General features: G+C 40.2%; 1 protein-coding gene across 1 annotated transcript; it reads left to right on the forward strand.

The window, feature by feature from the left end:
- Window positions 1–411: 411 nt before the first annotated feature.
- Window positions 412–189,927, forward strand: LOC124718966 (tubulin-specific chaperone D). Its single transcript, XM_047244636.1, has 18 exons — window positions 412–777; window positions 11,893–12,074; window positions 12,239–12,371; window positions 36,129–36,324; window positions 41,341–41,620; window positions 62,127–62,275; window positions 73,598–73,827; window positions 89,046–89,185; window positions 96,311–96,416; window positions 109,014–109,194; window positions 120,687–120,845; window positions 132,103–132,309; window positions 137,840–138,010; window positions 145,085–145,206; window positions 155,189–155,340; window positions 160,495–160,693; window positions 175,467–175,796; window positions 189,584–189,927. Exons 1-18 carry the CDS (start codon window positions 430–432, stop codon window positions 189,908–189,910), a joined length of 3,612 nt encoding a protein of 1,203 aa, XP_047100592.1. The 5' UTR covers window positions 412–429; the 3' UTR covers window positions 189,911–189,927.
- The last annotated feature ends 83,732 nt before the right edge of the window (window positions 189,928–273,659 follow it).

Here is a 273,659-nt window from a genome sequence, read left to right on the forward strand (position 1 = left end):
GTATCCTGCAGCTTTCATTACGTTAATACACGAAGAGAGAGAGAGGGGGGGGGGCTGCTTGTTTATTTTATTTTTGCCGTTGTTTAACATGTATCACTATTTCGTCCATTTAGCTGTTGTTTCACTGTTGACGTTGCCATAACAACGCGGCCAACGAAATCGTATTATCTCTGGAGGCATCTTTCACTGTGCATCTTATTTCTATAAGTATTAAAAATTACAGCAGCTATCTTAGTATGGAGACTTTAAAATGAAATGTTTGAGATTAAGAAGGGAATAAAATAAAGAAGGCACTGCTTAATCCCTACTTAATTAAAAGGTCGACCCTGCATTTAGTATCGATGAGACGTCTCGAGGCATAGTATCGAAACGAGCTATCTCGTATTTACGAATACGAATGTTGTGAGTGTCAAATTTGGGAAGCGCACGATGGAAGTTATGAATGTTGAAGATGAATCCGAGAATATTGGTCTCGGATGCGCCCTTGAATTGTTTAGTGAAGTGGATGAAGTTATGGATATCTTCGATAAGTTACAGAATAATTTTTCTGAAATTGTGCAGGAGCAACAATATGAACGCTTTCGCTATGTGTTGTCTTTATACCAAGAACAGCCTCATTTGCTGGATCCACATCTAGATCGAATGCTTGAAAAACTTGTTAACATAATACGAAAAGATGACAATCCAATGGATCTAAAACATGAAACATTTAAGTATCTACACGTGATTACGAGCGTCAGAGGTTATAAGTTTGTTGTTAGGCGTTTGCCGCATGAGGTTTGTATACGAGCATGTTTTGATTTAGCCTATAATAGTTTTTGTAGTAGGTTTGCAGCTCTGTAGGCAACCTTATACAGGAGTACAACTGAGAACAAAATTGCCTCGGGACGTTCGCTGCTAATAATACAGCAGTGATAATGAGCCTCGCCCTCTCGTTTGTATGTAAACACTCTCGTTCGTACATAAACAAACAGAATTGCAAGTTAGCACATTGATTTTATCACACATCGTGTACCATAAATACCACCACGAAAGAGATGCCTGAGGAATATATTAATTCACGGCAGCAGTTACTACAAGATAATACTGTGATTTATGTAAAAAACAAATTATGCTGTGTGCTCAGTGACACATGAGCTTCCCCACGTTTCTATTGCCTTTAAGAAAAAGTGTGTTTAAGATAATATGAATGCATTGACGGTTTTAATGCAGGTCAGAGGCAGCATATTTCCACACTCAAGAAACTTTTATTTTGTTTTTGCTTCTTGCAGGATACTATTTACCTACCAGATGTTAATTAAAATGATAGTCAGTACAGTGCAACCTATAACTTTATCAGCCACAGTGAGGAGAGACTGTCTTGAATGCGATTTAGAATATATGGTGGTGATACTCATTCAGTGACAGTACTGGATTCAGGTGAAAGTAAATCACTTGTTTCTATGAAAGTTGACAATTCAGTCCTTGTAGTCAGATTGATAATTGTAACTACTATGAGATATGTGTCTTCTTCAGAAATAAATTTGGCTAAAGTAGCATATTTACTCCTGGATGGATCTCCTACAACTGGGATAGTAGGCCTACATAGTGGTTGGCAGTGGCCAAGCCTTGAAAGTTCCTGTAAAAATTTGACTCTGCTAATCTTGTGATGCTTTCACTGAAAGAGAGTGTGATTGATATCACAAACTGATATGTCATCACATTGACAGTAAGGTGTCCACAGTACGCTGATCCAATGTAAATGGGCGGGAAAGGATCCAAGATTTAAATGCACCCACACAGTAGTTTTTATGTTCTGTGAGGAACAGAAACTTAATATTGTATATTCTGAAATTATGGCAAAACTATGGGGTATTTGTCTGTCATCAGCTGTGAATCGCTACTGTTCTAAATCTGCCAATAGCAAGAGGAATGTGTAATAAGAAAGTTATGTATGTCTAGGTGTTGCCATGCTGTTTTAAAATCTCTTTTCAGCTTATTCTGATTTTAATTACAAAAGAAAATTATGGATATTGTAGCTGAAATATTTGCTGAACAAATGACTTATACCATAATTCACCGTGACTGTAAATAAATTATGGAATTAGGTTTGTATTAAAATAGAATTATTTTTCGATAGACTGATCAAATATTATCAATACTTAACTTCTTTAAGGAGAATATATATTTTAATTGGAATGATTATTTTAATAGAACTGTGTTAAAATGTATTTGCGTATGAGCTTCTCTTTTTGTGCCTCTAAAAAAATTATTTCGGTGGTCCTCTAAGTTTTCATTTGTTTGCTGCCCTGGCAGTTACTACCACCCTAACAATGCATCAGAAGCAAGGCCCAATAGTTAAGCACAGCTTTGAATGATTAAGTTGCCAAACTGATTATGTAATACAAAATTGAAAATTCTGTTATCCTTAGAACATACAATTCTACCTTAATGGTGACATATACCTTATTGTTCTTCATTGCTAAATATTTAATTCATGATTTATCTGTTTTGTTATTTCACCATTGGCTGACCTGTGTTGTATTTTGTCACTAAGTACTGTTTTGACTTCTCCACATCTTGTGTGTTACTGGGTCAACAGGCGCCCTGTATACGTGTCATTGGCTTCGACCAGTGACATAATGTTAACGGTTGCTGTTGCATCACCTTCTGGTGATGCCACTGGTATCACATTATATTTGCTATGTTATTTACGATGCTTGTCACGTGTTTCTTATATCATAGGTCAAAGCCTATAACTCTTGTTGAATATCCTCTTTATCTGGCTTACTGCTGATTTCTTTAAATTCTGATTTTGTGTGATTTACACACTTTTTCACTGTATTCATCTTGAACAGTGAGGGGAAACTTGTGTTTAGTGTTAGAACATGTCGGTGAAATATACTTCAATAGTACAATTCACCTGAGAGGTGTTATGAGGTGAATTTCCACTGGCACGCAATGATAGCTTTTCACTTACAAGAAATAAAGTGTATACTTTGCAAATAACACACTATTTATGCCATAGCAGAACCTTAGTACACTGAGGCACCAAAGAAACTGGAATAGGCATGCATATTCAAATACAGAGACATGTAAACAGGCAGAATACAGCACTGCAGTTGGCAATGCCTATATAAGGCAACTAGTGTCTGGCGCAGTTCTTGGATCGGTTACTGCTGCTACAATGGCAGGTTATCAAGATTTAGTTGAGTATGAACATGGTGTTATATTTGACACACAGGCGATAGGACACTGCATCTCCGAGGTAGCGATGATGTGGGGATTTTCCCGAACGACCATTTCACGAGTGTACTGTGAATATCAGGAATCCGGTAAAACATCAAGTCTCAGAAATCGCTGTAGTTGGAAAAAGATCCTGCATGAATGGGACCAATGATGGCTGAAGAGATTCATTCAGTGTGACAGAAGTGCAACCCTTCCACGATTTGCTGCAGATTTGAATGCTGGGCCATCAACACGTGTCAGTGTGTGAACCGTTCAACGAAACATCAGCCGACGGATTTATGTCTGGCCTGGGCTCATCAACACCGACATTGGACTGTTGATGAAGGGGAACACGTTACCTGGTCGGACGAGTCTTGTTTCAAATAGTATCGAGCGGATGGACGTGTGTGTGTATGGAGACAACTTCATAAATCCCTGGACCCTATATGCCAGCAGGGGACTGTTCAAGCTGATGGAGACTTTGTAATGGTGTGGGGCATGTGCAGTTGGAGTGATATGGGAAACTCCCGATATGTCTAGATGTGACTCTGACAGGTGACATGTACGTAAGCATCCTGTCTGATCACCTGAATCCATTCATGTCCATTGTGCATTCTGATGGACTTCGGCAATCCCATCAGGACAAACACATGTGGTAGCCACTAAATTATCTAGGCACGAAAATTATTGAGCACATCTGGGATGCCTTGCAATGTGCTGTTCAGAAAAGATCTCCATCCCTCATACTCTTTACGGATGAATGGACAGCCCTGCAGGATTCATGGTGTCGGTTCCCTCCAGCACTGCTTCAGACATTAGTCGAGTTCATGCCATGTCGTGTTGCAGCACTTTTGTGTGCTCGTGGGAGTCCTACACGATATTAGGCAGGTGTACCAGTTTCTTTGGCTCTTCAGTGTAATTATCAGGTAATGATCCTTCAGTAAGATATTTAAATATTCCTTTAGGGGGGGATTTTAATTTTCTTCAGTTATCTTTCTAGTAAAAGTCTATTAATAATTTTTTAAACAATATTTTGATATTACCATTTCTCATAACTTAGTTGTTAGTATGTATCTGATAATACAAGTTTAATTTAGGTTAATTTGTTAGGTTAGTTTGAGTTTTAGGTTCAACGACCCCCATTTCCGAAATCTTGATTTGTGGCAACTCGTTAGGCTATAGTTTAGCCCATGGTCTAGTGTAGATTGAAAGTAACAGTTTACTTAGTCAACCCAGTGAATATGAAATGAAGGTTGTGGTAACAGATTGATTTATAGAGTAGTCAAAGATCTATATTCACTTCATATTTAAGCAATTCTTCGATATAAACAACCTGCAGGGTGAATTCAGAAAAGTCGTGTTACACAGTAGCCAAGTCCAAGTTTTTAGTGCATATTGTATATAGATATAATACATTAACAATGGTATATAATTTTATTGTGTTTCTTGGTACACGTATGTCAATTTTCTCCTGTATTCTTCTTCTGAAGCTCCTAAGTTGTTTTATTCCTCTCAGACGTTTTCTGTATGAAGTTAGTGTTTTAACTGTGTCCCCTTGGCATCAGTTTTACCATTTGTCATTTCAGGTGTTATAACTTGTCCTATATCATTACATGCTTTTCTGTACCATGTGTGATTTAGAGTACCAGTAAATGATAAGAAAAAGTGCATTGTCTCTTCGGTACTCTGTCTCGAGATTTTTTCTATCAGTCATTGAATACCGAATTCACTTTCTCTTATGTTTATGACATTTTGTAATTGTCCATGGTGTTAGCTGGTGCAAAGGCAGAGAGAAACTTTGACTCCAGGAGATGGACAAAAACTACTCCTTGGGGTAGAGGCATGAAATACCGGTAACGACAGAAAAAAGTCTTGTTATTTTAATTAGAAACAAAATGATACATTCAAATTTTACGTAACATCAAATCAGTTTGGTACAACAGATAATGAAAGATTGCTTGTTCATTGCAACAGGAGAACCTGAAAAAAATTAGTAAACCCACAAAAAAATCTCTTGTTGGAGCACAGAAAGGGCGAATATATTTCTCTTTAGAAGACACGAACAGAAAGCGCGAAACCAGCTACTTCAATCCTCATTCTAACCTTCTCATCAGGAATTCTAGTGTGTGAACATAAGCACACTCTTTTAACACACAACAATTTATATAATTTTACCTAGTCTCTCTTTGTAGTTGTAGTTGTTGTGGTCTTCAGTCCTGAGTCTGGTTTGATGCAGCTCTCCATCCTAATCTTTCCTGTGCAAGCTTTTTCATCTCCCAGTACCTACTGCAACCTACATCCTTCTGAACCTGCTTAGTGTATTCATCTCTTGGTCTCCCTCTACAATTTTTACCCTCCACACTGCCCTCCAATACTAAATTGGTGATCCCTTGATGTCTCAGAACATGTCCTACCAACCGATCCCTTCTTCTGGTCAAGTTGTGCCACAAACTTCTCTTCTCCCCAATCCTATTCAATACTTCCTCATTAGTTATATGATCTACCCATCTAATCTTCAGCATTCTTCTGTAGCACCACATTTCGAAAGCTTCTATTCTCTTCTTGTCCAAACTATGTATCGTCCATGTTTCGCTTTCATACATGGCTACTCTCCATACAAATACTTTCAGAAATGACTTCCCGACACTTAAATCTATACTTCATGTTAACAGATTTCTCTTCTTCAGAAACTCTTTCCTTGCCATTGCCAGTCTACATTTTATATCCTCTCTACTTCGACCATCATCAGTTATTTTGCTCCCCAAATAGCAAAACTCCTTTACTACTTTAAGTATCTCATTTCCTAATCTAATTCCCTCAGCATCACTTGACTTAATTCGACTACATTCCATTATCCTCGTTTTGCTTCTGTTGATGTTCATCTTATATCCTCCTTTCAAGACACTGTCCATTCCATTCAACTGCTCTTCCAAGTCCTTTGCTGTTTCTGACAGAATTACAATGTCATCGGCGAACCTCAAAGTTTTTATTTCATCTCCATGGATTTAAATACCTACTCCGAATTTTTCTTTTGTTTCCTTCACTGCTTGCTCAATATACAGATTGAATAACATCGGGGAGAGACTACAACCCTGTCTCACTCCCTTCCCAACCACTGCTTCCCTTTCATGCCCCTCGACTCTTATAACTGCCATCTGGTTTCTCTACAAATTGTAAATAGCCTTTCGCTCCCTGTATTTTACCCCTGCCACCTTCAGAATTTGAAAGAGAGTATTCCAGCCAACATTGTCAAAAGCTTTCTCTAAGTCTACAAATGCTAGAAACGTAGGTTTGCCTTTCCTTAATCTTTCTTCTAAGATAAGTCGTAAGGTCAGTATTGCCTCACGTGTTCCAACATTGCTATGGAATCCAAACTGATCTTCCCCGAGGTCAGTTTCTACTAGTTTTTCCATTCGTCTGGAAAGAATTCGCGTTAGTATTTTGCAGCTGTGACTTATTAAACTGATAGTTCGGTAATTTTCACATCTGTCAACACCTGCTTTCTTTGGGATTGGAATTATTATATTCTTCTTGAAGTCTGAGGGTATTTCGCCTGTTTCATACATCTTGCTCTCCAAATGGTAGAGTTTTGTCAGGACTGGCTCTCCCAAGGCCGTCAGTATTTCCAATGGAATGTTGTCTATTCCGGGTGCCTTGTTTCGACTCAAGTCTTTCAGTGCTCTGTCAAACTCTTCACGCAGTATCGTATCTCCCATTTCATCTTCATCTACATCCTCTTCCATTTCCATAATATTGTCCTCAACTACATCGCCCTTGTATAGACCCTCTATATACTCCTTCCACCTTTCCGCCTTCCCTTCTTTGCTTAGAACTGGGTTTCCATCTGAGCTCTTGGTATTCATACAAGTGGTTCTCTTTTCTCCAAAGGTCTCTTTAATTTTCCTGTAGGCAGTATCTATCTTACCCCTAGTGAGATAAGCCTCTACATCCTTACATTTGTCCTCTAGCCATCCCTGCTTAGCCATTTTGCACTACCTGTCGATCTCATTTTGGAGATGTTTGTATTCCTTTTTGCCTGCTTCATTTACTGCATTTTTATATTTTCTCCTTTCATCAATTAAATTCAATATTTCTTCTGTTACCCAAGGATTTCTACCAGCCCTCGTCTTTTTACCTACTTGATCCTCTGCTGTCTTCACTACTTCATCCCTCAAAGCTACCCATTCTTTTTCTACTGTATTTCTTTCCCCCTTCCTGTCAATTGTTCCCTTATGCTCTCCCTGAAACTCTGTACAACCTCTGGTTCTGTCAGTTTATGCAGGTCCCATCTCCTTAAATTCCCACCTTTTTGCAGTTTCTTCAGTTTTAATCTACAGGTCATAACCAATAGATTGTAGTCAGTCCACATCTGCCCCTGGAAATGTCTTACAATTTAAAACCTGGTTCCTAAATCTTTGTCTTACCATTATATAATCTATCTGAAACCTGTCAGTATCTCCAGGCTTCTTCCATGTATACAAAGCTTTCATATTCAGCCTCTCTCTCTCAGTGCCACTTCCATGAAACTGATGGCCATCTCTGGGGTACCTGGCTTTATGAAATGATCCTCCTCACCTGAGTTTTGTTATGTACAGACTCATTGAATGGCCTTCTGGGTACTGCTCAGATTTTCTTCCCCTCCATTTCATGGTGTCTGTCTTGTCACTGATCTGGGCACTGCTGCATGTTCAGTTGATTTGATTTGTGTTCCCAGCCACGTGGGTATCCCAGATAATTAACTTGTTGATCGTCAGCTCTCTCCGTGACCCCTCTGGGGTGTGCATTTGCAGCTTTGTCAAATCTCTTTTTTTTTTTGCCTAATTGTGGACTGAATGGGGGCTACACTCTTGTCTAATAAACTTCATGCAACCAAGGAGCCATGTGGCTCTCTTCCCTCTGTCTCAACCAGTGGGAATCTACCATCCTCTGCTGTCTTTGTATTGGGCATACTAGGTTGTCCAGTGTTTTTTATGCTCTGCAGTGAGCTGCCAGCTGCCCCCCCTCCCTCCTTCCGCCCCCCCCCCCCCCTGTAATTGTGGACCCTCCCACAATGTGATCCATATTTTGCTGAACTGTTCCTGCCTTTTGGTCCTTTGCATGAATATGCTCTCCCACCTTCCTTGTCCTTGGTGTTAGTGGATGGCACACTTTTCTGTCAGAATCTTCTAAAGAGCAACGTATTCGCCTTTTTGTGCTCTAATAGTAGCATTTTTGCACTGATTTCCTTCTTTTGCCTGTTGCAGTAGGCCGTGCTGCTTATATATAAGGGGTGTTCAAAAAGAAACAAGCTGGAGTCTGGAATGCGTATACTGGTGACAGGAGGGTAATATCGAGGCGTGTGTAATGAAGTGAGGTTCCGATCAGAGTGTGCAATTTCACAGCTCGTCGCTAGAGGGCATGTGTGCACATCTCATGACTATACAGAGCTACCAGCAGCATGCATCAATTATCCAACGCTGCCGTTTTTCTGTGACCAAGATGCCCCCCTTCTGACTCATTTCCTGCAGCACGGGACAACAGTGAATGCCCAGTGTTACTCACAAACCTTGACCCATCCTTCACCAAGCGATCATATCAGAACGACTAGGCAAACTCACACATGGGGTCGTTCTGCTGCAAGACAATGCGAAGCCTCATACGGCCAACACAATTGCGACACTCCTGCAGAAATTCAAATGGGAGGTTCTTGGCCACCCTCCATACAGTCCAGACCTCTCTCCCTGTGGTTACGCCAATTTTGGTCCCCTTAAAAAGGCTGTGAGGGGCAAACGATTCACCTTAGATGACAACATCCAGCTGTTTGTGCAAACTGGTTATCGCAGCCCTGAGAATTTTATGACACAGCCATTCGCCGCCTTATGTCACAGTGGGACAAGTTTCTCAACAGCCAGGGTCAATACTTCTAACATACAGTTACTGGTTTCTGTAATTATGCCTCCGGCTTGTTTCTTTGTGAATGCCGCTTATAGAATGAATGCTGTATGTCAGTAAAGTTTTGACAGTTTATTTATATCCTTTGACACATTTATATACTTTTACACATATAAACAACAAGTAAGTGTGCGTAATTAAAGGCTAAAATGCCGGGCTTTTGATTTGTTAAAAAACGTCGTGGCAGATTAAAACTGTGTGCCGGACTTTGCCTTTCATGAGCAAGTGCTCTACGGTCTGGCACACAGTTTTAATCTGCCAGGAAGTTTCATATCAGCACACACTCCACTGCAGAGTGAAAATCTAATTGTGGAAACATCCCCCAGGCTGTGGCTAAGCCATGTCTCTGCAATATCCTTTTTTTTCAGGAGTGCTAGTCCTACAAGGTTCGCTGGAGAGCTTCTGTAAAGTTTGGAAGGTAGGAGATGAGGTATTGGCAGAAGTAAAGCTGTGAGGACGGGGCGTGAGTCGTGCTTGGGTAACTCCGTTGGTAGAGCGCTTGCCCGCGAAAGGCTAAGTTCCCGAGTTCGAGTCTTGGTCTGGCATACAGTTTTAATCTGCCAGGAAGTTTTTTTAACAAATCATGAGCATGCTGGAATGACGTCACACACAACAACACCCTTACGTAATGAGTCAAAGCAGACTGGTGGAATAGGACGCTTCAATTGACCCTCAGCTGAATAATATACCAAGCAAGTTGTGTCCATTGGGTCTTGTAAAATTACACTTTAAATGCATCTTCCCAAGAAAATAACAAAATATGATGCTGACAAGTTGTAAAAAGTTGTGGATAGGAAAAAGAGATCAAACCATCATATAGAAAGAGATAAATAGTATACAGTTATTATCCCGACAATGTTAAATTTAGTGGCTTGGCTTCCCTGTGTTTCAGGAACTTCTGTAGCCATTGACATGAAACTTTTACAGGACATTAAACTGTATGTTCTGAGTCTACGGAACTACAATTAGGCCTATTGCATTTCAGCCACTGCTTTCAGAAATACTATTCTTTAATTAAGTGGTTACAATTTTGTGCACTTTTTTTGTATGTTCCTAAATAATTTTAATTATACATAACATTATGTTTGTCTTTTAGTTCAGTAGACTCAGGATATGTATGTTATTACTACCAGAAAATTTGAATACTCTACTCGAAGTGGTTTCTGAGATTTAGGGAAAAATGCAACAGAAAATGTAAATTTTCAGAAACGGCTTCTAAAGTTTGAAAAGACTGTAACTCACTTAATATATGCTTAATTTTTTGTTGTTAGTCACTCAGAAGCACCCTGCACCATACTGTATATCATCCTCTTGATCTTTTTCCAAGTTTTTTCTTCTTTCCTTTTGCCTGGCCTCCTTAGTTGCCAACTGTGCTGCAGACTCTGCTTTAACAATGCGAACCTTGTCCATCTGTTAAAGTTCTCTGATGCAGTTTGCTCCAGGATTAATTCCCATGTGCTGTAGCACTTCCTCTTTACCCATGTTGCCATAATTAAAAGCAATAACAGCATCACTGATCCACCACTTTAGTGTCTTCGTTTCAACAAAAATATTTTTGGTAAGCAAGTCCTTATAAGATTATTGAATGACTCATTGGGATTTTGAGTCTGACCATGCAGACACTTCTTCAGTAATTCAGGATTTGTCAGGTCTCTGTATATAGGTTTTACGATATCCACGACTGCTGCTGGGATGAATGAACTGTTTGAGTACTGGGCATTGCGGTAATTGCGCCATGAATCAGATCCAGGAGGATGGAGGTGGTGTACTGCTTTTTCATCAGTTGACAGTTGGAAGAAGATAGCCCATACTGCCCACTTCATTTTCAACAAATCCTCAGTATTATTTCTAATGGCCATCCCATAATACTGCTGTAGTTCATCAATTATTTTGTCTGTCAGCCTGCCTCTTGTGGTTTTGCCATCAGAAAGTTTCTTATCTCTCAAACTTTGTTTCAACTTCCTCAACCTGGTGCCCATCCTCTTCTGGACATGACAGCAATGCACAGCCTTCTATATAAAAAATTACCAATTTTATTAGATCTTAAAGTAATGCACTTAAAAATTCTAACATTTTCAACCAGTGTAGGTTATATTTAAAAAAATAAAATACTTTCTACATGAGTTTATAAGTGATATATATATATATCATTTTAGTTGGAACATTGCAAATTTTATAATGAGATAAAATGCGAAAATGTAATTTTTTTTTTCCTCAAGACAAGCAAATCAGTAGGATTACTTTCATATTAAAGAAAGTGTGCTTGAGTGGTAAAGTGCCAGACTTCTATATCAGAGGTCAAAGGTTTGATTCACAGTCACTCCTTGAATGATTTTAATCTGTCTCTTAACATTTTCACCTCTGGCAGTGTTTGTTAATGTGAAAAATGCTTACTTGAACCATGGGCTGAGTTTATGTTAGACTGTAGCTCTCCCTGCAGCTCACTAGCTATCAGTTCAAAGTCAGAAGATAGCAAGGGGAATGACCTCCAGTAGGACTGTGCCCAGTAAATCACTGTGGTGTCCAAGCCGTCCTTTAGGTTGGCGGGAGCTGTACCTAAGAGAAATCGTGTGCTGTCTTAAAATTGTTAACAAATTCTGTATGTATGAACAGTTCAGATAGTAAAATTAAATCTGTGTGGGAAATAAGAGAAACCAGCAAATCAGGAAGGGAATGTGAGGATTTTATAGTTAAAGAAAGTATCCAAATAAGTGATAGCAGTCAGGTTGCTAATTATTGTTATCTCATTTTCAGGTCTCGGATGTGGAACCTGTTTTACACATGTTAGAGTGCCAGGACCCGTCAGACACGGAGACGTGGCAAACCCGTTATATGTTGATACTGTGGCTCTCGATCATTGTCATGATACCATTCCACATGTCACGATTAGACAGTTTTGCTTCAGGAGAAGGAACAAGAAAAACTGTCATGGAAAGGTACGTAGAAAGTGAAAAGTATCTGGTCATTTTGTTATTCTTTTATGTCAGTGATCTGCTCTCCAAGTTTAACATAATGCAGATAATTCCAATTGTATGTTTGTATTCTGATTGCTTCCACTACTTTTTTGCAAATAGAATTCTCTGTCTCTCTTCTTTCTTAGAATACTCGAGATATGCAAGATACATGCTGTAAAAGACTTATTCAGAGTGTCAGCCTTTTTGACATCGCATTTTCTCACACGTGTGGACGTTAAGGACCTTTACCTTGTACCCTTCTTTGATTGGGCCCGAAATGTAAGTTGCAAATGATTTTGTGCTTAATTTTAGTGGTAAAGCAGCTTTGTTCAGTAGAGCAGTGACTTGAGAGGTTGTCAGATGTCAGTATTTGAATTTTTATTATTTTCTTTTTCATTCATGAATTCATTAACACACTACATTTCATAAATTCCATCGTAAAGAGGAGCTTTCAGGGTTGAGCAACTTTTGTAAAGTATACTAACACCTGGTTATAACTAGCACTAATCTACTCATAATAATAATAATAATTTGAATTACGTAGACATTACTTAATGTATGGGAATTAGCAGAAAAGCCTCTACCTTAAAAAAATAAAAACCTACATCTCTGCTTACAAGTATCACCTACAGTTATTTTCAATAACTTGAAACTTTGTATTTATGTAATTTTCCACAATCCATTATCAGCTATCAAAAGAAAGCCGAGGTCCAGTTAATGCAAACATAAGACCATCTGGCCACTTTGGGTTATTGTACGATGTCTGCATCGGAATATGAAACTTAATTTTTAAACTCTAAATAGGGAGCATAATCTATATTGAAATAGTTTTTAGTTTTAGTCTTGGGGGTTCTGAATTGCACAGTTCATCATAAATTTATTCAAATTATTAACAAATTGACTACTAGAGGGCACCACCACCGTACCAGAGGCACATGCTGTGGCCACCGTCGGCCACATGGCAGTCGGTGTGTTAATCGCATTCCTTCCTGTTTTCATTCATTCATTCATTCATTCATTGATGGATTGCGTTCTTTAAATCTCATGATAAAGAACAGTCTGGGAGGTGATTACAAGAGGTTAAGTCTAGGAGGGCTCTGTAATGCAGTGATATGTCTGGAGTTTAGGAAAATTAATAAGAGATGAGAGAATCCAAATAGCTGATGTGGTGTAGCAGCACTCAGACGCATTGAGTCATGCTGTAGAACAGCGATTCGCAGTGGGGGCATTACTGCCCACCAGTAGGCATTGAAGAGATTCAAGAGGGCATTCTTGATCTATGGAAAATTTAAGACTGGAGGCAGTGGGGATCAACTACCATATTCCCACCCCCTGCCCTGCTCCCTGGCAGACACCAGGAAAATCACTACAGGAGGAGATGATAGAATTGTCAACAGATGAAGAGCTAAAATTGAAATTAAAAAATGGGTATTAAGAATTTTGACTTCAGAGGCAAATTCCAATATTATATCCAACTTTTTGTTGCAGTGAAGTAGCTGGCCGGTGTGGCCAAGCGGTTCTAGGTACTACAGTCTGGAACCGTGAGACCGCTACAGTCGCAGGTTTGAATCCTGCCTTGGGCATGGATGTGTGTGATGTCCTTAGGTTAGTTAGGTTTAAGTAGTTCCAAGTTCTAGGGGACTGATGACCTCAGATGTTAAGTCCCATAGTGCTCAGAGCCATTTGAACCATTTTTTGCAGTGAAGTAGTTTTTCACCGCCTACCCACTATCACATGTAGCCCAAATGGATTTTATGTAGTCAGCAGGTAACTGACAAAGGAAAGAAACAGATTTCCAGCATTAGATTTAAGATCGGTGATGACATAAATGACACCAAACATTGAAAAATTTGTCACTGTTTTTCTCACTAATATTATAGGCCTATTACTTTTTTAATAACATATGTTCATTAATCATTTTTGAGGAGTAAATCAATATTGTTAACATCATTTAGTAAAATTATTTTAAAAATCTGACCTTTTTTCCAAAATATGTAATATCCTTCACCAAAACTGCCTGGATAGTCGAGCACATGAACACACTGCTTCCATGATTTGGAGAGGGGAGCAAGCCTGAGACTGAATCTGCCACGTGGATTAACAGCGAGGACTTGTGAGCCCGATAGCCTGGATGTGGTTTATAGACATCTTTCCATATGTGAGCAGGTGAACACTGGACTGATACCTATGTCCCACCTCAGATACATACTATGCAAACATTTAGAAAACGTTCTCATACTTGAATGTGAGAACTCTGTATGCAGACAGGTGGGGTATGCACGTTCCATCCTGGGGAGACTGTTGACATCAGGAATGGGGTCCGGCTCCTGACTGTCACTAACATTGCCAGAACCAATGACGAATGATGATCCCATAAGGAAAAGGTGAAAACAAAGAAGAAGAAGAAAATGTTTTTCACTCAAGGGAACACCATTGAATCATCATATGAAAATGAGCTATGATCCAGAAAATCTGGAAAACTATGAGTTAACTTATTATTCTCTCTCTCTCTCTCTCTCTCTCTCTCTCTCTCTCTCTCTCTCTCTCTGTGTGTGTGTGTGTGTGTGTGTGTGTGTGTGTGTGTGTGTGTGAAAAAGTATCAGTAAGTAATTTTGTTTTATCAAAAATCAAGACAGGTTGGGAACCTGTGCTGCAGAGAATGTTCATCAACTGTCTACTCGGTGTCTACTTTTAAATGCGTGTAGTAGCAGTGTTGGGAATTTTGCCTCCTGAAAGTAAGTTACTGGCTAGTCATTCTGATTCACTACTTTGAATATATACTGCGATGGTCACAATTGATTAACCAAGTAATGAGACAGAGAAACATTCAGTTGAGAAAAGTAATAAATTACGGGACAAAATTGCTGAGCTCAGGAAGCGAAATGTGTAGTATTGTCAATAGGCACTTTAACAATTATGCTACAATTTTCAAATTTACAAAAAATGACAAATTCTTTGCGTAATTCCACTTCCATTGCTTTTGAAAGATATTGCTAGTATTAGAACTGTTTGTAGTAGGATGTTACTTAAGCTCACCTTGTTGTTGTAAGGACATTTATTGATCTTACTTCACTGTAATATATTTTTATGACTGGCTTGACCATGCTTGTGCAAAGAAAAAGTTAACACTCTAATTATGCAAATAAGGCACATGTGACTTTGAAGTTCATTTCCACTATATTAATTGAAACGAGTTTTTATGAAGACTTTCACATACTGTCTGAAGCAGGCAAGCAAGCAAAGCCCTGCATTGTGGCCCTGGTGGGAAAGTCATGACTGACTGACTATCTTGTCATCCTCTGTCAATTGCCTCATTTGGGTGCAGTATGGAAAAGTGTGATGTCAACACACTGCTCTCCTCACCATTGTTGGTTCTATTGACCTTGTCACTCATCTATCTCCACAGTTGGCCTCATGAGGCTGATTCCACCTCATATATTAACTGAATTATTACCAAATCTGACTCCGTACTTACTCCCAACAGAAACCGCCTCACATTGTCACTGCTGCACCACATGAAATAAAATCACAACTACATACATTATTACTGTTACAGTAATTAAATTATAATCAACATTTTATGTTTTACAAAAAGTTTGTATATAAATCTCCAGATATTATAAAATTATTGGTTGAGCAGCATTTTCATATGACAGTGAAATAAATGATGACTTTTTCATCATAATTTTTTTCATTATATTTTAATTACTTTATAAATCCGATCACTAAAATGGATTCAGTGTTTGTATGTATTGTTGGTTTGTTGTAAATATACGTTTTGAGGTGAATAAACATTAGTGTCTGATCCCAGAGCTGTTGACTAGATGATAATACTAGAATCTCTGTGTACAGTAGATTTATGTAATAAAAATAAATGATATGTCTAAAGTACCTTAAATATGGCACAAAAGTGAAAATAAAACCCTCAGTGAGTGAAAATACAAATAAACAAAACATAAGTTATCCAAAATGTGCAAAGAAAATATGTACTACCCTGTCTGCCACATTACAACACACATAGACACGATGACACTGCCTAGCCTCTTCCCCCTCGACATCTGACTGACTCTGACACCTCCCCCTTCATCTTTTTTGCTATTGTCCTCACTACAGGTGGCTCCTTCTCATCTTATCATCCTGGGGTCTCAGAGATCTGCAATTCCCCAATCTATCCCTCTCTCTTTCCAGTGCAGAAACTATTGGTTCTGAAAGCTGAGTAATTTGTCACTTTTTCTTTTACATGCATGTATCGGCATTGCATGTTTTACTTCTTGAAGGTAAGCGCTGGCCACAGATTGTCTTACTGTTTATTAAGCAGGTATGTCTATGGGGTGGTTTGATTAGGAGACTGTGAGGTAACAATATCACATCTGGAACTGTTTTAAGTAAGAAGTTTCCCCAAGTTTGAAACCTTCTTGTTGGACAGTGTTCTAGTTTCTGGCTGAACATTTGGCCTGTGAAAGTGTAAGGTAACTCTTTCATGACAGTTCTCTCTCTCTCTCTCTCTCTCTGGTTATGATTAGTGAGCTAATCTGCATGTATTAAGAAATGTGGTAAATGTGCACCTTCAGCGTACTGTGACTTTTCCATTAGGTGCTGCAGTTGATAACTGTTATGCAGTGAATGATGATAAGTGAATCCGATGAATCAAGTCTCTGATGATGATGATGATGATGATGATGATGATGACTACAGATTAGTCTGTCACCACAACCAGTTTTCTTTCAGTCAAATTCTGGCAACCAAACTTAGACCTTGGATTACAGCACAAATCAATCCTTCACCACAGCCAATATTTTGTCAGTCACATTCGTTGGCCTTGCCAACTCACAACCAAATTATAACATTGGAATATGAAACAGTGTCTCAATAAATCCTGTTACCTTCTGAGAAACATACAATACAAGAAATAAGTACAAAAACCAGAACCAACATCATAATCGATAAAAGCCAAATGAATAATTTTATTTCACACACTCTGTATTGAAAACAAAAGTAATCTATTTGTCTACCACTGAAAGAAGTCATTAGATTGAGCGATTCTCATTGGCTACCGTGTACAATTACCTGATTGGCTACAAACAACAATAATAAATTTATCAACAGCAGCATGCAACAGAAGAACTGTAGTATGCAGTAGTGCAGTGCACTTTACCTGGAAATGCAGGTAGTGTTCTCAGAAGCCAAACAAAATTATAATTTAAATATTTTGTAAGCTCGGCGGAAGTGATGGGAATGAAAATCAATTACTTTGTGTGTGTGTGTGTGTGTGTGTGTGTGTGTGTGTGTGTGCGCGAGCGCGCGCGCGTGTTTGTGTTTCACACCACAGAAAATGTTTGTTGTAGGTTTTTGAGAAAGAAGCAATCAGAGATAGATGCTATGAGTGCTGTCTGGCTGTTAATGATAAAAACTTGAAAATGAATTGCAACAGTTTTAATTAAGTGTTGTCTGTGAAATTATTCAAAAAATGCAATGTTCTTTGTATGATATATGTACCGATGTTGGATATATTTTTTCTGTAATTTTTTAGAGAGAGATGAGAAAAACGAGATAGCAGATGGACACTGAAAAAAGTTATTCAAGATTGTGTAAATATGTATTGTAATTTGTTTTAGACTGAATATAGTACATTATTGGAAAGAGCTGATTTTCATTGTCTGGACTGCAACTTTCTGTTAAGGATAAAATAATTTCTGAAGTTATAAGTGTTAGATGTTGGTTTGCTGTGATAGAAGAAGTAATTTTGAATCTGAGCATTGCATTTCACTTACATGTGGCCGATTATGGCCTTCTTTACAGAGCAGCATAGCTTGCCATTATATCTTCGTGCAAATAAAAATATAGTCAGCTTCGCAAGATTTGACAGAAAATATTACTAATATGATGGCAATGGTGTTACAGTATTCTTATGAAATGCGTTGTTGGACATCTGTACACTGTTCTCTGTATGTGTGGTAAATATTGCCTCCTATTGTGTTAGGTGGGAGGTGTAGTAACATCTTTAAACTTGGATACTTTTTTTTTTTTTTTTTTGCAATACTTGGACTGCAGATTGTTAGTCTCTGAAGTTGCCACACCAGTAATTAACTTTCTAACAGCAAACTCACCATCATTTCTGATATAATTGGTTCGATTTACGCTGATATCAGTGTACTGTTACTGCTACTGATATAGTAATAGTAGCCTCTTAAGAGGATTTACCAGAATCAACACCTGCTTGGAGAGTACTGTGAAATTTCAGCAAGCGAAGTTATAAGTGTATGTTATCTTAGGGTCACTTAGCTGTTAGCATCCCTGAAAGCCAAGTGCATATATGTTGATGTGGCCCATGCAAAGAGGAGAACTTAAACAAATATTTAATAGGGACTTGCATAAAACAGCTAAACTGAAGATTCCAAGTTACCAATAGCAAGATGCAAATTCCATTGAGATTCACTAATAACTTGTATGAGGGCATGCTGAAAAGTAATGCTTCCAAATTTTTATTCTGTTCTCAGTATCAGTTGAGGTATTACATGTCACGTGTATTACTTTACCACTTTACTGACACAAGTTGCAATCCTCTGTTGCTAGAGGGCTGTAAATTGTAGGATGTAACATGACAGTGTAACATAACTATGTTGGTGCCTGAGAGACCACTCAGAAAACTGAAAGCACAAATTTGAAGAAGTTATCCGTATGTGGAGCACCCTCTTCTTCAGCATGACAATGCCAGACCATACACGAGCACTGGGGCAACCACAACAACCCGCCACTATGCGTTCACTGAACTTGAACACGTTTGAGGACTTAACTGTGATAGTGATGAGGCGGTGCAAACAGAAGTGAGATTGTGGCTCTATCAATAAAATCAAACAATCTACAGTGACGGTGTCAATGAATGGCCCTCATTGGGAAAGACATGTTTGTTGACAGGTGACTTTGTTGAGAAATAAATATGTAGATGTGAAGACTAAAGATGTAGAATGTTAACAAAATTGGTTTTATTTGAAAAGCTTTTAGAGTTTTCACGTGAAAAATTTGGAGGTGTTACTTTTCAGCATACCCTCATAAAAACACACCACAGCATGCAAAAATAGGAACTGCCTTACCTTATCCAACATCCATTACATTAAGGTGATACATGTGTAGAATTCTTGCATTGGTGTCTTAACTATAGTTACAATTAAGGAAATGGTACAGACAAAATAAATGCATCTTAGTAACAATATATAACTTTGTTTGGTTTAATTTGTCAGTTATGAAAAGACTAACTTGGCAGTGTTGCGTACTATTAGTGTAACACTATATAAGAATTAATTGATTATTTATACATCGAATAGCATCAGAGTAACATTTGTTTTAGCATTCTTCATATAAAAATCATTATTTATGTAAATTGGCCAGTAGGCTCAATCATTGTAAATTTTATATCATGTGCAGGTAAGTCACTAGTGACAGTGTTACTGGTTAGGAGGCAGTAAAAAATTTCAGCCATGACAGGCTAGGTAACTTTTGTTATGGGCCAAACACACAGTATGGAAAGGCTAGTCGAGAGTTGTTGTTTAGGGAAAGAAAAGGGCAGATGTTGGAGTGAAGACTGACTTACATAATGCAGACAAGTTGGTCGTCTTAGTTTCTGGGCAGTAGGCAGCCACATAGTTGAAATCCACAAATTTTGGGACTGTGATGTTTTTATGAAGCATTTTACCTTGTGCACTCAAAAGGTTTCACCCCAAGGCTCACCGCTCTTTAGTTTGGCGCTTGGTGAATTTGTGCTTGGCTACCACAGAGCCTCAGCCTTTGCAGCACCTTTCCCCTTTCTGTGCTGCATGTCTATCCTCCTGCTATTCTTCTACCCCTCCCTGGGGGAACATGTCTTGAATATTTTCAGGAATGCATTCCGAAGTTTTGATACCCTGGAACCAGAACAGTCCCTCATCTATTTTTCTTTCTTTCCTTGTTCTCCATCTCCTCCCCTTCCTCTGCTTTAGCGTTTGAGGTTTCTCTTTGTTTTTCTTCCTACCTGTATGCCTCTGAAGGCTGTCCCATGCATTTTACACATAACAGGTGACAGGGTAATGCGTAATTCCCAGCCCTGGGTTGACAGGTAGGGTTCACACATATCCCCTTGTACAGGCCAGGCCCAGAGAGAGGTAATTGCCTGAGCTGTTACCTTCCCAATTGCCAGCTGGTGCCTCTGTCTGGAGTTCAGGAGGTGTTACCTGAGGTGTGAATATTCCTCTCTGAGGGGCTCCCCAGTTGGGAGGAGCACACCATCGGAGACACTGTCAATCATGGGGAATTTATCTCAATGAACCAGTCACCTCCATCTAAGTCTACATCTGCTAAACGTAAATGGAATGAGGTAAAGATTCAACTATTCTCCCAGCTGCACCTCGGTTCCTTGTGGTGTCACGTACCAAAGGAAGTCAGTCTTCCACTGCAGTTAATCTGTTTACTATTTAGAAGGGTGTTGATGCAATTGCAGGACCTGTGTAATCCTGCTCTAGCTCTTGTAATGAGCTTTGCTTCTGGAGATCAATTGTGATTTTCAAGCCCAACAACTGTGTACAGCTTTGCTCGTCCACGGCTGTCCTGTTCATGTAGAGGCCCATCGCATGCTGAATGTTATTTACACTCGGCTGGATGACGGTCTGAGCAAGGGGGAAACCCAATATTATCTCTCTCATCAGAGCGCCACTGTGGTCTACCAAGTAAAGAAAAAGCTTGATGCAAACTTAGTACGCTCTTTTTCTTACATTTGATGGAGTAGTGCTTACATTGAAGATTAAGCCAGGCTATGAAGTCATCGCAATCTGAACATGCACTCCAAACCCAATGTGTTACAACCAGTGTCAACATTATAAACTACCAGTGTCAGTGTTATAAACACACTCGTGTGTCCTGTCAAAACACGACCAAATGTGTTACTTGTGGTAGAGATGCTCATGAGGGCGCTTGCTTGCCTCCTCCTCCCCACTGTATCATTTGTAATGATGACCATGCCACATTCTCCCGTGAGTGTCCCATGTATCTTGATGAGCGGGCCATCCAGGAGATCCAGATGAAGGAAGAAGTAACCCTACCCTTGCAAGTTGTTGGATTGTCAAAAGCCCTGCATTTTACCATCCAGCACTTACAGCACCAATCTTGCTGTGCCTTGCTCCGGAAAGGACATGGCTATGCAGACTTGTGACCTCAAATTCAGTACTGAAGCTGTGAAATCGCATGGTGTCAGTGTAACGTCCCATTCTCCTTCTCCAACAGCTGCTTGACAAGACACCAGAGTATCGCCTCCGGTGGTGAAATCACCTGCTACACAACCCAAAAGCTGGAAAGGACCAAAAAAACACTCCCATGAAGACTTTTTACATTTCTCCAGCCAATAAAAATCTCAAGTTTTCATCCACCAACTTTAAAGGCTCTAAGAAATCGAATAAAAGCAAATGATCTGCTCCTTCCCTAACTCAGAGATCAACTTCAACAGTGTTGCTCTGCGATATCTTCACCCGACCAGCCTCCATATTGCTGGTGCACACTGCCTGCTGTTTTTCTACCCTATAGTCCGCAGGCTGGCTCAGTGAGAATGCCAATGTTTCAGTCAGTTTCATGGAAAAGGATCCTCCAGCCTCTGCACCCTACAGCAGTGAGTCCACGAAGGCTGGCGTTCAGCAGCCGCTAAGCTGACTACCGTTCATTTGTTTCCTCGTCCCCATTCCCTGTTATGACTGTTCTTCAATGGAGTGTTCATGCCATTACATCCAACAAGGAGGAATTATGGCTGTTCTCAGAATCGCAGCATCTTGTGGTTTGCTGCCTCCAACAAACGAAATTGCATCCTCGTGACAGCTTTGACCTCTCTCATTTCCTTCTGGTCTGCTTTGACTTCCCCCTGAGGACCGCATCCTATCTCGTGGGATTTTTTGGGGGGGGGGGGGGGGGGGGCATGCTGCTTATTCAGGATGATGTCCATAGCTAAACCATCTCATTGAACACCTGGCTATGAGCCAATGCAGTCTAGATTTTCCTTCGTCATTTCACCTTTTCTCTTTGTTATATCTACATCCCTCCATTATTCGCTGCCTCCAGGCCGGACTTACTTCATCTGATTGGCCAGCTTCCACTCCCATTTTTGCTGCTTGGCGACTATAATGCCAAACATCACCTTTGGGGCTCTTAGAGGATCTGTCCAAGAAGTTCCTCTTGGCTGATTCTCTTAATCAACTCAGCCTCATCTGTCTTAACACTGCTGGAGCACTCACATTCCTTTTAGATTCCACACACACCTATTCCCATTTGTACCTCTCATCCTGTACTGCCCAGCTTGCCCATCGTCTCGAGTGGTCCTATCTCTCTGACACGTATTTGAGCAATCATTTCCCATGCACTATACATTTGCTGACTCCTACCCCACGTGCATATAAACCCAATTGACAGCTTTCTGAAGTCAATTGGAGGCTGTACTCCTCCCTGTGAGATTGAACATGCTCTCACCTCATCCCAGTCTTCCATCCCATGCCATTCAGACATTGTAGCGTCTTTTTCTTGCAAGAAAGCACTTTCTCCTTCATATGTACAATCACATTTGGGCGGATGGCACGTTTCCCAGATGCTGGTGTGAAGCCACTGTCATATCCATACCTCAGCCTGGTAAGGAAAATCACCTTCCTTCTAGCTACACTTCTCTGACCAACTGTCATTGCAAGGTGATGGAACATACGGTTCATATAGTTATATGGATATGGTGTCTGTTCTTTCGGACATGTCCGAAAGAACAGACACCATATCCATATAAGTATATATTTCTGGCAACACCGGCTATGACCTTCTTCTTCTGTGCGGATGCACACATATTCCCCAAACTCTTACGGGACTTGGTAAGAATGCCTTCCACGAGTAATGAGTGTGTTGGAGTGTGTGGACATACAAGGTGAGCATGTGGGTCTTGTGGGAGGCGTGCACGAGATAGTCCCTGCAGTCGCGCTATCCTCTGTGCCCTCAGTGGCTCAGATGGATAGAGCGTCTGCCATGTAAGCAGGAGATCCCGGGTTCGAGTCCTGGTCGGGGCACACATTTTCACCTGTCCCTGTTGATATATATCGCCACCTGTTAGCAGCAGAAAGTATTAATATAATTCTGATTTCATATCGTTCATGGCTAGCTGATATTGTGGCTCGAGACTCGCAGTCCACTAACCACTGTACAATGTGGATTTTGTGCATGCTGTTCTGCAGTTGACCATCTTGTCACTTCACCAACCCATGTTGTAAATGTTTTTCTACAGAAATAACAGAGTGTGGCCATGTTTTATGATTTGGAGAAAGTCTGCGACACCTGCTAGAGGACTGGTATCCTTCGTACTCTATACATGTGGTCCTTCTGCCTGCCCCATTTCCTTCAGTAATTTTTAAAAGACCGAGTGTTCAAGATACATGTGGGTTCAGCTTATTTGGACACCTTTATTCGGGAGAATGGGGTGCTTCAAGGCTCCGTCCTGAATGTCATTCTCTTTGCTGTGGCCATTAATCCTATTATGGACTGTCTCGTGTGAGGCATCTTTGGCTTGCTTTTCATCAAAAACTTTGCGATCTATTGACATTCTCCATGGACTTGTGTACTTGATCGGTGTCTTCAGTGATGTCTGATGTATGGATTGTCTTTACTCATGGAGCTTTCGATTTTCTACTGACAAAACTGTTTTCATAAATTTCTGGCAGCGCAATGGGTTTCTTCCACTGGCTTTACTTCTTGGGCCTTTGCTCTTCCGCTTGCTGAAACTGCAAAATTCCTGGTGCTCATGCTTGACAGGAAACTTACTTGGTCATCCCACATGTCTTACCTGGCTGCCCACTGTACCCAGTCCCTCAATGTCCTGTGTGTCCTAAGCAGCACTTCCTAGGGAATGGATCAGACTACCCTCCTCTGTTTGTACTGACCCCGTACCTGTTTGAAACTAGATTATGGGTGTTTTGTTTATTCATCTGCACATCTGTCCATTGTACGCTGTCTTAATACAATCCACCATTGTAGAATACTCTTGGCCACTAGCGCCTTTTACACTAGCTGGTTGAGAGTCTCTATGCAGAAGCTGCCGAACTACCACTGTCATACTGGTGTGGTGATCTCCTCCTCCTCCTCTTCCTCCTCCTCTTCCTCTTCAGTGGATACCCATGTCATTTGTCTGCCATGTCCAGCCACCCATCCTATGCTCTGTTTTTTGATGACTCCCTTGACCACGAGTATGGGATGCACCCTTCTTCTCTGTTACCGCCTGGCGTTTGCTTTCGTCTACTGCTCCTGCAGCTTTAACTTCATGCTACCTGCCATGTTCCTAATGGTTGTGAATCCTTCACTGGCTTGGATTTATGCAGCACTCCATGTTCATCTGGAACTTCATTCGCTTCCCAAGGACACTACTTTAGATTCAGTCTATTGCTGTAAGTTTCTTAATCTTCACACACAACTTAGCAACAGCACATTCATGTACACTGATGGCTCTAAGCTTGACTGTGGTGTTGATTGTGCCTTTGTCATTGGCATCAACCATTCTTGGTATTGGCTTCCAGAGCACTGCTCAGTTGTTGCAACAGAGCTCTTCGCCCTCTATCAGACCGTGCAGTACGTCTGGCAACAGGCTTTTTAACTGTGTCATATGCTCTAATTCTCTCAGTGTTCGTCAGAGCCTCTGCGTTCAGTGCCCTTTCAGAGCTTCTGTGTGCTGTACACAGCCCATCCCTTATTGAAATGGATCCAAGAAAGCTCGCACTTGTTCACTGTTGAGGGCTTCCTGCTCACATTGGTCTGACAGGAAAAGAGGCTGCTGATGTTGCTGCCTAGGCTGCAGTCCTCCTACATCAGCCTGCTAGCTCTTCTATTCCTGCGGATGATCTCCATGTTGCTGTCTGTTGGCAGATGGTGTCACTTTGGCACCACCGCTGGTCTTCTCTTCATGAGAACAAGCTCTGGCGAATTAAACCACTCCCAGCAGTTTGGCCGACCTCTTCACGATCTTCTCATCGTGAGAGAGGGAGAGAGAGAGAGAGAGAGAGAGAGAGAGAGAGAGAGGTTTCCTATAGGGCACTCTCTTTTTAGCCATTGCCATTTGTTAAGTGATGAACCACCACCACTTTGAGCTCATTGCTATCTACTTTCGAGGGTTTGCCATTTCTTGACCGAATGCCCTTTTTTCAGCCACTTATGTTCAAGTATAATAATAATAATAATAATAATAATAATAATAATAAAAGCTAATTTGGTTGTTACCACACAGCCCATAGAGGCTCAACTCGATAAAAAACATATTTTCATCAGGTGATATGACAAAAGGAGTAGTAACTGTTAGGAAATGAAATTCGTTCTTCATTTAGCACTGTGTACATGGCTGCCAGATGGCATTGTTATCACAACAATTTTTAGCCACAAAAGGACCAGTATTTTTTTGTTAAATAAATACTTTTATTTAAAACTTTACACTACAGTGTTGTCTAGTTTAGTCAGTCATATTGACTCCAACTAATTGCATTCATTTAATGCTGTAATTAATAAGATCTGCACATAAAATTTCATGTATTTTAATTTGATAAGGGTACGATCATGCACAGGTTTGTGATTGGCTAATACATAGCAATTTTTGAGCCAAAGACATTATTTCATGTCTATTCATGAACTCAAGTTTCCCATACAGTGTATCAACTCACAGGTGATTTTATCATTGGTGTGCTTAACAGAGAGTGCTTAAGAAAGCTTGCAAGGTGAAGTGAGCACATTTATAATTGGTCTCATAGTTAGTTGTAAATCTTTAATCAGGCACCATTGCAGCCCTACAGTTTAGTAATTTTGTACATGCACTCTAAATTAAGTACGCAAAGGAGTGTGGGTCGAACAGTGTTCAGCAGCTCTGTCACTCCACGAGTCCCACTTCAACATTCCGATAGCCAGATCTCAAGCTGGGCTTAGCTGAAGGCCACTGTCTTTATTTTTTATGTTACACATGTAGTTCTGTAGAACCAAATTGGAGGGCAAATATACATGACCATGGAATGAATCGGCCCATAAAATTAATGCAGGAAAAGTTAATAACAGATAAAATAAAATTCACAGAAGTCTTGCACAGTTTAAACTATTTTCCAGGAGCTCCCCAATGGAATAGAAGAAATGAGCCATGAGGAAATTCTTCAGTTTAGACTTGAAATTGTGAGCATTACTGCTAAGGTTTTTTAATTCTTGTGGTACTATTCGAAAAAATATGCAGCAGAACACTGCATGCCTTTCTACACAAATCAAGGAGATGAAATACAAATGTACGTTTCTTCTTAGTATTATCTGAATGAACGCTGCTAATTCTTAGGAATAAATTCATATTGTTAACAACAAGCGACATAAAAATATTGAGGGGCCAATGTCAAAATTCCCAGGCTCTTTAACAGGGATTGACAAGAGATTTGCAAACTTACACATGTTGCTCGAACTGCCCACTTGTGAGCCAAAAATATCATGAAGGGGAGGAGTTACCCCAGAATATAATGCTGTCTGTCATAAACAAATGAAAATAAGCAAAGTAGACTAATTTTCATGCTGGGCTATCATTTATTGCAGATACTGTTCTAATGGTAAATGTAACAGCATTCAATTTTGGAACAAGATCCTAAACAAGAGTTTTCCATGACAGCTTACCATATATCTCAACAATTAGAAATTTGGATTGTCAGACTCACTAATATAAAATAAATTTTAACTCGTGCAGGAAATTAGCATCTTTTATAAACTATATTTGTGATGAAATTGTAAACTTCATGTACCAGGTGTACCTGTACGAAAAGAGCGTTTTTTTTTTTTTTTTTTTTTGTGTGTCAAAATGAAACACTAATTTTGAATTGAAAAGTAAAAACATTTTATTCAAAGTACTGACCATTGTTTTCTATACATTTTGACCACCTTTCTGGCAATTTGTGGACACCACGCCAATAGAAATGTTCGTCTTTTGAAGCAAACCAATCAGACGCCCAATTTTCGACTTCTTCATAGGAACTGAAGTGTTCCTAAGCCAATGCGTGTCCCATTGATGAAAACAAATGGTAGTCAGAAGGGTCCAAGTCTGGCGAATACGGCGGGTGGGGTAGCAGCTGCCAGCCAATTGTTTTGATTGTATCCTGAACCAGTTTTGCTTTGTGTGCAGGTGCATTGTTGTGTAAACAAATTACTTTGCCATGTCTTCTGGCCCATTCTGGTCTTTTTTCGATCAATGCATAGTTCAAATTGATCATTTGTTGTCTGTATGGATTAGTATTCACAGTTTCACCGGGTTTTAGAAGCTCATGATACACCACACGTTTCTGATCCCACCAAACACAGAGCATTGTCTTCTTGCCGAATCGATCTGGTTTTGCAGTCAATGTTGATGGTTGTCCAGGATTAACCCATGATTTTTCCCGTTTAGGATTCTTGAAATAAATCCATTTTTCATCGCCAGTAACAATTCGGTGCAAAATCGATTTTCTTTCATGTCTTTGAAGCAAAATTTGACAAATGGTTTTTCGGTTTTCCATCTGTCTTTAATTCAATTCATGTGGCACCCATTGTCCACACTTTTGGATCTTTCACATAGCTTTCAAACGGTCAGAAATTGTTTGTTGTTCAACATTTAGCATTGCTGCAATTTACTTTTGACTCAAAGTATCATCTTCATCCAATATTGCTTGCAATTCGGCGTCTCCGAACTTTTTTGGTGGTCTCCCATGTTCTTCATTTTGTACATCAAAATCATTATTTCCGAACCATTGAAACCATCTTTTGCATGTTGCTTCTGATAGAGCATGATCACCATATGCCTCGACAAGCATTCGATGCGACTCTGCAGCACTTTTTTTCAAATGAAAACAAAAAATTGATGCTTTCCGCAAATCATCACTTTCTGGTACAAAATTCGACATTGTTAACACGAGGAAAACATATGATGTTGATTGTTCCATGACTTGATGTGTACTAAATATCTTTGACAGATGCCATACTAACCAAACAAAAAAAAAAAAAAAATTAAGGCTCGTTCACAACAAACGTTCCCTTTCGACACATTTGTATCTTAATCCTCATTTCATACTGGTACACCTGGTATATGTAATCATCATAATCCATCAGCCAGATGTCTTAGTCACCCCTTAGGGGACTGCGTGATATTAGTGTGTAATTTCTATTCTATTAATCATATTACATTCAGACTTAGAATTCTTACACACTAGATGTTCTAATTGTTCTTCAATGTGTGGTACTTCTTGAAGCACATTTGCTTATGAAGCGGTACCTTGCGAATGAGCAGATGTAGTGGATTTCCTTCCTCAACTTGTGTGTGCTGCAAACATTGCAGAGTTTGGGAGGGTATTTCTTAGTCCCTGATTCAACAGGTGCCTCCAGTTTGGGTTTCCTCATATCACCTGATAGTGTTTGAGAATGGTCCTGTTTAGGTGTTCAAGATATTGGAGTTGCCTTCTTGTGCCATTTGACAGCCTTTCTCAGGACTGGGTTGCACAACAAATACTGGTCTGCTCTCCACACCCTTCATGTGTTTACCTTACTGAATGATACAGCCAGGCTTCTTCACATCATCCCTCTTCCTATCTACACTCATAATTGTAGCTGGATGTACAGTACTAATCATTCATACCACCAGCTTGTTCTTCCAATAATATAAAACTACATTCCCTTCTGGCAGTGCACACTTTTCTCTTTCAACTTGAGATTGTGTACAGCAGTTGAAAACTCAGGTGGAAGTCCCCTATTGGCCCTTATTGTCCCACAGACCCTAGTCTTCCATGCAAGCAGGCTATTTTCAGTTGTCCTCCTGTTGTAATAGTTGTCCTGATTTAAATGATGTCAGATGTCTAAATGTGGTACCAATACAGGAAAAATTATTTTGTCCAATCTTTTCCTGTCCTCACACTATGTACAGTATTTCTATGTTACAGATCTAACCCATTGTATCCTTAGATATCATTCATGCAAGAAGGCTTTGCAGGGTTGTAGATATTAAGCCTTAGATGGCCTCTCCAAGATATCATGGTCTCAGCAAGTGATACCACTTGTATGTGCTTAAATAAGGTCTGAAAATGATCCACAAAATGGAGATCTGGCTGGTCCTTACAGAGTCTGTCTGCAAGATTATCCCGGTGTGAATTGTCGGAAAAGTGGCATGCAATCCATCTCTCTTCCCATCGATTGCGACTCATTAGCTGTTTGCCGATAGGAATTTCAATCGAGAGGCTGTGCTCCAGTACTCCTGACAACTGTCTTTCCTAACTCATCCTATCACAAGAATGATCACTAAAAATAGTTTCATTTTAACAATCAAAATGTCAGGCCACTTTAGTGTCTTGGGTGACACTTAAAAGAAAAACAAAAGAAACACTGTCCGAACAGACCATGAAAGCTCAATGATACCGACCAGCTGCCATGTCATCCTCAGCCCTTAGGTGTAATCTGATGTGGATAGGGAGGGGCATGTGGTCAGCACACTGATCTCCCGGGCAGTTTTCGTGACCGGTGTCGCTACTTCCCAATCGAGTAACTCAGTTGGTCTCGCTAGGGCTGAGTGCACCCTCCCCCCCCCCCCCCCCCCCCCTCCTCTCCTTGCCAACAGCATTGGTAGACCAGGATGATGACCCATCCAAATGCTAGCTGAGCCACACAGCACTTAACTTTTGTGATGTGACAGGAATTGGTGTTACCACTGCGGCAAAAAGGTTAGATTATGTCACAAAAATATGAGGTAATTCATCACCAAAGAAACCTCTGAAGTACAACATGGATCATCAGAAACAAATGTAATGTCTGAGTGACCTTCAGAAGGTTCCAGATGTGTGACTAGATTATTTGTAGAATAACCATTGTTTGTATCCATTCCTCGTAAACAAATGTCTACCTTACATCACTGCTAGCATTGTTGTCACTCACCAACACAAGCAGAGGTTTCCAATGTTTATTTGATGTAGAGGGCACAAACTCACTGGCACTGGCACTAGTGTTATCACAATTGTCATTCTCTTTATCACTTTGTTATATCCAATAACAAATCTGCATATAAATCATGAAACATTTCATCATTGCACAAAGCATATTGTCAATGGTGTGCCAATCTTAGGTGTTGACTTCTGTCTCGTGTATACTTGCAGCTATCATGATCATACAAGTGATCAAATATACTGGCACTAACATATACACTCTTTATCATGATCATAAAAGTGATCAAATATACTGGCACTAACATATACACTCTTCCCACTACTGCACACCTTGCCAGCAAATAGTTCAGACTTTACCCAACAGAGAGTAGAAAAGGCCATAAATGATATCCATGCAGGAAAATGGAGATTTCCGTTCCCTGTCATCCACCGCTGGGTACTGTAATATGGAGATCTCCAGGACCTGTCATCAGTTTAACTAAATGGGTTTCACACGCTGACATAAGGACAATACTCAGCTTGGCTGGAAGTCTGTCCACCATTCTGACTGACAAAGGCAACTTTGTAAATTTAGTGACGTGTCAGGTCTCCTGCCTAAAGTGTTAGGTGGAGAAAGTCGGTGATCTTTGAGTGGATGGCATTTCCATCTTTTTTTTTTTAAGTAGTCAGCCATTCATTTAACATGCAATATGTTATGAAAATTTTTTTCCAAGTGACTGGAGGAATTTAATATGTAAAGAGCACATCTTTGTGAAGACAGGGCTAGACATTCTGAAGAAACCTGCTAATGAGTGTTCCTGGGGAATTGTCACAACAATTCCACTTGCGAGAACAGACATGAGCCAAACCAAGAGCTGTGAATGTTGATATCGAGTAGAGTGGCGATAACTGTGCTGTGGGGTAATCATCATCATCACCATCATTATTGTAGTCGTCGTCATCACCATCACCATCACCATCACCATCACCATCATCATCATCATCATCTCCACCACTGCAACGTAAGTTGGGACAGTAAGTCAAGTATGCCATCTATCCACATACTGTGTAAACTATATTCTGTGTACTTTCATGTTTTAATTGCTCATATTGTATATTTGTGAGGAGGTAAAGTTAGGCGAGTGTGAGGAAACCTTGTAAAAACCATTGAGACTGAACAGTGTACAAGATTAATGGTCATTAACAAAATATAGATAATCAGTACAGATGTACTTTGTCATATGTTGATCTACATAAACAGGTCTCCCAATTACAAAACTAACAGAAGTAAAATGTATTTAGAGTAAACCAGTCTTAAGTAAGTGTCAAAATAGCTTGAATCATGCTTTCATGAAACCTTGTTATAAATTACAATTGACAGCGAGACATGCCCTGCAAATATTTGGGTTAGTGAACAATGTCACCCACTAGTATATGAGGGACTGGTGATAACTCCTTGACTTTATAAAGAAAAAAAAATGCTGTTACAGTTTTGAAAAAAAATATTTGTGCAACATTGTCTCCCTCGAGCTTAGCACATTTATGATATCTTTGTTCCAGATTCTTTAACCCATCTAAAAATAGAAATTTCGATTGTGTTGCACGCTAGACACCCACAGCCTTTGTAGCTTCCTCATTGTTCAGGAATTGTCTTCTCTTGAGGTTTTTCTTGAGGCATATGGTGTGGATGCATGAGGATTTCAGACTGATGATCTGCCAATTGTTGCCGTGTGATGGCTGCCTTGTGAGGAGGAGTGTATCTTACAGAAACAAGATTCCTTTTCTCAGCTTTCCTTGATGTTTGGAGGCCACTTGTTGCTTTAGTTTGTCGAGAAGTTCAACTTAGTACATTGTCGTGATGGCGTTACCACGTTGTAAGTAGTCAGTTATTTTGATTCCATCTTTATCCTGTAAGATTTATGCCAGCAACTTGTCTGCTGATCTGTGTGTTTCATGTGTGTACATTCATATTTCATTCATAATGACAAGACAGTCCAAAAATCCCACAGCATCTCTATGAAATTGGACCAAAATGGACTGTGAAGTCACCAGTCATCTATTCTTTTGGTCTGCATTCAGACATTTGGGAACCCATTTGGCTGAGAGCTTTCTCATGTCCAAAATCTCATGAATAATACGACCCACATCTTCTCCGGATATACCCATTGCCTCCGCAACCTTTCCAGCAGGCATCCTCCAGTCATCTGGGATCATGGAATGAACCGCATGTGCAGTTTTCAAAACTGTGACTTGAGTTGACCTTTCAGGATGCTCTTTTTCTTCTGTGCTGAAATGCCCTGTTTTAAATACAGCAACCCAATTCTTGACAGTGGAGTAGGAAGTGCAATTACCACTCAGTGTACCAGAGATAACATCATAAATTTGTTTGGCCATGTTACCTTTTTTTTTTTTTTTTTTTTTTTTTTTTTTTTTTTAAAAAAAAACCTATATGATCACAGCACAACACTCTTTCACCATGAATTCTCTGTTTTTTTGCACCATGTTCACTTCAAACCTGTCCAGAAAATTAAAAACCAATGTTACTGCTATGCAGGTACTATCACATATAGTGTACAGAACAACATTTAATGCCAAAACATCAGAATTAATCTACATCAGTTTTAATTAGGAGAAACCAAGGTCTCATTAGCACCCCCTCATATTCTTTGGGGTTTAATGGTACCAGTGATGTTTTTGTTGTTGGTTTGTACACTACTGTCCATTAAAATTGCTACACTAAGAAGAAATGCAGATGATAAACATGTATTCGTTGAACAAATATATTATACTAGAACTGACATGTGATTACATTTTCACGCAATTTGTGTGCATAGATGCTTAGAAATCAGTACCCAGAACAACCACCTCTGGCCGTAATAACGGCTTTGATACACCTGGGCATTGAGTCAAACAGAGCTTGGATGGAGTGTACAGGTACAGCTGCCCATGCAGCTTCAACACGATACCACAGTTCATCAAGAGTAGTGACTGGTGTATTGTGATGAGCCAGTTGGTCGGCCACCATTGATCAGACGTTTTCAGTTGGTGAGAGACTGGAGAATGTGCTGACCATGGCAGCAGTCGAACATTTTCTGTATCCAGAAAGGCCCGTACAGGACCTGCAACATGTGGTTGTGCAGTATCCTGCTGAAATGTAAGGTTTCGCAGGGATCAAATGAAGGGTAGAGCCACGGGTCGTAACACATCTGAAATGTAACGTCCACTGTTCAAAGTGCCGTCAATGCGAACAAGAGGTGACCGAGACGTGTAACCAATGGCACCCTATACCATCACGCCGGGTGATATGCCAGTATGGCGATGATGAATACATGCTTCCAATGTGCGTTCACTGCGATGTCACCAAACACAGATGCGACCATCACAATGCTGTAAACAGAACCTGGATTCATCTGAAAAAATGACGTTTTGCCATTCGTGCACCCAGGTTCGTCATTGAGTACACCATTGCAGGTGCTCCTGTCTGTGATGCAGACCACAGCCACGGTCTCTGAGCTGATAGTCCGTGCTGTTGCAAATGTCGTCGAACTGTTCGTGCAGATGGTTGTTGTCTTGCAAACGTCCCCATCTGTTGACTCAGGGATCGAGATGTGGCTGCACGATCCGTTACAGCCGTGCAGATAAGATGCCTGTCATCTCGAATGCTAGTGATACGAGGCCATTGGGATTCAGCACGGCGTTCCGTATTATTCTCCTGAACCCACCGATTCCATATTCTGCTAACAGTCATTGGATTTCGACCAACGCGAGCAGCAATGTCGCCATACGGTAAACCACAATCGCGATAGGCTACGATCTGACCTTTATCAAAGTCGGAAACGTGATGGTACACATTTCTCCTCCTTACACGAGGCATCACAACAACGTTTCACCAGGCAACGCCGGTCAACTGCTGTTTGTGTATGAGAAATCGGTCGGAAACTTTCCTCATGTCAGCACGTTGTAGATGTCGCCACCGGCGCCAACCTTGTGTGAATGCTCTGAACAGCTAATCATTTGCATATCACAGCATCTTCTTCCTGTCAGTTAAATTTCGCGTCTGTAGCACGTCATCTTCGTGGTGTAGCAATTTTAATGGCCAGTAGTGTATTTGATTTGCACGTGTGTTGATTTTGCATATAATGGTGTGTGAAGTTTGTTTAGAGTTTTTGCCATTACAGACCTCATGCCCAGTATGCCTGTTGTTGAATTGTGTTTATGTATAGCTCGAATGGCCAAACATATATTAAATCAAGTTTCAATTTTTGTGAATTGTTTTTACTTATAAGCTTTTTCTGTGTGTGTGTGTGTGTGTGTGTGTGTGTGTTTTTTTTTAGAATGTACTGTTCTGTTGGTTTATCAATTTTTACTTCTGTGGCATTTGTGTGATGTAGGTGGCATCATCCATTGGACATTTCTTTAGGTTGATGATGTCATAGGCCTATTGGTGTGATGCTTTGTTTATTGTCTCAAATATTTTGTGTGTACTTGCTGTATGCAATTAGTTAAATAAAAATGTCCCTATGAGATGGAAGATTTCTGTGGCAGAGTGCCATAAATACGTGTATGAAATGGCCTTTATATCTTAATTTTAATGTTTATTGTAGCATTGTAATTTTAGAAGTATTGGTGTCAATTTCATCGAATGCTAGATGACGACCGAACTATTTCATTTTGTTCTGTGGAAGTTTATTGTAGATTGGAACTAATTTTGTTGTCAAGAAGGAATTAAACTCAAGTGCACATTTATAAAATATATCTGTGTGACACATTTCAACAAAACCGTATACACAAAAGCAGTTGAAGTTGAACTTTTCTGCCAGATTAAGTCTGTGTCTTATACCAGATCTGTAACCTTGCCAGTCCCGTAGCTGTAGACAAGATTCCAGGCTTGAGTACCAGTCTGGGACACAGTTTTAATTTACCAGAAAGTAAACACTTTGATGTAGAGTGAAAAATTCTCTTTAAGGAGTCCAAGTTGTGAATAGTCTTCATGCAACCGTCAAAATGACTCTGAGCACTATGGGACTTAACTTCTGAGGTCATCGGTCCCCTAGAACTTAGAACTACTTAAACCTATCTAACCTAAGGACATCACACACATCCATGCCCAAGGCAGGATTCGAACCTGTGACAGTAGCGGTCGCGCGGTTCCAGACTAGAACCGCTCGGCCACTGCAGCCGGCCATGCGATCCTCACACTGACATATTTGTGGTTGAATGTTACTTATATATCAGCATTAGCTAAATCTGAAGACAGTGTCTAAAAGACCAAAGAAAGTGTGAACAAGTTTCTTTCAGAAAGACAAAACATGAAAGTAAGCAAGAAGAAAAGCGAAATCCTTGTATGTACTAAAGTTGCAATAAAAAGAAACCTATGTCTGATGAGAGACAATCCGAAGGAAATCGCCAGCTTTAAATACCCAGGTAGTAGAACAACTTATGAGGATATATCGTGCCAATGCTTGGAGCATTGCCCTATATGGCTCAGAGATGCAGACAGCTGAGGAACCAGAATGGTAAAGACTGCAGGCTTTTGAGGTGCAGTGTTTGAAAAATCCTGAAGATTTCATGGACAGAGAGAATGGCCCTTGGATTCTTTAACAGTGTAGGAGGGGAAACATCATTGTGGAGTACTATAAAGGAAAGAGGAGGCTGATAAGTTAGACACCTAGATCCATTCTTTGTAAACTTAATAGAAGGAAAAATACTTGGGAAGAGTGGGCAAGGAAAACAAGACTTTGATATTTTGAACAGATTAAAACAAGACCTGAAACTGTCAACATATTTGGAACTGAAGAGACTTGCAGAAGAGAGAGAAAAATGAAGAAGAAAATTACTGCCAACCAATCAACAAGCAGAGCACAAAAGTAGAAGAAGAATGACTGTATTAATTTACAATAAAGTTTGCTCACGGTTGCAATCCTTGTAACCATTGTTTACAAAGGCAAAAGTTAAAAGAAAGTATCTTTCACTCTGCAAACTAAAATAGTGATTAAACATCAATGTACTTTGCGAGCTGTATAAAAGAAAACGTATTTTATACAGTTTATAATTCCTCCATGTTTGTGTGTGTTTTAAAAGTAATTGAAGTAGACTCTTGACGGCATTTGCTCCTGCTCCACAGATAATTGCAGATGGAAACAGCCCAGTAGCTGCCAAGTGTGGGTGCCTGGCAGCCATTGCAGCTATTCTGAAGCACGGGAAGCGGGAAGACCTGCTGCCACACGCGCCCGACTTGTTGCGCTTCCTGCTCGGCATCAACTACCGGAATGACTCAGAAATTGTACGGCGGTATGCTATCAAGATTATGCAGAGGATAGGTGAGTGGTGTCTGTCTGTCGTTCTTTTCATGTGCGAATCATTTTTATCCATTTGTCAGTTAAATTTATCAGTATTACATGAAATTGAGAATGGGTACGTAGGACTGATGAGCCATATTTTAAATACATGGCATGCAGTGGTCATCCTCCTAACCACAGAAACATCCTTATTAAACTGTATGACTTTCCCAACCAACATCCATACTGCAAGTTCTTATCACGGTAGTCATTGCCACTGTAATGTTTGCGTAAATGTGATGTGTGTAGTTCGCCACTGGTGGCAATATCACTGGAGGCTCTTTACTCTTGTTACCGACTGGTCTGCAATATGTGCTTATTTTAGTTTATAAAAAAGTGTGCAATATAAATACAATTTAGAAGAGCGGCCTGTGACTACTGAAAGTATTAAGTACATCTGTGTGTACATAATGCAATACTTAACCCTCTCATATGTCATGTCCTCAAATGAGGATACACAATTTTTACCCCGTTTCTGTCATATTTTAAATCTGATGTGGTTGTAAGATCAGAAATTCCTTAAATGAGGACAAATAATAGTTTCAAGTATGTCTACAGTGTAAATTTTTGGCCTGTGGGAAGCTAAATTGTGTTGAATCCTGCCTAATTGTCAACTATGGGGAGTCTAGGAAACCTGCCTTCTTGGATCGCTAGACAACATTCAAATAAATCGTATTGATGAGTTTTTCTTACAATAAGATAAATGACAATACTTAATTCTGAGAATTACATAGATGAGTAGCAAGCAAAGGGCAACAGACAAAACAAGTAATGTTCTTCAGTATAACAATTCCAAGTTTGAGCTACATATAATGTACAAGCAAAGTAACGAGTGTTGACGCTTCTGTCCTAGTTGCTAGTCTTGACGCGCTGCTGTAAAACAGGCTGTGGCCAGTCGGGTGTGGTGCTTATGTTCTCTTTGCATAGAGGCCGCTGCTGTTGCATTTTCGTCCTGGAGAGGGGTTGGTCAGTGTGCAGTTGGTTGACACCTCCTTCACAACCCTCTCCGCTCTCTCATTCCCGACTGGCATGCCAGCACTTGATTTTACATCGTAACAAATTTTGTCGCTGCGTTGTTGATGTACCACTGAACCTTTGTTGTGAAAGTTGTACATTGATTTGTGGATAAAGTGCTGTGTTTGAATAGGTACGTGTTGTATGATACAGTATTTTATTGTGTGTAGTACTCAGTCATTTCTGAAATTTATCTAAACCTTTAAGTTTATTTGTGTATATTCATGGAAAGAACCACAGGGTTTATGCTGGCAGAATTTTGTGTAGCATTCCCTTCGTACTAAAACTGAAAGAAAATTGGAGTAGGGGAAATAATTACAGTCCTAAGGACATGGCAGTTGTTCTGTAGCAACACCAAAAGATGATGTTATGGTCATAAGTTTAATTGACAGTTCAATTGTAACTATTGGATCATTATATGCTGGAAGAGAACTGGAAGGGACTGCTAACCAGTTTAGCTGCATTAAAAAAAAGAAAGAAAGAAAGAAAGAGTTGACTTGACGGATTCTCTGCTTGCCCTTTACAATAATGATACTAGAAATCTTAGGAGTTACATGAGCATTTTCTGTGACATGCTAAATGTACCAGTGGTAACTGCCTGGACACTCTGGAAGTTGAATGAACAAGAAAAATATAGATCCATTAGCATTCAAGAGTTTCCTTTGGTAGAATGGAGACCTACAAGGGGAAAACAGATTACAAAAAAGGATAGAGGTTGACTTTCAGTTGAAGTTGTTGTTGAGTCATTCAAAAAAGAGAGCCTGTCATTCCATATCCAATGAGTTAAGATTTAATGATGGATCACAATGGCCTGCTAAGTCAAGTGGTCCAAATTCTGATAGATATTACAGTCAGGACTATTGATGTAAAAAATGTTACATCTGAGATAAGTGTCGTGTTTGTGTTTCCCTGGGTGTATGAAACAGTTTCCCTCCACAAAATAAAATTCAAAATAGTGTGTACACTGACTTCATGAAGTATTTGTTATTACTAATAAAAGTTCCGTGTAAGATGTAGTAATTTTTTTCTCACTGTCCCTGCATGAGGACACCTCCATAATGGTCTACACAAGTATGTTTTGTAGCAAAGTCTATATAAGAGAGATCTTAAAGTACCAAAAATAAATCAACATTTTTTTTTCGATATTAACTTCATAATTTGTGTGAGAGAGGGCTAAAGTTATGTTTATTGCTGGTCACCTCTAAACTGAACGAGGTGGCACATTGGTCAGCACACTGGACTCACTTCAAACTCGCATCTGGCCATCTTGATTAGGGTTTTCCATGATTTCCCTAAATCACTCAAGGCAAATGCTGGGATGGTTCCTTTGAAAAGGCAAAGCCAGTTTACTTTCCAGTTCTTTGGAAATAATCCGAACTTGTGCTCCAGTTCTAATTACCACGATGTTGGCAGCGTGTTAAACCATAACCTTCTCCTCCTTACTACTATAATATTTTATAACTATGTACTACAATAGTTCGTTTATCTACTATCTTTAACCGCCTACTCTCTGTGAAAAGGAATCTGTAAGGGTGAAGCAGTAGGTGTACAGGATAGGAATGTGGCTCGGGCAACAGAGCTGGTGAGTCTGTACGGCGTACAATGATGGTGATACGAAAGTGAGGATTAGGAGGGAGTGACAGGACAGTGTACGGAAGAATAGTTAGGTTAAGGGTGAGGATGCAGTGAGTTAGCAGAGATTGAAGCCATGAGGATTGCTGAAGCAATGGACATGTTTCAACGATACGTCCCATTTGTTCAGGTTAGGAAAGCCGATGCTGGGGGAAAGATAAAGGTGGCAGCCATCGAACTCAAGAATGTTGTGCACAGCAGCACTGGGTGGTCAACTATATTGTTGGTCACAGTTTGGCAGTGACCACTTATTCCGATGGACACTGGTCATGCCTACATAAAATACTTCCCAGAAACTGCACCAGAGCTGATACATCACATGGCTGCATTTCAGGTGACTGCTTTTGTTGTAGTGGGATGAGCCTGCTCCAGTCCTGTCACAAACTTATCCTCCAATTCTTCGGCCTTTTTTTGCAGTGTATTTTCTTCTTATTGCAATCACAGGGTGATTGCTTGTTTTTGGGGTTCTGTACCTCAATCGGTAAAAGCGGAACCATTATAGGATCAATTTGTTGTCTGTGAGTGTGACTGTTCAAAACCATATATCTCAGGAGTGAATGGATGTTTAAAGTTGTTACACTCTAAGCTCTACAGTCACTTGCTCGTGTAAATAAATCTAACATTCTTAGCTAGTGCAGCCAGAAGATATGACCATTCATGTAACATATTTTGATACTCGCAAACTGAGCTATCAAAACCTACAGGCTATTTCCCGTTGGCATAATCGTGAAATTTGCCAAGAAGCAAGGTTTCACACAACAACCAAAGGAAAAAATCTAAATTTTTTAAATTTGTTATCATACTGTCTGTCTGTCTGTCTATTAAGACCCCTTTTCCTCAGGAGCAGGTAGACGTATGAAGTTAAAATTTATATCGCACACTAATATCTATAGTCGCTTGCTAGTGTAATAAATCTAACATTATAAGCCAGTGCAACCAAAAGATATGACCATTTATGTAACCTATGTTGATACTCACAAACACATTCTTCAAAACTTTCCCCTTGATGTAGAACTTCAAACTAAAACATTCTTGAAAGCCTTTGAATCCCTGGAACTGACATATTGGCAGTATCAGTGTTGATATTCCTCGATTCCTGGAATGGATGAACTGTCTACATACATAATTAAGTTTGCCCGGGACCCTCAATGCACAAGTCATACTCCAACAGCCCAATTATTTTATTTTTTTATTGACTGTTTCTGAGTACCGAAAACAACAGCAGGCATAACTCGAGAGTCAATTACCTTTGTACAGAACAAATTTAAGATTCAATGTGAATGACTCGGGTTTCTTCGAGACATTCCTTAAGAGACAGTCAAATGAAAATGAGACAAAAAAAAGTATCAAAAGTAATCACCATAAATGTTAACACTTTTATCCCACTGAGAGACAAGATGGTTACTGCTCCCGTGGAAAAATATTTATGATTGTCTATATAACCATGATTGTACCTAGTTGTGGACCTCTTCATCCGAAGCAAATCAACAGCCGTGAAGAGCTTCCCAGTAAAACTTCTGCAGCGTAGCATCATTCTGTAGCAGGATGATGCCTGCCCACATGTTACCAGTTTCATTTAATCATGCTGCAGAAGTTTCACTGGGAAGCCTTCACACATCCTCCATATAGTCCCAATCTCTCCCCATGCAATTTCTATATTTTTGGAGCCCTGAAGAAAGATATTTGTGGCCACCAGTTTGCTTTGGATAAAGAGGTGCATGCCTATATAGAATAACAATTTCATACACTACCACAAACATTTTTCCGTGAAGGCATTGACTGTCTTGTCTCTCAGTAGGATAAATCTATTAACAGTTATGGTGATTATTCCTGAAATAATAAACACAATGTATTATGACTACTCTCTCTGGCTGCCCGCACTCTGTTTTGTCTGGCCTCAGCAGCCTGAGACAGTGGTCGCACCTGCGTGCGTGCGTGCGCGTGCGCGTGTGTGTGTGTGTGTGTGTGTGTGTGTGTGTGTGTGTGTTTTGTCTAATTCAGAACAAGGCCTTTTGGACAAAAGCTTACTTATTTAACAGTCTTTCTGTTGTGCCTGTCTGCAATTCAACATCTCCATTGTCATTATTCAATCCTGGATTTTCCATTGTTTGAAATAACACACAGTTTACTTACTTTTTCCATTTGTCTCATTTCCATTAGACTGCTCCAAATATTAATTTGTGTGTCCTGTGTGAGGCTTAATATGCTGTGGCAATATGGTGTTTTTTTCTAGACTACAAGCCCCTTGCCTAAGTACATGTGAAGATAGTGTTTACTGTTCCCCCCCCCCCCCCCCCCCCCCCCAAGCTGCAACAAAGTGTAAAAGACTGAACAACACTTGTTCTATATCAGGTCTGACATTCCTGAAACCCCGTGTTGCCAAGTGGCGGTACAACCGTGGCAGCCGTTCACTGGCGGCAAACCTGAGTGTGACGCGGACGACTGCCAGTGGTGACATTGGCGGTAGAACTGCCAACGGCGCCCCAGCAACTATCCCTGTCATGCCACAACACCAGCAGCCCGTGGTAGCAGCGCCAGAAGATGATGATGACGATGTGGAGGTGCCAGAGGAGGTGGAGGAAGTGATCGAGGAACTGATGCAAGGGCTTAGGGACATCAACACGCAGATCAGGTAAGACTTAATTTTCACTACAGTTTTTAGGTTATTTTCTGATTCATAAAGAGACTAGATATTCTCATTACTGAGAAGTCACCCAGGTGAATGAAGCCTATAAAATTTTGTATAGGTTTACCTTAGTATTGCGTTGTTTTTACAGAATTGAAGATGTGGTTGTTAAACATTACTATTATCTTGAATTACTGCATTCAGCCATTTGATATTGTCGTTCTTGTTGAACAAAGCATTTTGAGAGAGAACAATCTCCCTTCTTCTACCTGTATGTCTACACATGTACTCCACAATCCACTGTATGGTTCATGGTGGAGAGTGCCTTGTTACATTGTTAGTCATTTCCTCTCCTGTGACACTCATACATAGAGCAAGGGAAAAATGACTTTCTATTTACCTCCATATGAGTCCTCTTTTATCTTATATTCTTGGATTTTACATGCCCATATCACTTTGTAGTGTTACGCCTAGATATTCAGTTGATGTGACTTTGTCAAGCAGCACACTACTAATGCCGTGTCTCTATGTTACATTGATTTTTTTGTGTGTCCATACGAGATTTTCACTAACAACATTTCCCATTTGCAAAGTGTTTATATAGTTAAGAACCGTATACCACGTATTTAAAATGTGTAATGTATTAATTTGAAATAAATTGATCAAGAACTTTTCGAGAATTTTGGTAACAACTTTGAAGAGCAACTTGTCTTTTTATAGTAGTATAGGTTCGTGGTTCTTACACAAAATGTATTTTGGCGGCAGTAGAATCATTCTGCAGTCAGCTTCAAATGCAAGTTTGCTAAATTTTCTCGATAGTGTCCTCCTCGACCGTACACTGCTATTTCTTCCCCTCCCCTGCCCCTCCAGATTGCTGCCTCCATTTCACGTGACAGTTGCATTGTGGTCTGAGCTACCAAAGTTGGCTGCCATGTGTGCGTGAGGTGTGCTTGCTTGTGTGAATGAATGGTATGTGTTTCTCTTTCTTTTTCTGATGACAGCTGTGGCCGAAAGCTTATGTGTAAGTGTCTTTTAAATGTGCCTGTCTGCAAATTAACAAGTCTTCTTTATGGTAAGTAGCAATCTGTATTTTCCTACATTGTTGATATTCCACTCTGGAGTTTCCATTGTTTGACACCTAGATATTTAATTGATGCGACCGTGTGAAGCAGCACGCTACTCGAATATCACAAGATTGTTTTTCCTACTCGTCTGCATTAACTTTCATTTATCTACGTACATAATTTGAACTAGAAGTTTTGTCTAAGTCAGGCTGTTCCAACCGAGCTCCAGGGAGCCGGAGCGCTCCGGAGCGCTCACTGCGGCAGCTCGGAGCCCACGTGGAGGGGGAAAGCGAACTCACTGGCCCCTGGCCGCATGCAGCCGCAACTGACGCAATAATCCGTGTTCAATGACAGCTATGACTAGCCGCGGGAGCTCTGTACCTCTATTGGAGGATACCTTTCTATTCATTGAGAGGGATGGTCGTCCGCAGTGTCTTGTATGTCATGAAGTGTTTAATTCTGCGAAGAGGTACAATATACAACGACATTATACACGTCTTCACGCAGCGCACTACGATCAGGTAGAAGGCGTTGCACGCGGAGAACTGGTAGCCAGGCTTAAGAACGACACACCAGGAGACTTAAGTTTAAAAACAGTTTCGTAACACGGAGGGTATCAAAACATGCAACATAGTTTGTGTTCTGTAATGCGTTTATAATTTTCGGGTGAATGAGAGCGGAGAAAACACTACTGAATCTGCAATCCGAGCAAGCTACAGGGTCGCTCACATCATTGCGACGAGTGGCAACCCGTTTTTGGTGGGACCACTCGTAAAATCGTGCGTGGTAGCAGTTGCAGAATGTTTGTTTCCAAGGGAGGTGCAGGCAATTGAAGGGGTTTGCCTGTCGAAGCAAACAATGTCACGTCGAATCCTGGACATGGCAGCGGATTTAGACACAGCTCAGGAAAAAGGCGGAGAGCTTTGTTGCATTTTCGCTAGCGCTTGGCGAAAGTACCAACATATCGGACTGCGCTCAGCTTGCAGTCTTTGTGCATGGTGTCGACATGGAGCTGCAAGTAACTGAAGAACTCTTGGATGTGGTACCACTCGATTACACCGCAACATAACATGACATTTTTGAAACTATTTGTGAATCAGTGGACAACATGAATTTTCCGTGGGATAAGCTCCATTCTGTAGCGACAGACGGTGCACCACAAATAATCGGGCGTCACCAAGGTTTTGCTTCTCGTTTGAAAAATAAACTCAGGGACGAATTCGGGAAAGACATTATGACTCTTCATTGTTTTATTCTCCAAGAGGCACTGTGCGCTGAAACAGTACAGCTAGGTGGCGTAATGAAAGATGTGAAGTGTGTGAATTTTGTGCGGCGTCACAGTATGAATCATCGCCAATTCAAAGGATTCCTGAAAGATATCGAAGCGGAGTATGGGGATATACCTTACCACAGTACAGTTCGTTGGCTGAGTCGGGGAAAAGTTCTTGATGTTTCCTTTGCCATTCGTGAGGAAATATCCCTTTTTCTCGAAATGAAAGGGGAAGAAATGCGTTGTCTTAAAGATATGAAATGGATGTCAGACCTGGTGTTCCTAGCTGACATAACTATGCATCTGATTAATTTAAATCTGTCATTGCAGGGCAAAGGGCAGCTAATCGTTGACATGCACGACCAGATCAGAGCGTTCATGGACAAGTTACGTTTCTTTGAGAGGCAGATGAGTAATGGACATTTAACGTTCTTCAATCGTCTTGCTTCTTTAAAAGTACCTGAAGGTACTACTTTCGGCGATTACCAAGCAAAGTTAAAGCAGCTCATCACGTCGTTTGAAACACGATTCCCAGACCTCACTAGATTGGAAATGGAACTTAGGTGTTCAGCTCTCCTTTTTCAGTTTCCCCCGATTGCTTGTCATCGTCACTTCAATTGGAGCTTATTGATTTGCAAAAGTCAACTTTGTTGAAAGAGAGGTACTACAACACGTTGCATTTGTCACGATGATATCGTTCATTACAGCAAAAAACATTTCCCTAGCTTCACGACAATACCGCTCAGACCATGTGCATGTTTGGATGTACGTATTGTTGTGAGCAGCTTTTCTCAGCAATGAAAAGATAAAAAGTAAGGAACGGTCGTTTCTTCAGGATGCAACAATGAAGGCCAGCCTTCGCATTAACGTTGCGAACAATTTGACGCCTGATATTTCCGATCTTGTAATGCAACGAAAATGTCAAGCTACAGAGCCCAATAAATTTAGTATGCAATTTCTTGTGGAACAATTGTTTCTTATTTATTTCCTGAACATCGTATTTCCTGGTGTAGCATGCCACCACGTCTTAGCAGCTAAGAGTATGATGTTGTAGATCCTGTAAGACGCAGCTGGCACATCAAAACGCTTGCCTTGCCGCGTGCCTCAGCCAGCCGTGCCACGTGCCAGCGTGCCGGCCCACTTGACTGGTCGTAGCGAGTGATGCGGCTCCCTGGAGCAGGGAGCGCTCCGCGGCTCACAACGGAGCCGACGAGCTGGAACAGCCTGGTCTAAGTTGTCCTGTATCCACCTACAGCCACTCGTACACCCCAGCATCATCAGCAGATCGCTGCTCACCATGTCTGTCAGATCATTTGTGTGTATAGAGAATAAGAAGGTCCTATCACACTTCCCAGGGGTATTCCTGATGATATCCTTGCCTTTGAATATGCAGGCCTATACCGTTTTCTTTGGCACTTCAGTGTATATTCCAAGTACTTGCGTATAGTTGTGAACTTATTTTCATGTTAGGAACTAGTGAAATAGTTTGTTATTGTTTGTGAAGGTCAACAAAGACCATTTGTGTTGAACTCATTGTGTTTTTAAACATAGGGGATGAACTACATGCCTATGTTTTTCTTTTGGAAGTGTTCCAAGTCCAGGACACTTCACATTCAACCTCTGTAGAAGCACTATTTTTGTCAACTGCAATGAACACACTCCCTATTAGATCATCTAATCCGTCTTCCCAATATATGTCCTATGACTTTCAAAATGTTTCAGAGCTTTCTGCTTCGAGTATCAGCCAGTTCTGGGTACCAAAATAATTTGAGCATAAGAAATTTCCTGGAGGGCAGTAAATTCAGAAACTTCATTATGACTACTTCAACAGTTTACTGATAAAATTTTGCCAGTTGAGCACAGTCTGATTTTGCTATCTGTGTGTTGACTGGTGAGTATTTTCATCTTCGCTACTTTGAAACATAATTCTTCTAATGAACAATTGCTCATAACTTTTAAGGTATGTGTTTTAGAGCACAATTTTATTGGACTTTTTTTATTGTTTTGGTCCATACTGCCACTCCCCAAAATATGGAAAGCAAAGAGCTTGCAGTAGAAGAGATTTGTTTTACAGTATCGAAGCTGAAAAATTGCTCGTAGCTCTTAAGGTATGCATTTTCGACCCTCTGTTTACTGTGTCATTTTTGCTTCTACCATGCATATGCTTGCACTTGCATGGTGACTATCACAAAAAGTTCTGTTGTCATCTTTGTGAAACTGGGTTAGCTAATACTTAAGAAGTCATGGGATGTGAATCTGCTGTGATGTCTATGAGTGTGGACATATAGACTCATTTATATGGTCTTGTGTGGGAGATAATGGGCCAAGTAGGTGACTTGTCTGGAAAACCTGAAAAGTTGGGCATTCTCAGAGAAATTGAATTTACAAAATAAATAAATAAATAAATAAATAATTGAGGAAATCTTAGAGAATTTTGGGAAGTTATGAGGGGAGGTAAAAAGTTTATTGACAGAAAGGAACATACTTAGTCATTTTGATAGAAATCACTCTGAGACTGGTCCAGAAATAATCGATTGTGGACTCATGTAAGGAATGTGAAGAAGTGTATTGAGTTGTTGCCATATTTTTTGTCTAGTGTTCCTCTTTTTGGTTAGTAGGGTGGATGACATTGGTAATATAACTGTGTTTCAAAGTATTACAGTTGGATATTATTTCTTTACCAACAAAAAAATGAGTCAGTTTTGTTTATATCTCATTTTCAGTCCTAGCTGAACTTGGAATAATCATTATTCATGACATGACAATTCTAAAAGTAGTGAAGTTAAACTTACTCCTAAAAACAACAAAAAATGGTTCAGGGAAATTTTGAATTTCAATGTGGAAGATCCTAGAAATATCGGAGAAATCTTTTGATGATGTAAAAGTTTCCATCCTGTGGACAGAGAGCTTTTGAAAAGCAGCATGTTGTGTGAAGAGGAATAAAAAGCAATGTGCCTACTGTCATTAAATATAGAGAGAAATCAGAATTTTCAGTGACAGTTACACCACAAAATTGTGAAGGTTCTGTGTATCTAGCAATTTTTGTTTGACTGGCATGTGTGCAGAAGGCCGTAGCTTGGCTCCTGCTAAGGTGCTCTAATGACACTACCATCATCTTCCTGCAAACAACATGATCACTTGTCTTCAACTTTCAAATGAGGTCAACATACAGATTGTCACACTGTGGACAATGGCAGCTGCTACTAGCCACCAGTAACAAACAGCCCTCATCTGACACTGTCAAACAGATGCCTCTCGGAAATTTTGTGGAATACATAAGACAGTTATCTGGTGACAGATTGGAGAGCCATATATTGAAAATTATTTGATAGGAAGCTAAGAAATTAAAAGCAGGTTTTTGTATCTGCGGGGTCATGACAACGCCGCAAAATTGTCCAGTTGGCACAAATGTAATTAATATAGCCGGTGATGGCTCGATTACAGAAGCTGCAGATTTGGATCCTGTAAGAGGAAAACAAACTTGTCGGGTGGGTCAACCTGTGGGGACACAGTGTGTCCGAACCCTGCACAGAGAAAGGCACAAAATGTGACTGGCACAAATGACTGACAGCTGGCATGGAGCACGGTGTAATGCAAAGGCATGGTCAAAGTTGATCAGTTTCAGTATATGAACTGCCTGGTCTGGCTGATTGTCCCTGGAAATTAAACTGCAGGGTCAGCAGCTCTGCCCATACGACACTTTGTGTGCGCCATCTGTTACATTTTGCTGCACTATGCTGCCATGAAACCTTCACCAGCTCGTTTATTGATGTCTGCTGTGAGGGTTACTAAACAGGTGAACAAGGAAAGGTTAAGAACTGTGACTGTGAGTCCATCACTGAACCCATGTCTCTTTTTCCGTCTTTTGATATAGTTAGCAGTACTCTTACATTGAGATTTAATAGGTAATATAATGTCCTTGGTTGTAGTTAATAATTAATAAGAAATACTTGCCTTTAAAGTCACTTTTTATTGGCTAGAATTTCAGTCTAAATATGTTTCAGTTCACACTAACTTGTCACTGCCTTAACATCACTAGTTTCACTCCAGTCAGTTTCAGTCCGCCATTTTTCCCGTGTAAACTACTGAATCTTAAATTAATTGCCATTTTAGACAAAAAAGTAATCCCCCACCTACTCTAATTATTTAATGAATGGAAGTCCCATGTATGAAACACCCGATTTCCTGAACTGTGTGTTGGTAAATGATATAATTTTGAACATACATTCATTGGTATATGTAGACACTGTCTGCGAGTAGAGTTAGTGATAAAAGAAGTACTAAATTAAAATGTCATTCCTGATGCTGTAGTTTTACTGCATCAAAAGTGAAAATATAGTATTATTTATCCTTTCATCATTTTGTGAGGGGTGACAGCAAGAAAAAGTTTTGTAAAGATTTGAAATTACGTGCAAAGTTTGTCGGATGTCGCTAAGTGCTCTCATTCCCAGGTACTGGATGAATATTATCTGGGTAATTTGCTGCTATAGGTTATGCTGCCTCAAGACATTTACACAGTTTCTAACTGTAATACTTATCCTAGTGTGTTGATATAAGATTACATCTCTTAAAGAGTAGATTATGGCAGCATTTTAAATTTGGTCGATAACTGTACAAAATATTCAAAACCTTGCTTTTATTGTAGACAGGCAACCTGCAACAGGGGTTGTGTCCTCAGTTAACCATTTAGCAATACAGATTCTATTTCTCGTTTAAACCACTAAACCTGTGACACATTCCATTCCATTCCATGGAATTCCTTAATTAATATGTTTCCTTTTATTGCAGTGCCATTCTTATTTCCTGTTGCCATTTATATCACTGAGAACAACATTATGTTGCCACTCACTTAAAGACAACTCGTTGAGCTGAAGACTGACAAAACGAAAAGACTTGTGCCATGAGCGTTTGGCCAAAGCCTTCTTCAGAATATAAAAGAAAAAAACACACACACAAGCACACTTCGTGCATACGTGACCACTCTCTCTGCGGCCAGAATGCAATGGTGTTGTGTTGAGTGGTAGCAGCAATCTGGAGTGAGGCGAGGATGGGGAAGAGAAGTCAGCATTGCCTAATGGAGCATGCAGGAACTAGGTGATGGCCAGACAGCTCCCTGGCGTAGCTCCCTCTTGCGTCGTCGAGATGCTGTGGGCGAGGGATAGGTGGGGGTGGAGGGATGGGGAGCGGGAAAGGCGTAGAGAGGGCAAAGGCTGGTGGCACTGGCAGAGAGCAGAGCAGAATGATGGTGGGGGACATAAATTGGGGTAGGTGATAGGACAGAGGAGGTGGTATCTGTTGGGTGGAGGGTGTGGAGACAGTATGTTACTGTAGGCTGAGGCCAGTCTGATTTTGGCAGCAGAGAATGTGTCATAAGAATAACTCGCATCTGCATAGTTCACAGAAGTTGGTGGTGATGGGGAGGATCCAGATGGGTCGAGATGTGAAGCAGCTAATGAAATCAAGCGTTTTACATTCAGCTGGTTGTTGTGCCACAGGGTGGCCCACTTTGCTCTTGGCCACAGTTTGGCAGTCTCCATTCATCTTGGTAGAAAGTTGGTTGGTAGTCATACCAATATAAAAAGCTACGCAATGATTGCCGCAAAGCTGGGATATGTGGCATGGCCCCGCCTCTGATGGGGCAGGATAAGCCTGTAACACTACTAGAATAGGAGATGCTGCATGGGCAGATTGAGCAGGTCTTACACCTGAGTCTTTCACAGTGGTATGATCCCTGTGGCTATGGATTGGGATTGGGAGTGACATAGGGAAGGACTAGGGTGTTGTGGAGAATGGGTGGGTGATAGAACAACTTTAGGAGGTGTGGGAAGGAGCCTGGTTGGGATTGTTATTATTAATTTTTAAAATTTGCTTTCAGGACATGTCATTACAGCAATCTCAGCAGTGGAATATCAGTATTGATGATACGAATGTGAGGACAACACAACACTCAGTCCCCAACTGGAGAAAATATCTGACCCAATCACCGATCTAACCTGGACCCCTCCAGTTAGCAATCCGCTGCAGTGACTGTGCAGTTACCACAGCAGACATCTAGTGTAGGATATCACTCATTTCAGGGAATGATGATAGATAGTCAAAACCCTTGCAAAGAATGTTGTTCAGTTGTTCCATTTCAGGATGGTATTGACTACTGAAGGGTGTGCTCCTTTGTAACTGGTTTGGTTAGGTGATGGTTGGATAAGGGATGTGTGGTGATATGTCAGTAGAAATTGAATTGTGGACAAGGTTTGGGAGCTAATGCCTGTCTGTGAAGTCCTTTGTGAGACCTTCATTATGCTGGGGGAGGGAGTTCTTATCACTGCAGATATGCCGTCCCTGGCTGTTCGGGCTGTATGGTACAGATTTTTTGGTGATGCAGGAATGACAGCTGTTGAAGTGCAGGTATTGTTGGTGAGATTAATGAGGACAGATGTGTGGACAGAGTGATCAGAGAGGAGGTCGACATCCAGGATGATGACATGCTGGCGTAAGGAGGATCAGGTGAATTGGATGCGGGAGACGGTCTTGAGGTTGTGAAGGAAGGTGGATAGGGTGTTGTCTTGGCCCTAAGTTCAGATCATTAAGGTCTCATTGTTGACCAGGTGTTTGATATTCCAACTTGGACTTTCCATTGTTTTATTTCATTTAAGATTTTCTGAACCTCTGTACTGGTTACTCAAAAACACGTACACTCTCAGTTCTAAAAACTTGCATTGGTGAGATGACAGTGGCTGCAAAAATTCCATCTCTCAAAGAACTTGTCACCCTGGGGTTCTAATGTGTAAATAAATGAGATGATTTCAGTCTCAATTACACAAATCATTTCAGCAACTGTTAACTGACTGCCTCACTTCTGTTTTTGCAGAAACCAACATACTAAACACAGTGCTGAATAATAAATGAAAAGCGCCAGTTATTGTAATGCTGTTCTACCAAGAACCAACAGAAGATTCAGATAACAGTGCTGAATGTTTTCTACAATTAAAAATCAGTTAATACCAGTCAGTACCATCCAATATTTATTGATTCCACTACTCTTGTCAGCCACCTCTCTGAAAGTCTTCTTTACAGTGCCAGTGCTGTGAGTATTGCAGCAAGTTTAAATGTGGAGAACCATGTGGCAAGCTCAGTTGTTCTGTGAGGCACAATTAGGTAGCGTAAGGGATAGAGCTCTGCGAATGAAAAGCAGATGTTAGACTTTTGACTTTCAATCTTACACACTGTGTTAACTCCTGACATCTTCTGACAAGGTAGAACATTATGACTGCTGCCTGCTGAGAGACTGAATGCCACTTGGTGACGTTGCAGGTATATGATGTACGGAAAATAGAGTGGGGCAGAGATAAATGGGGGATCGTTAGAGTGACGATATGGGCTGTAAGCAGTTTTGAGCAGGACAGATTGCTAAGGCCTGGGACCTTGGAACAAGGAACTTGGAAATGGAAGAGCTGGTTGGCAGTTTGTGTGCTACTGTCGTGAGCCTCTATTGAAAGTGGCTGACAAGTTGTTGAAAGTTCACACCCCATTCAGATCTGATGTTCGGAAGCTTACACAATCTGTAAAGCAGGATTGGTGGCAAACTGTGAGGGATCTGATGACGGAATACAGTGGTGGTGCAGGCTCAAGAGTTGTTGTGCACTCTGTTCAGCATGCACTGTTGAATGTTGTTTTCTGCAGCAGACAACCCCTACATGTTCCTGCATTTGCTCAATGACGTCATCAGTTACAATTGTTGTAGGCACAGGACCATCGAGATTGGACTGTGGATTAGTGGAAATGTGTTGCCTCATCTGAAGAATGAAATTTCTTGTTAACCCAGGTCGAAGGTCGTGTCCAGGTAAGCTGTCATCCGTGCAGTGCAGAAACGTTTGACACGGTGCCCCTATGCAGACTGTTCGTGAAGGTACAAAAGATTTGTGAGTACCTTGAAGACTTCTTACATAATAGAACCCAGTATGTTGTCCTCGACAGTAAGTGTTCATCTGAGACTAGAGTATTGTGAGTAGTGCCCCAGGTATCTGTGACAGGACCACTGTCATTTTCTGTATGCATAAATGATCTGACAGACAGGCTGAGCAACAATCTGTGACTGGTTGTGGATGTTGTACGGGAAGGTGTAGTCATTGAGTGTAGGAGGATATGAGAGGGCTTTGGACAAAATTTCTAGTTGGTGTGATGAATGGCAGCTATCTCTAAATTTAGAAAAATGTAATTTGCTGCAGACGAGTAGGAAGAACAATCCTGTAATGTTCAAATATATCATTAGTAGTGTCCTGCCTTACACGGTCACATCATTTAAATATTTGTGTGTAACGTTACAAAGCAGTGTGAAATGAAATGGAAAGAGCATGTAAGGATTGTAGAGGGGAAGGTGAATGGTTGACTTTGGCTTATTGGGAGAGTTTTAGGAAAGGCTGCTTCATCTGTAAATGGGATCATGTGTAGAACATTAGTGCAACCCTTGCTTGCATACTGCTCGAGTGTTCAGGGTCCCAACCAGGTCAGATTTAAAGGATGATATTGAAGCAATTTAGAAGTGGGCTGCTAGTTTTGTTACCAGTAGTTTTGATCAACGCACAAGTATTACAGAGATGCTTCAGGAACTCAAAGAACATTGCAGGAGGGAAGGCAACATTCTTTTTGGAACACTGTTGAAAAATTTGAAGCTGACTGCAGAGCATGTCTGCTGCCACCAACTTACATTTCACATAAAGACCATGGCAATCAGAACAGGGAGATCCACGGTGGGTCTAATTTTTGCTGTAAGACAACTGCAGGAACAGTACCATGAATATGGAATAGATCTACTAATGACCTTGCTGGACATTGAAAAAGCGTATGAAAGTGAATGTAGAAGCAAAGTGTGGAAAGAGAACAGAGGAGTAGCAAAACACATTATGTGGAGGACAAGGGAAATGTACCATGGAAGTGTGAGCTGTGTGAAAGTTGGAGGAGAGAGATCAACTTGGATTGAATAGAAGAATGGCTTGAGGCAGGGAAGTGCACTTTCTCTACATTGTAGTGATGGATGATATAATGAGTACAGTAGCACAAGTAATTGGTGAAGGAAAGATGAAAGCTATGGTGTTTGAAGATGATATGATGATTTGGAGGATAAAGAGGAGGAAGTACAAGAGCATTTGGACATATGGAATGAACAGTACGAGAATATGGGTGAAATTTAGTATAAAGAAGGTATAAGTAAGAGTGAGATGATTATCACAACAAGAACGAAGCAGAGACGAACAACTGGAATAACAATTGGTGGGGAACAATTGAGGAGAATGAAGAGTTTCAAGTAGCTAGGAAGCCTGATACAGAAAGATGGAAAAAATGACAGAGAAATAAAGGAGTGGGGGAGAAAAGCAGAAGCATTTTGGAAGAGTGTCAGAAGCCTGTTATGGAGCAAGGATGTACCCCAAATCAGTAAAAAGGTAAGATACTGGTCATACTATGTCCCGATCCTGACATATGAATCCGAAACCTGGGTTATGAAAGGAAGAGAGAAAAGCAAAGTACAAGCTAGTGAGATGAAATTCTTGAGGAACAGTATTGGAATGACAAAGATCGATAGCTTAAGAAATGAGAGGATCAGATAGTTAATTAAGGTGGAACCATTACAGAAGGAGATGAAGAAATAAAGGCAGAGATGGTATGTGCATGTTAAATGAATGGAGGAGAAGAGGATACCAAGGAGGATACACGAGATGAAACTGAAAGGAAAGAGACCAAGACGAAGGCCGAGAGACAGATGGCTGAAAGGAGTCTAGGAATGAGTCCAGAAGAAAGGAGAAGACCAAGCCAAGGTGAAGACAGAGATATGGTGGCAAGACAGTAGATGATGGAGAGGCCTATGTTCCAAACACGCCTAGCCAGAGACTGGAAACTGTCCAAGATGATGATGATGATGATGATGATGATGATGATGACCATGGTGATAAGAGAAATTAGGGATCGGTCAGAGGCACATAGACAATCATATTTCCCTCGCTGTAGTTGATGTTTTTGCCACTAAATTTGCCTACCCTGAACCTTATCGATTACATGTGGTGCACTATTCGGCATTAGCTTTGCACCCACAAATGACTGGCTCATACCCTATGGGAATTGTGTGACCTATGCGTGGAGATGTGGTGTTACACGCCTTATGAAACATACTAAGGACTTGTCAGAGCCATGCAATGCAGACTTGCTGCTGTATTACTTTTCAAACTGAATCGACACACTATTAGGCAAGTCATAACTTTTGTCTCATCAGTGTATGAAAAATAAAGAAATATTATGGAAAAAAGTAGATGATTGGATCTTGATAGACCAACAAAATTAAAATACAGAACAGTTTAATATTCCACATTTCGCCGGGGTGACTTTCCAAATCTTTCTTACTACTGTTGATAAGACGAAAGTAACATGTAGAGTTGATACATGGCAAGTACAACTATCTGTTAAAGCTATCTGCACTTATGTGTTTCTCAATTATGTCATATTTCAACATTTTTACAATATTTTTTTTTATAAATTATGTTTTCAGCCTGAGGTCATGTAAATAGAAAGCTACTTATTTTCACGGCTTAGCAAGTTGTTATGGAAGGGAATGTACTGTTGCACTTTAATGAATTACATCGTAAATTCCAGAGATCACATCCAATTATGATACCTTTTGTCTGACCTGACTTAAAAAGTAACAAAAATGTTAATGCTCGAAGCTCCACAAGGATGTTTATGAATAATGCCATTGTATGCAGAGAAGCCACAACACTATTAATCTAAAGCAAAATGTGTAGGATTAAAGCAAGGTGCTGGGATTGGCAGCTGATCCTCATCATAAACAAATGAAATGTATAACTGATAATGTGAGTAGCTTAGCCTGTGAGTTGGAGTGGTTCCATTGTCGTTTCAGGTCACGATTGTGTGTATGTCTTATTTCTCGATGGATTCATTTTTCTCTAATATTAGTGCTATTGCCTTTGCTGGAATGGTAGGCCTCCAATGATTTACTGTTTTCTTTGGAATGGCCTCATCTAGTGGCTCTCTGACTGTGTTTTCTCATTGTGTGGTTACATATTCTAGGTGGTGTCTATAATCCGTCTTGTATTACATTTTGGTATTACGTCTAGCATTATGTCCAGTTATAAACAGATGTAAATTCCAAGTGAAACGCACCCATTGAGAAAACCAAATGTGCCAACTGCCAGGGCAAACACTCAGTGCTGTTCTATAAATGCAACAACCACCCCAAAGAAACCCTTAACATATACACTTAGGTCTCAGCAAGACAGTAGCTGAGCCTACCCCCTGCCCCACTCAACAGAAAAACTCACAACATAAGCAGTCATGTATTTTCCTGAATGTGTGTTGAGACAGGAAACACAAAATCAAAATAGCAGTAACACAAGCAATGAAGCAGCTTCTAGGGAAGTATTTATAAGTAACACAAAGGAACAAACGTATCCACGTGACAGTCACTGAAACAAGTAAGTGGAGCCATCTCAGAAAAACAAAGGCCTTTTAGTCTTTATGATGGTAGGGCAGGGTGGCATTAATCGAAAGACAAACGACAGACTACATGTTCATCAGTGCTAATGAATTGACAAACAAAAAGACTTCATTGATGCACAGTTAGAAACAAACAAACATCTACATCCTCAGGGTTGCTGAAACATAGCTAACAGACCAAAGAATATGCAAGTTTAATAGGTACGACTGCTACTTCGTAAACCACCCAGATGGCTGCGAGGTGTGACAATCTTCACTGACATAAATGCCCCCACAATTGAAGTCGTGCTCTCCAAACATGTCCAAGGCACAGAGGCTGTTCGGGTACTGATGAGGGCACTACAATGCAAACTAACAGTTGCTTGTTTATACAACCTGCCACAACAAGCAGTTCTTCATGACTTCCTGCAACACCTAACGATCCCTAAACACACCTTAGAGACACAATGACCGACAGCAATACCTGAGCACTCTTCAACATCCTCACCATTAATCCCATAGTTAGACTCCCATTAAGTCAGCTGACTTTCATAGTCCACATGGGCATGTCAACCTCTGACACTGTTCTCCATAGTCCATACCTGACAGACACCCTCACTGAACCACAGTTGGGATACTCTGTTGACTATTGACCATCTCTGCTTCCTGTTCTCCACCACAGCAGTAAACTCATCCATCCCCCAGCTGACACAGCACACCATGCAGCTATATGCAAAGACACAATGGACATAATAACAAAATGTAATACAAGATGGATTGTCAACTCAACCCCTCTAAGTCTGGCAGATAATGATGACCTAGAACATGTTACCCCGCAATGAAAAAAAAAACTAACTCAAGAGGCCAATGGATGAGGCAACTTCAAAGAAAAAAGTAAACTATTGGAGGCCTACCAACCCAGCAAAGGTACTAGCACTAATATGAGAGAAAACACGAATCTACTGAGAAATGAGATGTACAAACAATCCCGACATGAAACAACAATGGAACCATTTCAACTCACAATCTAAGCTATTTATATACAGTCACAAACAAAAAGAATTGAACGACACCTATAGAAAATAGAACTGCAGAGAGGGCAGGAAATTGTGGAAGAAATTTAAAACACTTTCTGGCCAAGAACAGATCAGAAACAATACATTAACAATTTGAGTGCCGTGTCCATAATGTTACGCTGTCTTCAACATTAGAAAGAAAGAAATACCCATATAATGGACATGATATCCTAGCGAGGAGTCATACAAATAATATAAAAATCGTGGCAGTCCTCGCTGAGATGTTGTGCCCTTAATATTATGGGTACGGCATTCTTTATAACATTAGAGAGAACACAGTATTATGGTCATGTCACTCAAAGTGTTAATAATAAACAATAAGCCACCATGGATGCCAAAAACAGAGCCAAAGAATTTATAGAAGTCTTAGAAAACATCCACTCATATCCAACAGATAACAAATTCAATGACTCCTTCAGATGCCTAGTAGAGGCTGAATTACCTGACACACTTACAGCACCACGGTAGAGTAAGAGGATGACGCACAGAACTGACAAAGCCAGGCTCAGATACAGAAATCACTGAAGCAACCCCAGGACTAAACATCAGACGAATCCATCTCCAGAAAACCACCTTCTCTATCATAGTCTCCATCCTACGCTAATATACAACTACTGTATAATGGCAGAAAAAGTACCTGAGAGATGGGTGACAAGTAAGACTAATTATACCTAAACCCATCAAACCAAGGGCTGGTCCACTCTCGTATAGACCTATATCACTACTAGATGTATTTGGAAAAACTTATGAATGAATAATGATTGAAAGCTCCATACATACACACACACACACAGAGAGAGAGAGAGAGAGAGAGAGAGAGAGAGAGAGAGAGAGAGACAAATACTGCCCCTCATACAGTCAGGCTTACAGAAAAACCATTCCACCTGTAACCCACTCATTAAACTGACCAGTGATGCAAAGAAAAACTTCAGCAGACCCCAATGCACACAAGCCCTGTTCCTTTCTGTAGAGCAGGCATTCAACTAATTGTGGCGGGATGGATTATTTATGAACTAGTGATGTAAGGACTCCTGACCAAAATATAACAAATCATCAGAATACAGTAGTACAAACATGTTTTGTACTCGTAAAGGATATCAGGTCAGAAGCACCCCAGAAGCAGGAATCCCACAGGGAACTACAACATTCCTGCTACTGTATGCACTGTGCAACAAATACATACTGACAACTATTGACCAGGATGAAAAAATAACCCTTTATGTACACTACTGGACATTAAAATTGCTACACCAAGAAGAAATGCACATGATAAACGGGTATTCATTGGACAAATATATTATACTAGAACTGACATGTGATTACATTTTCACGCAATTTGAGTGCATAGATCCTGAGAAATCAGTACCCAAAACAACCACCTCTGGCCCTAATAACGGCCTTGATACGCCTGGGCATTGAGTCAAACAGAGCTTGGATGGCGTGTCCAGGTACAGCTGTCCATGCAGCTTCAACACGATACCACAGTTCATCAAGAGTAGTGACTGGCGTATTGTGACGAGCTAGTTGCTCAACCACCATTGACCAGATGTTTTCAATTGGTGAGAAATCTGGAGAATGTGCTGGCCAGGGCAGCAGTCGAACATTTTCTGTATCCAGAAAGGCCTGTACAGGACCTACAACATGCGGTCATGCATTATCCTGCTGAAATGTAGGGTTTCGCAGGGATTAAATGAAGGGTAGAGCCACGGGTCGTAACACATCTGAAATGCAACAACCACTGTTCAAAGTGCCGTCAATGTGAACAAGATGTGACCACGACGTGTAACCAATGGCACCCCATACTATCACGCCGGGTGGTACGCCAGTATGAGGATGACGAATACACGCTTGCAATGTGCTTTCAGCGTGATGTTGCCAAACACGGATGCGACCATCATGATGCTGTAAACAGAACCTGGATTCATCTGAAAAAATGACGTTTTGCCATTCATGCACCCAGGTTCGTCGTTGACTACACCATTGCAGGCACTCCTGTCTGTGATGCAGCATCAAGGGTAACTGCAGCTTAGGTCTCCAAGCTGATAGTCCATGCTGCTGCAAACATCGTCGAACTGTTCGTGCAGATGGTTGTTGTTTTGCAAACGTCCCCATCTGTTGACTCAGGGATTGAGACGTGGTTGCATGATCCATTACAGCCATGCAGTTAAGATGCCTGTCATCTCAACTGCTAGTGATACGAGGCCATTGGGATCCAGCATGGCGTACTGTATTACCCTCCTGAACCCACCGATTCCATATTCTGGTAACAGTCATTGGATCTCGTCCAACGCGAGCAGCAGTTTCGTGATACGATAAACCGCAATCGCGATAGGCTACAATCCGACATTTATCAAAGTCGTAAAAGTGATGGTACGCATTTCTCCTCCTTACACGAGGCATCACAATGTTTTGCCAGGCGACGCCGATCAACTGCTGTTTTTGTATGAGAAATCGGTTGGAAACTTTCCTCATATCAGCACGTTGTAGGTGTCGCCACCAGCGCCAACTTTGTGTGAATGCACTGAAAAGCTAATCATTTGCATATCACAGCATCTTCTTCCTGTAGGTTAAATTTCTTGTCTGTAGCACGTCATCTTCTCGGTGAAAGCAATTTTTATGGCCAGTAGTGTAGATAACACTGCCTGCTGGTGTGCAAGACTTTGCAGAAATACCATATGGTGTAAAACGAATAGGTACCTAGACAAATACAAAAACTGGATGACCAAATGGAGAGTATGACCTAACCTCCACAAAAATACAATTCATGTTATTCCAACACAGTAACTTAACGAAAAAGTCAACAAAGATGCACAGACATAGAACTCAGACTCTTGAACGAACTTCTACAATTTAATGACATACAAGGTATCTCATTATGTTGAAACTCTTAAACCTAAAGACACATCTCCAATACTTGCTGAGCGAGATGAGAAAATGTCAAAACCTAATGAGACAAATAGAAGGATTACTGTATGGCTGCTACACCAGGACAGCTATATATGCCAATACAGGACCCTCATTAGACTCATCTACGAATGCACTGCTGCTCCTCTAGGAGGCCTATCCAGAAAAGTGACAGAAAAAGTTTACTTCACAGAGAGAAAATTGCCGAGAAGTATGGCAAAACTTCCAACCCTCACCCCAAACAGTGATGTCTACACAATAACCGGAACAGTTCCTCTTCAGATGAGACTTACAAAACTGATGGTAAGATACGGAAACCACATCAACAGACCAGACGAAATGCTTACTAACTACCAAACCACTAATGAATAGGTGACCCAGGTTTTTACACATGTGTAGACGCATGCTCGCGAAAACCCACAGACAGACACACACACACACACACACACACACACACACACACACACACACACACAGAGAGAGAGAGAGAGAGAGAGAGAGAGAGAGAGAGAGAGAGAGAGAGTTTTGCACAAAACATTTCTAATGAATACCCCTACCATGACCCAGCTGATACACCAAGAGGCAATACTGACCCACCTAGACAACAGAGATCAGAGATGACACAATGCAGTCTCACAATGGCCTCATGAGAGAAAAACTGGCAAAAAACTCGTCTAACAGTAAACTAAACATTAGGATTAAGAAAATGTGTAATACTCAGGTTCCAAATACTGTACCAACGGAAAAGAAGAACCTTTACACCTAGACATAGAATCTATAATAGCAACAATTTTCCAATAAAAGCCCAGCTTCTAAATACTTCTGTGATAGGAAGAGAAGAGCCCGTGCACCTAGATTTTTTTTTTTTGGTCACCATCATTATGATTGATTAAAACTATAAAGATAAATAATTTTTTATTTTATTATTATTTTTTTCTCTTTTTTTCCAACTCATATAAAACCACATTGAAACCCTATAAATGTATTGGTATGTAATTCAGATGATGATAAAAAGTGTGTATAAATAAAATAAATTGTAACCATCTGGCTGGAGAAAGGCAAGCCAGATAAACATTAAAGCAGCCTGCCTTTTCCCTTAAGGAAAGCAAGAGATGCCAGGTGCTAGATGTGTGGAAAATTCTCTATTTAACATCTACGTCCATTTCTCATAGCAGAACTGAAGGCAGTTTGCTTACCTCTTGTCTTGTAAAGATGACTCATTGTCTTCTCTCTGAGGGGTTTCTTCTCTGCTGGCCGCAGACTCTAAAATGCGTGCATAAATGGTGTATAACGGAAAGGCAAAATCTCAGTGTTACTATAAAGAGAATTGTGAAATATTGGGATGCCACCTGGTTTTATTTTTATTGATAAACACAGCAAAATCAAGAAAATGATTTCTAGAGCCAGTCTAATATTAATGTTCGCAGCAAAATTACCAGATAGTAATCATTATTTCTCGAGCACTGTAAAAAGTCATGGAAAATACTTGACACAGTCTTAAGGATAACCTGAGGTTGCACATGGGCATTTCCCAAGGCAGCTTTTAACAAACTGTTCTCCTTATATGCAATATCGCACTTCACACACAGTCTTGCTTGTTGCCTCTTTGGAAACTTATTGAACTATCTTAGCTGTTTGGCGCCTGTCTGCTCAGGGCACAATTGTGGTTGGTTGATTCTGACCACTGATGATTATCAACATTAAGTGCAGTTTTCAACTAGTTTCTAAGTGTGAATTAAGATTTCTTGAAATTATCGTTAACGAGTTATCACTGTGGGGAATGTTAACGTGTATAAACAGTAAATTTAAGTAATGAAAGATACACTTATTTGTGCCAAACCTCATAGGTGAATCACCACTGTTTCCATATGTTCTAGCATGATATGGCTTCTACCTGTCCTATTGTTCTCGCACTCTGAGACCACCTGTCATTTAGTCAGATGGGTAGTTCTAATGATCCTAACTTCTTGCTAGCTTACAACAATGTGAATCTATTAAAATGTAATAATAAAAGGTAATAAATATAGGCAGATATGTGGCATGAACAGTACAGTGTAGCTTACAAAACCATAGTTTCATGAATACTTGAATATTGCATGTTAGTCTGGGAACTCTGCCAGAGAGGATTGATAGAGGAAGTAGAGAAGATCCAAAGAATAGCAGCACACGTCATCACAGCTTTACGCAGCAAGCATGAAAGCACAGTGGAGATGCTTATCCAATTCTGGTGGCAGACACTAAAAGAGAGGCATTGAGCATCACAGTGTGGTTACTGTTAAAATTTTAAGAACATGTATTTGTAAAGAAACAACCGATACATTGCTTCCTTCCATGTGTGTCTTGTGAAAAGACCACAAAGTTAAAATCAGAGAGATTAGAGTTCACATGGAGGCCTACAGATAATCGTTCTCCCCCGAACCGTTTCTGACTGGGACAGGAAAGGAGAGGGAAGCGGCATATACACTTGTTCTCGACAAGACGTGGTGGAGTGTACCTCTGGGACTACAATCATTGTTTCCCCCTTCTCCTTAACATTCACAAATGGATAGTGCAAAGAACAACTGTCAAAAAATAAAGTGGTATACAAAGTACCTACGTCACGCAATGTACGGTGGCTTTAGATTCGGTTTACTACTTTATTGTTTCCTGTAATAAGCAGCATTTAAAATAGCACATAACTTATCTGTGATTAATGTTTACTGATTCAGAGTTTTACTGTGCAGATGGTCAGCAGCAAAGGGCATCGGACGTGTAACTGGCCGCCTTCCGAGGGACCTCGCAGATGAGGTCCTTTGCTCTGTCCTGGAGCTGTTCAGCCCACGAGAGCTGCACAGCGCTTGGCACGGGGGTTGCCTCGCACTCGCAGAGCTCGGTGAGTTCTATGTCCTGTCGGTCAGAGTGAAGAAACTGTGTTAATACTTAGCTCCTCCATTCTTGACATTATTCACCACTGTGATTTGAGTAAATACAGCCAGTCATGATTTATTGGTTTAATCCCCTGGTCTATTTTTGATTAAAACTCATTGGTCAAACATTGGAGTGGAACCAAAGCAAGACCCCCTAGTAGTTACACAGTCGATTTTTGTCACAATTTTCATAGCCAAACAAAGAGTTGGAAATGGACAAATAAGGTATCAAATTGACCACCTTGAGCTGAAAAAAAGAGTGGTTTGAAAGTGATCAGGGTAATTAAAAAAAGGAAAACCAGTGGTCATATGTTTTATGAAATGATTTGTCTAAGAGTAAGATATAAAATAGATTACAGAAACATTTGTTGTGTGTTTGAATGTTACTCAAAACTGTGTACGGCAGATGAGACTGCATGATCTACATAACTCACCAGACAATATCATGTACTACTCTTTACAGTTCCAAACTAAACCTTGAACTTTTAGTTCTCAGTCGCCACCGTGATTTGCTTTACATGACTTTGAACATCATTCAGAGGTATGTCAAATGTTTCTCTAATCTATTTCATTTCTTACTTTTAGCCAAATCATTTCACAAAACATTTGACCATTTTTTCACGTTTCAAAAATAAAAGCTCAAAATACGATTTTCAGTATCAGATCTTCCCACATCTCTGTTTTTATGTGACCTTGGCGTGAACAACTTAGGCTAAGAAACTTGGATGAATCAACTTCTGATTCTCACCTGGCCTAACGTGGAGACACAGAGAATAGCATGGAAGAAAATCTAGAAATACTACATTTTGCTGAGAAAACAAAGAATTTGTTGGAAGAAATGGTTCAAATGGCTCTGAGCACTATGGGACTCAACTTCTGAGGTCATTAGCCCCCTAGAACTTAGAACTAGTTAAACCTAACTAACCTAAGGACATCACACACATCCATGCCCGAGGCAGGATTCGAACCTGCGACCATAGCGGTCTCACGGTTACAGACTGCAGCGCCTAGAACCGGACGGCCACTTCAGCCAGCTGTTGGAAGAAATACAAATATGAACCACATTCATGAAAAACCTGACTGAAAGCTGAATTAATAGCTAGAGTTAAGAAACTGAATGTTCCCAAAAAATTTCATCCAAATGTAATATCGTACTGTTTGGGGATAACATCTACTGCCATAGTTAGCTTAGGAGCTTTACTGTAAAAAATCCCTTTATTTGACAAGTCACTACTTTTCCAAATTAAATGTGTAGGTTTCCATCACAATCTCGGCTAAGAACAAAAATCATAGCTGTAGAAGTGTTCCTCTATTTTATTGTATTGTTCTTTGCGACTGCCAATCAAATCAGTAGCTGTCTGACATCACCTTTAAACACATGTCTAACATCTTGTCTTCAGTCTAACACGTGGTTTAGCATATCACATACAAGTAATACTGACTCCTATGCCATACTGTATACAGTAGAATTTTTCCTCGAGTAAATAAAAGGTAAAGGCTTTGTGTATAATGTAAAACCTATTTGTAAACCGGATAATCGTGAACATTCTGTTACTGGATAGAACAAGACTGTGAAATTTGTACAAGAAATCCTTACTTCCGTCTGACAGTGGGCTCAGGTCTGAAACTAGCTATGGTGAAATAATTCATTCATTTATAAAGTGTGGATAGCTGCAGGTATTCCTTCATTGATAATGAAATTTATGATAATATTCTTCTCTGGTGTGCACCCAGATCATAATGTCATCTTGACACAATATATCAGCGGTCCATCTGGCTGCCATCTTCAGGTGAAAGTGCTGGTCCACGATCTCGCCGAAACTGACATCTCAGCGTAAGCGGCGGGCGGCCCCTATATAGGCCGCAGAAGGCCCACAACACGTGTGCGAGAAGGTGTCATAACTGCCCTCTAGCACAAGTACACATACAGCACCCCAGTGGTGGAAACAGGTGAAATCGATATATCGCTGTCAAAAATTAAAAATTAAAAAATTAAAAATTATTCCGACAATTGAAACACAGACCGCTGTTTTTTAATGTGTGATAACACCGGGTTCCAAGTCTTACTTAAAAGGTAACCCTTGTCTCTATTAATAAGATTATCAGATAATTGAATCTCTATGGATTCTTTTAAAACACAGTCCCAATAGCGAGATGCAGGGGCTACCATTTGTGTCTCATCATACAGCATTCTATGTCCCTTGACAAGACAGTGCTCCACCACTGCAGATTTCTCAGGCAGCAGCAACCATGTGTGCCGCTGGTGCTCAACACATCGGTCATGGATGGTCCGGATTGTCAGACCAGTATAAACCTTCCCAAAGTGGCAAGGGATCTCGTACACACCAGGCTTCCTCAAACCCAAGTCATTCTTAACTGAGCCAAGAAGCACTCTAATCTTGGCTGGCGGACGAAAAATACTTTTGATATATCTTTTAAGAATTCTTCCTATTTTCGAGGACATGCTCCCAGCAAAAGGTAGAAAACCCACCGATTTGCAGGTATCTTCTGGTGGTTCAGGCGAAGGTCCAAACTGGAAAGCACGACGGATCTGTTTATCCATATAGCCATTCTCCTTGAACACAACTTTAAGATGGTCCACTTCTTGTGTCAAGCTTTCTCCGTCTGAAATGGCATAAGCGAGAAGAGCTTAGGATGACTTGGGTTTGAGGAAGCCTGATGTGTACATGATACCTTGCCACTGTGGTAAGGCTTATATTGATCAGACAATCCGGACCATTCAGGACCGATGTGTTGAGCACCAGCAGCACACACGGTTGCTTCAGCCTGAGAAATCTGCAGTGACAGAACACTGTCTCACCAAGGGACATAGAATGCTGTATGACGAGACACAAATGGTTGCCTCTGCATCTCACAATTGGGACTGTGTTTTAAAAGAATCCATAGAGATTCGATTATCTAATAATCTTATTAGTAGAGACAAGGGTTACCTTTTAAGTAAGACTTGGAACCCGGTGTTATCAGACATTAAAAAACAACGGTCTGTTTTTCAATTGTCGGAATAATTTTTAATTTTTAAATTTTGATAGCAATATCTTGATTTCACCTGTTTCCACCCCTGGGGTGCTGTATGTTTACTTGCGCTAGAGGGCAGTTATGGCATCTTCTCGCGCACGCATTGTGGGCCTTCTGCAGCCTATATAGGGGCCGCCCGCCGCTTGCGCTGAGAGTTCCGACAGGATCGTGTACCAGCACTTTCACCTGAAGATGGCGGCCAGATGGACCGCTGAAATATTATGTCAAGATGATGATATGATCCCGGTGCACACCCGAGAAGAATATTATCAATTATTACACCGGGAAAGCCTTCGTAGTCACAATGAGATTTATGTTTGTAGAGGAACATTTTCAGAGTGGTAAATACAGAAATATATAACAAACCAATATCGTAACACTTTTTCCTCATGACAATGAAAAACAAGCTTTATCACGTATAAATTTTGAGCTTAAATGTGAAGAGACCTTTGACATATCACACACCAATGATTTTTACATTCTATGATGTTTTCTGGGGCTTATTAGTCCCATTAACTACAAATATACAAACCAGCAAAATTTCTGAGGAGTGTTGTAGTATTGTTTCAAAACAATGTCTGTATTCTGTTAATAGATAAGGAAACACAATTATGGTGTCACCGCCAGACACCACACTTGCTAGGTAGTAGCTTTAAATCGGCCGCGGCCCATTAGTACATGTCGGACCCGCGTGTCACCACTGTGTGATCGCAGACCGAGCGCCACCACAAGGCAGGTCTCGAGATACGGACTAGCACTCGCCCCAGTTGTACGGACGACGTAGCTAGCGACTACACTGACGAAGCCTCGCTCCTTTGCCGAGCAGATAGTTAGAATAGCCTTCAGCTAAGTCAATGGCTACGACCTAGCAAGGCGCCATTAGTAACATTGCATGTATCTAAAGAGTCTCACTTGTATCGCCACAATCTCCAGATGTACCAAAAGGATGGATTAAAGTTAAGTATTCCAGAAGCTACGTACTTTTCTTATAGCATTCATAACGTATCCTGTTTCAGTCCTCACGCCATCCTGCTTTAGCTTAGCGCGTGCCTTTCGGCTTCCTCGCATTGTGTCTAGGCTGTCTTGCCTAGACACAACAACAATCACCCATGTAAGAGGTTCTTAGAGTGAAGAAGATGGTGATTTGATTTCATATTTGTGAAATAGCTGCTCTGTGTCAGCTATAAACTCTGCCCTACTTGACCACTCGCAGCCTTCTCCATATCCAGCTTGTGATTGAGAGTATTTTTCCAAGTTCTATAAGCTTCTTGCTACACGGTAGCACTAGACCGATGTGGGGTATAGATATCCCAACACTCAAAACTGCATATTACTTTAGTAGGACATACATTGATGAGCCAAAATATTGTGACCAGGTACTTAATAGTGCGTTGGTCCACCTTTGGAACTCAGTGCGGCAGCGATTCTGTGTCGTGTGGGTTCGAAACATCTTCGGTAAATTTTTAGAGGTATTTGGCACCAGATGCAATTTCCACAAAATTATGCACTGGTGCTTTGTGGATACAGAGCTAGCACCTGACAATGTCTCAGATGCGTTCCACTTGTTTTAGTTCAGGCAAATCTGGTGACCAAGATTATCAGTGTGAGCACACTATCATGTTCCTCAAACCACAATAGTGTGATTCTGGGCTTTGTACGGCCTTGGGACCCCGTGTTCTTGAGATTTGGATTGGTAAGTGCTGCCAGTCCTCTGTCACTGTAAGCTCTGGGCAGGCTTCAGTGACCACTGTGTGGTATGGCAGTGGAATGTTGTGTGTCACAGGGAACTGGGAATTTGGCTTTGCCCAGATCATGTGGATGCAAAAAGCCTCTATAAAAACCACTCAATCTCAAGGTGTGCTGTGTGATGATGAGATGCATAGCTGTTGAGGTGGAACAATTGTTAGCTGGCAACCTCTGGAAAACTTGCCGCATCACAGGTGTATAAGGCTTACCAAGGCTCGCGGGGCTCTGTGTAGGTGGACTTTTATTTCCTTAGCTGCTCTCGGGACTGAGATGGATACTTCGAAGTTTTCTGTTCCATGTCCCAGTGGAATGGGTGGCCTGCTGGGAGGTACCAACACCGAATCAAATAAGAGGACTTGTGTAACCAGTCCTCTGGACTCAGGAATATTACAGAATTCTGGTGTGTTCAGTAACAGAATGCTTGCAGCTGGGCAGATTGTGTTTTTATTGGTTAAACGAAAAGAGGGAAGTTCTGAAAAAGTGTTACCTTTTTACATACAAAATGGTTTTTAGGGGATTGCAGGTACTTTAAAAGCACTTAAGCTGTTATGAAATGGGACATTGCTGATGGAAGTATCAAGTTCCCAACAATGACAAACCTGCAGAAGGCCAAAACTTGGGGAATGACCTCCACACTACATTAAACTACAGTAAAGGCGTTGTGACTTGTAGAGAATGGTAGACATCCCCAAGGTATACCTTAAAGTTGAATGGGTCCAAGTCGGCATTGCAAATATGCAGAATATTATGAAAAGGGTGGAAAGTGATCAGATTAAATCAGACTTATTCATCTTTACTTTTAATAGCACAAAACTCTCGGAACATATTAAGGCAAATTTTCCTCGCATAACTGTGTGTCCCTGTGTCCTCAACCCAATGCGCTGTTTTAAATGCCAGAACTTTAGGCACGCCACCTTAGGGTGTAACAGTGAAGCCACTTGGGACAAATTTGACAAGGCCGCCCATGATGGAGTTGGTTGCTCCTCCCCTCAGAAGTGTGTAAATTACTCTGGGGATCACCCTGTCTGCAGTAGCGACTGCAGTCTTTTCCTTGAAGAAAGGAAGGTACAGGAGATTAAAACATCGAAACGCATGCCATATGGTGAGACCAAGAGGATTTATAAAGTTGTGCAGCCTCCCACATTGACTGCATCTTTTTCTTCATCCCTTAAATAGGCAGTTTCTACAGCCAACTCTTCTACCCAAATGGAGGTTTCTGGTGTCAGCACTAGAACCTGTGTTTGTAGTGCACAAGTCAAGCTGCAGTTGTTTCAGAGCCCATAGCCCTCCTAAGAAAGTCATATAAGGCAACGGTTACCACTATTGCAGAGTTGCTGATACCTGCAAAAGCAGAGCTTGGTAAAAAATCCGGCATTGCCTCCACCGCCTCTGTGGTAGCTCGTACAAAGCCCTCCCAGACCAAAAAAGCAAATGGGAAGCTTCCACTGCAGGCGAAAATAGGCGGTAAGTCATCAGACCGAGCTGATGTCATTCGACTTCACGTTCTATTGCTTCTGCTGCAGAGCCGATGGACTGCGAAGTCTGCACGGGGCAACCATCTTGCCCCAAGGCTGCTTGTCATCCTGTTGCGGGCTCCCCACCCCAGTGGAAAGACAGGTGAAAGTGCAACCCCTACGATAAATGGTTCCCATACTACAGCGAAGCAGAAATGGGTTCAGGATTTGTGGAGGAACTGAAATATAGGCAAACCCCCTGTGATTGTGTTTACAGGAAACACATATCAAAGCCACAGACACCACTGTGCTATGGGGCTGTACCCTCCACCAAAATGATAGCCTGACTGGAGAAAGAGCCAAGGGAAGGGTTGCTGTGTTTGTAAATAACACTCACTGCTCCTCTGGTGTCTCCTTGATTACTGACCAACAAGCAATATCTGTTGCTGTTTGTGGGGATCAGAAGATCGCATCTTCATCCTGTATTTAACTCTGCAGGATGCGGTGCACTCTGAGGCTCTCACAGTGCTTATAGCACAACTTCCACACCCATTTCTCCTGCTAGGTGATTTCAATGCCCATAATGTATTATGGGGTTCGACCTAGACTTCCCCCAGGAGTTGAGTTTTGGAGAACCTCATGATATCTCAGGAGCTGTGCATCATCAACACAGGCAGTCCCATTCATTTCACGCTGGTACTGGGTCATCTTTAGCCATCACTACTTTGCATTGTGGATCCCGCTACTGGATGGAGAATTGCTTGCTGAAATGGATGGGCAGCAGAGCTAACTGGAAGCTGTTCAGCCAGCTGGCTGTGTCTGAACACTGTGACATCGTCTAGGAATGGGTGGTCTACATCATGGAAGTGATCTGTCATGCTGCTGACTTATGCATCCCAAAGTCTTCAGGTCATCTTAGGAAGTGATCTGTACCTTGGTGGACTGATGAGCGCCGTTCAGCAATCTGGAACAGACGTGCGGGTCTTCGACGGTTTAAATGCTGGCCAACAGCAGACAACCTCACACCCTTTCAAGCCGTAACAAACCTCGCAGCCTTTCAAGCTGCAAGAGCCAAGGCTCGACGTGTAATTAAGGAGAGCAGAAAATGGTTGTGGCTTGTGTTCCTGGACTTCACCAACTGTTCCACTTGTATGGGAAACTATCCGGATGATTTCTGGTAAACACATTCATTTACCAATGTGCTGAAATGGGTGTCTCCAAACAATTTGTGGAGACAGTGCTCAGACAGTGGCACAGCATTTTGCAGTGACTACTGCCAGTGCCAGGCACGATCCGGTATTTCGATGCTACTGTGCGACTGCAGAGTGGAGCAAGTTGGACTTGAGGTCCCACAATTCTGACCTGTACAACTGCCATTTCTCCATGCGGGAGCTGGAATCGGCACTGTCTGAGACTCGTCATACTGCACCTTTTTACGACACTATCCAGTACTGCATGCTTCAATACTCACCAGCACCATCAAAGGAAATCCTCCCCAAATGTTTTGGCCTTATATGGCAGACAGCCAACTTTCCCAGCTCGTAGAGAGAAGCAATTCTGATTCTTCTCTTCAAACCTGGAAAGGATTGCACATGGTTCAGTAGTTACCGGAGTGTCGCCTTAACGAGCTGTGTAGGAAAGACCCCGGAATGAATGGGTAACCATCATCTGGTGTGGCTGTTACAGATCAAGCAACTGCTTAGCTGCTCTCAGTGTGGATTCCTGAGAATTTGGGCCACTATCGACAACCTGACCTTACTAGAGGCGGCTATTCAACAGGTTTTCCTACGTAAACATCACTGTCTTGCTATATTCTTTGATATTGGCAAGGGGTACAGGACTACTTGGAGACACAATAATCTCGAGCAACTCCATCAATGGGGCTTTCATGGCCAACTCCACACTTTTGTATGGTCCTTCCTAAATAAATGCTTTTTTAGATCCCAAGTTGATGATGTGCTGTCAGACCATTTTGAGCAGTAGAATGGTGTTCCTCAGTGCAGTGCTTTAAGTGTTACCCTCTTTGCCATAGCCATAAACAGTATCACGTCTGTGATAAGGAGTCCTGTATAGTTCTTCTTATTTGTGGATGATTTTGCTATTTTTTGTTCCTCCTCCAGTCAATTTACAGTACAGAGGTTAGAGGAATGGACATCAAAGACAGGTTTCAGCTTTCTGCAGATAAACCTGTGTATGTTCAGTTTAAAATTGTTCTCATCATATGCTTAATTTACCTGACATGCATATGAGGGACACCATTCTACAGTTTACAGACTCATCGAGGTTTATGGGCCTCATTTTTTACTACAAACTGTCATGGTTACCACACCTGAGGGACCTGAAAGCCAAACTCAGAAGGCACTGAATATTCTAAAGTGCCTTAGCCGCAGGTCCTTGGGAGCAGACAGTGTGCATCTGCTCCAGTTTTATAGGACTTTTGTGTGTTCACGGCTAGACTATGGATGCTCGGTGTATGGATCAGCGAGGCCATCTTTCTTTAAGATTACTGATGCTATCCACCATGAGGGAATTAGGTTAACTCCAGGTGCTTACATGACCAGTCCCATACCCAGCTCTCTGCTGAGGCTGGTGAATCACCACTTACTGTCCGACAAGAACAACTCATTGTGCATCGGGCATGTAAGTACCTCTTAGTTCTGATTTCACTTGCGTACCATATACTGTTGCTTGTCCACCTCTGGTACACCCCTTTTCTGCAAATGTTCACAAGCAACAATGGCTTTTGGGTTCCACGTGCATTGAGCGCTGGAGTCACTTTGTGTGGAGCGCGTGCAGCCCCAAATCCAAGTTTTTAATCAGCTGTCACCATGGTTGATGCAGAGGTTCACTCCTGGATATGTTTTTAATATATTATTTTCTGCCATTTTAACTGAGCACCACAAGTCTACAGATGCCTCTACAGATGGGTCGAAACAAGGGACTATGTTGGTTACTCTGTTGTTTTTACCGATTGTGTCCTCAAGATCCAACTGCATCGAGACTTAACTGTATTCGACACAGAACTGTGTGCAATCTTGCAGGCACTGGAGCAGATGAAGCATGTGTGGAATGCTAAATTCCTTGTCTGTTCCAATTCTCTGAGTGCTCTTCACTCTCGACAACATTTGTACCTGGCAGATAAAGTAGTCCAGAATATACAGGATGCCCTCCTCCAGCTGCAACAGTTGTGGAAGGAGGTGTCTTCCTGCTGAGAACCAGGGTACATGGGTACTGCAGGGAATAAAAGGGCAGGTGTCGCAGCCAAGGATGCGTGTAGTGATCCTCAGTTATTTCAGTGTGCTATTTCCATGTATGCTATCACCTCGCTGTTAAGGTACAGAGTCATGTGTCGATGGGAAGATGTGTGGCTGGAACTGACTGACAATGAGCTGCATCTAGTAAAGCCCACTATGAGGTTGCAGTGTACTTCCTTTCAGCCACAAAGACAGGATGAAGTTCTCCTTACCCATCTGCACATAGGCCACATTACTGTGACACATGGCTTCTTGCTCCAGTGAGAGAATCTTCCTGTGTGTGGTGCTTGTGGCATACAGATCACTGTGTGCCACATGTTACTAGACTGTGTTTTATTTTCAAACCAGAGGGCAGTGACAGATTTGCCAGCAGATCTGCCCTCTATTTTAAGTGATGTTGAAACAAATGTGGTTCATGTTTTACGGTTTTGTGATCTACCAACCTAAAATTTTAGGGAGATGTTCTTTATGTGATAACAGGGTGACTGCCCCCCATTTTTTTGCCTCGAGTGGTCAGCCAATAACATTTCCCTTTGCCTTTTGTTTTGATCTTCTGTGGTTTTACTTCTGTTTTAATTCCATGTATAGCACCTTTCACCCTTCTCTGATGTATTAAGGCCTGTGAGATAGAGTGATTGTTTGGTTTAATCTTAGTGAAGTTGCAGTGAGTGAATGAGTCTCATTTTATAGGTTTCCTCTAAACTGTATGATAAAGGGGTGCTGGTGGCTTTCAATAATGTTCATGTAGTCCACTGCTATAGTGGTGCTTTCAATTACTACCACAGGCCCCATTGGAACTTAGGTGAATGTGTTTCACAGCATAATACTGCCTCCCCCCTCTTCACCCCTGCTCTAACCTTCCCTCCCCTCCTCGCCCCTCCTCCCTCCTCCTCTTCCGTTCTCGCACCTCCCTTCCCTCCTCCCTCCTCGTTCTTCCTCTCCTCCCCCCCCCCCCTTTTCTCCCTGGCCTGTGTCTGTATAGCAGGGAGCAGTGCACGCTTTGGGCAGTTATCCAGACAAGACTGTTGACATAAGAAATATGATTTGTCCTGCCAGGCAAACATTTTCATTGAACCACACTGCAATCTTGATGGTCCAGCTGTCCATTGCAAAAATAATTGATAATGCTGTCGGGTCAGCATGGGAGCAATGAGGGATGGTGTGCTGCAGAGCTTCACTTTCAGCAGTGTGCGCTAAGCACTGTGGTCCGAAAAAGTTTTACCTACACGTGCGGCATTCTGTGGCAGATCTGATGAAAAAGTACTTACAACTCTGGTGCCTGCACCAAAATTGTACTTTTTCGTCAGCTCTGTCACGGAAGGCTGCATGCTCTCCTTTGTAGACCATGCAAGCCTCAACCTTCCACATTCTGTGGCAAGGCTCGGACATCCACCACTGTTTTACCTGCTTGTGGTTGCATTTCAAGATCAAAAATATTGAGAATTATTTAATAGTAATTAGCCATGCCAGTGATAGCGTAGCTACTGGGAGGGTTGCATAAGCCAGACAGGCCTCAGCAGAGGGCTCAAGCGAAGAGTGTCCCATACGTTAGGGAAGGGAGAGAGGAGACTTTGCTAACTGTCTGTGTGCTTAGACAAAAGGGTGGCATCCCCAATAATGCATTCGGGGTTGGGGGCTAACAACCCACATCCCATAAACCACATTATTGAAGAAACAGAAGAAATATGAAAAAAATAAAGAAAATCGTTTTACAGTCTACTACGACTTTTGTATTTTTATTTGAATGCTTATCCGAATGCCGGTGCATACTAACGAGCCTAATATGCGGGGTTTTCAGGTCGCAGGGGCTTGCTGCTGCCTGCCCGCCTGCCCACCGTGGTGCCGGTCGTGCTGAAGGCTCTGACGTACGACGAGCCCTGTGGCAGTTCCTCTGTGGGGATCCACATACGGGATGCGGCCTGCTATGTGTGCTGGTCGTTTGCCCGTGCGTACGATCGAGACGTGCTCGCACCCTTTGTGAAAGACATTGCGGCGACGTTGCTTGTGGTTGCATCGTTTGACAGGGAGGTGAGTATCTCTAGTCAAATTTCTGCAAAAGTACACATTGAAGGTGTCGGAGAGACATAGTTATGAGCCACATGGAACTACGATTGAGATGCATCAGTTTAAAGTTTCACGGAAATCTAAAAATGTTTAATACATAATAGAAGCCTTCTTTGTCCTTCAAACACTTGCTTAATACTTGCAAAGTTTGTAGTGAAATAGTCTACTCTCATTATGTTATGTAATATTAATTTTAGATTCAGTGTAATTAAGATGTAATTAATAGTGCCTATATAGAGTATATCTCCCAGAAAATAATTTAAAACATAAAATATAAATTTGTATGGATTTATTTTAACTTACTCTTACACAGTGACCAGTATTTATAATTTTTACACGTGTGTACATACATCGTAGGTGACAGAGAATACTAAGTTATTTTACACTGAGACCATTACATAGTCGCGCGGGATTAGCCGTGTGATGACCTTAGCAGTTAAGTCCATAAGATTTCACACACATTTGAACATTTGACCATTACATCAAGGAAGTCCCTCTACCTCATCATTGTTCATACTATTTCCTGCACATGACCAAAAGAAATCTTGATTTACTGCAGGTATGTGTGTAATAAGAGACAGTACAACACCAGTTTTTTTTTCTGACTAGTTAGAAGGGCTTTCTGTACTTTATTGGCAGCTGATACGGATCTGATTCAACAAACCTTCCTTTCCTCTCGATATGAATATCCACTGACGTGAAGGTGCTTATGTCTGAATAACAGTGCTTTACACTTATCTTGAAGGGATCCACAGACTGTATAGCTTCACTGAAATAAAGGGAATTTTCAGATGTGAATAACATAAGTTCTCAGTCAGTGTCTTCAGGAATTCCAGACTTCTGAAGTCTTCTCTTTCCATTTTAGTCACTGTGAAATTTTTTGGACTATTGGTTTTATTACTTCTGCCCATTCATCTACTGTGTACAGTATTGTTTGTTTGTTTCTTGCATACACTTCATTGTGACCAAAATCACGTTTGCAAGGAGTCTGATGTGATGTACCACAGGGAAGTAATGCTGAACAGATTGAAATCTTGTGGTAGCAACAAGGGACCTCTCCAAAGCAATAATAGTCCAATTCTTTGCCTCTCCCTTGCAGTCATCTGATTATATGGAGATGTTTTGTTTGAGGATTAGTCATTTCTAAGTACAGTATAACTCTGCTTTTAAATTACCGGAATTATCGTTTTCCTGCCATTTATGACATTTTCTGTTGGTCCCGTCAAATTTCCTGTGCCCACAATTTTTATTTGCACCTGATTTTGTGTCAACATATTTATAATTTTCCCGCGATTTACGCATTACAATAAAAAGTTTGCGGAGAAAAAATGATGCTGGCATGATGTTGGCCATCCAGTAGCGTTTACAAATATTATGTGGTTAAGTTTATTGACACCATGGCACTCTACTCAGCAGATTTGAAACGGTAAACGTGTAAAAGTTGTAACAATTCGTGCTCTATCTCCCGCTACTGCCAACCTCTGCTTGGCGTGGTGGCTGATATGAGTAACTAGGTTCATTCGAATAAAGATATCATGACCAATCACAACCACTTCCAAACTATCTCTACTGTGCAAATGCAGTCTTGTGATTGTTGTGATCATCGTGACACCTTTGTCGAACCATATTTAGCGTGTTCCTGCATATGGCCATTTGGCGCGGTAGTTGACACCATCATTCAATTTGTGCCAGTAATGTATTTTATTCATGCTGAGCAAAACGTGTTTTGAGAATTTATTCTTGTTGTCAAGTGCAGTATTTAGATATGTATTTCTTGTGATGTTACACAAACAAACAATGTGAGTGATAGTGTGTGTGTGTGTGTGTGTGTGTGTGTGTGTGTGTGTGTGTGTTTTTCTACATAGCTGACAAGGCACAGTACCTGATAACCACAAAAAGACGACTAAAGTGCAAGAGATGCAGAATAACACATATTCAACCACCATACAAAGTACTTATTTACATATTTGCACTTGACAATGATAAAAAATTCTTGAAAGGCGTCATGCTACACATGAAAAAATACTTAACTAGTACAGTATTTCATTATTTAAATAATGAATGACAGCTGCAGGCTTTCAAAAACATCGATTATGAAATATGAAATGGATTCAAACGTTTTTACTTCCCAACAGTTATCAGTTCCAGTTACATCAGCAGTTTTTATTCTATAATAAACCATCATTAGATAATAAACAAGACCGTGACAAGTCTTTTGATGCCTGTTATGTACATATATGATACATAAAGTGCAAGGGAGTACCCTATACATAACTTTTACAACTTAAAACATTATTTCCCACATTTTACACATTCCCGCATTTTATACCATTTTTTTTGAAGTCCCTTGAAAAGTGTAAAAGTAGGGTTTTCACTGTACTTTAACAAGCAGCTCCCAAAGTCATCTGAACCCCTCCCTCTACCTTTTTCGCTACACAGAAACATATAACCCTTATTTGATCTGCAGTTGTGGATACCATAATTGTATGTATATATTTTCCTCTTGTAAAATGCTGGACCAACTGGTAGTTTAGGTTGGGGAACAATCGCTGCATGTCCATTGCTGTCACATGGCGCCCGTTCGAGTTCTCTTAACCTGTGCAGTTAAAGACACAATCATATTTTGTCCACTGGCAGCCTTTATGACATGCAGTTCATAACCTGCTTTTATTTGCAGCATGAGTAGTTATCACGAAATAAGGATGCAATTGTGAGATCACATTCCAAATACATTTTGTTGGAGTTCTGCTGCCTACTCTAATGTCTGTTATATTTTGGTATGAAATTGAGAAAATCCTTGACACCTTGTACAGCCTCATCTTGGAATTTATATTGGTAGTTTCCAAGTTTTCCAGAACAGGAAAAAAAAGTGTGTATATTCTCTTTCTAATACAAATGTTTCTACAGTATTCTATTTGAGTAAGTGCCTAACATGATAGTACAGTGTATCATACAAACGTCTTTCATCTTCTTTTGGAATTGCAAAACCCTGCTTCATTTGCTGTTGTAAATTACTCACTCTTCCTGCATGATTCTGTAAGCCATGAACCCTTGTGAAATCTTCCTTGCAGATCATGACTTCCTTTGCACATAGCTTCGTGTTACATGAAAACATAACAGCCTTAGATGCCATTTCCTTGGTAGTCGTTTTTGGATAGCTGTGAAAGAAATTGTGATAATAGAGAAAAAAAAATTGCAAGATATTAGACCTTCTGTATTTAAAAACTGAACAAACCTCCACTTTTTTAGTACCTTTTGTATGCAGCTCATCAAGTAAGTATTCTGGGTATTAAAGTTTCATGTGTCCCAAAGTTAATGGAAAATGTTTTCTTCTTCCCCAAGTAGTTTTGTGTAGTGCTTATTTGAACAAGTACAGGAACTTCCTGTAGAGGCTACATGAACAGTCTTGTTGGTTTTTGAAGACATGCTGCTGAAAAATAGCATTTCGTCAACATTTTGCATTAACTTTTTTCCTATTTACTCTACATATTTAAAGCTGTTTATATGAACAGGAAATTAGTCTCAGAATTTGTGTGAGATATAGTCATAAACCAACAAAAAATAGAATACCACCGAAATTGCTGTCATGAGACAAATATTTTTACAAGTCTGTTGCCATTAAAATTACATTGTGGCAGGAATAATCATTCATATAAATGTGCTCACAAAGTTTCATCATTAACATGCAGTATGGTGACCAAATGTGTCAGCAAGGTTAAGAGGAACAAAGTCACGAGCTACAGGACATTAGTCACCAGAAATAAAGCCGTTTAATTGTTTGTAGTGTATTGGTGTCATGCTCTTCTCAAATGAGAGGAAATGAATGCAGTCGAAGGAAACTAAAGAAACACACCTATTCTTTTGGCTTTAGAACTAAATGCCATTATCCATTCCTGTTATATAGTTTTAACTGTCACATCTTTTCTGTCTGCTTTCAGTATGAGAGCATGAACCTTAAACAGACAAAGAGGCGTCAAAAGCTGCATGGTGAATGTATCCTGATACAATAAACCAGACAGTCCAGCACAAAAGCAGGGTTTGTTGTATGTTTAGTGATTTGATAAGTTTCTGTGGTCTTCATCCAGTGACATCGTGCATTGTTGTCGTGAATACTTACAATAATATCACTGCTGTCATGTTGATATAAATACGTCGACAAACACTTTGGTTCAAGTGATCGACCTTGTACTTCACTGTATTCGTGATGCATTGGTGAAAATTTCTGGTGCTGAAACCTGGGGAGGGAGCTTGTGGGCTACTATTGGGTGACACACTCCCACCTTCTTGTCACTAATGGAAGGTGGAGCTGCCGCAACACCTCAAAAGTTATGGCACCAATTGCATGCTGTACAGTAGGCACTACGTGGAAGATTATTACAATGGCCCTCTACTCTTATGACTGATAAGACAATTATTATGGCTCACGGTGCCTACTGTTGCTTTTAGGGAAGCATTAAGAAGTTCCTTGTCTTAACCAAAAAGATTGCAGAGTTGTGAGCATTTAATTCAAAAGTTTTTTCATTAATTGTTCATGTCATAGTCATTAACATCCCTGGCTATCTGTGAGTCATTTATTGTGAGCTGTTCCTTCATGTAGCCCAACTTTACGCACTTGTTACAGTGGAATATATGATGGTGTACTTAGCATATTATTAGAAAGCTAATAACAGCAATGTCTCTTGAAGATTTATAAGGCTAGTATCTGCAATTGAAGAATTTTAAGATGACACACCACTCCAGAATATTAAGTATTGCAGGGAACACTGGGAAGAAGCAGCTTGAAAACACTTCACACCATTCAACAATTAACTTGACAAGGCGAAACGTGCAATTTTCAAAGTCTGAGATGCTATCAAGAAAAAATTGTCTGTTTCTACTGTGACATTGTGTTTGAATGATCCAGTCTCATCTGTGGTTCTGATTTCTATGACAATTAAATTGCCCTCTATTAAGCTTGAACCTTTCTCTGGAGACACTGAGAGCTGGCCCAGATTTTGGGAACTGTTTGAAAGCTGTATTTATAGTAATGCTTTTGTGACTACTATTAATAAACACATGTTCTTAAGAGGATATCTTGAATGTGAGCCCAAACAACTGTTTGATGGCATTGCAGTGATTTCTTCGACTTACGATGACACTTGCTATACTCTTCAGGTAAGGTATGGAGACTGCAACCACATTATGCAGGGTCACTTAGACTACTTAGAACCATTTGGGTTGAATGTCTTCAATCGAGTAATAGAACATTCATAGAATACAATAGGCATATCCGAACTATGAAGTCATTGAGTGGAGATGTAAATGCCTGTGACAAGTATCACATGCCAAAAATTTTGCGCACTTTCCCCACAGACATTTGTCGGTGCTGAAGAATCTACATCAAGAGGGAGAAACTATCCCTAGATGACATACTGTGTTTAATGTAATTTTTAGCCAAAGAGATTTACAGTGCACTCACTGCACAAAAGGTATGCAAAGACACGGAATTCACAAGCACATTACCTGCTGCCACAGCTCTCCCCAATATTAATTCCAATCACAGGCATTCGAAGCACAATATCACATGTTCCATGAAGCTTTATTGCAGTTTTTGTGAATGTAGTGACCCCTGGGCACAAGACTGCAAGATAATAAAGGACACTCCAGAGCAGCTCAAGCTGTTAAGAGCAAGAAATTTGTGTTTTCTCTGCCTCAATCAGGGCCACAGTGTCAAAATTGTTTGGAAAAAGAAAGAGCAATCTGCTCTTATGGCACAATATACCCAATTGCAGACCAGCAGCGAGTAGTTTTGCCTCTCTTGAAAATTCACTATCATCTACTCAAGAACATTTCACATTGCTGAGAAATGTTTTGCTGCCTTTAGACAATGCAGAAATGATGGTCTAAGACATGTTTATGGTAATTTAATGCTGGACTATATTAAAAAAGACCACGTAGAGCTGGCTCCTACAGAAGAATCTACAAATTCATTTTATTTGTCTCAGCCTTCGGTCAGAATCTGTGTTTGGGAAGAATGATTCTCAGTAAGTCTCTGTATTGGCTGTAATTTCTATAATTTTCTCGTCATGGTCATTATGTGAGATGGACGTTCGTCTAACTCTTCCTGGAAAGCTCTCTTTCGAAATTTCAATATTAAGACTCTCCGTGAAGCACAAAACCTCTCTTGTAATGTCCAACAATAGAGTTTGTTGAGCATCTCAGCAATGCTCCCATAGGATGCATCCCATACTGTGAACAGTACATAAGACTCAATTAAACAAGCACCTTATAAGCCACTTCCTTTGTGGATGAATTACATTTCCTTAAGATTCGTCCAATGAATCTCTGTTTGTTTTCATGGTCATTCCATTTAAGGTCACTCTAAATAGCTACTTCTATACATTTTACAGTAGATGCTGTTTCTAGCAGTTTATCACCAATAGTGTAGTTGTATGGTAGAGGCTTTATTTTCCTATGTATGTGCAATATGGTACATTTGTTTTTGCTCAGGGTGAACTTCCAGGTCCTACCCTAGTCATTGATCGTCTGCAGGTCATTTTGCAAATCAGTACTGTCTTCTAGCATTGCTGCTTAGTTATAGACAACAACATCATCCACGAACAGTCTTAAATAGCGTCCAGTTCTTTTGGATCATTTATGTATGTTGTAAACAATAACAGTACTATCACACTTTCTGTGGGTACTCCAGAAATTACCTTTACATCTATCAATTTTTTTCCGTTAAGAGCAACTTGTTGAGTTCTATCTGCAAGGCACTCTTCAGTACAGTCGCAAATGTGGTTTTATGCTGGTTAAGCACATATTTTTTTCACTAGAAGGTGGTGTGGGAATGTATCAAATGCGTTCCTGAAGTCAGGGAACAGGGCATCCACCTGAGCACTGTTGTCTGTAGCGCTATGGATCTCACGGAGGAACAGAGTGAGCCATGTTTCACAAGCTCTCTGTTTCAGAAATCTACGAGGGTTAACTGAAAAGTAATGCCTCCACCTTCATAACTGTTCAACAGTTGGCATCATTGGTATGCGGCAGGTACTGCCTTGTTCCGTAGCCTCTTCTCTACAGCACCAGTTGGCGGGAAGCCTTAGCATTGAACGGTTGTGTTGTTACAGTGTAAAATATGGAACCCTGCGCAGACGGTCGATCAATGCGATTTAATCAACGTGCTGTCATTGAATTCTTGATAGCAGAAGGTGTAACACCAAAGGAGATTCATCAGCAGTTTATGGTGATTGTGTTGATGTGAGTACTGTGTATCGTTGGGTGAGTAAGTTTAAAGATGTTGAGGTGGAAAGATCTGACCTGCATGGCAAACAAAAAGTTGGACTTCCTGTGACAGCAACCATCAAGTTTCACAAGCAAAATGTTGACAGATTGATTCAGGGTGATTGATGTATCACTCAGAGAAATTGCAAGCACAGTCGGCATTTCACAAGAACGTGTGGGTCACATTAATGCTTTGCTTGGCTATCGTAAGATCTGTGCACGATGGGTACACTGGATGCTGATTCCTGAAATCATAGTGCACAGACTTAAAAAATTTGGCAGGAATTCCTCTCGCATTACAAGAATGAAGATGACACCTTTCTCCTTTCAATTGTGTCAGGAGAATGATGAAGACGTTGAGAGAACTGTGAGACTGTGGTTGCGGAAACAAAGCTTCGACTTCTTCCGTGACGGCTTCAGAAAACTTGTTCATCATTGGCAGAAATGTATCCAATTGGCTGGTGATAATGTAGAACAGTGAATATTTGTAATGAAAGATCACATTCTAAGGATTATTTCTGCGTTTCATTTATTAAAATATTCCCATACGAACCCAATTAATGAAGGTGGAGGCATTACTTTCATTCAACCCTCGTATGTTGATTTTTATAGAGGAGATTTTTGTTCTCCAAAAATGTCATTATCTTGAGCATTAAACATGTTCCATAATTCTACAGCAGATTGACATCAGTGATATAAGTCAATAACTGTGTGCATCTGTCCTGTGCCCTTTCTTTAAAATGGGAATGACAAATGCTTTCTTCCAGTCACTAGGTAACCTTTGTTGCTCCAGCAGTCTACCGGGTGATCAAAAAGTCATACATTTGAAAACTGAATCAATCACGGAATAATGTAGATAGAGAGGTACAAATTGACACACATGCTTGGAATGACATGGGGTTGTATTAGATCCAAAAAAATATAAAAGTTCAAAAAATGTCCAACAGATGGCGCTTCATCTGACCAGAATAGCAATAATTAGCGTAACAAAGTAAGACAAAGCAAAGATGATGTTCTTTACAGGAAATGCTCAATATGTCCACCATCTTTCCTCAACAATAGCTGTAGTCGAGGAATAATGTTGTGAACAACACTGTAAAGCATGTCGGGAGTTTTGGTGAGGCATTGGCGTCGGATGTTGTCTTTCAGCATCCCTAGAGATGTCGGTCAATCACGATACACTTGCGACTTTAGGTAACCCCAAAGCCAAAATTGCACGGTCTGGGGACCTGGGAGGCCAAGCATGACGAAAGTGGCGGCTGAGCACCCAATCATCACCAAACGACACGCGCAAGAGATCTTTAACGCATCTAGCAATATGGGATGGAGCGCCATCCTGCATAAACATCGCACGTTCCAGCAGTTGTTTATCAGCCAGGCTGGGGATGATGCGATTCTGTAACATATCGGCGTACCTCTCACCCATCACGGTAGCAGTTACAAAACCAGAATCCCGCATTTCCTCGAAGAAAAAAGGCCTGATAACGGTAGATGTGGTAAATCCAACCCATACCGTGACTTTCTCGTTGTGCAATGGAGTTTCCACGACAGTTCTAGGATCTTCGGTTGCCCAAATTCTGCAGTTGTGGGCGTTGACAGACCCTCGGAGCGTGAAATGAGCTTCGTTGGTCCACAACACGTTATTCAACCAATCGTCATCTTCCGCCATCTTTTGAAACGCCCACACCGCAAATGCCCTCTGCTTCACTAAATCACCAGGTAACAGTTCATGATGCTGATGGATTTTGTACAGATAGTATCGGAGGGTACGCCTCAATGCCAACCAAACAGTAGTGTATGGAACGCCGGTGTGACGTGCGACTGCACGAGCACTGACTTCCCCATGCATAGACGAACCCGCTACAGTCTCCATTTCTTCTTGAACTGTCTCAGCAGCATTACGCCTTGTGCTCGGTCGGCCACTACGGGGTCTATCATCGTGTCTTTCCACTAGTGAGTGATTGTAGTTTGTAAACTTACCCTACCACACATCACTGTTAAATTCACTGTCTTCGTATCTTCACTATTTTCAAAAGATTCGAGAGGTGTAAGATATACAAAATAATAACTTATCTTCATTATCTAATTGTTGTTGTCAATGGCTCGAAGTCTTGTATGGGGGTACATTCTTGCAGCTGAAAATTTCGATTTCTTAGGTTCTTGATGACTAAATAACTGTTGAAAATTCTTCTGTATTGTTCTTGAATCTTATTTTATCCCATTCTTTTAAATCACACCGATTTTACTATTTTCACTTTCAGCACACCACAGATTACATTGTCGTTGACAAATTTAACAAAATATGTGCATTTCCATTGGAAGTATGCCTAACCCACTGTTTACATTCTGCGGTACTCACAATTTCCAAAGACTTTACAAAGCAGAAGAGTTTACAAAACAAAACATGAATCATTGCTAAAATATATCATTATTTTACAAATTAATCCAGAATTAAATTTAATAATTAGTGTTTGATTGTACAATTAATAATATGAATTTTAAATATGCCAGATATTTTTGTAATTTCAAATATTTTTACAAAAAGAGTAATTTTAACCATTAGTACATATTGATTGAAACACATTAATTTCTTTTTATACATTGTAGCCTGAAATATACATCCTATGACTTCTTTTAGTGAAACAGCTGAGATAATTTTAATCTATGCAAGAATTGATCGTATACATGGTATCGGTTATCTCAAAAAGGTAATGTTTGAGAAGGATGACCTCTAACGATAATTTTAATCTATGCAAGAATTTATCGTATACGTAGTATCGGTTATCTCAAAAAGGTAATATTAGAGAAGGATGACCTTTACAAGTTGCTTTTCTATTCTGAGATCAGTTATTTCAATATCTGACATTTCAGCCATCTTAAAGTGATTAAAATGGGGGCTATGTTACGATTTTCCACAGTGAAATGATTTCAGAGGACCAAATTCAATATTTTGGCCTTTTTTCTATTATTTTCCATTTTGGTGCCACTATGGTCACTGAGTGAATGAATAGAGGATTTAAATCTCACAGGCTTTTTATTCAGATTGGTTAACGAAGTTTTACTTTCAAAGTCATTGAATGCTTCCCTCACTGCTCTCCTTACACTCATTTTTGCTTTGTTCAATTGCTGTTTTAGCAGCTGGGTTTTGACTTCAATGTGAGAAGAAGCTTTCTTTGATTATGGAGCAGTCTTCTAACATGGCTATTAAACCACATCTGGTCTGTAAAGTGAGGAAGACAAGAAGAGAGCACAAAATGGTGAATAGTCTTTGATAATTCCTTGCATGAGCAGTGTGTACTATTTGTTAATGACACTTTGGAAATTGGACCTAACTTGTTGCCTGAAGTGATTGACCTCCTTCTTGAGAGTCCATCAGTGACACTTAGCAGTTGTTGCTGAAATTATTAGAGCCTTTCTACAGCTCTCTCTCTACTGTACAAGATCAACACCAACAAATTTGAAGATCACGTTAATGCAAGACAAAGGACAGTTTATTGATTCTCACATCTTTCTTTAAGCCTTGCTTGCAACTCGTTTCTGCTTCCAGCGACGTTCTAGGATCTAGCAGACACTTATCAATCCCAGTTCTGTAGAGCTGGTGCCTTACTGCCTCAGAACGTATACATAGACGACTTTGTTACAGGTACTGAATCTGAAGGCAGCCTAGTCTTGCTGTTTTAAGGGTTATTTTCACTAATGAAGCAAATAAAATTGTCACCATTGAAATGAGATTAATTCAGAACAGTTATCCACAATTTGGAAGATGGAAGGAAGGGAGATCCAAACGAAAGCGATTGTTCTAGAAACGGCATGGTACCGGAAAACGATACATTCTCAGTGAGTTTGTGAGAAGTCACCAAAAAATTTTCAGAGACAGCAACAAAAAGAAATTTATTACGAGCAACAGCAGGTCTTCATGATCCTCTGGGACTAAAAACATCAGTTTGTCTTTCAACACACTTGGTTAATCTGACTACTTTGGGATTAACCTATCTGTTAAATGGCGCATCTGAATGTCAGTCAAACCTTCCTGAGCTGTCTAATGCTACCATCCCAAGATGAATCCTTGCAGAGAATGAGAGCTTTTATATTGCTATTTTCTGTGATGCACCTGAGAAAGCGTATTACACTTGACACTATCTTATGTATCCTTTTACTGATGACATTCCCAAAGTAATGTATAGTAAGAGGCTATTAGCATCCATGAAAACAATAACGCTTCTTTGGCTTGAACTGTTAGCAGCATTGACAGTGACCAGACTACATCACTACTATTGCAATGTCACAGCTTGTGATCTCAGCAGAGTGCCACTCTGGACTGGTGTTGTCATAACTCTAGGGTGGATAAAGTGTGATTCCACTACGTGGAAAATGTTTGTACACAACAGGGCTACAGAAATACCATACTGTCTCAGTGGAGGCATTTCCATGCAAAGATTTAGTTTCAAGAGTATCCAAGCCTCAGATGTTGCAAATATTGGACATCTGGTGGAATGGACCACCATGGCTATTGTAACACCCTAATTTATGGTCAAGCAATTATCATGCATTTCTTAAATCTAGAGAGATTTCCTCAGACTTTCATCATTCAGGCTTTACAACTGCTCATAGATGCAAATATATTCAGCTCTTACTGGAAGCTGTTGCAAACCACTGCTTACATTCTCTTCTTGAAAAGAAAACTTTCAGAAAACAGACACATGCGGAGAATTCAGTGCGTAAGAGATAGCAGGGGCTCATTTATATTGGATTAAGATCATGCAGCAAGAATTCTTCCCCTCGAAATTTGCTGCTTTAAGCAAAGCTCTACCACTTACTAGGACATCAAAAATAATATGCTTCAACCCCATATTTAGATGGCGGCTTATTACATGTACAGGATTGCCTGCATCATGCTGAGTGGTTAGCACACTGGTCTAGCATTTGGGAGAATGATGGTTCAAACCCACGTCTGTCCATTCTGATTTAGATTTCCTGTGTTTTCCATAAATTGCTTCAGGCAAATGCTGGGATGGTTCCTTTCAAAGGACATGGCTGATTTCCTTCCCCACCCTTCCCTAATCCAATCTTGTGCTCCATCTCTAATGATCTTGTTGTTGATGGGACATTAAACACTAATCTTCTCCTCTGCTGCTACATTGTGCCGAGGCATCCGATGAAGAATGGCATTCCCACATTATGGAAGAAAATTGTCGCTTCACCAAACTTCTGATTATGTGCACGCATATCAGTGTACACTATCTTGGATTAAGAATGGTTTTTCTACAACTAAGAAAGTCATTCTGGATACTCCACAGCCATCTTGTGACTGAAATGGTCCTTAGTAGCTTTCCCTGTAAAATTGCACATACCATTACTGGCCAACAGATGTTAGTGCTACAACCAGCTGAAAGAGTGAATCCTCACAAGCTGTTCGAAGTTTTCAGAGTTGATTTTGCTGGTCCCCTATATGCAAAATCAGGCGTCACTATAAATACATGTTAAATTCTAATAATCAGTAATCACCTGTGTTGTAACAAGAGCCATACATATGGAACTATCCACCAACACAACTGCAGACCTATTCTTATTACCCCTTCAAATGTTTACAGGTTGGTGGGGCACTCCACACATTATTTACAGTGATAATGCCCAACCTTTCCATGTAGCAAACTGAGAGATAAAACAAATATGGACAACTAACTGAGAGATATCAGAGATATGGATGGTGGGAACAGATTATTGGCTCGACTAAACGGTGCCTCCACAAAATGCTAGGATGCTGCGACAAGGATGAGGAAGACCTACAAAAAATACTTTTGAACATAGAAGCCGCACATAATTCAACACCTGTCACACTGAGAATGAAGTGCTTTCCAGAGCTCACTTTCTCGTTGAGGCCCTGAGCCACCATAAACAATAGACTTGGTAAGACAGTTTAAGCTCCAGCACTAGTTTCTAATTGCTCTTTCAGACTTTCCATCAAGTCAAGAACACTGGCAAACCATTGGATTCAAGAGATTGTACTTCTACTAGAGAATGTCCTTTCCTGACGTTTAGGGAAAAGGGCTAGGGTAAACGAACTATGACCAGTTCAAGATGGACTACTTAGAACTGTAATCCTCATTACCACAGCTGGGAGGGATGTTACCAGACCAGTCCAGTTGGTCACCCCACTGGAAGTCAACCAGGTTGGGGAGGATGTGGATCCGCAACACTGTATACCATTTTCCTAATAACTCTATCTTTGCACTTCTGCATATGTAATATCACTGCTGTCATGTCTATATAACTAATTCAATAAACAGCTTTTGTTCAAGTGATCAGTCTTGTACTTCCTTGTATTCATGACTCAGTAACAGAACAAGTGATTATGGTCTGTCCGCTGGCCTATATCCTTGTCTGACACGCAGCCCACTTGATACTCCTGTACCTCCTGATGTGGCCAGAAACAGTGGCTGTCATAGGAATGAGATGTAACACCTCTGAATCACAATCAATACCTTTGTAGGTGAGGATACTGAAACCATGAAAAAAATCGAGCTATGACTGTGAAACTTCTTAATGGAGTTAATCCTTTTCTACATCTTAATCCTTTAATATGACATTTTCCCCACCAATGGATAACTTTGTAGAAGTGATTGAATAACTCTGCATTCTAGCTGTTCAGGAAACATTTCACATTGAAAATAACTTCATTGTGGTTATGGAGATGCTTGCCATGCAAGCAAGATTTCAATTTCTTCTAGGATATTGAGTATCCAACCTTTCTCTGGCAGAAGTAAGACAGATATGTTACCACTAACCTGCTGTAGCTGATGTTGGTAGTCAATCAAATGCATTGTCAATGCTGACCTGGAATTCTTTAAATCTCATATGAAAATTCCAACCTGTGTGGCCAACATATCTGCTCGTGCACATCCAACTTTTATGGAATTCATGTAATTCCACATAGTAGATATGTTTTCTTCCGGTCTTTATTGCATCTTACATGTTTCGTGATTCTGGTGACTTTCAGTGTCTGGTTGCGATGATTTTTTTTAGATGTTTCTAGGTCCCCACGTTTTTACTCCTTTGACATGGAGCTTTCATTACGTGACAACATTGGGGTGAGGATGCCCTCAGATGGTTAAGTGATATTATGTATACACAACACTGTGTTCTCTCTTTTATTTTTATAAATTTTGCAGATGACGGAACTTAAAGTGTTCTGAAACCAGTCATGTATGTCATAAGAGGCTGTTGAATCAGCAACTGTAGTGCAGTTTCTTCATTTTACAAAATGGACTTATACAGTTGCAGCTGTCCCACAGGATGCCTCCTTGTGTCACTAGAATGAATCTCCATTTGTCTCTGATCCATTTATATGCTTTCCTCGCCGTATCACATTTCTACAATGCCATTGGGTGGTAATCAGTATCACAATGGCCAGTGGTCGCAATGTTTTGGCTCATCAGTGCCAAGTGCATAGGAGAAAACAGCACATAGCTAAAGGCAATAGTCCTGCAATTTGGTAGAAACAAGTAGTTGTTCTAACAGTATTAAGAATGGGGCATTTCCATGTGCCACATGTGTATCTCTCTGAATGAGAGGATTGGTCTTTTTGGGATATCAGTAGTAAGGCACTGTTAGTGCACTGCGTTTAATGACATTTTATGTTCTGATGAGGCCACAAACCAAAGTCTAGCTTGGCATCTGACCTCTGTTTCAGATAATAATGCTGTGACCGACACCTAGAATTCTTCCAGAAATGTCACAAGATAAATTTTATTATTTGTCCATACCATGCACTTCTTGACAATTTTTCCATCCTGGAACTTGTGTTACTTTTTTCTTCATTTCTATTTGTTTTTCCATCCTGTAATTTATATTATTTCAAAATTATTGGTTAGCTTAGAGGTCCCTTTTCTGCTTTTTTAAAAGGTGATGTCTTTTTACAGATAAACTGTCGGAAAGCAGCATCTGCAGCATTCCAGGAAAATGTGGGTCGTCAAGGAACTTTTCCCCATGGAATTGATATTCTGACTACTGCAGATTTCTTTGCAGTTAGCTCAAGGACTAATGCATACCTCAATATCAGGTATTTAATCTGCTTTGGCTAGTATATAAGTGCTGCAGGAAAGTTCTTGGAGAATGTAAATACTTTAGGGTTGAAGGAGACTACTCACCGAAAAGCAGAAGTGTTGAGTCATTGATAGGCACTCACAAAAAGGATAGAAAAGTTGGTAGCTTTCACAGTTATCCTTTGATGAGCTAGAAAACACACACACACACACACACACACACACACACACACACACTCGCACACGTACGCCTGTGGCCCCACATGGTGCCGGCTAGAATCTAGTTTAGCCAGCACCATATAAGAGCATGTGTGTGTGTGTGTGTGTGTGTGTGTGTGTGTGTGTGTGTGTGTGGGCGCGCGCGCGCGCGTGCGCGCACTCTAGTTCATCACAAGATAACTCTGAAAGCTAGCAAGTTTTCTTTCTTCTGTGTGCCTATTGACAACTCAACGCTTCTTCTTTTTGGTGAGTGGTCTTGATTAAAGCACTTAATATATAGTGATGTCTGCTTGTGTCTGTATATGTGTGGATGGATATGTGTGTGTGTGCGAGTGTATACCCGTCCTTTTTTCCCCCTAAGGTAAGTCTTTCCGCTCCCAGGATTGGAATGACTCCTTACCCTCTCCCTTAAAACCCACTTCCTTTCGTCTTTCCCTCTCCTTCCCTCTTTCCTGATGAGGCAACAGTTTGTTGCGAAAGCTTGAATTTTGTGTGTATGTTTGTGTTTGTTTGTGTATCTATCGACCTGCCAGCGCTTTTGTTCGGTAAGTCACCTCATCTTTGTTTTTATATATAATTAATATATAGTTTGTGTGCTTATGCTATCTTAGGGATGTATTGGTTTGCTTCCTGCCAACATTGGTCCTCAAGGAATCATTAGCTATTTATGTAATGTGATATCTCATATTTTCTCAGTGCAGCTGATTAATAATGAGCTTCTAGGTGTTCTGCAGAGTAATTTCCATTTACTGCACAATATTTTGACAATCGATTCGGCCATTTTCCTTAGATGATGTGAGTTTAGCTGGTCTCATGGCACAGACAGCAAATACATATAACAGCAAAACTCACAGAACCTGAAGAAGATGGTTGGGTCGAGCGTTGAAATATTGTGTGGAAAATGGAAACAACAACTTGGGAGAGCACCTGGAAGCTCACTATTAATTTGTGTAATACTTGCAGCTACTATAGCTATGTAAACCTGTTTTATAATCACTAATAACACTGTTTTATGTAGCTGTTTGAATGGTACTCGCACATAAGAGCCTGTAGAAATCCACCTTTCTCTGTGTATTGCTATCACTTTTCAGCAACCTGGGTACTGTGAACATATGGCTGAGACAAGTAGTGATATTACAATAGTTGTAGATTTCCAACAGAGATATCTGTGAAGCAAATTTTAATAGAATTTCTGACATATTCTTTTGACCAACATAAACATAGCACGGTGTGCACTTGAAAATGAAATTAAATTTTTCGAAAACAGTCATGCTTTAAAACTAGATTGTTGAAAGGAAGAAACTTCTACGTGTTCGAGGTTTTTCATTTGTTGAGCAGGACACTTCCTCTTCGTAGAGATGCAGGGAGGTTACCTAGAATTGATCCTCGTGTGCACTGTCTTCAAATGGAACAGGGATAGGGGAGAACTGCTGGTGGTACCTGAAGCACCCTTTGCCACCCACTGTAAGGCAGCTGAGAAAGTATGCTTGCATCTGTCATTTCAGTCACTGAAATACTAATCACTTTGGAATATTATGAAAAGGCTAGATTGCTTCTCACCACATAGAGGAAATGTTGAGCTGCCGGCAGAAAAACACAATGAAAAGATCTCTAAACATGCAGCCATCAGACAAAAAGATCTTCTGAAATAGAAAAACACACACACACAGATATTCATGCAGGCATAAAACACACACACACACACACACACACACACACACACACACGTGGTGGCTACTATTGCCGACTGCTATTGCCGGACTGCAACTGCACGTGATGGGTCTTGCAACCTGGCATGAGTGGTGAGGATAAGGAGAGCACGAGGGGGCAGGGAGTGGGAGGAATAGCAGGGTAGCAGTGGTGGAAGGTGTAATGCTGCTCGTAGAAGCATGGTGGGATGTAGTGGGGGTAGGATGGGCTGTGGGGTGTGGAGTCATGAGGCTGTGCTGGGGAGGATAGACAGAAGCGAGAGGAGAGACATAGAGAAGGGGTAAAGCCTGTAAGAGCATTGCTGGAATGTGTAGCACTGGAGTGGGAGCAGGGAAGTGAAAACACAGGAGAGCACTGGGACTACCGAAGGGTGAGACCAGGGGGTTATGAGTATGGGAAATATGTTGTGGAGAGAGTTCCCATCTGCACAGTTCAGAAAAGCTGGTGTTGGTAGGAAGCACCCAGATAGCACAGGCTGTGAAGCTGTCATTGAATTCACATGTGTTGTGCAGCATGTTCAACAATTGGATGGATCAGCTGTCTCTAGGCCACAGTTTGTCAGTGGCCATTTGTGTGGATGAACAGCTTGTTGGTTGTCATGATCATACAGAATGCAGCACAGTGGTGGGGCAGCTTAGCTTATAGATCACAAGACTGCTTTCACGGGTAGCCCTGCCTTTGATGGGATAGGTGACACTTGTGACTGGACTGGAATAGGTGGCGCTTGGAGGATGTATGTGACAGTCCTCACATCTAGTTCTATTACAGGGACATGAGCCACGAGGCTAGGGGTTGCGGGCAGTGGTGGCATAGGGATGGACAAGGCTATTGCGTATGTTTGGTGGGTGGCAGAACACCCCTGGAAGGAGGATAATGGGTAGGGTGTTCTTCATTTCAGACCATGATGAGAGGTAGTAGGAACCCTGACAGAGAATGTGATTCGGTTGCTCCAGTCCTGGGTGGTTTTGAGTCACGAGGGGAGTGCTCCTTTGCTGCCTATCACTGGGAATGTGGGAGGGTGGGAGGTTGTAGGTGACTGGAGAGATCAGACATGGGAGACCTGTTTCTGTGCTAGGTTGTAAGAGTAAATTCTGTCCGTGAAGCCCTCGGTGAGACCCTTGGTATACCTTGGTATATTCTGAGATGGACTGCTTGTCACTGGGTATCAATCTATCCTATTTCATAACAATACCAGACAATAATGGAAATTCCTGGATGGAGCAGTATGTAAAATATGGGAAAATCAACCACTCATCTACAATGGACTGATGCTTGGACCACAGAAACACATAACAGAAAACAGCATTCACAATAGCTTTTGAGCATTTGCCCTTTTTCTAGCAAAACTACAGACATTTAGACACACAATGTGTGTGTGTGTGTGTGTGTGTGTGTGTGTGTGTGCACAATGAAAAGACTTACACACTGAGCTTTCAGCCAAGGACTTCTTCAGAAAAGAAAGGAAAACGCACACATTCATGCAAGCTGGCACATCTCACGCACACATGTACATTGTCTTGGGCCGCTGTAGCCTAGTTGTCGTTGTTGATATTCAGACCTGAACTTCAAACAACAAGTTACTTTACATACGAGTTAATGTGTTAAATATTTGATGTTAAGCATGTAAGTGAGAAAAAGTTTAGCAAATAATTGAAATTATGTTTAAGCCTGGCAACTTGATAAATGACAAGGAAAGAATTTTAGAAAGATGTAAGGAATATTTTTCAAAACTTCTTAATTGCCACTGAGCGAGGTGGCGCAGTGGTTAGCACACTGGACTCGCATTCGGGAGGACGACGGTTCAATCCCAAGTCCGGCAATCCTGATTTAGGTTTTCCGTGATTTCCCTAAATCGCTCCAGGCAAATGCTGGGATGATTCCTTTGAAAGGGCACGGCCGACTTCCTTCCCTGTCCTTCCCTAATCTGGTGAGACCGATGACCTCGCTGTTTGGTCTCTTCCCCTAAACAATCCAAATCCTTAATTGCCCAGACCAGATGGACATTACCTGCAGACACCACTTAGGAAAGTAAATATGAAGAATAACGGGAAGTGACTGATAAGACTCACAAACAACGAACCCCTAGAGCGGGACAGAATAACAGGAAACTCAACCCAACAGGGAGGTGGGAGATTGCACCTAGAAATATATAAACTGATCCAATTGTTATGGAAGAATGAAACATTGCCAAAAGAATGGAAATTGGCCATAATATGCCCAATATACAAGAAGTGAAGCAAAATGGAGTGTGGTAACTACAGAAGTATGCTGTATATAACGACAAGGTATTGTCTATCATCATCCTCAGAAAATTGCAACCATTCATAGAGAACAACATACAGGAATACCAAGTTGGCTTTTGACCAAACCAGTTGACAGTAGGTCACATTTTCACTCTAACACAATTGTTTGCAAAATGCTGGGAATATGATAAAGATATCTACAGTCGATTTTCAATGTTCGTACAACAGCAGCTGTATGAAATGCACTGTGTCACTTCAGAATCCCTAAGAAGCTATTGAGAATGGTGCAAATTTGTTTGGATGGGTTAAGAGCAGCAATGCATTTCTGAAGGGTCACATCAGAAGTGTTAGAGATTGAGGCAGGTCTCAGACAAGGGAATGCTGTCTCCTGTGTTGTGGTAAACAACATCTTACAGAAAGTAATAAGTGAGTGTAGGCAACAGGAGTGGGCTGGAGTACAGGTGGATGGTATTTTCAGTTGTTTCACATGTGCAGAAGATATAGTACTACTAAGTGAATCAAACCAATAGTTAAAAGAAATATACCAGATAATGGACAACTATGCATGGAAGATTGGGCTAAAGGTGAAGCAAGACAAAATGGCGTTCATGCAACTAGGAGAAAGACAAGAGCAGGAGGAATTTCTTTATGTAAATGCCATGGGGCTCAAAAGAGTTCAGATACTTGGTTTCTATGTTTATCAATGACAACAGCATAGAAATGAACATCAAGGAAAGAATAGTGGTGGAAATGAACATCAAGGAAAGAATAGTGGTAGGAATGAAATGCATGTATTCCCTCAGGGAGATGCACAGCTCAATATCAATATAAGTGAACACAAAGATGAGAATCTATAACACAGTGATAAGCCCAGCAGCATGTGCGGTTCAGAAACGTGGAGCATGACTAAATGAGGAAAGGAAAAACTATGAGTGTGTGCTGAAAAGTAATTCTTACAGAATTTTTGTTCTTCTCTCAGTATCAGTTGAAGTATTACATGTCGTGGTGATTACTCGGTCAACTTTTCTGCTTCGCTGTCACAAGTTGCAACCGTCTACTTGCAGAGGACTCTGAATTGTAGCGCGTAACGTGGCAGCAAGTAACGTAACAATGTTGGTGTGTGAAAAACCTCAGAAAAATTAAAGACTTTGTTCACACACGGAGCATCCTCTCCTTCAGCATGATAATACGAGACCCCATCCAATCTTAATCTGTTTCCAAGACATCTTAATCTGTTTCTAAGACTTGAAGAACACCTTAGAGTACTTCACTTTGATAGTCATGTTTTAGTGACAGTATCAAAAAACTGGTCTCTTGTTGCGAGAAATCTGTTTTCCACTTGGGTGACTGTGTTGAGAAATAAATATGTACACATGGAGAATAAAGATACATAATGTCAACAACATGTTTTACTTAAAAAATTTTAACAGTTTTCATGTAAAAATTCGAATGCATTACTTTCCAGCATGCACTCGTATAATAATTGAAAGAAGAATAAAGGAGGAAGGTGTGGGGAATGATCTTAGATGAAGGAGAATGGAGGGGGAGGAGGAAGAACAATGAAATGTACCTCGCGATGCAATGTTCAATAATCCTACAGAAGCAGAAGAGCAAAAGAATCCAGTTTGTTTGTTGGAAGTCAATAAGTGTCCTCATTATGAAATGTTGGCTGAATATCGTCTGGGCAATTTAAGCTCCATTTTACTCAAAACCATGTTTTTCACACATCTCTACATTTATGTTGTCATATTTCCTGAACTGTGTGTTGTACAATTATATAATTTTCCAAGTACATTCAGTGGAATATGTTGTGACTGAAGTTAGTAGTAAAGAGATACTAAATTAAAATATCATCCCCTATGCTGAAGTTTTACTGCGTGACCAGCAAAACTTTTTCCCTTTCGTCATTTTGTGGGGGGCTGCCAGCGGGAAAATGTTTGTAAATGTTTGAAATTACACGTAAAGGTTGTTGCGAGTCACTAAGTGCTCTCATTCTCAAATACGTTTCTAACTGGAATACTTGTCTTATTGTGTATTGTGTTAAACTTTTTTCATAAGATTATACCGCAGACTGTGTAGACTATGACAGCATTTTACATTTTTAAATTCAGTCAGTAACTATGCAAAATATTGAAAATTAAAATTTGTTGCCCCAGGAAGCTCTAAGATAATTGTAACTGGTTCTGGTTTCCGGGATAATCATGTATCAAAATTGTGATGCAGTGAAATGTCATATCTAGTGCATTATTACTCTTAGTGTTTAAACTGAATATTTGTAAGCTCTTTGTTAAACCTCATGTCACCAAGTGCTGTGTGTTCCACACTGGTTTTGAAGTGCTTTGTTCACAATGTCTTGGTTTATGTGAAGTGTATGTAGCCAAATAACACAGCTGTCTTATTTCTGTGTACAGTTTGGAAAGACTTATCTAAAGCAAAAGTGTCCCAGCTTTAATTGTGCCTCATGTGATGATGAGTCTGAAGTGCCTAAAAACTGCTTGCAGGAGCAATAAAAAATTTTAAAAACATTGAACCAAGTGGCTCACCGTTTAGCATCTCAAATAGATAAGACAGATGTAATTCCTATTGTTGCTATAATAAAAATTCTATGTAGGATCGAAGCAACTTAAAAATGTAGGTTCAGGCACCCTGTGCATCACGCGCTGATTGTCTGTACGAGGGTGGTTGCCAATACTCAGTAATGTTGTTGTTGTTGTTGTTGTTGGGGTTGTTGTTGTTGGTGTTGGTGGTGGTGGTGGTGGTGGTGGTGGTGGTGGCGGCGGCGGTCATCTTATTTTTGTAAGCTGGATTCTTTTTTGATTTTGCCTAGTACTGGATTTCTGGCTACCATTTAAATGTTTTTGAGGTATTGCAAGTAACATTCTTGTAATTGTCAGTTTAATATTATACAGCTTTAGTATTTTTGTGCATTTTTTCTTTGGCCCTAATTTTTCATTTCTCCGCATTCCACAGTGTGTATATAGCACAATTTGAAGAATATACTCTGCCTCTTATAAACCATTTGGTTGAGAGGAAGGTAGACCATTGGGATATTGCCATTCAAGATCTTGCTGCAAAGGTGTGTATATATTGGATCTACTTTCCATTTAAAAAAAATTCTTTTTTAGTTACAAATTTATTTTGTGAGATATGTATTTGGTGAGAGAATCAGAATAACCTTGCTTCTCAAGTAATGTAACTTGTTGAGTGGCTTTGGTGCTGGAAAGAAGAGAGGTTAAATGTTATGTCTGGCAGGTAAGATAAAGGACTCCTCTGTGTGTAGGTTGGTTTGAGCACTACAGTGCTGTACTAGGCACAGTTGTATGGGAGATTTTACATTATTGCCATCCTCCAACCTTTGAATGAACATACCCTCTTGTAGGGTGTGAGATATAATCATATGTGGACGTCAGACCACAGCACAATTTGTCATTCTTCAGACAAGATAAGAATGTATGAGAGTAAAAAGTATCTGCACTATATTTACAGTGACATAATTTCTCAACATAGTCACTCTTCTTTCTAATGCTCTTGATCCACTGTTGCACAAGTTTTCACTCTTGAACAGCAGGCCACGTATGCACTGCTTCCTTGAGGTCTTCATCGGAGCTGAATTGATAGTAAATATACGAAAACCTGGCAAGGCATGACCAGGAATGTATGCAGGATGCTACAGTACCTCTAAATGCACACTCTGAAGGGTATGACTGCCGTAAGTAATGGTACACGGAAGCATGTTGTTGTGCAAATAAGAATGCTGTTTGACAGTAGCCCTTGGCATTGGTTCTGAATTTTAGCCTGCAACTTCTTGAAAAACAAATTTCTCTTATGATGACTGTTCACTGTTTACTAGTTTCCTGGGGAATGTTCTAGAAAATATCCCGGAACTGGTCTTTGTTTGTCCCAAAAAGTTACCATTTTTCTGGAGAGCGCCGACTCCTGAATTTATTTTGGTTTGAGATCTGAGGTGTTTCTATTCTATGCTCTCGTGTTTGCTCACTGCTTCAAAGTGATGAACATGTTTCATCCTCAGTGACGATTCGCATCAAAGATATTTCACCTTCATTAACATAATGGTCCAGTAACTGCTGACAGACTCTCACACAATTATATTTGTCACTCCACAACTTGTTTTGGCACTTCTCTTGCACAAACAAGTTGGGCCTTTTACAGATAAAGTTATATGCAGAATTGTGCATTTGGTTTGCCACTTCAGCGACAGTCACCCTCCTGTTATTCAAAATTGGGTCAGAAATTTGCTTGCTGTCAGCTAAGGTGTGCATGTGACTAGATCTCCTGCTCTGTCCTTGTCCTTCCCACTTTTTTGGCAACTTTTGAATTGTTCAGTCCACTGCTAAACTCTGTATCATGGTAAAACATTGCCCCTGTATTTTGCTGATAGCCTGCTATGGATTTCAGCTCCTAGTACACTTTCAGAAAAAAAGGATTACAAAAGGCTGTTTTTTATTCGTGCAAACAAAGAATGGTGCAGTCATGTTTATTTCACAAGAACACAAAAGACCTTATTTCATGACACCAAAACCTGCCACGAATGAAGAGAATGGCGCTGTGTAGTTGCTGACGAGCACACTGAGCTGTACTACTAACCAGATGATGATTAGAATGAAAGGGCAGATACTTACTGACTTGTCATTGTATATTACAGTGGTTGCGCTGTACTTACCTTCAGGGTGTGAAATTCCAAGTACTACATTAAATGTAGAAAAAGGAACTTTTTCTTTCTTTGGAGAGGAAGGGTAAAGGTTGAAATGGGTTGGAAAGGAGATGCAGGCCACTCAGATCCTTGGTTGCAAGGAACCAACAAAAAATTACTGTATACAACAATGTTGTTAGTTACATATTTGAAACTGTTGCTTTCTTTACAGTTCAGTATCATGGCTTCTAAAAGGCAACCTGTTACATTAGACCACAAGCAAAGACTTGAAATTTTAGATAAGCTGAACCAATGTGCTTCACTGAAAACCATTGCTGCTGAGAAGAGTGTTGGACAAGCAGTTGAGCAGTTTTTTATGACCCTTTCCCTTTTTTTGTGAAAATGAATGTGTCTTTGTGTTTACTAAAGTGTAGTCCCTGTGTGTTGAAACTAAATTTGAGACACTCTCAGTAATCCCGCACTTCTGATAATCTGGGTCCCATGTGTGGAGGGAATGGCTAGATTAGTGAGAGTCTAGTATGTTCCATTTGTTTACAAACAATTTCAAAGCCTTTTATGGCTTCATCTTCAGGCACTTACACACATTTACCAAAATGAAATACACCCACTAAATATCTTTTTTGCTGTACCATACATTCCTCTAATATGAGTCTAATATTTACAGTATTACGAAAAGGATAGATTGCTACTCACTTTATAGAGACATTGAGTTGCAGACAGGCACAGTGAAAAGACTGTTGTACATTACCGAGCAGGGTGGCGCAGTGTTCGGCACACTGGACTCGCATTTGAGAGGACAACAGTTCAGACCCGCATCCGGCCTGTGAGATTTATGTTTTCTGTAATTTCCCTAAAATAGCTCCTAGCAAATGCCAGGATGGTTCCTTTAAAAGGGCACGGCTCATTTCCTTCCCCATCTTTGACACGAGTCGGGCTTGTGCTCCATTTCTGATGACCTCGATGTTGACGGGATGTTAAACCCAATCTTCCCTCCTTACTACACATTATACATTTAAGCTTTCGACCAAAAGGTCTTCTTTTGAAGTAGAACACACACACACACACACACACACACACACACACACACACACACACACACACACACACACACACACACACACACACGACCACTGTCTCTGGCCACTGTGGCCGGACTACGGACTGCAACTGTACCTGAAGGGAGAAGCAATCTGGCATGGGTGGTAGGGATGAGGAGGCATGAAGTGGGGAGGGCGAGTGGTGCGGGAAGCTGTAATGCTGCTTTTTAACATCTATTATGGATTATTGCTCCTTCCATCTGTGCCAATACAGAAATGTTTCCCAATTTGTAGCCAAAACCCTGTCCCACATACTGTTCCTACATTGTTGCCTAGTTCATGGAATCCTCCCAAATGGGCTGACCCATCAGTTTATTCCTCCCCAGCTGCAACCCTTCCTTCCACAATTACCTCTATCTGTTCAGCAGAGTCCATCAGTCCACAGTCCTCACCAACCTAGTCCTGCAAAATCATGTAAATCAGGCCCAACTGTCTTGTAATACCTCCTTCCCACCTGTAAAATTCTCCTCCTCTGTGATCACAAATTCCTGTATTCCATGTCTCACATTAGAAACTCTTGCCCTCCAGGAACTTGAGTAGCATGCACAGTGCCACCTCAAAACACTTGCTAACCTTTGAACTACCAATACCCATAACCTCTAGGGGAGCCTCCAAACCTCCCATGCGTTCTCTCATAGTCGACAAACTGTGTCTCACAGAGCTGCTACATTATCCACACCCACAGAAACTCCCTGCCGCCACCACACAGATCCAGAACTTAAACAGACCCAAAACACAATAATGAACCCTTCCTCCAAAAGCCTTAGTTTCATTGAAGTATCAGCCCTTTCCAAAGGTCTTACCCTTTGCCCCACTCCCAGATTCAGTCATGCAGGACTTGTTAAGACCTTCTCTGCTTCGCCTGGTCCCTACAGTGAAGACACTTTTTCGCCACCATCCGTGTCAGACTCTACCCAAAACCAATACACAATCCTACCTGACTCGATTTACTCCTCCATCCAATAGTTATCCCCCCTTACAGGCTCAGTATTCATTTGCTGAGTACGGGCTTGGTGACCCCAGGGTTCGTGAGCTGGGGACTGGTAAGCACCGCCAGCCCTCTCTAACCATAAGCTCTGGGCATGCTTCAGCACCAACCATGCGGCGCATTGGTGGAATGTTGTGTTTTCTGGAGATTGGGGGCCTTGGCTTCACTGCCTGGATTGTGAGAAAGGTACACACCTAATAAAAAAAAAAAAACCTCATCCCCAAGGTGTGCTATGTGCTGATGAGGTGAATGGCTGTTGAGGTAAAGTAGTCTCTAGAGGGCAACCTCTGGGGCACCTGCCACCCTCCAATTGCTCAGGCATGCAAGGCTCTGCCTGAGTTGACAATCCTTTCCCTAGCATCTCATGGGATCCCTATGGAATGGTCTCGTCAAACTACTACTTCTGACAGGACGCGTGTACTGTCAGGTAGTACCTACACCCACTCATCAAAGAGAACTTGGTTGGTCAGGTGTGCCAGACAAAAGGTTCAGAATCACAGTTACAGGGTATTAGGGTGCCATAACACTTTCATTGTAATCAAACAAACAGGGGAACCTTTGAGAAGGTCTCCCATTTGTATAGCCACAAGGCATTGAAAGGTATTGCTGGGTCTCTAAAAAATGTCAAACAACTTCCTAATGTAACACTTCTAGTTGAAACTGCTAATTCAAACAAAATATCTAAGCTTCTGGGGTGTAAGGCCTTAGGTGAATACCCAGTCGAGGCTGAGTTGCATAACAACCTTAACTTTGATAAAGATGTGGTACTAGCTTTGATATAATTGAGGTGGTCCCCACAAAGTTACAGGAAAAATGGAAAAATATGGGTGTTACAGAAGTGCAGAACGATAAGAGGAGAGTCATTGGCAAATTGGAAAAATTGGCAACATTTATTCTAACATTTAGTTCTCCGGAATTGCTTGAACATACCCTTGGAGGTTGTATCTGCCTTAAGTTTCGCCCATTTGTTCCTAACGTAACACGATGCTTCAAATGTCAAAGATTTGGCCATACCACTATGGGATGTAATGGGAGGGCTACGTGTGGCAGTTGTGGAGGCTCAGCTCCTGAATCAGGCAATTCTTGTGCACTTGCTCCGGAATGTGTAAACTGCTCCGGGGATCACCCAGTGTGGAGCAGAAAGTGTGAGGTTTACAATGAGGAAAGGAAAATTCAGGAGTTGAAAGTTAAAAGACGCATACCCTATGGTGAAGCTAAAAAACATTTCAAAGCTATGTAACCTGTGGGTTTTGCTACTTCTTTTGCATCCACCCTTAAGATGCCAGTCACCAAGTGTGTTGCCTCCACACAAACCCAGACCATAGCTTCAAGTATGAGCATATGCACTTGCGGGTGTGCCTATGGGGGGAAACACTCCACTTGAAACAGAAGTCATTCGGAAGCCATCAGCAAAGGGCTTACCATCATACCATTGCCCACGATCAGAAGCCAACTAAGCAGCCCTGCAATCCAAGCACCACCTCCTCTCATAAATAAAGAAGAATGACCTTCGAAAAGTAGTTCCAAGTCCAAGAAAGTGGTAGTTAAACCTTCGGATTGGCGAGCTCTCTCCCTCTTTGATCTGGACTACACCATTGAGCGTATGAACTTCCAATCGGATGAACCGGAGGGCCAGGAACTTGCTAACGTTCTTCCTGACTTCCCTGGTCATTGATGACAGATGTCACTTCTCTCCTGTCCCTCTTACCATGACCATACAAGCAATTGCCGTGAAAGTTCTACCACCCTTTAATATCACAGTGTGTTCTTTCTATCTTCCACCTAATGATACTTTGGATGCACTCCCATGACCATTCCTACTAGCGGGGGACTTCAATGCGCACAATGTGCTGTAGGGCTCGGCTACCATTTGCTCCAGGGTTCAGATGATTGAGCAACTTGTCCGCTCTGAGATATCTGCCTTCTGAATGTGGGTCAGATGACACGCTTTTCCACAGCTGTAGGGTCTTTTTCAGCCATTGGCCTTTGTTTTGTTCCCCAGCTATTGCAGACTCAGTTCAGTAGGAAGTGGCTGCAGATTTACATTCTAGTGACCACTTCCCAGTGTGGATCCATCTGCCGACTAGGATGATGGCTGACAGCAGACCACACAAATGGCTGGTACAAAGGGCAATTGGTTGCAGTAAAGTCGACAAGCTATTTTTGAGCAAAAGGATTGTGCACAGGAGACAGTGGCCCACATCACTTGTGAGATCAAACGGGCTGCTGCTGAGTCCATCCCCTGGTCTAGTAACCATGTCAGGCCTGTACCTTGGTGGAATGCCAACTGTCGATTGGTGATCAGGGCCAGATGAACAGCTGTGCAGACCTTCAAACACTGTCCAACAACAAAAAACCTTCATGCCTTCAGATCTGTGAGAGCACATGCGAGGCGAGTGACAAAAGAATGGAAGCGGGCTTCCTGGAGGAATTCACGACTTCTATTAATTGTTCCGCTTCCATTGCGCAAGTTTGGGGGACTCAATACGACGAATTTCAGGCAAGGGCAGTACGCTTCCCCTTATCCTTGTCAAGTAATGGGATCTTGGTGGGCATGCTAGAAGACATGGCACAGGTTTTAGCTGAACGTTTCTGTACTGTCACTACGTCGTCCAAATGAGCTTCTGCTTTTCAGGTGCTCCGTAGGACTGCAGAGATAAGGAAGTTCAATTTCTTCTTGCATAATGAGGACATCTACAACCTTCCGTTCTCCATATGGGAACTGGAATTAGCTTTGTCTGCAACCAGAGACGCTGTTGCAGGATGTGATGAGGTCCAGTACGTCATGCTGCATCGTCTGTGCCCTGAAGCAAAAGGACCGCTCCTCTCTTGTTTCAATCAGATCTGGTTTGATGGAGAGTACCCCACAACTTGGAAAGGGGAAATATTAATTCTATTCTGGAAACCACGCAAGGACCGAAGCACCTCTAACAGTTACCGGAGTGTAGCCCTTAGCAATTGTATGGGTAAGACTCTTGAATGCATGGTCAACCGCCACCTTGTCTGACTGCTCGAATCCTAAGGTCACCTGAGCCGCTTCCAGAGCAGTTTCAGGTGCTCCTGTTCCACCCTTGGCAACTTAATTCTGCCGGAGATGGTGATACAGGAGTCGTCCTTATACCGAAACCATTTGGTTTGTGTGGTTTTTGACCTCGAAAAAGCATATGACACTACTTGGAGGTACAACATCATTCGTCAGCTTCATGAACGGGGGCTGTGTGGATTCCTACCACTTCGTATCCAATCCTGTCTCAAGGACTGGCATTTTTGATATCATGGTGGCGATGCCTTGTCTGTCTGCTATATTCAAGAGATTAGGGTCCCCCAAGGTAGTGTCACATTGTTTGCCATCGCTATCAGTGACATTTTCTCTGCAGTCAGGAGCCCTCTCAAATACTCTTCGTTTGTGGATGACTTTATAATCTTCTACTCTTGAGTGAAAGTGAAGAAGAATTACATGATCTGCTGGATGGAATGAACAGTCTAATGAGAACAGAGTATGGATTGAGAGTAAATCAAAGAAAGACGAAGGTAATGAGAATAGTAGAAATGAGAACAGCGAGAAAACGTCAGGATTGATGGTCACGAAGTAGATGAAATTAAGGAATTCTGCCACCTAGGCAGTAAAATAACCAATGATGGACGGAGTAAGGGGGACATCAAAAGCAGACTAGCAATGGCTAAAAGGGCATTCCTGGCCAAGAGAAGTGTACTAATATCAAATATTGGCCTTAATTTCAGGAAGAAATTTCTGAGAGTGTACATCTGGAGTACAGCATTGTATGGTAGCGAAACATGGACTATGGGGAAAACTGGAACAGAAGAGAATCGAAGCATTTGAGATGTCGTGTTACAGACGAATGTAGAAAATTAGGTGGACTGATAAGGTAAGGAATGAGGAGGTTCTGTGGAGAATCAGAGAGGAAAGGAACATTTGGAAAACACTGATAAGGAGAAGGGACAAGATGATAGGACATCTGTTAAGATGTGGGGAATGACTTCCATGGTACTAGAGGGAGCTGTAGAGGGCAAAAACTGTAAAGGAAGACAGAGATTGGAATACATCCCGCAAATAATTGAAGACGTAGGTTGCGAGAGCTACTTTTGAGATGAAGGAGTTAGCGCAGGAGAGGAATTTGTGGCGAGGCACATCAAACCATTCAGAAGACTGATGACCAAGGACAAGGATAACTGGTTTTCAGTTCTCACTCAAGGAGACTACTTGTGTCAATTTTAACCAACCAGTGCTCACAATGGGGGTGATATTTTATGTTTGCAAGAAACTGCACTTTTTGGGTTTATTATTTGACTCAGTATTAACTTGATTCCCACACCTAAAAGACCTATGAACAAAGGGCTTCCAGTAATTGAATATTTTGAAATGCCTTATTGAATATTTTGAAATGGCTTAGTGTAAAAATGTGGGGAGCTGACACTTCTTGCCTCCTGCAGTTTTATAGGGCATTTGTTTAATCACATTTAGATTATGGCAGCGTGGTCTGCGGATCAGCCCATACGTCCTATCTCAAGATGTTAGGTGCCACCCACCATGAGGGCATTTGGATATTGACTGGAGCCTTTCGGACCAGCCCAGTTTCGAGTCAGTGTGCAGATGCTGGTGAACCACCACTCTGGATGTGGTGCTGTATCCTTTTGGCTCAACAGGCACTGCAAATCTCACCGTCAGCTCAGTCATTGGCATTCAGTGCAGTGGTCCAACCCACCATTGAACAGCTGTTCAGGAATCGGTCCCATGCGCCCAAACCATTTGGGGTACATGCTCCAGACTGTCTCAATGGTCGGGATCTATCAGGCATCAAAACACATAGCCAGAGATGGAATGCATTTCCGCCTTGGTGTCTTCAGTGGCCCAAGTGATTTTAAGCTTGACACAGTACAAGAAAATTTGTTCTCCAGATGATGTTTTTACAACTTTGTTTTCATCCATTTTAAGTACGTACCACAATTTTATCATTTTTTATACAGATGGATCCCAGTAAGAGAATGTCCTCAGTTGTTCTGCTGTTTTTACTGATAAGGTTTTTGAAGTTTATCTTCCCAAACAATTTATAAATTATGATGTGAAATTATATGGCATTCTGATGTCACTGGAGAGGAATACAGACAACACCTTACAAGATATCTTATCTGTTCTGATTTACTTAGTGCACTGCGGGCTCTTTACCAAATGTATCCAGTAGACCAGCTGATTAAGCTCATCCATGACTCCTTATGGCCCCAACACCATGGCAAGGTTGTGATATATTGCTGGGTACCTGGCTCATCGGGATACAGGGAAACAACGGGGCTGACAAAGCTGCCAAGGAAGCATGTTGGGATGGTGCTGTCCATCAGTGCCCCACCCCATTGCGCACCATCATCTCATTTTCTGACAGATGCATCAGGCGTCAGTGGGAGACTGAATGGTTGCAGAGGACAGAAAGGCATGGGGACTTCATGCCAGCCTCAACGTTGGGTGGAGGTTCTGCTTACCAGACTGTGCATCAGATGTAGCCCTTTAACATAAGGCTCTCTCCTCTGGTGGGAGGATCCACCATTCTGTGATGTTTGCCACTTTCAGTTCAGCATATTTTGGCAACTTGTGTCCTATATCCTGATATTAGGGCAGGCCTCAGTCTCAATGGCAATCTGCCCACCATCCTCACAGATACTGATTCCAGTGTTACAAGAGTGGTGAATGCCTAAATTGGTGAGGAAGGGAGGCAGACTTTAATACATTATAACCTGCCCCACATGTGGGGACAGCCTTCGTCCCCACCTGTGAGATTGGCATGCTGGCTTTTCGTCAGGGCACTGATGACCATGATGTTGAGCATACCTCACCTCAAATCATCATTGTCATCATCATCAGTGGTTATCCAGCCCCACTACCCTCATATAACCCTCTGTTAACATCCCAAAATTTCTGAATCTCAAACCTCACCATTGTTTCCCAGATCCCTCAACATGAAAAGTAACTTAATACCGGCAGAAAGAACCGGAGTCCACCACCTAAAATCTCCCTTCCTTGTTCCCACTCCAGCACTACACAGCGTCCTATTCTACCAATCCACCCGCTACTCTTTCTTTCCACTTCTCATCTACTCTACTTCCCCCTCCCGACTGCACCTAGCAGCCCTACCCTGTCCCCACCATGTCTCTGTACACTCTCAAAGCACCACTACATCTTCCCTCACCCCTCCCCTGCTGTCCCTTCCCTTCCCTGCCCATGCTGCCTGCTTACCCTCAGCACCCACACCTGATGGTCCCATTAGATGCAATTGCACTTCACAGTTCTGGCCACACTGGTCAGTGACAGTGGTCGTGTGTGTGTGTGTGTGTGTGTGTGTGTGTGTGTGTTATCTACTTCAGAAGTAGTTTGCATGTCTAGCACTCTTTTCCTTGTGGCTGTCTGCCACTCAGTGGCTCCTCTATGTGGTGAGTAGCAATTTATTCTTTACATAATATTGTTGTTATTCCATCCTGGACTTTCCATTGCATAGTCTAATATTTTCTCTTTTTCCAAACTGGTGGCTGCCTCAATTGACTCCTGCCTGCCAACCTGTGCAATTTGAGCACTCTTCGTTTTGTCTCTTAATTAAAGGATTTCCCATAAAGAACACAACTTTTCTGAATAACATCGAAATTTTATCAATGAAAGTAAGTAATTCACTTGTTACTGCAGTAGATACTGCCTGTCATTATGTATGAAATGCAATATTACTAAAATACTCTCCACAACTGTTATAGGCATCCAGATAGCTTCATAGTCACACTCAAAATCAACCTCATTAGAGACAAGTATATGTTCCATGACTCGCTAAATATATCAGAAATTTCTGCATCAGTTTTCAGCCACTTCTCGGTTCCGGGAATAATTTCAGTGTGAAAAGTTTTCTGGGGGGCAGCAAATTCGATAAATCTGTTACAAGTACTTTGACAGTTTACTGATTTTTGAGAGTCGAAGCATCTTTACCCTGAATGCAGTCTGATTTCGCTGTCTGCATGTCGACTGACGAGTGTCCGTCAGAGTACCTCAAACAACCACCTAGCATAAAAAAAGTCCAGTGTGCACTCCAGAAGTACCTTGCTACCTAAATACCTGATCTGTCAAGGGGAGTCTTACAACTCTACTCCTGATAAAGCAGGTCTGGAAATCTGCTCCCAAGACCGTCATAGAGTTGGCAAAGCCTTTGGTTGAGACTCCCCCATTGGCTCTAAATCATAGGACCCCTTTCATACCCAGCAAACAATGGTGCCAATTGTGAGCTCTGCTGGCAGCTTTCATCACTTCTACCAGCGGCCTGTGTGAACTGAGGATGGCCACAGAAGCCAGGTGACGTGTGTTACTGGAGACAGTGAGAGTCACAACTTACAGTCGACTGCACTCTACATGCTCGATAGTTGCAGACATGGCCGCCTCCACATCTCGGATGAGGGCCCCTCAGCAGAAATACTGAAGGCACATTGACCTTCTTTTCCAGCTCTGAATGCTGTCTCCCTAGGGGGCTTCACAACGTGCCTAACTTAGAGCATCTGATAACTAGCAAACTCTGCCCATGTGTGCCTGCTTGCCCCCTGCTGAAGGAGCAGCCACCTGCTCATGAACAGGGACAATAAGCAAGGCCAGCATCAATATTGGCCCACGACTTCAAGCTTCGCACACTCGTTACCAGCTGTCACTCACTCTGTGGCGAGGATGGGTTCCCCATGACAGGTCCACTGGAAGGTGCCTTGGCAGCAGAGCCTGTGGGTGAAACAAGTAACATCTGAGTGTTCCATGTGACTGGCCCAATGCTCTGCCACCACCACGCCCCGAGGCAGAAAACTGAAGACAGTGCCTTCAGCTGTTTGTGAACTGCAACCAGCTCCTCTTGTGTCCGCACATAGCATGCACACATCCTGCCCATCCTAGCACACAGCACACAGGAAAAGCTGAATATATAACTTGTTACTCTGTAGGTGTGTAGCAGATGACAGTTGGAACTTAATATTTAGGTAATATTGATGAACAGGGAACTGATCCATAATTTTCACTTGGCATGTATTATTCATTTTACATTGTGAATATCATAGTAAACGACACGTTTGAACATTTACATTTGTTGAATAATTGATGGTACTGACATAACAATCAGTTGCAGATTCCTCAGTTGTAATCTAAGTTATGTTAAATATGTATTTGTGCAAAGGCTTCAGCTGTCAAACATCTCCTACTATGTTGTGACCTTACATGTCAAGCCCTTCCCGTGACCATTGTCCACCCTATTTGCCACACCATCTGCACAGCTGTGGGTCAAGTTGTTTACTATTCACTCTGCATTAGTAAGCACTGTACAAGCTTCAGTCCAATGCTGATAGGAGGACGGGATGAGAATTAAAGGTGATAGAGAGGAAGAGAAATGATAAATGAAATCAATACTTAATAACGATGGGGAAAGTGGAAAAGGAGATAGGGGAAAGATCAAAGAAGGTGGGGGAGGGGGGAGAGGAAAAAGGGAGGGAACAGTGATGAGGTCTTGGAGGGTGGCAAGATGTCATGCTTTTTATTCTTTGTCCTGTATATTGGCAGTACTTAGAGTCTTACATTCTCAAAATAAGTACTGACCAGCCATTTTGTCCTTGTAATTTTATTCTTCTTTTCAAGTGAATGTTCCTTTTGACTCGGGAATTACTTTACAACTGAAAACAATTGTAGGGGTTACCAGTAACTTATTTTGCATGCACTCACGTGCATGCGCATCTGAAACACACACACACACACACACACACACACACACAGAGAGAGAGAGAGAGAGAGAGAGAGAGAGAGAGAGAGAGAGAGAGAGAGAGAGAGGGGGGGGGGGGGGGGATGTATTTGTATGTGTTGTATTATATTGCAAGATGAATTTGTTAAGATGTAAGATTTCCCTCTAGGCACTGCACAACTTGACACCTAGAGCACCAGAGTATACGGCAACTGCAGTGATGGATAAACTCCTGACGCAAACCTTATCTATTGACATGAAAGCTCGCCATGGTGCTGTGCTTGCAATTGGTGAAATTGTCCACGCGTTGTCATTATTGCCCGGAGAAAAAAAAATTGAAGACCATTTAGGTGAGTGAGGAACGTATAAGTTTAAATGCAGGTAATTTTTACCATTGTTCATAACTTTTACTGTTTTCATTACTAATTTTCATATTGTAACTGTGGAATTAATGTTCCTTTCCAAAAGATTGAGCTCTTTGGTCTGATCTACATAACCTACATTTATATAATATTAATGGGTTATGGATGTTACAGTAATGGAAAACCAAAGACAGGAACAACAAACAGAAATGGGGAAAGACAACCCTCATCTGTGGCTGATAAAGTCACATATACCCACGTGTAACAGCACAGATGGATGGGTGTGTCTGGGTATCTCTCTGCTCACGAGAGAGGATGTGTACTTACATTACAAAAAGATCAGTACATCAAAAAGCATATATCAGCCCTGTAATGTATGTAATCTATGGACCACGTGTCAGTCAGCCTTAGCTGGCTTGTAACCTTTCCTAATTTTTATTTACTGTCTAATATGATAACAACACCCCCCCGAACAGTTTTGGTGTTACACCGGGCTGTACATCTGAGAGTATACAAATGTATATAAAGTGTGCCATCTGTTTTGTAATAAAATCAGTCAGCAGGACAGAGGCATGTTTGCAAGGTTCCATGAGTCCTAGCTTTCCTCCAGCAATTCCACAGGAGTTATATTTTTTTATTTGTGCATTTATTTTGACTTTTAGCAACAGATAACCAATTGTTGTACAAAACAAGGAATGATCACTGACTGTGACACAAGCATGGGATCTTTGTCTTTTGCTGGCAAATGCTCTACCGACCGAACTATTCGAGCTCAACTTGCGATCTATCCTCACAGCTTTACTTCGACCAGTACCTCATTCCCCTGACTTCCAAACTACACATAAGTTCTCCTGCTTACCTTGTAGGACTAGCACTCCTGGAAGAAAGAGTCTGGAGAGACATGACATAGCCACAACCTGTGGGATTGTTTCCAGAATGAATGTTTGCTCTACAACGGAATGTGCACCGGTTTGCAACTTCCTAGCTGATTAAAACTGTGTGTTGGGCTCGAACAAGGATAAGTGCCCTACCAACTGACTTATCGAAGCACAACTCACTCTCATAGGAAGTCTGGAAAGCAGGTGTTGAGGTAATGGTAGAAGTAAAGGTGTGAGGCCGGGTCGAGAGTTGGTAGAGCACTTGCGTTCGAAAGCCAAAGATCCGAGGTTTGAGATCTGGTCCGGCACACCGTTTTAATCCACCAGGAAGTTTAAAATGCGTGCAGAGTGAAACTTTTTGTGGAAAGAAATAATTATGTTTAAAATAAAAAAAGAAACATCACATAGTAACTATTGTAAGTGAAAACTTTGTCACATTTGTGGAGAGACCTATGGCGTGTAAAAACTTCAGCTTAGCAATGTTTAAGAAATTAAAAATCTCTTTTACAACAGTAATAATATGATGAGAGTCAGGAAAGTCCAGTTTATTTTTATCAGTTACCATATTTACCCGCGTATAAGACGATTTCCTCCACCCGCACTATTTTAAGAGGCTTCTTGAGAAAAAATTATTTTTTATCATGTTCTGGCTTATCAAAATTACAAACTTTTATTGATGTAAGTAATCTGCCTAATAAGTTACCATTATACCTATTCTAAACTTATTCCATTTATTGCTTGTCTACTTTTTGATAATACAATAAAAATAATATTAACAAAAATAAATTGTTTACATTAATTTTTATCCTCACTGCTTCTTTTGTTTAGCCTGTCATCTGTGGTACCGCTATTCTAAATCGTCATCATCATCATCATCATCATCATCATCATCATCATTATCATCATCCTAACAGGACAAATGTGGAACTTCTTCAATGCCACAGATATTTCGCTGCAGCTTCCAAATACATTGTGATGAAACACCCTGCAGATTTCACTTATATACTGTCGTGAGAGTGTTACAATGTTTTTTGCTACAGAAACAGATCGTCTGTCCGATGCTTCCTCATTGTGTGTGTAGAGCCGGTAGCTGACACACCCCGCATCATTCGCATCATACCACACAGCAAGCATCCACAGCATTGCTGCACAAAACACGTAACTACACCACTGGTCTCAGTCAAGGCTTTTACCATCTCCTGCAGAAATGTGTGCTATTGTTGAATAACTGGCCAATTTTAAAGTCACTTCAATTCAGAGTACAAATGGAGGCAGACAAATTGCAATATAAACATGGTAGAAGTTCTTAAAAAGCCAATGTATGTGGTATACATTCCTATGGTTGACACCAAAACAAAACTTGCTGCCCGCTTACCACTCCTCTTCCCACACTCAATATAGTTCTCAGCTAAGCTTGTGTCACTGTTCTCCCACAAAGCTGTGTGCTTGAGCAACAATGAAACATGGTCAACTATATCTTCTAGAGTGCAGGTCATATATAACAACAGCAACTAATATATAAGTAAAAGGTTAAAATCACACTTTCTCTACCATAATTTATTCTTGTGATAACAATTACTGTAAGTTTAATGTGATTTGTTTCATTTATTAGACATTTAATTCTGAATTAATTTTCTTTCTCGTTTCATCTCAATGTCATCATCTTGTTTTTAAGCTGATTAAAAGCTGATAATATTTTCCCTTGATATTCTAGTACATGAACAGCTAATGAATTTTGATTTTCAACACACTTCGCAACTCATCAGTTTCTCATAACAAAATAAAATACTTGACTTGGGTTCAGAGTCATATAACGGTCTTTGAAGGACAAGATTTTTTCCTTTGAATCATACGTTTATTTAAAAAGCAGCATAAATATATGTACACAGTATCCATACATGTACGAGAACTTCTATTGCAGGCCTATTCAAATATAACAAAAGTTTGTGAGTTGATAGAATTTAATGCTATTTCCTCCTTTTTCACAAAATTGTCAATTTTTTAAGCAGAGCATTAGTTTGGTGTGGTGCCTAGTTCATAGTTTCTCGCATATCCATCCGTTGCACTAATGCTGTGAGTCAGACGTCACATGATTGTTGGGACAAGATCAATACTGTATCAAGTACTTATGCATATCAGGAAATCTTCAGCCTATTTGAATGAAAGTATTGTTTGCTAAGCCCTACCCTTCGGAACACTTCAAAATAAATTTGTACAAAACCTCAATAGCCGAGGCTCCATCTGTAAATGTAAGATGCCCCTTAAATGAAAATCTTTTATTCAATAAAATAGTGTAAGTTAAAACTAAACTGGCAAATCTGATTTGCAAAATTCCAAAAAAACACACAGGCAAAATTTCTAAGCCATTTAAAATAAATACAGATGTAGGACACTTGATTGCTTATCTCCAGACCTCTTCAACTATGTATTAGAGGAAATTACTAAGAATTTAGAAGGAACAGGTAAAGGAATATCAAATATCACGAATAAAACTGGGAAGAAAGAAGCAGTATATTGAAATAAGGTGCCTAGGATTTGCAAATGATATAGCTCTACTACGAGGGTAATCCCAAAAGTAAGGTCTGCTATTTTTTATAAGTATAGAACTCTGTTTGTGTGGCAGTTGGTCACACTGTTATGAAGAGTGCTTCACGCGCTGTGTGTACCCATGCGCACACCATGCTGAGGCGCTCAGTCTTGGCTTGGCAGCTGCTGTGAATGGAGCTCCCGTTGGATGTTACCATCATTTGGTTTTTGAACGCAAATGGCACTGCGCCAATTGAAATCCTTCGCCAATTGACAGAAGTGTATGGTGAGTCGTGCATGGATGTCAAAAAAGTTCGTAAGTGGTGTAGAGAGTTTGCAGCTGGTCAGACCTAAATTCATGACAAACAAAGGAGTGGAAGACCATCAGTTTCTGAGGAGACAGTGTTGAAGGTTGAGCAAAGCATGCATGAAGATCGCTCTGAATGACCTCTGCATGTTGGTTCCTGAGGTTTCCTGATGCATTACTCAGAGAATTTTAACAGAAACATTGAACTACCAAAAGGTGTGTGCAAGATGGATGCCATGCATGCTGACTGAGGACCACATGTGGCAACGAGTTGATGCTTCCTGCGCATTTCTTCACCACCTTGCAGCTGAACAGGACAACTTTCTGGACTCAATTGTCAGGGGTGACGAAACCTGGACATACCAGTTTACACCAGAGACCAAGCAACAATCACGCCAGTGGTGGCATCCTTCTTCACCAAAGCCGCGGAAATTCAAACAAACACAGTCTGTCGGTAAAGTCATGACAACCGTTTTTTGGGATCGGAAAGGGGTATTGTTGGTCAACTTTATGCCCACTAGGACCACAATTAACCCTGAAAGGTAATGTGAGACTCTGTAAAAACTCATACGGGCAATTCAGAACCAGAGAAGAGGAATGTTGAGTGAGGGTGTACACATTCTCCATGACAACGCTCACCCACACATCGCTAGGCAAACCATTGCTCTCCTGCAACAGTTTCAGTGGAACATAATTACCCACCCACCCTATAGTCCTGACTTGGCGCTCAGTGACTATCACCTGTTCCCTAAGTTAAAAGAACATTTGGCCAGAAAGAGATTCAGCTCCGATGACAAGGTGAAAGAAGAGGTTCATAACTTTCTGAACAGCATGGCAGCGAGCTGGTATGACATGGGCATACATTACTTTTGCATTTCTTGATATGCACTTTTTACTGTAAATATTTTTTGATAGTCCAACTTCTTGAATCTTTTCATATACGGAAGATTTTTCTCACTAATTTTTCTTGAATTATCACTCCTAGATACTTGAAATTTTTCTATTTGAACAACGTCAGTCTGTAAAAATACTGCTTTTTTATATTAGTGATAAATTTTGTTTCCTCTGCATAGATTCTTAAAGCTATTCCAGTGGCCACCTGTTCCAAGAGACTGACTTGTATTTCTGCTTCAGCCAAATTTTCAAATATGAGGGTAATCCCAAAAGTAAGGTCTCCTATTTTTTTATAAGTACATAGACCTGTTTATTTCTACAATGGTTTACATCAGTTTACAGCTTGAACATTTAGCTGTTTTTCGACATAATCACCATTTCTGTCAATGAATTTTTGTAGACACTGTGCCAGTTTTTGTATGCCCATGTCGTACTAGCTTGCCGCCATGCTGTTCAGAAAGTTCTTACACACAGCACGCGAAGCACTCTTTATAACAGTGTGACCAACTGCCACACAAACAGAGTTCTGTACTTATAAAAAAATAGGAGACCTTACTTTTGGGATTACCCTCATACATGCCATGAATTTGACAAGTCCTTGGTTGGGCTCTGGGTACGTGTGGTACCAGATGTGTGTCCACAGGTCATATCATTCTAATAAATTATAGCTGGTTTTTTGTGGCCTCAAAGCTGGCACCTTATAGCATTCAAATTGAGTTCCAGCAAGTTCAGACTGCCTGAATTTGATGGCCAAGACGTTACAGTGATTTCACTTTTGTGCACCTCAAGCCACTGTAGCATGATCCGGCCTTGTGATGCTGGAAAGTGCCATCACAAGTGAGGAAGACATCAAGCATGAAGAGATGCAGGTGGTCCGCCATATTGTTCACATAGTTCACAGCTGTCATAGTGCCCTCAGTTACTATCACAGGCAGGCTTAATTGAATGTCCCCATAGCTCACAAAAGTAGCACATGCGTCCGTGGTGTGTTACATGCTTCGAGCAGCCATTTTCCTGAATGACGACGTTTCTGTGTGCGACCGTTAACCTGGTGTAATGAGAAACATGACCCATCTGACAGGGGATACATTTGCATTGATCCACATTCTAATCACAGTGATCCTTTGCCCACTGCAATTATAATTGACAGTGTAATTGGGTGAATTGGAAACAAACGTGTCATCTGGTACAGAGCCACTTACTCGACAATGCGCAGTGAACAGTGTGTTCCGAAAAACTTGTGCCTGCACCTGGCACAGACACCACCTTTATTGCTTTACAGCACAGGCAAGCCTCTGACCTCCACACTCTATGACAAGGTGTGGATGTACGAAACATTGTCACCTATTCGTGAATTCAGCGTCTTTCAATTGGTTTCCATAAATGCTCATGACAGTAACATCCAAACATCTGACCAGCTTTGCTGCGTCTGAGATGCTTGTTCCCAGGTGCTGGGCCATCAGTGGATTTTCCATTTGTGGCCCATATTAATGCGGTTACAAACGTCTCAAAAATGAGATCGACAGGAAGTGCAAAATGGCTAAGCAGGCATGGCTAGAGGACAAATGTAAGGATGTAGAGGCTTATCTCACTAGGGGTAAGATAGATACAGCCTACAGGAAAATTAAAGAGACCTTTGGAGAAAAGAGAGCCACTTGTATGAATATCAAGAGCTCAGATGGAAACCCAGTTCTAAGCAAAGAGGGGAAAGCAAAAAAGTGGAAGGAGTATATAGAGGGTCTATACAAGGGCAATGTACTTGAGGACAGTATTATGGAAATTCAAGAGGATGTAGATGAAGATGAAATGGGAGATACGATACTGCGTGAAGAGTTTGACAGACCACTGAAAGACCTGAGTTGAAACAAAGCCCCGGGAGTAGACAACATTCCATTAGAGCTACTGATGGCCTTGGGAGAGCCAGTCCTGACAAAACTCTACCATCTGGTGAGCAAGATGTACGAGACAGGCGAAAAACCCTCGGATTTCAAGAGGAATATAATAATTCCAATCCCAAAGAAAGCAGGTGTTGACAGATGTGAAAATTACTGAACACTCAGTTTAATAAGTCACAGCAGCGAAATACTAACGCGAATTATTTACAGACGAATGGAAAAACTGGTAGAAGCTGACCTCGGGGAAGATCAGTTTGGATTCCGTAGCAATGTTGGAACACATGAGGCAATACTGACCTTACGACTTATCTTAGAAGAAAGATTAAGGAAAGGCAAACCTACGTTTCTAGCATTTGTAGACTTAGAGAAAGCTTTTGACAATGTTGACTGGAATACTCTCTTTCAAATTCTAAAGGTGGCAGGGGTAAAATACAGGGAGCGAAAGGCTATTTACAATTTGTACGGAAACCAGATGGCAGTTATAAGAGCCGAGGGGCACGAAAGGAAAGCAGTGGTTGGGAAGGGAATGAGACAGGGTTGTAGCCTCTCCCCAATGTTATTCAATCTGTATATTGAGCAAGCAGGAAAGGAAACAAAAGAAAAGTTTGGAGTAGGTATTAAAATCCAGGGAGAAGAAATAAAAACTTTGAGATTCGCCGATGACATTGTAATTCTGTCAGAGGCAGCAAAGGACTTGGAAGAGCAGTTGAACGGAATGGACAGTGTCTTGAAAGGAGGATATAAGATGAACATCAACAAAAGCAAAACGAGGATAATGGAATGTAGTCGAATTAAGCCTGGTGATGCTGAGGGAATTAGATTAGGAAATGAGACACTTAAAGTAATAAAGGAGTTTTGCTATTTGGGGAGCAAAATAACTGATGATGCTCAAAGTAGAGAGGATATAAAATGTAGACTGGCAATGGCAAGGAAAGCGTTTTTGAAGAAGAGAAATTTGTTAACATTGAGTATAGATTTAAGTGTCAGGAAGTCCTTTCTGAAAGTATTTGTATGGAGTGTAGCCATGTATCGAAGTGAAACACGGACAATAAATAGTTTGGACAAGAAGAGAATAGAAGCTTTCGAAATGTGGTGCTACTGAAGAATGTTGAAGATTAAGTGGGTAGATCACATAACTAATGAGGAGGTATTGAATAGGATTGGGGAGAAGAGAAGTTTGTGGCACGACTTGACAAGAAGAAGGAATCGGTTGGTAGGACATGTCCTGAGGCATCAAGGGATCACAATTTTAGCATTGGAGGGCAGCGTGGAGGGTAAAAATCATAGAGGTAGACCAAGAGATGAATACACTAAACAGATTCAGAAGGATGTAGGTTGCAGTAGGTACTGGGAGATGAAGGAGCTTGCACAGGATAGATTAGCATGGAGAGCTGCATCAAACCAGTCTCAGGACTGAAGACCACAACAACAACAACAACATTAATGCAGTAATTATCCGTCAGTCATTTCTGTTTGTCTTACATACCTTCTTTCCTGCATCATGTGCCCTTAACACCACCGGGCTCCGTTTGATCTTGTGGTGGGTAGTGATTGTAATGTTTTGACTAACTGCTCTAGCAAAATACAAAGAAGAAACAGTGGAAACAATACGGAAAAAAGACTTATATTTTTGGGAGATTTATACAGAATGAATAGGCATATCAAAAATGAATGCCAATAGGCTTATCAGCACAAATTTTCATGTATCTGTGCAAAAGAAATTAACAATAAGTTGAAGTGGTCTCTTCCACTCCAGAGTTGTTTGTATTGATTCCACTTGTTTTATAGCTAGGTTGTGAAAGACTCCCTTCCGCCTGAGCAACAGTATCTGTATTACTATAAACTTTGCTTTTTAAAAAAAAATTTAAATTAATTAATTAATTTTTTTTTTCTATCAGAAATCTGTGCCCTCTTCACATCTTTCTTTCTCATAGATGGAAATTTCTGCCACCTACAAATTCAGCATGTTATCTTCTCATACTGTAGTGCTGTATTGTCAGGTATCATCAGTTTTTTACCCATAATCACTGCATAAGATAAGTATGTCAAGGAACACGTAATACATTGGGCAGTCATTTCAGTTTTGCTCATACAACCTTTCTCTTCTCAAACACAATATGCAGGTTGAACATTAATAAGATGGACAAACTGCAGAGTCAGATTCCTGACTGGAAATGGAGAAAAAAATGTCATATGAACATGTGTCCAGAGATGGACGGTGTGTGTGCACTGACAACGAATCATCCCGGAACACAGGAGACAGCTGCATCAAATCCATATTGCATTAGATGTTTAAAGTGGCCTCCATGGGATGTAATGCATGGGTTCACATGTCACATCATGGATTGCCATACGTTTTCGCGTGCTCCAGCCTCTCTCCAAATAGTGTCACAGGCATTGTGAACACACTGTTGAAGGGTCTGCACATCAGGAACTGGTTCAACATATACAGCACTTTTCAGATGCTGCCTTAGATAAAAATCTAGGGGGTTAAGTCTGGTGATATAGCTGGCCGTGCTACAAGGCCTCTGCATCCTATGCAATGTCTTGGAAAAATGTTATTGAGGTGTTGGCTAACTGGAATGCAGAAGTGGGGTGCTGCTCCATCATGCAGAAACTACATAACCTGCCATGTTACCAAAGGCACGTTCTCAAGTAGCCCAGGCAGAGTATTTTGCAGGAAGTCCAGATACATTCCTCCATTGAGGTGTTGCAGGATAATAACCAGTCCAAGTATGTGGTCGTCAAGACTCCCTGCCCACACATTGATGCTGAACCTAAGCTGATGAGATGCCTTGAACCATTCCCTGAGGATTGTCTGTAGCCCACAGCTGATGATTAAGCAGATTGATGATGCCAGTTCTGGTAAAGATTGTTTCGTTGATAAAGAGGGCTGATGATGGAAAATTCATAATTGTTATGGTATGGTGCAAAACCATCAACAAAATTCTTCCCACAGAGGGAAACATGATGCTGATTCCCCTTGCCATTGTTGCAGGTGATAGGGATAGTAGCAGTTGTTGTGAAGGATACACATAATCGTACTTCAGCTTATACTAGTTGGTGAGCCACTTGCCTGGAGCTTGAACTATGTTTCATCTCAATATCCTGTAGAACCTGGTCCTCCAAATCTGGTGTATGCACAGTCCACTGCATCCCAGTACATTTGTCTGTCTGAAAGGACGCTGACCACACAGTTGCCCACAAAGGGCTTGAAGTGGTGTGTGATGTTTTTGGTGTCTGTGAGGGTACTTGTTTTGGCATAGCGGTGTTGCTTCACTACCATTTCCATCTGCTTGTCTGTGCACAAACACCATCTCAGCTTGTTCCTGACATGAATATTGGACCATTCTATTGCTTAACAGTACACTGTGTCAATCACACAGCCTGCAATGCACAAGGAACACACGGCACTTAGTCAGAGGAACTTTCATTAGTCAGCACCGTCTACCATGGCAGTGATGTATTTCCAGACACATGTTCATAGAATCTTCTTTCCTCCATTTTCACTCAGGAATGCCTCCCTGCAGTTTGTTGGTTTTATTAACATTCACCTTGTATATGTTGGGGCTACCTTTGCTCTTTCCTCTGCCTATCTTCTTATGCGTGTTCTCCGGAGTGAACCCAAGAGATATCTGACCTGTGGTCCTGTTCTTTGCTACATGATTATAATCTCTGGTATTTATTGCAGTGGGCTACTACTAGATAATCCTCCATAGCTATAGCTCCGAAGCCTTCAGATGCCTTCTGCTTGTTGAGGACGGACTTCTTCATGTCAGGTCCTACCTTTACTATGTTATGAACTACTTTCCTTTCTTTCAGTGCAGTTTTAAGTTTTTAATAAACTGTGAATCAAAATGACCCCTTTCAAGTTCCCCTTCAGATGATCTCTCTTTATGTGCTGCATCACCATTTCAGTAGGGATTAGGTATTATTGAAGTTTTCTGTCTCACAGTAATTTCCAAATGAGGCTCTGCTGCAGTATAGTTTAGTTCATTTGTTTTGCAGTATAATCTGCTGAAGCAGATTCAACAATAACTGTCCTTTTCATTTTATGCATCTGCTTTATGTAGATTTTTCTCTGTTATTGACTTGACAATAGTTAATTTTGGTTGTACATTTTTTGCATCCTCATTTATATGAGACTTTACAAAAATAGAATTGCTGTGTTTTTTAATTGCATCATTAATTTTGGTGGCTACATTTGCTCCTTTATTTGTGTACAGATGTGTCTAGCCATTACACTGGGATTAGAAAGTGTGCTCATTTTCTCTAGTTCAACAAGAAGAAAATAAAATATTGAACTGTTCCAGGATTTGTGAAATACGGACCTGTTTCATACAAACAGAAGGATGAGTGCAGTTATTACTTAATAAGACTGTGTCGCAGAGGACATTCAATTGACTAACATTGTATGTGATACCCAAGTAACATTTTTATTGTTTGTATTTTCAGGGACATTTTACATTACTGATGCTACTTTTAAAATATCTCTTTATTGCTGTATGTAATTAACTCACTTTCTTTTACATTCAGAAGTTAACCATTGACCTACAAAAATGGTTCAAATGGCTCTGAGCACTATGGGACTTAACATCTGAGGTCATCAGCCCCCTAGAACTTAGAACAACTTAAACCTAACTAACCTAAGGACATCATGCTTATCCATGCCTGAGGCAGGATTCAAACCTGCGACTGCAGCGGTTGCGCGGTTCCAGACTGTAGTGCCTAGAACCGCTTGGCCACTCAGGCCGGCATTGACCTACATTTTTTTTTTTCTTTTGTTATTTAATTTTCCATTATTTGTGATCATGAGTTCGTATGGCTTAATAACATGATTGTGTGTATATATGATTTTATTTATTTATTGTGTGTGATTCTGATTAACTTTGTGGAATATCTGACTGCATAATTATTGATAAATAAGCTGTCTAGTATTATGAACATTTCTTTTACTCATCAGTGCAAATGATATTATAGGTTCTGAAAGAGTGGAAAAAATCCGTGGCCTAGTTCCTCAGTTCGAGCAGAAATTCTACTTCCGAGGCATGGGAGGCGAGCTAATGAAACAAGCATGTTCACATCTTATCCAGAGGTGTTCAATGGCACATCTGCCATTTCATGGCACATCCACAATTGGTAAGTGGACTGTGGAAGATTTGTGTAACATTCCTTCGATAAAACTTTTGTAATCAGATTGTGAAGGGAGACGAAAATTTAATAGTCATGGGTGACTGGAATTCGAGTGTAGGAAAAGGGAGAGAAGGAAACATAGTAGGTGAATATGGATTGGGGGACAGAAATGAAAGAGGAAGCCGCCTGGTAGAATTTTGCACAGAGCACAACATAATCATAACTAACACTTGGTTTAAGAATCATGAAAGAAGGTTGTATACATGGAATAACCCTGGAGATACTAAAAGGTATCAGATAGATTATATAATGGTAAGACAGAGATTTAGGAACCAGGTTTTAAATTGTAAGACATTTCAAGGGGCAGATGTGGACTCTGACCACAATCTATTGGTTATGACCTGTAGATTAAAACTGAAGAAACTGCAAAAAGGTGGGAATTTAAGGAGATGGGACCTGGATAAACTAAAAGAACCAGAGGTTGTACAGAGATTCAGGGAGAGCATAAGGGAACAATTGACAGGAATGGGGGAAATAAATACAGTAGAAGAAGAATGGGTAGCTTTGAGGGATGAAGTAGTGAAGACAGCAGAGGACCAAGTAGGTAAAATGACCAGGGCTAGTAGAAATCCTTGGGTAACAGAAGAAATATTGAATTTAATTGATGAAAGGAGAAATATAAAAATGCAGTAAGTGAAACAGGCAAAAAGGAATACAAACGTCTCAAAAATGTGATCGACAGGAAGTGCAAAATGGCTAAGCAGGGATGGCTAGAGGACAAATGTAAGGATGTAGAGGCCTATCTCACTAGGGGTAAGATAGATACCGCCTACAGGAAAATTAAAGAGACCTTTGGAGATAAGAGAAAGACTTGTATGAATATCAAGAGCTCAGATGGAAACCCAGTTCTAAGCAAAGAAGGGAAAGCAGAAAGGTGGAAGGAGTATATAGAGGGTCTATACAAGGGCGATGTACTTGAGGACAATATTATGGAAATGGAAGAGGATGTAGATGAAGATGAAATGGGAGATACGATACTGCGTGAAGAGTTTGACAGAGCACTGAAAGACCTGAGTCGAAACAAGGCCCTCGGAGTAGACAATATTCCATTGGAACTACTGACGGCCGTGGGAGAGCCAGTCCTGACAAAACTCTACCATCTGGTGAGCAAGATGTATGAAACAGGCGAAATACCCTCAGACTTCAAGAAGAATATAATAATTCCAATCCCAAAGAAAGCAGGTGTTGACAGATGTGAAACTTACCGAACTATCAGCTTAATAAGTCACAGCTGCAAAATACTAACACGAATTCTTTACAGACGAATGGAAAAACTAGTAGAAGCCAACCTCGGGGAAGATCATTTTGGATTCCGTAGAAACACTGGAACACGTGAGGCAATACTGACCTTACGACTTATCTTAGAAGAAAGATTAAGGAAAGGCAAACCTACGTTTCTAGCATTTGTAGACTTAGAGAAAGCTTTTGACAATGTTGACTGGAATACTCTCTTTCAAATTCTAAAGGTGGCAGGGGTAAAATACAGGGAGCGAAAGGCTATTTACAATTTGTACAGAAACCAGATGGCAGTTATAAGAGTCGAGGGACATGAAAGAGAAGCAGTGGTTGGGAAGGGAGTAAGACAGGGTTGTAGCCTGTCCCCGATGTTGTTCAATCTGTATATTGAGCAAGCAGTAAAGGAAACAAAAGAAAAATTCGGAGTAGGTATTAAAATTCATGGAGAAGAAATAAAAACTTTGAGGTTCGCCGATGACATTGTAATTCTGTCAGAGACAGCAAAGGACTTGGAAGAACAGTTGAATGGAATGGACAGTGTCTTGAAAGGAGGATATAAGATGAACATCAACAAAAGCAAAACAAGGATAATGGAATGTAGTCTAATTAAGTCGGGTGATGCTGAGGGAATTAGATTAGGAAATGAGGCACTTAAAGTAGTAAAGGAGTTTTGCTATTTGGGGAGCAAAATAACTGATGATGGTCGAAGTAGAGAGGATATAAAATGTAGGCTGGCAATGGCAAGGAAAGCGTTTCTGAAGAAGAGAAATTTGTTAACATCCAGTATTGATTTAAGTGTCAGGAAGTCATTTCTGAAAGTATTCGTATGGAGTGTAGCAAAGGTATGGAAGTGAAACATGGACGATAAATAGTTTGGACAAGAAGAGAATAGAAGCTTTCGAAATGTGGTGCTACAGAAGAATGCTGAAGATTAGATGGGTAGATCACATAACTAATGAGGAAGTATTGAATAGGATTGGGGAGAAGAGAAGTTTGTGGCACAACTTGACCAGAAGAAGGGATCGGTTGGTAGGACATGTTCTGAGGCATCAAGGGATCACCAATTTAGTATTGGAGGGCAGCGTGGAGGGTAAAAATCGTAGGGGGAGACCAAGAGATGAATACACTAAGCAGATTCAGAAGGATGTAGGTTGCAGTAGGTACTGGGAGATGAAAAAGCTTGCACAGGATAGAGTAGCATGGAGAGCTGCATCAAACCAGTCTCAGGACTGAAGACCACAACAACAACAACAACAACAACAATCAGATTGAATAGTGTTTGATGTACATTCCAATTACATTACTGTAATCTGAGCTCAAAATTGTTTCCGTTAGTATCTCTTCTTTCTTAACTGCTGATAAGCAAATGTATACTAATAAAAATAATAGCATGAGTGCCAAGTTTGTCAGATAATGACGGGAATGTCTGTCTTTTGTCCAAGTAATGATGTAGAGTAAATTGTCTTGCATATACAGGAGTAAAATGGTTAATAATGGTGTGAGAAAGAAGTAACTATGTTTTTCTGTTCCTGAAGGAAAGGTTTCTGTGAGTAAGAACAGCGATTATTATGTAGAAGATGTGCAGAAAATAACACAGCCTTCTGGGATTGTGAATATGCTACAAAAATCATTGGAAGTGGCCTCCATTCTGCGATTCACATGATCGAAAACTGCATTGCACATACCTAGACATGTAAGCTTTGTTGAGGATTTGTAGCAACACATCGTTCCATTCATTTCTGCTACTCAAGAATAATGTGAGGGTGACGTATGCAAGCGACATCCTTAAGATATCCACATAAAAAAATGTCAAGTAAGGATAAATCAGGGACCGAAGAAGGCCTCATTTCATGTCATGTCATGTCATGTCATGCAAAATGGTCTAGACAGTAAACAGGAAGATGCTTCCAAATAGCTGCAAAGTAGCACTGGCTAACTTGATATTTTGTGAAGTAATTTGAATGAAGGGAATGAACAGCAATACAAAATTTTAGCTGAATTTCTGTTAACGTCTCCTAAGTGAATTCTCTGAAGGTACAAGAGGTGTCTGAATATGGAGACAAAATCCCTTCAGAGGAGGTAGATGAAGCTAAATATAGAGTGGCAGAGCTAAAACAGAATATAAGTCTGGACCCCAGGCTTGGCCGACATGGAGTTGTCCTACAAACCTGTTGTACCCAACTAATCCCCCACTTCCAACCCATGGTGGCTGTATTTGCATGCTTGTGACATTCCCTGCCACACACCGAACCAATGCTCTAGTTGATGGTTCATAGTGGCTACCACGGCAACCCTTTCATTCACGTCTACATTGATGAAACTTGTTAGGCACTAGAGTGTCAGGGCAAGAATTCTAGTTGTGACAGGGGCAACACGACAGATCAGCTGTAACTGCCACCACCAGGATATACACCAATATATACCAGTGTTGTTGTTGTTGTTGTCGTCTTCGGTCCAAAGACTGGTATGATACAGCTCTCCATGCTGCTCTATTCTGTGCAAGTCTCTTCATCTCTGAGTAATTACTGCAACCTACATCCCTCTGAATATGATTACTGTATTCATCTCTTGGTCTCACTCTATGCTTTTTATCCCTCACACTTCCCTCCAGTACTGAATTGGTGATCCCTTGATGCCTCGGATGTGTCCTACCAATATATCCCTTCTTTTAGTCAGGTTGTACCACAAATTTCTCTTCTCCTCAATTCCATACAGTACCCCCTCAAAGGTTACATGATCTAGCCATCTAACCTTCAGCATCCTTCTGTAGCACCACACTTCAAAAGCTTCTATTCTATTCTTGTCCAAACTATTTATCGTCCATGTTTCACTTCCATATATGGCTACACTCCACACAAATACTTTCAGGAAGGACTGCCTGACACTTAAATCTATACTCGGTGTTAACAAATTTCTCTTCTTGAGAAATGTTTTTCTTGCCATTGCCAGTCTACATTTTTATATTAAAAATGAAGAAATTCTTCCAGCTGTATTTAAGGTGTTGATTTTATTTTGGCAACTAGTTTCAACGTTGTAACAGTGTCATCTTCAGGCCCATACACTTGCTGACGTCAACTGCGTGCAGCTGATACTAGAAGTCAGTGGTGAGATATGGACGTCTATATCTCACCACTGACTTCTAGTATCAGCCACACACAGCTGACGTCAGCAAGCGTATGGGCCTGAAGATGACATTGTTACAACGTTGAAACTAGTTGCCAAAATAAAATAGACACCTTAAATACAGCAGGAGGAATTTCTTCATTTTTAATATAAATTTATACCAGCTGACGTCCCACTGTCCTCCACTTCAACTATAGATGTACAAAAAAAAAAAAAAAAAAAAAAAAAAAAAAAGAGAAAAGTCTACATTTTATACCCTCCTACTTTGACCATCATCAGTTATTTTGCTTCCCAAATAGCAAAACTCTTTCACTACTTTAAGTACCCCATTTCCTAAACTAATTCCCCAGCATCAACTGATTTAATTTGACTACATTCCATTATCCTCGTTTTGCTTTTGTTGATGTTCGTCTTATATCCTCCTTTCAAGGTACTGTCCATCCCTTTCAACTGCTCTTCCAAGTCCTTTGCTGTGTCTGACAGAATTACTATGTCATTGGCAAACCTCTAAGTTTTTATTTCTTCTCCGTGGACTTTAATTCCTACTCCAAATTTTTCTTTCATTTCCTCTATTGCTTGCTCAATACACAGATTGAAAAACGACCCTGTCTCTCTCCCTTCTCAATCATTGCTTCCCTTTCATGCCTCTTGACTCTTTTAACTGCCATCTGGTTTCTGTACAAATTGTAAATAGCCTTTTGCTACTTGTAATTTACCCCTGTCACCTTTAGAATTTGAAAGAATGTATCCTAGTCAACACTATCAGAAGCTTCGCTAAGTCTACAAATGCTACAAATGTAGGTTTTCCTTTCCTTAATATATCTTCTATGAGAAGTCGTAGGGTCAGTATTGTCATACGTGTTCCTACATTTCTCCAAACTGATCTTCCTCGAGGTCAGCTTCTACCAGTTTTTCCGCTCTTCTGTAAGGGATTTGTGTTAGTATTTTGCAGCCATGACTTATTAAACCAATAGTTTGGTAATTTTCACACCTGCCAGAACCTCATACATCTTGCTCACCAAAGGGAAGAATTTTGTCATGGCTAGCTCTCCCACAGCTATCAGTAGCTCTAATGATATGTTGTGTACTCCTGGAGCCTTGTTTCTGCTCAAGTATTTCAGTGCTTTCTCAAATTCTTCATGCAGTATCATATCTCCCTTCTCATCTTCCTCTATGTCCTCGTCCCTTTCCACAGTATTGCCCTCAAGTACATCTCCCTTGTATAGACCCTCTATATACTCCTCCCACCTTCCTGCACTCCCTTCTTTGCTTGGAGCTGGTTTTCCATCTGAGCTCTTAAATTTCCCACTGTCGCCCTCAGTGGTTCAAAACCCTACAACAGGCCACAGCAGTCCTCCCACCCCACCACCCCCTCACGCCGAACCCAGGGTTATTGTGTGGTTTGGCCCTCAGAGGACCCCTCCGGGAATGACTCATGTCATACCAGTGCAACCCCAAATGTTTGCATGGTGGAGTAATTATGGTGTACATGTACGTAGAGACATTGTTTGTGCAGCAATTGCTGACTATGTCAGCAATGTGTAACTGAGGTGGAAGAAAGGGAACCAGCCCGCGCTAGCCGAGGCATATGGAAAACCGCCTTAAAAACCATCCGCAGGCTGGCCGGCACACCGGACCTCGGCACTAATCCGCCAGGCAGATTCATGCTGGGGACTGGCACGCCTTCCTGCCCGTAAGGCAGCGTGTTAGACCGCTTGGCTAGCCAGGTGGGCTGTTAATATATACTTCTACATCCTTACATTTGTTCTCTAGCCATTCCTGCTTAGCCATTTTGCACTTCCTCTCTATCTCATTTTTTAGACGTTTGTATTCCCTTTCGCATGCTTATATACCAATATAAGCTAGTATATCAGTTTTCAAAAACCTCATGTGCTTTCTCAGCAGATATGGATGCAACAGCAAAACATATAAGAGGCTATTGCAGTAATTAAATTCCGCAACAGCATGAACAGGGGGGATAGCTACAACTTACTGATGGCCTGGCTGCCAGCAATTCCAGTCCACTAAATGTGGTAGCGCAGTGGTTACCACACTGGACTCACATCCAGATGGATGATGGGTCAAACTCATGTCCATACGTCCTGATTTAGGTTTTCCATGATATCGCTAAATCGATTAAGGCAAATGTCAGGATGGTTCCTTCAAAAGGACACCGCCACTTTCCTTTTCCATCTGTCCCTAATCGGAGCTTGTTTTCTATCTCTAATGACCTCATTATCGACTGGATGTTAAACCTAATCTCCTCCTCCTTTAATTCAAATCCAACAGTTGGTGGTATTTGTCTTCTATTATCAGACAGTGTTACTGGTAACCCAAAATAGTACACACAATACATAAATGCCTAATTAATAGAACCGCTAGACAGTGGGGGCTTAGCTCTCTGTAATGCACTGAGGAAAAAAAAAATAAACTGTGACTGGTTGCAGTAACTTATCATCATCATCATCCTTTCGAGGTTTAGGTTGTTACCTGCTCCGAACTCAGAAACAAAATCATTGTCATCTTTTCAAGTTCTTCCAACGTCTTTTTTCACATTTGGCTTGTAGTTGACGATCATCTGGGGAATTCTATGACCTGGAATGCTCATAATGTGTTGCCTTCATCCTTCACAGTATTTTTGAATTTTTTTTTCCATATTGAAAATATTTAATTCTATTCTAATATCCTCATTTCTAATCATTTCTCTTCTTGCGCAACCCTTCATGTTTCTTAGGGACCTCTTTTCTGCTGCTTCTTTTACTTATTTACTTATTTAATTGCTTTTTATAACACAGCTTTCGCTTCCATGGGAAACACAGGAATTGCCATTACTCCAGAGAATTTTGTGCTGGTGTCTTTTTGTACTTTAGGTCCAATGTTCTACTAATAGTACCACAAACAGCTTGGATTTGTGTATTTCATTTTCAATATCAGAGTCTAAATCAGAACTTGTAGTACAGCAGTCAAAATCAGGACTTATAGTACAGCAGTCAAAATCAGAACTTACTACAACAGTCGAAATCAGAACTTGTAGTACAGCCTAAGAAAGAGATTTGAGACACTTGTTTTAAAACTGATTTATTCTGAACAATTTTTGATTTGACTGGATATTTGCTATTAATTTCTATTTATGACCAGAAATTTTAAAGTTATACTACTTGCAAATTTTGTTCAGTTGGTATACTGAGCTTTAGGGGTCTTCGTCATTCTTTTAAATAATAACAATTTTATCAGTAAGCAAAAGTAGAATTCAAGTATTCCTCATTGATTACCTTAATTCCATTGTTTACTGTACACTTCCATTTGCAGATAATGAAGTCAGTGTAAATATTAAAAAGGGTAGGTGATAGTCCACACCATTGTCTAATGCCTTTATTAATAATTATTTCTTGTAATCGATTCGTACTTGTGTATTACAATGTGTGTGTTTTTGTAAAAACTTTTCAGTACCTCTATTAGATAAGGGTATCCTCATTCAGACGTAGTCTTCCATAGGCTATCACAGCCACACAGTCAGAAACCTTCTGAAGGTTGATAAAGGACACATGGGTTTTTATATTAAATTCTCTGTGTTTTTCTACAATGTTTTTAATTACACACACATTGTCTGTGCATGAACAACTTAATCTAAATCCATATTGTTCTTCAGGTATAATAGCTTCCGTGAAATTCTTCGTGCAGTTAGTGATTATCTTTCAGTTCAGTTCAGTTCGTAGCCAGTGTTTAAAAGACTGATGCTACACCTTTCCTGAAGAGAGATTATTTCTGCTGTATACCAATGGACTGGGATCTTGCAGTTCATCCTACAGTCATTTAAGCAGCCTCAGAAGCACTTGGTAACAACAAGAAAACAGATGGGAAAAACTACTCAGAATTTTGAACTAAAGGAAAACAAATAGCTTATTTGAAGTTGCTACAGACAAAAACATCTGAGAGCTGGGAAACACACAGTAATTTGTAGTTTCAAATAGTCTGCAAAGCCTTGATTATATTTGTTATTTATCATTGTTTTTTGTCTTTAGCAATTTATTCCTTTTATGTATGAGGTGCTATACCTGTCTGGATAGAAGTGTGTGTTAAAGTTCAGCTTCCAGGATGGGGAGGTGCGCTTGCCCTACATCGAATCTGTCCAGCATATTAATGACAAGGGTCAGTGTGCTGACAAGTTTGGATGTGGTTTTTAGACAGTTTCCCACATCCCCCAGGTGAATACGGGGCTGATACCTATGCCCCACCTCAGTTACTTGATTCGCAGACATTTAGAAAACTTTCACTCACTGCCACATGAAAAACGCTACACACAGACAGTTTAGGTACACACATTCCATGTGAGGGGGTGCTAGGAAGGGCATCTGGCCAACCTTTAAATTAACTGTGCCACATCCACTAATAACCATGCCAAATGGCGCAAGAAGAAGTAGTAATAATTTGAGGCACTATGAATGTTATACAATGGGGTGAGGTCAAACTGGTTCACACAGACCTGCAGAACCTTATAGATAAATAAACAAATAAATAAAAAATAACTAAATTGAAGTGACTGTTGAAATAAGAAAGTGAGAGGTAGATATAGTCTTAATCCTATGAACACTACCTTTCTGATAAATCTCCCTTTTAACTTCAAGAAACTACCATTTCCAGTGGGACTTGTGGTTTTGACTATGAACAGTTGTCTTTAGGGGCAATTTGTGAAGTACTGTGCAGCAACAACATGTAAATAAACTAACAACGGCACCTTATGGAGGCCATCTTTGATTTCCGTCATACTTAAAGAATTTGAAGGACATTAGTTTCCTAAAGCAGTACAACACAATTCTCAAAAACATTTGAAAAAGTCAATTTAATGATTTCTGAATGCTGTTACATATAAAGCATTTTGAGCATTTTTAAAGAGCCACATGTACCTGAGTGTGTAATGTTATAGTCTTGTTACCACAAAGACCCTGGTTCAATTTTCATCAGTAGAAAGTTTTGTTTGAATTCTTTATTTATTAATTGAAGTATTAATCAACAAGTATTACATCCTAATTGATTAATATACATAACACCTTGTTATTTCTAATTTCTAGCTGCATGAAAATTTGAGCATTCATAATAAATCAAACTACAAATGTGTGACATGTTTTATTGGGAAAGATAGATTGTACTCGCCACATAGAGGTGGTGGTGAGTTGCATAAAGGCTAATGAAAAAGATTGCTAAAATAGTTTAAGCTTCCAACTGGTGCCCAGAGACTGTGGCCGTGTGTGTGTGTGTGTGTGTGTGGGGGGGGGGGGGGATCTGCTGTTTGAAACATTATATTGTTAAACAAAAATAAAACTATGAATTAATAGTAGTGTTCAGTCTCCAGAGGAAAGCATGTCTCCAGAGAAAAGCATCTTTTATTTGTTGTTTCACTTTTTTTTACCAAATTTTAATTGCATTTTCTTGCAATTGGGACTTAAAAATTACTTTGATTAAAAATGTGGGTCAGTACAGGTTAATTAAAATTTCAGTTTAGTAATAAATGTAGAAATCCAAAAAATTTCTTATAATGAGAATCAGCCTACCAAATCGACAATTGTAGAACATTATGCATTCACCTACAGGCACCTTTGTCATAAGCTTTGAAATGTTTTACCCTGTTACTGCGCTAGTATTGTGTAAGAGTTACAGACACCATAAAATGGCAGGAAGTCATCTCAGGACAGCCGGCTGGGTGGTAGGTATGGAGGTCCAGTTCTTTAGCTGTTGTGGAGTTCTAAGGACAGTGGTAATAAGAACATATTTTATTCAGCACTACTCGTGCAGCTACTGCGCGCAATGTCTTGGTGGCACCATCAACCCCACGCGGCAGTGCTCACACTGCCAAACACTCAACAGCACCTGTTGGTGACAGTAGCAGTTGTGCTCGGCAAATGACAGTGGCACGTTAGGCTCTGCAGTTACTGTGTCCCGATGACACTGCATTGGGTGTTGCTGCGATCCGCCCGGCCTCGGGCCACACGCTTCAGTCAGCAGTGACACTGGTAGTGGGCTTGGCCTTTAGCACTGGCTTAAATGCGAGGTGAGTGATGCCCCAAATGTGGGACCTGGACAGAGAGCATCGCGTCAGTGCTCTGGCAGTACATCAGGCACATACTGCAAACTGGAGACCCCTCAAAAATGGTCAGGAGTCAGTTGATGTCAGTGTGCAGGATGCCCCAGCCATATGGCACCAGTTCAGGCTCTTGTAGCATGAGTACATGGAGCAACTCGTAGACCAGTGGCTGGCAGAGGCAGTGGCTAGTTGTAGACAGCACAGGACAGCCCGGATCGGGTCAACAGCTGGTGTGGAGGCACTCTCCATGTAGGAATCAATCAACAACAGATACAGCACATCCTGAGTGCCTCGGCCCAGTCTAGTTTTCATTAAGTGCTGCTTCCAGTGACATAGAGCGGCCCAGGCAGCACAGCGCTAGGTAACCCGACATTCCACTGCACCGGACCAGTGGCCCACATCACATAACCCCAGCAACATTGTGGCCATGCCAGTGGAATTTTGAAGGCAGGATCCTGGCTCACCAGTCTATAGGTTGCGACACCTCCTCGGAATAGGTGCTGGCACACCGTTACGTAATGGTGCTTAGAATTTTTAGAGGCATGTTGTGCTGCTTTAGGAAACTGATGTCCAGGCTCTGTCCTTCAATACTTCAAGTGTGAAGAAAATAAAATAGGACCTGACAGATTTCTTTTTCTCCTGTCTAATATGAGATTGAGAGAAATATGTAGCTGGACAGCACCCAGTTATCAGATAGTAGGTTGTTATAATCTACTCACACTGGACCCTACCTAATGCAGAAGATGTGTACATCTGTGTTTGCAGAGGAGTGGCAGGCCCTGCTGGACCAGTGCCTGCCCAGTGAGGTGGAGGTGATACGCTCTCGAGCCTGCTCGGCGCTGCCCGCCTTCTTCACTGAGTACTACCAGGGCCCGGCAAATGCGGCCAAGCGGGACGCAGTTGTCAACCATTACATGAAGCAGCTGAATGCTTACGAGCAAACTGTGAGATTGGGTTTTGCATCAGCTGTAGGTAAGTTCAGGTGATGTTATCGCAGACAGATTAGTAAATGAGGTTTCCGACAACTGGTGCTCTGCTGCACTCAGACAATTTAAGTATGTTTATTCTTCTTAGGCCAAAAACACGTTTACAAGAATGAGTGTATCCATTATGAATATTGTAGAACATGTGGCCATATATTACAATTCAAATACAGATAATGGGAACCAGACATTCATGAAATATTTGTTAGTTTATGGAAATTATTTTCTGATCCCTTTTCAGACAAGGCATGCAAAAGTTACATAATTATATTTATAGTGTGATGCTAAACACTGGCTCTGTGATAAGAAAAATGGAAACCTTTGAATTTATCACCTTGAATATCTTGCCAAATGGACAAGTTGGCTGCCAAGTAACATATGTCCAAAAGTCAACTTCCTCAGAAGAGCAAATTTAAAGTTTGCAGCTCACTATAAATTCATAATTATATAGTTATTGTGTGTATTACGGCATGACAATAACATAAACTTTCAGTCACAGATGCTGATCTATTGTTGTAACATTTAAACTGAAAACAAACTTTCAGTACGTGCAGTCTACTTTACGGAACATTTTAGTTGGCATGAGTCTGTTTGAACAATCTGGTACAATTTCCCGCTGTTTTAAAACTTTTTTGTGATATCATGTTGATGTCCATCATATTTTCTAATCCTTTTCGACTGCGGAACTGCAGCAGTCAAATCCAAATTTTTACAGTCTTAGGTCCCATTATTTTTGTCTTGAACAACACAAACCTAATAATAGGAATATCACACAGACAACAGAACACAGAGCACACAGGTAATTGAGTTTATCACATGGTGATAGCAGACTCAAGTGCCAAAGTGCTTAGCAGTTTTGTTCATTGTAATAAGAGTCAGTACTCTCTGTGAGCAAACTATTGACCTAGGACCCACACCACTTCTCGGATGCAAAGATCTGCCTTTCTAGTAATGATAAATGATGTCAGTTCATTTTTTCAATTTTTGTGACTTAAATCACTTGATAGCCATCCCACACACATCTATAACACTCAAGGTGATCCATTAAAGTGTATCCCATCTTCTTGTCACAGAGCCAATGTCCAGCATCACACTACAAATATAACTATGTAACTTCTGTATGCCACACCCGCAAATGAGTCTCAATTGGCCAAAAACTAATTAGTGGAAATAAACAATTATTTCATAAGTCATTGGTCACAGTTATCTGTTATTTTATTTTATTTTATTTTTACTTTTTTTATTTTATGGCCTTCATTGGCCCACCCTAGTCAGTTATATAAAAATTCATACAAGTTGTCATTCAATAACACAATGCAGTTCAATAATAGTTCACTAGACAGTTCAGTATTACATTGGTTATATAATGATTACTATAATTTATTATTGTATGAAGAGTGTTTTGCTCTTCTGTCTGCCCAATACTTCTTTGTTCTTTCAGATATTTTCTTTCTTTCTTTCTTTATCTGAGTTCACTCTTCCTGCAGCTCCAGATATCTGTACTTATATTCAAGCAAGTTTACATGCTAAGCTGTTGTATTAAATTTCTTATTGATATAGCTATTCATTGTGCAGCATCTCTGTCATTGAGAAAGTGTTCCATTATAAGACAGTTTCTAGGCATGCAAAGAGCCGTTTTATTTTCCTTACACACTACACTAAAGGGATATTATGGGGTGGCTAAGATTGGTACAAATTACTCTCTGTCATGCCTTGTACAGTAGCTTATGGCATGTGAAGTCCCAAATATTTATCGACCGAATCATGGAGTTGGTAGTTAATACTAAACTAACAATTTTGAGACAAGACACTGGTGTACACATATGATCATTTTGTGTTTTACTAACACAAATATCTTCTATCTTTTAGCAACAGCTCGAGTGACAACTGCCAGTCACAATATTCATGCCGTGAAGACACTTTAAATTATTCTGCACACCCTCTAATGTCTCTTTATGTGCTGTTCAATGTGACATGTAGTGAGAACCCTCACAACCACATTTTCTTCAGTTTCTGTTGTCATTTTATAAACAAGCCTAGTGAAACCTTACAGGCAAAAATTGATAGGAGATTGTGCTGGCCATGGGGTCAGACATTCACTTTGAATCCAACATTTAGTCTGTCTGTTGTTCAGCTACTCACAGGTGTTAATATCAATGTGTGTGTGTGTGTGTGTGTGAGAGAGAGAGAGAGAGAGAGAGAGAGAGAGAGAGAGAGAGAGAGAGAGAGAGAGAGAGAGAGCACTATGTCTCAATTGAAATCCAAGTAACTTGCACCATTGCGGTGAGATCCCTAATCTCCCGCTCCAGCTTTGTTCATTGTTAATTTATTAAACCATCTGCTTATTGTCACATGATCCTACTGGGAGCTCGTGCATTTAAAAATTGATCTTAAATAAGAGGAATAGTTCAAAAAGTTTAATATTTTCTCATTGAGTGAGTGCACCATCTTTCCAACAGCAAATGTTGCTTTCAGTGTTCCAGTTGTCTAAAACGATTCCTTGCTGTGAGAAGTTTATTGGCTTCACGTTCACCTCAACATACTCCACTCCTGTTCGTAAAAATAAAATAATTCAAGCATATTTTAACTGATTTCTTAAATTCTTATTCTTCATGTGTTTGCAACAACAGTTCTGCGTCAGAACACTTTCTCACAGTTTTATAATTTATACAAAATACATGTTCTTCACTCAGGGTCCAGGATGGAATTAAAGTGAAAAAATTACACACAACGAGAGCTCACAGTTGACCCTCTCCAGTATTTCAGTGTTTGATGACATTCCAATTTATTTAGAAGTCCCCTTTTCTTTCATATATATTTGTGGTTTATGTAAATAACTATTAGTGTTTCACAAACAGATCATTTTAATATAAATGTCATTAAATTTATATGTTGTTGTTACAAATTCTGTGACACCCATACCAACATTTCTTGAAAAATTTATGAATATATTTGAATTTAAATTACTTTGTATTTCAGAAAGTCAAAATTTCTTGTAACATACACAGAGTAGAGCTAATTTTCAAGTAATACAAAACTTGAAACATAACACAGGGTGTTTTGAAAATAATGACCTGATTTTGGATGGTAATAATTATGAAGCATGCCACATGCCGGCAAGAAAATGTGTGTTGTTTGAATGGACATGGCCTAGAATTTCATAAAATTGCTGTTAGATTTCAGTCATTGCGTCTTCTCAGTTTGCAGTCAGTCAGAAGAAGATGGTGTCAGCTCAACAGAAGACATTTTGTGTGCTGCAGTTTGCAAAGAGTGAGTTGGTGATTTCGGTCCAGCATGCTTTTTGTCAGCTTTTTAGCATTGATCCACCTGTACCCAAAACATACGTTGTTGGTATCTCCAATTTGAAAAGACGGGATGCTTTTGCAGAAGTAAGAGTCCACATTGACCTTGCACTTCTGAAAGGAAGACACTGTGACTGGAATGAGGTATCTTCAAATACTGGAGAATTGGCTTTTTTCACAATTTCAGGAGGACTCTGATAACTTCATTTTCCAACAGGCTGGAGCTCCACCACAGTGGCACATCAACATATGTCAGTTTCTCAGGGACACTCTGCCTCAACTCTGGATAGGGCATGCGGAACACCGAGACACTGCATATTCTTGGCCTCCAAGATCACATGACCTGACCCTATGCAATTTTTTTCTTGTGGGTATATGTGAAGGAAAGTGTGTTCATCTCCCTTTGACCTTATGACATACAAGAAGTGAAGAACAGAATAACAGCCGTCATAACTTCTGTGAAAGCAGATACACTGTGTAAAGTTTATGATGAATTTAACCATCATTACATGTTATTCATACTGGTACTGGTGGACCCACAGAACATTTGTAATAGCATAGCATAGCAGAGCATTTTACAATTTATCCGACGTTTGTAGTATGTTTATATACAAACATAATGGAGTTTTGAAATCGTGTCAATGCTCTGTGTATACATCACATTTTGTTAAGAAAAAGCACAATTTTTAACAATTTAATTTTCACTTGTATTATTTTGCAAGAAATATAGTTTCTCAATCATGTACATAGAGATTAAGGTTACAAACAATTACATATACGTTTTAAATGAAGCGATTAATAGTTTGTGAGCAAATACTAATACATAATGCAATTAAAAGGTGTCAGACTATTCAGAAATTTCAAATATTTGTGGATGAATCAGTTATAAACAGGAATGTTTGTTTTACTTGCCTTTTTGCAAATGGAGAACAGTGTGACGTCTGCTCATTGCATTCGTTTCCACTGATTGTTCTCCACAGCTAGAACATTGTCTTGGTTTTTCTTTATTCACAGTCACAATGTCAGAGCAAAGAGGTGCCTGTCATCTATTGCACAATGTGTTATAATCAAGTTTTGCATGCCAGAGGGTGTAAAACCATCCAAAATTCTGAAAAGACTTGCAGCACAGTTTGGGGACAACACCCTCAGAAAGAGTAAAGCTTTAGCATGACACAACAAATTTTTATGAGGACAAGAAACAATGAAGAATGTCACCCAATGACCAGCATGACTGAGAAAGGTTTTTGAACAGTCTTTTTCTGATTTTAAAGGAGTTCTTCTAATCGATTTTTTTCCACATATGATGCATATTATTGCACACTTTTGGACCAACAAAACATTCATACCATCAAAAAATGTTCACATTTCAAATCTGTGAGAATGATTGTGCTCCATGACAACACTCAACCCCACACAGCTGCCCGAACTCAACAAAAAATTCAGTAATTGTTCTGGACCACACTAAAACATCTTCCCTACAGTTCGGACTTGTTGCCCTGCAATTTTCATTTGTTTGGAACACTAAAGAAAGCAGTCGGAGGACACCTTTGGCGAGAGAGGCTTTGTTGAAGAATTTGTACACGATTGGCTGCTGCCGCAACCGTGTTCTTTTATGAAGGCCGTATCAAGAAACTGCCTATCCACAGGGAAAAATGTCCCCCCCCCCCCCCCCATTTGGAGACTATGTAGAAAAATAAGTTTGTGTTTTTGAATTTTTCTGGGGCTTAAATAAACTCATTACAAAATTTCGGTTTATATTTGATTCACTCTCAGTAGATCTCTAGTAAAAATTACCAGCTAGTGACTGTCATCAAAATTTATCTTGAAAAATGTTTTCATTGCACTGTCCTGGCAAATAGTCTGATCACTGTTGCATGTGATCTGACATGAGCGTGGGCTATGGAGTTTCATCACTCCAGAATTGCTATTATGGTCATTTTCACAAACAACACAGAACTTTTCATATTTGCCTCAGTGTGCATGTGCCAGCTTCCTGTTCACAGCACTTGTACAACCATGACAATTTTGATGTTTCTCTTACACTTTTTGTAATTCGTATGGACATGTTATATGCATTAGATAGTTATAGCCACTTGTAATCACTGTAATTTTTTTTTAATTATCTTGTGCAGTACTGTTTTTGGAACACATCTGGTATTTTCTGATAACTGCAAAACAGTATGAGCTATATATTGACACACTTCACTTTTGCCCCAGGTTCATTCCCGAAGTTAATGCTGAATGGTAAGGTGGCAGACGTTCTAACAGCTTTGGTACACTGTTGCCACATCACAGATTCAACATTAAAGTGGTCGGAAAGTAGGAGAGATGCCATAAATGCAATCACAGCTGTTGTCAAGACTGTTGGAGTACAAGGAGTTATGCAAGGTAATTGTGAAGCTCGTGTAATTAATTGTTCATGTTTTGAGATTTTAGCTTCTGATTTCCTGCAGTCATAGAAAGGTAAAATCTGCACTGTTCATAAATATTTTTGCTCCACCCTTTTATGTTCTTCCATGAGCTCTTCTGAAATAACGCAGTTTATCATCCATAAGCAAATTGTGTTGACAGATCCGTAAAGAGACTGAGACAGCCATGTAAGAATATTCGTGTGAGTATTACACACTAGTATACTTGAGGAGGTTTAGTAAGTTGCATGTATTACGCCCAGTAAAAGGGATGGAGAGAGAACAACACTAAATTGAAAGAGAAAATATGAGATCCCGGAATCAGAAGAATCTGTATGATATAGGAAATTTTTGGCTGTAACAAAACATGGTGTACACACAACCAGAAATAATAATGAAACTGTCCAATCTGCTGTGGCATATGTTCCATGGATGAGTAATGTAGATTATATGGGGCAAGTCAAAAAGTATTTGCTCAACATTTTTCTAATTTATTATAATAACAGTACAAAATTTGTTATGGTGTTATATTCAGTTATGGTCATTATGCTTTTCGATGCACTTTTCAAAATTTCCTTGCGAACTCTCTCATCATTGAGCAGCGAAGACCAAGTTAAAGACAGTATGGGATTTTATTGCACTTGGATGAGTGACCATTTGGGTTTGGCGAATGCTATTGGCAAGCAGGGTGCACTCAACCCTTCTGAGGCAAACTGAGGAGTTACTTGACTGAGAAGTAGCGGTTCCACTCTTGTAAACTAACATACAGCCGGAAGAGCAGTGTGCTGACCACATTACCCTCCAAACCCGCGTCCAGTGATGTTTGTGGGCTGAGGATGACATGGCAGCCGGTCAGTACTGTTGGGCCTTCATTGCCTCTTCGGGCAGAGTTTAGTTTAGTTTTTACGTTTAGGATCTTCACGTGCCTCTAGGCTACAAGGCCCGTCAGGTGAATAGTAAAGTGAGGTGACACCAGTAATTGTGTAAATTAGCAAAAGAGTTAGTTTTGCCTGCTTTACACGTAAAAATCTTTTTCATTGTGCAGAGCTTTCACTCAATTCTGCCCAACAGCATAATCTGCTGTGGCATTGCAACTACAGTCAAATAAGTATTTATTCCAAGAAGTGTGCTTCAGGGAGACAGGGATTTTTACACATATTTTCCAATACATGCATCCTCTAATGGTATTTTGATTAATAGTAAGAGTAAATATAGGACAAACTCTGCAATTCACAGTCACAGTACTAGATGTAAAAATAGTGTTCTTAATTTTATTTCTCATATTAAATGTTTCAGGAAAGCCTGTAACTATGTCATTCATGATTTAAATAATGAAAACTGCACCACTTACTTATTTTTTTTTTATTCTTAGTACAATATGTTTCAAGAATTTATTCTCATTTTCGAGTTTATTTGTTGAATTTGTTTACATGAATATTTTTGGTGATGTTTGCATGTGTGGTTTTCTGTCTCTCTTGCTTCTTTTTGAAGTTAGACTGCAATCATAAAATCGGACAAAATGAACCTGTGTATGTTTTTAAAGGATAATGCTAGAAATGATATTTTGTTTGTCTACTTACAGGTATTGTTCCTCCTCCATTATACAGAATATCCAACACACAAATCATCACTTACACTGTTTGTTTACAAATCTTGCAACAAATGTATTATGGCACTATGAGGAAATGTTCATATTTGTGAAAATTGTTACAGTTGTCATATATAGGAGAAACATTTGAAGAAATTAACTGATTCACTATCTAGTTTGTCATTGAGAATTTTTTCTCTTTGCTTCTTGTGGTGTACAAGAATTTCAGGTTCCTCCATTAGATCCATTGTATGAGATTTTTGAAAGTGGTGGAGTATCTTAAGATCTTTTTCTATGTTTTTGAAAGGGTGTTCAGCGTTTTTATGTGTGTTGCTATTGCTGATTTGTAAATTGTTTCTGTGTAACAGCTGATGTGCTCAGTGTCCTCTAATTTGAAAAGTCCTGCCAGTTTGTCCTATGTAGTAGCTTGATCAAGTTTTACATGTTATTTTTTATATTCCCGAGTCTGAGAATTTATCTTTTTTATTGTGTAAGATGTGGACTAGTTTGTGTTGTTGTTTGTAGAGATATTATATATAAAAACAAAGATGAGGCGACTTACTGAACGAAAGTGCTGGCAGGTCGATAGACACACAAACAAACACAAACAGACACACAAAATTCAAGCTTTCGCAACAAACTGTTGCCTCATCAGGAAAGAGGGAAGGTAAGTCTTTCCGCTCCCGGGATTGGAATGACTCCTTACCCTCTCCTTTCGTCTTCCCCTCTCCTTCCCTCTTTCCTGATGAGGCAACAGTTTGTTGCGAAAGCTTGAATTTTGTGTGTATGTTTGTGTTTGTTTGTGTGTCTATCGACCTGCCAGCACTTTCGTTCGGTAAGTCACCTCATCTTTGTTTTTATATATAATTTTTCCCACGTGGAATGTTTCCTTCTATTATATTGTTTGTAGAGATAGCTATTTTCACTTTATGTCACTTAAGTAGGTTTGCTGTTTTTTTTGAGAAATGTTCCCTACGTAAGGTAAGCTAGCCAAACATTTGATTGAATTATTGGTTCCTTGTAAAGAACCAGGAATTTCATTCTTTCTTTATTTCTCTGTGCATACTATCTATCATTGAGCTGTGGAAGTCGTTGGCCACCACAATTTGCTTAATGATATTTAACCCTTTGCTCTTTGTTCATTGGGATTTTGTTTTCTATATGTATCATCATGTCATATGCAGCTTTATTGTGTACATCTGGGAGACATGATGTAGCACAGATTGTGTTGCTAGAGTTTCTTTTTTTCTGTCCATCTTACAATTGTGCCTCCTGTTTTTGTTTTCTATGCAAAAATATAGTAAATTAATGCCACTGTTTTTCTTTTATTCAGCTATGAAATTTATTGTCTCGTATACATTATTAAACAAATTTATGATGTTATTGGTGTCTTTATTGTCACCTTTGAGTTACATTAAGATATCATCTACGTATCTTTTGTAATATACTATATTTTTTTAAGCAGTGTGTTCCTGGCTATTAAATATTTTCTGTTTTATGTGGGTTAAGAAAGTGTCTACTATAGTGCCGGAGATGAGGCTGTGGGTAGTCACTCCATCTGGTTGTTGATAAATGTTACCCTGAATACAAAGTAGTTGTTGTTGGGAATTATTCCTAGTAACTATAAGTTCAGTAATTTCAGCTTGTGAACACTTTTTGTGCTTTAGTAAGTTGTTCTTCATTACTGCAATGGCTTCTTTAACAAGGCTATTGGAATACAGGTTTGTGATGCCTAGTGATATGAAATGGGCACCACCTCAAATTTTTATTTCTTTTATTTCAATGACTATTGTGTTATTGTTTTTGCAATATATGTTGTTTCATATGTGAAATACATTTTAGGAACTGATTGAGCTTGTGAGATATTTTGCATGCGTGGCTGTTCATACTGTTAACTACATCGGCATCTATATCTATACTCTGCAAACCACCGTTAGGTGCATAGCAGAGGATACATCGCATTGTGCCAGAGTTTCTTCCTGTTCCATTCACTTATGGAGCATGGGAAGAATGATTGTTTGAATGCCTCTGTGCATGCAGTAATTATTCTAACCTTATCCTCACGATCAAAATGTGAGAGATACATATGTGGTGATGACGATGTTTGGTTTGTGGGGTGCTCAACTGCGCAGTCATCAGTGCCTGATACATATGGGGCTGTAGTACATTTATGGAGTAAACATTTAAAGCTGCTTCTTGAAACTTTGTTAATAGACTTCTTGTTCTCTTTGACACTCTCCCGTGGATTAAACAAATCCGCGGCCATTCATGCTGCCCTTCTCTGTATATGATCAGTATCCCCTGTTAGTTCTATCCAGTACGGGTCCCATGCACTTGACCAATATTCTAGAACTGGTTGCATGAGTGATTTGTAAGCAATTTGCTTTGTAGACTGGTTGCACTTTCCTAACATTCTACCAATAAACCGAAGTCGATTAGCTGCTTTACCCACGACTGAACCTATGTGACCATTCCATTTCATATCCCTAAAAAGTGTTGCAATCAGGTATTTGCATGAGTTGGCCAATTCCAAAAGTGACTCATTGATATTATAGTCATAGGATACTACTTTTGTCATTTTGTGAAGTGAAATATTTTACATTTTTGAAGAGCATACTTCCAATTTCTGCACAATGTTGAAATCTTATCTAGATCAGACTATCTTTTTGATAGTATTTCATTATAGATAACCACCAACTCTGCAAAAAGTCTGATTTTGCTATTAATATTGTCTGCAAAGCCAGTAACATACAGTATGAATAACAGGGGTCCCAACGCACTTCCCTGGGACACACCCAAAGTTACTTCTACATCTGACAATGACTCTGACATGTTGTGTTGTCACTATTAAAAAGTCCTCAGCACAGTAACAAATTTCACTTAATACCCCATATGATCACACTTTTGACAATAAGCATAGGTATGGTACTGAGTCAAATGCTTTTCAGATATCAAGAAAACAAAAGCTGAAATGCTTAACTCCATTTTCAAATGTTCCTTTACAAAGGAAACCCATGAGAATTGCCCCAATTTAATCCTCTTACTATCTACATGGTTGCCTTGATCCAAAATTTTGCCATTATGTTGAAGATACCACATTATGTTTGCGCTCAGAATACGTTCTAAGAGTCTTCAACTAATTGATGTCAAGGATATTGGACAATAATTGTGTGGATCACTTCTACTACCCTTCCTGTAGACAGGTGTGACTATGCCTTTTTTGAAGAACTGGGCATGGTTTTTTGTCTGAGGAATCCACTTTAGATTACAGTTAGAAGAGGGGCTAACTCAGTCACAAATTCAGCATAGAATCTGACAGGTATTCCATTGAATCCTGGAGTTTTCTTAACGTTTAACGATTTCAGGTGTTTCTCAACACCACTGACACTAGTAATTATTTCATTCACCTTTTCAGTGCTAAGAGGATTAAATTGGGGCAATTCTCATGGGTTTCCTTTGTAAAGGAACATTTGAAAATGGAGTTAAGCATTTCAGCTTTTGTTTTGCTACCTCCAATTTCAGTTCCTGTCTCATTCGCCAGGACTGGACACTAACTTTGGTGCCACTAACAGCCTTTACATATCAGAATTTCTTTGGGTTCTGTGAAGGATCACTTGACAATATTCTGCTACAGTAGCCATTGATGGCATCACACATTGCTCTCTTGACACCCAAACGTGCTTTATTCAACATCTCTCTATCTATAGCCCTACACTTTGTTTTACACCTATTATACAGTAATCTCTGTTTACTTAGAAGTTTATTCACAGTGACTGTTACCAAGGAGGTTCCCTCCCATTATGAACTATTGTTCTTGGCACATATCTATCCCGTGCATGGTCAACTATTATTTTACACTTGAACCAGAGTTCCTCTACATTCTCTTGCCCTGTGCTGAATGTTTCAAGTTCCTCACTGAGAGAACGTCCTTCCTTGCATACCTTAGGTTGGAATCATAATGGAGAGTACAGATGATGTATTTCTTTTCATATTCTGTCAGTAAGAAATATGATTGTCTTAAGTGGCCTTTGATTTTGCTATGGAATTGTTTTGTTGGGTCTTTATTGAATTATACTATGTTGTTTTGTGCAAAGAGTTGTAGAGTTTACTCTGTGTATTCTATTTCTTTCATAGTGACAATTGTGTAGCTTTTATCTGATTTTAAAGTTAGTGCCTGAGTTTCTCTCTTAAGTTATTTATTTATACTGCGTACTGTTTTTGAATATGTTTATGGTTATCTTCATATTTCACTACTTCCTTTTAGTTTGCAACCCATGGCAGATATTTCATTGCCGTTTAGTTTTACAATATCTGTTGCATTCTTTGTTGTCAGTATGAGCTGCTGCAGTATCTTGTCTGGCAGGTTTGCTTTTGTGTTATATTTTAAACCCTTGTTTAACAGCTTTAACTCTCCTTCATTAAATACTCATTTGTGACCGATGAAATAATGCTGTTCTCTGATAGCTCACGAGAGAGTGCCATGGGGCTGACCAAGGTGACCTCTGTAAGCAGGCCTGTAAACTGTATGGATGCATGCTCTCTGAATTCGCATGCATCATGAGTGAAGGTACATCATTCCACTATTAAGATCCAAACCTAAGCTACACAAGAAAGGATGTCCTGTAAGCTCAATCATTTCCTAAAGATGTATTTCATATACGGGAAAAAAAAAAAAAGTTACGCACTAGTCACTGAAGTAAAAGAAATAAACATTCCATATGGTGCCCATTTTATGTCGCTAGACATCGTAACTCTGTACTCCAGTATCCTTGCAGTAATAAAGAACAACTTAATAAAGCACAAAAATTATTGAATCTAAAGAATTACTAGGAATAATCCTCAACAACTACTGCTTTGCTTTCAATGGTAGCATTTATCAACAACCAGATGGACTATCCATAGCTTCAACCGTTTCTGGCACAACAACAGACATTTTCTTAAACCACTTAGAACAGGAAATATTCAACAGCTAGGAGCACTGCTTAAAAAGCATAGTATACTACAAAAGATATGTAGATGATACCCAAATTTTACTCAAAGGTGACAGTAAAGGCACCGGTAAAGCCATAAATTTGTTTAATAATGTATGCAAGGCAATAAATTTCACAGCTGAATAAAAGAAAAACAGTAACATAAATTTGTTTTGATCTGTGCATAGAACACAAAAACAACAGGCACAATTTTAAGATATACAGAAAGAAGAAATGTTCATCTAGTCCATTGATGATGGTCCAAGAAGAAATATTATGAGACTTCAAGAGACTTAATTCCAGCTCAGTAAAGTTACAAGACTTTTGTGTCATATTTATTGTGCCTGATTTTGTATTGTCACATTGCTCTCCTTCACAGTGGGATTTACAGAACACGATGAATGAATGAATGATTGCATGAGTGCCTATTAGAATGTGTACTAGATTTAAAAAAAAAAATAAAAAAAAAAAAACCCTTATTCTCATTTCATTACAGCTAGCCGTACTTTAATGGAGGAAGTACTGGAGTGCTTTCTGACTGGCCTCTCAGAGTACACCCTGGACAGCAGAGGAGACATTGGCGCCTGGGTCAGGGAAGCTGCCCTGTCTGGGCTGCAGGTGTGTGCCATTTGTAATGTTAGCGACCATATGTTCCACACACACTGTTGGTTCAGTTGTGGCACAAGCAACTACTAAACGAGCCAGATGATAAAATAAGCAATGGAGAGAGTAATGTTTACCACTCACCAGAAAGCTGAGTTGTGTCCCATAAGTCAGACCAAACTTGTGTGATTTTTCTGGTTTCTCATTGAAATTGGTGAAATCTAAGTTGATATGATCCAGTGTTTAGTGCAACCATTATTGACAGTGCCTGGATGACAGCATATCTGCAAATAAGCATCACCCTGGTGTAACAAGACAAGTTAAAACTTTATGAACATCTGCTTAATTGCATGTTGTCTCACATTTTGAAATCAATACAGCGGGAACTCTGCATGGCATTTCACAGATCCTTCATAGGTTTCCAGCAGTATACAACACCAGATGTCTACACAAAGATCATGCAATTCTTGTCAATTACGGGCTGCTAGTTTATGGGTGTCGAACTGGCACCAGTAGTATCCCAGACGTGTTCCAAGGGGTTCAGATAAGTAAATTTGATGGCAAAACATTAGCATGAGTTCTCTGTCATACTCCTCGAACCACTGCCGCATGATTCTGTCCTTAACAAACATTTATCCTGCTGGAAGATGCCATTGCCGTCCAAAGATTTTGAGCATAAAAGGATGTAGGTAGTCTGTAATGATATCCATGTAGTCCAAAGCTGTCATGGTGCCTTTAATTACTACCATATGTTCCATAGAAGCCCAGGTGAAAGTCCCCCTGTGATGGTTTGTCTTCTTTGTTTCTTCGTTTGTTGTCCTCAGTGTTGACGTACTATGTTGTGATACTGGCTAAAAAAATAGGAGGTGGACATGCAGTACTTTCTACTGTAAATGATGTAGCTGACAGATGCACTGTTGCGTTTCACAGTACTTAATTTCACTGTTCACAACCACCCAATATTACACAGTTATATGGCCATTGCACTATTGATTAAACTTTCCATAAGCCTCTAAACAGATTGCAGGTGAACATCCACATACTGCTACAATAGTTTACTGTTGAACATCTAAGAGCAGTAAAAGCCTAACCACACAGTTCGCAGTATTTCAAATAAATTGAACAGACACTGTCATTGCTTTTAACACACAGCCTATTGGTGTAGCCCTTATTTCACTGTTAAGTTGATGCATAGTTGTTGTTCTGACCAACACAGTTTCTCATCTGAATCACGGCCGTGGACTGACTGTCTCGTGACCAAAAACTGGGTTCTTATATATCCTCACAATTCTAGGTACTGAAACTACACATTGTTTGAAGTTAATTTTACAGAAATCACAATTAAATCTTAACTCATTCGATTAATTGAATGTATCGAAAAATTGATTCTTTTAACAGTTTCTTCTACTACAAAAGTTAGGCTGAATTATTTGTTTAAATCATGAAATTAACATATATAGTTACACAAACAATACTTTTGACAAAACTGTTAATTACTTAGGAATTGATTAAGGCCAGGTTTTGCTAACACATTTCTGACTAGAACCAAATAGATACTTTAAGAGTGCCATTGTTTCGTCTCCCAAATGTTTATAATTAGTACAGAATTTATATTTATTTATATGTCAGCAATAGAATTTAAGTTATGAAACAATTACTGATTTCACCCTATAACAAAAGATACTAACTAGGAATAGTCTAAATAAATTAGAAAAGCAATTACGTACCTAAGACTAAGCACAAAATTAGATCTGGTGTTATATTCTCAAAAACTAAGGGCCAATCTTTCTCTTGTATGAAAATGCAGATTATATTGAAGTATGTTAATGGTAATTAGTTAAAATCGGAAAAAAAAAATTTAAGTAGGCAGATGGCAAAACAAGAGGGGGGAAGTAAAAATATCCCAGCTTGCTTTGTCACACCCTGATAGCATGTGACTGTGCCCACTGACCTACTACTGTGGCATGGTGCACGTTTCGAGCAGCCTTTTGCCATAATGGTGGCGTATCTGCAAATGAGTGTAAAAACGGTATAACGAGAAACATGATTCACTCGATTAGGTGACACATTCCCATTGAACCACAGCCTGAGCTCGATGATCTGACACCCACTCCCAACTGTTATTGACAGTGACGAGATGAGTGTCTACTCAGTGTATCAAGAAAAGTGATTCATTTGACTAGACTACATGTTTCCATTGATCTACAGTCCAGTCTCAATGATCCAGTGTCTACTGCAACCATTATTGACAGCGCCTAGATGACAGCATATCTGCAAATAAGCCTCAATCTGGTGTAACAAGAAATGTGATTCATTTCATTAGGCAACGCATTTCCATTGACCCAAGGTCCATTTTCAATGATCCCATTCCCTCTGCAGTTGTTATTGATGATGTCATTGCAGGTATATAGTGATCATCTGCTGCGGATCCCCAGGTTCGACAGTGTGCTCTGAGCAATGCGGTCTGTAACAGTTGTGCTTGCACCATCAGTGTACTCTGTCCTCAGATCTGGCACAAATAGTCGCCTATCCTGCTTTACAGAGTGGCCAAGCCTCCATGTTATGTGATGAGGCGTAGACATCAGAAACCTTGTCACCTATTCACAGATTCACTGTTCTTCAACGATTTTTCCATATACCCTAACTACGGTACCGCGTGGAAAGCCAGCAACGGTAGCTGTTTGTGAGATGCTTTTCCTGGGCGCTGGGTCATAATGTTCTGTCCTTTCTCAAAGTTGTTTGTCAGTGTATTTTGCCATGTGCAGCCCTTATTGTCACTGAAACCCCATTTGTCTCTGCTCCATTCTTGTAACTTCTATACACCCTCGTGTGTCTGCAGCAGCTCCAGCACCAGATGACATTCCGTGCACTGGACTGTGGCCATAATGTTTTGGTTCCTTGGTGTATGTTCGTTATCTACTGCTTTGCATTTGCACTATGGTTGGATGCTAAAGACAGTAGTTTCAAGAGTTCTGACTACTGTGCATGTTGTGGCATCATTCTGGTGCATTATACAGCAGTGAAATTGGAAATACAATTTCCTGAAACTGGTCTGCAAAACAATTTAAGAAAAGATTAAAAATTTAAAGAAAAGCTAAAGCTGTTACATGGATTTTCTTCCCCTACAAAATAGATTATATGATTGCAGACCTAATCCATCCTTATGAGGAAATGCATCAAGATATGGGTGTTGTCTTCTTAAACACAGAGGGTTGTTTTCTGCTTGAGCTTCTTTGGCCTTCCACACTTCTTTCACACTCATTGAACGTTCCATCATGCATTGCAGGGAAGAAGATTATCCTTCTGCATGACAATGTGTGGCCTCACACTGTACACTCCCTAGAGAACTGATTTGTTACCTCCAACTACATTCTACCCGATTTTCCCAAAGAACAACTCTGAGACCACTTATCTGAGTTGCTGGAGTTGACTGGTCTGACTTCTGGCAGCCAGAACAGGCTACTGTCACATCGGAGTTATAAGATTTACACAATGATGGAAAGAATTTGTACAAAAAAATTGCAGACTGAAAATTTTTGGGCAAGTGGGTGGGTGGTTGTCTTACATGCACAATAAATTTGAACAACAGAACAAGTTATTAGCATCATATGTGCTGATGAACTGATGCTAAAAGGTTGGGGTACCTACTATTTATACCTCTGGATGCCATCAGTGGATCAAGTCATTCTGAAGAAACTTATAATAGAAGAAAATGGACATCTACAAAAAGCCAACGTAGCAGGAAAACAAATAATAAAGGATTAAAAAAATTACAAAGCCATCTGCACTGCGACTCTGTTTTTCTGCTCTGAAAGAACTATCGAAAGACCCATACATATAACAAAAGCAAGCGTGTGCGTGCCCACCTCAGGGCCAGCTGCCAATACAGAGTTGAAATTCCTGACCAGAACTCATAAAACAAGATGGCAGAACACGTAATATTTTGTGAAAGTGACACAGTCCATTTTAGAAAATACAGCTTACATTGAGGCATTGTAATATAGAAACAAAAGAAGTTAGCACAAACAAATTACATACACCCTCACCTCCCCTTCCCCCCACCCACAAATTTACAAAGGTCATCAATACCTACATATATTCACAGTATATATAGAATGTTGGGAATACAAATACGATAATCCAAAAATTACATATATTCCCCCAAACTAGTTTCGGCAACAAATATCGCCATCATCGGTGGATTTTTAAAAATCTTATTTATTATACATTACAGCTTAGTTTTAAGATTGTTGTCACTGTTTGTGGCGTATTTTCTGTGGTTTTCTGTTGCCATTTTTCTTGCATCTGCAACTGTGTGGTTGCCTGTTAGTAAAGTAATAAAAAAAAAACGTGAACTTACACATGTCAGCGTTACACAATTGGGATTTTGCTAGTGTTGTGGATACAGTTTTCATGTTACTTAATTTCTTGTTTATTCACTTTCATTGGATGGCTTGCAGCTACTTTTATATACAGAAAAACATAACTTCTGCTCTTCGTTCATAATCCAAAACTCTACACCATCTTGCTGTTTGCGTGCATCATGAGAAGTGTATCACTTGTCGCAAGAAGGATATGAAAATTGTAGTGGGAGTTCTGACGTCGTCTGTTCCTCATTAATGTCTCTCTGTGTAATGTGGGGAATGGTTCTTTTGCGTGTGTGTGCTTTCTCTTCTGTGTCAGTTCTTCTGGGTCAGTTCTCTCAGAGCTGTAAAGAGTGTGTGGTTGCAAAGTTTTGTGTTTTCATGTATTATATTTTTCCCTTTCACTATAGCCTTTTATATGTGATAATTTTATTCTACTGTTTGTTGTCAGATAGACTGTGTTTCAGGATGTGTAGATCACTTTCGGTATTAGTGGAGTCATGGTTTTTGTTCATTACTTTTCTGCAAAAGCATAATTCGTGCTGTCACTCCTTAGAACTCTCATGTGCTCCGTGTACCTAGTTCAGAAATTTCTGCTTGTTTGTCGTATGTATTGGACCTGACAGGAGTTACAAGTGAGTTGCTATATTCCAGCATTGCTGAATTCATCTGAGGTTCTTTTGTCTGGTCTGAGCCTTTTTTGAACTGTGTTATTCATTCTGAATATTATTGGAATCCCTTGCTTTTTGAAGATGTTTCCAATTTTATGTGGTATTTTATTATTGTATGTGTACCACCTGTTTATTTTTCCTGATGTTGTGCAGTCTGCATGTTCTGCCCCAGGTTTACAGATCTGTTGGTTGTGCTCTTGCGCGGGTGGCCACTATTTTTGTGTTTCGTTTTTACCTTGCTGTTGAGTTTGTTTATTATGTCTGTTTTGCAGTCGTTTTTGATGGCAATTTGCTTGATTGTATTTAGTTCCTGTGTGTAGTTTTCTGTTTTAAGAGATATTCTGTTTATCCTGTGGAACGTGTGTGAAACTGGTATATTTATTTCCTAACAGCTGCTCACACAGTTGCAGATGACATGATGTATGCTGAGAAAAACGGCAACAGAAAAACACAGAAAATATGCAGCAAACAGTGACAACAATCTTAAAACCATGCTGTAATGTATAGTAAATAAGATTTTAAAAACTCACTGATGGTGGCGATATTTGTCGCTGAAACTAGTTTGGGGGAATAAATAAATAAACAACAGAAGTGTTTTGCATCAAGGTGAACCCACAGTTCCCACATTGTTGTTTTTGTATGCAAACACAGACAAAATGGAAGAGTTCCAGATAAAATAAGGCAGAACCCTGTTTCTGTAATTATATATTTGAAAGCAAAAACTGACAAAAATTGTCCTTCAACCACAAGATGTAATTCAGTACTGACTCTGTGCCCCAGCTTCCACACTTGGCTCACTGTTGATACATATGGCACCCGAGCATTACTCTGTCCAACTTGCTACTTTTCCATTCAAGTACTATGATGCAGATTCCCTAAACGCCTTGCTGTGACAGTACCCTGAGGCTGGGTTAATAGGGCTGCCTGTGATTTCAATTTCAATTATTTCTGTTATGATGGAGTCATGGAATCATAATTTGGAGGTGTATATCAGTACTTTTGTATAGTTGAAATTTATGAAGTTTCCCTAACTCGGTCATCTTAAGTCTGTGTGTACCATTCTGCGTTCATCCTCTGTTCTGACTGTTTGACCTGTATATGATAAACCACACGGGCGAGGGATTGCAGCTTGGTGAGCCACAAAATACACTCCAGGAAATGGAAAAAAGAACACATTGACACCGGTGTGTCAGACCCGCCATACTTGCTCCGGACACTGCGAGAGGGCTGTACAAGCAATGATCACACGCACGGCACAGCGGACACACCAGGAACCGCGGTGTTGGCCGTCGAATGGCGCTAGCTGCGCAGCATTTGTGCACCGCCGCCGTCAGTGTCAGCCAGTTTGCCGTGGCATACGGAGCTCCATCGCAGTCTTTAACACTGGTAGCATGCCGCGACAGCGTGGACGTGAACCGTATGTGCAGTTGACGGACTTTGAGCGAGGGGGTATAGTGGGCATGCGGAAGGCCGGGTGGACGTACCGCCGAATTGCTCAACACGTGGGGCGTGAGGTCTCCACAGTACATCGATGTTGTCGCCAGTGGTCGGCGGAAGGTGCACGTGCCCGTCGACCTGGGACCGGACCGCAGCGACGCACGGATGCACGCCAAGACCGTAGGATCCTACGCAGTGCCGTAGAGGACCGCACCGCCACTTCCCAGCAAATTAGGGACACTGTTGCTCCTGGGGTATCGGCGAGGACCATTCGCAACCGTCTCCATGAAGCTGGGCTACGGTCCCGCACACCGTTAGGCCATCTTCCGCTCACACCCCAACATCGTGCAGCCCGCCTCCAGTGGTGTCGCGACAGGCGTGAATGGAGGGACGAATGGAGACGTGTCGTCTTCAGCGATGAGAGTCGCTTCTGCCTTGGTGCCAATGATGGTCGTATGCGTGTTTGGCGCCGTGCAGGTGAGCGCCACAATCAGGACTGCATACAACCGAGGCACACAGGGCCAACACCCGGCATCATGGTGTGGGGAGCGATCTCCTACACTGGCCGTACACCACTGGTGATCGTCGAGGGGACACTGAATAGTGCACGGTACATCCAAACCGTCATCGAACCCATCGTTCTACCATTCCTAGACCGGCAAGGGAACTTGCTGTTCCAACAGGACAATGCACGTCTGCATGTATCCCGTGCCACCCAACGTGCTCTAGAAGGTGTAAGTCAACTACCCTGGCCAGCAAGATCTCCGGATCTGTCCCCCATTGAGCATGTTTGGGACTGGATGAAGCGTCGTCTCACGTGGTCTGCACGTCCAGCACGAACGCTGGTCCAACTGAGGCGCCAGGTGGAAATGGCATGGCAAGCCGTTCCGCAGGACTACATCCAGCATCTCTACGATCGTCTCCATGGGAGAATAGCAGCCTGCATTGCTGCGAAAGGTGGATATACACTGTACTAGTGCCGACATTGTGCATGCTCTGTTGCCTGTGTCTATGAGCCTGTGGTTCTGTCAGTGTGATCATGTGATGTATCTGACCCCAGGAATGTGTCAATAAAGTTTCCCCTTCCTGGGACAATGAATTCACGGTGTTCTTATTTCAATTTCCAGGAGTGTATGTTTTACACTACCCAGGAGAAATGCTGTATTGGTGTTTAGACAGAATGTGGATCACACCCCATCACTTCCATAACTCGATTGGTGATGGCCAGGTTCTGTTGGTGTACCGGATGATAAAAACTCATTTTGTTGTGAAAATATTGTGCATGTCTGATGTGACACTCTGTTTGTTCATCCGAGCACTTTTACTTTGTGACATATACTGGAAAAAGCCAAAAATAGAGACTACATTGAAAAGTGAAAGAGAAGTTTATAGAGTAAGATAATGTATGTGATTTGTGGTAACCTTTGCTCTCACTGTTTGTATTCCACCCGAGACATATAGTACTGTGTAAGTGATAAACTAAAGTATGTTTACCGAAAAAAAGTGTATAATTGTAATGTCAGATGAAACTGACTGGAATACACTCTTTAAAATTTAGGAATTTGGCTGCAGTCAAAGAACTTAAAAGGGAAGCAGTAGTATAGAACATAGTGAGACGGGGTTGTAACCTATATCCCATGTTGTTGAATCTGTACATGTGGCAGGTAGTAAAGAAAACCAATGAGAAATTTGAAAAGGGGATTAAACTTTGGGAAAAGAAATAAAAACTTTGAAGTTTGCCAGTGAAATTGTAATTCTGTCAGATACGGTGAAGGACTCGGAAGATAAGTTGCATGAAGTGGATGGTTTGTTAAATAGAGCTTATGAGATGAACAGAAGTAAAACAAAGCTCTGTCTGCATGAATAACACTGCCAGACTGTAGCCAAGAGACAGCTGGACCACTCGGTTGCCGAGCATGCCACACAACATGACGTGCTTCAATTTGACAACTGCTTCACAGCCCCTGCCACATGAGTTCTTCCTCCTGACAGCAGCTTTTCTGAATTACATCAAATAGGAACTCTCCCTGCAACATATCCTTCATACCTGTAATCCCCGTGGCCTTAACCTTCACCAGTCCGTATCCACCACCTGCCTCTATTCGTTTCCCTGCTCCCACTCCAGTTCTGCACAAGCCTTCTGTCCATCCAACTCACCTGCATGGTCTTTCCCCCTCTCTACTTTCCTCCTCATCCCCTTATGATGCTCCTTCTCCACCCCTCCTCACCCCCTCCTGCTATCCCATAACACAGCCTCACAATGCTGGCCCTAACTGCCCCCACCATATCCTTGCATTATCCCAAAGGTAAGTGCTACCATCGTCAGCTGGCCATTAGTGTGTGGAGATGACAGTGAGCGTGTGAGCTACGCATGTGGGAATAGGTGTGTGCGTGTGCGTGTGCGCGCGCACACCCACACACACATTTCATCTACTGCTGATGAAGGACTTAATCCAATGGCTAAATAATATCTATTAGCCTTTATTTAATGTGCCCATCTGCTACTCAGTGCTTCCTTTATGTGGAGAGTAGTAGTCTTATTCATTTCATATTGTTAGAATGGAATGTAGTAGAATTAAATCAGGTGATGCTGAGAAAATTAGATCAAGAAATCTCAATCTCAGTTTTATAACAATGAAAACAATCAATTATTGATAAAATTATTTGATTGAGAATAAAAAAATCTACTCACCAAGTGGCGGCAGAACTCACACATGAAAGACTGTTGTGATTGGCAAGCTTTCGGAGCCAGTGGCTCCTCCTTCAGGCAGAAGGGTTGAAGACCTCTTTCTGCCTGAAGGAGAAGCCACTGGCTCTGAAAGCTTGCCAATCACAACAGTCTTTTATGTGTGAGTTCTGCTGCCGCTTGGTGAGTAGATTTTTTATCAATATGTTTTGTTGTTTGGGCCACAGATTAACTGATGATTGTAGTAGTAGAGTGGATATAAAACGCAGACTGGTGAAATTGAGAAAAACGTTTGTGAAAAAGAGAAATTTGTTAACATCTAATATAAATTTAAGTGTTAGGAAGTTTTTTCTGAAGGTATTTGTCTGGAGTGTTGCCTTGTTTGGAAATGAAATGCGGATTATAAACAGTTTAGAAGTAAGAGAATAGGAGCTCTTGAAATATGGTGCTACAAAAGAAGGCTGAAGACTAAATAATGATGAGGTACTGAATAGAATACAAGAAAAAAGAAATTTGCGGCACAACTTGACTAAACAAATGGATCGGTTGATTAGACATATTCCGAGATGTCGAGGAGTTATCGGATTAGAAACGGGAGAAGGAAATGTGGGAGTTAAAAATTGTAGAGAGAGATCAAGGGTTGAGTAAAATAACCAAGGTCAAGTGAATGTTGTAGTTGTTCAGATATGAAGAGGCTTTCACATAATAGACTAGCATAAAGAGCTGCAGTTTTAGGTTTGAAACACACAGTAACAAATTGTTTGCAAAACAGAGAACTACCAATTCAGCCTTTTTTTAATGAATACTTTTTGTTACTGCTTACCCCTTATGTGTGACAGGTTGTGGTACTCTTGCTGGCGCGGGAGATGCCAGAAGCTCTTCGTCCAGACACTGTCAGCCGCACAATGGTTGGAGTGGTACAGCATTGCTTGGAGAAGATTGAGAGGGTGCGAGCTCATGCGGGGCGGGTGTTTACGGCGCTCCTTCACAGGTAATGTGAACTGATTAAACATTGCGAAAAGGATGTGTTTCCTTTCAGGTATACCAGAAAACACACACACACACACACACACACACACACACACACACACACACACAATCTACAACTGCACACATACTCTGCAAAGCACTGTGAAGTGCATGCACAGTTATTCGGGCTTTTACTCATTCTCTTTACATATGGATTGCAGGAAGAACAATTGCTTAAATGTCTCAAGCCCAAAATCTTTGCCTTTCACAGGCAATTGCTCTACGTACTGAGCTACCCAGCATGACTCATAACCTGTCCTCATGGCTTTACTTCTGCCAGTACCTCATCTTCTACCCACCAAACTTCACAGAATTACTCCTGCTGACACTAGCGTACCTGGAAGAAAGTACATTACAGAGACACAACTTAGCCGCAGCTTGGGGGATTGTTTCCAGAGGGGATATTCACTCAGCAGCGGAGTGTGTGTTCTGACTTGAACCTTTCTGGCATAATAAAACTGTGTGTCAGAATGAGACTCGAACTTGGGACGTTTGCCTTTTTCAGACAAGTGCTGTACTGACGGTCCATAAGGCTATGGCTGTTTCTCCACAATATCTTTTCTTCCAGGAATGTCATTCTTGCAAAATTGTGGGAGAACTTCTGTGAAGTTTGGAAGGTAGGAGATGAGGTACTGGCAAAAGTAAAGCTGTGAGGGCTGGTCGTGAATAGTGCTCGAATTACACAGTTGGCGAAGGACTCACCCGCAAAAGGCAGAGGTCCCAGGTTCAAATCCCAGTCTGCCCCACAGATTCAGTCTGTCAGGAAGTTTCAGGAGGATACCTCTGAAACTGTGGTCTAAGTGAACTGCCCTTTCTTTTTAATGTTGTCAATCTATCCCATGTTCTCCTTGATGAAGAAACTATTAGTTTCGAAAGTGTGGATAATTATATTACATAAACGTTTGTCTGTCAGCAGATCTGACATTTCTCCTGAAGGTAGGTAGTGCCGAGCAATTCTTTTTCATAATTTTATAAAACTATTGTTTGTTTTCCATAGTCTAATTCCATTGTCACTGTGATTAAAAAAGTAGTCATTCACACATTAAAGATGAACATTACTTTTAATATGGAAAACATCAATTTTGAAGTAACAAATATGTTTAGTGTTTGTTCCGAGAACATAATGTCAGTGGAAACAGTTCTTGGTGAACTGACCAAAATCAATTGTGTTTCGCCCCATCTCATATAAACCAGATGGGCATATAAGTGAGGCATCAGGGAAGCAATAGCCACAATCCTGGACCACTGACCAATGTAAAGTCTGACAATTTGGTTTGATGTAGGAAAAACTCAATTGTACAAAAAATTATAATTTTCCAAATTTGGAGGCTTGCAAAGCCACACTACGGTTTTCTTTGGGCTTTATTGAAACATTGAAATAAAGGACAATTTCAATAATTCTTTTTTAACTGTCTGCAACTTACAGCGGGATAGTTTCAGTCATTACATGTACAGTCAGTAACAGGGTATTTTTCAGAAAAGATCTTACAATTTAATATCAATAGTGTTTATTTTAAATGGTTCTCTTACAATGTAGAAAAGGGTGTTTCACAAAACCAATCATAATCATTAACTTAAAAAATGTTTTAGGGCAAGTACTGAGCAGATTTTAGAAATTGATTTAAAAGATACAAACTAGGTAGTTTGTGTGCATTTTTGGTCTTTGCCAGAAAGCAATTTCCTGTGACTATTGTGTATGCTGAAGTCAGTTTCCGGTAGGAAGGAGGCTTTCTCCAGACCAGAAATGATGGGATGGTGTTTCGTTAGTTGTCCTACATTTTGTTGTGTTGGAGGACTACGAGGCTGGCTCAAGGGTGAGTGATGGCAGGAGTTTCCAAATATCTGTTGGAAATATCTGAACACCTGTGGCAGGAAGCAGTACTTCGCAGAGCAGTGATTAATACATGCGGTAAATGGCCATTGAAATTGCCTGCATGAGGCCACCAACACCAATTGGTTGAAAGACCCGAATGTTAAATAATTTCATGGACTAGTGCGGAGCTCACGAAATGAAGGAGCCAGTTGCAGTGCTCGTGAGATATAGGTGGCAATTTCTGGGACATTCGGGTGGAGCCACTGTTTTAAAATGTGTTTAGTTGAAGTTTGGAGTTAGTGATCCTGCCCAACCAACACAGTTACTTTTCAAATATGAAAACGCTACAAGAATCAGAAGTCTACTCCCTTGTACGGGTATGATATTCTTTTTAGTCTGTTTCTAGTTTTTTAGGTAGCTGTTGCTTTTTAGTAAGTGTGAAAGTGTTGATAGAAATATGCATCTTACATCAAAGAGTGGAGCATTAGCTAACTGAAGGTAGTGTTCACAGAGTGAAGGATCCGAGGTGAGGTGTAATTGGCACAAATACCATTTGTTTCTATGAAAATATGAATGTGTTTTGTTTTGTCCTATTGACAAACTGAGTGATTGTTTTGTTTCTGCGGACATTAGCTCCTAGATGAGAGGGAAAATCATTGATTGGAATGAGGAAAAGAAATGGACTGAGCTCTGCGGCATACCAGTCCTAATTTTCTTCTGTGAAGAGCATCTATTTCTAAATGAAACACACTGCCTCTTGTTGCAGAAATAGGACATGATTACAGGTAAACACAGCCTGTGTATGCCATAAAATAACAACTTCCCAAGTAAACTGTTAAGGGCTGTTTAGGTAAAAGCTTTACTAAGATCACAAAGTGCAGTAGATATCAGATCCTTATTTTCAAATACAGTTATATCTAGTTATATGCTCCATGAAACCATTTCCATTTGGAGCCACAGACTCAATTCCCAGTGGGGGATTGGATAATAAAAGGTGGTATTGCCCTCAGCTGCATACCTAGAAATGTCCAATATTGGTTTCATTATAACCATGACTCTTTTAGCAATATTGGATACACCCCCATTCTGCGACTACATAAACTGTTCCATCTTTTGTTGACAAGATCTCTCCTATTCTCACCTTCTGAGTTTGGTTATATTTCAACATATTCTCTATTGTTTGAGTAAAACACTAGTGCCATTTAGTCTGGTTAGAATATGATGTACCATTTCTTGTACTTTTCATGATCTTCTTTCCTTTTCACTTTTAACTCTGCCTTTTAAAATTACGCCAATTAGAAAATATAAGTACCTCTCCTCTGTGTACTGTTTATTGTGCTTTCATCATTTTGTCAAAGAGAACGATATTACCTGTACACGGGAGCGCACTTCTGATTCTTGTAGCGTTTTCATGTTTGATAAATAACTCTGTTGGTTAGGCAGGATCACTAACTCTTAACTTCAACTAAACGCATATAGAAGCTCCAGTTTTAATATAACCTTGTGAACTATCATTCTTGTCATTTGTTCATGAAAGTTTCTTTTTAATATTCTGTTTAATTTATTCCAACTTGTTACTTTTTCTCTGTTTGTTTGGTTTGCAAATTGCAAAATATGGCTCCCCAAAAACATAAAGTTTGTTCTGTTATTTTATTAGTGCTTGAAATGTGTACTCTTTCATGCCTTTTTTGTAGTTAATACTTTTGTTTCAGTTTCTAGGCATGTAGACAAGACAATCTTATATCTTTTGTCACTAAGTGACTTTCCCACCATAATTGATATACACTGAGATGACAAAAGTCATGGAATAGTGATATGCACATATACAGATGGTGGTAGTATCGCATACACAAGGTATAAAAGGGCAGTTCATTTGCGGAACTGTCATTTGTATTCATGTGATTCATGTGAAAAAGTTTCTGACATGAATTAGCAGACTTTGAATGGGTAGTTGTAGCTAGACGCATGGGACATTCCATTTTGGAAATTGTTAGGGGATTCAATATTCTAAGATCCATAGTGTCAAGAGTGTGCCTAGAATACCAAATTTCAGGCATTACCTCTCACCACAGACAATGCAGCGGCTGACAACCTTCACTTAATGACTGAGAGCAAGCAGCAGCATTTGCGTAGACTTTTCACTGCTAACAGACAAGCAAAACTGCGTGAAATAACTATCAGAGTCAATGTGGGACATATGACGAACATATTCATTAGGACAGTACGGCGAAATTTGATGCTGATGGGCTATACAGGTGACAACCAATTCCAGTGCCTTCGCTCATATAGCTTGCAGTGCCTCTCCTGGGCTCATGACCTTATCATTTGGACTTTAGACAGCTGGAAAACCCTGGCCTGATCAGATGAGTCCTGATTTCAGTTGACAAGAGCTGATAGGAGGATTCAAGTGCAGCCCAGTTCCCACGAAGCCGTGGATCTAAGTTAACAAGGTGCTGTGCAAGCTGGTAGTGGCTCCATAATGGTGTGGGCTGTGTGTACATGGAAAGGACTGGGTCCTCTGCTCCAGCTGAACCCATTATTGACTGGGAATGGTTATATTTGGTTACTTGGAGACCATTTGCAGCCATTCGTGGAGTTCCCAAACAACAGTGGAATTTTTATGGATGATAATGTGCCATGTCACCAAGCCACAATTGATTCCCATTGGTTTGGAGAATATTCTGAAGAATTCAAGCGAATGATTTGGCCACCTAGATCTTCCGACATGTATCCTGTCAAACATAATAAGGGATATAATCAAGAGACCAGTTTCTGCACAAAATCCTGCACAGGCAACTCTTTTGCAATTATGGACAGCTGTAGAGGCAGATGGCTCAATATTATGGTAGGGGACTTCCAACAACTTGCTGAGCCCATGCTGTGTTGAGTTGCTGCACTATGCCTGGCAAAATGAGGTCTGACACAATATTGGGAGGTATCCCATGACTTTTGTTACCTCAGTGTAATGAACATAAATGTGAAATAACTTGCTTTCGCAACTATCTGATAAGTGTAATGCTGAGCTATCTGTATTGCATAATCAATTAAGGTGTGTAACCTCCTCCTCCTCCTCCTCCTCCTCCTCCTCCAACTTCTGTTAAGGAATTGGTACAGTTTCATTGGGAAACTCATACCATTAACCTAATTACAATTTTTTTATTCATTCCATCTGATGCCATTATTTGAGCTGTTCCAATTGCCGAGATGGGGTGTTGGTATTACTTTGCCCAAACAAAGTAGCAATATTATGTCATCTCTGTTCTAACAAAAATATTGTACTTTTTTTTCCCTTAACTGTTTCAGTGAGTATCCAGTTCCAAGCATTCCAGACTGCAACGAACTACGTCGCATTTTTCCTGCACATGACTGTACCCATGTGATTAACTGGAAGTGCGAATCAGAGACGTATCCTTCCTTCTGCCAGCTGCTTCCTCTCACACCCTACACAGCTTGTGTCATGGAGGGTCTCCTTACATGTATGGGAGGTGACATTATTATACTGGTGAGTAATTTGGACATTAGCTAATCTTTGAGTATGCTTAGAAGCTAGTCTGGTATGTAAGTGTGCTTTTGAGCACCTGTTGGATTTGCTTCTGTCAACCTTATTTTGTAGTGCACAACTTAAACCCAACTGATATTTAACTGAAAATGATTGTGCTGTTAGAATGTAAAATATGGTGGAAGATTCTTTACCAGAAATTAATTTTTATAAATCACATTCTTAGATTTAATAACATATATTTTACCAATTGAAAGACATGTTCTTTGATATTCATTTTTTTGTTACGTTTTATTTTCTTTTACCTTCAGTCGATTTAAAGTGGAAGATCCAGGATGGATTGTAATGAGTCTGGCTTCAGTAGCCAGAGACTGTGGACATGAGTGTTTGCGTTGGGTGTGTGTGTGTGTGCGTGCGTGTGTGTGTGTGTGTGTGTGTGTGTGTGTGCCTGCCTGTGCGTGTGCCTGTGCCTGGTTGGCTGAAAGAGCACTTTCAGACAGCAGCAGTTACAGCGGTGTTTCTGTATTGCTCATAGGTTAATAGCATGTCAGTGTCACATAGCCAATGGGATGATAGTTTCACACGCAGTCGGTGAAAGGCGAGAAAAGAGGCAATGTATTTTTAGCACCAAAATTGAAACCATTGTGTTGTTTTCTGTTGTTCGGTGTGTATTTTTTAGTTTTGTGAATACAATAGAGGGAAACATTCCACATGGGAAAAATATATCTAAAAACAAAGATGATGTAACTTACCAAACTAAAGCGTTGGTATGTTGATAGAGACACAGACAACGTGGCTGTAACCCTTCTTTCCATCAGTCCCTATACCAGTTTCAAACTGAACAATCCATAGCCCTCACCCGCCTAATCCTTCACCTACACATCAACTCAGCCAATGACCACACCCGTCAACTCCTATCCTTAATAAAAGTCCTCAATCTTTCCTCTCCCACATCCACACCGGCTGTTCGGAGCATTCTCCTACAGGCCAGCCGCAAATTAGAACAGCATGCCACCCTCCACCTCAAAAAACTATCCTACCTCCTGGTTTCCCACCTTGGTGTGTGTGTTTGTGTTTGTGTTTGTTTGTGTCTCTATCAACATACCAATGCTTTCGTTTGGTAAGTTACATCATCTTTGTTTTTAATTTTGTGAGATATTTTTGCTATCATTGAATTGGAGTCCATAAAGTGATACGATTTAAGTTATTTGGTTTCGCATGGTGACATCATCCGACAGTACATATCTGGGGAATTAATTGTCAAGACATGAAAATCTGGTAGAGAAATGGTGCTGAAACAGTCAAAGGTTTCTGTGGATGGAATCATTCGTAAGTGCAGTGAAAGCCGTCACTTTTTTTAAATACTCTGTCTGAAAGAATTCCTTATTTTCTGGAAGCAAGTTGAAAATTAGTGTCATACTTCACTTTATGTATTTGTGGGTTCATGAGTATAAATCAAAATGTATATGCCAGGAACTTCACTTGGCCAAGTAAACTGTGTGGTAGACTGGAGACAATTTTGTTGAGAAATTAGTGTGGAAGTGTGTGTGAGACAGGGCAAGAAACTTGGTGATGAAGGACAGATCGTTGGTGTCAGTGAATCTGTCTGATAGTAATAAGTTTAGGAGAGGGGTCAGAAACAGAAATAGAAAGATGGGTATGCGGGGGGTTACTCATAGATGTATGTACAATTGTTTTCATGTTATTTTGTAAGCATTCAAAAGCTGTTCTCCTGAAAATTGTTAATGAGAATGTTTTTCCAGGGACAGCAATAATGTCAGACAGTTTTTCTACACATAAATGTGTCAAAAACAAAGATTTCAAGCACCTTACTGTGAATCACAAATTCATTTTCAAGAATGTGACAACAGGTGCCCATACATATATTACAGAGGGCACATGGCCTCCTATTAAATGGTTTGTGTATGATACAGTACATTGGGAGACATTTTTTGACAGCTATCTCTTCAAATATCTGTGGAGGGAACAAATCAGATTTATTTTTAGATGTTTTGTGGGCTACTACATTGATGGATAATCAAACTGAATATAATCAAACTGAATAAAATTTGTTCCAAATTCATTTTTCTTCATTTTTATTTGTTATTGTTGTTTGTAACATGAGCAAAAGTTCTATAATAGTATTGGTTGCCACCAATATTTGACTAATTTTCACGTTTATATCAGTTATTACAGGGTTTTTGTTAAGTTTGGATGTGAAAGTTTCCTTGAGAATTGGCAAAGGCAACAAATCTGAAAGCTAAAGAAACATTCTTGTGGTGAGCTGTAGCTTGCACATGAAGTCTATGTTAGGTTGGAATGTGACAGTTTGACTCACATAAATTAAAGTAATCATATTTCCCTTCAGAAATATTTTAATGCATTTTTCCAAACATGTCACGAATTACAATGTTGTACTGACTTTGGGAGTGAGTAATGCAATTTACATAACTTGCTTCAAGTAAACAAGGAGAATTACATTAATTATAGTTGTTGACAAATATTTCATTGCTTTTTTCCCGATGTGCCACAAATTATGATGTTATGTTAGACTCTGTTGTAATCGTCATCATCAGTTATCTGCTATATTAGCAGGTCCTTTGCCTCTCCATTTTCTGCGATCCAGTGCTTCCTTCTTAAGGTTGCTGTATGTTGTACCGTCCATCATGTCATCCAGTATCTGGAATCTCTTCCTTCCTCGCTTCCTTTTCCCTTCTACATAACCTTCTAAAACTGTTTTTATCAGTCCGTCATTCTTTCTTAATATATGCCCAATCCAATTTCTTTTTCTTCTCTTTATTACATCTAGTAACTGCCTTTTCTCTCCCACTCTTCTCAGTACATCTTCATTTTTTACTCTGTCCATCCAACTTATTCTTTCCACCTTCCGCTATGTCCAGATCTCAAAAGCCTCCAGCCTTTCTCTGTCTTTTTTCCTCATAGTCCATGTTTCAGCGCCATATAGAAGAACACTCCATACAAGACGTTTTATGAGTCTCTTTCTGAGTTCTCTGTCCATACCGCTGCAGAAGATTCTCCTTTTCTTATAAAACGCCTCTTTTGCCATTGCTATACTTGTTTTAATTTCTGTGGTGCACTTCCAGTCGGTGTCTATCCTGCTTCCAAGATACTTAAAATTTTGCACCTGTTCTAGTGTTTCTCCATTCAGCACAATTTTTATTTCCTTATTTCCTCCTATTGCCAATACTTTTGTTTTATTTGTGTTAATTTTCATTCCATATTTTTTTCCGTTAGTTGCAGTGGTGTCCACCAAATCCTTTTATTCTTTTTCCCCTGTGGCTAGAAGGACCATGTCATCAGCAAATCTCAAGCACCCTACTCTTCTTCCTCCAATTTCTACTCCTTTGTCATCTAATGAGCATTGGTCAATCATATTTTCCAAGTACAAGTTGAAAAGAGTAGGTGATAAACAGCATCCTTGTCTTACTCCTTCCCCTAGTCTGATCCAGTTTGTACTTTCTCCTCTCACTTTGACTGAAACTTTTTGATTAAGGTACAATGAGTTTATAAGTCTTCTGGTTTTCCAGTCCACTCTCTTTTCCCTCATAATAGTCGCCAGCTTGTCCCAAACCACATTGTCAAATGCCTTTTCTAAATCGATGAAGCACATATATAGGTCTCTTCCTTTTTCAATAAACCTTTCTCCCAAGATTCGTAGGAGCCCTATTGCATCTCTGGTGCCCGTATTCCGTCTAAAGCCAAACTGCTCCTCGCCGAGATTCTCCTCTATTACTTTTTCAAGTCTTTTATTAATTATTCTTAACATCACTTTGGCTGCATGTGAAATGAGGCTGATTGTCCTGTGCTCGCTGCATTTCTTGGTTCCTTGATTTTTCGGTAATGGAATCATTACTGTTGTCAAAAAGTCCTCAGGCCATTCACCACTGTCATATATTTTATTACATAACCTCAATATTTCTCTTATTCCATTGTGGTTCAAGCATTTTAGTATTTCTCCCGGTATTGTATCTGTACCTACTGCTTTGCCATTTTTCATTGCAGCAATGGCAGACTTTACTTCTTCCATTATGGTGGTCGGTCCTTTCTCTTCATCAATTACACTGTTGTGTGATTCAAGTTCCAGAGTTTCTGGTTTGCTATTTGTGTCATATAGCTCTTTTATATATTCTTCCCATCTCTGGAGGACATCGTCACGATCTTTATACACTACCTCTTCGTCTTTACTCAAAATTTCCATAGTAGCACTTCCTGCTCTGTTTTGTTCCCATGTCATAGTCTTTACTCTGTTGTATAGTAAGTCGTATCTTCCCTTCCTGTCCAGTTCTTCAATTTCATCACATTCCTCTTTCAGCCATTTTTTCCTAGCGTGCTCTGTTTCTCTTTGCAGTTCGTTATTTAACCTTCGGTATATCTTTCTTGCATCTTCAGTGTTCTTGTTTTTCAATTTTCTTCTCTCCTCCATCTTGGAAATCATTTCTTGTGTGACCCATGGTTTTTTTGACCTTTTCCCTTTTACATATCCTATATTTTGCTGTACTGCTTTAATGATGCCTTCTTTCAGCATATTCCAGTACTCGTTGGCATTATCAGGTGCTTCTTTGTCTCGTAATGTGTTTAGAAAGTCCCGAGACAGCATTTCTGTAATTTGTTCTTTGTTGGACCTTATCTTCTCTAGATCCCATTTCTTCACCATTGTTGCCTTTTTCAGTTTTTTCATTCTTATTTCTATTTCTGCCATAAGTAAGTTGTGGTCACTATTAATATCTGCACCTGGTAATGTGTGCACCTTCTTGATTCCATTCCTGTATCTTTCTTCTACCAGTATAAAATTGATTTGGTTTCTATATTTATCCCCTGGTGATTTCCATGTGTAGAGCCTCCTCTTATGGTTCTTGAACCATGTGTTTGCCACTATCAGCTGCCTTTCCCTGCAGAAGCCAATTAACCATTCACCTCTGTCATTTCTCTTTCCAAGACCATGACTGCCTACTATGTTTCTCTCTTTCCCTTCTCCCACAATGGCGTTCCAGTCTCCCATAACTATTTTGCAGCATTTTTTATTTTCGTCCATTATTCTCTCTATTACATTGTACGTTTCCTCTACAATTTGGTCATCATGTTCTGAAGTTGGCGTATACACCTGGACAATCAGTAAATCTTTTTGTGCTCCTTTCAGCCTTACACCAATAACCCGGTCATTTGCATAGTCTACATATTCCACACATTTAGCCAATTCCTTTGTCATAATCATTCCTACTCCATTAATTCCTTTTACTTCTCCTCCTGAGTAGTAGAATACATATTCATCTGTTGTAATAACACAGCATAAATTACTGTGTGTGAAACAAGTAGGAATTACATTAATAAAATTCATTGTCCCAAGTACGTCTTTCTTTCCTTTTTTTTTTTAATATGTTATGAATTATGACATTATTATTGGATTTGGAACTGAAAGCACTGTTTAAATTGCTGCAAGGAAAACAAGCAGCAATTAAATTTATAATCTTGACTGCCAAACCTGTTTCACTGGTTTTTCAAGTGTAGTTGCTCTGACGTTAACAGATACTAGCACAATTTGAATAGCTGTGAGTCAGAGGAGGAGTAATTAAATGTATAAGTGTCTCTTCATTTCAACACTACTATCCTTCAATGTCTCTTACACACTTCAATTTTTTATTCATTTCAGGTAATATGCGTATTTGCAATTTCCTGTCCTTAAAACTTCTGGAACAGTTCTACATCCTCCATACAGAAACATCTTACATTCTGTGATGTTAGCTCAAGAGATTCTGTTATTCCAAAATTGTTACTCTCGTTTCACCTTGGCCATTTCCACTGAGATCCATCTGGCTTTGTTTTCTGTTGAAGACTGCTAATGATTCAGTGTACCCTGGCCTGATTATGGGCACTTCAAAGGGACAACTCAGTAGTGGGACTACCACTTCACTGCCTCTTAGCCAGCAGGATTTGTCTTATGTGCTGTCTCCACTAGGCAGTTGGCTTGCTTCCCTACACCTATAGAGCCCACCCAGCCATGATTTTCTGTACGAGTTAACTCCCATAGCCCTTCAAGACTTACTTGTCTCCATACGAACATCGCCGTACTAACAATCTTAGTCTCTGCTGTTGCAACTTCCAAAGCCTTCACCACAGGGAAGGCTTGGAAAAAGAAAGAGTAGGTTTTTTAGTCATTAATCTTCTGACTGATTTGATGCAGCGCACCACTAATTCCTACCCTGTACCAACTTTTTCATCTCGGACTGGCACTAGCAATCTATGACCTCAATTATTTGCTGGGTGTATTCCAATCTCTGTCATCCTGTATTAGCATGGAAGTTATTCCCTTATGTCTTAACGTGTGTCCTATCATCCTGTTGTTTCTTTTTGTCAGTATTCCTTTCCTTGCTGATTCTGCAGATAACCTCCTCATTCGTTACCTTGCCAGTCCACCTAATTTTCAGCATCCTTCTATAGCACCACACCTCATATGCCTCAATTCTCTCCTGTTCCAGCTTTCCCACAGTCCATGTTTCACTAACATACAATGCTGTGCTCCAGTTGTACATTCTCAAAAATATTTTCCTCAAATTAAGGCCTGCATTTGGTTTTAGTAGATTTCTCTTGGCCAGGAATGCCCTTGTTGCCAGTGCTAGTCAGTTTTTTATGTCCTCCATGCTTCGTCCATCATGGATTATTTTACTGCCTAGATATCACAATTGCTTAACTTCATCAGCTTCATGATCACCAGTCCTGATGTTAAGTTTCTCACTGTTATGTCTTCTGCTATTTCTCATAGCTTTCATACTTCTTCGATTTATTCTCAGTCCATATACTGTACCCATTAGACAGTTTTTTCCATTCAACTTAGGATAGCAATGCCATCAGAGAATCTTATTATTGATATTCTTTCACTCTAAATTTTTATCCTCCACTTGAATCTTTCTTTTATTTCCATAATTGCTTCTTTGATGTATAGATTGAACAGTAGGATCAAAAGTCTATGTCCTTGTCTTACTCCCTTTTTGGCCCAAGCACTTTGTTCTTGGTCCTCCTATCTTATTGTTCCCTCTTGGTTCTTGTACATACTCAGGGTGTCTACGACCCGGGACAGCTGGGAGATCCAGGAAAAACCCGGGAATTTTTTCATCCGGGAGAAAACCGGGAAAAACCCGGGAATGTTTTTAAGTTCCGGGAATTTTTCATTGTTTTAGTTTTCAGTTAATTTTTTGTGATTTTGACTGGTAAGAACCAATACTCCCAACAAAAAAATTTACTGTATCCCGCTTGTGCAAAATAATACTGCAGCAACAAAACATGAACGAGAGAAAAAAACGAAAATAAAACTTAAGTCGCAAAGAAAATGCGCCATATACAACAACAAAACACAGTGCTCATACAAGCGTCTGCCAACAGCAAAGTGTGTCAAAGGCTTTAGGACGACTGTGCAGTGCTTCTTAACAACAAATTGCCTCCAACGAGCGTGACGTGACAGTTTTTTACATTAGATTCGTTTTAATGCAAGATCTTTTAATGTTTCACACGTACGAACATGCGGGTTTCCTGCGTCATCGTAGCTGCGCGAGTGTAGTGATGCCTTTTATCTGGCGCTCTGTGGCAACTACTGAAACGTACCTTTGCAATAGGTCACGGAAAAATATTGCTAATATTGCTAACATTGCTTTGAAAAGCGTTACTTTCAGAGTAAATTTCCTTTTATGTGAGATAAACCATGTGAGAGAGTGTACGACGAATTTCTTAAATCACAGAGCGTTTGACTCTCATATAAAAATCAACTCTTTGGGATGACCATATGAAGAATTTCGAGCCCAGAAGATCAGGCATTTACGTCATTATTAAAAAATTTTACTGGCACATTTATGTGATGTATGATGCGCAAAAAAGATCAACAATATATGTGGGAGCTTAGCTTCTCTTGCAGCTTATTAATCTTAGAGACCAATATTATATGTGATAGCTTTGCTTTTCTTGTAGCAACAATTATACATTAATTTAAGCCATTAATTTTTCTTATTTGTGTGTTCGCACTACTTAAGAGTGATCTTGCTATTGGCTGATTACATCGCTTGTCAAATGCTGTCACCAGCTGGCGAGCCAGGTGACATGAGCTGTGACTGGCTTACAAAAGCGCGTCACAATCTCGATTTTAATGCTTCAGAAAGTAACATGCGGTGTTTGGTGGAATTCGAATTTATACCTTCGTAACACGGAAATATGCAGTGTATATGTTGCTGCACATCAAAGATCTTTTCAAAACGTGTTTTTTCCCCTGAGTTTGATTTTCTAAAGTACCGGGAAATTCTACGCCGGTGTATAAAACCATAAACCATAAAAGGATTGATAAGTGCCGAGAAAAATATACTGTCACTTAACACGGAAAAAGTGTATTTTCACCCGGGAGAAAGTGTATTTTCAACCGGGAAATTCGGGAAAAATCCGGGAATTATTTTTCCTTGTCCATGTAGACACCCTGATATTGTATATTACCTGTCTTCATTCTCACCCCTTTACTTCTCAGAATTTAAAACATCTTGCAGCACTTGACATTGTTGAATACTTTTTCCAGGTTGACAAATTTGATGAATGTGTCTTGATTTTTCTTTAGTCTTGCTTCCATTATCTGCTACAATTTCAGAATTGCATCTGTGGTGCCCAAACCTTTCCTAAAGCCAAACTGATCGTCATCTAACACATCCCCAATTTTATGAAAATGTTGCTGCTAACCGTATAGTGGAGATGCTGAGTTGCAGATAGGCACAACAAAAAGACCATCAGAAAGTGAGACTGTCATCATGTGCATGTGACTTGCATTTGTGTGTGTGTATGTATGTGTGTGTGTTTTGTCTGTTTTCAATGAAGGCCTTGTTAACCGAAAGCTCACTTTCCTACAGTCTTTTTTTGTGCCTATCTGCATGTCAGCATCTCCACTGCATGGTGAATAACAACTATCCTTTTCATAATATTGTTACATTTCATACTGGATTTTCCACTGTTTGACATCCTTGGCATTCTTTTCCATTCTTCTGTATGTTATTCTTGTTAGCAACTTGGATGTATGGGTTGTTAAGCTGATTGTGAAATAATCTTCATGCTTGTTGGCTCTTGCTATCTTGGGAATTGTGTGAGTATTGTGTTTTCAAAAGACTGATGGTATATCGCCAGTGTCATACATTGTACACACCAATGTGAATAGTAATTATGTTACCACTTCCCCTAATGCTTTTAGAAATTCTGGTGGGATGTTATCTATCCTTTCTGCCTTATTTGATCTTAAGTCCTTCAAATCTCTTTTAAATTCTGACTCTGATGCTGAATCCCCTGTCTCTTCCCCTAAACTCGCACTTCTTCTTCTTCTTCCACGTTTTCAGACAAGTCCTTCCCCTCATAGAGGCATTCGTTGTAATCTTCTCATTTATCTGCTGTCTCCACTGTGTTTAACAGTGGAATTCCCATTGCATTCTTAATGTTACCAACATTACTTGTAATTGCACCTAATGTTGTTTTGACTTTTCTATATGCTGACTCAGTCTTTCCAGCAGTAATTTCTTTTTTTATTTTTTCACATTTTCCTTGCAGCCATTTCACCTTAGCTCTGCTGCACTTGCTATTTATTTCATTTCTAAGATACTTGTATCTCTGTATTCTTGAATTTTGCCAAGAACTTTTGTATTTCGTTTGTCGATCAGCAGAAGTATCGTAGGGGTAGGTAGGGAACAGAAATAAGGAAGGTCAATTGTTATAGTGCACACTTTGTCTGGCCCCTGTGCTGAGACCTGCCGGGCTAGGTTAGACCTGGCAGTAGCTACACTACTGCTGGTATAGCTCTTGGCTTCATTAGCACGCACACACACAGTCTCCCAGCAGTGAGGAAAGTATGAATAGCAGTAATTTTTCCAAATGTTATGATTGCACAGTTTCATGTGCTCAGCCAGTTTCGTTGTCGGCGTACCTGCACTCAGCCAGTTTCGTTGTTGGTGTTCATGCGCTCAGCCAGTTTCGTTGTCGGCGTTCATGCGCTCAGCCAGTTTAGTTGTCGCCATTCATGGGCTCAGCCAGTTTAGTTGTCAGCCGTTCATGCACTCAGCCAGTTTAGTTGTTGCGTTCATGCGCTGAGCCAGTTGAGTTGTCGCGTTCATGCGCTCAGCAAACGGGCACAGACGAACTGTCCGCATAGGAGATCTCCAATACCCAGTAGCAGAGCATGCCCTCCAGCATAATTCTAGGGAACTAGGAACCTGCTACACCATACATGCCATTTGGCTTATCACAGACGACACCAGTCCCTCGGAACTGCAGAGATGGGAACTTGCACTTCAACACATCCTTTCATCCCGCCATCCCCCTGGCTGAACCTATGTTAACCAACCTCACTCCCATTTACTCTTCAATCTTCTCCTTTTTCCCCTCTCCTCTTTAGCCTTTCACACATCTTTTCTTCCTACATAGTTGTGTTTATCTTTATACTGTGTGCCTCTTTACTTCTGTATGCATCCTCTTTGGTTTGAAGCTGCCTCAGTACTTACAGTAGAATATCTTTGGCTTCCCTCTGACGACCATGCCTCCATCCTTACTACCCTCCCTGTTTACCTTTCCCTGATGCTTCGTAACCTGGGTTGTGAGTAACTGAATCCACTTTCCCTTCTTCCCTTTTTCCCCCTCTCTCCTCCGTGATGAAGGAACAAAGTTCCGAAAGCTAGGAATGTAAATTTTCTGTCCTGTTTCGTGTATCTATCGGCTGTACTGAGCTGAGGTAAGTACTGGCCAGCCCCTCAATCTCTTTGGTAGTGTACAAGTAATTTATTTTTTCATATAGAACATAATTCCATAATACCGAAATGAGTGAATGTGCTCAAAATAAGCTAAAACCTTCTCTCCAAGTGGAACTGAATGGATCTGTGTTAGTCATGCTGGTAATCCATTGTTGTTTTGTTCTTAGATGGAAATGTTTAGTCTTCTGTTAAAAAGGAAGTTATAATGTCAGCTTGTCTCCTTGTAATATAAACCGTATCTGACAATTGTTAATACCTGATTTTGCTGCAAGCACAATATGTAAGATACACAAGTGCTTATCAGGTTGTGACCCTATTTGTAGTAGATGCCTCATTTGATCTTCCACAGAGACAATCAATATGCTAAGAGCTGTAATACTCTTTCAGAAGTGCTGCTTGGATCAAAAATTGTCCAAAAAATGACTTAGAACTTACAGGAAGTGCATGTCACAAACTGTTGACACATCTTGCAAAGTTTTACAGTTTTACCACATTTATTTGCTGAATTGCAGCACTTCAGGCTTGGCCAAAACTTTTGAAATATCATTGCAACATTTCATCACTCTTCATCTGAGAGGATCCTGCTGCTGAAGTATTAAAATTTTTGCACTATAAATTTGTATCTGAGCTGTTCGGTAAACCTACACATAAAATGTGAATAAAACCTGAGATGTGCACGTAATGATCCCTAGACCACTCGACATGGAATTAACCAGTACAGTTTTTTAAAATTGCATGTACATTCTCGGGTCATGCAAGCGATGGAATTATCAGTTCTAGACCTATTAACCAGTCATCATCAGATGATTTGAATACTTACATAGCAATTCTTCAGTTGAAAAGAACTGAAGTGCTTCTCACAAGAGAAAAAATATTCACTTCCTGGCAAAAAAAATGTAGCACCGAGAAGATATGCTCGAATGTCAATGCAACTTTGTACACATACCTGACATTTCAATATGTAAATGATTAGAATTGCAATAAGGAGTGTCTGCAGTGTCATATGTAGAGTAATCACCATGAAAGACAGAGCTGCTGCGTTCTCGTGTGAGGCAGTGTTAGCAGCACCTGACGACACAGTTTGAAAAGGATCTCATTATCAGTCTCCATTTGGCTGTCTGTCCAGATGTATTTGTGAGCCATTCAGCTGTGACAGTAGCTCAGTGTTAGTTTGCATGGGAATGTGAAGGCAGACGTATTCATTGTCAAAGTTTCGGTGGACCACACCAGGCCACCACAAGTGAGGATTGCGGTATTGTGCACGAAATACAGTGTCACCCCTCCACATCTGCACCTGCCATCTGAGGGCAAGTAATAGACTCCCTGCAATATTCTGTGTCGTCTCACACCATTGGCCGGAGACTAGCCACAGCCGGACTGGGGAATTACCCTTCCATGTGTAGGCAGCCGTTAACACCACAACACAAATGACTGTGTGTGAAGTAGTGCTGTGACCGGCGATCGAAGTGTCACATTCTGTTCAGTGATGAACGCGGTTCTGCACTACCACGGATGACCGTAGTTTGTGAATATGGCGCAGTCTGAGGAATGGTCCTATTCTTCCAATGTTTTGGAGAGGCATAGCGATGTTACTCTTGGGTTCATGATGTAGTGGAACCATTAGATATGACTTCAGGTCATGGCTGGTAGTGATTGCTTACCTGATTTAGAGAAGAGACTTCAGATTTTGTACTCTCCTGCCTATTGATTATTCCATATTTATTTATTCATTTACATGCTTTTTGGGCCATTGGTTGAAGTCTTTTGTTCATTAGTCTTTTTTAATCCATGTACATACCAAAGTTCATAGAAATCAGAAAGTTGTACACAATCTGCATATCAGTTGTTATTTTCCTCATTCACATGAATTTAGTAGAATGTGTACTCATATTGCTCAGTGGTGTGCTCTGTTTGGACTTGTGTTTGGGTGTCCTCATTGTGCTTAAGTGTTGTGTGCTGTCATTGTGCTTAAGTGAAATTGCTTGTTATTCATGTTTTATAATCAGTATAAATGAATGTTTAAAGAGTTATTTTGTTACCTGAAACCCTGAAAGACATCATCTTCATGTAAGCCATTACTTCTTGTATATCTTATACATCATATTTGTAGTATTTTGATTTTGTGTTTTGTTTCTTATTTTGTACTTTTTGCCGAAGTGACATTTGTATATCACGTGGTGGAAAAAGCAATGTTTCAAAATGTGTGAACAAAGAAGCACCAAGAAAATCCTAAGTGTGTGAATAACAATAAAAAACTGGAATCCATTGTTAAAAATGAAAGTGACTGGGTGATAAATGTTGAATGCTTATTTACATTGTTTATCTTAAAAAAAAAAAAAAAGAAGAAGAAGATGATGAGGATGATGATGTAACTTACCATTACCAAACGAAAGCGTTGGTATGTTGATAGAGACACAAACAAACACAAACACATACACAAATTTAAAGCTTTCGCAACCCATGGTTGCTTCGTTAGGAAAGAGGGAAAGACGAAAGGATGTGGGTTTTTGGAGTATCCCATCATTAACCCAAAATGATCTGATAAAAAACCCACATCCTTTCGTCTTTCCCTCTCCTTTCCTCTTTCCTGATGAAGCAACTGTGGGTTGCGAAAGCTTGAATTTTGTGTGTGTGTTTGTGTTTGTTTGTGTCTCTATCAACATACCAACGCTTCTGTTTGGTAAGTTACATCATCTTTGTTTTTAGATATATTTTTCCCACGTGGAATGTTTCCCTCTATTATATTCATATCATTAATATTTACAGTGTTTATTTTACAAGACAATTTGCCAATCAATTGTGCAGACCATATGAGTCACCTGTTCAGGAAAATGTCCCTGGATAATATCTATATATAGTGGACTGGTGTGTGGCACACAGAAACACATAATAGAAAACAGTTAACATAACAGTTGAAAATAACTTATGGTTGAGGTGTTATAACAGAAATAAATGGCAAGTTATGTGTTTTCTATTGTGTGTTTCTGTGTACCACGAACCAGTCCACTATAGGTAAGTGGTTCCCTTTCCCATACTTCACATATTAACATTTTAGGCAGTTCTAGTGTTTTCATTTGAGTTTTTAAAGCCGTTGTATAGCTTTGTGACATCACAGGAAAAGACATCAGTTGTCTCAAAAGATTGTACTGATAATGAGAGAGAGTTTTAGTCTTTATACCTCCCAATTTTGAAACTGAATCTCCTGATTTTTTTTTATTTTTGAAAGTTGTCAGGTATGTGATTGACAGACTGGCACAGCAGTATATCACAGACATCCTGCTTACTCACATGCTACCTCTCATGCGACACGTTGTGGTCACTTTTTTGACAGGACAGTTCCTGTCCACATGTGGAATGTGTGTCTTTGAACTGTCTGGGTGATGTTGAGGTACTCCAAGGCCAGCAAGATACCAGATCTGTCCCCCATAGAACTCATGTGGGACCAGCTCGAACATCAACTCTGTCCTAGTACCAGTGTCCAGGATATCAATGTCAGTTACAACAGTCGTGGACCAGCTTGCCTCCGGAGGGGATACAACAGCTCTGTGACACCCTTCCCGAGCTTCCAGGAGAGGATACAACAGCTCTATGACACCCTTCCCGAGCTTCCAGGAGAGGATAGAATGGCTTCATGATAACCATCCCAACGATTCGCTGCATGCATCCAGGCCTGAGGTGATGCAGTGTTATACTGATAAGTGGTTTCATACTAGCAAGTTCTTTGTAAATGTGGCTTAGTTTTGTAATCACTGCTATAACATCACATAGCCTCTCAACCAATGAAGGTTCATTCCTTTTCTCTTACCTTTTTGCGTGCTACCCCCCCTCCCCGCTCCAGGTAGTGTATAGTTTAAGAACATTTACAGGATGGTCAGTGTGTCCTTAAGAAAGTATGTCTAGTGTGTCATTCAGTACTATTATCAGGACAAACCAAATTGACAGTAAAAGAAAATCTGTAGTGATTGGAAACAATATCAGCACAAGCTTAATTTGATGTTTCTCCTCAGGCCAATCGTGCAGGGGCCACACTGATTGCCCACCTGCAACAGTTACGTACGACCCGGGATACTCAAGAGCTGACTCGCCTAGCTGCAGCTGCCGTGCTCATTTGGCGCGAGAACCAGTACAGTGAGCGTGTCGCCGTGCCTGTGATGAAAGCACTCAACCAGCTGCTGGAACGTGGCTGCTTCGACGTGATCCTCAAGTCTGAGGATGGGAATGAGGGAAGTAATTTGGCGAAGGACCTCCTAGAACTGGCACTAGCTGAAGCCAACAAAGCAGGTCGCAGTGCGAAGAGGATTGGAGCCATCATTCCATTACTCTGTCAGCTAATCCAGGTGCGGCTTAACAACTCTCCCTCTCCCCCTGTGTGTGTGTGTGTGTGTGTGTGTGTGTGTGTGTGTGTGTGAGAGAGAGAGAGAGAGAGAGAGAGAGAGAGAGAGAGAGAGAAGAAAGAAAGAGGTGACCATTCATATTTAAGCATTTATCATATATTTTAATGAGCTGACAGATTCTCTCCGCACAATACACTGAGTGTGCCAACCACAGATCAATATCACTGACTTCCACATGTTGCAGGATCCTAGAAAGTATTGTGGTTTCAAACATTATGAAATTCCTGAAAGAAAACAAGCTTCTCTTAAGGATTCAGCATAAATTCAGAAAAAAAATACTCTTGTGAAAAACAACATGTTTTATTCATAGACAGCATCTTGTAAACAATAGATTCCATTGAACGAGTAGAGTTTATCTTCCTAGCGTTACAAAGGGTGATTGGCACTGTGCTACATTGTTAACTACTAACTGCAATAAAAACATGTGGAACACATACACAAATATGTGATTCTGAAAAATGTATTTCTTGCTCGAGCAATGGTTGGGTGTGTGTGGTGTCCAGAAAGTGTGGCCATCTAAGTTACTCCTTCAATGCGAGTGACCAGCGAGGGTGTTGGGGTGGCTGGTTTCCAGTGCGTGCAACACATTGTCTGCTGCTGTAGGTAGAAGCAATGGAAAGAGTCGTCAAAATACTTCGACTACAGAAGGAGACCCTCAGTAATGTGCTACTAATAACAAGTACAAAAAACCATATTCATTATTTGTGAAGCACACACATTTAACAATAAAAAAAGAGGTATTTAACTTTGGAAAATGTTTGTTAATGTTCCTTTGCCAGAATTAACCCTTAACTACTATGGATGTTGACAGGAAACAGTTATTACAGTGTGGTGTCTTAGAGCACCTCTTTATTTTTTATATACAAAACCAGTGTCTTACTGAATACTTTTTTCATGACTTCCTGACATTCATTACACTTCTTGCAAGTAGATTTTGTAAAAATTTGGATTTAAAACATTTAGACAAACAAAACACAGCAAAATTTGTGGTCTATTTTTAATTTGTGTATTACAATTATAACAGTAGATAGAGATTCCGCACGATCTCTTTCTAGAGTCTTCATGAAGGTCAATCTCATCATTACTTCTTGCTTAGGATAAGTTTAGAGTACCACATAAGAATTCACACCACAAACAACATCCACTAATGTGAAGAAAATGACCGAAGGCCATGTTCTTGTCCAGCAACTTGATGAATAAGCTGCACACCTCTGGTCGAGACAGTCCACACCACCTTTTGTCATGTTACAAAAACAGGATGATCTCAAGTTTTCCTTATTCGGGATCACTGTTTACTGCATGATGCATGGAAGTGATCAGATTGGAGCTGTGGGCTTTTTGGGCACAAAGGAAACCAGTGTCATGTCTTCTGTAAAACCATAAACAATCGTATTCACACCCGTTTTCTTATTAGTTATAAACTGCTGTGGCATATCATTTTTATTTTTTTTTCCAGTGTGCCGATGTATGTGAGGCCTTTTTATCAAAAGTTCAATGACTAGTTTTACAGATGAGTATGAGTTGTCACTTGTAATATTTCTCCATGTATTTTCAGTAGGTTTTGCCAGTCTCAGAAGAGCATGTGTGGGAATACTGTGATCTACCTCAATTTGAAAGGGTGTGATCACCACTGCCTTTTCCAGAATAAATGTATGTTTGTACAAGTAATTTGTACATACATGAGTAAGCATTGAATTTTCGGTCTGTATTTTGCCAGTTTGTTTGACATATAAATTCTAAACCCACACCTTCCACGGAAATGTACAACCATTTCATCAGCACACACCATTGCACCAACAGAGTAGCAGAGTTGACTGTTCTCAGTGAAATGCAGAAAGATTTGAGAAATTACTACTGACTTGTCTACTTTCTTTGTCCCCTCCGATCATGTGGGTTGCGAAATCGTAATGCAGATAATAAAAACAGAAATCTTTCTTAAGTAACAGTGCATCTGAAAACATCTCTGCCTTTTCCATCAATTGCAAACAAGCTGTAAACCAACTCATTCCCCGATTTGAAAATGGCTGAATACACTAATAGACCAATTAGTGCCTTCAATTCAGTGTTATCAGCATCTTGTAAGAAGGACAAGTGATATTTTGCATACTGTACTCTAAGCTTAGATATTTTCAGATGTATCCATAGAATGACTTCATCTACATTATCTTGGGTAAAGAACAGCTTCCATACCTCTAGAACAGCAGGGTTTTCTCTGAGTCTTTTCGCTATCTGTTGCAGTCCTGGAAGCTTCAAGACAGTGTTGTGTTGCTGGCGGCCATTGTTTTCTCCAGCAAAAACATCTGTTCTTACCGAATATGTAAGTTTCCCCATCATAATAATCAGGTGTCATATCTTCATCACTTGTTTCCTATTCTGAATTATTGTCGTGATCACTAAATATCTCAAAATCAGGATTGTTATTGCTGTCATCAAGGCCTTCACCTGAGGATTCACTGAGCTGTTCTTGAACATCCACATATTGCATGGAAGGTCCAGTTGTCCCCACAATTGAGAAACAGTACCATTCAACAGAACGATGATGCACAAACACTGTTGTACATCTGTGAGACCTCTCAAGGCCCATAAATAAGAAACGAAGAGAAGCAACAATGCAAGAGTGCACAGGAGCATGTGAGATATCATGAGATAAAAAATCATAGCAGTCTGAAAGGCGATGCTTGGTAGTTAAGGCTTGAGCAATTAATTTGTCCTCTTACCTCCTACATTGCCACAGTCTGTTGGAGCATTCTGAGTTTCATGTCCCAATTAGATATTTTCTGTGAAGGGGCACTGTTCGGTTTTTATGCGTCTTAGTTTGTTATTCAAAGCCCCATTTAATCCACAGGGATGAAATGTTCTGAGCATATTTAGCATTATGAACATTTATTTTGTCCTCTTATTTGGACTGAGATACCTATTTGCACTGAAAGAAAATGTTTTGTTGGGTAACAGTGATGTACAACATCACGAGTTTTGTAGGCAGTCTTCTACAATGAGCAGTGGAGCCATTACTACTGCTCTTATTTATTTCAAGTAAATTTTCACTATAAAACTAGGAAGCACACGAAATTCACTGCCCCATGAAACCAGTACTACGTGAAGACTGGGGTTAGAGACAGAGTCCGGTTTGTTGCGGTGTCTCCCCAGTGGTGTCAAAGCAGTCATTTCGTGCAGAAAGCCAGAACACATCCCCCCGTCTAGAACATTATTCTAGACAGAGAATGTTCCACAGAAATGTGGGTAACACCGTATGTGCCCCAAAGAAGCATAATAGGACCTTTTATCTTCTCAGTATACTGGGTGAGTCACTAACTATTGCCACCTAGGATAACTCCAAAAGTATGATAGTAGCTGGAAAGCTTGTGGGACAAATGCTGCATGGGACAACAGGGGCCATAATATGATGTTGGTTTTTTGTTGCTAGGTGGGGTTGTGTCAGAGATTTGAAGGTCAACCTTTTTTTTTTTTAATTTTTAAATGGGTTGCTATAGTTTTGTACCTATTTCGTGGTAACAGCTATTGAGATGAATCCAATGATGTATAACAGTAAGGTCTTTGACAGTCAACAAAGGTCAAAAAGGTGGCATGAATGTCTATTTACAGAAGGTGTCCGAAGTGATGACCATTGGTATCAATGTAGTGCTGCAATCTTCTTCTCATGGATTGATTGGTATTCCTTATCACTTCTACACTTATCGTAGCACATGCTCTGACAATTCTATCGTGCAAATAATAAATATTCGCCGAACATGGTGTATCCATCTAACATGCCATTGACATGTAAGCACCACTCAACGGTTTCACAATACAACACTTAATAGGAAAGTTAAGAGGAACATCATCGAATCAAGCGAATGTGAATGATGTATTCCTTCAAAGAACAAGTCAATATGCTTCTCATGTATGGAGAACGCCAACGAAATTCAGTGAGAGCTAGAGACTTATACACTGAAAGATATCCTCAATGTACTCACCCTACATGTCGTATGTTTCAATGTGTGTATGATAAATTGAGAACAACTGGATCTTTAATGAATTGGAAACATATCCGGCAAAGGAAAGTTACTAACGAATGAACAGAAATTGGTACCCTTGCCACTGTGGTTCAAGATTCTTGTGTTAGATCACATCAAATCACAAGGGAATCTGGCATGAGCCAGAGTAGTGTTGTTCATGTTTTGCATCACCATGGATATCATCCTTATCATATCAGTCTCCTCCAAGAATTAACTGGTACGGATTGTGTGCATCACATTGAATTCTGCCAATGGGCTCAACTTCAGATTCAGAGGGAAGGCACATTTATTAATTTGATTTTATTTAGTGACAAGGATACATTCATGAACCATGGAAATGTTAATTTGCATAACTTGCCTTATTGGGCAACTGAAAATCCACGCTGGTTGCAGCGAGTTGCACACCAAAAACCGTGGTCAGTGAATGTATGGTGTGGGATCCTGGAGGACAGAATTGTAGGCCTCTTATTTCATCAAAGGAAATCTTAATGGTAGGAAGTACACCACATTCCTGCAAGAAACATTAGGTCTGTTATTGGAAGTAATATCTTTAGGAACAAGAAACTGAATGTGGTATCAATATGCTGGGTGTCCAGCATGTTTATTGCTGATGGCTAGAAATGAGTTGCAGAGACAATTCCCAAATTGTTGGATTGGACGCAGAGGAGATGTGTCGTGGCCGGCTCGTTCACCAGACGTACGCCTCTTGATTTTTTTCTTGTGGGGATTCGCAAATGACATTGTTTACATTGTTTATAAAAATGTTCCAACCACACCTACAGATATGTGAGAGAGAATTGTCAGAGCATGTGCTTCGATAAGTGCCGATGTGATAAGGAATACCACTCAATCCATGATGATAAGATTGCAGCACTCCATTGATACCTTCTAATGGACGTTCATGTCACCTTTGTGACCTTCGTTGACCTTCAAAGACCTTACTGTTACACATCATTGGATTTGTCTCAATAGCCACTATCAGAAAATAAGTACCACATTATAGCATCCCATTTAAAAAAACAAAGCTGATCTTCATATCTCTGAAGCGACCCCACCTAGTAACAAAAAACCAACGTCATATTATGCCCCCTGTTGTCCCATGCAACTTTTGTCCTACAAACTTTTCAATTCCTGTCATACTTCCGGAGTTATTCTTGGTAGCAATAGTTAGTGACACACCCTGTATATAAAGTGTTTATCAGGTTATGTCACCAGCACTATACAACTGTTCAGTGAAGACCCATTTCTGTACAATAAATTATTATCGCTTGAGAACCACAAGGGATTCCAAGAGGACTTGGACAAAATGTTCAGTTGGCGTAATGAAAGGCAGTGCTGGTGGGTAAATGTAAGGTAAACCCTATAGTAAAGAGAAAGAACCTAATATTATCTGATTAAAAGATTAAAGCAGAGCATTTTGATAATGTTCCATCATGCAGTAAAAGCCTTGTAGTGCAACGGTTATCCATACAACACTGTTGCTCCCCCAGGAATGATACGACAAGCAACAATATGCAGCAGGTGGCAATAGTCTAGTGTATGGCATGTCACTGACAGCCTCGTCAACTTCCAGATATGCCCTATATTTACTCAAGACTGGAAAGTGATATACCTCTCCTTCCGGCATTAAAAACAATTGCAATATGTTAGCTACATTTCATACACAGCATTGTATGACCTAAAATGCACCAAATGTAAGCTGGCAAGCAACTCCATTTCTTACCACATGCTTTTCAAAATATGCGCTGTAATTTTACTCAATTTCGAAGTATGACGATAACAGTGGACAGTAATGGAAAACAAACCAATTAATTGTCAAGCTTTGGTATTAGATTATAAGATACAAAAAAATCAATTTTTTTTAATGAGTAGTTTCTGCAAAATTGAATGAGAAAGATTGCATAGTGGAGAATGCACATGAATCCCAAAACACTAGTTTTTAATTTTTTTACATGAAGTGTAAAAGTCTTACCACAAAACTGCAGTAAAACCCCTTCTTAACTAATCTCGGGGGGACCCATATATTTTTTCCTTAAATAGGGGTGTTCTATAAATGGGGAAAGAGTGACCCAGAACCATATTTTAAGCATGTTTAGGTGATACACGTGCTATTTAATTACAAAATTACCAATATCCTGTGCTGCAAATGTAAATGTAGTAAACATACAATTATGAAAGTTATCACAGAATACATCCTTTTTCTTTTTAAAAAGAATCGAGAAGTCATGGTTATTTTGTGCTTCTGGCATATGGCAGTGAAAGAAGTTGTCGCTCCAGCTGGTTGATGTAAATTAGAATTAATTTATCCACATTAAGAAAGAAAAAGAAATTCCTGGCAGTATCAGTTCCTTGCACAGCATCAGCAAAACTTGAGGCAATGTCCTCCTTTTTTTCTTCTTCTTCTTCTTCTCCCTCATTATCACTGCCAGCTTCTACCTGTGTTGCTTCGTAAGCAGTTTACTTGCATCAATCTCAGGTATGGAAGTCTGGACATAATCATCACAAATCTTTGGAATGTTTCATTTTCAGAATTATCAGTTTTGCTCCTCCATTCTGCTTCTGGAACAGTGTCATCTTCAGTAGCTACTGATGTGACACAGCCACCCTTTGTGAAACTGTTTAACACAGTCTGTTGCGTTACGGAATACCTGGCAGCAACAAATGTATACACAGCCTGTACAAGGCAGAGTCTCATAACTCCCTTCCTGTCAAAGAATTAAATTGATTTCTGCACAACTGCTACTCTGTATCTGGGTTTAACAGAGTGTATTATGTCCAGGTTCAGAGGTACAGTGGCTGCAGATGACTTGTGCAGTTTGGAGGAACACAACGTTTACATTCCTCAGAAATTACGTTTCCTTCGAATGTACAGGGCAAAGGTCAATAATAAGTGCACTTCCTTTCTGCTGCACCCGTCTTGGCATCTAAATGCCTCAAAAAGTTGTATAGATTTCCAACATCCCCAGGATCTGCTGTTTTACTCATAAGTACCAACTAGAGTTTTATTATTTTGGAGACACATGAGAATTAGTGCAGACACTTTTTCAGTTCCATCATATGAAATGGGACGATCGCATAAATTCAGTGTTAATGAAGGTGAATGGAAGACTTAGATTTGTTGAAACAGTTCTGGAAAAGTTCAATGAATCTGTAAATGAAATAGCTACAAGACATTAGTGTGAACAATTCTACTAGAGTACTGCTCCAGTGTTTGTAGCCCTTACCCATTAGGCGCAACAGCAGGCATCGAACATACTCGGCAATTCACTGCCAGGAATGTAACAGGTCAATATAGTCTTAAGAGAAGTGTAATAGAAATGCTCTTGGAGCTTAAATGTGAATCCTTGTGGAAGAGAGATGAGGTGGTTCCTACGAAACACTGTTGGGTAATTTTAAAGAACTTACAATCAAAGGAGACTATATGGCCACTATTCTGCCTCTTATGTATGTTGCATAGGTGTTGTGAGAAAAAGATAAGAGAGATTAAGAAGTGTGTAAAGGTGAATATAGATAGTTATTTTTCTCTCACTTAATACATGGTAGAATTATTGGTATCATATAACTTCTGCCACACAGTGTACAGTGTCTTGCAGAGAAAATATACAGATATAGATATAGGTAAAATTGTGCCGTGTGATGTTGCAGTCAGTTGAAGATAGCATCCTGAAGTTCTTCATTTAAGGGTAGGGATCCAAGTATTAGCATAGGAAACCCATGTCTCATCACTGGTAAAATTTCTGTTCGATAGGCCTTCTGGTAAAATTTTATGAGAATCTGTCCATGCTCTGTCTTCCCAAGTGTACTTTAGTAACTCCAGCTGTGAATTGTAGTGGTAAGTTTTGATGGTTGAGCAGCCGATTTGTACAGCCAATGTTGCTAGAATGTTTTCATTTCAGTCTTGGAAGAAATAAATAAGTGTTTAGCATAACAACAACTTAAAGAAACTAGAAGCTAGAGTGCAGTCAAACTGAATGCTTGCAGGGACAACTACCCACAAATATATAATAAATAACTTAATATAGAGTTTTCAATATTTACTTTTATCAGACATTTGGGGTTTATGTTGTTTACATATGTATTTACCCTACAGGACTCTGGGCACAAGTAAAAAGAAAATAATAGAAAATGAAACTACCAACTGCTAAGCTTTCGACTATGCTGTAGATCAGTGTGTCAACGCAACATAGATTCTGGATTTGAGATTAATTCATTAATAATATTTCACAATAAAAGGTGCAAATATTAACAGAAATGCCAATATGTGGCAAAAGTAAAATGTGAAGGAAAGCCTGTCCGCAAAACGTGCTAATTTAAATTTTAGTGGCATAAAGACCTATCATTTAATAACTGTTTATTTGTTCCCACATATAAGTTACATTCAGAAAAAAATGAGCTGGCAGCTGTAACACAAAAACCATGGAAAGTGTCCTAATGTTATTGCCTGCAGCAGAAGGTGTAGTCCCTGTAAGAGTGCTGAATTCACAAACTGGGACTTGCGTGACACGGTCACACACCCACATGACATCAGAACAAGCATGCACACTTCTCAGTGGCCCACTACACTCATGCTGAAAACAGGGAAACGGAAGCTTAAAGAGAAGAGGGGAAGGGTGTATGTTTTCTAAAAGCAGAATGAGTGCGGGGAACAGAAATTCATCGAAGTATGGCACAAGTGTACAGATGTTGTCGAGTGATGTATGGTCTGGAATGGTGTCATCGTCCAGTAGGTGGATGCACTTATTATTCAAGACCGATGAATTATGGTAACAGCCATTGTTACAGAGGCTGGATTGGACGTCCGAAATGTTCCTGCCGTCATTAAGGCTAGACTGAAATTTCACAAAGTGTGCACACAACAGATGCCTCAGTCTTCAACCAGCACAGGAAAGATTTTGAATGGGACTCTGTCTTAAATGTCTACAGCTCTGTGACAAGGAAAGGAATAAGCCCCTTTCATAATTGGTTGCTGAAGACAAGACATTGTGTCATCAGTTCAGACTCGAGTCAGAACAACGAAGTCTCCAGTGAAAGCATCCAGGGTCACTGTCCAAACAAGTACAGAAAAGGGTATGCTGACCTTCAACTTTTATCACAGGAGCCCTTTCTTTCGACTTCCTGCAGCATGTAACAACAGTGAGTGAGCAATGATACTTACAAACCTTGACCACTCTTTGAAAGTGAACAATCAAAACTACTAGGGCATCTCAGCCATGGGGCCATTCTACTCCTCGACTGTGCAAGGCCCCATAGAGCAAACACCGTCGAGTAGCATGTGTAGAGATTCAAACGGGAGATCCTCTGTTACTGTCCTTATAGTCTGGACATGTCTTTGTGCGATTATGCCATTTCTAGTGAGCTAAAGAAGGCACTGAGAGTCAAATAATTCACTTCAGATGAGAACGTCAAGCAATACATTTGTAACTGGTTCACAATGCAGCCTCAGGAGTTTTGTGATATGACCATTTGCTGCCTTGTGTCACAACAGTGGGGCAAGTACCTCAGTAGTGGTTGGCAATGCTTTTGGAATAAAGATCTCCAAACCCCCATATTTTTTTAAAAGAAAAATAGAGGCCACTATTATCCTCTTTCTGGCTGCTTCCATCACAACACAGAGAAGGCCTTCTCCTTCCACATCGTAATAAAAAAAGACATCCAGACAAACATTCATCGATTAAGTTTTGTTGTTCTCTGAAGGTAGTTTTGGATCCAGAATGTGTTGGTACCCTTTGTCTCCTTCCCTCCGCCTCCCCTCGCCGCCCCTCCGCAGCACAGAACACCACAAAAAGTTTACTCCATCATAAAATCATCATGAACATTCATCCTCCCATGCTTACACAAACAACAGAATTGATATATAATATTTACATTCCATTGAGCTTGCAGTGTTGAAGATATCTCTTAGGGACTGTTTTGCGGTTTGCTCATGTTGTTAATCATCCATTCTTGTAATTTTTATAATTTGATGTTTTATTGTCTAATTTGACAGATTAACAATAGTGACAGTTGGCCAAAGATGTTATATGGTTACAGTCTGCGTGGTGTATTGATTTTGTCATTTTGGGCTGATCTTCGTAATTAGTGTGTCTGTGGGTAATTGTTTCTGTGTACCCATTGTCTTCAGTTAGGAAATTAAAATTAATGTGAATGAAATGTTAATGTTTTAAATACATTCGTTCATTTAAAATATCACCAGGACATTGTAATGTGTGTACACAGACTTTTATTTCTTCAAGTATGTTCAATGTTAAATCTTTGAGTAATAGTTGTAAAATTGTCATTGCTAGCTCTATTCATTCTTCTTTAAGGTTATAGCTCTTTAAGTGGTTGAAAATGTAGATGGATTATTTTTGCTAAATTTTGCATGCTCTCGATATCTTATACTAAAGTTGCTGTCCTAAGTAAAATTTATTGCTACTAAAGTTGCTGTCCTAAGTAAAATTTATTGCAATTGACATTCGATTTTGTGTAGTTCTGTGTATGTTGGTTATTTTGTTTTTCCTGACTGAAGTCTATGTTGGATATTATTGTTGGTTCTGTATGCGAATTGGATACTTGCGTTCTTCATTAGTGTGTTTAATTTGTTTGATATTGTACGTAAATATATTATAGATATGAATGTTGGTTTAGTCTTTTTTGTGGTTCTCTTGACAATTTTATGTCCTTGTGAATTTTTGGTTCTGCGATTGTAGTTTTCCTTTTGTGTATCTACACTACTGTGTTGTGCTTTATATTGTAATACACATTTCTTCATACTCCATTGTGTCCCCTGTAGCCACGCAGTGTTCTGCAATCGAGAGTGTTAAGACAGACCTCATCGGTTTGGGATTGTTTCTGAAGGAGACTATTAAAACACAAGTGCCCAGTGGACTGATCAACAGAGACAGTGGCAACACCCTGAGCAAAGCCGGGGACCCAGCTCTTGGCCAATTAAAATCACAGAATTGACCGAGAGCCAGTTCTGTGCCCAACAGAGGCTATGGGAGCACTGAGGGACTGGGGTCCACGCTCAACCTTCGACAATGACAACCTCCTGACACTTCACGCGATGTGTCTTTCAACTGGATTATGGGGAACAGGTGGGGAGTGATCACAGTATAAAGGAAATGGAATGTAGTGAAGACGCTCATTCTAGAGGTGTCGAGGACAACTGCACTCGGCTGGACACTCGAGAACAGTACAAACAGTAGATGTAGTTTGTATTGCTGAGATTTATTGCTTATGAGTTTACTGGGAACCACTTCAGAATATTTGCAAGCAACAGATTGGTTTTAGTTTAGAGTGCCATATATTTTGTTATAAATCTCAATACTCTGACTGTTGATGTACATTATGAAGTTACTTGCTTTGTTGGTGGACAAAAATAGGTAAATTAATTTATATGAGAATTAAGGGACCTGGAACAGATCCTTGTGGGACTCCATAATGTGCCATTCAACAGTCAGACTCTACTCTTGTTATCCATTCCTCTTTTACATCTAAATCTGATGCCTGCCCTGTAAGTAAGATCTTAGTCAGTTACCAATTAGTCCACTGATTCCATAGTGGCTTGCTTTCTGCAGAAATGCACTGGTGTGCAGAACTTAAGAACAAAAGTAAATTTCTCATGATGTGTCACTGTCAGTGAAACTTGGACCATGCATAGGAAGAATAGGAAGAACTGCTGCAATATAGTACAGAAGGTAAACTGAAAGAAATATGCAGTGAGATGAATATAAATGACACTTTTATTCAAAGACAGTAATTACATTGCAGTAACTGCAATGTACGATGGTATCCTGGACGTTGCCAAAGGCAGCATGTGGTTCTAAAAGGATGTGTAATCACCACAGACATCTGTGCAGCTCTGTGATGTTTTCCTGAGCTCTGCAATGTTGCTTCTGTGCTGGCCACAGAGTTGGTAAGGAGCTGTTTGCAATCAGGTGTTCCATTCTTCCACCTGCACAGCTGATAACTGCTGGCTGGACATTGGTGCATTTGGATGTGCTGCAGTACATCTCCCAACACATCATACACGTGCGTGAATGGATTTAAATTGGGGGAATGGGCAGGCCAAACCATTCACTGAATATCCTCTCGTTCCAAGAGCTGTTCCCCCCCAGTGCTGTTCAATGCAGCCAAGTGTTATCACCAACAAAAATGGATTCAAGGCTGAATGCACTCCTGAATAGATGCACGCACATAGAGGAGTAGTCAGTCTCACAACAGTGTTGACCGGTGAGCGTAGCATGTTCAAGGACTTGCAGTCAGTATGCCCATGCATCATTATGGCTTCCCACATTGTAACACACAGACCATCAAAATGATAAAGTTCAACACGATTCTGGACGTACTCTCATATAGCGAGAGGTGGGAACATGTAATGCATCCAGGAACACTGTCTAACATTATTGTTTTGGTGGTCTGGGTGTTATGGTGTGAGGAATCCTCATGTCATATCAGTGTACTGACCTCCAAATCTTTGGACAGCACACTCACCAGGCAACATTATTTTGGCACTGTACTCCTGCATGTGCCTTGTTTCAGGGGTGCATTCAGCCCAAATTTAATTTTTATGGGTGACAATGGGCAACCACATTGAACAGCACAGATGGAATGGAGGAGCTCTTGGAACTACAGGATATAAAGTGAATGGATTGGCTTGCCTGTTTCCCCAACTTAAATCCCACTGGGCATGTTTCAGATGAGTTGGGGAGATGTCTTGCTGCATGGTCCCATACCATGTACCAACAAACATCCAGCAGTTGTCAACCGCACTCATCACATTGACTTCATTGCATTTATTGTCTTTGAATAAAAGTGTCATTTCTGTTTGTCTCATCGTGGATTGCTTTCAATTACCTTCTGTACTGTCCTGTAGCAGTTCTTTCTATGTATGGTCCAAGTTTAATTGAGCTATGTTACTGGGATATGACACATCACGCAAAAGTTATTTTCATCCTTATGGTTTGCATACCAGTGTATCCTGTGATGGACACAGTCAGACTCTTTTGAAAGTTCGCAGAATATACAAGCATGCAATGTCGTCTTGTCTAGCTGTTCCAAACCGTCATTTATGAATGAAACATGGTCACTGTTTTAGAAATACCTTTTAGAAATATAAATTTATTTTTACTAATGATGTTGAAGCTGTCAACAGACTTTACAATCATGGTATATAGCAAGTTTTTAATGACTTTAGATAATGCTTCTTTCCAAGTTAGCATTCATCCCCCCAACTAGTAATATGTTAGGTATGTGGTTACAAAGGGGTGTGGCTATTGGATTAGTGTCCCTTTTTTTGCACAGAAGCATGGGCTGGTTCGAGAACATCTTCTCACACAAGCACTTTATCATTTGGTGTGCCCCCCCCCCCCCCCCCCCACACACACACATGTGTGTCAGTTATTGCTACAAATTGTGATGCTCACTGTTTACAAATCTTGCACTTCGCTGCCCCTGTCAGCTCGGTACCCCAAGCAACCGCTACTAATTGTGATACATCTTATTTAGAAATCTTCCAGTTGTGGTGCCTCCGTAGACACTCCAAGCAGTGACTTGTGTTCTTTGGGCCTTAAACTGGCTCTGAACGTAAGCTAAACCTACAAGTCGCCTTGCAGTACTTTAGTGAACACTCGTACTCCCCTTTCACAGATGAACTTATAGGTCGCATATCACTGACAACATTGCTAATTGAGCAGGAAGTGTAACAAAATTATTTTGCTCTTTTTGTTCCAGGTGCCAGGCACTGTGCGTAAACGTGCCCTAGGTCGGCTGGCTCGGTACATATGCCAGCCGTTTGTGTGGGCACGGAAATTGACAGCATCTCAACTGTACGAGGCCCTGCTGATGTATGGTGACGAGATGTCCGAAGCTCCAGATGTTGACGGAGCGATGCAGCTGCTTAGTGAAACTTCGTGGAATGAAGCTGTTGAGGAGATAAGACCTATTAGGAACAAAATCTGTAATATGTTGGGAATACCTGCACTTGTACCACTGAGTGAGGTAAAGCCTGGAACAGCATCATCAGCTAATTTAGAAGGAAGTTCCAGTAAAAAATCTTAGTTTAAATAAGGATAACATGGAAGCACAGGCAGAGCTACCCACATGGGAAGTGTCACACCTGTTTGAATAAAAAAATACTTGAAAGAATTTCACTCTTGGGCTTTGGTTTCAAACTAACTATCTTTTGAATGCACAAACGTAATCCAGTGACAAACTTAAGGAGCTTAATTTAGCATTGCGTACTGCTGGCAGGATATTCAAATGACAAAGTTTCATTATGTTGCCAATTACATTAATGCACAGAGTAGTTAATGCTTTGAGATCACAGAAACATTTGTTCTTCAGCCATGTTTTTATATGAAATACATAATCATTGCATTTTGTTGAACTGTTTTTAATTAGGTCAAAGTTCCTAAGCTCAACAGATCCACAGTATCAGTTATGAGTGTGACCAACTTTGGTATCGTACTACAGTACGATATGCCACATTTATTGAAAATTTTACTGTGTGGAAGCTAAGTGAAGCAAAGGCCACATTGGATGTGTATGTGAATAGTATTGCATATATTTGTTTGTAAAAATTGTATTAACTTTTTCCACTGTTAAGTTTATACTAATTATTTAATTTTTTACTGTGTCAGTCATACCTTGTTCTTTTTCATACTTGATGGTGTACGCCTTGTTCAATTTGTATAAAGAATAAACCATTATTTCCAAATAGTAAGTAGCTTGGTTGTGAATATGTATGGTGCTTAACCTCTAGAGTCCTGAAGGTTGGTCCGAAGTCTGATTTGATTGAAATTGATATTCACAAGCGTTAAGGACACAGATAAATAAAAAATACAGAGAAAAATGTTATTTTCATTTTTATATATATTTTTCAGATGGTATCATGTGATACCTGCAGTCTATGTTAATGCAAAGTAATACATATGAATGTTACAACAAAATTATTCTTAACATATAAAATAATCCTGATTTTATGTGAGAAATGTAACAGAAGTTCAAACCCACTTCTTATGAAAAAGAGCAAAACAATTTCTTTCAGATGTAAAGCAAAGGAACATTTGACATATGCTACATCGTACAAATGTTAGTCTTCTACGACCCTCTAACCTGCATTTTGATTATTTTTTTTTTTCTGTGTGTTGTCCATCATCTGAGGCATATGCTTAGCATTTGATATCCTGTATGGCAAAGGTGGTAAAGCTTTGGGTGCTCTTGCCATTTTGCTGGTGGACCTTCATCATCAGTACCCTCATCATCATCATCATCATCATTGCTTGAGTCTTATCTTTGCTCATTTTCTGATGCACCATAGAAAATAAGATTTTGTGCAACATCAAGCTTGAAAACTTGATATTGTATGATGTCTTTTCTCATAATTTTTTTACTTTGTGTTGCTTGCCTATATTCTAGCCAAGCTGCTGCAACAGCAAAATCTATGAAGTGGTGGGTCACACACACTGTCCATTTGTTAGTTGTTCTCCTCATTGGGAATTTTCCCACTACCCTATCCAGGAGATCCACACCAAAATTTGGTAACTGCATGCTTAGTAGGAATTTGGACATAAACTTTATCTTTCTTTGACCAACATTGAATTTGGACAGTGGGATGGACACCAAAAGCAGAAGATGCAATGTAAATAGGTTTATTGTCAAACCATTTCATTGCAGCTATTTTTTCATCACTCCTTACAACCTGATCAAAAGAACCTCTGCCCTCTGTTTTCAAATCTAAATCTCTCTTGAAATTTACAGCTTGTGGAAGACGATTAGCCATGATAGTCCCATTTGCTAAGATTGGCCCATGAGTTAGGAGTCTATCTAGTAAGGGGACAGATGTGAAGCTTTAGAACAACACATCCTCCAGTATCAAGGTTGTCAGGTACTGGAGTTTTTCCAGATGTGATATCTTTAACCTTTCCTTGGTATAGCAAAGAGTCAAGTGGCATACCGTTGGATGTAGCTAGCACAAAAGTTCTTCAAGCCAACTGGGTGAGGTTTACCCTTAAAACACTGTCTTGTTCTTACTTGACCTGTAAACAGTATCATCTGGTCATCTATGCGTGTATGAGTTGGTCGGGGATGATTTCGAAATGCATTTCTCAGTCTGTCAAGGAGTGGTCATATCTTCCAATAACTGTCACTTCGTTTGGTTTCCTCTAATACAGCATTGTCATTAACCAGTTTCAGATTGTTTCTTATCAGGTAAAATCTGTCCCTGCTAACTGTATCTGCAATCAGTGGATAACTTGTTCAGCTTTCCCAACACATTCTCAATCCAGATAACCCCAGTAATGCAATTAGCATGCCAGCCCCCCAAAACTTCCTTAATTCTGCTCCATTACAGTCCATTGACTTTCCTGTTGTGTAACATGACGTAAATTTATATAATAAATCGTATCATCAAACAATGTTTGGTCAATATATTGTGTGAAATATTCAAAAGGTGATTTCACAGTTGGAATTTCGGGTGTTGCAAATTCTGGTACTTCAGGATTACACCTAGAAATTAAAGTAAAATAACATAAATCTTTGCAAACTATACATTAAATATGCTATACAAATTTGTATCTACCAACTACTTACTCTGTTGTGCGTCTCCATTTTGCACCTCTGTGTTGGATCTCACTAAAAGGTACTCCATTGTCATCTGATTTGGGTGATGACTCATCAGCTGCTGGAGTTTGTGATCTGACAGCTATATCAAGCTCATCTTCTTCTTCAGACAGCTCAAATTCAGAAATGTTTGGAGCTTCCACTGCCAAAAGTTCCCCCATGTCATCATCAGTTAGCCTTGCAGCAGGGAAAAATGGGATTACTGGGTTCATTATTTTCATTAATGTAATACAATAATTACCCAATATATTTTCATGTAAGGGACACACGTTATTTAATACAGGATAATGACAGCAAACAGACTAACATTTAGCAAAAAATGAAGAAACAAACACACACGCCACTATAACCAAGTAAACAATGACAGGAGATTTATAGTAATAGAGTTCCGAGGTATCAGGGATGGTACCTGCAATTAAGTAGAACATTTTGTTCATGAGGAGTAGTTTCTCAATAGAGATATTTATGTACAGGATAAATGAACCATTTGCGAATATAAATATGCTTCCTAATGTGTGAAATTGCAAACGATAAGAATATTTACCTTTTTCAATTCCTGACATGATCCATGCCGACCTTAACACTGACTTTCCAGCTGCTGATGGCATGAAGAAGTTTAAACAAATGATGAACAGAATGCGCTACATGTATACTCTATGATACCGGCAGGCGCTCGTAAAGTGGTCGAGTAACGCACAAAAAATTTTAGACTAGAGGTATTGCATATGATACCTACATACGCTAGAGGTAAATGATGCTGTACTTTTATCATGAGATTTAGCATAAAATTTGCTTCTTGTGTAGATTACCCACATTTTTTGCCAGTGGTGGTACATTCTGGAGGAATTTGATGAACAGGATGGAATACAAATACTGGCAGGAGGAAAAGTAGCCAGTCATTATATAGTTGAGGAAGCACATACCCAAAACATCACGTTGCTGTGTGTGTGTGTGTGTGTGTGTGTGTGTGTGTGTGTGTGTGTGTTTTGTCATTAGTCTGTTGATTCTGAAGAAGGACACTGTTTATAAGCTTATCAATAATTTCAGTCCTGTTTATGTGTATGTCAACCACTAAGCGCAACAATTATACAGTGAGTGTTTATCTCTACTCTTTCCATTATCAGAATGTTATTCATCAAAAGCGTATAAGAGAGTACTGATCATTGTTTTCAGTCTGAATAGATATATTTGTTGTGGTATGCAGAAAGGAAGTTCCACTGGCTAGTTGAAAGCATCAAAAATGTTGTTGAACAAAAAATTTTGTTTTAGTTACCATGGGGACTACAGCCAAAACACCTTCTCTGAGTGACAAACCGCAACATTTTATAGCATTCCTCAAATTAAAATAGCCTTTTATTTTGAATGCTCCAGTACAGCACACTCTTGGCTATGTACCCATTTTCAAAAGTGTGGTGTAACTCATCAAATGGACATAATTGGGTTATAGTCAAAACTTTTGTCTAATTGTACACTGTTAAAATTTAGCAAGTTGGCTGGACTTTAAAACTATGAGGGGAGATACAAATGCAAAAAGGAATTGATTTTTGTAAACTTTATTGAATAAACCAAAACAAAAATACACCCACCTCTTTTTTTTTTCTACACAATCTGCTTATCTTGTTACACATTTTTCCCACTGAATTGGTGACTATTTCACGCCATCCTTGAAGAAAGAAGGGGCACATGGTGTGCAGCCACTTGCACATTAACACTGGACTCGCATTCGGGAGGACGACGGTTCAATCCCGCGTCCGGCCATCCTGATTTAGGTTTTCCGTGATTTCCCTAAATCACTCCAGGCAAATGCCGGGATGGTTCCTCTGAAAGGGCACGGCCGACTTCCTTCCCCATCCTTCCCTAATCCGATGAGACCGATGACCACGCTGTCTGGTCTCCTTCCCCAAAACCAACCAACCAACTTGCACATTAACTCCTCTACCACTGGGCTGTCGTCAAACCAGAGTCCTCCCAACTTCTTCTTCCAGCAGTCCAAACCTGTGGTAGTGGCAGGATGATACCTGTAAATCTAAACTGTAAGGAGGATGTTTCAGAGTTTCCCAATGAATGTCCTCCATTTTCCCCCTGTTAAAGCAGCAGTGTGTGGCCTTGCATTGTTATGCAGAAGAATCACATTTCGGATCAGTTGCAGAAATGTTTGTTACAGTATATACTATTGGCTGAACAGATGATTTCTTCCCCAAACTGAACACATATTCTCCTCTAAATTTGTGCAGGTTCGGTGCCTTCTTTCGTGAGAAACTTGATGGTTATGCATAGTGAAACAGACATGTGTACTCTTACTCACTCATGGCGCTGTGACTCGAACGGTTGTGTCACGCTAACTGTAGAATCACAATGCTATTCCGGACACCCACCAACATCCTGCCGAGGTCGCATCCATTATCGTCTACTACCACAGCTGCCACATGTAAATTCCGGTTCATATTTGATTCACCCTCTTAACACGGTACCAACTGTTCCCTGATTAACAGTGATGTGGCTTACCACTTACAAGTGTAAGGATGTCTGACAAACACATAATATTTTAACACTTTATGCCTAAAAGAATGTTTTGATTGTAACCCAAATATGTCCATTTGACATGTTGTACAACGCACTCTAGGAAATGACTGCACATCCAAAACTGTGTAGTTGTGGAGAATCCAAAATGCAGTGGGTAGGGCCAGATGGGGAGGAATCTTTTTACCAAATGATGGTACTCACTAGTTCATGTTACACAAATAAAAGAAATCAGATGAATCTAGATGGGTCCATAAAAAGAATGAGGAAATGCTTCCTAGCCAAAGTAAGTAATACGTTGTTATATTGTAGCTGCTGTCTGAGGCTGAGTCTTGTTGTGGGCAGATACACCACCCCACCAATGAACATGGTACACCTTTTGTTTCAGAATGAAGATATTGACAACATAAGTCTTGGTCCTTATGGTTTCATCACTCTCCAAAAAGCGAATCGGCAATAATCCTTGTGTGCTCTAGAAACCTGTGCGCAGGAGCTTCCTAGTGGCCACAAACATTCTGAATTTAGTCTTCTGTGGCGAGGGCATATGCCACCTTTCTGTGGAACAACATTTTGTTTCTAGAGTGTATCTTTTTCCCTGTCATGCTATAGTTCAGATAACTACCACCTTCCTCACAGAACTATGTCAGTACCAATAATGAGATCCCCATTCCTCCGCTTTGTGTGACACTCTGTTAGCAAATGTCATGCAGAAACAGCTAGCAAATTTGTGGAGAAGGCACAGGCAAGGTTCTGTGGTGGATTTCTGCTTCTAACGTACTTTCTCTTCCATAGAATGTACCAATTTGCCAGTAAGTAGAGGTGGTCACCCATTTTGTTCCTCATTGTGCAGATTCTTTTGCTCTGTGTTGACTATCATCAATCTGTGAGGCATTGACGCATTTCTGATCTGTCCTCCATAGAACTGCATGGTGAAGGTTAGTAGCTAGACGATTGTGTGCATTGAGAAGACATATGATTGTGCTCACTTGATATACAGTAGGCTTATAACTGTTGTCGGATATTTCAATAACCCACTTTCATGTAACTACTTTGCTGTCATCTTTAATAGTGATGCCTCTTTCCCACTGTTGGGTTCAATTAGTTGTAGCATGTTGAGACAGTCGTGCACCTGCAGCATAAAACACAAAAGGAACTTACATCTGGATACTGCTTGAAATATTTGTTTACTAGATTGGAAGGTAGTTGCAGGTCAAGAAAACACACACAGTTAAATGAAATATTTGGAGCAGCAATAACGATGTCCAGAAGTATATCAAAGAGGAAACGGGGGAAAATGTAAGGTCAAGACGGAACTTAATAATTTCCCTCTTGACTATCCTGCTGTCTCTCTTGTGTTTTGAGGTTCTTGTTAAATGTTGATTCTTTAGAATTGTATCTTCTTCTGAAGAAATACACAAAACAAAACATTCAAAATTCTTCATTCTCCTGTACATGACTTAACCAGCTTCCCCTCTCAGTAATGTAAGTAAACTTTTTCTCCTTTATTTGGCTGAAGTTTCATCTTGTATAATTGCTTCCTGTATTATTGAGCTGAATTTGTTTTAGATATAATTAAAACCAGCAACTAAAACAGCAAAAGACGAGGGTGTTGCAATAAAGATAAAATGTATTGTTAGCCAAATTGACAGAGACTGGCTTATCCATTGAGCAAATTAGTGACATTTTATCCACAGTCATGTTTGTATTGTAAAGAAGTTTGAAGAAAAGATTGTCATCATTTATACAATTCTATAACCTGAATTCGAAGTTAGAATGAAAACTCTCATGTCATTGCTTGCTTCCTTGGTGACTTCACATTTAAACTCTCCTGTGCTGTGTACAGGCATTTTGAAATACATGTGGTTGTGGAATGTACAGAGAAGGGAGCAAATAAGTAGCCTCAATTTTCATTTAGTGTAGGCCTGCTCCCTGTGGGAGAAGACAAAAATACATGAAAATTTAATTTTTGGGAAAGGGAATACATGAAAAATTATGTAGGGTTAAAATTAAGTTATGAGCAAGACACAGTGTATTGAAATTGGGTTTTTCAGGGACTGGTGAACCTGTGTTTAATTGAGGAAGCCATGTAACAAAACATGATTTCGTGCAGTGAGTCGTCATATCTTTGATCATAACACAGTCCCCTGTTAAGGTGTTGATTCTAAGGAAAATCACACATTGTACACTTAACAATCATTACTGTTTAGTGAAACATAACACTGTGTTCTTACTCTGATGACAGCCATGTGCTTGGGAAAATCTTAACGATTGAGCTACATAATGCATACATTGCTGGCTTGTGTTGAAAAGCTATCCTATTGACAATAGAGATATCATTCTGCACTGTTAGTTGGGAGACACCTGGGTAGAGGTTCAGCTGCTTAATTATCTTCATGCAGGATGACAGCTTACTTTTCGTGCAGTGCAATAGGTGTGTCTTAAATGTGTGTGTTGGGTTTTAATGTTGTTGCTGATAATGAGGGAGAAGTGTGGGTGTGAAACTCAGTGCTGGTACAGTCCCTATTTGTCTGGAATGGCTTAACGTCCTCATCTGACATGCAAATCACCATGACAGAGCCACATGGTCTCACTCCATGAGAGACTTTGAAGGGGTTCGGAATTTCGTAGGCGCAGAGATAGGTGCTGGTGAACTGTACGCCATTCCATCTTCTTCCCTTGTGGACCAAATACCGGTGGTCAAATTTCCTTTCACCACCAGGATTCAAAACAATTACCTCCAACATGAGTATTACCCCACTATAGTTGGAGTCACGAACAATGGAGGTAGAGTTTAGATTTGTTCTGCGCACCTCTGTCATGCATTCCCCGGCAGCCAATGAGCATTCGGAAGTGTTCTGAGCACTCTGTTATGAATGCCGTAGCTGATGCGAACATTAAACATTATTATAGTGACTTGTTTAGTAAATTTTTGTTTCATTTGTTGCGAGCAGTCATTGCTGATGGTGGTAATTGATACATTCTGCATAAGGAAGTGAGAGACTTAATTTGCGGGATATACACTATCTTCAAGCGATAGGCACATACTGCAACTGTCGCTCGGAATCGTCAACAATGCAATCCTCGTTCATGCCCTGTCGTGCGTCAACCGCCATCGTTCATGGCTCGCACTATTCAAGGTATTTCTAAAAGAACTTTACAACTTTAAAAATTCATATAAATTGTTAAATAAATAAGTGTTAATTAAATAAAGTGTTAATTTGTAGGGAAACACACAAAAAGTTTTTTACCTTAAACTAAAAATGTTGTATGTATTGGTTATCCTGCACACATCCCACAGAAGTCAGTTTCTTCCCAAACTCACTGTAGCATTGCAGGTGTAACTTGCTCAGTGGCAGCATAAATTCTTGCTCTAAGTTCAGGTAGAGAAGCTGGCACAGCATGTACAAACACGATATCCTTGACGAATCCCCATGTAAGCAAAATTGAGCGGCGTCAGGTCTGGGGAACATGGGGGCCATGTGACTGGCACATCACAGTCAATCCATTGACCTGGAAAGCAGTCACTGAGAAAATCCCAGACATCAGCCTGGTAGTGGTGTGGTGTACCAATCTGCATGAAGTGAACATTTCGTTCTTGGTCATCCTCATTGATCTGTGGTATCAAAAATTGTTCTAACCTATCCAGGTACACTATCCTGTTGATGGTTCTCTTATGGACAACATGATGATATCCCATGTCTTACTGAGCACCCTGTTTCTACAAAACATTTATGCCACACATAAATTGTAGGCTTACTAGGAGGATCTTTAGTGTACCTGGTACGGAAATTACGCTGAACTGTTGTTGCCGACTTCAGTTCTTCAAACCAAAACACACAGCTAGCATGCTCGGGTCCTGAAGGCAGCCATCTTTAATGCAACTACCACTAGCACTCCTTATGGTGTGCTTCAGTACTAGCAAACTACGCGAGACAAAACTTGATGTATTTCCCTAAAAATTGACATTACACTCACCTCTGTGGGTAAAATCAATTGATTTATATGAATTTTGAACGTTGTAAAGTCATTTTTGAAACACCCTTTAGCGTGTGTCACTTACCTCAGCTATAGAAGCAAGTGCTAATATCTTCAGAATACACAGAATTATAAAAAATGTTGTTTGTAAATCTAAATTTACCTTCTGTCATGGAACTGCTGTTACAGTTGCTTTATTTAGTGCTTCCTAAGGAGAAAAGAAAAAATTATCTTTTTGTATGATTGAGGACTATCACCAGCATGAATGTTTTAAATGAAAATACTTTTTATACTTAATGATAGTATTGATTGTAATGAATGTGGTCGTTTTATCAGTATTCAAAAGTAATTCTTATTTGCTCAAACAACTCGCCAGACATTGTTTAATATTGCAAGTGGTAAGAATAATTATTTTCTTAGATTTACTATTGGATACCATGTAAACAGGGGATAGAGTGTTAATGTGTTCCAAATCTTTAAGACTGTTGAACATTTTCATTTTAATAATTTTGTGTCAAAAAACATTAACTAAGGATAAAACTGTGGTAATAAACATTGGTATAGATGTGCACTAAAAGAAATTCATTTGTAGAGGTACTACTTTGTTTCAAGGTAGGTAGTAATTAATTAATTTTATTGATATTGAAAATTAAGTGACTGCAAATTTCTTGGAAAGTATTAAAAATTACCAAAATTGCTCATTTCATTCAGATGTGTATTTGTTGTCATGAAAGCTTTAATATTGATGTGTTGTGAAAATGATAATATGTTGCTCTTTGTGTAAGGTATTTATGTCTAATAAATTTATATTATTGTTAATCAGTGTTTTTCCTGAAAAATCGCATCAGGTTGATGTTGACATTCATAGAATGTTATGGAGATGTCTGTGGTAATGGACTACAAGGACTCAGTACAGACTAAATTGACTAACTCAGCTCTCTCTACACACAGTGCTGACTTAGCAGACATCACCACTGCTGTATGTATAAACACACAAAAATTGCCGTATCACAGCCTGTTATTGAAATGTTCACAAAATTGGACATAGAATTAAAAACTATGAGTTTACAAAACTGTGAGAGTACAATACTATATTTTGCAAATAGAAAAAAAATATTTGCCATTACCAAAAATTTGGAAAAAGGTTTTTGTACAAATTTTAGCAGTTATGGTTTTTTAAACAATTAATTTCAAACAACATTAAATTTCATACTAATTGCAAAATTATTTAGACTGATTTCATATTCACAAAATCTTGAGTTTGCTTAGTTTCTAATTACCTTATAAAATATAACATAAAACAGAATCAACATTGTTATTTTCGAAACATTAATTTTACATGAGGTTAGATGTGATGTAATTTCAAAGTAATCATGATTTTAAATATAATATAATTTTTTATACACATAAAACATCAAATAACAAATGATAAAGGGGTAAACTGTATTTGTAAAATGGTTTCCATACAAGTGATCTAGTGTTAAGTGCTTCACCATTGAAGAGTGTACTGAATGGTAAACTAAAGGATTCTCAACCTAGTACATTGCATTAATTTTTCACATCACTTGGTAGGTGGTCAAAGATTTTTATGTCTGAATAACTCACTCGAGTAAAAATAATGCAACTGGAGAGATTAAAAAGTCTACACAGCAAGCAGCAGCTCACACATATCAACATTACAGAAATATGCAAGCTCTTGGGGCCAGTGACTTGTCCTCCTGGCATAAGGGTTGAAGGGGAGGGAAGAGGGATGAAGAAATAGAACTGCTGAGGTTTAGGAAATGGCGAGTTTGGAAAAGATGCACAGAACCCCATGTCAGGGAAGGCTTACCCAATGGGATAAGAAGGAAAGACTAATTGTTGGAGACTGCACTGGATGTGATGTGAAAACCTGAAGGCTAAGAGGTGGAAGATAGCATAATAAGCAAGACAGGGGTTACTGACAGAATGTCATGCAAGAGCAGAAAGCTAAGTACGTTGTATGTGGTAGAGGTAGGGCAGGAAAAATTGACCAGAAAAATAAAAAAAATATAGAAAACTAAAAGGGAGTGAAGAAAGGAATAGTTAATGAGAAGAAATGCCGAGACTGAATAAATTAAGGCCAGGTGGGTGGCGAGAACCAAGGCCATGTTGTAGTGCCAATTCCCATCTGTGGAATTGTGAGAAGCTAGTGTCTGGGGGAAGAATGCAAATGACACATGTGTGAAACAGCCACTGAGTTCATGATTGTCATGTTGTAGAGCATGCTTTGATACAGAATATTGTGTGTTGCCATTGTACACCCTCTGTCTATGTCCATTCATCCTGACTGATAACTTGTCGGTAATCATATCAATTTAAAAGGGAAAACACTGTTTACATAGCAGCTAGTACATGATATGTATCGTTTTACAGGTGGGTCTCCCTTTGATAGTTTATGTTTTGCCAGTTAAATGGCTGATATAGATAGTGGTAGGAGTGTGCAAAGGCCAAGTCTTACAGTGGAGTCTGTCACAGGAGGAGGAACTATAGGGTTGGGAAATGGGAGCAGAAGTAGCATAGGATCTGACAAGGATATTGTGGAGGTGACAGAAAGTTATTCTAGGTGTGGTGGGCAGATTTTCAGACAGAGGGGATTTCATTTCATTACACGGTAATTGAACTGGTCCATTATCTGTTGTCAAAGACCTCAGACTGTGAAACTCTGCCACCTCACTAGGAGATGATAGTCACAACTCTGTGAAATAAAAGAGCATGCACAGCACAGCTAAGAGGTCTCTGTGTCCTATCTGCATGTGCTGCTCTGTGTGATGCCGGACAAGTAGTGTCTGTTGTTGTTGTTGTTGTTGTTGTGAGTTGAGAGAAGATCCTGTAGGAGGTGTTCAGTGGTGCTTCTGCAGTTGGATGTGTGGCATTGCTCCTTAGCTAATATCATGCACCTTCCAGTGGAGTAACTGCGGTAGCCATAGTGGATGGTTGCCGGGTAAGGCGTATTAATAAAGGTGCTCCGTATCATCAACCAGAAACACCAGACAGAGTTGTGAGCCACTCCCTATATTGGTTGTCTGCTTCTTTGGATATGTTTGCTGATGGAGAACAAAGCTGCACTTCAGGACATGGTGAGAATCATGTCTGTCTGCAGGTAGTTTTTCACTGGCATTATGACAAGAAGCTCTGTGCTCTGAACGCTCAGCAGGTGTCTGGGCTTTGAAGTCTGTGAATCAGATGGAGCCTAAGGCTTTGTTGACTTAAGAATTGTTGTTTTAAAAATAGAGGTTAAACTGTTGAGATTTCATTGTGGTTTTGTTGACATATTAATTTTTTTTTACTATGTTGGCCCACATATTTTAGTGCTGTTAAACTTCTTGTAGTTGATCCTGAATTTAAATGGTTATGATGCTTGAAATATGTTACAAAAGATTACAGTTAGCTTGTAAAGCCTTGTAGCTATCTGTCAGCTCATTATACTGAGCCAAAATTGAGTTTACATAATTTGCAAGCGTTAAAAATCTACCTCGAAGTAAAGTGCATTTTCTGTTAAAAATGTTGTTTGGTCCTCATGGCTGTAACCTTTTTAGTGAGTATTAAGTTTTATTACTGGTTCTTAAGCTCCCCTAATTTAAATTGATTCTTACCCCATGACTGGTTACATAAGTGTCAAGCAGGTTTCCTTTTAATTATGTTGAATGAATATTTGGTGGTGTACGAGGTGTAACAATGAAGTAATGAGACTGATTTTCTTTGCAAGATGTGGCAACCATGCAGCCTTTCATAGGCACAGTATCTTTGACCTTGGTGGACACACTTATGTTTGTTCTGTGTGGAGCAGGCAGGAAATGGAGCACTATTCTTGGGAGAAAAGGGAAGACACGTGCTATGCTTACAGGGTGGTAGGTGGAAATGCTCACGCTGCTCAACATTTGTATGTTTGGTGGTTTGTATGTTTGGTCAAGCATCAAATCCACACACATTTACTGTCATCCACAGATCCCTATGGGGTTCTAGTCCAAGCAGAACATTGATGCAACTGCTCATTCGTGAGTTGTGCTGTAATAAGTTAACATGTGTTTGTGTCCCTCGTCACGGAAATGGAACCTCATAATATTGCGCAACGGTGTGCCATTTCTTTTTGCATTAAATTGGGTGTTATCACTGGTGATGAATGTTGGTTTTTTCAGTGTCATCCAGAGACAAAATGCCAAAGTTCACAATGGTGCTCAAAGGGATCACCCAGACCAAAAAATGCTCGCATGTCAAAGTCAAAAGTGAAATGCATGCTTGTGTGCTTCTTTGATTCCAAGGGAAACGTTCATAAAGAGTGTGTGCCTCCTGGACAAACAGTTAACCAATATTACTACAAAGAGATTTTAGAAAGACTTTGTAAAAGAGTTTTTCGTGTCCATGCCAACATTGCTGATAATTGGATTCTGTATCACAATAATGTGCCATCCCATACTGCTCTGTCAGTACAGCAATTTTTAACCTCAAAACAAATTTCAGTACTACCACTGCCATCTTATTCACCAGATATCAGTCCATGCGACTTTTTTCAAGAGTCAAAATGGCAGTCAAGGGACACCATTTTCAAACAACACAAGATGTCCAAAAAGCTGTGACGAGGGTCTTGCAGGATATTACAGAAGATGAGTTCCAGAAAATGTTACCATCAATGGCAGAAGAGCTGGAAAAAGTGTGTGCAATAAGAAAGGAACTACTTTGAAGGAGACAACATTAAACTTCACTAAAACGGTAAGCAACTTTTTTCGCATCAGTCTCATTACTCTATTGTCACACCTTGTACATTTTGTAATATTTTTAATGCACGTTTGTTTTAGATTTTGTCTTTACCCAACATGTGTTATTGTATTCCTTGTAGGCAATATTCAGCAAGGCCATAGGAGCTCCTCATTTTGAGGCTGTGTCGTTCGTTGCGTGCCAGTGTCACTGTCATTTGAAAACTATTCAGAAAGTTATTTATTAGTAATTTATTGTTGAATATATATTTATAATTTATGCGTTTTTCCCTTCCAGGACAGGAATGAACGTACTTAAGTTTTTATGTAGTAGTATGACCAAGACAGGTCACTTTCTTTCTTGCCCTGGCTCACAATAATCACTACTTACAAAGTATTTTTATATTATACATCCTTTTCTTATACAAAGTATAATGATAGGGTACATACAGATTTTTTAAGTGTGGGTATTGTTACTTATTGGCTGTGTTTCCAATTGTGGAATATACTAGTCAGGCATGTCCTGGCCCAGTACTCTAATCAAAAGCAATAATTGCATGGAAAGTGTTAGTACACCAGACTTTCTAGACCCATGCATGATGTGGCTTTAGGGCTCTAACATTGCAGGATGAGATGCAAAATAGCAAATCACAAAGTACGCATATGACACGAATGGTCAAGGCATAAAAGAAATTTCTTAATTATTTCATATGCTCAAACAACATATGCAAAAACAACCTATGGTTCAGTTTGCCTTTTGACACCATGACAGGAGGATACAAAAAATAATTGAAACAACATTACAAGAAGAAGAAGACAAGTTATTGTAATTACAGTGTATTTGTAAAAACACAATATAATGTTCTACCAACTAAGCAATCATTTCCTCTGGCTTGCTACTTAAACTAAGGAACATTACTGTGTATAATTTTTCACACAATCATTTCAACATACACACATACACTGCTATTGGCAGAAGGTACAATTCTAGTTAGGGAGTTCTGTTTTATTAGTCTCAAAAGCACACCCAGTCTAAATCATTTTATTCGTATACAGGAGACACACCAAAATTGTGGTAAAACTTCACCATAAACAGAGAACAACTTATGTTAATGACAGCATCCTAATAATTATACACAATAAAAGAGCTACACTAAGTTATTCCTTGCTCAAATTATCATTTTGGCCTCTATGAATTCTTCTGCCGGATAATAGCATTTCCCTCACAAAATCTCCTGGAGCTATTTTTTTAATAAGAATATCTGGTGTCAAATTAAATATGTATTTGCTGCTTCATTTATTATGGTGGGTTTATCTAAAATGAATGTAAAAAATGAGAGGGCTGGTAGAGTCGACCATAACAAACGTATTTCATATAGCAACCCATGTCAACATGCCGTCCGAGCCGTCGTGGTAGCACATCTGTAGGGCAGCATTTTCAATGTATTTGTGGCATCAAGGTAAAGGAGAAGACAGGATGAACTTTTATAACCTTTATTTGAAAACATTTGCAAAAAGTGCCCAAAATTACACCCTCCTACTTGAATGCATGCCGCGCAACAACGCTGCAGTGACTGTCGCATTCTTTCAAACACTTCTGGTGAAGTGTAAATTGTATTGGGGGGCTGCCATAGTGCACACTATCAGCTCTTCATCAGTCTCAATGGTTGTTTCATAGACAACAGATTTCAGATGGCCCCAGAAGAAAAAAAATCAATGAGCGTCATCTTGGGGAAGATGCATGCCTTGCCCCTGGTCCACTGCACCCTATACTGTTCTCGCCAAAGGTTTCATCCAAATGTATTCACACTGCATATGCAGAGTTTCTTGTCAAAAGATTAAGTATCTGTTTGCGTTCAATCACAAGGGGAGCATGCACGGACCAATCAGATTATCACCTACCAAGCCAATCAAGATGTTGACAGTGAAGCAATCTTGGTGACCACGAGCAAAGGCAGCATGTGGATTTTCCTGTGCACACCTGTGTTGATTGTGGCTGTTGAACATACCCTCTTGAGTAAATGATGCCTTATCTATAAAAAGCACACAGTCTGGTTGAATGACACACCTTTGCAAAAACCACTGGCAGAATTCAGGCAGTAGGGGTACAAATTGTCTTCATGCCACACATTAAAATATCTTCCAACATATTTTGTCAGTTAAGTTAGGCAAAAAAGATCATGCAGCCCACTGTGTGGGAAATTCTGTGCAGAGATGGAGTAATCTATGGATGCCATATGTCTGGGGAGTGGTTGGGGTGTCAAAACATCGCCGGAGTAATCCGTGGATGCCATATGTCTGGGGAGTGGCTGGGGTGTCAAAACATCGCCACCTGCTGTGATGTGGGGCTGCTTACTCCACGCTGGTGATGTAACTGAGATGAGCTCGACCCACGGAATTGTGTTGCAGATGACAATGTACAACCAGCTTCTTCCCTGTGCAGATATATCAAATTTGTTGATTCTGGGCCTAGGATGACGACCGAGCGAGGTGGCGCAGTGGTTAGTACACTGGACTCGCATTCGGGAGGACGACGGTTCAATCCCATCTCCGGCCATCCTGATTTAGGTTTTCCGTGATTTCCCTAAATCGTTTCAGGCAAATGCCAGGATGGTTCCTTTGAAAGGGCACGGCCGATTTCCTTCCCCATCTTTCCCTCACCCGAGCTTGCGCTCCGTCTCTAATGACCTCGTTGTCAACGGGACGTTAAACACTAACCACCACCACCACCACCACCACCACCTAGGATGACGAACTGCCACTTGTAGAACATTGTCTGCTCTTGCAACTGTAATACACTCCTGGAAATGGAAAAAAGAACACATTGACACCGGTGTGTCAGACCCACCATACTTGCTCCGGACACTGCGAGAGGGCTGTACAAGCAATGATCACACGCACGGCACAGCGGACACACCAGGAACCGCAGTGTTGGCCGTCGAATGGCGCTAGCTGCGCAGCATTTGTGCACCGCCGCCGTCAGTGTCAGCCGGTTTGCCGTGGCATACGGAGCTCCATCGCAGTCTTTAACACTGGTAGCATGCCGCGACAGCGTGGACGTGAACCGTATGTGCAGTTGACGGACTTTGAGCGAGGGCGTATAGTGGGCATGCGGGAGGCCGGGAGGACGTACCGCCGAATTGCTCAACACGTGGGGCGTGAGGTCTCCACAGTACATCAATGTTGTCGCCAGTGGTCGGTGGAAGGTGCACGTGCCCGTCGACCTGGGACCGGACCGCAGCGACGCACGCCAAGACCGTAGGATCCTACGCAGTGCCATAGGGGACCGCACCGCCACTTCCCAGCAAATTAGGGACACTGTTGCTCCTGGGGTATCGGCGAGGACCATTCGCAACCGTCTCCATGAAGCTGGGCTACGGTCCAACACACCGTTAGGCCGTCTTCCGCTCACGCCCCAACATCGTGCAGCCCGCCTCCAGTGGTGTCGCGACAGGTGTGAATGGAGGGACGAATGGAGACGTGTCGTCTTCAGGGATGAGAGTCGCTTCTGCCTTGGTGCCAATGATGGTCGTATGCGTGTTTGGCGCCGTGCAGGTGAGCGCCACAATCAGGACTGCATACGACCGAGGCACACAGGGCCAACACCCGGCATCATGGTGTGGGGAGCGATCTCCTACACTGGTCGTACACCACTGGTGATCGTCGAGGGAACACTGAATAGTGCACAGTACATCCAAACCGTCATCGAACCCATCGTTCTACCATTCCTAGACCGGCAAGGGAACTTGCTGTTCCAACAGGACAATGCACGTCCGCATGTATCCCGTGCCACCCAACGTGCTCTAGAAGGTGTAAGTCAACTACCCTGGCCAGCAAGATCTCCGGATCTGTCCCCCATTGAGCATGTTTGAGACTGGATGAAGCGTCGTCTCACGCGGTCTGCACGTCCAGCACGAACGCTGGTCCAACTGAGGCGCCAGGTGGAAATGGCATGGCAAGCCGTTCCACAGGACTACATCCAGCATCTCTACGATCGTCTCCATGGGAGAATAGCAGCCTGCATTGCTGCGAAAGGTGGATATACACTGTACTAGTGCCGACATTGTGCATGCTCTGTTGCCTGTGTCTATGTGCCTGTGGTTCTGTCAGTGTGATCATGTGATGTATCAGACCCCAGGAATGTGTCAATAAAGTTTCCCCTTCCTGGGACAATGAATTCACGGTGTTCTTATTTCAATTTCCAGGAGTGTATTGATCTGGTGCTCTGCAAACTGTAAAACTTAGTGAGGTGGCGCAGAGGTTAGCACACCGGACTCACACTTGGTAGAATGACAGTTCAAACCTGCTTCCAGCCATCCTGATTTAGGTTTTCCATGACTCCCTTGAACTGCTTCAGGCAGATGGTTCCTTTGAGAGGGCATGACCAACTTCCTTCCCTAACCCGATGGACTGATAACCCTGCTGTTTGGTCCCCTCCTCCAAATCAACCAACCAAGATGTTAACGTGAAATGTTATTTATGAGACTGAAAAATATACAAGTTGAACTGACGTCTGAGTATTTCTTGATTTGGTGACGTTAGTTGGAGAACAGTCTCTCTTACATCTCCATGTACACTCCTGGAAATTGAAATAAGAACACCGTGAATTCATTGTCCCAGGAAGGGGAAACTTTATTGACACATTCCTGGGGTCAGATACATCACATGATCACACTGACAGAACCACAGGCACATAGACGCAGGCAACAGAGCATGCACAAAGTCGGCACTAGTACAGTGTATGTCCACCTTTCGCAGCAATGCAGGCTGCTATTCTCCCATGGAGACGATCGTATAGATGCTGGATGTAGTCCTGTGGAACGGCTTGCCATGCCATTTCCACCTGGCGCCTCAGTTGGACCAGCGTTCGTGCTGGACGTGCAGACCGCGTGAGACGACGCTTCATCCAGTCCCAAACATGCTCAATGGGGGACAGATCCGGAGATCTTGCTGGCCAGGGTAGTTGACTTACACCTTCTAGAGCACGTTGGGTGGCACGAGATACATGCGGACGTGCATTGTCCTGTTGGAACAGCAAGTTCCCTTACCGGTCTAGGAGTGGTAGAACGATGGGTTTGATGACGGTTTGGATGTACCGTGCACTATTCAGTGTCCCCTCGACGATCACCAGTGGTGTACGGCCAGTGTAGGAGATCGCTCCCCACACCATGATGCCGGGTGTTGGCCCTGTGTGCCTCGGTCGTAGGCAGTTCTGATTGTGGCGCTCACCTGCACGGTGCCAAACACGCATACGACCATCGTTGGCACCAAGGCAGAAGCGACTCTCATCGCTGAAGACGACACGTCTCCATTCGTCCCTCCATTCACGCCTGTCGCGACACCACTGGAGGCGGGCTGCACGATGTTGGGGCGTGAGCGGAAGACGGCCTAACGGTGTGCGGGACCGTAGCCCAGCTTCATGGAGACGGTTGCGAATGGTCCTCGCCGATACCCCAGGAGCAACAGTGTCCCTAATTTGCTGGGAAGTGGCGGTGCGGTCCCCTACGGCACTGCGTAGGATCCTACGGTCTTGGCGTGCATCCGTGCGTCGCTGCGGTCCGGTCCCAGGTCGACGGGCACGTGCACCTTCCGCCGACCACTGGTGACAACATCGATGTACTGTGGAGACCTCACGCCCCACGTGTTTAGCAATTCGGCGGTACGTCCACCTGGCCTCCCGCATGCCCACTATACGCCCTCGCTCAAAGTCTGTCAACTGCACATACGGTTCACGTCCACGCTGTCGTGGCATGCTACCAGTGTTAACGACTGCGATGGAGCTCCGTATGCCACGGCAAACTGGCTGACACTGACGGCGGCGGTGCACAAATGCTGCGCAGCTAGCGCCATTCGACGGCCAACACTGCGGTTCCTGGTGTGTCCGCTGTGCCGTGCGTGTGATCATTGCTTGTACAGCCCTCTCGCAGTCTCCGGAGCAAGTATGGTGGTTCTGACACACCGGTGTCAATGTGTTCTTTTTTCCATTTCCAGGAGTGTATAACTGTCATGTAAAGAAGAATGATTAGCATGGAAAACCAGAATGGAGTAGTGGGTGTGCCCCACTACTGCAAATATTGATTGAATTATTTAAGGAAATCATGAGTATTCAGAACACTGGATGAGACAGTATATGTGCTTGCATGTACAACATACATAAGTATGAGCATCTATCAAGCCACCTCAACATGACAAAGTAAATAAACAAGTAAGATAGAATAGTAGCAAAGTTTGTGCAATTCAAAAGGCCGCTCCATAAAAGGAAACAGCTGCTGACACCCAAAAACATAAACCTTGAAATCAGAAAAAAAGAAAAAGAAAAAATACATGAAATGCTGTATTCATAACGCAACTTTTTATGGGTGCTAACTGAACGGTAGTGGAGACAGAAATGAAATAGAATAATTTTTAATGTGGTATTACAAGGAACTGTTCAAGCTTAGATGCATTGATTCAGTGAAGAATAATGATTCTCTACATAGACCCTGTGAGAAAAAATGCTTAATGAGTCAAAGAAATTTGGAATTGCTCTTGTGTCACACGCTAAACTATTTGAGAAGAGGTGGGAAAGAGCATGTACATACTTTCCAAATCAAGTAGTTTAATGACCTAGGACAGTAACCAGTAAACCCCCTGAATGTTTAAGGAATTGAACTCCCATTTATAACAGCTTCAAATGTCTGAGTGCTGTCTAAATCAGTTAATATGTTAAAACTTTTTGTTAAGCATTTACACAGAAAAAAGTTTAGAAAAGGTCTGAAATTATGATTTAAATTTGTTGGAAGCTGTTGAGTGCTCTCATTATGAAATATTGCGTGAATATAGTGTAGGTTTTCATGCATCTCATTGTTCATGATGTCATATCTCCAGAACTATGTGTCGTACAATGGTATAATTTTGCAGATGCATTAAGTGGTATATGTGGAAACTGTCTGCAAAATGTGTTTAAATAGAGTTAGTAGTAAAGAGATAATAAATTAAAATCTCAAGCCTGATGGCGAAATTTTACTGCATGAACATCGTATTTGTAGTAAGTGATATACTTTTTTTCTTTTCATTATTTTGTGGAGACTGTCAGTGAGAAAAAATTTCGTAGATGTTTGAAATGTTATTTAAACTTTCTTGAAAGTTGCTAAGTGCTCTCTTATTCTCAAATACTGGCTGAAAAAAGTCTAGCACTTGTGGGCCGATAATGGTGCCTCAAGGCAAAAACATAGTTTTTAAGTGTAGTACTTGTGTTAAACTTTCAATGTGAGATTGTACCTCTTGATGAGTAGATTATGATAGCATTTAAAATTTTTTAGTTCATCCAGTAATTACATGAAATAATGAAAATGAAATTTTTGTTGCCATTGCAAACCATTAGATAGGCAACGTGCAACTGTTACTAGGTTTTAGATTCCAGGACCATTGCTTAGTGGTGTAGATACTGTGGAGAAGAATGGGGAGTATATTTGTACCACCGTTCATGTTGTGCCAAACTATGCAGTGGGTGAGATGGCGTAGTAGTCAGCACATTGGACTTGCATTTGGAAGGACGACAGTTGGAACCCATGTCCAGCCATCCTGATTTAGGTTTTATGTGATTTCCCTAAATCGCTTCAGGCAAATGCCAGGTGGTTCCTTTGAAAGGGCATGGCTGATTTCTTTCCCACTCCTTCTGTAATCTGAGCTTGTGCTCCGTCCATCTCAAATGACCTCATTGTCGGTGGGAAAAAACGCTGATCTCCTCCTCTTCTACCATGCAGTGGGGAGATACTGTTCAGAGATGATGGATAAAATTGTATGCTATTACTTAACATACCAAACCATCAGTCGGGGAAAGTCAAGGTATGCAAATTTTCCTGGCACATAGTTTTACTAAATCATTCCACACACGTACCAGAATAACTCCTACAACACGGCCATATCCACTTTCCTTCTTAGTGCTCTATCTGCAATAATGTTGTTGTTAATGGGTGGTCATTTGACAATGAGTGATTTGACTGTTCTGTATTAAGTTCATTTGCTGTATTAGTCACCTTGATATACCTGATCTGTTGTTCAATCAGTTAATAACAATTGACAGCTTGCATTGATTTGTTATATTTTTTTATAAGTTTTGTATGTAATGTCATTTTTAACTTACACTCTCATATATCTGTGGTACATCATCTGACATGACTAAATGAAAGTATACTACTTATGATTGCCTACTTATTGGTCCAGTGATACTGTGTTCTGGTCTGCTGAAGAAACACTGTGTTCATTTTGATTTAAAAAAAGTATTACATTGTTCTTAGTGACTAAAAGTCATTACCTGTACTTGGACTCCCATTCAGCTTTAATATTCAGTTTCAGTTGGCAATCTCACCACCTTCTGAGAGGGAAGTGACCAAGCCAACAGCTTGTTCTCCACCACAGGGCCTTTGTAAATTGTTCGATGGCTACTATTTGAGACTCTGTCTCCCAGAACCCAATAGCAGTTACAGATCGCCTTTCTAACTGTTCCAGGGGTTACAAAAATTTGATTTTCAGTATTTCATGTAATTATTGACTCAATTTAAAAGTGTAAAATGCTGTCATAATCTACATCATGGGTGGACAACAGGCATTCATTTATTTTAGATAATGGAAATGCCATGTGGTTAGGGCCTCCCATCGGGTAGACCGTTCACCTGGTGCAAGTCTTTCGAGTTGACGCCACTTCAGTGACTTAAGTGTCGTTGGGGATGAAATGATGATGATAAGGACAACACAACACCCAGTCCCTGAGTGGAGAAAATCTCCAACCCAGCCGGGAATCGAACCCGGCCGTTAGGTAAGACATTCCGTCGCGCTGACCACTCAGCTACCAGGGGCAGACATTTATTTTAGGTGAACTCATAACCATTCACGGACCATATTTGGCCTGTACTTGATTTCAATCTGGCCTGTGGAAGAAAGTCTGAGTTCACATGAATACAGTCGCTACAGTTTTGACTTTATATGCTAGAAGCATTGCTGTCACATCATGATGAGACAGCCCGTGAAGTGAAGTAAGTACATGAATCAGGCCTGATCAACTCATTAGGAGGTGTAATCTTAAGTTAAAAGTTTAACACAATAATACAAGCATTGTACACTGAAGCACCAAACAAATTGGTATAGGCATGCATATTCAAATACAGAGATATGTAAACAGACAGAATACGGTGCTGCAGTTGGCAATGCCTATATAAGACTACAAATTCCTGGTGCAGTTGTTATATTGGTTACTGCTGGTACAATGGCAGGTTATCAAGATTTATGAGAGTTTGAACATGGTGTTATAGTCGGCACACAAACAATGGGACACAGCATCTCTGAGGTAGCAATGAAATGGGGATTCTCCCATACAACTATTTCACAAGTTTACCGTGAATATCAGAATTCTGATAAAACATCAAATCTCCAACATTGCTGTGGCCAGAAAAAGATCCTGCGAGAATGGGACCAACAATGACTGAAGAGAATCATTCAACGTGACAGAAGTGCAACCCTCCGCACATTGCTGCAGATTTCAGTGCTGGGCCTACGACAAGTTTCAGCATGTGAACCATTCAATAAAACATCATCGATATGGGCTTTCAGAGGTGAAGGCCCACTCATATACCCTCAATGACTGCATGACACAAAACTTAATGCCTCACCTGGGCTCATCAACACTGATGTTGGACTGTTGGTGATTGGAAATATGTTGCCTGGTTGGAAAAATCTCATTTCAAATTGTATAAAGTGCTTGGACACGTACGCTTATGGAGACAATCTCACGAATCCATGGACCCTGCATTTCAGCAGGGGCTGTTCTAGCTGGTGGAGGCTCCGTAATGGTGTGGGGGACGTGCAGTTGAAGTGATATGGGACCCCTGATGACTCTGATAGGTGACATGTACGTAAGCATCCTGTCTGATCATCTGAATACATTCATGTCCATTGTGCATTCCAACGGACTTGGGCGATTCCAGTAGGACAATGTGACAACCCACACATTCAGGCTTGCTACAAAGTGGCTCCAGGAGCACTTCTGCTGGCCACCAAACTCCCCAGACATGAACATTATGGAGCATATCTGGTATGCCTTGCAACATGCTGTTCAGAAGAGATCTCCACCCCCTTGTGCTCTTACGGATTTGTGGACAGCCCCGCAGGATTCGTGCAGCTCTACTTCAGATGTTAGTCGAGTCCATGCCACATCGTGTTGCAGCATTTCTGCGCGCTCACGGGGACCCTTCATGATATTAGGCAGGTGTACCAGTTCCTTTGGCTCTCCAGTGTAGTTAGTAACTGTGTGCTTGTCTTGGGACAGCATGACTGACAGCGTGCAAATACCTGGGCTTTACCGAGCGAGGTGGCGCAGTGGTTAGCACACTGGACTCGCATTCGGGAGGACGACGGTTCAATCCCGTCTCCGGCCATCCTGATTTAGGTTTTCCGTGATTTCCCTAAATCGCTTCAGGCAAATGCCGGGATGGTTCCTTTGAAAGGGCACGGCCGATTTCCTTCCCCATCCTTCCCTCACCCGAGCTTGCGCTCCGTCTCTAATGACCTCGTTGTCGACGGGACGTTAAACACCAATATCCTCCTCCTCCTGGGCTTTATACATCCAGTATTTGAGAAGCACGTATAAAAATTTTTTCCATTGACACCTCTCACAAAATGATGAAAGGGAAAAAGTTTATGACTTACTATGTTTTTGCTGTTGATGCAGTAAAAATTCAGCATCATGCATGACTTTTTAATTGATTACTCCTTTACTACTGCATCTATTCACAACACAGTTTGCAAACAGTATCCTCATATATAACTGAATGTTCCTGCAAAATTATATAATTATATGATTTGTGATCAAAAGTAATAGGAAATTTTTAATTTTGTGGGTTTTACACTTCTGATTTCCAAAAATCAAACAATGGAAAATCAGGATGGAATGTAACATTATCATGGAAAGGAAAACTGCTACTCACCATATAGTGGAGGTGTTGAGTCGCAGACAGGCACAACGGAACTCACACACACACAGCTGTAGTCTCAGGCAACTGAAACCACACTGCGAGAAGCAGCAGCAGTGCACGATGGGAGTGGCGACTGGGTGGGGGTAAGGAGGAGGCCAGGGCGCGGAGGAGGAGGAGGGATAGTATGGTGGAGATGGCGGACACTGAAGTGCTGCAGGTTAGGTAGAGGGCAGGGGAGAGGTGGGGAAGTAGCAGGAAGGGAGAAAAGTGAAAAGACTGGGTGTCGTGGTGGAATGACAGCTGTGTAGTGCTGGAATGGGAACAGGGAAGGGGCTGAATGGGTGAGGACAGTGATCGAACTAAGAATGAGTAATAATTTCCAAATTTTTTTTTTTATCTTGTTGGTGTACATGTTTCTTACATATGTTTGCATTTTCACCTGTTTTGACTATTTATTTTATTGTTGACAGTCAAAAGGGATGTATGTGTTTTCAAATGATCGGGGAATTTTCACTTTTGAAAAAGGTGTGTCACAGAATTTGCATTAAGTTTTGCTTGAAAAGTGGAATAAAGTGCAGCACCACATTTGAAATGTTGACTGTTGCTTTTGGCACATCTGCTATGAGTAAGACAAGAGTTTATTAGTGGTATAAGCATTTCATTGAGGGTTGAGATGATGCTGAAGATGACAACTGCCCTGTACAGCCTAACACATCAGTTATTGATGACCGTGCGAAAGAAGTAAAGAAAATGGTTCTGGAAAATCGTTGAATTACTATTGGAGAGATTGCTGATAATTTCAGTACATCCTACAACTCAGGCCAAGCAATTTCTTTTCCTTTTTTGATGTTTTGGGTGTGAAACGTTTAGCAGGCAAGTCTGTTCCAAAATTGTTGAATTTTGTACAAAAATGACGATGCATAGACATCACTCAGGAATCACTAAATGAAGCTGACAACAATCCAGAACTTCTAAAGAAAGTTGTAACAGGTGACGAACCATATGTATATGAATATGACATCAAAACGAAGGCCCAATCGTCCCAGCGGAAACTGCCTGAAGGACGAGACAGATAAAAAATTTGACTAGTTCCATCACATGTGTTATTTGATAACTAACTATGGGATAGTGCATCATGAGTTCCTGCCTTGTGTTCGTACAGTCAATAAGAAAAACTGCCTTCAAGTTATCCACCATATGCATGAAGCTATCTGAAGAAAATGGTCAGAACTGTGGCAAAACCACTAGTCGAAACTGCATCACTATAATGCTCCCACACACACATCAATAGCTGTTCATGATTTTTTGGCAAAAAGCAAAACTGTTATGTTGCTTCAGCCACCTTACTCATCAGACAAGACCCCCTGTGACTTCTTTCTATTCCTGAGGCTGAAGAGAACCATGAAAGGATGTCGTTTTGCCAACATTAATGAGATAGAAAGAGAATTGTTGAATTTGAGTAATAAAAAGCAAGTTCCAGAAGTGCTTCCAAGACTGGAAAAAGTACTGGTACAAGTGCATTATATCTGAGGGGGATTACTTTGAAGGTGACAAAGTTGATGTTGATGATTAAAGGTTCTTCTAAAAAAAATCCATTACTTTTTGATCACACCTCTTACAACACATAGTTCAGGTGATATGACATCATAAGGATTCAGATGGATGAAAAAGTTGCTTTTGCTTAAACAGTAATTACCCAGACTTCATTCATTCAGTGTTACATAATGAGAGCACTTAGCTACTTCCACTAAACTTTAAGCGTACTTTTCCTTGTTTACATGGTTAACGTCAAATATTTAACACATTAACTAATTTTTTAAGTAATCAGATCATTGGGGCTGTTTTGTAAATGGGTGTCTGATTCTTTAAAGAATTTTCTGGTTTGGATATACTTCTGGAGTTATCTTGGGTAATTATACAAAAGCTAAAATAGATTGGCTAAATGAGACTGAGTAATGGTCCTCCAGATTTTGACAACTTTCTTTTCACTTAACCATCTTGCCCGAAAACCATACTCATGCCCAGAACCTCCTCTCATTGTTATGTCTATGTTTAGCTTTCGACCATCTATCTGTAACCAGATTTGTATGTAAACTTCTGGTGGTTCTCCTCTCACTTGAACTACAGTATTGAAATTTGGGGGGGCAACAACCAAAGCTAATCTAGATAAGCTACTCATTCTTCAAAAAAGGGGTGTGAGAATAATCTGTGGAGCAAAATATAGGGAATCTTGTCGCAACTTGTTTGCAGAAACAGAGGTGTTAACTGTTATAAACACATACATTCTAAAAGCCACATTGCTTGTGAAAAGACTGCACCCAAACACTTATTCAGATTTACACTAGTACAATACTAGAAATAAAGAAAGATTTTACATTGGCAGCCACAGGACAGCACTTTACGAAAAGGGGCCTCAGTATGCAGGTATAAAATTAGCTAATGCACTGCCTAGTGCAGTCATGGCTCTTCCTACAATTAAACTGAAACATCAGCTTAAGAAATTTTGAGTAAAACACCCTTTCTACACATTAGAAGAGTACCATACTTATATGAAGAACAACAAATGCTTTGTGAAATTATGTGAATAGAAATCAGTAAACATCTTATTGTAATTTTGTTGTAAGTTATTGATGTATTCAGAAGAATGTGTCTTGTGTATTGTACAAATAACTTTAATCATTACTGTTTCTTTGTACATGTGCAGTGTACCATTCGGTGCTGAATAAAGCTATTATATTATTATTATTATATTACAAATGATAGTGATTAAAGAGGGATAATGAAGTTTGTAATTTATTAATTCAAGTTAGATTTGTACAACAGTTTACTGATACAACATCTGACATTGAGTATCTATAGCATCCACTGAGAAATAAATTGTTTTCTATTGTAGGCCGAGACTTGCTGCCCACTGACAATTGACACTGTACAGCCAGTTAGTCCTATAGTTTTGGGTTGGCGGGAGAGCCAACACCGGGTTACTAGAGGAAGCCGAAAGGCACGCGTTTTAGCTCACGCAGGCTGGCGTGAGGTCTGGAACAGGACAAGGAAATTAGACTTTAGAAAAACGGACGTAGCTGTGGAATACTTAACTTTAATCCATTAATGTTGAACGTAGCTCTTGTCTTTACATTATTTACAATATCAATAGTAACTGAACATGGCGCCTTGCTAGGTCGTAGCAAATGACGTAGCTGAAGGCTATGCTAACTATCGTCTCGGCAAATGAGAGCGTATTTTGTCAGTGAACCATCGCTAGCAAAGTTGGTTGTACAACTGGGGCGAGCACTAGGAAGTCTCTCTAGACCTGCCGTGTGGCGGCGCTCGGTCTGCAATCACTGATAGTGGCGACACGAGGGTCCGACGTGTACTAACGGACCGCGGCTGATTTAAAGGCTACCACCTAGCAAGTGTGGTGTCTGGCGGTGACACCACATATAGCATCTCCTATACAGAGCACTCAAGCAGCGTTTCATACCAAGTCAAACTTAAGAAGTCACCACATTACAGGACAAGAGACAGAAAATTTTGTAACAACTCCAGGTAGTCGTGACACTCAAAGTTCTCAAGGCTCATGTCCTTGGTCATCATTCAGCAGAAATTTCCTATGAGATCAAGATCAGCAGCTCTTGAAAGCCATTCATCAAGAAATGAACAGACTACTGCTCCAATGGAATATAAAATTGTTTCAGGCAGGACATACATACCAAGACCAACCTATAGCAAAATGACATGTTTCTGCAGATACCATTCATAATGAGATTCAAGCTTCTGCCCAACTGGTATGTGCATTATTACCTTGTCTTTGTGGTTTGCCAGTGATATTATCATTTTAAGAGATAAAATTATATATAAATTAAAAAAATTGTTGTACACGTGATAACCAGATAAATATTCTACATTACAGATACATTGATATGAATAATTTTGATTCTTAACTGTTGACAGAGGAACATAGTTGTTTTTCCAGAAATACAGTCAGCAGCTATAAAGAGAGACGTATTCCACACAAACTCACACAAAAGAGTATTTATACAAACAAAATCATGGTCTCCCATTTAACAGAATGTAGTGTAAGTTTCTGAGATACACCATGTGTCAAATAATAAAACATGTGCATACAGAGTAGCAATGAAAGCCTCAGCAGACTGAGATGGTGGTTGTGTGTGTGTTTTGTGTCTGCTTCAGAATAAGGCCTTTTGGCTAGAAGCTTACTTGTTTAGCAGTCATTTTGCTGTGCCTGTCTGCGACTCAACATCTCCACTGTATGGTGAATAGCAATCTGGCAACTGTATGACTTATCAAGCTGGTGTGTAAAATCTATGAGAGGAGACACACCATTTTGGAAAAATATTGCCACACGCTCTGGTGCTGTGTGGTGTAGTGTTTAACGTACTGGTTGGGGTTGTCAGTTCAAACCCAACCACAAGCAGTTATTTATTATTTCATATTTATAATTTTTGATGGTTCTTGATGTATCTGTTGTTTTTAGTATATGTGTATCTAAAACAATAGTGATATAAAAGTTCAAAAAATAAATTATATATTAATCAAAATGATCTTCAGCATCATTGAAAGGCATGTCAAACCTTTCTTTAATCAGTTTTATTTCTTACTTTTGGACAAATGATTTCAAGAAACATTTGACTTTTTTCACCCACCTTCTTTCCTACACACTACAATTATTATAAGAATGCATTACATTTTTTTTAAATTCATACCTCTCTCACCCCTATATTTATTTGTTATATTGAGACATACTTCCTATTTTACAAATACACAAGGGTTTATCTTAGGACTATCTTCTAAGTACTCTTTATGCCACCTTATCCAGTAATAATTGTAACTGACTTACAAGTAACTTATTTTAGTTAGCATTATTTACAGCTGCTTTAATTATTGTTTAAATTATATTATTTTCTCAAAATGATAATTTTGTTGCTGTAAAGGCTCACAATTATTCTTTAATATAATTTTAATGCTGGCATGTCATAAAGTATGAGGGGCAGTCAAATGAAATCCAGACACCCACCACAGCAGGGCCATGGAATGCTTCCATTGAGATACATTACCCCACTGGGAGATGAGTTGATAAATTCCTGTTTTGTAGAATACAGATGGCTGCTGACAATCCACAACCACACCCACTCTTATACTTCATCACCCAACTGAAACTTATGTCCACGCACATCTTTCTTCAGGTTGCCAAAGATGTGAAAATCACACAGTGAAATATGGGGGCTGTATAAAGGATATTGCAGTGTTTCCCAACCAAATTGCTGAAGCATAGCCTTTGTTTGATTGGCAGTATTGGGACGGGCATTATCGAATGGGATGGTTCTGTCTGACAGCAGTTATCTATAATGAGGGCAAATTACAAAGCCAAGAGTGGAAACATCCCACATCTCCCCTGCCAAAGCAATCCATAGCTCTTCACAAAATTTCAGTAAGATCATCTCTAGTTGAATTGCTTGTGATTGCCAACAGTGTCTCAAACGTTGGCTACACTGCATTTTATAGCAAAGTTGAGTACAGCTGTGTTCGTGCATTAGTTGTTGTGAGAAGCTCATATTGCTGAGTTTCTACAAAACAATGAGTTGATATTGTGGAGTGTTAGACGGGTTCCATTGAGGAATGTAAAGAAATGTTTCAAGAAAAGTATTTGAGTAGAAAGTCCCCTGACCCGCACTATTAGAGATCTGTACAAGAAATATAATGCTTTAGTAGCCATTCAGAATGTGCAGAGGAATAGGTGATGAACAGTGAGGACCCCTGAAACTATAGACAAAATTTGCATGGACAATACAAGAAGTCCCATGATTTGGTACGGAGGTTATCACAGTAGGTCAGTGTATTTGTATGTTGTATCATTGAATACTAAAAGATATGAAATGGAAATCCTGTCATTTGAATGTGGTGCAAGAGTTGAAATTTGAAGGTCAGGAAAAAAAGAAAGAGTTCATTATTGTAACTGGCTAAATGTTACTTGAACCTCTTGATTTACTTCATCATAAGAGGCCTGTTTTGATTTGTCAGGTTATGTGAATTCTTAGAATTGCAGATACTGGTCACAGGACAACCTACATATTCTGCACAAAGAACCTTTCCAATCAGAGAAGATAGGTGGTTTGGTGTGTGTTGCTTGGCATGCGCATTGTGGGCCCATATTTTCCAATTCCACATTAAACAGTGCCAGATATCTAGAAGTCTTTGACTATTTCTGTGCACAGTTAACAAATGCAGAGAAACTGTATGCAGTATTCCAACAAGGTGGAACAACTGAACACACATCCAAGCAAAGTATAGTTCACATCACCCATTTGTTCCCTGAATACAGAGTTGTCAGTAGAGGGCTTTGGCTCCTGATGTCCCCAGACATATTTTTCTTTTTTTTTTTTTTTTTTTTGTGCACACTAAAAAACATAGTGTAAGCTGACAATACTCACACAATAGACGATCTTAAACAGAACATTACTAGAAAAATTAACATCACACCTACAGAATTACAGCATGTTGGTGGTAGTGTCATCACATGAAGTTAGTGATGCCTGAATGCCCAAAGCTATCACTTCCAGCATCTCTTACAGACAGGTAACTACATGTTTTTTTTAACATTACTATTATCTATTCTTTTCTGGTTAGTTCACTGTTACTCTAATCTTGTGTGTGAGGTGTACCAGTTTTAAGTGGGACACTTTGTACTTTATATTTATGGAAACATTTCTCTTAGTGAACTTGTAATCCTGGGATATTAAAAAAATGGGAAATAAACTGTGATGCAAAAGAAATGGGCCTTGCATTGAGGAATGTTAAATGTGGAAAGAGGGGACGATATAGCTGGTACCCAAAAGAGGGAAAGAAGAAGTAAACAATAGACCAGGAATGTTGAGACCTAAGAAGGAAATTAGATGGCCTCATAGATAAACACCTTTCTCACCCACCACCTCACAATTCCTCGCTGGGAGGTAGTGCACTGTTCTACGTGTACATCTACATCTATACTTTGCAAACCACTGTGAGGTGTGTGGCAGACGTTATGTCACACTCTACCAGTTATTATGGTTTCTTCCTGTTCCATTCACGTGTGGAGCACAGGAAGAATGATTCTTTGAATGCCTCTGAGTGTGCAGTAATTCTTCTAATCTTATCCTCATGATCCCTACATGAGCTATATGTATGGGGTTGTTGCATATTCCTAGAGTAATCATTTACAGCCAATTCCTGAAACTTTGTTGATAGATTTTCTCGGAATAGTTTCTGTCTGTCTTCAAGAGTGTGCCAGTACAATTCCTTCAGTATCTCTGTGACACTCTCCCATGGATTAAACAAACCTGTGATCATTTGTGCTGCCCTTCTATGTATATGTTCAATATCCTCTGTCAGTCCTATCTGCTAAGCGTTCACACATTTGAGCAATATTCTAGAACTGGTTGTACAAGTGATTTGTGAGCAATCTTCTTTGTAGACTGATTGCCCTTCACCGTGAATGAACCTTCGTGATCATTCCATTTCATATCCCTACAAAGTGTTACACATAGGTATTTCTATGAGTTGGCCAATCCCAAAAATGACTCATTGATATTATGGTCATTGGATTCAACATTTTTTTTTTCATTTTGTGAAGTGCACAGTTTTACATTTCTGAACATTTAGAGCAAGTTGTCAATCTTTGCACCATGTTGAAATCATACACCAAAATCTGACTAAATATTTATGCAGCTTTTTTCATATAGTACTTCATTATAGATAACTGCATCATCTGCAAAAAGCCTGCTTTTACTTTTAGTATTGTCTGTAAAGTCATTAATACACAACATGAACAGGAAGGGTCCCAGCACATCTCCTAGGGGCATACCCAAAGTTACTACTACATCCGACGATGACTCTCCATCCAAGATAACATGCTGTGTCCTTCTCACCAAAAAGTCTTCAATCCAGTCACAAATTTCACTTGATACCCCATATGATCGTACTTTTGACAATAAGTGAAGATGTGATACTGAGTCAAATGCTATTCAGAAATTAAGAAACGTTACATCTATATGGTTACCTTGATCCAAAGCTTTCAATATGTCATGTGTAAAAAGTGCAAGTTGGGTTTCACATGATCAATGTTTTCGAAATCCATGCTGCTGGTTGACATTAAGGATGTCATTCTGTTCAAGTTACATCATTATGTTTGAGCTCAGAATATGTTCTGAGATTCTACAATGAATCATTGTCAAGGATATTGGACAGTAGTTTTGTGGATCACTTCTACTACCCTTCTTGAAGAGGGCTGTGACATGTGCTTTCTTCCAACTACTGGGCACAGTTTTTTGCTTGAGGGATATACACTAGATTATGGTTAGAAGAGGGGCTGACTCAGATGCAAATTCAGCATCAAATCTGACAGGAATTCCATTGGAGCATGGAGCTATGTTCAATTGTAACGCTTTTAGCTGTTTCTCAATATCACTGACACATACTTATTTCATTTATCTTTTCAGTGGTATGGAGATTAAATTGGGGCAATTCTCCTGGGTTTTCCTTTGTCACAGAAGATTTGAAAATGGAGTTAAGCATTTGCGCTTTTGCTCTGCTACCGTCGATTTCAGTTCTTGTCTCATTCGCTAGAGACTGGACACTAACTTTGGCACCTCTTACAGCCTTTACAGATAACCAGAATTTCTTTGGGTTCTATGAAATATCACTTGACAATTTCTGCTATGGTAGTCATTGAAGGCAATGCTTGATGCATTGCTCTCTCGACAGCCAAACACATTTCATTGGGCATCTCTCCATCTATAGTCCTACACTTTGTTTTGCACCTACTATATAATAATTTCTGGTTCTTCAGAAGTTTATTTATGGTGACTGTATTCCATGGAGGTTCCCTCCCATTATGAATTGTTCTACTGGGTACATATCTATCCAGTGCATGGTTAACTATTCTTTCAAACTTGAGCCAGAGTTCATCTATATGCTCCTGCCCTGTGCTGAAAGTTCATTGAGATATGACACTATTGACTTTTTATCTAGTTTACTGAACATATAAACACAAACATACACACAAAATTCAAGCTTTCGCAACCAACGGTTGCTTCATCAGGAAAGAGGGGAGGAGAGGGAAAGACGAAAGGATGTGGGTTTTAAGGGAGAGGGTAAGGAGTCATTCCAATCCCGGAAGCGGAAAGACTTACCTTAGGGGGAAAAAAGGACAGGTATACGCTTGCACACACACACATATCCATCTGCACATACACAGACACAAGCAGACATTTGTAAAGGTAAAGAGTTTGGGCAGAGATGTCAGTCGAGGCACACTTGTGACAGGATACTTTCCGGGACTGGATCAGACTCTGAATGTGGCTCTCCAGCAGGGATACAACTTCCTCAAATCCTGCCCTGAAATGAGATCCATCCTTCATGAAATCCTCCCCACTCCACCAAGCGTGTCTTTCCGCTGTCCACCTAACCTTCGTAACCTCTTAGTTCATCCCTATGAAATCCCCAAACCACCTTCCCTACCCTCTGGCTCCTACCCCTGTAACTGCCCCCGGTGTAAAGCCTGTCCCATGCACCCTCCCACCACCACCTACTCCAGTCCTGTAACCCGGAAGGTGTACACAATCAAAGGCAGAACCACGTGTGAAAGCACCCACGTGATTTACCAACTGAGCTGCCTACACTGTGAAGCTTTCTATGTGGGAATGACCAGCAACAAACTGTCCATTTGCATGAATGGACACAGGTAGACAGTGTTTGTTGGTAATGAGGATCACCCTGTGGCTAAACATGCCTTGGTGCATGGCCAGCACATCTTGGCACAGTGTTACACCGTCCAGGTTATCTGGATACTTCCCACTAACACCAACCTGTCAGAACTCCGGAGATGGGAACTTGCCCTTCAGTATATCCCCTCTTCTCGTTATCCGCCAGGCCTCAACCTCCGCTAATTTCAAGTTGCCGCCGCTCATATCTCACCTGTCTTTCAACAATATCTTTGCCTCTGTACTTCCACCTTGACTGACATCTCTGCCGAAACTCTTTGCCTTTACAAATGTCTGCTTGTGTCTGTGTATGTGCGGATGGATGTGTGTGTGTGTGTGTGTGTGTGTGTGTGTGTGTGTGTGTGTGTGTGTGTGTGTGTGTGTGAGTGTATAGCTGTCCTTTTTTCCCCCTAAGGTAAGTCTTTCCACTCCCGGGATTGGAATGACTCCTTACCCTCTCCCTTAAAACCCACATCCTTTCGTCTTTCCCTCTCCTTCCCTCTTTCCTGATGAAGCAACCGTTGGTTGCAAAAGCTTGAGTTTTGTGTGTATGTTTGTGTTTGTTTGTGTGTCTATCAACCTGCCAGTGCTTTCATTTGGTAAGTCACATCATCTTTGTTTTTAGATATATACTTTACCATGATGATGGCGTCCTCTTGGGTAAAATATTCCAGAGGTAAAATAGTCCCCCATTTGGATCTCCGGGCGGGGACTACTCAAGAGGACGTCGTTATCAGGAGAAAGAAAACTGGCATTCTACGGATCGGAGCGTGGAATGTCAGATCCCTTACTCGGGCAGGTAGGTTAGAAAATTTAAAAAGGGAAATGGATAGGTTAAAGTTAGATATAGTGGGAATTAGTGAAGTTCGGTGGCAGGAGGAACAAGACTTTTGGTCAGGTGATTACAGGGTTATAAATACAAAATCAAATAGGGGTAATGCAGGAGTAGGTTTAATAATGAATAGGAAAATAGGAATGCGGGTAAGGTTCTACAAACAGCATTGTGAACGCATTATTGTGGCCAAGATAGACACAAAGCCCATGCCTACTACAGTAGTACAAGTTCATATGCCAACTAGCTCTGCAGATGATGAAGAAATTGATGAAATGTATGAAGAGATAAAAGAAATTATTCAGATAGTGAAGGGAGACGAAAATTTAATAGTCATGGGTGACTGGAATTCGTCAGTAGGAAAAGGGAGAGAAGGAAACATAGTAGGTGAATATGGATTGGGGGGAAGAAATGAAAGAGGAAGCCACCTTGTAGAATTTTGCACAGAGCATAACTTAATCATAGCTAACACTTGGTTCAAGAATCATGAAAGAAGGTTGTATACCTGGAAGAATCCTGGAGATACTAAAAGGTATCAGATAGATTACATAATGGTAAGACAGAGATTTAGGAACCAGGTTTTAAATTGTAAGACATTTCCAGGGGCAGATGTGGATTCTGACCACAATCTATTGGTTATGAACTGCAGATTGAAACTGAAGAAACTGCAAAAAGGCGGGAATTTAAGGAGATGGGACCTGGATAAACTGAAAGAACCAGGGGTTGTAAAGAGTTTCAGGGAGAGCATAAAGGAACAATTGACAGGAATGGGGGAAAGAAATACAGTAGAAGAAGAATGGGTAGCTCTGAGGGTTGAAGTAGTGAAGGCAGCAGAGGATCAAGTAGGTAAAAAGACGAGGGCTAATAGAAATCCTTGGGTAACAGAAGAAATATTGAATTTAATTGATGAAAGGAGAAAATATAAAAATGCAGTAAATGAAGCAGGCAAAAAGGAATACAAACGTCTCAAAAATGAGATCGACAGGAAGTGCAAAATGGCTAAGCAGGGATGGCTAGAGGACAAATGTAAGGATGCAGAGGCTTGTCTCACTAGGGGTAAGATAGATATTTCCTACAGGAAAATTAAAGAGACCTTTGGAGAGAAGAGAACCACTTGTATGAATATCAAGAGCTCAGATGGCAACCCAGTTCTAAGCAAAGAAGGGAAGGCAGAAAGGTGGAAGGAGTATATAGAGGGTTTATACAAGGGCGATGTACTTGAGGACAATATTATGGAAATGGAAGAGGATGTAGATGAAGATGAAATGGGAGATAAGATACTGCGTGAAGAGTTTGAAAGAGCACTGAAAGACCTGAGTCGAAACAAGGCCCCGGGAGTAGACAACATTCCATTAGCCAGTCATGACAAAACTCTACCATCTGGTGAGCAAGATGTATGAGACAGGCGAAATACCCACAGACTTCAAGAAGAACATAATTATTCCAATCCCAAAGAAAGCAGGTGTTGACAGATGTGAAAATTACCGAACTATCAGTTTAATAAGTCACAGCTGCAAAATACTAACGCGAATTCTTTACAGACGAATGGAAAAACTGGTAGAAGCGGACCTCGGGGAAGATCAGTTTGGATTCCGTAGAAATGTTGGAACACGTGAGGCAATACTAACCTTACGACTTATCTTAGAAGAAAGATTAAGAAAAGGCAAACCTACATTTCTAGCATTTGTAGACTTAGAGAAAGCTTTTGACAACGTTAACTGGAATACTCTCTTTCAAAATCTGAAGGTGGCAGGGGTAAAATACAGGGAGCGAAAGGCTATTTACAATTTGTACAGAAACCAGATGGCAGTTATAAGAGTCGAGGGGCATGAAAGGGAAGCAGTGGTTGGGAAAGGAGTGAGACAGGGTTGTAGCCTCTCCCCGATGTTATTCAATCTGTATATTGAGCAAGCAGTAAAGGAAACAAAAGAAAAATTCGGAGTAGGTATTAAAATCCATGGAGAAGAAATAAAAACTTTGAGGTTCGCCGATGACATTGTAATTCTGTCAGAGACAGCAAAGGACTTGGAAGAGCAGTTGAACGGAATGGACAGTGTCTTGAAAGGAGGATATAAGATGAACATCAACAAAAGCAAAACGAGAATAATGGAATGTAGTCAAATTAAATCGGGTGATGCTGAGGGGATTAGATTAGGAAATGAGACACTTAGGGAGTAAAATAACTGATGATGGTCGAAGTAGAGAGGATATAAAATGTAGACTGGCAATGGCAAGGAAATTGTTTCTGAAGAAGAGAAATTTGTTAATATCGAGAATAGATTTAAGTGTCAGGAAGTCGTTTCTGAAAGTATTTGTATGGAGTGTAGCCATGTATGGAAGTGAAACATGGACGATAACCAGTTTGGACAAGAAGAGAATAGAAGCTTTCGAAATGTGGTGCTACAGAAGAATGCTGAAGATAAGGTGGGTAGATTACGTAACTAATGAGGAGGTATTGAATAGGATTGGGGAGAAGAGAAGTTTGTGGCACAACTTGACTAGAAGAAGGGATCGGTTGGTAGCACATGTTTTGAGGCATCAAGGGATCACAAATTTAGCATTGGAGGGCAGCGTGGAGGGTAAAAATCGTAGAGGGAGACCAAGAGATGAATACACTAAGCAGATTCAGAAGGATGTAGGTTGCAGTAGGTTTTGGGAGTTGAAGAAACTTCCACAGGATAGAGTAGCATGGAGAGCTTCATCAAACCAGTCTCAGGACTGAAGACCACAACAACAACAACAATTTTTACCACGTGGAATGTTTCCCTCTATTATATTTACTGAACATATATATATTTAGTTGTCCTTTGTACTTTGGTAATCATTGTTACCATAATTGCATCATGGTCACTGCTACCAGTTTCAGTGTGGACATCCTCAAAGAAGTCCAGTCTGTTTGTTGCCACTGGCTCCAATATATTTCCATAATAAGTGGAGTTTCTAACTATCTGTTCTAGGTAATTTTCTGAGAAGGCATTTAGCAAAGTTTCACAGGATGGCTTATCATGCCCACTACTAACACAACTGTAATTTTCCCAATTAATTGTTGGGTGATTAAAGTCTCCACTTATGATTCTAGTATGATTGGTGAACTTATGTGTAGGTGAACTAGGCAATAGAAGGATCCAATTATCATTTTATCCCTACCTGATACCGAGTCTTGTCCAAACAGTCTCACATGCAGCTTCAATTTCTATCATGATGAATCTGAGTTTCTTGTTTACTGTGACAAATACACCGCCTCCATTTCCCATTTGCCTATCCTTTTGATATGCACTTCAGTTTTCCCCAAAAATCTTACTACTATCAGTTTCATGTTTCAACCTAATTTCTAGTATTATATGAGCTTCTCTGCTTTTCATGTGCACTTCAAACTCTGGCTCTTTGTTGCAAATGCTTTGGCAGTTTACCATTAGGATTTTAATACTTTCAACTGTTGGAGGCATTCCTTTCAATCTTACACTAATCTGTTGGGTTTCCTACAGCTATCATTATCTAGACTGGATAGAGAATTGCCTAATCTAAGAAACTATTCTGTGCACCCCACACAGTCAGCTACATGTGTAGTACACACCTAACCCATTCTAGGGCCCCTACAGTTCTCAGCACTATAGCGAATGTCTAGGAAGTTGCAACCTATCTTGTCACAGAACTTCCACTTGATTCAGGACCAGAGGTCCATGATCAATGCTGCAGACAATGCTGAAGATTGTGAGTTTCATTGAAACTCCATGCACAAGACTAGTTTCATTGAAACTCCATGCACAAGACTGGCATCCTCAACCTCCTCTGCCAGTCACCGGAATGACCCAAGAATGAAATCAGAAACAGCCGTCATTTGTTTCAATGTGCACCGCAATCTACAGTTGGTTGCAACCTTTCCCCTCAATGGCTACTGGGATAGCCTCTTCAATGTGTTGAGTAGGCCCCCAGGCACACACACTGAGTGGACCTGGAACAATTAATAGACACCTACCTTCTGCATTTGCCTCCTCCTAACACTGTACAAAACAGGTTTTCACGGAACAGATCAAGTGAGTCCAACTGGCTTGGTATCGGTTTCAGTGAAAGACAGCAGCTGTAAAACTTTAAATTAAGCCTGCTGATTATCTTTTAATCAATTGACCTGAAAAGTTGCCAATTCTCTTTAATAATTGAAGCAGATACACAAAAAGAGATTTCTATTAAGGCTGTGATAAAAATTACCTAAAATGCAGATAATATATAGGGCTACTCCTCTTTAAGGGAAAACTAGATGTAATGCAATACATTAGTTAGAAAATCTGCTTCAGTAACTAAATCATAAATGCCGATTTGTTACACAGAATTTGCAAAGGTCGGTGGTAACTTCTGAAAATTCTCAAAAATGCATGTTTATTTTTGTCGATATACAATGAAATTCAGGTTTTCTTTGACCAAACTCTGGGGTCAGAGAACAGAAATGGTCATCAGTACAGACTGGACACCATCAGCATTGTCTCCAAAAGCCCTAGGGTGGGGGTGGGGGGGGGGGGGGTGGGGGGGGGGGACCTTCTCTTTTGTATTTCTATTGTACATATTTTGTGGTAGTGAACACAAGGATATCTCCTTTGTAAATTCAATAAAGATGGTATAAAAGAAAATGTAATTAAAGTATATAGCACAGAAGAAGAGGAGGATAGTTGTACAGAAAACAAAAGAATGAAGGAAAACAGTGATAAGCTCCTGCCCTTGTAGGCATCAATCTACATAATTCACAAAGAATGTGAATTGCTTGAGAACTTGTTTTTAAGTTAAGAATCTTTTAACCACACCTATTTTATATAATCCTCACTCCTTGCCAACAGATGGGTCTACAAGAAATAAAGCTTTCAGATGCGGAATATCCACCGCCATATAAGGATCTTCATTTTCTGTGGAAAAATTTACTGCTCTCTTTCTTTATATTGGAACTAGGATGATAAGCCTTGATCAGCACCATATCAGCCACCTCAAAATTGGGCTTTGCAGTATTACGATTATGATGTCTTAAATCTTCTTCTACATATTCATGAATATTAGCCTTTTGTTGAAATGTAGATTCTGGCTGATTAAATAATTTTAATAAAGGCTCCTCAATAAACTTCTCGATTAAGAGTTTCACTGGTGACAATCAATTGAATAAAAGAGGTAATGTGTTTCAAATAACTTCGAATTCTGGTATCGGTTGTGCCCAGGTAGTGTGTCAGCTTGAACAGTATGTATGACCATTGTCCAGTTTCCTTCATTACACATGCTGATGGATTAGAGTGTGAATGGTATTTAGAAATTGTAATATGATGAACCCCTTTCCAAGCTAAAAATATCTTAAATTTATTGCTTATAAATTGTGTACGATTATCAGTAAGTAATATTCGATTTCTGGCAACATTTATAAAATAATATTTTAAACAATTTGCCAAAGTCACTGTCTTTGATATTTTATTTGTATATAGTGTGGCACATTTTGAACAACACTCAGGTAATACAAAAATATATGCCATACCACCTCTACCTGTCAGTAAAAGTCCAAATGAATCTGCAGCTGTCAAATTGTACAATGCTTTTGGCATTATATGATTCATTTTTAATTCAAAGTGTTACTAATTTGTTTAACTCTGAGAAGTAAGTTACATGATCTTCAAATTTCTTTTACTTATCTACTTAAATTTCTAAAATAGTGTAAATTAATTTTGTGTCTATTATACTTTTGTATTCCAAAGTGTCCCTGTCCTCTGTGTAAGTATCATACTAGATTATTAACTACCATATTACGAATACATATCTTCTAAGGCTTCAACTTTCATTTTCTCTCCAAAACAAACTACCATCTTGTAACAACCAGTTAATTCTATAATTTTCAGAGTCAGACCATACATTTAAGTTATCTTCATTCTTGACTGAATTGCATTTAGTTGCAATAGATATTAAGAAGGAAAATTAATGTGGTCCCGACAAAAGAATCTACCTGCAGGACCATGCACAGCTATCCTGAATATGTTGCCTAACAGGTCAGACTGTGTTCTGTCTTCATTGCAGAAGTACATTATGATTTACATAGCTTTTTTATCTCTCAAGAAAAAGGATGTCGAATGACAGGTTACAGTGAAATATACTTAGAAAAGACTCATACTTATCGCGTGAGAGACAATGTGATTCTTCATTTAAATCACTGAAAATGCTCACTTTCTCCAAATATAGCATTTATCTTGCCAGCTGAAAATTATTTGTTTCTAAGCCTAACATTTGTGTTTGCTTTTACACCCAGTTTTCACTTGATAACTACCAGTTCTGTCAGCACTGTTGGATAATACTTTAATATAATATTTAATATTTTGATGAAATTTTGGATGTCACTGTTTTGCTTCACTAATTTATATTTTATTCTCCCAGTGACTATTCTTGTATCTATTACATTTTTTCTTACTCATGCAGAGTCATTTCTGTTCAGATACATCAAAGAATAAACCATCACCATATACTTTTCATGAAGAATTGAGAAAACAACAGGCACAAACCAGAGGTGAGTGTGAGAAGAATAAAAGTTTGCTTGTAGGGAGTTTGTTCTCATAAAGTACTGGATGTGAAAGTGTCAGAATGTGTATGATTATTTCTTTTATATTTCTCTCCTTTTTTCTGCTCTGTTACTGTGTATGTATAGATACAGTTGAGGTCATTATCACTGCAACATCCAGATTGCTTTGTGTAGACTTCAGTGCTTTACATTTCCATTCAGTTGCATTATGTTTTCATTGTATTTGCCAAGTTCCTAGTTGATCTCAAAGGAGAGCCGGTTATGCACTGTCCTGTCACATTAATGTAACAACCTGTCAAAAGACTTAATAACTACATCTTGCAGTGTGGGTTGCTGTGAGGCATATGAGAGGTGTCAGGATGTTCTGGAATGAACCCACAGGGATCTAGAGCCGTTTCGACACCAGTGTAGTGACACCTGAGCCACTTTTCTCAGTCGAGGATCTGTAGAGTGAACAGCCCGATTGAGGTAGTCGCACAGATTCTCTACTGTGCTAAATTCTGGGGGAGGTTGGAGGCCAGGGAAGAATGGTAAATTCATTCTGGTACCTTTCAAACCATGCACAGTGTGACATGTTGCATTGTCCTGCTTGTAGATACCATTCCAGAATTATGAGATCACCCAGGTATACCTCTGGCCTGGACTCCTCTGACAATTGTTGCAGGGTGTTTGCTTTCAGAAATTTCACCTGCACATGCCAATGGCCACTTGTTTGATGATGTATTAGACACGATTTGTCTGAAAAGACTACTTGCTGCCACTCGGAGGATGTCAAATTGTGGCACTGATGTGCAAAATCCAGCCTTCATCACTGACGAACAACAATCAGTGTAGGCACGAGAACCTGGCACCTGCTGCGGAAACCCGTACGCAGCAACATTCACTGAACAGTTATCGAGGAGATACTGTTGGTAGCCCCTTTATTCATCTGTGTGGTCAGTTGCCTGACAATTGCACATCTGTTCATCCATATACTGGGTGTTACAAAAAGGTACTGCCAAACTTTCAGGAAACATTCCTCACACACGAAGAAAGAAAATATGTTATGTGGACATGTGTCTGGAAACGCTTACTTTCCATGTTAGAGCTCATTTTATTACTTCTCTTCAAATCACATTAATCATGGAATGGAAACACACAGCAACAGAACGTACCAGCGTGACTTCAAACAATTTGTTACAGGAAATGTTCAAAATGTCCTCTGTTAGCGAGGATATATGCATCCACCCTCCGTTGCATGGAATCCCTGATGCGCTGATACAGCCCTGGAGAATGGCGTATTGTATCACAGCCATCCACAATGCGAGCACGAAGAGTCTCTACATTTGGTACCGGGGTTGCATAGACAAGAGCTTTCAAATGCCCCCATAAAAGAAAGTCAAGAGGGTTGAGGTCAGGAGAGTGTGGAGGCCATGGAATTGGTCTGCCTCTGCCAATCCATCAGTCACCGAATCTGTTGTTGACAAGCGTACGAACACTTCGACTGAAATGTGCAGGAGCTCCATCGTGCATGAACCACATGTTGTGTCGTACTTGTAAAGGCACATGTTCTAGCAGCACAGGTAGACTATCCCGTATGAAATCATTATAATGTGCTCCGTTGAGCATAGGTGGAAGAACATGGGGCCCAATCAAGACATCACCAACAATGCCTGCCCAAACGTTCACAGAAAATCTGTGTTGATGACGTGATTGAACAATTGCGTGTGGATTCTCTTCAGTCCACACATGTTGGTTGTGAAAATTTACAATTTGATCACTTTGGAATGAAGCCTCATCCGTAAAGAGAACATTTGCACTGAAATGAGGATTGACACATTGTTGGATGAACCATTCACAGAAGTGTACCCGTGGAGGCCAATCAGCTGCTGATAGTGCCTGCACACGCTGGACACGGTACGGAAACAACTGGTTCTCCCGTAGCACTCTCCATACAGTGACGTGGTCAACGTTACCTTGTACAGCAGCAACATCTCTGACGCTGACATTAGGGCTATCGTCAACTGCACGAAGAATTACCTCGTCCATTGCAGGTGTACTCGTCGTTCTAGGTCTTCCCCAGTCGCGAGTCATAGGCTGGAATGTTCCGTGCTTCCTAAGACGCCGATCAATTGCTTCGAACATCTTCCTGTCGGGACACCTTAGTTCTGGAAATCTGTCTCGATACAAACATACCGCGCTACGGCTATTGCCCCGTGCTAATCCATACATCAAATGGGCATCTGCCAACTCCGCATTTGTAAACATTGCACTGACTCCAAAATCACGTTCGTGATGAACACTAACCTGTTGATGCTACGTACTGATGTGCTTGATGCTAGTACTGTAGAGCAATGAGTCGCATGTCAACACAAACACCGAAGTCAACATTACCTTAATTCAATTGGGCCAACTGGCGGTGAATCGAGGAAGTTCAGTACATACTGATGAAACTAAAATGAGCTCTAACATGGAAATTAAGCATTTGCGGACACATGGCCACATAACATCTTTTCTTTATTTGTGTGTGAGGAATGTTTCCTGAAAGTTTGGCCGTACCTTTTTGTAACACCCTGTATAGCTCCAATCGAAAAACCTTATATGTGACCCTTACTTCATACAGCTGTACTTCATCATGAAGTTCAACCAAAATATATAGTAACTTAAATGACAAAGTACAATAAATGAAATGTCGTGTGACTAGGGCCTCCCATTGGGTAGACCATTCGCCAGGTGCAAGTCTTTCGATTTGACACTACTTCTGTGACACGCACGTCAATGGGGATGAAATGAGGATGATTAGGACGACACAACACACAGGTGCTGAGCGGAGAAATTTGTGCCCTTAGGATTGACATTCTGTCATGCTGACCACTCAGCTACCGGGGGCGGACACAAAATACAATGATTATGTGTTTTACCAAAATTTGTATTCTCATTACATTTCAAAAATTGCATTAAGAAGGAAATACCACTGGATCTGCTTATAAGATCTTTCTGCAGCTCAGTTACATGCTGGATTAACTGGCCAAAAATCCACCAGTTGTTTTGAAACTTGAAACATCACTAAGGAATCGCTTGGATGTAGCTGATCTTGAAGAGTGTACCAGCAGTACTAGTTGCTGAGAGTGATGTATATGTAGAGTTGGAGTACTTCCTCTTATGTGACTTTTATCAGGCATATTTTAGCAATAACTGTAAATGCCATTGAAACTTTTGCTATTATGTTTAGAGAGAAGTAGGCTCCAGTTTACAGAGATAAAATTCGTGAGGTCAGTACTTTAAAAAAAAATCAAGGAAAGAGAAAATCCAGAGTAAACAAATCCATCAAGAAACACAAGCAAAACAACCATTTAGGAAAAGCATAAGAATGTAAAGATTGAAACAGTTCAGACATGTAAAGACAACTGATCAAAAAAGAACAGTGAAAGGTACTTCGGAAAGGTTCTTGAAAGGAAGAGACCTTGAGGCTGACTTTGAAACCGTGGATCACCATAGTGGAACAGGATCTGGAAGCAAGAGTTATAAAATGATACCAAACTGAGAGTAAAGAAGTGTGCCCGGTCAAAAATTGAGGTGAAAGGAATGTAGGAAAGCAAAAGGGATGGGAAAGAGACAGGAAGGAAACAATGATTCCAATTACACTGGGCACATTGTGCAACACAGACATATCAGACAGAACAGACACCACTGATATCTCTAATAGTATAGGTGCAATCCTCGTTTGATGAAAAGTTTTCAGTGCAGATGTACAACCACTCTCTGAACTCCTATGGGTGTTCCAGTGAAATGAGTGGGATGTTGGGAATTTACATCTGATGGAAATTGTATCCACACGGCCCAGGCAGTTAGGCAACTGTCTGAGAGATGCAGGGCATCCGGGTTCAAGTCCCGACCTGTCACAAATTTTCAACTCTTGCCATTGCATTGATGCAACACCCTGTGCAGCTGGAAGTCATTATTTCTTTCACATCTATTTCCCACCCCTTTCTTTTCCATTCCTCCAGCCCAGTTATTCATGTATATATCCCAGCTGCTTCATCACGAGGTGTCTGTTCTGTCAGATACGACACACAGAACAGTCACCACTCGTATCTATAACGTGTCTATTGTGATGTCAGGTTTGCATTATGCCTTACCTTTGCCTGAAAGGTAAATGGAAAATTTCCAGTTGCGCATGGTGTACACAAGAGCACAAGAGACTACCCATCCGAGTAACGGCCACACCTGGTGTGCTTAACTTCGGTCAGTTGATGGGAACCGGTGTATTTGATCAGGCAAGGCCACAGACTTTAATGTACGTGAACACAGCCTCATCCGTGGTGGGTCTGTAGTTGCACAACATTAGGGACACTGAGACTGCCGAGGCTGTAAATTCTGAGTATAGATGCATCATTGAAAAGCTATGCATTGAGTCACATTATATTAGTGCCACGGAAAAGCACACAGATATATGTTGTTTCCAGTTTACCTTTCTTCGCACTAGATCTGATATATTTCATTGATGCATTTATGGGAAAAAGGAATTAATCCAGAATATTAGGATTTCTAGATTATTAGTTTCTCGTGGAGGATTATTTCGGTCATGTTAAGGCATCATAAATGTCAGTCCCCATCTCAGTTGTGTCTGATCAATAAAAAAAATGAATTTTGTGTGTGTATGTGTGTGATGTCTCTTCTGTCATACATGTCTGACAGAACAGACACCATACACACACACACACACACACACACACACACACACACACACACATATATATATATATATATATATATATATATATAATGGAAGGAAACATTCCACGTGGGAAAAATTATATATAAAAACAAAGATGAGGTGACTTACCGAACAAAAGCGCTGGCAGGTCGATAGACACACAAACAAACACAAACATACACACAAAATTCAAGCTTTCGCAACAAACTGTTGCCTCATCAGGAAAGAGACATATGTCTGCTTGTGTCTGTATGTGTGGATGGATATGTGCGTGTGTGCGAGTGTATACCTGTCCTTTTTTCCCCCTAAGGTAAGTCTTTCCGCTCCCGGGATTGGAATGACTCCTTACCCTCTCCTTTAAAACCCACTTCCTTTCGTCTTCCCCTCTCCTTCCCTCTTTCCTGATGAGGCAACAGTTTGTTGCGAAAGCTTGAATTTTGTGTGTATGTTTGTGTTTGTTTGTGTGTCTATCGACCTGCCAGCGCTTTTGTTCGGTAAGTCACCTCATCTTTGTTTATATATATATATATATATATATATATATATATATATATATATATATATATATATGAGTCACCTATACCACTGGATATATTTCGTAAACCACATCAAATACTGACGAATCGATTCCACAAACCGAACGTGAGGAGAGGGGCTAGTGTAATTGGTTAATACAAACCATAAAAAAGTGCACCGAAGTATGTTTTTTAACACAAACCTACGTTTTTTTTAAAATGGAATCCCGTTAGTTTTGTTAGCACATCTGAACATATAAACAAATACGTAATCAGTGCCGTTTGTTGCATTGTAAAATGTTAATTACATCCGGAGATATTGTAACCTAAAGTTGACGTTTGAGTACCACTCCTTCGCTGTTCGATCATGTGTATCAGAGAGCACCGAATTACGTAGGGATCCAAAGGGTGATGGACCTTAGGTACAGAAGAGACTGGAAAAGCACATTATGTCCACATGCTAACATCTTTTTATTGGTCTTTCTCACTGACGCACATGTACATTATCATGAGGAGTGAGGAACACGTACACACGTGGTTTCCGTTTTCAATTACGGAGTGGAATAGAGTGTGTCCTGACATGTCAGGCCAATAGATGTTCAATGTGGTGGCCATCATTTGCTGCACACAATTGCAATCTCTGGCATAATGAATGTCATACAAGCCGCAGTACATCTGGTGTAATGTCGCCGCAGGCTGCCACAATACGTTGTTTCATATCCTCTGGGGTTGTAGGCACATCACGGTACACATTCTCCTTTAACGTAACCCACAGATAGAATTCCACAGGTATAAGATCAGGAGAATGGGCTGGCCAATTTGTGGTGTCACCGCCAGACACCACACTTGCTAGGTGGTAGCTTTTAAATCGACCGCGGTCCATTAGTATACGTCGGACCCGCGTGTCGCCACTATCAGTGATTGCAGACCGAGCGCCGCCACACGGCAGGTCTAGAGAGACTTACTAGCACTCGCCCGAGTTGTACAGCCGACGTTGCTAGCCATGGTTCTCTGAGAATTACGCTCTCCTTTGCCGAGACGATAGTTAGCATAGCCTTCAGCTAAGTCAATTGCTACGTCCTAGCAAGGCGCCATTTATCCTTTGCTATGTATCTAATGAAGCATGTACAATAACAAGACCAATGTTCACCAATTGTGGATTAAAGTATTCCAGCAGCTACGTACTTTTCTTTATAGCATTCATTACGTATCCTGTTTCAGACCTCACGCCAGCCTGCGTGAGTTTAAGTGCGTGCCTTTCGGTTACCCGTCACTGTGGACTGGCTGTCTTGCCAGTCCACAACACAATTTATGCGTCCTCCATGTGCTATGAAACGCCCGTCGAACATCCTGTCAAGGAATGCGGAATGTGCAGGTGCACTGTCATGCTGATACCACATACGTCGACGCGTTTCCAGTGGGACATTTTCGAGCAACGTTGGCAGATCATTCTGTAGAAACGCGATGTATGTTGCAGCTGTTTGGGCCCCTGCAATGAAGTGAGGACCAATGAGGTGGTCGCCAATGATTCCGCACCATACATTTACAGTCCACGGTAGCTGTCGCTCTACCTGTCTGAGCCAGCGAGGATTGTCCACAGACCAGTAATGCATGTTCCGTAGATTCACTGCCCCGTGGTTTGTGAAACCCGCTTCATCGGTAAACGGGTAGAACTGCAAAGCATTCTCTGTTAATGCCCATTGACAGAATTGCACTCGATGATTAAAGTCATCACCATGTAATTGCAGATGTAGCGACACATGAAACGGGTGAACGCGGTGACGATGCAGTATGCGCGTGACACTACTTTGACTCAGTCCACTGGCTCTCGCAATGTCCCGTGTACTCATGTGTGGTTTCATGGCAACAGCAGCTAATACACCAACTGCACCTGCTTCTCCTGTGACGAGCCTGTTACGGACCCGTTTGCGTGCTACGACCATACCTGTTGCATACAGTTGGCGGTAGATGTTTTGCAATGTGCGGCACGTTGGATGCTCTCTGTCCGGGTACCGTTCTGCATACACCCTGCAGGCTTCAGCTGCATTTCGTCGACACTCGCCATAGATGAGTATCGTCTCCGCCTTTTCAGAGTTCGAATACACCATGGTCACAGTTCCTACAACACTACACTATCACAGACGTCTGGTAACACGGTGTACTACAATTGGTCTGCGTGCGGAGACGAATGCAGAATTCCCGGCGGGGTCAGGGATTTTCTCTGCCTCGTGATGACTGGGTGTTGTGTGATGTCCTTAGGTTAGTTAGGTTTAAGTAGTTCTAAGTTCTAGGGGACTGATGACCATAGATGTTAAGTCCCGTAGTGCTCAGAGCCATTTGAACTTTTTTTTTTTAACGAATGCAGAATAACAATAGCAGCAAGCGCTACATGCGGACACTGGGACAGCTAGACCAAACCACAACAGTGCACTACAGCCACACTCGTAAACACGGTTGTCATAGTAAACATGTCCCTGCACATGCTGCTCGCCGACCGTGGCCCGAGTTTGTTACAGCACGCAACTGAACGTCGGAGGTTTCAAGCGTCAACTTTAGGTTACAATATCTCCGGATGTAATTAACATTTTACAATGCAACAAACGAGAGGTACATGGTAATTTTCAACTTGCATCACGGATCAGTTTCAGTGACCTAACAAAGCCGCTGTCAGAACAATTTCCCTGAATACCGAAATCCATATTATTTAGTGGCAAACCTGATCTAGGTTCATGCTTCCAGTTGCAGGTTGTCTATCTAAAAGTTTTCAAGGGCAACAAAAATTTTATTTTCAATATTTCATATCATTATTCACCAAACTTAAAACGTTATCATAATCTCCATGTTAAGATGTATAACCTAATGTTAAAAGTTTAATCTAAAAGAGGCGGAGCAACCAACGGCACGCAAATACCCGGACTTTATTCACCCAGTGTTTGATAATGATAGCACGTAGCAACTTCCAACAAATATAACACGTAGTTTCAAACAGTAATGAAACTTTTTGTCACTGAACCCGCCGCATTCCCAACACCACACACAATGATGAAAAGAGAAAAGTTTATCGCTTACTACATTTTCTCTGCTCGTAAAGTAAAATTTCAGCATCAGACATGACTTTTAATTTACTAATTCTTTACTATTCACAGCACAGTTTACAGACAGTACCACTAATTGTACCTGCAAAAGCATATTATTCTATGACACATAGTTCAGAAGATATGACGTCATAAGCATTGAGAAGCATGCAAAACTAGTTTCTGATTAAAACGGAGTGCAAATCACCAGGACTATATTCATCAAGTGTTACATAACGAGAGCACTTCAACAACTCCCAAAAAACTTTAAACATATTTCCAAACCTTTTTTACTCTTTTTCTTGGTTACATGCTTAAAGTCAAATATTTAAGACGTTAGCTCATTTGTTTTATACATGACAGTTTGATTCTTTAAAGAATCATGTGCATAGAGTATAAATATCAATTGATACACTATGTGATCAAAAGTATCTGGACACCTGCCTGAAAATGACCTACAAGTTTGTGGTGCCCTCCATCAGTAATTCTGGAATTCAATATGTTGTTGCCCCACTCTTAGTCTTGTAGACAGTTTCCACTCTCGCAGGCATACATTTAATCAGGTGCTGGAAGGTTTCTTGATGGCAGCCCATTCTTCACAGAGGAGAGATATTGATGTCGGTCGGTTAGGCCTGGCACGGAGTCGGCGTTCCAAAACATCCCAAAGTTGTTCTATAGGATTCAGATCACGTCTCTGTGCCGGCCCGTCCGTTATAGGGATATTATTGTCGTGTAACCACTCCGCCACAGGCTGTGCATTATGAACAGGTGTTCGATCATGTTGAAAGACGCAGTCGCCATACCCGAATTGCTCTTCAACAGTGGGAAGCAAGAAGGTGCATAAAACATCGATGTAGGCCTGTGGTGTGATAGTACCATGCAAAACAACCAGGGGTGCAAGCCACCTCCATGAAAACCATGACCACACCATAACACCACCTCCTCCGAATTTTACTGTCAGCACTACACACGCTGGCAGATGACGTTCACCGGGCATTCGCAATACCCACACGCTGCCATCGGATCACCACGTTGTGTACTGTGATTTGTCACTCCACGCAACGTTTTTCCACTGTTCAATCGTCCAATGTTTACACTCCTTACACCAAGCAAGGCGTCGTTTGGCATTTACCAGCGTGATGTGTGGCTTGTGAGCAGCCACCCGACCATGAAATCCAAGTTTTCTAACCTCCCACCTAACTGTCGTAGTACTTGCAGTGGATCCTGATGCAGTTTGGAATTCCTGTTCGATGGTCTGGATAGATGTCTACCTATTACACATTACAACCCTCCTCAACTGTCGGCTGCGTGTCAGTCAACATACGAGGTCGGCCTGTACGCTTTTGTGCTGTACGTGTCCCTTTACATTTCCACTTCACTATCACGTCTGAAAAAGTGGACCTAGGGATGTTTAGGAGTGTGGAAATCTCGCGTACAGATGTATGACGGAAGTGACATCCAGTCACTTGACCACTTTCGAAGTCCGCGAGTTCCCTGAAGCATCCCATTCTGCTCTCACACAATGTGTAATGACTACTGAGGTCACTGATATGGAGCACCTGTCAGTAGGTGGCTGCACAATGCTCCTAATATGAAAAACTTATGCTTTTGGGGGTGTCCAGATACTTTTGATCACATAGTGTACATATACTCTATGGTTTACTGATACACGGTTAAATGTTAATTTGTACACTTTATTGCTGGCTGGTGCTCTAGTGTAAGAATGCCTTGACCCAGAGAACTTCCTCCACCTACGAAGGGATGCAACACTGGTACTGTTGTCTGCACACTGTACATGGTATTTTCCACCGTACTTCCCTACAGGACTCAAAGTAGGTATTCTGTCTCCAGCTACATGTTTTCTCACTCACAAGGGGAGGCCGCCAATTGTGAAATTTAGATTCGATTCATACTGCGCATAATAAAAGCTCATGGCCAGAGGTGTAATGTGGCAAAGCACCAAGATGCACTTCTCAGCCGTTGTCGAGAAAATCGACCGACAGTTAAAAGAAACCGTTGCGGTGAAATACTCTCTACGATTAATAATTTTCTAGAGCGTCGTGGCGCAGCGGTAAGCGCTCGGGTTCGTAATTCGAAAGTCGCCGGATCGAATCCCGCGCCATGCAACCTTTTTTTTTTAGTATTTGTTTTTTGTAATATATATATAATTCCCGGCAATCAGTTGCAACAATTACGCATATAATAAGTTGTTGAAAGTCGTTTGTCGTGGAAAAACTGGCGACTTCGAACATCATTATGTTTTCCGCAAACAAAGTTGTATTTCACAAATGTTATTAATTGTCTTCATAATGTTAACCACGTATAGTTAACGGAAGACGTAGAAACGGTATTCCGAAACGAATACGTATAGCGTAAGTCAAACGTTCGAATTAGAATAGAGACTCCACGAACACAAATTTGCTGCGGAAGGTATGAAATACACTCCTGGAAAAGGAAAAAAGAACACATTGACACCGGTGTGTCAGACCCACCATACTTGCTCCGGACACTGCGAGAGGGCTGTACAAGCAATGATCACACGCACGGCACAGCGGACACACCAGGAACCGCGGTGTTGGCCGTCGAATGGCGCTAGCTGCGCAGCATTTGTGCACCGCCGCCGTCAGTGTCAGCCAGTTTGCCGTGGCATACGGAGCTCCATCGCAGTCTTTAACACTGGTAGCATGCCGCGACAGCGTGGACGTGAACCGTATGTGCAGTTGACGGACTTTGAGCGAGGGCGTATAGTGGGCATGCGGGAGGCCGGGTGGACGTACCGCCGAAATGCTCAACACGTGGGGCGTGAGGTCTCCACAGTACATCGATGTTGTCGCCAGTGGTCGGCGGAAGGTGCACGTGCCCGTCGACCTGGGACCGGACCGCAGCGACGCACGGATGCACGCCAAGACCGTAGGATCCTACGCAGTGCCGTAGGGGACCGCACCGCCACTTCCCAGCAAATTAGGGACACTGTTGCTCCTGGGGTATCGGCGAGGACCATTCGCAACCGTCTCCATGAAGCTGGGCTACGGTCCCGCACACCGTTAGGCCGTCTTCCGCTCACGCCCCAACATCGTGCAGCCCGCCTCCAGTGGTGTCGCGACAGGCGTGAATGGTGGGACGAATGGAGACGTGTCGTCTTCAGCGATGAGAGTCGCTTCTGCCTTGGTGCCAATGATGGTCGTATGCGTGTTTGGCGCCGTGCAGGTGAGCGCCACAATCAGGACTGCATACGACCGAGGCACACAGGGCCAACACCCGGCATCATGGTGTGGGGAGCGATCTCCTACACTGGCCGTACACCACTGGTGATCGTCGAGGGGACACTGAATAGTGCACGGTACATCCAAACCGTCATCGAACCCATCGTTCCACCATTCCTAGACCGGCAAGGGAACTTGCTGTTCCAACAGGACAATGCACGTCCGCATGTATCCCGTGCCACCCAACGTGCTCTAGAAGGTGTAAGTCAACTACCCTGGCCAGCAAGATCTCCGGATCTGTCCCCCATTGAGCATGTTTGGGACTGGATGAAGCGTCGTCTCACGCGGTCTGCACGTCCAGCACGAACGCTGGTCCAACTGAGGCGCCAGGTGGAAATGGCATGGCAAGCCGTTCCACAGGACTACATCCAGCATCTCTACGATCGTCTCCATGGGAGAATAGCAGCCTGCATTGCTGCGAAAGGTGGATATACACTGTACTAGTGCCGACATTGTGCATGCTCTGTTGCCTGTGTCTATGTGCCTGTGGTTCTGTCAGTGTGATCATGTGATGTATCTGACCCCAGGAATGTGTCAATAAAGTTTCCCCTTCCTGGGACAATGAATTCACGGTGTTCTTATTTCAATTTCCAGGAGTGTATAAACTCCGTTACTCGCTCGTTACACTTGAAGGACAGATGTTGAATGGGCCGAAACGAGCCGCCGCATAACAGCGTAGTTGCCTGCTAACTTCGAAAGAAGGTAGATGCGGTCCCTAGTGCAACTTATAACATCGTCGAAAGTCAGTGCGGACGGGAGAACTTTGGTACACCCTGTTAAAAAAACGGAAAAATGGAGGCGGTACAATTGGAGAGCGATCCGCTTTCACCAACATGCATAAGCAATTCATTAATAGTATATATATATATATATATATATATATATATCAGCGGTAAGCGCTCGGGTTCGTAATCCAAAGGTCGCCGGATCGAATCTCGCGCGTTGCAACTTTTTTAATTATTAGTTTTTTGCAATTCATATATATATATATATATATATAATTAATCATAGAGAGTATTTCACCTTAACGGTTTCTTTTGACTGTCGATTTTCTCGACAACGGCTGAGAAGTGCATCTTGGTGCTTTGCCACACTACACCTCTGGCCATGAGCTTTTATTATGCGCAGTATGAATCGAATCTGAATTTCACAATTGGCGGCCTCCCCTTGTCAGTAACTATTCACTAATCGTGTACTGTCAATTTTTTCTCTGTGGTATATAGGCTCAGTAGCAGACAATACTTGTGTGTTAATTTTGAAGTGCCTCCTCAATATGAGCAGTGTTTTCACAAAGAGTAGTTAAATGTAAATTTTTGTAAATACATTTTTTTAGCAAAATATGATCTTGTGCAGTATAAAAAGAAATTTTTATTGTGCAGATTAAATATTTCATATTACGTGGCAAAGAAATAAAAATAAAGAATTTGAAGGGGTTGGTATTGATGAAGCCAGTGTAATGACAAAAAAAAAAAAAAAAAGTGTGTTTGTGTCAAGTTGAGAAACTGAAGTCCCAGTTTCACCATGAATCCATGTGTATGTCATTCACTCAGTACAGTGAGCGATTTCTTCAGCTTCAATGGGTTGGCAATAAATTCAGATTTTCTCTTGTGACAAAACTTATAACTGGTTTGCCTTTTCTGCTTGCGTCATTGCTCTGTTTGTTGCAATGAAATTGTTCAGGTGTGTCATACTAGTTGGCTTTTGTCGGAAAGTGCAGTTGCTAGAATTGTAGAACAATCTGCTGTGATTGGTATGAAATGAACTGATCGTATGGCATTGTTGGCCAGGAGGCCCCATTCGGGGACATTCGGCGACTTGCGAGCCAATGATGATGGACACACAACACCCAGTCCGCTGCCGGGAATCGAAGGCGGGCCCCCTGCGTGATAGGCAGCGACGCTACCACTACGCTACGGAGGCGGACTGTGAGATTGGTATTGCAAGGATACATAGGCCTACCATATGTCCAGGTGAAAAAGTTTGCATAGGCCTGTCTCATTTTTCGTCGTAGTTTTGGATGACGTGCAATGGCTGAATAAGTTGTTAGAAGCATAATCTGTAGATCCTTCTAAACTTCTGGAAGGCTTAACAGTTTTAGTGGAGTGCACCGCAAAAGAATTTGCTCTCGCATCATTCTCGAAAAAATTCTTGACAGAGAATTTTGAAAGAGTTGCGTACATTTTCTTACATATTTGGAATTTGAAACGGAAAAAAATCAGGCAATTTATGATTGTTTACTGAGGAAGAAACTGAATTTAGGAAAAGGTGAATTACTTAACTGCTGAAGTTAGTGAACTTTAATCATGACTTCCCGATAATGTCAAAGTATTGATAAATACGTCAGTGTCATATTTGCGAATAGGCAGAGAACCGCATACAAATGTGCCCATACGTATGCGCAAGGGGGGGGGGGGGGGGAGGGCAAATTTTACACAGGTTTTAACGTAGTCGGTGTGTAAATGTATTATGGCTACTTACAAATCGCTATTCGTCTGCCAAAATATTAAAAACCACCACGCCCTAGTTCCCACGCACCCCCCCCCCCCCCCCCCCTCTTTGTACACAAACTATTGTATAGACGCCCTTTATCCCCACGCCAATAGTTAAACACCTGCAGTTTCCCAAGGAAACGATTACAATTTCATAGTCAAAGTTTATTTAACATGTGTTATTAGAAAGAAACATGTGAGATCCTGCGGATGTGGCACGAGGTAACAAACTTAAAGATGCTTCGGGTGTCAGCTTGTGTTTTAGAGTATGTAGCAACTTCTTTACTAGTTTAGCCTTGGTCAGATATAGGCCTATAGGGATATACAGTGTTTTCTGTGCAGTGCACGTAGCGAAAAACAAACTATTCGAACGCAGTAGAGTGCTATCAGAAGTGTTAAACCCCATAACTACAACAAAAGCAGCGCTTTTACGGATGGAAAAACTACTAGTTTCCAGCGAAAGTATTAAGCAAAGTACAAACTACCAACTATGGCTGAGAGATGCCGGAGCGATCTAGCTGGGCGACAGCGAAAAATTAACCTTAATCTTTGAGAACTACAGATGTTTCTAGAACAAGTGCATGCAACTTCCTTCTTGTCGATAACAGAACTCGAATTTGAATCTGATGAGCCAACAGAAATCTTTATTTAAAGAAGGTAATCAATTCTTTTGTTATTTTGTATAGTATTATAATGTGTTGTTTCATATTTCGTGGATCATTTGCAAGATACATCATAATGATGTGAACTAATCATTTACATTCAAATAACAAATTAATTAATAAATATGGCTACATGCTGTATTACGTAAATAATGTTTAAGTATTGTCTTTGAGCAGTTACAATTATAATAACATAGCTACACAATCTAGCGTATTTGAATGCAAAAAACAGCAGCTTATTTTCGAATGCCTGTTAGCGGATTTTTCTTTTCGGCATTTGGCGACATTGCCGCGCGGCATGTGATGCCATCCTTAACCGCCGCATTGAAATGTGCATTCGTTCTGCTCGATATTAATTTGCGGAAAGTAGTTGCGCGAACGCTACAAAAATGAGACTAGCCTCTATTTGTTTCTCATGGTAATTCCCAAGACATGAACAGTTAAAGAATGTAGAAACTCGAACTTAATGTTTGGTGGAAAAGCATAAATAAACGAGTGAAATTCAACGTATTAAATGTATGTAGTTGATTAGTGATGGTTTACGGTAACGTTGCAGAATAGCAGAAGGTGAAGAAAAGACCTAATTTATAACGTGAGCCACCCGAAGAAGCTGTTGCTTTATACTAGTGGAAATTGGGGAGCATGTTAGCTGTTAAAATATTCTGATTCCGAGAATAAAGACTATTCTTTTATAGTTTCTCCGCACTCAGCTGTGTTTTATACAAACGGTATCACTGCTATATCTTAATATATATATTTTTTTTCCTCTTGAAAAAAATTTCAGTGCCTTATATTAGCGGAAATAATTTTTTATTTAGATCAACATTCGTAATATTTCGCCATTTTCTGTGTATTTTACATTTAAAAGAAATACTGTACCAAATAACACTTAGGCTAATGACAACGGTTTTTCAAAAAAAAGGATTTAATTTTAATGGTGTGATGTTACTCATTGTAAAACATTTACCAGTGTCACACAGTTGGAAATATGAAACACTGTAATCGAATCTGCAGTAGTAGTACGTTTAGTGTACAATGTTAACTTAACGCAAAAAGGCCCCAAAAAGACTAAAGTAACAACCCTCAATCGTTATATTAGAAGTCTGCAGGCTTTTCCAGCTCAAAACCATCTACCACTTACCTCGGAGGTGTGATGTTGCTGAGCTGATGCAAATGTTTCTCCCATTTAGAAATGTTGTCTTTTCCAAAGTATTCACTGACAGAACCACTAACTTAAGCAGATGGCTTGCTAAGTAAAAATATAGTATCCTATTGCTCTTTCACGATTATTATTTGATCACTAAAATGTACTTACTCTTCCTGCTATGAAGCTACCTCGGCAAAAAGCTTGTCTTGACGTCGTATTGCCACCCTTAAGTTACCTCTTTAACCAGTCAGTGTGTCAAGGTCTATTTCCTGAAAGCCTGAAGTATGCACTAGTAACACCAATAAACAAAAATGAAAATAATGAACTGTATCTCATTGTAGGTAGATTTTCCCAATTCCTGTAGTCTTGAACATTTTTGAGAAGGTAGCTTGAACAGTATACTGAAACACCTTTTTGATGCTAGTGTTGAAACTCAGTTTGACTTTTGTAAAGGCTTTTCTACTCATTGTATTAGATGATCTTATAAACTCATTTATCTTAGAACTAAACAAGAAAACTTACCCAGTTGGCACTTAGGCTTTCACTTGTTTAGAACATAAAATTATGCTAGAAAAGCTGAAGTTTGCAGCCCATGTGTGGATGGAATTATATCTGAAGAATAGAAATAGAGGGTCACGTTAACAAATGATATGAGAGGAATAAGATGAAATTCAGAGTGACAAACATTTAATGGGGTATGGCACAGGGTTCAGTGCTTGACCCATGCCTGTTCTTAGTTTACATGAACAATTTACCCATGAAACTGGATGAGTCTTCAGGAACTATTAATATTTGGTGCTGACGCAAGTATTTCAGTCCCGAGCCCCGACTAATGGAACAGGCTCATAACTGGTTCACAGCATAGAATATAACCCCTAATCTTACAAAAACTGCTGTTATTCAAACAAATAAAAATGTCTTGTAGGTACCACAAGTAGAGATCAGTGGACACGCACTAGATGAGGCTCCATGTGTGATGTTCCTAGGTATCCAGACAGATGGCACAAGCATGTGGATAAGTTCACAAAAACTGCAGTTTTTGGCACTCCAAAATGATTCTCAGGGATAATTAAATTACACTTTCATTTCTTTCTGTCCTCTGGCATAATCTTCTGGGGAATTGCAGCTAATGTGGAAAAAGTATTTAACCTGCAGAAGTATGCAATAAGAATATAGTGTGATATATGAACGTCCTGCAGAATCCTTTTCAGGGATTCTTACACTTAAGTACCAATCCATTTGTTCCCAAATGGTATTTATGGTTAATAACAAGAGTGACTTCAGGAGAAATCAGTAATTCACATTTGCAAAACTAGAAGTAAAAATAATTTCCGTAGATAGACTTTGCATGCATCTCAAGGCTTCAGAATGGAGTTTTATATTCTGATAGAGAAATCTGTAACACATTGCTACAGCACATCATTCAGGAAATAGAACATCTCAAGTAAAAAAAAGTAAAACAATACTTCATTAGCCACTTCTACAATATCAGAATACTTGGACTCAGGAATGTAAATTCTGCATAACTCTAATACTGGGTAATTGTTAAGTCCATGAACATTTTAAAAAATCAGTATAGGTGAATGGCAAAAAATAATGGTACACTATGTGAAAGACAAACTTTCAAACGTTTTTAACATGGATCTGGCAAGTTGTTTTTCTCAAAGTGCCGACAGGTGCACCACTGACTGTAGTTGCTGAAAATGGTGGCAAACCAGGTAGAGAAAATATTTTGCGTGTTGGAATTTGCCCATTACGAACTGGTATTGAGTGTGCAAAGAGCTTCCTGTGGTAAGTTTTACAAGACATCATCAGTTTCGAACAGCATAGTGAAGTGATAAAAGACTAAAGTTGCACAGATGAAAACTGCTGCATAGCTGCTCGAGAGTTACTTGTTTAACCTCAGCGAAACATGACAGACCTTGTAACAATTGCCCCCATCATTCTTTGTGATACCTTATCATTTATTCTGTTATTTATAATAAAAAATGAAGGAAATAGAAAAGTAAAGAACTCCAAATTAAATTTAGTTTAAAACAAAGTTGCCCTAGAATGGTATTTTAAAGGTGTCAGCACGTATGTTACTGTAATTCCATGAAAAAAAAAAAAAAAAAGGAAAACTGTAAACTGCAGCTATTTTAGTTCTAATTTTGTCCTTTCTTCCCCATATTACTTAACCTGTTTACCTCCTGCAGCAAACGAGATGAGGGCTTAACCTCATTTCCTTTTATACAACCATTTCACTTTACCCCGTTATAACAATGATGGAGTCTCCTCTGTGATGTTTTTAGGAATTATTGATGCATTCCAAGTGTCAAATTTGATTGTAGAGATACATTACAAACTGAGCAAAGATATTTGAGGTATACTAGTACACAAACAAAATTTGCCACTTCTAATTACAATTCATCACAAAGTCATTCACCTCTCATAACTATTTTATTGTTTTAAAACTCGAGTTTTTCATTTTAAAACCTATACATAATTGTATTGTTACCACCATTGTAACATACTTCAAGAGTTCCCTGTATGATGTGTCACAGAAGCAGATATAAACACAATATGTATCTGTTTATGTATATAATTGTGTGTGCATATAAATTTGACCACCATGTAACAAATAGTACAGTTTGATGCAGTACAATGAACTGTGAAAACTACTTCTGAAAAAGGGAAATAAGAACTTGGGCCCATGTCAACTGTGTAACCAAAGGAAATTTCATAACTTATCAAATCAATATGCTGGACAATCACTTTGCTTTCATGCAGGTTACCAGCTTTTGTTTCCATTGTGATGAGTCCGTACAGAGGGAAAGGAAAATATGCTGGAAATATAACAGAAAGGGAAATGAAAGATAGAAAGAATCATTTGGAGATATAATCTTTCATATGATATTTTTAAAAATAAATGCAATGAAATAATCCCTTGCTTTACAGAAAAAAAGTCATGTTCACATTAATATTGACTACATACACCTTCAGATATCTTGGTACAATATACTGAAGAGTAAGCTGGTAACCACACTTGTTGTGCTGTTAATGATCTAGGTGAAACATTTCTTATGGCCACTAAGGTATATTTATATCATCCAGTGTCGTATGTCCAAATATAATCGAGAACAGAATTTCTTACAAGTATTTAACAACACACTTTTCAGTTTATGGTTGCATTAATGAAAATTGTAACTTGACTCACAAAATGGACAGTACCAAATGATTCTTTGCCTTCTGTATTTAGTCCTGAAATACTAACTTTTATTTAAACATGTGATGTTGATGTTAAATAATGTCTCCATATGATAAAGATATTGTTTGCAAGGAGATGAATGCATGTAAAATGCCAGTACGCAATTCTATGTGGCAGCTTTATTCTTCTCATGTCTCTTCGTTTACCAAACTCATAATGCTTGGTCCCAAAGAATTTAAAAAAATTGGCCCAATTAATATTTCTGTTCTGCTTTGCTTCCCTCACTGACATTTTTCATCTCCAAGCAAATGTAATATGTTTATTGAATGTGACAAATATATAAGAGAAAAAGATAACAGAGAAATAAATTTTTATGTTCTATATTCCTATTTGTGAGTAGCGTGTATTTTGAATGGCTAAAAACTCTCTTTTTCTGTGGTCAGGGAGGAAGAGGGGGAGATATGACCTCTACAATACTAGGTTGATTGTTAATTGATTCTATTCAGAACTGCATATTACATGCAAATTAGTTATCAGTCAGGTATGAGAGAAATATTATCAATTCTAAAATTGTAGGGCACTTTTGTAAGATGCAAGTGCACCCATTTACTAACTCTTCAGGAAGTATGTGGATCCACCAACTGCAGTCTGACCTGAGAAGCCTGTAAAAAGCTTATAAAAAGTCTGATGTTTACTTTGGGGTCTGGACCACATGGTTGAATATGCCGTTGAAAAGAAAATATATGATTCAGTGTTTGCAGCTGCTAAATACTACAGGATTTAGTTTTACCAAATGAAATGCACTATCTGTAGTTTGAGACTTCAGTCTTCAGCAGTACTTTCATCAGTCAGCCAGTCTAATTGAAAACAGACTACTAGATTCAACACCTGCCTCAACTTTTTGATCGAAATATTTTCAGTGGATCAGTTATGTATCAAAAGATCCCCTTCAAATATGCCACATATGGACATAAAACAAAGCCAATCTGCATAAACAGCAAATGTGTATAAGTGTATATATATTTTATACATATTATAATAATTCAGTACAATATGTTTCTGTACATAGTACGGATGGTAAATGGCAAATTTATTTTACATTTATGAAAAATCCCTAGTATTCTGAGTGATCTCTGAGATCAGTGTACAAATAAATAATGTTAAAATTAAAGCACCAACAGTTGCCAGTATTTAAGTCTTACAACACAACAGTTTTATCAAAGAAAACGGCAAAGCAAGACTCTTAACACTTGGACTGGTCTTGAGGTTCGATTGCACAGGTAACTTGCATCCAAGGCCTTACTCACAGCTTCATGGAGGCTTGTTTCAGTACTCTTTACACGTCGACATCTGGAATCTTTCACTCACACATCCGACAACAAACCATCACAATAATGATTGCCCGCCATGAACTAAAAAACAAAATTAACTACTAGCTTGTTTCATATAAACCAACAGTCCTGATTTTCTTTCAAAACACTGTTTAACACCACAAACTCTGCTAAAAATAAATCCTCTGTACAAATAAAATACTTTTCTTTGAGACGTCACAATAACAGTTCTCTGCTGTCTGTCCACCATGCATTCATGGCACAATTACACTTATATGCTACAATGTTTTAAGGAGATCACTATATTCTCATTTGATTCATCAAAAATCTATGGAGACGATACAACAAAGTTTGTTCCATATTATTTTTTCTTTGTTCCACAGGAAAACATTTACACAAATAATTGGAAAAAACATACCCTGTATCCAAGAATCACTTCACATCATTTTTCTTTTTTTTTTTTTTTTTTTTTTTACATGTTTTGATTGTTATGTGACTTTATATCATATCAACAGTTCTAGCTGACATGTTTCTTTAAAAAAAGGAAGAAAATGCATTTCTAATTATGACTAAGCAACTGCGAGTTCACTGCTCAAGTTTTACTTGAGGAATGTCACTTGCAGTTAGTACAAATTTTGTTAAGTCATACTCTACATACCTTTTTAATTATAATATTTTTGTGCACTGTATTCTACATGAAAGGCAGAGCAATAATTGAACAGTTTGTTTGCAAGATCACATTAGTAAAATTTGTCAAAGTCACTATAGGGAACCTTTCAAAAAGTACAGTTATGTATACAATGACATATAATAAAATGATAATTATTTTTACACAAAGTAAATGATGCCACCACAAATTAGTTCCACTTTTGCGAGAGACGATACCTCTTTTTTTTGTTTTTTTATTTTAGAATGAGAAATAAGTGTGTGAATGCTTCTCACAGTCTGGCTACAATTTGTCCTCAAAAATGTTTAAATGTATAAAACTGCATAGCAGTAGGCTACTACTGTGCCAGTGAATACCCTCGTGTACATTTATTTCTCATGCCAATAACTCTTTATGTTAACTAGCTCCACAATAAGCAAAGTATAAAATATATCTTACATTTAAAAATGATTACTCTGTCACTCCAAGAACTATATCACATGATTTTGTTTAGTATGTAAGGAGGCAACATAGTTGAAAAATCAGTGGACTTTATGAAGTATCAACCTGATCATGATAACTCGTTAATAAATGTGTCATCAACAACTTCAAACATTCTCCTCCATAACATTCCCTGCCATTTTACTTGTGATACTGAAAATCTGTTTCATGTGACAGATGCAGAAGTGGCACCCAAGATAAAACTGAACTCATTTACAGTTACCAACGAGAAAATACGTGCAAGTGCTGTTTTAGGTAAAATGTATGCTGAAGTATGGAAATAATTACAACTATAAATGTAATTTCAGGTATAAGTGCATAGGTCAAGTAAATGTAAAAATGATATTTCTTAATATGCTTATGGAGAAATGTTCTCGATGAAAGAGACCAGCTGGGGTATTACAAGATGGTGCTGTATTGATGAAGTACTGGTGGGCACGTTAGATTTGTAAGTGTATGTCTTATAGGTGTTAACTTGTTTTCACAATGTATTTAGTTTGGTGTGAAAGATCCATTACCTTGACAATAATGTTTAGCTTCAAGGTATCTAAACTGCTCCATGTAATTTAATTTCTCACTTTCGCAGTTAGGAGTTAAATGGAACAATACTATCTAGTATGAACATCTGAAGATATTGGTTAGAAGAAGAAAATACAGTTTTAGGATTTTCTGTGCAATAAAATCTTCTCAGGTTTCTTTTCATATCAGTTTGCCAGCAGCTCATGTTTTCTGTCTATCACTGCACCTCAAAATGCCGCAAGTCATTGCACCCATCTTATTGTTGCCAATGCAGGTTAGCATGCTGCACTAAGGGCAAATTTATGTCACAAATCACAAGATTTGGTGTCATGTATTTCATTTACCTCCTCGATAATACTTTCCCAGAAACCACTCTCTGTATGTAACAGATATTGCAAATTGAAAGTCCATTAGAAACAATAAGGCAGGAGCAATGTGCTAAATTTTGTACCTCAGCAGTGGAAAATGAGCGTGGGATTTTGGTCATATGAATGCAGGGTTGTGTGTCATTTAAATGATTATTTATTAACCATTCTGGTGATTTAAATGTCCATTGCTGCCTCTGACTATAGTTCAGTTTGAAGTAGCTGATACGACAGCTAACGGGCAGACTGTCACCACCAGCAATACTACAATGGGCGACATGCAGGCACCATCGGCTTCCACTGTATTGCCACTTCCACTGTGCAAAGAAAGTATTGTGGCTGACAGTTCTCAAGTAGGGAACTTTTCCAGACGTGAAAATTTTGTATATGGCAAGGAAAAAATGTAACTTGGGTAAAAACCCATTTTTAACAAGCTGAAAGTCACATATAGATGTATACCATATGTTAATTTCAGAATATTATGTCATTTTCATAGAAGATGAAAACTTTAAAATTCATATATGTTAAGAGTTAAATATTGACAGGATTGCAAAAAAACTCTTGATTATTGACGGTTATTCATAGCAATTTCACACTCAACATTGGAAATATCCACTGCCAAACAATGTATTTCAGTAACTGGCAAAAATAAAAAGTATTTCAGTGAATTTAATAGTTTTCAGAATACGACATGATAAGTGTGAAGCAGTTTCTCAGACACAAGAATTTAATGTAACTCTGGTCCTGATTAAAATTAAGGACAGGATATTGGTATGCTTAGACAAATTATAGAGATTTTTACCAAATACGAATTTGAACTTTTTTCATGATTTTTGTAGGAGATTATTTTAAAGTAAGGGTATATCACCATGAAACACTGTCGGCTGCCTGCAAGTGGTACTTCAGATCATAAATGTCATATGCATAGTAATTTAAATCAAACTGTATAAGGACACAGACTATGAGACATTAACACTTTGCCATAAGATTGAAGGAGAGTATGTTCATTCTGAAATAACTCGTACAGATACATTGAAAATTGATCTAGAAAGAAATCTGTGACAATTTTATTGCACTGACATGCCTCAAAAACATTATTCTGCATAGGATAGTCCAGATTTAAGAGTGGCTGATAGGCCACATAGACTCACACATTATCATCTTCGGTTAAGTCCTGGTCAAAACTCTGTATCTTGATAGTGAAGGTAATCCAAAATAAGTTGTGTGTGACTCATAAAGCTCTTGTGAATGTTTGCCAAAACAAATCTGCCACACTTGATGGTGAAGAAAGCACGAAATAGAGATATACATTGAATGCCATAAATATTGATCCCTAACTCCAGAATAAATATTTTTAAAATTCAGTGTCCCTGAAACAATTTTACCTTGTGTGCTACTTTCTGTGAAACAGTTCTTCTAGTGTTCATAAAGTAATGCTGTATTAAGACACAAAACATACAAAATAATTTTGTGCTTTATTTCAAGTCCCAAATACAAAATTAACTACTCTGAAAACACACACACGCACATACACATCCCACACACATACCGCCACACACACATTCATTTGTAACTGTCAAACTTCAGCACTGTAAAATGAGGCTACAAGCCAATTTCTTGTATATTTCCTCAACACATTTGACAGTAAGTCTGAAAGCCATATGATTTGGACACGTATTCCATTATTTGGAATGTACTACAGCCATAAATGACGTGTAGTGGTAGAGTAACAAAACCATTCTGTGGCACTCATAATGAGTGACCAAAGTATCCATAACAAATTATTACAGTGGGCAAGGGACTCATACCTATTTCACTTTTTTAAGAATCATAACAATTATTCACACTACTTCATACACATTCAATCATTTCCTCAGAACTCTCATTGCTCTCATGGATTATTAATGTAAGAGAGAACTTTGTAACTATATATTCTTTTGATAACTCATCTTTCCAACATTATAAGTATAGCTTTTAGTACATATCTACAGTCTCTAATGCTTTCTACAGTCTACCTAATCTTTCTCTGTAGTTATTTAAATATATATGAATAGCAATCTCTTATATGTCTTTGACTAATTTCTGTTCTCATCTAAGTTTAATGTACACGTGTTTTATACATGGCATCTGCAAATTCATCCTCTCATTTTGAGAGGGCAACAGGCACAAAAGAAGACAACATGTATTTAACGATGGTACTTTTGTGGTGATTTGGCAACAAATGTATTCTATATTTATTTATTCTAGCAATGAAAGTCTACAGAAAGGTGCAGACTGGTGTGATCTCCACTATAGTCCAGTTACATTAATCCACTTAATCTAAGTCTGTAAATATGAAACTATGTAATGAAGAAGCATGTTCATGAAATTTTGGGCACTTGAGGTTTTGGAAATGCTCACTATAAATGTATTGTCATTTTATGTGTTTGGAATTGTGAGGAAGAACTGGCACTGCAAGAACAGTGGTGAGAAGTCATTAATCAGTTGAAGTATACAGTTACAGGGCAACTATGTATCGATAGTGATCGCAGCAATTTCCACAGAAGCAGTTAAATTATTATTTGAGTTTCAGGGTACACCTTCCATGTCCATAGGTTATGTATTGGTGAGATTTCTATATAGAGTTCTACATTTATAATATGGCATGATAGAATGAGTGGAACAATGAAATTATTCTTTGTGAGTTGCATCCCAGGCAGCTGACAAGGGGCTGTAAATGCGAAATGAACAAAATAAACTTCTAGACATCAAAATTCTGAACTTATTTTTGCTGGCTATATAACAAAAAAAAAAAAAAAAAAAAAAAAAAAAAAAAGAGAGTTGTATATGTGACTGTGATGTTATGTTGACCATATTTAACAACTTTGGATTTCGTAATGTGTCAGACAGTGTCTGGCTACAGAACATAGTAGAAAACTGGTTGTCTTTGACATTATCTTCTGAAATAAAGTAATCTAACACACTATCTGCTTAGGAGTAACATCTGAAAAGTAATTCGTGCTCAGGTCAAACTGTGCTCAACAATGATTGTGAACGTAGCGGAATGTTCAGTTCTGGGGGTTTCTCTAGAATTGCTCAGAAAACAGAGGAACAGTAACAGAACATGAAGGGGTGTGCCTGCTACCATCCAAAATGAAATGTAGAACTGCTGTCAATATGACATAAAACAAATTTAACAGCAAATGCTCCTGCTAAATTTCTCTTTCTACTGTTGGCCACTTGCCTGTATTGTATCAAAAAGCAGGCCAGTTGTTTCAAATAAGGCTGCATGTAGCTGCCTGCTTTGAAGATCAATTTAGAAACAGGGAGCAAAGATAAATTACTGAAAAATGTAGACTGTTTGTATTTACATTCTTTGGTTTCTTTCTCTTCCTTTCTCTCCTAAAAAAGATTCTGTGTTTATTTTTAAAGACTATATTTACTTTTAGCAATATATTTTGCAAGATCTATAAACTAACTTTAGATAGTTACAACTTTTAGTGTATGATGAATACTTTGGTTCTTGAGTTAAATTATCTAAACACCAGTAGAAGGTTATAAACATGTTTTGTTCCTTGCCTCAGACAAATTCTATTATGACTACGAAGTCTTTCATGACGAAGTCCTTGCATAAAAAGTTCTCGGTTTACTTGCCGCGTCAAATTTGGATAAAATCCCAAGCTTTCGATGACTACCTCTGTCATCTTCGTCAGGGGTAAAACTGACTGTCGTGGACCGGTGAGGCTTCCGCTTTTATAAGCAGTGGACGGCTTCTCATTGGCTAGATGACGTCACGGTGAAACCGATGCGTACTGAGGTGGCGGCCTCTATATCCATAGATTTTGTTTGCGCGCTTTATCCAGCGTTGCTTGCAGCGCCATCCATCGCAACAGGCGGAGAAGTGCGAGGAATGTAAGAAGTCTCCCTCTGTGCTCTTTCTATATCAATTGCGCGCTTACATGCATTGCTGAGTGCATAACCAGAATCTCTGTTGAAATTATTTTCACAGAGTCTAATTTCAACTGCTTCCCTGATGAGCCGGCAAGGAATCAGACCAGTCTTCCGGCCACCCAGGAAGATTAAGGAAATGCTGCGACCCGTGAAAGATAATCTTGGCCTGAGAGTACCAGGAATTTACAGCTTTCCTTGCGAGTGTGGCAAAAGTTATGTGGGCCAATCTATAAGAACTGTCGCCGATCACAGTGTGGAACATCAGCGTCACCTGAAATACAGGTATCTAGAAAAATCAGTGGTGGCTGAGCACAGTTTGTTAAATAAACATAAGATTTTATTCGATGAAACAAGACTACTTGCTCACGCTTCTAACTATTTGGACTCTGTCATCAGGGGAGCAGTTGAAATTAGACTCTGTGAAAATAATTTCAACAGAGATTCCAGTTATGCACTCAGCAATGCATGGAAGCGCGCAATTGATATAGATGGAGCGCAGAGGGAGACTTCTTACATTCCTCGCACTTCTCCACCTGTTGCAATGGATGGCGCTGCCAGCAACGCTGGATAAAGCGCGCAAACAAAATCTATGGATATAGAGGCCGCCACCTCAGTACGCATCGGTTTCACCGTGACGTCATCCAGCCAATGAGAAGCCGTCCACTGCTTATAAAAGCGGAAGCCTCACCGGTCCACGACAGTCAGTTTTACCCCTGACGAAGATGACGGAGGTAGTCATCAAAAGCTTGGGATTTTATCCAAATGTGATGCGGCAAGTAAACCGAGAACTTTTTATGCAAGTTCTATTATGATACTGTGTATAGAGAAATTATACGTATGAAAAATGAGTCGGGCATTGATAAATAGGAAATTAAAATGGCTATTGGCCCCATTCTTATGCCACAGAAATTACTCTAAAGCTCCTTTCACAACCTGGACCAGTGCAGGAAATAACTTAGAACCTATTGCAAGATACAGTGCTATGAAAAATTTGTTAATGAAGACATACATGCATTCTGAATACTGAAGACCTAAAACTTGTTTTAGAGAATATCATGTCTGTGTAGTGTACTGAGAGAGAAGTGTTGTTGATATAAAGATATTATTGTTGCTGAAATAAGAATGTTAATTTTATGCCAGAATTTCACTAAAAAATCCAGTGAAATTAATGAACTTTAAAAAGCCTCAGAAGGAAAACAGTTGCAAAGAAACTTTTACAATCTTGCCTTTGAGAAATTGTACTCTGCATTGAGCATTATACTCTGCGTTGAGCATAACATTAGAAAAAAAAGAACAGAAGAAACACAACTTGTATATTAAGCTCAACTACTATTGAGGAGGACAAAATGAGTGACACAAAACTATTTCACAGCTTCTGTCTATCAGGAACCATAGTATTGAGAAAATAATTTTAAGAATAGAAACCAAGTATTCAGTTTCATCAGATAAAATGTTAGAAGTCATTAGCAATTACTGGTAAGGCACCGTCTATTAATGAAGTGCTTATGTACAGAATTAATACCACCTCAGAAGCAGGTTTTCTTCCCATTTGGCATACTTGGTCATTCTACGTAAAAGACATTTCCCTGAACAATAAAGTTTCATTGATAACACTTGTGTCAGTCAAAATGGGTGCAGTATGACTCTCAAATGGGGCTTGCAGAGCTAGGGAAAGTGGAATTAGAGTTAATTGACTTGTGCACATTAAAAAGTTTAGAGTGATAGCAGCTCTGGAGAACTGCATTTTCTGACAAAAACACGTATTATCGAGAGTGCGAGTAAGAAAGACTTACATCTCGTACAAAAATCCATGCACACATCTTCTGGGTAACATTTGTCTGGAATTTCTTTTTACCAAGTAACTACATTTGAAACTGCACAAAGGCCAAAGCCAAAACTCTTGTCGGCATTTGTTATCTGGAACTAACCCGTCAATCTAAATTAAACTGACATCCTTTCCAGTGGTTTCATTAATGTTCCTTGCACCTGCATTATATTTCTGGAGCCAAACAGCCACGAACATTATATCCCCATTAGAACATAACAAGCCGAGAATGACAAGCAAACAGTTTGCTGCAAGTTTTCTTTTGCTGTACTGCTCTCTTTCTGCCTCACTGATGTAAGTTGATATATTTCAGAAACATTATGATAATAAGTACTTAGTGTAATGATAGTTGTGTACAATAACATGATAAGAATATGAAGCTTTCTTCTGAGTAGTCTAGATATATGTATATTCTATTCTAAAGTAATTTTCTTTTATATACTAATATTTTTTCTGCGGGAAGGAAGGGGTGGGAGGTTGCAAAGGGTGGTCCTACCAAATTTGGCCACGCACTTCATGAGTAACAATTTTGAGGGAGTATCAGAGGTCAGTTGATAAATTAACTGTGGCTATGACAGTGGTGTGTGTCGTAGGTACCAGGTGGCAGCCCGCAGATAGCGGCAGTACCGTACGCGCCGCCGATGTGGCTCTTCTGTCCCACGATAGTAGAAGAGGGTCACAGGCTGTTGCTGTCATCCGAGACAAACTTTGGCGAGAGTTAAAGCTTGTTCTTGTGCTATTTTTAAGCCCATTTTTTAAAGGACAATTTAGTGGTTCTCATCACTGGGAAGAATCCATTCTGCAGATCCGAAACCTAAAGGAAACATAAAAAGAATTTTTAGAGGAATATCTTACAATGGCTGCTTGCAGTAAGCAAGTTAATAAATACAATAGAAAATGAAAACACAAAATGTTGCTGTTCTGTGAAGGGGTAATGTTAAAGTTTTAATAATCAATTCATAAATACATAAATAAATAAATAAAGTTTTGTAAATACATTTTCTGATAAAAAAAAAGTACTTCCTAAGTGGAAATGGTAAAACACACAAAAAGGTAAGGAAATGCGCAAGGTCTTAGAGCTAGTGGTCTCTCTTTCTTCCTGAAGGGTTGAAGGGGAAGGAAGAGAAATGAACAAACAGGACTGGCAGGGTTTAGGAAATGGGGTGAGTTATGGGAAAGTTGCCCAGAACCCTGTGTCAGAGGAAACTTAACAGAGAGGACGAGTCAGAAAGACTGATTATTGGTGCTTGCACTGAATAACTTTTGAAATCTTGAGAACTTATAGGTATAAAAGAGGGCAATAAGCAAGACAGATATTACTGAAAAAAAAAAAAAAAAAACCATTATCCAACAGTCAATAAGAGCAAAAAACTGCATTGTGCATGTCAGAAATGTAAGTGGGGGGATAGACAGGTCAGAAAATAAAAGATATAGAAAAATAAAAGGGAGCAAAGAAAAGGAATAATTGCTGAGAAGAAACGCTGAGATCACAGAAATTAACATATATTTAGGTGAGATGGATGGCTTGAACTGAGCACGTTATAACATGCATTCCCACCTGTACAGTTCTGATAAGTTGGTGTCAGGAGGGAGAATCCAAATGACTTGTGCTATTGTTAAAGCAAATAAAGTTATTCTTCCCAAATCAGATTTGTTCAGCAAGAAACATAAAAATGATGAGAATGTATCAGTGCCTGTTTCACCACACATGCCATCTAGATTCGAACTCCTGAAGTGGTTTCTCAGAACTCTGGCGCTGGGATCATAATGTGCTGATCGTAACATGCTTGGTTCTTGTCACCTATCTGGTCTAAATTTATGTTAATTTCTGTGGTCTCAATATTTCTTTTCAGTAACTATTCCTTTTCTTTGCTCTCTTTTATTTTCTATAGCTTTTATTTTCCAACCTGTCTCTTCCCGCCCCCACTACTCCCTCCTCCCTTACTTGCTTCTATACAATATATAATGCAATTAATTAACTTTCCACTCTTATTGACTATAGTGTGATGTTTTTTCAGTAATCTCTGTCTTGCTTATTAACCTGTCTTCCACCTTTGAGTTCTCAGGTTTTCAAATCTTGTCTGGTGCAGGCACCAACAGTCAGTCCTTCCTTCTCATCCTGTACAGTAAGCCTCCCTACCTGGGTCTGGATGGCTTTTCCATAACTCTCCCTATTTCCTAAACATCACCAGTCTTTTTCTTTCATTCCTTTTCCTATCCCCTGAACCCTTCTGCCAGAGAAAGAATCCACTAGCTCTAAAATCCTGTCCATCTCTGTATGTTTTGTATGTGTTTTGTCCTGTTACCACTTGGTGCGTAGATCTTTTTACCTAGCCAGTTATGTTATATTTTTAAACATTGATTATTTTTGTAAATAAATTTTTGTTCATTTGCAATTACGTGTCTGCAGTCCTGGAACACTTAGAAATCTATGTGCCACAGTAATGTAGCACACTGCCAGAGGAGGCAAAACAAAGAAAATGAATTGATGCAATCCATTGATAAAATAGAATATTATGTGGTAATGTGTTTTTTGTGGCAGTGGAAATGTTGCAGCTGTGTCAGGTCAATCCAGATGACTTCTTTAGTTGTCTGAACTTATGAACAAATTTTCTATCTGCAGCAGAGTGCATACTTGTTTGAGACTTGTGAAGTTTGAAATGTCAGCCTGTGAGGGTGGGTCATGACTCATGCTTTGGTACACAGTTTTCATCAGCCTGCAATCAGTCACAACCCTTGAGTTCCCAGAATAATTTAAGATTGAATGACCACTAAAATCTGGATGTGTAGAAAATAATACTAGATTCAGATCAACTGGGAGAGTATAAAGAAAGTGTAATTCACTTGTAAAAGATGTTGCTTGGAAAACCCTCATTCATAGAATTCTTGAGTGTTTTTCATCAGACCAGCTCCCTTATCAAGTTGAAACTAATAGAGGTGATAGAAAAGATGCAAAGAAAGTCTTTGCAGTGTATCACAAGTTTTTTTTTAGTTGGTGGGAAAGTGTCACAGAAGTTCAGAAGAAAATGCAGTGATGCATGCTGTGTACCATGGAGAGTTTTAATCACAAAATTTCAAGAGCTCACATTCCAAAATAAGTCAAAATTGTATTCTTTCCTCCAAAATCCAGTGATTGCCAAAACATTATGACCACAGCCCACGACAAGACTGAATTCTGCCTGGTGGCATTGCAGGCATGTGACTCGGTAAGGAAAGTGTATATAATCTGAGCAGAAATGAAAGCAGAATCATTTTAGTGATGCATAGCATTGAACATAAGGCTCCACAGCAGATGACTCCTACATGTTCCAACGGTGACACAGTGATGTGTTCAATTATTATATCAGTGGGCATGATATCATTGAGATTGATCTGTGAATGAATGAAAATTTGTTGGCTGGTCAGCCGAAGCACATTCCTCATTACGCCAGGTTGAAGGTTGTGTCCAGATACTCCATGGTTCAGGCAAACAGCTGCTTGCAACGTGCCCTGCACCACATGTGAAAAACCCTTGGATACCATATTATGCTTTATGGGACATTTACCCAGGTTTCTATGGAACCCATGGTAGTTATTAAAGGCACCCTGACAACTGCGGACTAAGTGAACATTGTTGCAGACCACCTGCATCCCTTCACACTTTATGTCTTCCCCAACAGCAGTACCACTTCTGGTCAGATAACTGCCTGTGTCACAAAGCCAAGATTGTGTTACAATGGTCTGAAGCCATCGTAGTGAACACAAGTATATGTCTCAGCCACACAGTTCACCTGATCTGAAACCACTGGCCCATAATTTATGGGAATTGTGTGACCTGTTTGTATATGTCTGATTCTGCACACTTCTACAAAACTATCAAAGACTTGTCAAATCTATGCTGTGCATTTGCTGTATTGCTTTCCAAAACTTGACCGAGCAGGTTGTCATCACGTTTTGGCTCATCTGTATTATTAAATGGCTAGTCTGGAGAGTCCCAGTTGCAGATTATCTGTCTAATGGCTTCCAGATGCAACAAAAATTTGATTTTCGGTTTTTAATTATAGACTAAATTTGAAAATTTAAGATGCTGTTGTATTTTACTCATTAAGAGTTAATCTTATGGTAAAGGTTTAACACAGTAAGACAAGTATTACAGTTGGAAACTGTGTGTATGGCTTGAGGCAGTGTAACTCACAGTGTGCAAATTATCCGAGACTATATCCAGTATTTGAGTATGAGAGCACATCATGACATCCATCAGACTTTACTTATTATTTCAAACCTTTATCCTTTATAAAATCTTTTAACACTAACCTCCCCCCCTCCCCCCCCCCCCCTCCCCCCACATGCACACAATAATGAAAGGAAAAAAGTTTTGTAGCTTACTACATTTTTGCTATTCATGCAGTAAAACTTCAGCATCAGGCATGACATTATAATTCATTATGTTTTTACTGCTAACTCTGATCACAAGATGTTTTGCAGACAGAATCCCCATATACCGTATTTACCCGAATCTAAGCCGCACTTTTTTTCCGGTTTTTGTAATCCAAAAAACCGCCTGCGGCTTAGAATCAAGTACAAAGCAAGCGGAAGTTCTGAAAAATGTCGATAGGTGCCGCCACAACTAACTTCTGCTGTCGAATACATGTAGTACACAGGCATGCTTTGTAGGCACAAAGATAAATACTGGCGCCAAAACCTCTGTGTCAGTAAATAAATTAAAAAAAAAAAGGTGGAAGACGAACTTTTTTTCTCCGCCCCGAGTTTCAGTCACTGCATTTTCATACATTATCCAACGAAGTAAATACAAATTCCATATTGCTCATCTTCGAATGTAGCAGAATTTCAATGTACTACGAAAATCCGACTGGCAAGACTGCTTGAGATGTTTGTCAATATGGTCAACTCTACGTTCTGAATTTTTTCCTACCTGTGAGAAGAGATGGTTGCTAATAGGAACCTGATGAAATGTGAATCACATGCATTATTCTTTTCACCATAAGAATAATACGAATATAAACATTTTGCCATGTATTCTTTCGTGTTTGCTGCTATCTCGTTTAAATCCTGTCCGCCTAATAAACTACGAAACTAGAGTGAGACAACAGCAAACGTGGAAGAATATACGTATCGTGTCATGTTTATATTCGTATTATTCTTATGCCTAATAGTGATACAGTCAGAAATGAAGCACGACAACTGACTAGATTTTTAAATCTAAGATGGCTCTAATTTCTGTGCAGAATTTGATGTACTAAAGAAGCGGCCGCAAAGATTTTCAAATGGAGAAAAATTTTCGCCCAACTCTCGTTCAGAACATGTTCTATCATATGCAGTCTATTATTTGGTTCTTGTTGATCATTATCAAAGAAAGCAGCAGTTTAAGTAACAACAAATAGCAGTCCCTTGCCATTGTTTCGCTAATGAGACGATTTTTTTCTCTCTCTCATTTTTTAAAAAAAAAAAAAGCGGCAGTAACGCACACAAAAGAAAGCCATGCCGCGAGCGGCGACAGGCCGTAAACACTCACTATCAGAATGCGACAAACAATGCATGACACAGTACAGTAATGCATTTTCAGCTTAGAGTGACATAAACACCTATAACAAAGAAAACGGCACTTATCAGATCAAAGCAAAATAAGCAATCGAGTCAAACCAGGCGAAGCACGTGAAAAAGGAAGGGTACCCGTATAAATACGGACGGAGCGCCTGACGCATAGCAATGGCTACCTGGTAAAGCTTAACTGCTAAGCTTACGACTCGAACGAAACTACTGTAGCTGTATCGTCATTCATTCGAGCTAAATTGTCTCTCACATTACAATGGACCAACTTTGTTTCGATTTGGAGGTGCGGCCTTGAATTTCGAGTCTCAAATTTCACGTGCGGCTTAGATTCGGGAACTTTTTTTTTTTCTTTATTTCGAGTCTCATTTTTCAGGTGCGGGTTAGATTCGAGTGCGGCTTAGATTCAAGTAAATACGGTACCAATGAATGCACCTGCAAAATTATACCATTGAATGATCCATAGGTGAGGAGCTGTGATTTCAAAAACATCGAGATGTGTGAAAAACTAGCTTTTGCTTTGATTGCATCCAGTATTTGACAGTAAGAGTGCTTAGCAACTTCCAGCAAACTTTAAACATAATTTAAAACCTTCTTTGAACTTTTTCTCACTTACATACACAACATAATATGTATAACAAATTACCTCATTTCTAAAGTAATCAGGCATTGAAACACAGGAAGCTGGAACTTTTCCAACTACTTATGTTCTCCTGTCAAATAATCAATTTGTTTCCACTTTATATTTCAACTGTGTCTGACTTAATGTACTGTGTATATGCTGGGGCAAGGAGGAGGCTGAGGTTGGGAGGGGAGGGATAGCAGGGTAGGGATGGGGGACAGTAAAAGTGCTGCTTTTGGCAGCATACAGGGACGAGATGAGGACAGGATAGGCCAACTAGGTACAGTTGGGAGGTTAGACAGAGGGTGGTGTGTTGGAGAGGAGGTGGAAAAGGAGAGAAATAAAAAGACTTGGGGCACATTGGTGGAATATAAGGCTTTGTAGTGCTGGAGTGGGAACAGGGAAGGGCATAGGTGGTTGAAGGATAATGACTAATGAAGGCTGAGGTCACAAGGGCTATGGGAACATAGGATATAGCGCAGTGAGAGTTCCCATCTGTGCAATTCAGAAAATATGGTCTTTGTAGGAAGGATCCAAATGGCAAAAGCTGAGAAACAGCCATTGAAGTAAAGAACATTGTGTTGGCTGGCATGCTCAGCAATGGGATGGTCCAGCTGTTTCTTAGCCATGTTTGTCTGTTGCCATTCATGTGGATGACAGCTAATTGGTTCCAGAATGAGATTTTCACTCTGCAGTGGAGTGTGTGCTGATGTGAAACTTCCTGGCAGATTAAAACTGTGTGCCAGACCGAGACTCAAACTCGGGACCTTTGCCTTTTGCTGGCAAGTGCTCTACCATCTGAGCTACACAAGCACGACTCACGCCCCATCCTCACAACTTTACTTCTGCCAGTACTTCATCTCCTACCTTCCAAACTTTCAGGAGTACTAGTTCTGCAAGGTTTGCAGGAGAGCTTATGTAAAATTTGGAAGGTAGGAGATGAGGTACTGGCAGAAGTAAAGCTGTGAGGATGGGGCGTGAGTCGTGCTTGGGTAGCTCAGATGGTAGAGCACTTGTCCGCGAAAGGCAAAGTACCAAGTTCGAGTCTTGGTTCGGCACACAGTTTTAATCTGCCAGGAAGTTTCATATCAGCTAATTGGTTGTCATGCCTACGTAAAATGCACCACAGTGATTGCAGCTCACCTTGTAGTCAAATGCTGCTTTCACAGGTAGCCTGGCTTTTGTTGGAATAGGTGATGCTTGTGACCAACTGTCTACTTCAGTCCAGTAGCAAGCATTGCCTGTCTCATCAAAGGCTGGGTTACCAGTGAAAGCAGTCATTTGATCAACAAGCTAAGTTGCAACCACTGTGCTATATTCTATGTGGGAATGACAACAAAAGGGCTGTCCGTCTGACTAAGTGGCCACAGACAAACTGTGGCTGAGAAACAGCTGGACCATCCAGTTGCTGAGCATCCTGCTCAACACAGTGTTCCTCACTTAAGTGACTGCTCCACAGTCTATGCCATCTGGATCCTTTCTACCAAGACCAGGTTTTCTGAAGTGCGCTGGTTGGAACTATACCTGCAATACATCCTATGTTCCCATAGCTCACCTAGCTCCAACCTTCGTTCGTCACCGTCCTCTCATCTATGTTCTTCCCTGTTCCTACTCCAGCACCACACAGCCTTATATTTCACCAATATGTCCTAAATCTTTTTACATCTCTCCTTTTCTGCCCCCCCCCCCCCCCCCTCCCTCCCCTCCTCTCCCGACACTCTACCCTCTGTCTAATCTCCAAACTGCACGTAACTGCCATATCCTCTATCCTGTCCCCATATCGTCCCTTTATGGTGTCAAAAGTAGCACTTTACTGTCCCCCATTCCTACCCTGCTATCCATTTCCCTCCCCAAGCCCCACCGTCCTCCTTACCCCCACCACCCAGACTGCTTCTCCCATCATGCACTGTTGCTCCCAGTCTGGCCTCAGCAGCCAACAACAATGGTCATATGTGAACGAGTTTGTGTGTGTGTGTGTGTGTGTGTGTGTGTGTGTGTGTGTGTGTGTGTGTTGTCTAGTTAAGAAGAAGGTCTTTTGACCAAGCTTGCTTGTTTAGATGTCGTCTTGTTGTGGCTACCTGGAACTCAACATCTCCACCCACTACATGGTGCGTAGCAATTTATCCTTTTCATAGTATTATCAGATACCAGCCTTTATTATTCAATTAATCATTTAATGAATTGACTAAATTAACATAATTTCAAATATGGCAAATCAGTGTAAACTGGTAATTCACAGTGGAGCTATACAAAGTAGTTGAGTAATCTCTCCTGCCTCCCCCCCCCCCAGTCGTTGTAAGCTTTCATGACCAGAGCTGCCACTCCTTAACCAAGGAGCTCCTCGATTTGCCTCACAAGGGCTGAGTGCACTCTGCCTGCGAACAGCCCTTGGCAGACCAGGAAGGTCACCCATTCAAGTGCTAGCCCAACCCGATAGCACTCAGCTTTGTTGACCTGACAGGAACTGGTGTTGCTACTGTGGCGATGCCATAGACCGATTGTAACATCTAGTCTCATAAATTTTCACCCTACAGTTTTTCAGACTGTAATTGGCTTGCAATTCTTACAATCACTAAAGATGATTACACCTCCCCATCCAAAAAGTTTCCATCCTGTGCCTGACATACAGGATGATAAGATCTATGCATACAGCAATCAAATGAGGAACATCTAGTTAGAAAAGCATATCAAAGATGGTGCTCTGAGAGCACACGAGTAACATGAATGTTCACAGTTAATATTTGATACGATCTGATCTTTGTGTAATGTGTGTGCATCCGTCTCTCACTGGGTTAACGTCCATCAAGATTCCATGTTCCTCTGTTGTCGAACTAACATCCTGGTGAAAATGTGTTCACAATTATGATCACAATAACAGTTTCTTGTTATTGATACCAATGAAAATCAGTGACTTTTTTTTGTACACTGACATTTATTATAGCCTGCATGTAGTTTGGATCTTATGAACCTTTCTATTGTGAATAACAGGATGGATGTGCAGAAGATAATGATATATGGTACTAATTTTGATAAACTGTGATTTAAATGACAATTAGGCTTACTGTCACTAAATATTGAAGTTCTGGTAGTGGAGTGTTACACCTGCTATGTTGAGAGTGAATTCAGTGGTCTGCAAACAAATGTAGACAGGCTGCCACTCTGTCATTGTTTTTCATAATGTCAAAAAGTAAGGGTGCTTTACTTGGTTGCTTACTAACACCATTTTGGATGAAAATTAGCAGAACAGTTTTTGCTAGGTTTACCTGGGAAGTAACACAGAAAGAACATCCATTTGATAGAAACAGACAAAGAAAATGGTATTGTCCGCTGTCCCCTGTTAGAAGGAATGGCATTACTTCTATAATTTCAAACTTTCAGGGAAACACACTACAGAAAAACAGTAGTAAAACTGAAGAAATAACATTTGGTCCAAACTATTAGCGTGATAATAAAACAGTCAAACTGTTAGGGTCTCAGGTGTATCAAAATCTCAGCTGGGACAGTGACACAGGAAAGCTGTGTGGCAGATTAGCATGTGTGACAGTGAGGCAGTGCAGGGGACCCTGTGCAAAGTGCCGTAAACAAAACAGTATACAAGGGTCATGGAGAAAGCCAAGTTCAATCCATTTTACCAGTATCACTTTTAATTTTTTTGTCAAATTTTTTTGTATGTCACCGTGAGCTATTGTTTCTTTGGTCACTTTCCAAGAGTGTCTCCATTTCTTTCCACACATCATTTCCCATTATTCTGTAAATCTGTAAATTATCTTGCAGTGGAAATGAATTCTGGCAGTGCGAAGGCAGCAATACATTGCTTTTAGGATTTGTTCCAGTGTATTACAGTGTTTAGTTTAGTACACTCATTCCACTGATATTTACACGATTAACTGGCATTTTGAGGAATGAAAATTCACATTTTTCTGTCATATGTAAATATTGCCACATACTGCCCATTTACATGTTTTTTCTTTTTTTTTTTCCCCTCAAATGTAAATTAGTAATTCTTATCCAGCACACAGTACATAAATAGAAATTCTCACATGGAGTGGGAAGAGTTGTCAAGGATAAATCTTCTCAGTGTATTTTCAGATTTAACTTTGGCGCATGTGAGTTATTTTATCTTATTGGCTAGGTACAAGAATTTTTGGTGCCAGTGTTGTGCACCTCTTTTTGGATTAAAGCTGATCTTAATGTGGAATAGTGAATGTCAGTTTTTCTTCTGGTATTATAATCATGTACAGTGTGACTGTAGTTAAACTTTTGCTACTTTTGCTAGGACAACAAAACTTTGTGGAAACATTTTGTAAGGACACCCAGAAGAGAAATAATGAATAATACATTGAAAAAAATTAAAAAAAACACCTTTTGCTTCCCACATGAGAGTGAATCATTTGTTAATTCCATACTAGGTTGTCATTGCAGGTTACAAACATTGCTCAATGATCATATGCATCCATGACAGGCTGGAATCACTCTAGAAATACAATTTCGCAATTATTTACAGCACTTTTCAAATGATGGACAATGGAATGTTTAGCTGTCACGATATAGTGTGTGCATTGTTCGAAGATCACACAGTGCATCCAGCATTCTCAGCTATGCACAACAGTAACTTCTTCAACAATTTGTGGTGCAATTGGCCATCATCCTCTCCGAGGAGCAATTCCCAAATTGTCTGTTGATTGATACTTCTGAATCATGTTCTTCAACCACAGTGTTCTTTTAATTTGGTGATACGAAGAACAGTAGCCCTATTGCTGTTGTTTTGATGAAACAGCTTCCCGACTAAAGCCTTGCTCACCATGTCCCGACCCATCTTGACATTCTTCAAGTGTAATGCGCACTAATGCTTGTGTTTCAGTCCTGTGTCATTGTACCAGTGCCTAACGGCAAGATATGACACCAACAACAACACAAGTCCAGCTGTGCACAGTCTAAACGTCATTCCTATAAAGTTGAGTACCTGTATGGAAAATAGGTTTCCACATGCAATGGCTCAAATAGTGAAAGTTTAATTATGATCACCCTGTACATCGATGTTCCTTTCAACTGTAGCACATTATTTACAACTAATTTTGTTAGTGAGTACATGTACTGTGATGAAATAGTCAACATGCCTAATTTCTTAAACGTATGTCTACAGATTGGGGGTTGGTCCCACTGCTGTTTTCCCACAAACTCAAAAAGGTGGTAGTTGGAGGCTGCCAAGTTGGGACTGTAGGGAGAGTCTGGAAGGCTTTCAGGCTTTCTCACCCAAGTGTCCTAATGTTCTTCACAGTGTGAGGCTATGCTGTAGGATGATCTTCTTCCCAGCGCCTTTATTGTGCATTACATGATGGAGTTTAAAAATTTACTGTACAACTCTGGAAAGTGCTGTGAAGTATGTGACAGAGGGTGCTTCCAATTATACCACTTATTAAGACTTCTTCCTGTTCTGTTCATGTGTGGACCACGGAAAGAATGATTTCTTAAGTTTGCCTGTGCATACTGTAACTTATCTAATCTTGTCTCCCTAAGGGAGTGATATGTAAGAGGTGGATTCCTCATGTAAAGCTGGTTCTTAAAAGTTTGTAAATAGACTTTCACAAAACAGTTTGTGTCTCATCATCAAGCATCTGCTAGTTCAGTTCTTTCAGCATCTTTGTGGTGCTCTCTCATGGGTCTAACAAACCTGTGATAATTCTCACTACCCTTGTTGGTATCAGTTCAATGTCCCTTGTTAGTCCTATTTTGTAAATGTCCCACGGACCTGAGTAGTATTCTTGGATGCGTTGTGTGAATGTATTGTATGCAGTCTCCTTCCTAGACTCACTGCATTTCATTGATATTTTCGTTTTGTGAAGTGCACAATTTTACTTTTCTGAACATTTAAAGCATGTTTCCAAGCCTAAGAGATCTTATCAAGATCTTATTGAATATTTGAGAAGCTTTTTCATAGGTAACTACATCATTTGCAAAATGTCCAAGTTGAATCCAAATAGTGATATCCCTACTGTGACATTTTGGTGGCTGCAGCATTCACAGTCTATCACAACAACCATAGCAAAATCCTGTCCTTTTCAAAACCTGTGAAGAAGACTTTGGGTAATGGCTTTCCTCTACACTTTTTAGTCTTCAATAATAGGTTTTGGATGCAACAGATACAACTTTTGGATAACCCAAGCTTTAATTTATTTCTTGCACTGCAATATGTCTGACTACAAGTTTTGTTGGCATTTCATTTGCAGTGGCACATTTGTCTTTTCTAATGAACTCATCAACTCTGTCCTTTTTGCATACTGTGGAGACAGTTCAAGGTTTATTTTGGATACTTGTATTTCCATCTTTGAAGTGTCTCAACCATATCCTAATGGCTATTCGTGTCTATGTATACATCCATCTGAACGATTTATTTAAACAGCAGATGTTTCCTCTTTGACAAGGAATTCAAGCACAGCATGCACTCAAAATATATCACTGACATCAGCTGTTTTGTAAATTTAGTCTGTGGTGATATGGAAGAGGTTAATGATGTCAGAGTGTGGTAACACATAGTGTGCATTCATAGATTAAGATGAAGCAGTTGTTTTTATTGCGCTGTTGGAATTGCAGTTGTACGAAGCGTTACTCATGAATTCTATGGCCATTATAAATAGGCCGCTTAATGAGTTTGAAATGAGAATGGCTTCTTTCTTCATTTTATGAGTTGGTGGCACATATTCACTATTATCAAGTCTGTTAAGTGTTGAAATTGAATGTTTCAGTAACCTAAATGTCACAGTCCACATTCGAACTCTGTCATCCTACTAGTGAGAGGGACTCTAATTATTGAAGAAACATTATATATTGTACACCATACTGTAACATGACTACCAGTTTTTATGCTGTAAAGTATACATCTCTTGATGATGAGTTAATAAATGTTTTAGTACTCTATCATAATACTCCTTGGAATGATCACAGCTCACTGCACAATTATTACTATTATCACTACAAAAAATTTTTTGTTTTACAAGATAATCAGTGATACCTTTTATCTGCTTGAAGGTACTCTAATTACTACTGTTGTTTCATAATATATGTTATTGTCATCATCATGTAGGAAAATTCTGGCAGAATGTAAATACTTCAGGAATAAAAGTGAGCACTCACTGAAAAGCAGAAGCATTGAATCACCAACTGGCACATACAGAAAAGACAGAAAACTTGCTAGATTTAGTAGTTATCCTTTCTCAAGAAAGTGCACATCCACAGCTACACCTGTGCCTCTCACAACAAAAATACTAACAGCTTCCTTTATCAGTTCTCCACCAAGCCCACCTCTTTACCTACTGGAACCGACTCATCACTGTTGATGCCACATCCCTACACACCAACATCCCTCATGCTCATAGTCTTGCTCCTGTCAAACATCACCTCCTCCAATGTCCTTTAGATTCCAAACCCTCTACCACATTCCTCATACATCGTACCAACTGTATCACAACACATAACTACTTCTCCTTTGAGGAGAAGGCACATAAACAAATCTGCAGCACAGCCATGGGCACCTGTAGTGCTCCCTCCTACACCAACCTTCTTATGGGCTATCTAGAGGAAACCTTGGTAGCCTCTAAA

The sequence above is a fragment of the Schistocerca piceifrons genome, chromosome 10 (genome assembly GCF_021461385.2).
Source record: "Schistocerca piceifrons isolate TAMUIC-IGC-003096 chromosome 10, iqSchPice1.1, whole genome shotgun sequence".
NCBI classification, from domain to species: Eukaryota; Metazoa; Arthropoda; class Insecta; order Orthoptera; family Acrididae; genus Schistocerca; species Schistocerca piceifrons.

What these genes read in the sequence shown, in the direction of transcription:
- LOC124718966 (XM_047244636.1), top strand. Translation starts at nt 430, where the DNA reads ATGGAAGTTATGAATGTTGAAGATGAATCCGAGAATATTGGTCTCGGA. An exon ending in TTCAAGATCTTGCTGCAAAG is followed by an intron (nt 96,417 to 109,013) that starts GTGTGTATATAT and finishes ATTTCCCTCTAG; the next exon opens with GCACTGCACAACTTGACACC. An exon ending in GGGTTTTGCATCAGCTGTAG is followed by an intron (nt 132,310 to 137,839) that starts GTAAGTTCAGGT and finishes CTTTTGCCCCAG; the next exon opens with GTTCATTCCCGAAGTTAATG.